At 37.5% G+C, this 228,394-nt stretch overlaps 2 protein-coding genes and 1 long non-coding RNA gene across 4 annotated transcripts; all 3 read left to right on the forward strand.

Annotated features, from left to right (window-relative positions):
- Window positions 1-17,869: 17,869 nt before the first annotated feature.
- LOC126382135 (peptidyl-prolyl cis-trans isomerase) lies at window positions 17,870-22,465 on the forward strand. The gene is made up of 6 exons (XM_050031901.1): window positions 17,870-17,915; window positions 18,331-18,613; window positions 18,865-19,053; window positions 19,740-19,943; window positions 20,789-20,961; window positions 22,308-22,465. Exons 2-6 carry the CDS (start codon window positions 18,404-18,406, stop codon window positions 22,450-22,452), a joined length of 921 nt encoding a protein of 306 aa, XP_049887858.1. The 5' UTR covers window positions 17,870-17,915; window positions 18,331-18,403; the 3' UTR covers window positions 22,453-22,465.
- A 13,505-nt stretch (window positions 22,466-35,970) lies between these two features.
- On the forward strand, window positions 35,971-207,517 carry LOC126382085 (D(3) dopamine receptor). Of its 2 annotated transcripts, none has more exons than XM_050031809.1 (10): window positions 35,971-36,242; window positions 104,081-104,837; window positions 110,272-110,374; window positions 132,994-133,115; window positions 141,698-141,896; window positions 162,813-162,938; window positions 165,988-166,194; window positions 198,717-198,886; window positions 199,860-199,986; window positions 206,255-207,517. In XM_050031809.1, the coding sequence occupies exons 2-10, from the start codon at window positions 104,162-104,164 to the stop codon at window positions 206,445-206,447; spliced, it is 1,923 nt and encodes a 640-aa protein (XP_049887766.1). In that variant the 5' UTR covers window positions 35,971-36,242; window positions 104,081-104,161; the 3' UTR covers window positions 206,448-207,517. The 2 variants fall into 2 exon arrangements, with proteins under 2 accessions (XP_049887766.1, XP_049887767.1); XM_050031810.1 differs by having other exon boundaries at window positions 206,279-207,517.
- On the forward strand, window positions 170,179-179,520 carry LOC126382183 (uncharacterized). The gene is made up of 5 exons (XR_007569026.1): window positions 170,179-172,429; window positions 172,777-172,842; window positions 173,256-178,553; window positions 178,652-178,749; window positions 178,839-179,520. It is a non-coding gene; the product is annotated as an uncharacterized LOC126382183 (long non-coding RNA).
- Window positions 207,518-228,394: the final 20,877 nt, after the last annotated feature.

The following is a 228,394-nucleotide window of genomic DNA, read 5'->3' on the forward strand; positions in this document are numbered from 1 at the left end:
AGGTTGTGAGCAGTGATGTACCGTTCCCGGAAATATTTCCACTTTGGGAACGTTCCCGGCAGTAAAAAGGCACAAAACTAATATAGAAAGAACTTTTTTAACTAGCTTTTAGGCAGATAAGACCAGAGTACAAGAAGGAATAATTTAAAAAAGCAGGCAGTGTCATTAAATTTAAAGAGTTTTTACAACGGGGACATTGCCAAACATTCACAAACACCACAAACGGCATATCATTAGTTGTGAGACCAACTTCATGAACACTGGTGTCAGGGTTACTATTGAGCCGTCAAAAGCCCCTGACATGAGTCACGCAATGACTACATACTTAGGCACTAAAGTAATTAATGGCCGTGGCCTACTGCTAAACTTGCCCTCCGAAGCATGGATTATCTTGCTTTCAGATAATCGTGTCATCAGCCTACGATATCCTAACCAGGTATAAAAGTCTCCACCGGAATTCGAACTCCGGATCGTGAGCCCAACGCTCAATACAACTGTCAAACATGTACGTTATGTAGCAGAGACAAAACTCATGTCTTCAAAAAGATCCTTACGGGAAACAAAATAAAGTAACTATACCAAGAACTTGCTTCATCGATATTTTAATAATAATAATAAAAAAGTTTATTTAAGTAAGTAGGTAAAATGTACGACACACATATACATTTACAACATTATAATATATATATATATATATATATATATATATATATATATATATATATATATATATATGTCGTAACAGAGTGGGTCTCGGTCGTAACATCATCATCAGAATGGAGGGTGGGCGTTAGAAGACAATAATGGCCGTCAATAGTATCACAATCATTTTATTTACTTCCACATAGTTCTTGTATCACGATTAGATAAAGTCACAGCATAAGGTACACACTCACGGCAACGTCACGGTATTCGTAACGGTTACACAGTCTCTCGTTATCTAGCGCGCATAAGGACGTTAGCGCGAAGGGGCCCTCCACCACCCATGGTTCCAACATTCGGACCGAATCATCGGGACATGTGAACGTACTTGCTAGGTGCTCTTTTCCGATCACACTTTCTTGACGTCCCTACAAGTTATAGGTGAGCGACTATAGCACTCCACGTTCCGATCGTAATTATTCGACACGTCCGCTCAAGACGATGGTTCGCGGTAGACTGCCAGACTAGAACGGCAGTGCACGTCCGCTCGACACGACGGCTCCGTAGTGACTCCCTCGACTTCACGCAGCTCTGGCCGTACGCCACCTTTCGTCGGAGCGTTGCAACTTCATAACGGAAGTGATGTAACTTCATTTTATTTTCCGATTTGATCAATTTCTCTTCTTAATTCATAACTAACGCCGACATATATATATTAAAAAATATATATACATTAAATTAATATTTAGTTGGAAAACATAAAGGTATATATGGGTGCCGCAGTTCACCAAAAAAGGCCAGGGTTTAGGGTTCGGGGGTTTTTACTAAAACTTGTCGCACGTTCTGTTAGCCAAACCCTTAAGCTGTGTGTAGATCACTTTTCTTCAACTATCCAGCCACACCTGAGCCTCTTCATCCCGCGTCAACTTAACAAAACCTAAAAAACGCCAATAAGCTCAGGTATCTTACTAAACTGGTTATTATTTCATACTTCTTATACGGGCTGCCGTAATTTCAACCTCATGTCCAGTAATGTGCCGTTCCCTGGAATTTTCCCAAAGTGGGAATGTTCTTGATGTAAAAAAGTCTTTAATAGTACACTCACTGGCTGTTTTTTTTCAAACTATTCTTTTTTACTCTGATATCATCGGCCGGTAAAGCTAGATAAAGCTCCTTTCGCATAACGTTTGCGATAGTTGAAGTGATGGAGAGTGACGTAGGCTATTTTTGTCTCTATCTAACCCCCCATCTCCTTAAAATGGGTGGTGAAAGTTTGCATGGAGCATTCCGCAATTTTCATGGTAGATAGCCGGATTCCGGTTCGAATCCCGGTGGGGACATATCACAAAAATCACTTTGTGATCCCTAGTTTGATTAGGACATTACAGACTGATCATCTAGTTATCCAAAAAGTAAGATGATCCGTGCTTCGGAAGGCACGTTAAGCCGTTGGTCCCGGTTACTACTTACTGATGTAAGTAAGTAGTCGTTACATGAGCCATGTCAGGGGCCTTTGGCGGCTCAATAGTAACCCTAATACCAGGGTTAATGAGGTTGGCACTCCACCTCACAACCCATACGATAGAAGACGAAGACTGCAGGAATATTCCCACTTTGGGAAAATTCCCGGGGCCAGCACATCACTGGCCACTGCTCATGTCGGAAATAAGACGCTGATGATAAGTTATTACAATATATCGCAACAGTAAGGCATTTCGGATTGGTAGAGATGAACGCACTTTAATTATGATGGTGTACAACATTGTCTTTGCTTGAAGGGCAACGTTGCTACATACATACAGTCATGAGCAATATCATGTACCCACTTAAGAACCCTGTCGCACTATCATATCTAACATTTAATGAGACTCACGGTTTAATTTGTCAAAAAAGTTAATGTGACATGGTTTCAAAGTGTATATTAGTACTCGTGACCGTACATACACATTATGCATTCATACTATTAAACAGAACGACCAGTTCAGTGCAATTACTGATTATATTTCAATAAAGATAACATTTTACAAGGAGGAGCTCGGTGGCGCAGCGGTAAACGCGCTCGCTCTGCGATTGTTGAAGTTAAGCAACTTTCGCAAAGGCCGGTCATAGGATGGGTGACCACAAAAAAAAAGTTTTCATCTCGAGCTCCTCCGTGCTTCAGAAGGCACGTTAAGCCGTTGGTCCCGGCTGCATTAGCAGTCGTTAATAACCACCAATCCGCACTGGGCCCGCGTGGTGGTTTAAGGCTCGATCTCCCTATCCATCCATAGGGAAGGCCCGTGCCCCAGCAGTGGGGACGTTAATGGGCTGGTGATGATGAACATTTTACAATAGCCTCAATGCGCTGTAAGGATTAGATCCGTCAAAGTTCAAGCTAGTGTTGTGATGTCCATTAGCATAGATGTATCAGTATGATATTAGGTCGATCGATTCTTTTCTATCTAACTATAAATCAATTTATTTATACGTTTATACGTTCTATTAGACATACCGACTAGTTCAGAACAAAGGCGATAAAAATAAGAAGCTCAAATGTAGGCGGCAGCACTGTTGAGTGTTTCCAAAGTTTGACAGTTATCCATACTATCCAGTTAAAATTCGTGATAAATTGCATTAAAAATGTGGCGTTTACATAGAATTTATCCCGCTTGAAGGATGAGTTACGAAAAAGAAAAGCCATCAAAATAAGTTTTCTAAGTTTTCTTCTTGCCGATAATACGATAGGGAATAAATATAGTAACACTTAAACGCCGTATGAATGGTATTAGTGTAAATATATAACCAAAACAATTTGTTTGTTTATTCTAATAGTATGGGGACCTGTCAAAATTTAAGCACACTCAACCTTCGTAGAAACAGCCGCGTGTGTCTAGGAACCCGTCTTAATTACTTAATATGGTAATTAAAACATAAAAATAAAACTTTACGGTTATGTTAATAATCGTAATTTCTATTAAAACAGTTTACATTTACTGCTCACTTCTATTCAATTGGTACCTATAAAAGGCTAAGTAATCTTAGTATAATGCCGCTCTAGATAAATTAACTATAATAAAATAGTATTAAAAACATCTCCCTAGCGCTATCCCGTTCTCACAGGATCCGCTTACCTAACCTGAAAATTTGACAGATGCGGTATTTTACAGAAGCGAATGCCTGTCTGACCTAACCCGCGAAGGGAAAACCAGCCCAATACAGGTTAGGTCACATACCTCCGAAACGCATTTCTCGTGAATGTGGGTTTTGTGAGTACAAAACATACATAACATAAACAGCCTATATACGGGACTTATACTAGCAGTACTAGCTCAAACACCTCCACTAACCCTGCAGTGGAACTGCGTGGTGGAGTGTGCTCCGTATCCCCTCCGGTTGATTGAGGGGATATCTGTGCCCAGCAGTGGGACGTATATGCTAAAATATAAATAGAAGTAGCCCATTAATGGCAGTAGACTCGCCCCCTACTACGTGGGACTTAAACATAGCTGGCGAGCATAAAGGCGTGATGCTATATTATGTTAAGTAGACCATTGTTAAACAAAATAGTAAAGGAAATAAATACCCAATATTTCCTTGTTTTTCTGATACTTAAACACTCTTAAACTATTTCCTCTCGCCCATTAGTAGTTTGCTTAAACAAAAACTGTTAAACTGCAATGGCAAGAAAGGAAAATAGTCATGTGTCTTTGTCTGAAGATATATATGGGTTCAACCACGGATATACGGTGAAATAGATGACACAAATTCGTCAAATTGTTATAAAATATTATATAAATGCTGAATCATTTGAGTAAAGTCGGTAATATAAATGAAAAAATAAAAAAAACTAAGAATAAGAATAAAATAAATTTATTGTCAGTAAAAAAATACATTTGCTATACGAACTAGGTAATTATGAATATTACGAATACGGGCAAAAGAAAATGGCTCAGCTTGTGCTGTGATGGAGGCATGCTATTGCGCCATCCAGCGCTGATTTTCCGTAATTTCCTTTTCCTGGGATATTGTGCGGAAGTAATTGTCAACGAGGGCTAAAACTAAACTGAAGTACTTAAAGTAATTAAACTGTTTTGCTCATTTAATGGTAATATAATTTTTGCACCAACATTTTTTTAAACTACAGCTACTTACTGATCATTTTTGTTTAAGTGAACATTTCACATAAAGGTTGTTTGTAAGATATAATTGTTATCGATAAGCTATTTAAAATAGTTTTTGTTTTCTTTTTATTTATTATTTATTAAAAAATCTATAAAAAAAACACATAAACAAAAAAGTGTAACAATAATCAGAAAAGTTTGTACGTACACCTGTAAGTATCTATATTCTTTTGTTTGTACTCGTAATAAACTTTTTATCTATCTAACATCTAACTTTTGCGTTACGGACGGATACGCATGGTGTGTTGTTGCTGTCATTAATAAGTTAATTTGCATCATCTATTCTCTCTACATCCGTGGCTTCAAGTTGCAACCCAAAGCTAGTAAAAACCTTGAGAAATAGCGGAAGAGACTACCATTTAGTTAACAGATTGAATGTATAAAATTGCTCCATATATCTTCTCACTAGATGCTCAAGAGTAAAGAATGAACACATTTCGAGATTACAGAGATACTTATCTATTAAATGTGTTCCTCTAATTATTAAATAACTTGTAATATATACCTCATCATCATCAGCCGTACGACGCCCACTGCTGGGCATAGGCCTCCCCCAAGGATCTCCACGACGATCGGTCCTGCGGTGCCCACATCCAGCGGCTTCCCGCGACCTTCACCAGATCGTCGGTCCACCTTGTAGCGGGCCTACCCACTGAGCGTCGTCCGACACGTGTTCGCCATTCCAGAACCCCTTCCGCCCCAGCGGCCATCGGTTCTCCTCGCTCGAAATGTATACCTACATTGATTTAAAAGATGTGTTGCTGTCACAGTTTTTTGTCATTTCTTCTCCTCAGCCATAACACCTTGTGAAATTACGTATATTCAAAAATGTTACATTGATCTTCAACAAGGTTAACCATGATACTTAAGTTGAATAAATGACTGAATAAGTTAATGAATAACTACTGAATGACAACTGATAATTTAAAAATGAATGAGTAAATTAATGAATAATCTAGGCGAATAAAATAAGCATCTACCTTATAATATGCAACCCGTTTGATATGTGCTGTCAACTTAAGTCTATCAGGTTATTGGCCAATATAAAATGTTGGTAGGTTTAGGTTTTTTTTACATTTCTGCGTAAAATTTATTGTGTTTCATAAATTTTATATCTGCCGATTACCCGTCCCTTTCCTTTTCGGCGAATAAGAAAATTACAAGTATCTATAATTTAAAATAAAATTTGATGGTGTTTACTGGAATCATCACCAATGAGTGAAGGTGGAATATGTCACTTTCACTAAGTGTGACCGATGGATTATGGCCGGTCCTTACGGATTGGAACCAGACAGGTTTACTAGGGTATTGTCCTCGATAGCTGGTGTGGATAGACCAACGTGTGAAACGCGGCGGCGGAACGCGCTCCCCGCTAGTTTGGCAGAGTATTCCATTAGAGGAAAAACAATAGGTAACTCATGCCAAAAAAGCCGCAATTGATGGACATACCTTTTTATTTATTCTGTGGATTGTGAAGTTAATGACCGACTTTATCTACTCTAGTATCTGGGTTAGGTAGCTCGTGAGCTACCATATACACATTGGTCGGTGACAATGACTCACTTACTTAAATACTTATATACATAATAGCACGGATTCATCGCATTTTTCAGACAATCAAGTGACAATCAATCTCATAAAATAATTTTGCCAGTGCCCTACCGCGAATCGAATCCAGACCTTGTAAATCGGAACCCTAACCTCTAGATCAGGGAGCATTAGATTCATGCAAAAATAATATTTGAAAAACCGCCGCGTCCCAACCGTTCGACAGTTCACCCGTCTCCGTCTGAACTAAGTTATATACGTCTGTGTTTCGCATTAGCCTAATAAATCGTTTCAATTGTCAGAACTAAACACAATGATTTCGCGGATTCTCTTCTCTTTTTTATATGTTGTGGTCATACAAAAGCTGCTTCGAAGATAAAGACCGTCTTTAGTTGAGGTGCACGTAGTATCGCACGCTTTGAGAGCGAATGTACCTAGGGAAAGGCATATATAGGATACGGATAAGGCATATATTTATACGTGGAAATCCTGATGAAGCATTTCCATCTATCTATAATGCTTCGAGACACTCGAAGACCGAGCCAAAAGACGAAGCATGCCAAGCGAAGTATCGGAGAGCTGAAGTCAACCCTACGGCTAGAATACGGCTTCTAATCGTTATCAGATTCGTATATTCGTAGAAATTATCATCATCTCCCTAGCATTGCCCCGTTTTTCACAGGGTCCGCTTACCTAAACTGAAAATTTGACAGGTCCGGTTTTTCACAGAAGCGACTGAAGGGAAACCCAGCCCAATACAGGTATGACCTAACCGTATACCTCCGAAAATGCGTTTCTTGGGAATGTGGGTTTCCTCACGATGTTTTCCTTCACCTGAGCACGTGATAATAATTTATGATCCAAACATGAATTCGAAAACAAATTCGACAATGATTGGTTTTGGCCTGGGCTGGATTTGAACTTGCGATCTGGGCTACCACAGCTCTTATATTCGTAGAAATGCCTTCGAAAAATTGGTTTAATCCATGTTATGCGAACGCAATGTCCTAAGTAAGTAGGTACCTACGGCATCTCAACTCAGGAACGTTCTATTTTTATCCCAACATCCGTTACGTTAATTACCATTCGAGGATTGCCGGCTCTTCATAAGTCGCTTTAAGTACTTTAAGGCGCGAAAATTGAAGGTTTCCTTGATAACTCTATACTCAATAGTGTAATTAGGAAGAACTATAAACGCGATGCCTTTGATGACCGCCTTTAAAGGCTTGTTTATACTGGCGTCAGAAGTCTAAATACTTCATTTCTTCTTTGTATAATTGATAGCATATTATTATTATGTATAAGGGAATCTGATAATATATAATAATTACAATCTTTTTTGAACATGGATTTAATCGAAATACTTAATCGAATGGTTCTATGATGGATGTAGAATACTTATAATTTGAATAAGCAGTCGAGGCTTTCTTGATGTTAATATTCCTATAATAGACTAGTTCCTAACTAGTCAAATCAGTTACTTTTTACTAAACGTCAAAACACGAAATTACTATGAAATTTGTATGAAAAAGCACACTGTGTGATGTGATGTCATAGAAAAACGTGATTAAAATTTTGGACTTATATTACGTTTTTCTTTAACAAAATTCATAAATAAGTTAAATAGAAAAAAGAAAATGTTTTTCGTTAATTATAGAGAATCCCGTCAATCTCGAACGGGATCTCTCTCATCGGGATTGATGCCGAAAAATTAGACGAGATCTGAGGGTAGCTACACGCATAGTCGGGATATAGTCGGTTCGGCAATATTAGCCGAACAACAAAGCCGACCCGATGTAATTATTGCACTTGTTCGGCTTGTGCCGATTGGGCAGTTCAATCGGGTTGACAATCATACGATTCGGCAGTACTTGTGGAAAGACATAGCCGACCCGAAGCGACTACAAGCCCGCTTTGCCGGCCCGCCTAGTGAAAGCCGAACGGATTTTTCTCGAACATGCATCATATTCGATTTTACCGCCCGGCTGTGCCGATTCATGCCGGCCTGACTCAGTCCGCACTCTCTCCCCCTAACTCTTTCGCGGCTTACGGCCATTGAAGATTAAAGTGAGACCCAGAATGACAATAATAAGACTCAGGGGTCCCCCCCTCCGGATTCTGACCAGTTCAGACGTGTAAAAAGTTAGCATTTTTTATATTTTGTTATTTTTTCTTGACCATGACTTTTTGGGGGTGGAGGCCTGGAGTCCTAAAACTCAGGGTATCCTAGTTTAGGCTCCAGCCTCTACAAATATTGTATTTTTGTTTGTATTTATGTATCCATGTGTTTTATTATTTGTAGAGGAAATAAAGATTTTACTTACTTACTTACTTACTTAGGGGTGAGGTCGGCATCCGATACCAATGGGTGCGGAGCGGAGAGTGGCTGTTCTGTTCGTAGTACCCATTATTCTCTATCTCGGTATGCGCAGTGCCTTACACAGTTGCAAATTACTTGCATAGATAGGTGTAAGTTGTAGAACTGCAATCAAACGTAATTATTTTGTTAGAATACCGATCCTGGTTCGCAGGTAGATTTATTATCTGGATCTATTTATTACTGTTGCCAGAGTAACAGTAGCTTGGGTAAATGGATATTGAGAAATTGTTATACCTTTCTATGTTTTATCTGAAATGTATTCTGTGCAACTTTCTTGAGATGACTTTTTTGATGTTATTTATTGTAGATTTTTCGCAAATGGCATTAACTACTTAGTTAAAAAAAACAAAAAGTAAACAAAAGTAAGGAACGGAAAATAGTAAAAAAAAAACACTAAAATTTTAATGAATTTTCCGACAGGAAATTCCACTTGATATCTACTCAGAATCATGGTCTGAATCATCCCTCAGTATTCATTACGGTGTCACTAACACCTATACCTACTTGTATGGCTACCATATGTACTTGCACGGGGTGTAAGTGACATCGTAACGAATACTGAGGGGGATGATTCAGCTGATTAATTTCAAGTGGAATTTTCCATCGCCACAGTATACGTATATAGAATCAAAAAATATTTGAAAAATACTAAAAAAAAAGAACATTAATTTTGCGACGGCAAATTCCACTTGATATTAACTCAGAATCATGGTTTGAATCTTCCCCCTGAGAATTCGTTACGATGTCTCATCTACCTAAAATACTACGTTCTTTAAAAAAAAAACAGCTGAAATTATAGGAATACTCACATCAAGAAAGTCTTGAATGTCTATCAAATTATAGATATTCTACATTCAACTTAGGAGTGAACCAAGTACTTCGTGAGCTCATTTTATGTTAAGTGTGTTTTGTGTTAAGTATCAGTGTAGAGTTGCAATGAGAGAACCGCTACACAGAAGAGGGATGTAACAGATTGTAACAGTTGCAGTAACAAACTGTAGTAACAAACTGCAGTCTACGTTACACGCCATCACTATGCTAATCCTTGTATGAATTATGTATGAACCTTTATAATTATGTTACTGTAGCAACTGGATTCACAATAGGCTAGTTTCCAACTAGTCAAATCAGTTACTCTTTACTAAACATCAAAACAAAAAATTACTATGGAATTTGTAAGAAAAAGCAACCTGTGACGTCATAGAAAAACGTGACAAAATCATCATCCTCCTGCCCTTATCTCAATCTATGTAGGGTCGGCAGAACAAGTATTCGTTTCTCTTCATTATTTATTTTCGTTTTCATTCGTAAACGTGACAAAACGTCGCATTTATTGTTACATTATATTTCTTTATTCAAATTCATAGGCAAGTTAAACAGAAAAAAGAATACGTTTTTAGTCACCTTTAGATCTGTCGTTATTTAGTAATCATAATATATATTTATTTTTTTAATTACCCTGACACCAGGTTGATGAGGTTGGTAATTCACCTCACAACCCACACGATAGAAGAAGATAATTTATCTTTGACCTAGGACTACTACATAATTACCCAATTCATAGCGTAAGTAGACGGAGTAACTTATGTCTGCCGCCATCTCTGATGGTTGAGACAATTTGCTCTTCGGGTGAAACTTTTTTTAATATTAAGTATATACAATGAAAGACTTTCCAGGCTACGTTCCCCAAAAAGAATATACATGGGGCTGTCCAGATTTAACGTGATAATTATCTATTTTCTCATACTCGGGTACATAATATGATGCGCCTCACTTGTGGCGAATTACCTATTATACCGGTTCTTTCGTCCATGTATGCGTTTGGCGTTTGACATGTGTACTTTATTTGTTGAATAGTGTAATTAATTAGTAGTATAAGTACTTCTGAAATACAAACTGTAACAATAGCGGAATATTGCATTGAGACAAACCTGCAAGGTCAATTGTATCATTATGTAAAATGTTTAAATAAATAAATAAATAAAAAAAAATTGTTCAAAAATATAGTATCATGGGGCTCTTGATCCCCCAAACCTGGGCGATAAGTTGGGTCAGGGGGTGGCTTCTGCAATTGTTTCTATTTCTCTACGGAGTCAGGTTGTCAGGCGACCTGGTGATGACTCATCATCATCATCAATTTAAGAGCCACGCTCTTGTCGGTGTAGCATTTTCCATTCCAGTCTATCAAAGGCCAATTCCATGACTTCCCTATAAGACACGACGTTAACCTTTTCTTTAATCTGTTCCATGTAAGCTCTTCTTGGTCTTCCCCTTCCTCTCTTTCCTTCTAGCTTTCCTTCTATGATGTTTTTAATGAATTCGTCGTGTCTTATTAGGTGTCCAATCATCTTGCCTCTTCTGTCCTCAATAATTCTCAGTATTTGTCTCCCTTCCCTTACTCTTACTAGCACTTCCTCATTTGTAACCCTTTCTGTCCAACTTATTCTTTCCATCCTCCTCCAACACCACATTTCAAAGGCCTCGAGTCTCTCTCTGTCCTTCTGTGTCAGTGTCCAAGTTTCACATCCATAGAGGGCTATACTCCATACGAAGGTTTTGACACATCTTTTTCTGATAGATTTGGCAATCCTAGCCTTGAATATGCACCCTTTGTTATGGAAAGCTTGTTTTGCCATTGCTATTCTGGTTTTAACGTCTAAAGTACATCTTGAGTCATTCGTTATTATGCTGCCTAGGTACTTAAAGTTCTTTACATTTTCAATCGGGATATTATTTAACTTAATTATTTGGCTGTCTATTTTTGGAGTTTTGGAAATTGTTAGAATTTTGGTTTTACTTATATTAATTTTAAGGTCGTATTTTTCAAAAACTGTGTTCATTGTGTTAAGTAGGGTTTCTAGGTCTTCTTTATTACTGGCCAGTGCCGCAATATCGTCTGCAAATCTGATACTAATTATATTCTGTCCATTTATTGTTATTCCGTTACTGATTTTAGCTATTTCCTTCATGGCACCCTCTATGAAAATGTTAAATATTAGTGGAGATAAGGAACAGCCCTGTCTTACACCTTGCCGTACTCTAGCTTTTCTCTTCACTTCTCCTATTTCTACGACAGTTTCCTGGTGTTTATATAGTTCGTATATTATCCTTCGGTCTCTATAATCCATTCCTACTTCCTTCAACCCCCTCATCATTTTCCTCCAGTTTACCTTGTCAAAAGCCTTTTCAAGGTCTATAAAAGCCACGCTGGTATCCATGCTTAAATCCAATCTCCTGTCGATTATCAGTCTTAAAGCTAATATTGCTTCTCTTGTACCTTTCTTTTCCCTGAACCCATACTGGTCATCTCCCAGACATCCCTCAGCTTTAGGTCTCAGTCGGTTTTGAATGATTTTAAGTAAAATTTTTGAAGCCTGTGATATTATGCTCAGTGTCCGGTGATGACTCATTCCGGACATAAAAGCTGGATCCGCTCCTGCGGGAGACTTCCAGAGGGTGGGTTTTTATCATAATCCTGTCTAGGTACCTTGGACTTTAAAATGTTAATAGGTAGGTTCATAATAGTTCAGTATTTAAGATCATTATTCCTAACGGACTCTTAAACGTAACGGGCTTCCGGAGCTTATCAGCTGTATAAAAGGATATATTTTACGATTTAATCGAGTATAATATTTTATTGAAAGCTTTATAAAGGTACTGATTTTCTTTCATTAAGAGGTATTTGATAGATAAAGAAAGAAAAAGATAGAATAGGTTTAGTACGATCTACTCTGAACCGGCGTGCGTGTATGAAACGATTGATGAATGAGGAGGAAGCAAGATGAGTGTGTCAGGATCAAATGGAATTCCATATGTATGTAATGTAAGAAAGAATCCATCTCAGGATTTCCTATTTTGGCGGCGAGGGGGTGCTGCCGCCAAAGGACGTTTTCAGGGCACCGAACTGAGCATAGTACCCCGCAAGCCACGTGTTGGTAGTGTGACTAGGGATCGACGATCCAACGGTGTTATATTGGAAGTTGTATATGTGCGTCTTGCTGTGTAAACTTCGATATCGCGTTTCACGACTGCTTGCAGACTGTATTATTGAATGTGGCGCCATCTGTTGCATGTGGGCGGAACTAGCTGGCCAACTAGTTGGGTCCGCCACACTATCAAATGGCTAATAGGTGCCTTAGATACTACCCAGCAGGAATCGAACTAATAACCTTCACCTTAGCTACATATTCAGGTCTAGTATTTAAGAGCATGTCTAACGGGCTTTTAAGGCTTGACGCACACTGCCGAATGTCTATCGTGCACTTTTAAAACATGAAAGTTATAAATAATAAAAAAATATATACAGTAATCTAATCTAATAAAGTTGGATTATTCTGGGACTTTGAAGTGAGCAGATGGGAACCACCTACATAGGTACTCATGTAAGAAAATAAAATTGATAGGAAGCTTAAGAACCGGACACTAACTTTCCAAAATATTGTTTAAATAAATATCTCTCTCATTATTTAAGAAACAGCCTCCGTGGTCCAGTGGTTGAGCGTTGGGCTCACGATCCGGAGGTCCCGGGTTCGAATCCCGGTGGGGACATATCACAAAGATCACTTTGTGATCCCTAGTTTGGTTAGGACATTACAGGCTGGTCACCTGATTGTCCGAAAGTAAGACGATCCGTGCTTCGGAAGGCACGTTAAGCCGTTGGTCCCGGTTACTACTCATTGATGTAAGTACGTAGTCGTTACATGAGTCATGTTAGGGGCCTTTGGCGGCTCAATAGTAACACTGACACCAGGGTTGATGAGGTTGGTAATCCGCCTCATAACCCACATGATAGAAGAAGAAGATTGTTTTAAGTTTACGCGGTTATTATCATAATTAAAACACATAATAACGGGTTCTTACCGCGTTTAAATGGGGATATGAGACTCCCGATATTTCGACATTGTTGCAAGTGCCATGATCACGGGATGACTGACAGTCATCCCCATTTAAACGCGGTAAGAACCCGTTAGTATGTGTTTTAATTAGAAGAAGAAGATGTTAAGTCTGGACAACGCCGTATATTTTCTGGGGAACATAGCCAGGGAAGTCTCTCGTTGTCTTCGTCCGTATCTAGCTAAAAGCTTAACGGACGTCGTTGTCTGCATTTACCGTAGCAAGCAGCTCTATTACAAGATGATTTAACATTGCAAATTGAAGACGACGGCCGATGATGTCGGTTGTAAACGGATCGTGTCGAAGGTCAGTGGGTTATGGTGCTCACTTGCATGTAAGGGGTAATCGCCGTAAGGATGTTATAACTGTGAATCGATTTATGGCTTAGATGTAGTACTAACAACGTGGTGTTATTGACTCGGATAGACTTTGCCCTTTATACTAGTGCAAATGCAATGAGGAACTTTCCAGAATACGTTTTAACGTGATAATTACCCATTTTCTCACTTACTCACTCACTTTTTTCTCACTTTTTTTTTACTGTCGCTCTCGCATTGGACTTTACAGCCATTTTAAAAGCTCCCACAGAAACGCTGTTTGAATCATCTGATAAAGATGTAAAGGCCTGTGATGACCCATTTTCTCATTACTTGGGGTAGGTACCACATAATTATTCCAAAACACAATGTAATGGCATAAGCATGTATAAAAATAATTGTTGCTTGATATTTGAACCACATTATTTATATAGAATTATGTTGCTATCTACATTGCTTCTCTTTATTTTGATCAGAATAATAATGGGTGAAATTGTGCCTGGGTGTAACGAAAACGGTCATCATTTATACTCAAAAATAAAGATAAAAGATATTAGATAAAAGATGTATATATATATATATATATATATATATATATACATGTTTTTGAGTAACGTAGCCTGGAAAACTGAAAATTCTTTAGAAGATGAATATTGATTGAAAGTTTAGCCCGGTCATAAAACGTTGTCCGTTTTCCTAACATGAAGATTTGACAGGTCTGGTTTTTTAGTGTTTTATTTTTTGACAGGTTTTTAGCTTTTAGCTTTTAAGCACGGTCGTCGGTCATAAAACGTAAATATATTTTTACATTCAACGATTTCTCCCGTTTTTTTCCAGGTACCTACTAAATAAGTTATTAAGATTATAAGCAGCTACAGGTTTATTTATGTAGGTATGCAATGTGATGTTGAATTGGATGAATTGCTTCGATGCGGCGTTTTCAACCCCCCAGAATGTGATTTTTCAAGTCGCTCACGAGGTTTTCTTTATAAGGTGACGTTAAGTCAACTTCTATGATTCGTAAAATGTTAATCGAGTCTTTCATCCTGTCGCGCGCTACCAGGACTATTTTTTACAATATCGAGACAAGTTTTCCGCTTAAAGTAACCGTATCGAGTGATAATTGATTACCGCCGATAGCCAGTTGATGCATAATGTATTTGTTAACGGGGATAGATGCCTGAAGCCTGGTACAGTTGTTTTGAAAATTGTAACGGATCTCTGACAGAATGGCGTTCAAAGACATTTTCGCTCTTGTATGGATTTTTGTCACATTTTTAGATTTCGAATGGCAAATGCTCGAATATATTAGAATAGAATATAATAAAGGCCGCCTATAATATTGTACTCTTTCTATGTCTCTTTTGTTTTGTATTTTCCTGTTTGTACAATAAAGTATTTGTTATGTTATAATATATATTTTCCAGAGGTAGATACCACTGCCAATGAATTTCTAAAAGTTCCTTTATCATCATCATCATGCATCGCATTGTCCAAACCGTATAAATATCTAACACGGGTCGTTCTTGCGGTGGGCTTTTATACTAATAAGATTCGGACACACCATATCCTCTCCCACCATCAGCTCACCATCGCCGCTCGTAATCCAGATAATCATGCAGGAGTCATCTGCGTGTGAATGTAAGTGAACAAGCAGTTGCGCAGGCCCAACTCTACTATCTCCTCTTCAACTTCCCGATGCTGGCGGACCGAATGGCCGGTACGACTGGCAGAAGACAGAGGTCGCAGGGGATTGGCCGCACGCCGCTGATAGGATCCAGACGCATGCGCACTTTGAGGCACATCCCAGTTGCCTTGCGCTACCGCTGTAGAAGCTGGATGCACTTGCCTATCGACGTTGCTCGTCTTCTATCATCAGTAGAGACTTGCTTGGGTATATGGTGGATCGCTCATCGGCTGACTGCACCAGTGGTGGACGGCCTCCGTGGTCCACTGGTTGGCGTTGTGCTCACGATCCAGAGGTCCCGGGTTCGAAACCCGGTGGGGACATATCACAAAAATTACTTTGTAATCCCTAGTCTGGTTAGGACATTACAGGCTGATCACCTGATTGTCCGAAAGTAAGATGATCAGTGATTCAGAAGGCACGTTAAGCCGTTGGTACCGGTTACAACTTACTGATGTGAGTACGTAGTCGATACATGAGCCATGACAGGGGCATTTGGCGGCTCAGTAATAACCCTGACACTAGGGTTGATTAGGTTGGTATTCCGCCTCACAACCTACACGATAGAAGAAGAAGACCAGTGGTGTAAGCCTCCAGGGGGCGGTGGGGTCGTCAGCTAAAGTTCCTTTAGATATGGTAACAAAAGGTCGTCCATTTATGATAAAGTTAACAAACTCATTATATCATAATTATAATTATGTACCATCCTTAAGCCGTAGTGGTCCTTGATTTAAAATGACCAATAGAGATAATTACGGAGGTACTTCATAATAATTAGTTTAGAACTATTTCTTATAAATAAATACCAACCTGTACCAAACCTGTCACTAGTCTGTTGAAACTTGGTGAAAAAAGGAAAGGTTGATTTTATCAAACTGCAATGAAGCATAAAATTCCAGTGCCTAGTTTTACCTAGGTATAAGTATAAATATAATAGCCTGCTTGAAAAAAAATGTGTACGGTAAGACTAAACTCGCTAGTTTGCACAGTTTTTTTTTTTGGTAAGTCAACAAAACCTCGGTTTCTTTCAACTAATTTCAATCTGGATCAAAATTGAAACCACAAAGTTTTACTTGTATTGAAGCTTATCTTGTCTATTGCTAAGATTTGTTAAAAAAAAAACTAAAGTCACGTTCGATTGTAATTTTTCAAAAAGGCGCTTACATGGTTTTCACTATAAGTATGAATTAGACAAGAATTAGATGACATTGGATGAAGCGAAAGTGATGTGTCAGGATCATCGTTAGTGAAATTCCACCAAAATCAAACCGAATTCCAAGGATCGAACATTATTCCAATGACTCTATTGAATCTATACTAAGTATTAAGAAATACCTACCATTAAATGCAGCCGACTACACTGTCTCAAAAGCGGTTTGAAGCGGTTAATTAAAGTAAATTCTGCCGTCAACGGGAGTGGTCCGGACTTCGGACTCCGGACTCCAGGCGTAATCGAGCTTCCGTTATAAGTTTGCTATCGCGTTTATCAGCAGTCGATATCTCCGACCGACTGGCTAATAGTCCCCAGCACGACATGTCATTACAACTGCTAGTTTAATATTCAATGAAGTCTAACTAGGAATTCTGGTTCGTGTACCTAAGTGTTCAGCATTGCAATTTATCATCGCATCACCGTTAAACTGGATTATTTTACGTTATTTATTTTAACAAATTGAAGGACATAATTAAATCAGTAGCAAAGAATTGTATGATTACATACAACACAATAGATCTTTAAGGTCGCAATAGCTTGTTGGGTGTCATAGCACGACCCCTTCATATTAACGAAATAATCATACCTACCCATAATACAATGTGTTGTCGTGATGATGATGTGTTTGTCGTGTCTATAAAAATAAGTTTTTGATAGGCTCTGATAGGCTCTTCTTTTTTGAAGAGTTGACTCAAGGCGAGGACTAATGTAAGTAGGTAGTTGTTTTAAGATGTTTTTTGTTGAGTACTTTTTATCTATTATGAAAATTCTATGTTATGTATTTGTGTAGGTAGGTACATTGGTGTATCGAGGAGTGTCAATACTGCCATTTACATTTAGCTGAAACCAATTGAATTTTAGATTTGAATATAATTTCGATCTATAACCCGAGTCATTAATACTAACTGATTGCACGAAAAAAAAAAAACGCATCTCTAGTTAGACTTAGTTAGGTTTAACTTGTCTAAATGCTGACTCAAATGTCTCTGCAGCCAGGCCAAAAACCTACCAATTACTACAAAAAAAAATATTTGTCAAAGTGACAGTTGCTTCGGTTCCAGATTTAGTTGTTTAGGTTATAAAAGGCTTTTTGGCGGGAAACGGGAACGGGACAGTTGCTTTCTTCATTGAATGATCTAAATAATTAATACGAAGTGGTGTTTTGTGGTTAATGATCGCATTAAGTTAGTCGGAAGACATTCGCGAGTGTTATTATATTGGAGTATTCAATAAACAAAGTGTATCTGCCTATTTTCGCTTCGTGTCAGGAAGCCGCTTCATAACTCAAAAGTTTATGCGGACTTTTGAGTTAATTCGTTTGGGGTTCGGAGTAGGAGTCTACTCCGAGGGTGGGGGCTTAGGTTTCATCATCATCACCTTTCATCATTTCATTAATCATCAAGAAAAAAATACGTCAGACATGGCTGTATGGGCATAGTTCCCTTTGCCTTACCCTTCGGGGAAAACCAAAACAAAAAAAAAAAAATTAGGTTATAAAAACAAACAATTTTCTCCTTATTTTTTATTCTTAATACGCAATAAAAAGGTGTTTTGTAGTTAATAATGTCGAGCAAACCTAATTCAAAGCGGACAATATACGTTGGTGGTTTAGCGGAAGAAGTAGACGAAAAAGTGTTGAATGCCGCTTTTGTACCTTTTGGGGACTTAGTTGATGTTCAAATACCTTTAGATTATGAGACTGAAAAGCATAGGGGCTTTGCTTTCATCGAGTTTGAGAACGCAGAAGATGCTGCAGCCGCTATTGACAATATGGTATGTTAAAATTGGAGGTTATGTTTTGTATACAAAAATTGTTGGTGCCAAGTTTTTAAGGTAAACTGAATAGATTTGTAACAGTAAAGCATAGGATTTTTTTTAAAACTGCAAGTTGGCCAGAATAGTGTAAAATACAATAATAATAACGTTTTAAACATATTATATAACTTATTAAATACCATTTTACTTATTTCTTAACAGTCTTAATATACTGTTAAGTAACAGATTTCATCAATTTCTTATTCTAGAATGATTCAGAACTGTTTGGGCGCACAATAAGAGTGAACATAGCAGCACCACAGCGCATCAAGGAAGGCTCAACCAGACCAGTGTGGTCCGAAGACAGTTGGTTGCAGAAACACGCCGGGGAGACACTGAAGATCAATAAGGAAGCGGAAGATGGTAACAACAAGGAAAAAACTGATGCTGAGAAAACTGTGAGTTTATATGTAACCTTTTTAAACAATAAAAACACTATAAATGTAATTTGTAAAAAGAAATAATTATAATTAACAAACTTATTTGCTTGGTTTGTATGGAATCAGCTTATTTTCATTTATATGTGTCTCATGTACAAAAGCTATTAAATAAGCAAATGATGTAAAATAAATAAGGACATGTAATTTCAGCCATTAAAGGTGACATCAGGGTTGATGAGGTTGGTACTCCACCTCACAATCCACATGATAGAAGAGATTTAGTTAACATTTCTTATTAATCCATAGGGAAACTCCCTATCCATCCATAGGGAAGGCCCGTGCCCCAGCAGTGGGGACGTTAATGGGCTGATGATGATGATGATGAATCTTAAATATTAAACAATGTATAAACTATTGAACAGTGGTTCTTTTTATAGCTTATCCTTTAGGCATAAACTTTGTAAGTAACTATATTATGTATAGTTATTTAAGTAAACATATTTATGTGTACCTATATAGGAGGTCTATTTTCTAGGACATCCTCACATCCTTGTCAGGGTGTCCTAGAACATAGACCTCAATCAAACTGTGATTGTTTTAAATAATCCCTGAAATCAGTGTAAAGTCAGAGAATAAAGTCAATTTTTGTTATATTAATTTTATTATAATGCAAAACACTAAAACACACATAAACACTATTCCAGGTAGCACCATCAAAACCAATAGAGAAGCGTAACCCGCAGGTGTATTTCGATATCAGTGTTGGCAAGCAGGAGATCGGTAGACTGATCATGTTGCTCCGAGCAGACGTAGTGCCCAAGACAGCAGAGAACTTCAGAGCACTGTGCACACATGAAAAGGGCTTCGGATACCAGGGGTGCAGCTTTCACAGGATCATACCAGATTTTGTATCCTTTTTAATAAAGTAATATTAAAAAAATACATATTGAGTGATGAAAAGAAATTTCAGATATTTTTTAATCACATGTTTATCATGTAATCACGCATGTAATAATAAAATGATATACATTAATACAATGTAATTCGGCACTGACTGATCCATTCTCTGATGGTGTAATTTTTTTTTATAAAATCTACAGATGTGGTTTAGCACATAAATTAGAGTAAGATATTTTTGTGGAACAATGGAGCATTTTCATTTTTGATAAAGCTCCTTAAATAAAGAGAAAATAAAAGATATTGTTACGCCATGCCATCGCTAAGCCTACAGCGCCACCTGTGCCAGCCAATCAGAGCGCGTAAGCCAAAGCCTAGCCAAGCCCTGTCACTCCACCTCGCCGACGAAGAGGGGAAAAACCTATATAAGCTGATTTTAAAAGATTATTCTTACGGTAGATTTGATGAGGCGAACCTCTGCCCAAATTGCGACTTATGTACCTAATTATATAATTAAAAAAGTGAAATAAATAATCCGTGTGATTTTGACTAAGCTTTCATTTAGCCCATCTTCACAATATACATTAATGGATTTATGAACGCATAATGGGCCATCTTAGAGTCTAAATGCGGAAAACTGAGCCCACTAACATGGATTTATGAATTTATTTATTAATTTGAATTAACGAAATATATATATTTTTTGGTATAACTGATAAAAAAATAGGTATATAATTTTTGATTAATTTGAATCACAATTACATGTTTGTCTTGGCCAGATTTTTAATATATTACTTACAATTTTTGATGTCGCAAGGGGTTGTTAATAATTTAATTTCCTTAGCTAACTATTCAGATGTGTCAAGGCGGTGACTTCACCAACAACAATGGGACAGGTGGCAAGAGTATATACGGGCGAAAGTTCGAAGATGAGAACTTTACTTTGAAGCATACTGGCCCCGGGATACTTAGTATGGCTAACTCTGGACCCAATACCAATGGATCACAGTTCTTCTTATGTACAGCAAAGTAAGTTAGATTATAAAGGTTAGAGAATAAAGGTAATAATTCTCGGCCCCACGCACGCCTTCCAATAGTCCGGGACTCCATAGTCCCGACTCCCGAGATATGGAAACAACATACAATTCACAATTAAGAAGAAATATATTCGCAATAAAAATAATTGGTCAGCGTTTAACATTTGGCCTACATTTTTATTTATTTAAATTATAACATGCAAATAATGATAATTGTAAAATTAAATTAAAAATTTTAATATGACAATCATTTGTACTAATAAATAATGTAAAACTTTTACATTAGTGGCTAAAATTGACGTGTGTTCCGTAAATTTTATGCCTGTCGATTACCCAGGGAAATTACAGGTATAACTTAAAATTAGATGGTGTCTACAGGAATTAGCGCCAGTAAGTTAATTATTTGCGAAATTAATTAAGAAATAATATTTTTTGACAAATTATGACAAAACACTTTATTGCACATAAAATAAGAAACGTTAGATTAGTTAGCTAATATTTGAATTAGCTTCTCAAATTCAAAGTTCAAAAATATCTTTATTCAGTAGGTAACATAGTTACACTTTGAATCGTATTTTTTTACACAACGAACGTCTCATCCGCCTAAAATTACTGCTGCCTCTCGCAACCTGTATATCCGGGGAAAAGACGCTGCAAGAAAAACCTTGGCACAGGGCCTTAGACGTTCTTAAAAAAAAAAACAAAATATTGTTATTCTTTTCTCGTGTGAGTTGTGAGATTGACCGTCGTCTTTAATTCTGGTGCCAGGGTATCATTGAGCCGCCTTAAGCCCCTGGCTCGTGTAACGACTACATACTTAAATAATAGCCGACTGCTTAACGTGCCCTCCCAGGCACGGATCATCTTCGGATAAGCGGGTGATCAGTTTGCAAAGTCCTAACCAAACTAATGATCACAATTTTTGACGATTCAAAATGTAACTATGTTAGCTAGTGAATAAAGATATTTTTGAATTTTAAAAAGTGATATTGTTTCTATGCTGTTCTGGGAGCAAATAAAAAACATAGAAAACGTTCAGCTGCTTGTCTTCCCGGGCATGTCGTAAAATCCGACAGATGGATTGTGTCCTCTAACATGATGGACTAATGTTATCGGCGATAGGCTGATCCCTTATCACCATAAGGTTTATCATATCCAGCTAACGACATCGTATCAACAGTGGCTGCAAGTTATCTTTGATTACTTGTGGCTCTGTCCACCCCATTAGGGATTACGGGCGTGAGTTTATGTATGTATGTAAAAAGTGATTATAAGTAGTATACACCTCTGCCCACCACTTCGGGGAACAGGCGTGATGTTATGTTGTTTTTTTTTCAGAACGGACTGGCTAGATGGCAAGCACGTGGTGTTCGGGCACGTGATCTCTGGTCTCGACGTGTTGAAGAAGATGGAGAGGTACGGGAACAAAACTGGCACGGTCACTGCTAAGGTGACCATCAGCAATTGTGGAGAATTACAATGATTTGTATAGAATATTTCCTCGTTTTATTTATACAGGGTGTTAGAGACATAGTAACGAAAACTTTGAGGGATGATTCAAACCATGATTCTGAGTTGATATCAAGTGGAATTTTCCGTCGCAAAAGTATGGATAGGAAAATAATTCAAAAAAACACAAAAAAAATCATGAATTTTGACAGGAAATTCCACTTGATATCAACTCAGAATCATGGTCTGAATCATCCCCCTCAATATTCGTTACGGTGTCACTAACACCCATACCTACTTGTATGGCTACCGTATGTACGGGCCTATGTATGCCTATGTATGTCCGTATGTGGCTTGTACGGGGTGTAAGAGACATCGTAACGAATACTGAGAGGGATGATTCAGCTGATTATTCCGAGTTAATATCAAGTGGAATTTTCCATCGCAAATGTATAGAATTGAAAATAATTTAAAAAAACTGAAAAAAAATAAGTACCTGATTTTTGCGACGGAAAAATCCACTTGATATCGACTCAGAATCATGGTCTGACTCATCCCTCAAAGTTTTCGTTACGGTGTCACTAACACCCTTTATATAGTGTAAACACCGTAACGAAAACTTTGGGAATGATCCAGACTATGATTCCGAGTTGATGTCAATTGGAATTTTCCATCGCAAAAGTATGGAATTGAAAATAATTTAAAATAATTTTAAAAGCAAGTTTTAAAATACCTGCCTATTAAAAATTTTAAACTAAGAAAGTAAATACGAGTACTTAAATCTCGCGACAAGCTTTTAAAACATATAAATTGTGTCAAATATGTTGAATTTGAAATGTTATAAGTTGACAGTAAAGTTATAGTGTAAAAGTTTATTTTTTTCTTTTTAGCGCATTTAAATAAAAGCTTGTTTTTAAAGATTTTTTTACCTTAATTTATTTTATACTTTTTAGTTTTCACCTTGTAAGTTCCTAAGTCTGTTCATCTCATTCAACGCATCATTATTGCAAGGTCGTTTGCCAGTTAATTTTGAACAATCCAACTCTTCAAGAGGGTGGTACTTCCCCGGTCGAGCTAGCCCATTTGATAACACAGCACAACAAGATTTTTTCACAAGCAAGTGATATATGGTTTCCCGTAGATTTTTTAACGCTGAAATTCTGGCCGGATTCGGTTTCAGCGTTGAAAAATCTACGGGAAACCATGTACCACTTGCTAGTGAAAAAAAAAAAATCCATTTTTTGTTACACTGTGTAATAGCTCCACCACTCCAAAAGCCAGCAAGCAAAATTATCCGCCATTTTCGGTGTTCCGCCATATTGGATTAAGAGTGACGTCACATTATTTCTAGTTATTCTTGGCTAGTCTTTTTATTAGATATCCATATTGTAGGAGCGCATTAAAAATAATTGGTCCGCCATCTAGGGTACGTCGCCATGTTGGATTTAGAATGACATTATACAGTTAATCATGCATTGTCATCCAAACTAAACGTGTATACAAAATTTCAGCTCAATGAGTTGAGGGCAAATGCTCAAAATTGAGTTGTAAGATTTCACCCGAACATATAAACATATCTACATACAATGCAATTTAAATAAAAGCTTGTAAGTATCAAACGAGCCCATACTCGAAGGGGTTGTGTTGTTTAAATACTGAGTTCGTTTGGCTGTCTTCCGGCTCCATCATCAGACCCTGGTTACCATCTAGAACCAAAGTGCTCATCAAGTCGAATTAAACGAGCCCAAACTCGATGGGGTTGTGTCGTTTAAGTACTGAGTTCGTTTGGCTATCTTCCGGCTCCACCATCGAACCCTGGTTACCATCTAGCTCCAAAGTACTCATCTAGGCGAATCAAACGAGCCCAAACTCGATGGGGTTGTGTCGTTTAAGTACTGAGTTCCTTTGGCTGTCTTCCGGCTCCATCATCAGACCCTGGTTACCATCTAGCATCTAAGTACTCATCTAGGCGAATCAAACGAGCCCAAACTCGATGGGGTTGTGTCGTTTAAGTACTGAGTTCCTTTGGCTGTCTTCCGGCTCCATCATCAGACCCTGGTTACCATCTAGCATCTAAGTACTCATCTAGGCGAATCAAACGAGCCCAAACTCGATTTGGTTGTGTCGTTTAAGTACTGAGTTCCTTTGGCTGTCTTCCGGCTCCATCATCAGACCTTGGTTACTATCTAGCACCAAAGTACTCATCTAGTCGAATGAAATGAGCCCAAACTCGATGTGGTTATGTTATTTAATTACTGAGTTGCTATGGCTATCTTCCGACTTCATCATCAGATCAGCTCCATGTCATAATAATATTGCATTGTCATCGGATATACACGTGCATGCAAAATTTCAGCTCAATCGGTTGAGGGCAAGTGCCTTAAAATTGAGTTATAAAATTCCACCCGAACACACAAACATACATACATACATACATACATTGCAAGTTAAATAAAAGCTTGTAAAAATAACATTAAAACTTTGATGAAGACGGTTGGCACGGTACCACTAGCACATGGCTTGTGATGTTGGCTGAACGATACCACCAGCAGCCCTCTCAGCACGGCTCTGCGCCGCGCGCATTATATAGAGGGAGCTCGGTGGCGCAGCGGTAAACGCGCTTGGTCAGCGATTGTTGAAGTTAAGCAACTTTCACAAAGGCCGGTCATAGGATGGGTGACCATAAAAAAAAGTTCTCATCTCGAGCTCCTCCGTGCTTCGGAAGGCACTTTAAGCCGTTGGTCGCGGCTGCATTATCAGTCGTTAATAATCATCAATCCGCACTGGGCTCGCGTGATGGTTTAAGGCCCGATCTCCCTATCCATCCATAGGGAAGACCCGTGCCCCAGCAGTGGGGACGTTAATGGGCTGATGATGATGATGTATGTTATGGATTTACTCTTAGGTCCTTCCACGTATTTCTCTTTACACGTGTTTGCAGAAATAAAAGCCCACTACTTCAATGTCGAACATCGAGCGTAAGTAATACCATTATAAGTATGACCTAGCAACAAGATCCCATAAACTGAGCTCCATTGTTCAGTTGGACCACGGCCAAATAGAATTATTATGAGGGAGATTCAAATTATTGCCTATTTGCTAGTCGTCAAACCGAAATTACGATGGAAATGTGTACTTATAGTAATTACAAGTCACTATAGTAAAATATTATACATCAACGAATTAGAAGAAACATACATAGGTATCGACAGACGGCCAAACCCATTTCGTTTTGATTTTGGCCGGACGCATATGGGGTGCGAGCGTTAAGGAATCTCATCCAGGACAAAGTTTATGACATAGGCCTGAGGGTGTCAGGAGCTGTCAGTTGTCACCCGTAACCCGGACATTCCATACAAAAGTTTCGTTCTCACAAAAATAATAATATAAATAACTAGCTTTTACCCGCGACTTCGTCCGCGTGGCGTGGTATAAAAGAAAGATCTTTGTGTGTGTGGGAGTGCATATCAAATTTCAAGCATCTATCTTATGCAGTTTAGATTTTTTCATACAATTTTTTCTTCCCGCTAACTCCCATTTTTCAAAATACAGCCATAACTATACTTTTTATTTACTAAGGTATGCATGCATGCTAGATTGAAAACATTTATCTTACGCGGTTTCGATTTTTTCATACAAATGTTTTTTCCCGATAACTCTCATTTCCGTGGGAATTTTGCAATATCCTGTTGCAACTAAGTTTTAAGTTAACTAAGGTACCTGCATGCCAAATTTCAAGCGTATAATTTAAGCGGTTTAGATTTTTCATACAAAAGGATTTTCCCGCTAATTCCCGTTCCCGTGGGAATTTCGGGAATTCCTTTCTTAGTGCACCTCTACGGTACCTTAGCTACGTCCCTTCCAAATTTCAAGTGCCTACGTTTAGGCTGTGCGTTGATATGTCAGTCAGTCAGTTTCTCCTTTTATATTTTAGATGAGTATAAAAAGTGACTATTTCTCCCATCAGGTGTTGCTACTGTTGAGTCTTAAACATTTTCACAGTTCCAAATATTTGAGTAAACAAACATATTGTTTTGGTTATACTTTTACACCATAACCCTTTGCGCAGCGTTTATATATTTATTTTCTAAAGATCAGAAAGAAGAAAACTTAGAAAACCGAATTTTCAATCAAAATTGCCTTTTTCCAACTGATGGGTGCTTTTCTTTTTCGCAACTCATCCTTCAGACGGTATACACTCCACGTTGCTCCACATTTTATAGCAAGTTTAGCTGGATAGTATGGAGAACTGTAAAAATTTAGAAAAACTCATCGCTTTAAGTATATACCTACTTTTGTTACTTATAGAAGTATTTATTTTAATTACTGTTTTAATAGAGACTTTTGTATGGATTTTCCGGGCTGTGACAACGGGCGTAAGGTTTCCAAGTGGGCATACTACTTGGTACCTTAAGAAGTCTGAAGATGGATGTTCAAGTGATGGACCACGGAGTTGGTTACTGGCCCATATTGATACCTAAGTCTATATCAATTTTTTTGTGGTCAATTTATTTCGCATTTCATAATAAAATAAATAATTATATTTTTCTCTGATATGACCAGTCGTTATAACACTTTCTCAAGATTTTACTTCGCGGAGTCGCTATAAGCTGACAGTTGGACAAGCAAATCTTATCCGTGTTAATCGGTTCTCATCCGGGATAAACCTGTTTTTCCATCTTCTGACGGATTAGGGCGTGTTATCGCTCTACCAGGTTTTGGCATCCGAAGTAGGTACCTACCTAATTCCTTGAAGCGGCGTGTGGCGTTTAGTAAGTAGCGCTGTTGATGAAATCTGTGGCGTAGTTCGGACACTCCCAGAGCGGATCCAGCTTTTATGTCTGAGGGGGAGGGAAGGAGGGGGGGGGGGTTCACCAGGTCGAAGACAACCTGGTGGCCGCCCATGACCCAACCTGTCGCCCATGTCATGTCTGTTTTTTTGTGACATGACCGGGAAATGCTGGCAAGATAGTGAAAACCACGTAAGCGCCTTGAAAAATGAAACTATTCATTCCAGGTGAAAAAACTTTTTTTTTTAAATTTATCCAGAAATTTGTTAAAGAAAATCGCATCAGAATGTACTTTTTAAGCTTGTTTTGTCCGATAGTCGAGTTCTCCTCTTACGTATTTCACGATATCCCAAGGGGTAGTCAAAGGTACATCCATCGCAAGATGAACTAAGTAGATAGTATAGCTAATGCAGCAATTTCTTCCATGCAAACTTTGGGTACTTATAGGAAAATAAACCCACCCAAGTAAGTACCCACATCTCGCAGAGCTTTCAGTTATACGTGATACAACATTTCAATTTATGAAGAAACGGTGTTACCACAGATTACTATATCATACAAAACGTAACATAAACAGCGTATATATGTCCCACTGCTGGGCACAGGCCTGCCATAGCCAGCAGAATTAAAACTATGGTAATTCAATCGGCAACAGCAACAGTAATGTATGCAGACGCAACTTTTCAATTTGCTCAGCTTGCGAGTTGGGCGTAAACTTTCATTCCCTGGCGTAGAAAGTTAAAACAACATTGCACATGCGGTTTACTTAGCGAGGTTTTATGTATTAGCGGCCAAACTCCAGTTTGGAGCGAAGTGGTCGTGATAAAAAGTGAATAAGTACTGGGTAACCTAACTAACCCGTTGTCAGAGCAAGTAGAACTCGGGCTTGCCGCCGTAAGCGAACTCAGACTGTCATTATGACCACGACTGAATGAATATAATATCGTATTAATAATATCTATTCTTAATATATATCATATAAGTACTTATTGATAAAAACAATAAGTACTTATATTGACTGAAAACCAGCGCTGGATGGCGCCATAGCATGGCTCCATCGTAGCACCAGCTGAGCCATTTCCTTTTGCCCGTATTCGCAATATTCATTATTATCTAGTTCATATAGCAAATGTAAAAATTGTTACTGGCAATTTTATTTTATTCTTATATTTATTTTTATTTATTTATTGGCCCCGATATTTGCAGACGCATCCAAATTTGATTTTAACTTATACATATCTGACATTTTCTTATCCGCTGAAACGGAAATTAATTTTAAAATGAATGAATAAACCTGGTTAATAAAATTATAGGCATCTCGCTCATAATTATGCAACCCGTTTGACGTGTGCTGTCAACTTAATTCTGTCGACGTATTGGCCAATAAAAAATTTTGGAAGGGTTTTTTAAATTCCTGCCTAAAATTTACGTGTTTTCCGTAAATTGTATGCATGTCAATCACTCGTCCCTTTCCTTCTCAGCGAATAAGAAAATGACAGGTAATATGACAGAATAAAATTATATGGTGTGTACAGGAATCAGCACAATTATCTCAGAAAAATAAAAGGAATTTCCATGCTAATTGCGACGAAATGTTTGTAACTCAACAAATTATTAATTAATGAACAAACTGGTAGGTAGGTACTATACACTCTACTTAAAAAACTCCCGGTTTTTAATTAGATGGTATGTACTCGTTACCATTATTTCGACCTATTGAATTCAAACAGGTAAATATATAAAATAAACAAGTTGTCTACTTAAATAATTATTAGATGCAAGTACTGTAGCCACCTAAATGATTTTTTGTTTGTTGGTAAGAATTATTATTTAGGACAAGTATTTTCTTGTTTAATACTTTTTAGTGTGCGATTTTTTTGTAGCCAAGTTTTAGTTTATATATTTATTTCTTTAACTATAAAGTTTATAGTTCAGCATGCCTGACAGACAATAATTTCTTTGACCCTGGTGACTTTTGTACAGAACCCACTTTAGGAGTAGCTGCTCATCATAGTAAACGATATATGACTACGTAAACAGCCTATATACGAGTACGTCTCACGTTAATCACAAATATTAATTTGTGATTATACAAGGCAACTGCGTTATAATATATTTGCTCTGAGATTGTATGCATTAATTGAACTGTACCTACTTAAAGTTGAATCCGTTAATTGCATTCAATTTAATTGGTCGGGCGTCTCCGTTGATTACCAATTAACTTAGTATGCAATACACGTGTAAGATCGCTCACGTGATTACCAGTTACATACAGGTAAGTCCGACAAGAGCGTGGCTCTTAAATTGATGATGACAGGTAAGTAAATACTAAAAATCACGCCCGTAAGCTTTAAAGGGCTGGGTAGAGTAGATACACGCAGCTATTTTTGAAAATAGTTTTCGTGCTTAGATCTTTTCAAGATCATAGTAAATGGAATTATGTACTCTCTGCCTACCCATCTTCTTATCGTGTGGGTTGTGAGGTGGAATACCAACCTCAGGATTACTGTTGAGCTGCCAAAGGCCCCTGACGTGATTCATGTAACGACTACGTACTTAAATCAGTAAGTAGTAATCCGGACCAACAGCTTAACGTGCCTTTCGAAGCACGGATCATTTTACTTCTGGACAGTCAGGTGATCAGCCTGCAATGTCCTAACCTAACCAAACTAGGGATCACAAAGTGATTTTTGTGATTTGTCCCCACCGGGATTCGAACCCGGGGCCTCCGGATCGTGAGCACAACGCTCAACAACTGGACCACGGAGGCCGTCGTTGGGAATATTAGGTACCTTTATGTAGGTCACACAATCCTAAACACCTTAATAGACAAATAATTTTATGTACGAGATAGATTTTTATCTGAAATATACTCGCAAAATTCACAAAGGTACCTATTGCGTTATTTCATCAGTATTTATCGTTCAACTTCAATTAAATGTCAACTCGTATCAAATGTTCAGCCGTGTTCAGGATGCCTATTCTATTTTAGAAATAAATCCTCTTTTTAAATCCATTTCACAAGTTGCGTTGGCAACAATGGAATTTGTTAAACCAATTTTGAAATTTCGAATGACACTTCGCACGGATACCGCGGGATTTTTTTTTGCTAAAAATATTTTTTGACAAAAGTTGGTAGTTTGTATTATTACTGCTATTTTCGACTATTTTCAAACTATTTTCAAAGCAAAGGCAATATGCAATTTTACAATAAGTACTATGAATGCCATAACAACATAACATGATGTCAACGATATCTTACTTACGAACAGAAGCAATCATAAAGCCTCTATCGTAATACTCATCTCTGTGGTCACCCACACACACACACAGACACACACGCACACACACACACACACACACACACACACACACACACACACAAACGCGCACACACACACACACACACACACACACACACACACACACACACACACAAACATACACCTCCTCACACACCCACACTACACTGTTAAAGTCCCTAATTATACTTATTGTTATATTGTCTTTTGTAATTTTAATTTTTGTTTTTTATTTTGAATTTTATTTCTGATCTCTATAATTGTAAGATTCTAAAGATTCCTAGAGTTTAGATACTTACATGTTTCATTCCTGATCTCTTTTAAAATGTATCATTATCATTATGTTCCTATTATTTTTTAATTCAATGTATATATGTACCTGAGTCTCCACCGGACTTCGTATTTTAATCTTTACGCAAAAATTTTTATACCATAGAGCTACTGCGATACAAGGGAAACCCTAGTGCAGGGCCCGCTATTAACTTGTGTTAATTTTACTGTATTTGGTAAATAAATATTTTTTACTTTTTACTTGTTTACTTTTTTTAGTAGTACTTCAAAAAAACAATAATTCTTTATTGCATAAAAACATAAACTTAGGACGTACAGACGTCAACGATGTAATGTGATGAAGTAGTTAATGCCATTTGCGGCAAATCTACAATAAGTGACGTCAAGAAAAAAAAAACGATCTATCGAATGTGTCCTATTGAAAATATAATTTTCGTCCAACAGTAACCAATTATTACCGCCTTTTTACCGCTCTCTGGAACCTGAGGTTCAGTTACATGTTGAACTGGGGTCTAAAAAGGCTATATATCAAAGCAATTCATATTTTTTTTTATTTTATACGTAGTACGTAAGGGGACCCCCTCCGGTTGATTGAGGGGAGGCCTGTGCCCAGCAGTAGGACGTATATAGGCAGTTTATGTATGTAAGTTTATGTGACGTAAGGGGATATTAGGACATTCCCAGGGAGGTCTAAAAGGCCATATCGAAGCTAAAGACCATATTCATCTAATAATAATAATCTTTATTGAACATAGGCTTACAATTTTACATTAATAAAAATATAGACAACTATAATATGACCAATTACTCTAGATATGCGGCGGTCCCTGCACTAAGCTCAGCTTGTATCGCAGGGGCCAGAGTACGATTTCCTGTCAGGATTTACAAAATCAATATTGCATTTTGACATTTTTGCATATAAAAGTAAGTGCGCGAGTCAATAAAATATCAAACGGCAATATTGCTATTTTAGGTGAATTTATTCAATGTGGCCTTTTAACTCCTTGGGCATTGCGGTAGCTAAAACCGTGCATACTTCACAATTCATACATCCTGGCGTAGAGGAATCTCCATCCCATTCCTTTGTTTTGGGTATAGAATTTAATTAAATCGGAACAAAGCCATTGCAGGGAAGATGGCCCGCTTCAAGAGCCGTCCAGTCATTATTGCTAGCAGATAACACTGTCTTGCGATAAGATGTCGCACTTATTGAAGCTGGAAAGTGTCTAAAGATAAACGGTAAGTAGAAGAGAAAAAAAAATCATAATAATATCTTGTAACTAAAGTTTCAGACAGACCCTGTTTCTTTCCATAAACATTGTTGAGATATTGTGTAGTTTGTACCAAGCCAACAGGTTAGGCCACATACCTCCAAAAACACACGTCTGCGGATGTGTGTTTTCTCAAGATTGTTTCTTTGGGCGCTAATCACACGAGAAAACCATTTAAGTTTTAAACAGGAATTAGAAAACAAATTCGAAAATCATGAAGATAAGCCAGTGCTGAATTTGAACCTGCTACCTCACAATGAGAGGCGTCCAAGGCTTGTTTATCCGGTCGCATATTTTTTGTAACTTTTAAGACGTCCCATATCACTATAGTCACTTCGTGCAGATAATAATGCAACAAAGTTGAATAAGTACAATTTGTTTGTGTTGTGGTAAAGATAGCTTCGATAAGTGGTGGTGTACGTAAACATAGGTCGCGTTGGTTGTTTGAGCGAAAAAGGCGGTAATGCAAAAATATCCTACAGACAAGTACCTAACATATGGAAGGTGGGAAAAACTTACGGATGCGCTGCAAAACGGAGATTTATATCCCCGGGGACACCGTTGCTCGACGAGGGCCCTCGGAGATGATGATTCAGATGGCTGCGTGCACTTTTAAGATGATAATTGTATTTTGTTTGGTCGGCCGGCACTCTCACGCACGGTTGTTGAAGCAAGAAGGGAATGAATGATTCGGAAATTTGAGTGAGCGTGTTCGATGAATGAATGAGCGCCGCCCGGTGATAGGACAGGGTAGGAAGCGGGAATGACTGATACTTGAACACCATTTGCTTAAAAATTTGAATTAGTCATAAGATTTAAGTCATTTGCGTACTTACATCTGCTTTCTATGAAACTTTTTCTTTACGTAATTATTGTAATTACTTTTTTAATATTAAATACTTACAGATTTGTTTACCTCCTAAAAATTAGGTTATTGGACTAAGTGGTTCCTACTTCACGGGATTTATTAAAAGACACTAAACATGAAAGGCCCTTGCCAATCGGAAAATGCGAATTCATTATTATTTATTTGCCAGAGAAAAATCATTTCAAGGTCTTGTTAATACAGATTTGTTTGCTTTAAGAGCTCTCGGGCGTAATACTCGTCTGAAAACAGACGTTTCTTGACAATTAGTTATGATGAATGGGAATAGCTTGTTTTTTTCTTTGCTTTATTTGTATTATTAATACAGTAACAAGTCGTCGACGATTTCCCTCATTCAGCGTTTAATACTATCGGCCCACTAGAGTCGATTATATCTTTCAAATATCTCTAGCCACTGTATGGTCCTGCGGTATAATGGCTTGCTTCTCAAACGTCGGTTCGAACCCCGGTACCAAGATTGCACCAATAAGTTATTAATTTATTTTAAGTGCAGTTTTCACTGACACAGTTGGCTCGACCATTATACGGCTCATCACGCTGGTCTAACAGAAAGCTTGACGATGTGAGGGTAATTAGTTCATCTTGCGATGGATGTATCTGTATTGGGTTATAGTCGTGAGCTTATGTTGTCGTGAACGACGCCGGCGCATGAACAACTAAGTACGATCGCGTTATCTATTGTACCCACTTCTTTCCTGTTATTGCGTTCTCGTACAAAGATCGCACACTTTCAACATAAGTTTTAAGCAACTTAAGTCTTGACTACAAAAAAAACCTATGCTGTGATGAGTATAATTTTTGATCATGTAAACTTTGAGAGGCGAGCTACTTTAGCCTAATAAGTGTATAAATAACACAGTGATTAAGTGTGTAATATTAATACCACAGTATGTAATATTACTTAATTTGAATAAAGAATTTCCAAAAACAAAAAACAATGTTGTAACTTGTTGTATAATCTTCTCAAACGACATCCTGAGCCGAGGTTCAACAACAGGGCACCGAGATCCCTCAGCGTTGTCCATTTGCCCGGCCAAGTAGTTAATGCAATTTGAGAAACCTACAAAAAGTCACATAACAAAAAGTAGCAGTCATCACGTTATGGCCAACGTGATCTAATGGACATGTTATACCTACGCCCTGGGCCAGTAATCCGTCAACTTCCATTTTTGTGATTTATGGTGTTACATTGTCCCATAGGGAGATTGCTTGTTTGTTTTTTAAATCAGATTTCTCGTTATCGTCTCCATATTAGGACTTCATAGCAAGTTGCCTTTTATAGCTCCATCAAACCCTTTAGGGGAAACGGGCGTAACATAGCCTATTTAGGTCTTCATTTCGCTAGTGTACAGGCCCGAACTTTTTACAGAAGCGACTGCCTGTGAACTTCCAACCTTCTAAAGGAAAATCAGCCCAATACAGGTAAGCGCACATATTTCCAAAATGCATTTCTCGGGCATGATTCCTCATGCCTATTTAGGTATGTAATTTACCTATGTAAATTCTCGATCTCAGTTATGATCAAAGGAAACTTAAGTTTATTTAGAGTTTGACAAAGCAACCGCGAGAAACTAATTAAACTGGGTAGTTCCTAGGTCAAAGATAAATTATGAAATTCTGTTGACTTACTAAAGAAAGACAGATCTAAAACTGACAAAAAACGTTTTCTTTAATATATTTAACTTATTTATGAATTTCAATAAAGAAAAATGCAATAATAAGTGCAATGTTTTGACGTTTTTCTATAATGTCGTGGGTTGCTTTTTCATACAGGGTGTTAGTGACATCGTAACGAAAACTTTGAGGGATAATTCAGGCCATGATTCTAAGTTGATATCAAGTGGAATTTTCCGTCGCAAAAGTATGGAACGGAAAATAATTTAAATAAGCTCTAAAATTTTCATGACTTCTCCGACAGGAAATTCCACTTGATATCGACTCAGAATCATGGTCTGAATCATCCCCTTCAGTATTCGTTACAGTGTCACTAACACCCATACCTACTTGTATGGCTACTGTATGTACTTGTATGGGGTGTAAGTGACATCGTAACGAATACTGAGAGGCATGATTCGGCTGATTATTCTGAGTTAATATCAAGTGGAATTTTCCAACGCAAAAGTATAGAATTGAAAATAATTTAAAAAAACTAAAAAAATAACATGAATTTTGCGACGGAAAATTCCACTTGATATTAACTCAGAATCATGGTCTGAATCATCCCTCTGAGTATTCGTTACGATGTCACTAACACCCTGTATAAAATCCATAGTAATTTCGTGTTTTGACGTTGAGTAAAAGTAACTGAATTGACTAGTTGGAAACTATCCTATTGTAGATAACGTGAAATAGCTTCATTTCTGCGAGCGTAAGTACCTATTTACCTATAAGTATGCTTACCGGATTTATACAGTGGCTCAACACCACTTCACACACACACAGCCACAGCTTATCGTGTTATTTTTTATTCTATATCGTATATATATACCCCAGGGTATTTTTTTGCAACCCAACATTCGTTTATCCGGCAAATTTCACCCTCCGTTATTACTGTAATTATATAAATTGAACACATTAATTCGTGGCGCGTAATCATCCCATTTTTAAAAGTACCTTTACGAAAATCATGAATTAATCCTGCTTAATTTGTTTACTGGCTGTGTGTGCTTAGGTGATTCGCATGTACAGATAGTTAATAAAAGTAGGAAGAATAGCTCAACAAAGTTGTAAATGGAAAAGAGGAAAGGCTTAGATGTCTGATGAGATGAAAATGGAGTTTCAGGAGTATCGCAATTGTTATTCCATAGTCGCTGCCTACCCCAAAGGGAAATAGGTGTGACTCTTAATGTATGTATACTATGTAGATTGTAAAAGTAGGGTATACGTCTTTACATTGTGTCGAAAAAGAGTATATCTGTACTTAACTAAGAATTCCGTTCGGATACCAGCATCCAGTTGCAATTTTCGCGCGATTATCCGAGATTTCCCGCCAGTTTCCCGTGAGATGTCGAATGCTCCGCACGCAGCGCGCGAGAACGCTGACGCTCTCGCGAATTTGCGAAACAGTTTTCGAACGTGACTATTTTATTTAAAAAGCTGTCTTTTGAAAATCGAACCGTTTTCTTCCCATTGGATTTAACATTTGTGAACGAATAGTGGCCAGTTTCAAGTAAAAGTTTTTAAAATAAAAGTTGGAAAAGTATATACTAAGGTTCTTGTACCTACTTAATTATTACTTTGAATCTGGAATATGAAGTGACTTTTTGGATGGAATAAAGAAAAAGGTAAGTTTTTATTAGCAAATACTTACTGTGAGATTTTAAGTACCGCCATCAAATAAATCCGTGTTAATGTAAATTTTAAGCGGCAGAATGGTATCAAGAGCACAATAAATTAAAAGTTCTACTACTTAAAAAAAAAAAAAAAACAACGGAAAGGGAAACATTATAAAAAGCCTACGTTAAGTTTATAAAAACAAGTTTAAAAATCGCTGATTCCTAACTTCTTTGAACTTATTTAGTAACTTAACATTATATTCGTTTTGTTAAATAAAAATAGGTTTAATTTACAACTAAACTAAAAAAGGCTGTAAACATTAAAACCGTTGCCGCGAATCTTTTAAAACGCCTTACAAAGGAGACAAAAATGCGCGGTAAACGAACATTCAGGGCTTTCGACAAAAAAGGAATGTTACGGAAGGTCCAAAGACCCAGATTGAGATGGATGACGTTTCCCATTTAGCTGAACTTCATACAATGCCGATGTAACGTGCAACTATAGAAGATTGATGACACCATATAACATGGAAAGCCTTTTGCAATGTACATAGATTTTTTTACAACACCTAAAAAGTTCTCCTTCAGGTCTTTTAGGGACAACTTATTTAAATGGTTACTTTATAAAGACTCTTTTATATCTCCAGGATAAAATATCTCGTTAGAGATAAGTTTTACTGCATTACTCTGTCTATGTCTATTCTTTACGATAAATAACATAAACAGATTTCTTATACGGTATGGAACATACTCCTCTATATTGCTCTACGATAAATAAGTACTTGCTTAATATTATTACTTACGTCAGTAAGTTTTAGCTTACCTATTTTTTTTTTTTGGTAAAGGCAAACTTTTATTTCTTTTATGAGAAGACAGAGAGAGAACAAGAAAGCGATTAAGTAATAAATAATTTGAACAATTATACAGGTTACTTAGGGAAAGGTAAGTAGGTATAAAATGTTCCTTTTAGTTGCGATAAAAGCTTGATCCACACAAAGGCGGGAAAGCGAGAACGGACGAGGTTCTATGTGCAGTAACAGCCTCCGTGGTCTAGTGGTAAGAGCGTTAGGTTCACGATCTGGAGGTCCGGGTTCGATTCCCGATGGGGACATTGTCGAAATCACTTTGTGAGACTGTCCTTTGTTTGGTAAGGACTTTTCAGGTTTGAATCACCTGATTGTCCGAAAAAGTAAGTTGATTCCGTGCTTCGGAGGGCACGTTAAGCCGTTGGTCCCGGCTATTAGCCGTAAAAATACCTCCACCAACCCGCAGTGGAGCAGCGTGGTGGAGTATGTTCCATACCCTCTCCGGTTGATTGAGAGGAGGTCTGTGCCCAGCAGTGGGACGTATATAGGCTATTTATGTTATATTATAGTCGCACCCTATTTGCATGGAAATTGGATGTATTTTTTTAGATAATGGCCCGGATTCCTGCAGACCCCTCCAAATTTTATTTTAAGTTATACCCGTCATTTTCTTGTCCGCCGAAAAGGAAAAGGACGGATGATTGACAACTGTTAATTTTAAAATGAATGAATAACTTGGGCGAATAAAATAGGCATCTCGCTGATTTGCGACATATTTGATCTGTGCTGTCAACTTAATTCTGTCAGGTGATTCAACAATATTAGGAGGGTTTTTTTTTCTGCCTAAAATTGACGTGTTCCATAAAATGTATGCCTGTCGATTACCCGTCCCTTTCCTTTGGAGGATAAGAAAAGGACAGGTAAGTATAATTTAAAATAAAATTAGATATCAGAACCAATTACTACTACAATATGGACTGGGGTGAATTTTTATGGGAGCAAAAAACGAGTAGGTATGTAGAAAACGCTTGTTAAAGTCTGAAAAATATATACACACACATAGTAAACAAACATATAAAACAATACTTAAAATATAAGTGCAATAATATTGTTAAAATATAGTACTATGATAAATATAATTTGTATCTCTAACTAATAATAAAGTATGTTGTCTCTACCAGTTGCAGTGCCCTTACCGGGTCCATGTTGATATTATTAATACTTACTTCTGTATTTTTACAACACCACAATTTGTACGAACACATGGTCGCAATAAAACATTTCTATTTCTATTTCACATTATTATCATCGTCTAATAATTAAAAGCACTCACATATATAAAACCAATATTGATAATACTGAAATTAATGTGATCAACCTTTTATAACCCACTTTGCAATAAATCATCATCTGCCTAGCGTTATTCACTTTTCACGTTATTCTGAAGATTTGATAGGTCCAGTTTTTTAAAAAAGCAACTGCCTGTCTGATATTCAAGCAGCGAAGGGAAAACCAGCCCAATACAGGTTAGATCACATACCTGCGAAACGCATTTCCCGGGAATGCTTTAATACAGTATAGCATCATTCATGGCAGGTAGGAGTATTAGTGGTATTAATTCAAATTCAATTCAAATTCAAAAATATCTTTATTCAATAGGTAACATAGTTACACTTTGAATCGTCAATTTTTCCATAACGAACGTCTCATCCGCCTAAAGCTACTGCAGCTTCTCACAACTTGTACAGCCGGGGAAAAGAAGCTGCAAGAAAAATCTCGGCACAGGGCCCTAGACATTCTTTTTATAAAAATAAACATAAAATATTGTTATACAATTGAGTAATTTAGCTGTCTAATATCAGTTCTCAGACAGTTAAACCCATGCATTCATATCTTCTAAATAATCACTAACCTTATAATAATAACCTTTTTTGCAAAGTTTCTGTTTAACTACTGTCTTAAAACAGTTGAAAGACAAATTCTGAATGTCAATGGGAATCTTATTGTAAAAACGTATACATTGCTCCTTAAAAAATTTAGTGATCTTATGTAATCGACTGACTTGTAAAGCAAGTTTATTTTTATTCCGGGTATAAACAATGTGCCGCTCGCTATTTTTTACAAACAATCCTATATGTTTTTTTACATATATTAAGTTTTCAAAGATATATTGTGGTGCCAAAGTTAAAATACTAATTTCTTTAAATTTATTTCTAAGTGACATCTTGGGTCCCAATTTGTAAATCGCCCGAATGGCTCGCTTTTGCAGAACAAAAATGCTGTTGACATCTGCAGCATGACCCCACAGCAAGATGCCGCACGACATTAGGCTGTGGAAGTAGGCAAAATAAACTAATCGCGCGGTTTCTACATCGGTTATTAAATGATTTTTTTTGACCGCGATTGCTGCTGACCTGAGCTGAGCCCAATATTGTGTTATTAACTCAGTAACGTAACAGAGCTCAATATGTCGATATATTGTTATTTGTGAGTGAGCATTGTATCAACTCATAATACCTGGGGCGTGATGCGTCGTCATATATTGTCTTCAACTCCCTAGCGATTTCCACACTCACACACTCACTTCAGTTCATATTTTCACCTTGTATACCTGATATTTTTATTTTAGATGTTTTCGATATTTTTATTTATAGGAAACATACATACACATACATAAACTCACGCCTATTTCCCACCGGGGTAGACAGAGACTATAGAATTCCATTTGCATGCTTCCTCATGCTTCCTCCACATTCATCAATCGCTTCATACACGCACGCCGGTTCAGAGTAGATCGTATTAAACCTTTTCTAAGGACATCTCCAATGTGCTGCTTGTCTTCCCGGGCATGTCGTAAAAACCGACAGAGGGATTGTGTCCTCTAACATGATGGACTAATGTTATGGGCGATAGGCTGATCCCTTATCACCATAAGGTTCATCATATCCAGCTTACGACATCGTATCAACAGTGGCTGCAAGTTGTCTTTGATTACTTGTGGCTCTGCCCACCCCATTAGGGATTACGGGCGTGAGTTTATGTATGTATGTATCTCCAATGTGGTCATCGTAAGTCCTTCTCGGATTTATAGGAAAGTATTCAATAATTTCACGTTTTGTTGTGAGTGAATTATTCCAGACTACATTCTTCAAAAACAATATAGATGGCGCTATAAAGATTTTCCTTCTAATTTCATGAATAACAGACATATACCTATGCATCTTTTATCTTTGTTTTTGGGTATAAATGATGACCCTTTTTATTACACCCAGCCACAATTACATCTTCCCACTTCCCACAGAATAATAATTATTCTGATCAAAATACAGAGAAGCAATATAGCTAGCAACATAATGTGATCCAAATATCAAGCAACAATTATTTTTATCTAAGCTACTGCCATTACATTGTATTTTTGATTAACTATGTACCCGAGAAATGAGAAAATATGTAATTATCACGTTAAATCTCGACATCTACATCTGTATTATTTTTGGGGAACGTAGCCAGGAAAATGTCTCATTACAACCCACACTACAAGTCAGGGTATCTAGAACACCAAGTTACCAGAACACAATTAGAAGCCACGACGGCATTATAATCGGATGTTTTTAGTTTTCTTACATAAATGACTTTTGGATTGGACCTTTGATAAGTAGGTGTTCAGTGCAAACAAGGGAAGTATTGAAATTCTTGATTTAGAAATGGGGTTTAATTCGCAATTGTTAGAATTTTTAACAATATTAGATGTGTTTTGTGTATTAGATGTGATCGCGTGAAGTCGAGAGGAGTGGAAAAATCAAGGCGAGGCCTTTGCCCAGCAGTGGGATCGAATAGGCTAAATAAGATAAGATTAGATGTGTGTCGGTTGAGTGCGGTGAGTTGAAAATGTGGAGAGTGTATCATGATTGTGTTATGTGGCCAATGATGATGATGATGTATCGTGTGTGACGTGGTATGTCACGTGTATGACGCAAGTGAACGACTCGATCGCAAGCAGATCTATTGCCTACTAAATAGGGTCGCTGTTGCGTCGACAGTAGGTCTAATAGGAAGTTTGTCTGGCCAAATAATGAATGCTATTTCTTTCTTTCTAGAATTTTGTAAAAGACTCCAACAGACGTGTCCATAGCGACCGGTAGGAGTCCTATGGAGTATTTATTTACACACGCGGCAGTGTGTCAAGTCAAGTTCAAGTAACAGAATTAGCGAGCAGCACCTTGTGTAATATAACACGAACCATTTGGACCCACTTTTGACCCCCACATAATTCAAAAACTATTTCACATAAACGTGTCAAATTTGGCTCATATATTGCGACTTGCGAGATACCTAAAAACTAGACAAGTCGGACCTTAGACTACATTATATTATTATTATCTTTAGTTATAAGATAAAATTATATTTTATGTTGTTATAAATAAATTTCAGGACTGACCATTGAACTTGACACCCATTTAGATCTCACTTCTTTTGTCGTTGAAGTCAACAACCAAAGCATAGGTATATCAAAATATTGAACTTGGCTCTCATTTCACATTTATGTTTTTGATGGGTATTTATAACATTTACGTAAGATCACGCCTATTTCCCGTTGGGGTAAGCAGAGACCACAGAATTCCACTACGATACTGACGTACCACTATTTCGCTTCTTCCATTCTCATCTTCTTGATGCATGTTCGCTAGTTTAAAAATATGTATTTATTTATTATTTACAACAAAACAGTTGCCCATGGCATTGTGAATATACAATTAATCTTATATTTAAATATACACAATTTATTTTTTTACATAAATATCTACTATCTACCCTTTCTCGTTCGTGTAAAGAGTAAGTTGGAAAAACAAAAGGTATGCCGTTAATAACCAGATCCAGTGTGGCGTGTGGGTCATTTCAATGATTTGTGTTCCTAACCCGGACCTATGCCCAGAGATTTATACCCGGCCTGTAATACAGATTTATAGGGAGGAATACCTTTTTTTTGGGAAAACAGCCATAATGATAGTGTCGGGAATATTCGTGATTGATCGCATGGTTTTACAGGTGAAATCAAGCTTTGTTATCGTGTGGGTTGTGAGGTCAATATGTCAGGGTTATTATTGAGCCGTCATGGGCTCCCGACGTGGGTTATGTGACGACTACTATCAGTAAGTTGTATTAGGACTAGCAGCTTAAAGGCTAGCCATTGTTATATCTTCTTCTATCGTGTGGGTTGTGAGGTGGAGTACCAACCTCATCAACCTTGGTGTCAGGGTTACCATTGAGCCGCCATCGGCCCCTGACATGGGCTTTTAATTATTGTCATATGGTAATCTTTCATAAGAGTATAGAATATGGAACAATACTAAGAATCCACTTTCTACTGATGTAGATGTAAAATTAAATGACAGTAAGGCTAATGTAATGGGTACAAATAAAGTATCAGTCAGGCTTAGCCACTGATCCGCATTGATGAATGGCCGACGATATTATGCTGGTGTTACCTGTGTAAGCTTCAATGCATTAGCTTTGTACATAGGATTTATACATAGATGACGAGTGGCGGATTAATTTATCAAATGGCGGACATTGCTGACGAATTTCAATTCAGCTCGATGGTTTTATACTTTTTTTTTAATAAAAAACAATACACATACACATACAAGGGTGTTAGTGACATTGCAATGAAAACTTTGAGGGATGATTCATACGATGATTCTGGTGGTTTTCGTTGCAAAATGGGACTGAAAATAATAAAGAAAAAACAGTTATATTTTCATGAATTTTTCAACCGGAAGTTCCACTTGATATCTACTCAGAATCATGGTCTGAATCATTTCCCTCGGTATTTGTTACGATGTCACTAACAGCCTGTATATACATTTTTTTTCCTTTATTTTGGCACAAACAGTCATTTATACAAATAAGTAAAGAAAAACAATATATAACATAAGGACAACGAGTGCCCAAAAAGTGCTTACAGATAAAATGCAATTAGGAGCTTATTGAGACAGACACAGTTATGCTAAGAGGTAGAACATACATGAAACAAATTATTAGTAGGTACCTACTAATAAGATGGTCACTTAATCTATAAAAATAGAAAGTGGATTATTCTTAAGAGGAGGCCTGTGCCCAGCAGTGGGACGTATATAGGCTATTTGTCATAATTAAAACACATAATAACGGGTTCTTACCGCGTTTAAATGGGGGGAGTCTCATATCCCCATAACCGCGTAAACTTAAAACAATGTATAGGCTATTTATGTTGTTATGTATTGGATTATTCTTATTACATACATAAACTCACGTATACTTCCCACCGGGGTAAGCAGAGTCTTTGGAATTTTATATACATCCTGACACATCTTGCTTTCTCCACATTTATCAATCATTTCATACAGGCACGCCGGTTCAGAGTAGATCGTACATCTAATTTGGTCAATGTACGTCTTTCTAGGCCTTCCTCTGCCAGCAACCCCGGCTAAAAAGTATGAATATAACATAGCACATAAACAGCCTATACATGTCCCACTGCTGGGCACAGACCCCTCTATCAACCGCAGGGGTTGTGGAGTATAATCCACCACGCTGCTCCACAAAAACCAACAAAAAAATTGAAAAAAAAAAGCACAAAACATGAAATAAGAAATTATTTCTCCATTTTTTTTTCCGAATGGTGCTGTTTAGGAGATTACTGTGGAGGCGAAGTACTAGTACATTATTATCGTAAATTAATTAGGTACGTCTATCGAAAAAAAATCAAGACGTAACACGAAGCAGTCTATTTTATGGCTCATGCTGTCTACTAAAAGGTCGCCAACTGACGTTCCGTCGTTCCTAATACGCTTCAGAGTGCTTTTGAGTTAGTAAGTTAATTAAAATTTTAGTCCTGGTGGTATAATTTAAGAGCTTTCCTCTATGTAGCTCACCAGTTCACTTTTATTTCATTACAGTATCACCTTGGGGGTTAAGCAGGCCACATTGAAGAAAATTACCTAATAAAACAATATTGCTATTTATCATTTTGTCCGAAGCACAGAATCATCTTACTTTTAAGGCTGCAAAGTTCTTACTAAACTAAGGACAGTCTCACAGTGATTTCGACAATGTCACCATCGGGAATCGAACCCGGACGTCCAAATCAAATGCTCTAATTACTAGACCACTAGGCTTGGTCCCGGCCGTATAAACTCCTCCACTAACCAGCAATGGAGCAGCGTGGTGGAGTATGCTTCATACCCACCGGTTGATTAAGGGGAGATCTGTGCTCAGCAGTGGGAAGTATATAGGCTGTTTATGTTTATGTGTTATGTCATTTTGTCATCACACTTTGATATGTGCGAATGTCAAATTACAATATTGCTTTTATATGAATTGCTTTGATGTGGCCTCAGTTCTGTGTTAACTATTACAGTATCTATCACCTTGTCTACTTTACACGACATGACAGGCCATTTGACTTTCTTCATTACTTGGTACAATAAATACTATACAGGATGTTAGTGACATCGTAACGTAAAATTTGAGGGATGATTCAGAACTTTATTCTGAGTATTATTATCAAGTATTCAATACAAGTAACAAAAAAGACACTAAAATTTTCATGAATTTTCCGACAGGGAATTGCACTTGATATCAACTCAGAATCATGTTCTGAATCATCGCCCTCAGTATTTGTTACGATGTCACTAACACCCATACGCACTTGTATGGCTACCACATACTTGGTGGAAGTGACATCGTACCCAATACTGACGGAGGATGATTCAGCTCATTATTTTAAGTAATTGAAGTGGAATTTTCCATCGCCAAAGTATAGATTTGAAAATAATTTAAAAAAATACAAAAAGGTCATGAACGGAAAATTCCTTTTGATATCAACTCGGAATCATGGTCTGAATCATCACCCTCAGTATTCGTTACGTTGTCACTAACACCCTGTACGTACATTACACGTAGTTATAAAAATCCACGCGGATAATGTTGCGCGCGAAAAACTAGCAATAAATTAAAACGAGTGTGTAGTTTATTTCGCTCTCTTGTCTAAGCGAGCCAGGCTCGATTCAAAAACGGTTTTATGTAGAGTAAAAGCAGTAAAAGCTATTTTTACTTGTGAATGAAACGAGCCCATTCACGCGGTATGGCTCACTCACCTACACAAGTCACCTATCTCGCTGGGCGCCATTTCTATGGGGCTCACAGCGTGAAGAGGTTGCATTTGATATTGAGTTTTAATATGAAAGTCGGTAGTAGACAACCACAAAAACATACATACATAGACTAGTTTTAATAGGCTAGTTTCCAACTAGTCAAATCAGTTACTTTTTACTAAACGTCACGAAATTACTATGGAATATGTGACGTCATAGAAAAACGTGACAATATGTCGCACTTTTTACATTTTTCTTTATTAAAATTCATAATTAAGTTAAATAGGAAAAAGAAAACGTATTTTGTCACCTTTAGATTTAGTAATCAGAATATCATAATGCGTGTGCTACTGCGATATATAAAAATTCCCGAGAAATACGTTACTTGACCTAACTTTTTGGCTGGTTTTCCTTTCGCGGGTTGGATGGTCCGACAGTTGACTTAACCATTATACTATCTACGTATTGTATACTCAGCTCTCAGACCCATTTGTCCGGACCTGTAGTTACTTTATAAAAAGGCGATATGACTCACCACCTTTGGTCTAACAAAAAGCTCGGTGAGATGTAGGTACTTAGTTCAACTTGCGATGGATGCACCTTTGACTACCTATCCCAATTGGGATGTAGTCGTGAGCTTGTGTTGACTGAAAAATTGCGTTTTCAGAGGATGACCTAACTTGTATTGGGCTGGGTTTCCCTTCGCGGGTTGGATGGTCCGACAGGCAGTCGCTTCTGTAATAAACTGGACCTATCAAAACTTCAGGTTAGGTAAGCGTACCTTGTGGAAACGGGATGTGATAACTTAGATTGAAAATTCTAATATTCCTAAACGCAGTTATGTTTTAAACATGCTCTACATCACTTTGAATAATATTGCGAAAGTTTAAAGTGACTGAGACAAAATTTGAAGAGTTCGTTAGTTGATATATTCTTGCTGAAAACTTTGTTTGTTCTTTGGTAATGGTTGACACAGATTAGCAGCTTATGGAACGAGTACTCTACAACTATGTAATAGAAATAGTTTGTCCTTGTTTCAGAGGAAATGTTTTATAAGAGTATGAACATGAGTTATGTTGATAACTTAAACTCGAACTCAAAAATGTGTTTAATCAGTGGTTAACATAGTCCGATCACTATTTTTTTTAAACAATCCTATACCTTTGTCTTTTTTGTGTGATATAATTCTCTTCTGGTGGGTTAAGGGTCTTATCCTAAACCATCTAAAAAGCAATATTGCTATTTGATATTTCTTGACATTGCGCACTTACTTTTATGTTATGGGTACTTACCTACGATATTTTTCATCATTAAGTATTGATATAGGTAACATAACATAAGAGGACCGGCCTCCGTGGTCCAGTGGTGGAGCATTGGGCTCACGTTCCGGAGCCCTAGAAGTCCTGGGTTGGAATCCTGGTGGGGACATATCACAAAAATCACTTTGGTTAGGACATTACACGCTGATCACCTTATTGTCCGAAAGTAAGACAATTCGTGCTTCGGAAGGCACGTTCAGCCGTTGGTCCCGGTTACTACTTACTGATGTATGAACGTAGTCGTTACATGAGTCATGTCAAGGGCTTTTGGCGGCTCAATAGTAACCCTGACACCAGGGTTGATGGGGTTGGTAATCCACCTCACAATCCACACGATAGAAGAAGAAGCATAAGCTCACGACTATATCCCAATTGGGGTAGTCAGATCCATCACAAAACGAACTCGAGCTTTGTGTTAGATTAACGTGGGTATAAATAGGTGAACGTGGTATAGAGGTATACATGTAAATAGTTATTATGGGCATAGTTCCGTAAGTTCCATTATCGAGCATTCGCTCATCAAGAGGAGTGGGCAAACTTAATGAGAGCAATTTTTCCAACAATACAAACCCAAGGGTATTATTCGTTAAAAGAAAAGCACTTTGTCATTCCCATGCATGCATGTTTACGGAAACCATCGGGAAAACGCCGCCATTTTGATTTGCGGGAAAAAATAATACGTATGCAAATTCTAGCATTTGAGCATCGAAGGAATTTGTATGGGAAAGTAAATTGAATTGCCAATTCCTAAATTGATTTTTTAAACACACCTGCTTCGCGAGATAAAGCTGATACGATTTTGTGCCAAGTCGGCTAAGAAAAGATTTATCGTTTCGTTTCAAACTCAAATTCAAAAATATCTTTACTCAGTGCGTAACATTATTAGTTATTATTTGCCTAAAACTACTGCAGCTTCTTGCAATTTGTAATAGCCGAGGAAATGTAGCTGCAAGGAACGCTTCGGCACAGGGCTCTAGATGATCTTTTTCGCAAGAAAAAATATATATCTTTTCTTAATATCTATAAAAAAAAACATTATAAAGAATAAAAAAATAAATAAAAAAGTAAAAAAAACATATATAAAAAAATAATCAGTCATTTGTCTGCCTAATACTGAGAGAGTAGACTCAACAAGCGATCATACAAACATAAATTCACGCCTATTTACTCTTAGGGTAGACAGAAACCACGGAGCTCCTACTAGCTAGATATATATCTATCAAATAATTGTGTTCTTATTGCGGTAAACTGGTACAAGCGGATTTAACGATTTGCGCTAAAATAAAATAAAAATAAGTACTTAAAAAGCATTTATTGTATAAACACATCACCATTTAAAGCAACATCGAGTACCTTTTTATTTGTTACTCCCTGAACGCCGCGCGGTGTACAATCGGAACGTAATTAAAGTATTTTAAAAATACATCCTTGGTCCTGAATACATTCGCGTAAAAAAGGAATTTCAAACCTCTAAAGGGAAAAGAAAACAGGTCAAGAGAATGTTCAGTGTACCTTTGATACAAAGTACGGTCGCGGTTAGAAATGTTAATCAGCTTAGAAATTTATTCCACATTCAATGTGAAAATAATCTAGGGTGTAATGTTTTATATCAGCGCAATAAGATTTGCAATAAGATATTTTATTTACTTTTGTGTAGTTATGTGTTTTTAAGATTTTATAAAAATATAGAATTTAATGTTAATGTTTCGTCAGAAGAAAGTTGATGAACGAGGAGGATTTGTTTTGTCGTGGCTTATTGTAGATTTGCCGCATTTGGCATTAACTACTTGGCCGGACAAATGGGGAGCGCTGAAGGCTCTCACCCGATACACCGTTTAAGACAACAGGCCTGAGGGTGCCCAGTTGGGCGCGAACCTTGGCTCAGGGCGTCGTCTGAGAGGAAAAATATTTGAAAGAATTAATAAACCCTAGTGGGTCGATAGCGATAAGCGCTGAATGAGGGAAATCGTCGACCACGCCGGCGGGGTCGGTATCGGGGTCCTGAAGTGTTTGGTGTCGTGAGCTGATTGGCTGCCTCTATGGCTAGAGTAATAGGGTCGTCGAAATCGTATATTACGTCTTTCGGACGCCGATACTTTTCAGTACCGTCCCTAAGCGGAATGTATTCGGAAGCCGCAACTACCAAGAGATTTGGGTGGTGCGGAGCAGAATCGAAGAACGAGGAAGATAATGGAATTCCTTAGTATCTGCTTACTCCGGTGGGAAATAGACTTTTTTTACGTGACTTACTGTAGATTTGCCTATTTCGATCAGTACCTTTGACTGATGTCGCGTGCGCTTCAAAGCAGTGAAATTCCACTTATTATCTTACTTACTTACATAATCATAATTATTATATTATAATGACATGTTACACGATATAACTTAGCTCGTAAGAAGTGAGTGCATATTATATATCTCTGCCTACCCCTTCGGGGATACAGGCGTGAAGCTATATTTCACTCCATGGGTTGCAAACTTGCAACGATATCGTGGCATTCAATTTTCACAGTGCGTTGCGAGTAACTGAGTGGAAATTCCCAAAATGTGGCTTCCCTCTATCTCGGTACGTCGCAAGTAGCTTGCAGTGGAAAATACCTTTAGTTTTAAGTGTTATAAAAGAACAATAGCTAGCGTCTCATATTGTGTAGAGTATTTAGAAGGAGCTGAAAATTGGAAAACGTGGCCAAGTGTTTGCTCTTAAATTTTCTTTTGTGATATTTTGAAAAGGCTGCCAAAAAGTGCTCACAATGTAAATTTAGATGTTTTAAAAAGTTTATGAAGAGGTTATACCCACTTATATGTTTATCTTATGAGATGAGCTCGGTGGCGCAGCTATAAACGCGCTCGGTCTGCGATTGTTGGAGTTAAGCAACTTTCGCAAAGGCCGGTCTTAGGATGGGTGACCACAAAAAAAAGTTTTCATCTCGAGCTCCTCCGTGCTTCGGAAGGCACGTTAAGCCGTCGGTCCCGGCTGCATTAGCAGTCGTTAATAACCACTAATCCGCACTGGGCCCGCGTGGTGGTTTAAGGCCCGATCTCCCTATCCATCCATAGGGAAGGCCCGTGTCCCAGCAGTGGGGACGTTAATGGGCTGATGATGATGATGATGATGTTTATCTCTATCGGGATACATAGTGCCTTTTGTAACGATTTTCTTTTATGTTGGTGCAATAAAGTATAAAGTGCAATAATAAGTCGTCATTCGTGTTAGACTTGCCCTCCCCCATTCCGTCGACGATGTCCGTCATTTAGCGCTTTTCGTTGTGACCACATAGGTCAAGAGCCACGCTCTTGTCGGTGTAGCTTTCTCCATTCTTGTCTATCAAGGGCCGATTCTTTGACTTCCTTACAAGACACGACGTTCGCTTTCTCTTTGATATGTTCCATGTAAGCTCGTTTTTTGGTCTTTCCCATAGGGTAATTGTTCCAAATACGAACTCCCTCAGGCGCCCTGAGCTTAGTTTCGTGGCCAACTGGGCACCCTCACGCCTTTTACCTTAAGTTTTTGTACAGGGTGAGAGCCCTATAATGTCCTTTGAGTCATGTCAAAAAAGTCCCATTCGAATACAAACTCTATTCAGCACAAAAGACGCATATAACATAATAATGGGACAACAGATAGACATACAGCTCAATTTATTCAATAGACACGAAATAGAAAGGCTTGCCACTATCTAAAATGTAATTTGCCTGGTTTATTTTGTAAAAAAACGTATTATATCTATAGGGACATCTCTCTAGGGATATGCAAATGGGAAAAATACGAAATTGTAGTAAGTATATAAATAATAGTAAGTAAGTGTGTAAGATTTTTTATACTGGAACTCGCTTACCTGGAGTATGCCTCATCATCATCATCAGCCCATTAACGTCCCTACTGCTGGGGCACGGGCCTTCCCTATAGATGGATAGGGAGATCGGGCCTTAAATCATCACGCGTTATTAACGACTGCTAATGCAGCCGGGCCCAACGGCTTAACGAGCCTTCCGAAGCACGGAGGGGCTCGTGATGGAATCTTTTTTTTTGTGGTCACCCATCGTGTGACCGGCCTTTGCGAAAGTTGCTTAACTTCAACAATCGCAGACCGAGCGCATTAACCGCTGCGCCACCGAGTTCCTCTATATGCCTATTGAACTTTATTTCTATAAAATATAGAAATAATAGTATATACATAAACTCACACTCCTTTTCCCTAATGAGGTGTGCATAGCCATACTGTTGATATGAAGTCCTAAGATGGATATGATGAACGTTATGGTGACACAGGATCAGCCTATCACCCTTAAGAATAGTCCATCAATTGTCAATTTTCATCATTTCCATAAGAATATATCTAAAATCTGTGTCTATATGTGCAGACATGAGAAATATAATGTACCCACTTTAGGACTCTGTCGCACTAACATATATACACTTCTCATCAAAAAAATCGAAACACTTCCGTTTTCATTGTTTCTGTCCGAATTTAACACAAAAAAGAATTCATACGATGAAAAAAAATACATAAATGTATAGCTGGCAGTTTGGCCATTACAGTAATAAGCGAAAATTCTAAATTCAAAATTAGAATTTCATTTGTTTATCTTATAAACGAAATGAATCACTGTTTTGAGACAAACGTGTGTTTAGGGTTGGAGTACATTTAGCGTTTAAAAACTAAAAATTGGCGCCTATCCTTAAACTTTTTGTTTTTTATTTCAATACTGTGACTTTGGGACGTCTGAAAAAAGGTTTTTTTTCTAAAACGTATGGATACTTCGCCCACAGAAGCCGCCCAAGTTGTGGCATTGCTGGATTCTGGCGTGTTGTGGCTGCAAGACTGCATCTAAGCCTGTCATCTGTTCATAGAGTCTATAAACGTTATCGGGAGACTGGTTTGTTCACGCGCCGTTCAGGATCTGGCAGGAATCGGGTCACTTCTGAGCGAGATGATCGATTTATTGTAACAACTTCTTTTAGAAATCGACGCCTTAACGCTTTTCAACTGCAGCAGCGGCTTCGTGTTGTACGAAGGGTGGCTGTGACTCTACAATTAGAAGAAGGTTGAAGGATCGTGGACTGGTACCGCATAAGCCAGCAAATGGGCCGAAATTAACTGCAGACCATCGAAGAGCGCGCTTTAACTTTGCACGTGAGCACCTAAATTGGTCATACCTACAGTGGAGCAAAGTTCTCTTTTCTGATGAGTGTAAAATTATGCTGTATGGTAACGACGGAAGGAACAAGGTCTACAGAAGAGACGGAGAACGCTATGCACAATGCTGCATTGAAGAAAAGGTCAGCTATGGTGGCGGTTCGTGGACGGTTTGGGGAGGAATCAGCGCCGACGGTAAGACAGAGCTTGCTTTCGTGTCTGGGCCACGTCTGCCTGCACTAAACTGTCATCGGTACGTCGAAGAGTGTCTCGAGCCTCATGTGATGCCCAATGCACATTTTATTGGCAACGGCTTCATATTCATGCACGACAATGCCCGGACATGAATCCCATTGAACATCTGTGGGATGAATTAAAGAGACGAATTCGAGCAAGAGATCCTGCCTCAGAAACACTTAGCCAGCTGCAAGATGCAATCCAAGAGGAATGGGACAATATACCACAGCGTGTGATCGTGACTCTCATCCGATCGATGAAGAACCGTATGGAAGCAGTAATTAGAGCTCGGGGAGGGAATACAAGTTATTAAATAAACGTTTTTTAGCTTTTTTTTTCATTTACGTGTGTTGTTTTATCCATTTCCTTTATACTCCATACGGAATAAAAATGACTCATTTAACAAAATACGAAACCTATGAAAAATTCATTTAAATTTAGAACATTAACATTAAGATTTGATAAGCTCATATTACTCACTATTAAACGACATTTAACATTTATTCCTAAATGTACACATTTTTCTGATAATCCTGACAAAACGTAAACTTGCAAGGTGTTTCGATTTTTTTGATGAGAAGTGTATTATTTGTTAGTGAGACTTACAGTTCAATTTGTCAAAAAAGTTAATTTGACTTGGTACCAATGTTTATACACATTAATGCTCGTGACCGTACGAGTATAGTATCATTTTGTATTAATTTTCTCACATTTAAAGGGTTAATGTACTAATAATTCTACATTGCTCACCAAAAAATGACTTTTTTTCTTTAATTTTTTTGCTGATTGTGTTAAAAGGCTTATAAAAAATAAATTGCACTTGGGGAATTTTCTTTCGAATAGGTACAAAATAATCTTTAAACATAAGAGAGAATAAAAAAATACCCTGTATACTACAATTTTACCTTTTTTCCCGGCAATCTTACCGAGTTTATTCAGCGAATAATCTAAATTATAACGTTGAAGTGCAAATAAACACAAAATGCAGAGGTATGCAATTAAAACTTTTAATTAATAACGACATTGAATAAATTCACACTGCGAGAATCCTTAAAAAATTATGCTTTCGTATTTAATAGGGTAAATTACTGAATCATAGATAAATTATAAAATGCTAATATAGAAATAGATGCCAGTCTATGATGATTAAGAATATATCTCATTTTTCCCTTAGATTGATTTACCTACATAATATTGACAGAACGACTAGTTAGTTATAATTAGTGATGTCAGGGGCCTTTTGCGGCTCAATAGTAACCCTGACACCAGGGTTGATGAGGTTGGTAATCCACCTCTCAACCCACACGAGGGAAGAAGTGATTATATTCCAATAAAGATAACATTTTACACTTAATAGTCCGGTTAGTAAAGGGGTTGTAATGTTGTACAGTGCGTGAGAAAGATTTTTCCTCAGGAATATGTTCAGGGTGATTCGGGAGTTAAAATACTAAAAGTCTATAACATAAACACATCCATCACAAGATGGCCTAAGTACCCACATCTCACCGAGCTTTCTGTTAGGTGTTTGAGTTGTGTTGTGGTGTGTGTGGTGTTTCTGGTGTGTGTGTGAGTGTGTGTGTGTTGTTTTTGTGTTTCTGTTGACTGTGTGTGTGTGTGTGTGTGTGTTTCTGCTTTGTGTTAGTAAATAACGTTTAAAGAAAAATATCGCGAGAACAAAGTTTACCTTATCTATCTAAATTATAATTAAATCTTAATGAAATTTTCATCGGAAATTAATTCACTTTGAATCATTTAATTATTTTTCAGAGCCGAATTATTATGCGATTGAATTGTGATTGAATTATAAAATACCGAGTAATTTTAGGCAATCATTTTAATATTAATTGTGACGAACTGCCATTTCAATATTTAATTGGGCAATTACAATATAAAATTTAAAATAGCATGTGTAATAATGGTCTACCAGCAGACGTCCAGTTCTCACCAGATAGTAATTAGTATGCGTAAACGTTACATGAGCCATGACTCTATATATGGTGTTAGCGACATCGTACCGTATATTGAGGGGGATTTATTTATTTATTTTTATAAATCACTGCCACATGGTATACATTGGTGCTAATTCCTGTAAACACATCATCATCATCATCATCAGCCGTATGACGCCCACTGCTGGGCATAGGCCTCCCCCAAGGATCTCCACGACGATCGGTCCTGCGCTGCCCGCATCCAGCGGCTTCCCGCGACCTTCACCAGATCGTCGGTCCACCTTGTAGCGGGCCTACCCACTGAGCGTCGTCCGACACGTGGTCGCCACTCCAGAACCTTTCCGCCCCATCGGCCATCGGTTCTCCTCGCTATGTGTCCTGCCCACTGCCACTTCAGCTTTGCAATTCTCCGAGCTATGTCGGTGACTTTAGTTCTCCTGCGGATCTCCTCATTTCTGATTCGATCCAGCAGGGAAATACCGAGCATAGCTCTCTCCATTGCCCGCTGAGCGACACCGAGCCTCCTCACGAGACCCATAGTAAGCGGCCACGTCTCACTGCCGTAGGTCATCACTGGCAACACGCACTGGTCAAAGACTTTCGTCTTGAGACACTGAGGTATTCTGGACGAGAAGATATTCCGCAGCTTCCCGAACGCTGCCCATCCGAGTTGGATCCGACGAGAGATCTCTTTCTCGAAGTTGGACTTACCTAACTGGATTATTTGTCCTAGGTAAATGTACTGGTCTACAACTTCGAGTGTAACGTTCCCAACCTGAACTGGAGTGGGTGCGACATGGTCGTTGGACATAATTTTTGTCTTTGCCATGTTCATGCTAAGACCCACTCGTTGGGATGCGTTACTGAGATGCTCGAGCATGGTGTTCAGGTCTTCCAGGGTCTCAGCCATTAGGACTATATCATCGGCAAATCGAAGGTGCGTCAGGTACTCGCCGTTGATGTTGATGCCAAATCCTTTCCAGTCCAGAAGCTTAAAAATATCCTCCAATGCAGCAGTGAACAGTTTCGGAGAGATGACATCTCCCTGTCTCACTCCTCGCTGCAGTTGGATCGGATTAGAGCTCTGGTTCTGTACTCGAACTGACATAGTGGCATTTTGGTAGAGGTCCCTTAGCACTTCGATGTACCTATGGTCCACTTGGCACCTCTGAAGAGACTGCAACACAGCCCAGGTCTCGATCGAATCAAAGGCTTTCTCATAGTCCACAAACGCCAAGCAAAGTGGCAAATTATACTCTTCGGTCTTCTGTATAACCTGCCGCAGCGTATGGATGTGGTCTATGGTGCTAAAGCCTTTTCGGAAACCGGCTTGTTCGGGAGGCTGGAAGTCGTCAAACCTGCAAGCGAGACGATTCGTAATGACCCTCGAAAACAACTTGTAGACATGGCTCAGAAGCGAGATAGGTCTGTAGTTCTTCAGTAGGGCTTTATCCCCTTTCTTGAAGAACAAGATCACCTCGCTTCCGCTCCATGCCCTCGGCGTTTTGCCCTGAAATATGACGGAATTGAAGAGCCTCTGGAGGACTTTAAGTATTGGCGTTCCGCCCGCTCTCAGAAGTTCTGCTGTGATTCCGTCATCTCCTGCCGCTTTGTTGTTTTTGAGTTGTTTGAGGGCCATCCTAATCTCGTACAGGCTGACGTCCGGGATATCTTCAGTGTAGTGTCGGGTAAGCTTGGCTCGAGGGTCTCGTGGTGTTTTCGTGGAATATAGCTGTCTATAGAAACTCTCAATCTCTCTCAGGATTTCGGGAGTCGACGAAATGATTCTGCCGTCCTCAGTTTTCAGTCTCGCTAGTTGACTTTGCCCAATAGACAGATCTTTTGCGAACACCTTGGAGCCCTTGTTCCGCTCTATAGCCTCTTTAATACGTTTAGTATTAAATTGGCGAAGGTCGCTCGTCAAAGACTTCGAGATCTGTCTATTAAGTTGTCTATAACGTACGACATCCGCTGAGTCCTGCAGCCTCATTTCGTGTCTCTTATCCATGAGTTCGAGTGTGTGTGCGGAGAGTTTCTGCGTTTTGGTACGGCGGGTTCTAAAGTGTTTAGAACCTACCGTACGGACAGCATCCACCATCAGGTCGTTTATATCGTCCACGTCTGCGCAGTTCTCAAGGTACTCGAAGCGGTTTTGAAGCTCGAGCTGAAAGCGCTCGGGGTATTGGATCTGGGCTGGCGCCGGTCGGAGCGTGGATTTTATCAGTCGCGATCTTTCTAGCTTGATATTGATATTCAATGTGCCTCTTACCATGCGGTGATCGCTTCCCGTCTTAACGGCATTGATCACAGAGACATCATTGAATATGTGCTTTTTCGTCGACATGATAAAATCGATCTCATTTTTATACCTGCCATTGGGACTTATCCAGGTCCATTTGCGGGTCGCGGGCTTCCTGAAGAAGGAGTTCATCATATAGAGGTTCTCCTTCTCCATAAAGTCCGCAAGCATCCCGCCTCTGGTGTTCCGGACCCCAAATCCAAATTGCCCCACTCTCAGCTCGTTACCGCAACGTTTCCCCAACTGTGCATTAAAGTCCCCCATCACAATCGTGTAGTGGCCTGTAAACACCATCTAATTTTATTTTAAGTTGTATCTGTCATTTTCTTATCCGCCGAAAAGGAAGGGACGGGTAATCAACAAACATAAAATTTATGGAACAAACGTCAATTTTTAGCACATATCTAAAACAACCGTCTAAAAATTTTACACTGGCCAATAACCCGACAGAATTATGTTGACAGCACACGTCAAACAGTTTGAATACCAGCGAGATACCTTTTTGATTCGCCCGGGTTATCCATTCATTTACTCATTCTTTCTAAAATTAAAAGCTGTCAATCATCCGTCTCTTTCCTTTTCGGTGGATAAGAAAATGACAGGTATAACTTAAAATAAAATTAGATGGCGTCTGCAGGAATTAGCACCATTAAGCATTTACTTATCTCTAATCTTAAAATTATAAAAGGGTCTGATGTAGACCACAGTAACGGCGTACATAGCTCTATCTATAAGATTAAGTGTTAAATATTAATAACAAAAGGCCTCCGTGGTCCAGTGGTTGAGCATTGGGCTCACGATCCGGAGGTCTCGGGTTCGATGTTCGTGGAGACATATCACAAAAAAAAACTGTGGTCCTTAGTTTGGTTAGGACATTACTGGCTGATCACCAGATTGTCCGAAAGTAAGATGATCCGTGCTTCGGAAGGCACGTTAAGCCGTTGGCATCGGTTACTTCTTACTGATGTGAGTAAGTAGTCGTTACATGAGCCTTGTCAGGGGCCTTTGGCGGCTCATTAGTAACCCTGACACCAGGGTTGATGAGGTTGGTACTCCCCCTCACAGCCCACACGATAGAAGAAGAAGAATCAAGATCATGAAAAGTATATATTTATATATCTAAAATAAATGCTCTAAAAGCTTTTTCTTAAAATTAACATAATTATCGTGAAATATATCAGGGATGATCCAGACCATGATTCTGAGTTAATATCAAGTGCCCAGATGGGCGGCGAACCTCAGGGCGTCATCTGAGAGGATAATATTTGAAAGATAGTCGACCTTAGTGGGTCGTAAGCGCTGAGCGCTGAATGAGGGAAATCGTCGACCACGCCGGAGGGGTCGGTATCGGGGTTCTGAAATGTTTGTTGTCGCGAGCTGATTGGCCGCCTCTATGGCTGGAGTAATCGGTTCGTCGGAATCGTATAATGATTCTTTCAGGCGCGGAATTTTACTTTATAGGTAACTTTTATACAAAAAATTGGCTTCCGCCCTAGATAGATAAATTACTAATAAATTATCGTTTCCGATCAGGAATCCTAACGGAACTCAATCCATTCAAAAGTAAACATGGGTCTGTAAACAAATGTTTGCCATTCCAAAATAGAAGCGAACCAAATCAGAAATGTGCGCATTGATGTATTGAAAGTCCTAACTTGATTAGGTCTGATGGTAAAGGCTCGGTATTATTTTGAGTGGGTGTAACGGCTATTTCTAACTAGTGTTGCTGAAGTATGTTTAGTTTTATAATCGATAGTTTTGGTCTAGAAAACACTATCTTAAATTATTTTACTATTTTTATATATGTATATTTAGAGATATTCTATTTTCCTTTTTTTTGTGTCTTGAATGTACTCCAAGGTACTTACTCTTTTCTTTTTTTTTCTTTCTTTTCCTGTTGTAGTGCTATTCATATTCTGAAGCTCTTGAGTTGCTTATTATTAGGTATTTTGTGTGTACTATTTACTATTTATATAAGTAGGTATATATGTTAGGTTATGTATATAGGTTAGGTAAATATATTTGTATGTTATATATTTATTTGCATGTATTTATTGGTAAGTTGTACTTATAGTTTGTACCCGCAATCATTCAATTTTTTCAAATTTTTCCTCACCTTATGGTTGTCTGGAAGAAATCGCTTTAAGCGATAAGGCCGCTATTTGCCATTTACTAAGTTAAAAGTCTTTTTGTAATTTTTTTTTCATTTTGGTGCAATAAAGTGTATTTGTATTGTATTGTATCTTATCGATAGGCCGAAACCTACCAATAGTAAAGACGGAGTGCAACTCTATGCTTGTTGACAGAGATAGAGCTATCAATTGTATCGATACTATAATCTCAAATTATCGATAGTCCAAACCAATAAGGAGCTTTCCAGGTTACGTTCACCAAAAATAATATAGATGGCGTACAAGCTTTAACGTGATAATTATTATTAACTATTTTCTTATTACTCCGGTACATAAAGTTTCATCATCATCATCATCAGCCGTACGACGCCCACTGTTGGGCATAGGCCTCCCCCAAGGATAAAAAAAGAGCAGAAGCAGAAGTCTATATAACAATAATTGTTGCTTGATATTTGGATCACATTATATATAGAATTATGTTGCTACCTATATTGCTTCACTTTATTTTGATCAGAATAATAATGCGTAGAAGATGTGTTGTTGTGTCTGGCTGTAATAACAAGGGTCATCATTTATACCCAAAAACAATGATAAAAGATATGTCTGTTATCCATAAAAATAGAAGGTTAAATGAAGGAAAAACTGTACAGCGCCATCTGTATTTTTTAGGGGGACTGTCGCATGGATAGTCCCTCATGGATATTACAATACTACATACATACATAAACTCACGCCCGTAATCCCTAATGGGGTGGGCAGAGCCCCAAGTAATCAAAGACAACTTGCAGCCACTGTTGATACGATGTCGTAAGCTGGATATGATGAACCTTATGGTGATAAGGGATCAGCCTATCGCCCATAACATTAGTCCATCATGTTAGAGGACACAATCCCTCTGTCGGTTTTTACGACATGCCCGGGAAGACAAGCAGCTGAACGTTTTCCATGTTTTTTATTTGCTCCCAGAACAGCATAGAAGCAAACAATCATTACAATACTATCGATAATTTTATCTCTGTGAGCTTCTATCGGTCAAATATCGATAGAATATTCATTATCGATAATCGACTATTGATCGGCAACACTATTTCTGACGTCATTGTAATGGTTAGTAGAGTTAAGGAGATGAAACCAAATATTTGAGTACTACGTTGGGGTTAGTCACTTTTAGTCTGTTAGCATTATAAGGTATAATATATTGATAAAGATTTTGTTTGTTTGTGATGATTATGATATTATTATCAGGCCTCATCATCATTATAGGCCTCTGTGGTCCAGTGGTCGAGCGTTGGGCTCACGATCCGGAGGTCCCGGGTTCAAATCCCGATGAGTACATATCACAAAAGTCACTTTGTGATCCCTAGTTTGGTTAGGGCATTAGAGGCTGATCACCTGATTGTCCGAAAGTATTTCCTGATTGTTCGGAAGGCACGTTAAGCCGTTGGTCCCGGTTACTACTTACTGATGTGAGTATCGTTACATGAGCCATGCTTGGGGCCTTTGGCGGGTCCATAATAACCTTGACACCAGGGTTGCTGAGGTTACCAACCTCACAATCCACACACTAAAAGATAATTATTGATATTAAGGGGTTTGTTTCGCCGAACTGTCCGTAGATAATTTTAAGTTTACATTCAATACTCATATAAGCCGGTCATAGGATGGGTGACAACAAAAAAAAAGTTTTCATCTCGAGCTCCTCCGTGCTTCAGAAGGCACGTTAAGCCGTTGGTCCCGGCTGCATAATCAGTATCAGTCGTTAATAACCATCAATCCGCACTGGGCCCGCGTGATGGTTTAACGCCCGATCTTCCTATCCATCCATAGGGAAGGCTCGTGCCCCAGCAGTGGGGACGTTAATGGGCTGATGATGATGACTCATATAAGCAAAACTGTTAGAAATAGTATCTGTTTTTAATATTAAAACACATAATAACGGGTTATTACCGCCTTTAAAATAGGGATATGAGACTCCCGATATTTCGACACTGTTGCAAGTGCCATGATCACGGGATGACTGATGAGATAGATCCATAATTTTCTACGGGCAGACATGTCTGTCTACCCTCTTTCTTTGCCGCTTGTTTATGTATTTGATATCGGAATGTTCGGAACCATCTCAACTCGCACCAAACTCACTACGACAAACCGCACTCACTGTGTCCTCACGTTTTGTCATCACATTACGCCGTTTTAAGCTTTTTACAACACCTATTACTGGATTGAACATACTCGATAAGAACACGCGCGCGGTAAGAACCCGTTATTATGTGTTTTAATTATGATAATAACCGCGTAAACATAAAACAAAGTATCTGTTTTTATCGCAGCGTTAGTGTCCAAACAAACACTGAATCTGCCAGACAAGTAGAAAAGGGTGTGCTATCCAAGGACAACCTGCAACAAAATAAATCTGACGTGGCATTCCACTTTACTACGACCCTGACTTACCACTTTTGCTTCTTACAGTCTCATTTTTTAAAAGTAATACTCTCATACATACAAAAGTTCACGTCTATTTCCTGTTGGGGTAGGCAGAGGTGGCCTGACAGATTACTTTCTCTTCTTCCACTCTGATCAAAGTCTTCAGTGTTCATGCTGGTTTAAAGTACTCTTGGCCTGGCCTTTTTTACAACTACATGATCATCATCTCAGGCCTTTACATCTTTATCAGATGATTCAAACAGCGTTTCTGTGGCAGCTTTTAAAATGGCTGTGAAGTCCGATGCGAGAGCGACAGTAGCGGCCGCACGACTGGCATACAACTACATAGTAAATAGATATTAATGGATACATAAGTATGTAAAACCCTTGCCCGGGGATACGGGTGAAGACCTCAACGGTTGCGGACGCGGTGATGGGAGTTATAGGTACGGCAATGTAGAACGGAAGGGGCGCATTACAGGGACTGTAACCTGGAACCTGACAGAGGGCAGTAGTAACTGTCAGTACTATTCAGAGGCGGAGGACAGGTCCTAGTACGGCTTTGAAATAGACTACTCTGGGCGCCATCCCACTCGCGTCAGACAGGGTACTGCGGGGCGCAAGGCAAGAGGGAAACCACTGCCCTATCTTTCCTTAAAAAGTAGCATGAAGAATGAGACGACAAAAGCGTGGCTCTTAAATTAGTGATGATGAAGTACATTACAAAGGCTAGTAGTATTGGAAACCGGCGAGCATGCATGAAGACTTTGATGAGAATGGAAGAAGAGAAGGTGGTCTGTCAGGATCGTAATAAGTGGAATTCCGTGGTCTTTGAAGAGGCGTGACCTTATTATACAGGATGTTAGTGACATCGTAACGAAAATTTTGAGGGATGATTCAGACCATGATTCTGAGTTGATATCAAGTGGAATTTTACGTCACAAAATACACGATGATTTTTTTATATTATATTTAATTATATATTTTTGCAATCGAAAAATCCTCTTGATATTAACTCAGAATAATCAGTTGATTCACCCTTCTCATTATTTGTTACGTCATAAAAATTTTAGTACCTTTTTAAATTATTTTCAGTTCTATACTTTTGCGACGGAAAATTCCACTTCATATTAACTCAGAATTAGGGCCTGAATCATCCGTCGAAGTTTTCGTTACGATGTCACTAACAAACTGTATAATATACATATAAGAGTATTACTTTAGCAGAGAGAAGAACATTCCATTTATATAATATGTAGGTTATAAAGGACAGAGAGTTGGGGTTCTCTTGATAAACTTGTCAAGCAGAACTTTGATCGAAAATTTTCATTCCTATATCATTTCCAATCGATGAATAAGTAAGTCCTTTCAAATAGTATCCTAGCCCAAATTACATCATAGTCTGTTAGGTTTGGGACGTACCCAACCCTTTTAAGGGTACTAAAAGCAAGTAATTGAACTAGCAATGGGATCACGTTCGATTTCTAGCAAGTAATCAAAAATGTAGTACATAAATATGGGTTAAGTACTTTTTACTATCTCCCCGTATTTTTATTGCTTGAAGAAGATTTTTGCCGTGACGTAAGTACGTATTGTACGTTTGCTTATGATGGCATTAACTACTTGGCCGAAGAATGGGCAGCGCTGAGGGGTCTCACCCGGTACAAAATTTTAGTCGACATGTCTGAGGTTGCATAGGTTTGCCCTGAGCCCAGATTAGCATCTGGGCTCAGGGCGTCTCGGCTCAGAGAAAACCACCTAATTACTGTCACACACCTTGGATATTACTACTTTTCTCAGGCGTACGGGTTTCCTCAGGATGTTTTTCGCGCCCCACTAGGCACTCTCAGACGACAGGCTGTCTTAAATTTTTGTACCGGGTGAAAAACTTCAGCGCTCTCCGTTTGTCCGGCTTAGTAGTTAGTACTTAAGAAGCAAACCTACAATAAGTTACGTCAAAAAAGCTTCACCTTTAAGCACGTAATATCAGTTTGAAACTTTGGCATAATGTAAATGTATACTGCTTATATTTAATTAAGTATGTAGACTTAATTACTTATTCATAATTAGAAAATAGGGCAATGGGAGTATAAAATAATTATAAGTAAATGGGGAGTGTTTTCACGTAAGTAGTAGTCACGTGTAAGAACCATTATTTCATAATTATATACCGTTTCCTAGTGAAAATCTTTTTTGAAAACTCATAACTTCGCCTTTTTTTGAAGCCGTGGTAGGCCAGTTGGAAGAACGTTTGAGTCTCATTGTATGGTCGCAGATTTGAATCCAGCGCGGGCCTACGATTTTCGAATTCGTTTTTCGAATTCATGTTTGGTCGCCTATTGTACTTTTTTGTTTCTCTTTTGTTTTGTTTTTTTTTTTTTTTTTAATTTCCTGTGTGTGCAATAAAGCATTTGTCATGTTATTATTAATATGGTAGTGAATAAATATTTTTGTATTTGTATTTGAAACAGATAAGAGAGAGTTTTGGTGTTAAAGACGATGTAGTGACTAAGATAAAGAAGGGAATATTAAGTTGGTTTGGACACGTAGAGCGGATAAAGGATAATAGGATTACGAAAGCGATATACCTTATAAAGCAAAGGTTGGTGGTAGGCTGGCAGAGTAAGACCTAGAAGGACGTACATTGCCCAAGATGGAGGCATCCTTGAAAAAGATTAAGTAAAATCTACTTTGAACCGGCGTGCGTGTATGAAACGATTGATGAATGTACAGGAAGCAAGAGAACGTGGCAGGATGGAAGGAAATGGAATGCCATAGTCTCTGCTTAACCTTGTTCGTGGAAAATAGGCGTCAGTTTATGTATGTATGTAAGTATGAAGAACATACGAGTTTATAGCGTAATGTTCAAATCAAATCCCAAGATTGTTAAATTACACTTGAATTCTCCCGATTCTTCTATCGTGTGGGCTGTGAGGTGAATTACCAACCTCATCAACCCTGGTGTCAGGGTTATTATTGAGCCCCCAAAGGCCCCTGATGGTTCATGTAACGATTACTTACTTACGTAAGTAGTAACCGGGACCAACGGCTTAACGTGCCTTCCGAAGCACGGATCATCTTACTTTTTGGACAATCAGGTGATCGGCCTTTAATGTCCTAACCAATCTAAGGATCACAATGGGATTCGAACCCGGGGCCTCCGGATCGTGAGTCCAACGCTCAACCACTGGATGACGGAGGCCATTATTCTCATGATGAGGAACCGCCTTTATTGTTCAGTACTACAGTAGGTAATATCGAATAGAGGTAATCTTAATATTGCTAGTGAAAAGGAGGATTTGTGAATAATACCATATTACCATGACGGCTCATCGGAAGAAGGGATCCACTCTTTTGACGTATAAGGTTTCGTATGATTAGTAAGACCTGGACCGGTCTCTTTGCAAATAAAATATCGGATAATCGGACCTTATAATAATTTTATACTTAATAACATAAACAGCTCGTCCCTCCACCGTCGTCGTGGTCTACCTCGACGTCGACGACCCTGTGGGGCCCAATCAGTTGTAATTTTGGCCCAGTTTTCCGGATGCATACGGCAGACATGTCCCGCCCATTCCCACTTCAGTTTAGCGGATTTTTCTCCGACATCTGCCACTTGAGTTTTGGAGCGCAGTGTCGTGTTGCGTGCAGGGAGGGTTGGAAAGAGAAGGGGGAGGCCTTTGCCCAGCAGTGGGACATTGAATAGGCTACAGAAAAAAAAACATAAACAGCCTATAATAACCCATCCATAAAAGGGAGATGCTTTTGGTCGTATCTTCTTATCATCGTGTTATGTTATAAATTGTATCATTACTGGTTGCGCACTGTTCGGCTCGGTTATTTTTCACTGATGTAATGTTACAAAGGATCACGAGGAGAAATCTGTTATTCGAACCCTACAGCCCAACAGGATTAGAAGAAGAGAAGAATGTTACAAATTGTTATATTACTGCTTGCTGCAACCAAAGTGTATTATGCTTCATCATCACCAGCCCATTAACGTCCCTACTGCTGGGGCACGGGCCTTCCCTATGGATGGATAGGGAGATCGGGCCTTAAACCACCACGCGGACCCAGTGCGGATTGGTGGTTATTAACGACTGCTAATGCAGCCGGGACCGACGGCTTAACGTGCCTTCCGAAGCACGGAGGAGCTCGAGATGAAAACTTTTTTTGTGGTCACTCATCCTATGACTGGCCTTTGCGAAAGTTGCTTAACTTCAACAATCGCAGACCGAGCGCGTTTACCGTTGCGCCACTGAGCTCCATAGTATTTATTATGCTTCCTGTATACGTATTTGCGATCGGTCCTCTCCACTCTCTGATGTAATGCTCGATTCTGAATTGTTACATAACATTTCATTACATTACATTGCTCCCGGTGTGAGCCCAGCTTAATAGGCAATCATAATGATGAAATGAGACTCTTTGTTCAGTTATTTAGGATTAATTAGCTATTGAAAGCTTTTCAATATTATTACCTTGGATTATTATTTATGTTTGCAATTGCAGTTTGAGTCACGCATTGAATTTTTTTCTTTTCAAACCCGCAGTGGAGCAGCGTGGTATGCAGCATTCATATCCCTCCGTTAGATAGAGGGGAAGCCTGTGCCCAGCAGTGGGCCGTATATAGGCTGTTAAAGTTACGTTATATTAGGGTTAGGCAGCCAATCAAACGTATTTTTACTGTTTTACATAGCCTCAGAACTGTGACTGAACTGAGGAGATTGACTGAATATAAAACTGTGGAGGCTGATATCCGCACACGAAAATAGCGGTGGATTGGTCATGTCTTTAGAAGACCTGTGGAACACGGTGTGGGCGGCTCAAAGAGACCTGGTGACGCTCGTTTCACCGGAAATATAAAACTTTCGACATGTCATGGGAGCAAGCTTCCGCGAAGAGTGGAAACCTGTTATGCGAGCCCTACATCCCAACAGGCGATAAAAGGATTGAAAGAAGAAGAAGGCATAGCTTCTTTTTGGTTGTGATGTCTTGTGTATACTGGCTTCGGATGGCATTATCTATTGGGCCAATGGAGAGCGCTGAGGACTCATAGCCATAGATCATAGTTCATATCTGCAGATATTGATTGAATAAATTCAAGGCACATAACAAAACATAAACAATCAACCGGAAGGGTATGGAGCATACTCCACCACGCTGCCCCAATGCGGGTTGGTGGAGGTGTTTTTACGGCTAATAGCCGGGACCAACGGCTTAACGTGCCCTCCGAAGCACGGAATCATCTTACTTTTTCGGACAATCAGGTGATTCAAGCCTGAAAAGTCCTTACCAAACAAAGTGCAGTTTCATACCACGGAGGCTGTTAATTCAAGGCAAACAAAATAAAAATATACATCGGTGAATGAATCGATAAAACAATTTTACGATCATTTTGCTTTTAAGATAAATGATGTCGTAAATTAAAATGAAACAATGTTGAAGTGCTACTTTATAGATTGGCTTAATGATCCTTTTACAAGAATTCATGGTATTTGGGCGTGTCGTTACATGAGTCATATCAGGGGCCTTTGGCGGCTCAATAGTAACCTTGACACCAGGGTGAAAGTGAGATCCAACAGAGGAAGTGAGGTAAATACTGGGTATTTGTGACATCGTAACGAATACTGAGAAGGATGTTTCAGACCATGATTCTGAGTTAAAATCATGTGGAATTTTCCGTCGCAAAATTCATGATTTTAATTATTTTCAATTATCTATATTTTTGCGATCGAAAATTCCACCTGATATTATCAGAATAATGAGCTAAATCAGCCCCCTCAGAATTCGTTACGATGTCACTTACACCCCGTGCCAGTACATGTAGGTCGCCATTACAAGTAGGTATGGGTCTTAGTAACACTGTAACGAATACTGAGGGGGATGATTCAGACCATGATTCTGAGTTGATATTGAGTGGAATTTCCTGTCGGAAAATTCATGATTTTTTTTGTGCTTTTTCATTTTTTTCCATTCCATACATTTGCAATGGAAAATTCCACTTGACATCAACTCAGAATCATGGCCTAAATTATCCGTCAAAGTTTTCGTTACGATGTCATAACACCCTGTATAGCTCGGCACCGATACGAATTGCGAAAAGAAAACCAGCCCAATACAAAGTTGGTTACATACCTCTGAAACGCATTTCTCGAGAATGTAGGTTTCTTCATCTTGTTTTTCTTTACCGCTGAGATCGTCATAATCATTTTATGATCCAAATATGGATTCGAAAATAATTTCAGAAGTCATTTTTTTGGGTTTGTAGCCCGCGCTGGATTCGAATTTGCGACCTCATATTGAGAGTCAAGCGTTCTTCCAACCGGCTGCTTTACCGGGAAGCTTTTTCCAAGAATGTTTTTATTAGGTAAGTAATACTGTTCGTTATACAATTCCCAGTATGCATTTTGTTACAGTTGGTTGAAACTGCATTACGTACCTAACGAAGTTGTATTAATTGAATTATTTGGTTTTCCTGTTACGCTGAAACTGTAAAAGAAATTGAAACAGACAGGCGAGATGTTATAATGTGAATTGTGTTTGTACCTATCATGTTGGTTTAACTGAAAGCTCGGCTCCGTTAGTTTATCTTGCGATGAATGTAACTCTGACTACCCTATTAGGATATAGTCGTGGGGTTATGTGTGTATGGTTTAGGTACCTATTCTGGATTGGCAGATAATAAAAACATAATATAACACGTTTAGCTGCTTGTGCGAATCCATCTTAGAACTTCCTAACTATAGTGGCTGCAAGTTGTCTTTGACTATTTGTGGCTCTGCCCACCTCATAAGTAATTACGGGTGTGAGTTTATGTATCTTATAAGTACTTAAAGTGTGGTTGTAAAGTTTTGTTAGTTACAAACAATTATTAATTAAAGTTGTTATGATATGACGAGTTATAACAGTCATGTCAAATTATAACTGGATTTGGTCTCGTTAAAGTTTTATGTTTTTTTAGTTTTGCATATATCTGTACTGTTGGGCCTAAAAAACAGTTTTTCAAAATTATTTTCGAATTCATTCAAGATCGAAAATTGAAGCGGTGAAGGAAAATATTGTGAGGCAACCCACATCCCTGAGAAATGCCTTCCGGAGGTATATGACCTAACCTGGGGGGTTAAAAAGACCGCATCGACGTAATTCATTTAGAAAGCAATATTGCTATATTAATATTGCAATATTGTTTTTTTCGCGGTTTGGACGGTCAGACACGCAGTCGCTACTGTAAAAAACCGGACCTGTCAAAACTTCAGGTTACGTAAGCGGACCTGGTGACAACCGCATATAGCTAGGGAGATCATGACCGGAGTAGTCATTGCTTAATTCCCAGCAGCATAGATGATGATGATGAATTTTGTAATTACTCAATAAACTAAGATTAACCGGATGATTAAGGACGTAAGTGGGACTTCCGTCCAAACTATTCAATTCTCTCTAAATCCATCAGAAGATTAATTGATTTTGACACGCACTATCCTAATAATGAGTAATTGCAATTAATAGGAGCCATACTTCAAATGTAAACAAAGCTGTTAACTATTTACCTTTAATGAGAAAAAAACGGGTACTAAAATGTATACATAACATAAACAGCCTATATACGTCCCACTGCTGGGCACAGGCCTCCCCTTAATCAACCGGAGGCGGTATGGAGCATACTCCATCACGCTGCTACAATGCGGGTTGTTGGAGGTGTTTTTACGGCTAATAGCCGGGACCAACGGCTTAACGTGCCCTCCGAAGCACGGAATCATCTTACTTTATCGGACAATCAGGTGATTCAAGCCTGGAAAGTCCTTACCAAACAAAGGACAGTCTCACAAAGAGATTTCGACAATGTCCCCGTTAGTTAATCGAACCCGGACCTCCAGATGGTGGCCTAACGCTCTAACCACTAGACCACGGAGGCTGGTACTAAAATGTAGTTCACAATAAACCAGTGAGCATGCATGAAGACTGAAGACATTGATTTTTATTTAATCGTATGGCGCGGAATAGGTTGCTCACGTCCGCAGGAACCGCCGCCAGCACCCCACACTTGTTCCCTGGGTGGCGCTGAACGACAACCTTTTGACAGCCGTACTTATTGATAGCCGTACTTATTTTCACTGAAACCTGGCCTTTTTTGGTGAGCTGCGGCACCCGTTTACCTGTATGTTTTCCAACTAAATATTAATCTTGTAAATGTATATGTGTGTCGTTGGTTTTACTTAAATAAACTTTTTTATTTTATTTTTTTATACCAACCTCACGGCACTGCCCAGTCGTATTTTTAAAGACTTTGATGAGAATGGAAGAAGCGAAAGTTGTGTATCAGGATCCTAGTAAGTGGAATTCCATGGTTTCCGCCTACCTTATGTACACATGTTATGCACTATATTAAAAAATATATGTTTAAAAAAATCCAGTCAAGTGTGAGTCTGATTCGTACATTACCAGACAAATATAAAAGGAGGCTTTGACTTTGCCATTGAAAAACTATTGTCTCCATACGTCGACGTAGGTCGCGATTACTTTACCAACTACAAATAACATACCTATATTATATTATATTTGAGTTTAACTTAAGTTAAAACAGTAACTAAACTAACTTTACCTTAAGTTAAGTATAAACAGTTTCTTAACTAATTAGGTATTTTACACAGACACGGATCATTTTCGACTGTGATATTTTCCATTTATTTGGTAAGTACAAAAAGAATAAGTATTAAAGTTGTCAACTGCATGTCGTGAACGATGCTATGCAAATCCAAGGAAGAATATTTGAATATTTTGTATAAAAAAATATAAGTAATCCATTCCTCGAACTTGAAAACGAAAAAGTTTTACATCAAAAATAATACTCACCTGAAACATTCCAAGGATGAAGAAGAAATTACTTACCACCTCATTTTATTTTACTAACGGTAATTAAGAATTCGTCTTAGTAACAATATTTTCATTTTTTTCATATTTTCCTAAAAGAGTATTATTTCATTTGATGCAACATTCTTTTTATTGTAACCCCGAAGGCATCACTTCGCTATCATAAAAGTCAGTCATTTGAAAAAAGAATAAACTTTTACGACGACACAATTTTGCTATTCTTTTGTTTGCTATGAACCTTGACATACCGTGGATTGATTAGTATTTTATTGGAATTCATCTTTGTTATGAAGTGAGCTTCGGAAGCATGAGAGAAAAGATAACAATGGAAGTTACCTGAAGTTCACAAAGTATTAAGTATATTTTCGGAGATATCTCGGGTCTTAGCCAAGTTGCAAACGATTACGAAAAACGACAGTGACAGTGATAAAACTAAATGAGATTGTTGACGACATGGTATAAGTAAACCATGTATGCTTAATTCTATGACAAGCCGCCATTGCTAACCCTTTCAAGACATAAATGTTTCCACTGTGTTACCATTAAATTGGTATCTCCAACATTCCAAGGACGTTAATTTTAATAATTAAGTGAATTACTGACTAATGTATTTAATTACTATTCCTTGTCACATGTAAAAAATCATTAAAACTGCAAGTAACTCTTTTACTAAAAGTTCACTATTTCCTTGCAAATTAAATATAAAAGCATTGGTCGTGGGTAATTTATTTTTTATAAAATGGCAACGCATGGTGGGATGACCTTGAAATGTTAGCTGTCAGTTTTGAGCATGAAAGTGTGGATGCATTGTGTAAAGAAGGATATGTGTGTGAAAGGTGTGAGTACTGAAATGAAGTCTGACAGAAATGAATGAAAGAGGAATACATGTTGTGCCGACCCCACCTAGTGTGGGATAAGGGCAGGGGATGATGATGAGAATATAATAATTATAAGAAAAATAAACTTAGATTGTGAAACTAAACTAAAATTATTTCCATAATAACTAACTGAAATTCTGTCATTGCCAAATAGCTAATAAATTGTATAGTGAAATTAATTTGGTAGACGTTCGTGTTCGGCGTAGTTAGTTTGTTTGTGATGAACTGGATCTGATTTGAATTTGAAGATAATTAGACAATTTGATTATAACCCTACACTAGGGAATAATAATTCCAATATTTGTCTGATAAATGTGAATTCAAAAACTTGGAAAGAGGAATCTGTATTTAGTGCGGGCGGGAAAGTGTAGTGTTTTCATTGTCCTAAGAAATGTGTGGAAATAGGCTAAAAATGGGCGTATCTTTGGATTGCATTGGTTTAGAAGCTTAATTTTGTAACAGCTTTAAGGAACCACGGACATAAGTATTAGACATTAATTTCAACTTGATATCGCCACGCGTTCCTGAGAAAAAGACTCTTGCCAGATAGACTGACTGACGGACAGATAACAAAGTGATACTATAAGGGTTCCGTTTTTCCTTTTGAAGTTCGGAACCCTAAAAATTATGCGTATTTCTGGCATTGGACCACGGAGGCCAATCACTATATTAATACCTTAAAGTAGGTACTTCGTAAAAATATTATGAGGCGATGTATTTGCATTAGTATTCGAGTTTCATATTAATTCGTTGCAAGAATGCGCATATTAGCGTCATACATATCACATATTAATACGCAATATATATATTTGCTATATTAATAATGGGAAAGAGCAATATCCGTGAAGAATGGGAATACAGCCCTGAGTGACGTACGAGTGACTAAATATATGATGTCCTTTACGTCATTTGCGTGTTACGTCTGACCAGATAGAAGTCTATATAGTAAACATTTTTTTTTATTTACTATATTATAAAGTGCCAGCCTCCGTGGTCTAGTGGTTAGAGCGTTAGGTCCGAGTTTGATTCCCGATGGGGACGTTGTCGAAATCACTTTGTGAAACTGGCCAATGTTTGGTAATGATATTGCAAGCTTGAATCCCCTGAAGTCAGATTATTCCGAGCTTCGGAGAGCACGTAAAGCCGTTAGTCACGGCTATTAGCCACCTCCACCTTAAAACACCTCCACCAACCCGCAGTGGGACAGTGTGCTATGCTCCGTACCCCCTCCGGTTGACTAAGGGGACGCCTTTGCCCAGCATTCACGCATTTTTCTTGTATATAAAAAGTGCGTGAATCATTTAAAGTGATTACTACAGATAGAAGTCTAGGTAACTGCACACTGGTAGAGTTGGTTGGTACCTAAGTCGTTTTTGAGACCTCAGAAGAAGTAGCGTGACAACTTGGACGCTTGCCGGAGGGACTGGCCGGAATACGTACAGGAACGCAAAAAAATAAAAGGGGAAGGGGAGGCTTTTGTCCAGCAGTGGGACTTTGTCGGCTTAATTAGATTATTGTAGGTTTGCCTCAGATGGCATAAATAACTGGGCCGGATATATGGCGGCGCTTAGGGCTCTTACCTAGTGATGATGATGATCTCCGGACGATTTCGGCCGTAGGAACCACTTCGACTCCTAGACGGCACGACGCTGATGTGCCCCAAGATGGCTTCTCCAGTAAGGACACGTTTCGGTAATGATTCGGGCTTTCAACTTGTCACGTCTAGCGTCGACGTCTGCTGTACGCTGTTGCTCGATCTCGTGGACTCCCCTCATCACAAGCCTGCGCCATTCAGGGCGCTGTGCTGCTAAATCCTCCCATTGAGAAGGCTCAATGTTGCATCTCACCTAATACAAAATTTAAGACGACGGCCCAGGGCAATTGAAAGAAAAAGAGCAGCGGCATAATGTCGCACTGTAATACTGCGCCGCTGCGGTGGCTCCGCCGTCAAGTGCGCGCAATACAATTTAAAACTGTTTGGTATAGTATTACAGTGCGACATTATGCCGCTGGTTGTTTCTGCCGCGCGGCGAAAAACTCGTAGTGCGCGCCTAGCCTAAGTATAATTATTAACGTATAAACTGCGTTTGTCACATTCGTAAAATACTTAGTAACGTATTCACCAGTCACGTGCCGTTCTTGAGAATATTTCCACTTTGGCAACGTGTAAGCAGTAAATATGCATTTCTTTAATTATTATTATTATTAATAGCCCTCAATGTCCCACTGCAGGGCAAAGGCCTTCCCTTCTTCCACTCCTCTCTGTCCCCAGCTTGCTCGCGCCACCGTTTCGAGAAGCGGTCTAACTCGTCGCGCCATCTTTTTTCTTTTTTTTCTTCTTTTTTCTTTTCTATTTCTTTAATATATCTATCTAATATTAAAAAAAGTAATCCCTCCAATGTAAACTCATCAGACTTCAATCTAACAAACTTGCAACGGCAACTAAACTGACATACTTCAAGAACTAAATTCGGTTCATTTTCTCAAATGAAATATTTCAGAATTGCAATATTTTCTCTGGTATTATTAATTTCAAGTTTCTGTAGTCGGAGACGTCGCATTGCAAACTTGGCTTGAACCAATTTAGATTGTCTCTAATAAAACTTGTATGATTGTAAAAACTTCATCTAGTTCAGTTATCGATTGATCGTCTAGTCTGTCAGGGATGATTGAACGCTTTGAGTTTATCATTTCTCTTATATCAATATAGATAATGTTTTACAGAGAGCCTCCATAACCTAGTGTTTAGAGCATTAGACTCACGATCTGGAGGTCCGGGTTCGATTCCCGACATAGTCGAAATCAATTTGTGAGACTGACCTGTGTTTGGTAGACATTGTGGGCTGAATCACCTGATTGTACGAAAAAGTAAAAATATTTTCGGACTCAGGTGATTCAAACTTTCTAAACAAAAGACAGTCTCACAAAGTGATCGAATCCAGACCTCCAGAACCAACGCTTTAACTACTAGATTGGGATGTTAATTATAATTATGTTAGTATTAAAAATTGGAATTAGACTTAGAAACAGAAATTGCTTTATTGTCAGTAGATATCTGATCTATAACTTGGGACTTTATAAGTCTGTCGTGTTACTTACTAGCCCTAATTGTAATTTCATTACATTGTGTAAATTTAAATCAATAACTCAATTTGAAATTGAATTTATACTGTGTGAAATTATGGTAAGTACTTAGTCATTTATTTTTTTCATAACTTTAAGCAGACTTCAAATAATACTTCTAAATTTTAACACGTTCACTGTATAACTCAAAATTAGATATCGACCTCTCACGTGGCATGTTATTTTTCAATATTAAACACATTTGAATTTATGTAAATACACACACTAAAAAAAAATATATGAAAGGCATTCCGTTGGTTTTTCCCATTTCCCTAGTGTCCCACATATGGGACAAGCATGTATGAGATTCAAATTTATTGCCTGATATGTGGTTCATACACAGTGATTTTTTATATCCTTTCATTTACTTGGAATAAAAAAAAAGAAAATTTCGTAGATTTTTCATGTTCTGTCACTCGTGTACGTTTACAAACGTGTACAATAATGATTTCAATTATGTTTGCTTACGTACTTCTCAACCACCCGGTGGATTTACATAATTGCTATTCTTAAAATAGATTTAAAAATTTGTTACGTACGTAACGTACAGTTTTTAACTAAATTGTTTGAGACTTTTAAATCTTGGCGTCAACTAAATTAACATTTATAAAACGTGATAAAAAGAGACTTTACAAGTGTCGCTTTGGGCTGAAAATAGCTTTTTCAAACCTGTTTCGTTGCCGAATCTTATTTTTATTTAGGACTTGTAAATATCTTCCTAAGGCATGTTTATATTAAGGTACAATTGTGATTGAATTAAGCATAAAACTTCGCTTAAACGGCATTTTATGATGGCCGTTTTGACGTTTGAACCGCTCATAAAGTTTAATATTAATTAATAAATACATAAAAGGACTGAATGTATAATATAATATACTTTATTGCACTTAACAACTAGTTACATCACAAACAAATAAATGTCCGTTCTTTATCGTGTTCATCAAGTTTCATATTAATTTCTAACTATTTTGACGGAACTAATTGCTGTACTTTATTATGTCAAAACGGTTATTGTAGCATGCCACCATTTTTTTTATTTTGGTTTTCCCCGAAAGGCAAGGCAGAGGGAACTATGCCCATACAGTCATGTCTTATGTATTTTTTTAGATTATTCATTGAGGAAAGCATCTGTCCCGTTCCCGTTCCCGCCAAAAAGTCAAGCATGCCACCAGTTTGGCATAGTTCGTGCGTATTTTCACTTGTTTTTCAATTTAAAAATAAAAAGTGTGTTAGTATAACTTTCATTGGAAAATATAAAATCTCTTTGATGTATTATTGTCTTCTTAACGACCTGGCGAGTTGTCTTCTACTATTTTGCGATTCTTTTAAATAATTGCCGGGCTATCTGTTTCTGTCATGAGACGACAAACCTTTAGTTTTATTTATAGCACGTATGTCCTTGAAATTAGTAAAATGTTGAAACCCATTCGAGGTTATAGGGGTACAGGGTGTTAGCGACTTTGTAACTAAAAAAAATAGTAAGTCTACTTGATTGTGCTAAAATCGATGGTTGGTGTTTTTCTTGTCGGAAATGTTTTAATAAGACATTGAATTTATTCTGCCCCGCCAGGTAAACGAATATACTCTACCTATATGCAATGTTCTTGTTTAATGGTGATTTTTAATATGGGACTGGAAAGCATTTAACAATGCTTTTATTTTTCAACTTTTTATTTTGCACTGTCTATCCCGTTACGTTTTTTATTAAATTAATTTCCTATACTTAAAAGTTGCCTGGGAGAGACCTTAGCAATAAAGCCGCCTATTGTACTAGTTATCTAATTATAATAATGTATTTTTAATATGTTTCAAGTGCAACAAAGAGTTTTTGTATTGTATTGTAAGACACTAAAATGTTCGTGAATTTTCGATAGGAAATTTCACTTGATATCAACTCAGAATAATCAATCAATCATTCCCCAAAGTTTTCGTTACGATGTCACTAACAACCTGCATATGTAATGTTGTTGTACATTGATGTTTTGTAATAATTCGTATTTGGGTTCTATGCAGCTTAAATTACAATATGGGACTAAAAATCATTGAAAAAAGGCAAAAAAAATCGTAAAGTTCCGATAGGAAATTCCACCTGATATCATCTCAGAAAATTGGTCTAAATCATCCCCCAAAATTTTAGTTACGGTGTCAAATTCAAATTCTAAAATATCTTTAACATAGTTATACTTTGAATCGTCAATTTTTACATAATGAACGTCTCATACGCCTAAAACGACTACAGCTTCTCACAACCTGTATAGCCGTCACTAACATCCAATGAGGTTGCTGTTAGACGTCTAACCGTTTATGAAGCAATAACCGTGAAGCTTTTTGAACTTTGATTGATTATTTTCAATCAAGACTTTTAGTCACCGGATACCCTTTTAGTCCGGATCTTTGAGTCATTTCCAAATTGTAAACGCTTCCCTAAATTCTTGGGAAACAGGCAGCGACCGCGTGATAAGAAATTGGATTTTAGATAGCCGTCCAAATGCGATTGACGTTTCAATTTAAGCAGTAACTTCCAAAAACGCCCGTCTAATGGGCGCTATAAAAACCTAATTGATCGACGGAGAAGTCACATCAAAGTTATTACATCTTAGCGATAAAAAAGTTCGAATTTTAATGTTGGCTTGATAAGAAAAGTTTGGAAGGACACTTGATAGAAGTGACTGTTTCCCAATCGTTAGAATCTTGGTATCTTTGAAGATTATATGAAATGATGAAGGCTAGAGGGAATATGCACGTATCAGATTATCTTAAGTGACGTATCTCATTGGTCTAATTGAAAGCTCAGTGAAGCGTGAGTACTTATTTCATCTTGTTAGGTAGTTTAATACTATCGGTGATTTTGTTTAGTGATACGAGTATCTGTTACACAGATACGTCTATTTGCTGTTACTTTTGTATCTGTCGATGTCATAAGGTAATCGGTTATTTTAAGGTAATTTTCTACAATTACATTGGCAACATTGACATTGACAGATCGGACAGTTTACTGACATCATATAGTACGATCGATTGAAGAATAAATCCGAGTTAATCGACAAATCCCTTGTTTCATTTCTGAGTTGAGGACTACATCTTTCAATCTTGTGATGGAATCACAACTGACTACCCTGATTGGGACTATAGTCATCACTAATTTAAGAGCGACGCTCTTATCGGTGTAGCATTCTCCATGCTACAAATATAGGGCAGTACTGTCTGGCGCGAGTAAGATAGTAACTTATAACTAACTACGTTACGTTAAGTAACTTATATTACGTTATGTGTTTGATAAGTGTTTTATATTATAGTTTACATTTTATTTTAACATCAGTCGTGCAATTCTGTAAATTCTGAGCTCAGACGCGCAACACACGATCCGGAGTTCCTAGGCACGATTCCCGGTTGAGACACGTCTAAAAAAAAGGTTTGGCCAGGATATTGCAGGCTTTATAAACCTGATTGTTTGAAAAACAAGATGATTCTGCGTGTAAGAAGACATTTTAAGCCGTTAGTCCCGGTACTGAATAATAACTCTGACCTTTTTTATTCTTTATAGACGTGACTTATTGTAGATTTGCCGCAGATGGCATTAACTACTTCGCCGGAATTATATCCCAATAACCCTGACCACACCCCGGACACTTCATACAAACAACCTCGTTATACACAGACACTATACATTGACGTTATCGTAAACGCGCATCTTTGTGTGTGACGTCTGACGCCATACGATTAAAGTCTAAACTATGTTTGAGAGGTAAACCTAGCTCAGACGCTGTTGGGGAGCGGAGAGTTGCCGTTCTTTACGTAGTATTATTCCTTATTCTATGCCCTGACACTAGGGTTGCTGAGGTTGGTTAGAAGAACTACCAAATGTTATCGCGTTATATTAAAAACATACAAAAAAAAATACATACAAAATAATAACCGACGGCAATTTAAGAATTAAAAACAAATAGATGTGGGCGACAAGCCAACTTTAGCGTCACTTCGAAAGTTAATGAAAGGTCAGCGAAGAGCATTCTGTTTTGTTTGTTTCTGCAAATAGAATTATCTCAAACCAGTCGCAGCTGGTCTTGACATTTCTGCTAATAATATAACGAGGTAATTGGGTCGTTTAAATGGTTCAAGACAAATTATGATATTCTGATTTTTACTAAATAAAGACAATATGAATAATGTTAGTTATGGTTGATGGTAGAGCTGGCAGAGGAAGACCTAGAAGGGCGTATATTGACCAAATTGGAGATGTCCTTAAAAAAGGTTTAGTGCGATCTACTCTGAACCGGCATGCGTGTATGAAACGATTGGTGAATGTGGAGGAAGCAAGAGAAGTATGCCAGGATCGAAGCAAATAGAATTCCATAGTTTCTGAAGGAATAGGGAAATAGGCATGAGTTTATGTATGTATGTATGTATGTAAATAAAGACAGTTCTAAACCTTTTTCTATTTTCTATTTAACTTATTCAAGAAAACGTAATGATAAGTCCGATATTTTATCATGTTTTTCTATGACGTCACAGTGTGCTTTTGCATACAAATTCCATAGTAATTCATCAAAATTCTTTCTGTAAGTAAGGAATATTGTGTTTTGCAATATCAATAGTTCCTTTGTAAATTAAATTGCTTACGCCCCTGAGTTTCCCTAATACCTAAATGCACTCAACAATGGGTGTCCACCATTTACCTAAAACCTTACGTCACAAAGACGACGGGGACCTCATAAATTTCACGATGACAATAGGCGAGAAAATGACGAAAAATAACATAGGTTTCACGCTAAAAATAATACTCGCAAAATGTTGGCTCGCCTCTAAATTGTTCGGTTTGAAAAAGCAAACAAAAAGGTAAATGAAAATGTTTGAGTTTCAGTTGAAAGTAATATTCATATATATACGTACATAACATGAATAGCCTATATACGTGCCTCTGCTGGGCACTGGCCTCCTCTTAATCAACAAATAATTTTGTACAATCAGGTAAATCAAGCCTGCAACGTCTTTAACAAACGACACTCTCACAAAGTGATTTCGACAATGTCCCTATCAGGAATCGAACCCGGACCGTTCGCGATCCCGACGCTCTAATTACTAGACCACCGAGGCTGTTAAAGTAGTATTTTTCTTCTTCTATCGTGTGGGTTATGAGGTGGATTACCAACCCCATAAACCCTGGTGTCAGGGTTACTATTCAGCCGCCAAAGACCCCTGAAATGGCTCATGTAACGACTACTAACTTACACCAGTAAGTAGTAACCGGGACCAACGGCGTAACGTGCCTTCCCAAGCACGGATCATCTTTCTTTCGATCAATCAGGTGATCAGCCTGTAATGTCCTATAATCAAACTAGCGATCACAAAGTGATTTTCAAAGTGTCTCCCCGCCGGGATTTGAACCCGGGACCTCCGGCTCGTAGTAGTAGGTATTCATACCGACGGAAATAGAAGCTAACGGGAGATCTTGCAGCGCTCCCCATTTGTCGGGTCAGCTAGAAAGTACCTACGTCTATATGGTCTACCCAACTGATACAATGAGTATAAAAAGAAGAAGCTTAAATGTAGGTGGCAGCACTGTGGAGTGTTCCTAAATTTTGACAGTTCTCTATACTGTCCAGCTAAAATTAGTTATAAATTGCTATAAAATGTGGAGCAACATGGAGTGTATCTCGTCTGAAGGAAGGATAAGTTACGAAATAGAAAAGCAGCCAGTTGGAACGCAGTTATGGTAGAAAATAAGTTTTTCTAACTTTTCTTCTTAGCGATCTTTAGGGAATAAATATGATTGATGTTGCTTAAACGCTGCGCATAAAACAAAATATGTTAGTAGTACGGGGAACTGTCAAAAAAGAAAACTCAACAGTAGCGACACCTGACGGGAGAAATAGGCAGTTTCTATCCTCATTACATAACATAACATAAACAGCCTATATACGTCCCACTGTTGGGCATTGGCCTCCCCTCAATCAACCGGAGGAGGTATGGAGCATACTCCACCACGCTGCTCCAATGCGAGTTGGCGGAGGTATTTTACGGCTAATAGCCGGGACCAACGGCTGAACGTGCCCTCCGAAGCACGAAATCATCTTACTTTTCGGACAATCAGGTGATTCAAGCCTGAAAATCCTTACCAAACAAAGGATAGTCTCACAAAGTGATTTCGACAATGTCCCCATTGGGAATCGAACCCGGACCTCCAGATCGTGAGCCTAACGCTCTAACCACTAGAGGCTGTCCCCTCATTACTACAATTTATTTCCTTACAAACCGATTATATCTGGGAAGTGGGGGTTATTATGTTTATGTATACGTATGTGGCTATACCAAAGTGTGTACAAAGGGCGCTACACACACAGCCTCGTGCCGGCACGTTCGTCGGACGTATTTGCGGAACGGACAGTATGAGCAGTGCCGGTTTTAACTCTACCAGCGCCCTTGGCGAGATTTCTACGGCGCCCTCCAACTGCAATTCAAACCCATACAAAAAAAGAGAAAGCATTTATGAAAAAAAATATATAATTATTTATTATAAAAAATAACCACTTATTAGAAAAAAAAAATACTTTTCTGGCCTTTCTATCAGCTTTTTTTTTCTTCTTCTTTAGCTGTCTTTTGCAGGCTGCGGCGCCCCTTTTATCCGGCGCCCTGGTCGATCGCCCCACCGCGCCCTACCCTAACACCGCTACTGAGCAGTGTTAGGGTAGGGAGTAGCCTCATGGCTACTGTTAATTAACAATGTAGGTAGAAAAACATCACGTGGTATCCCGGATGGCTCGTTTCCCGGATTTAAATTGCTTTAGAGTAATGAACAGTCTGTACTTCATTTATATTTTAGGATTTATGGCTTACGTTCTGGAGGTCTGGGTTCGATTCTCGATGGGAACATTGTCGAAATCACTTTGTGATACTGTCCTTTATTTGGTGAGGACTTTACAGGCTTGAATCATCTGATTGTCTGAAAAAATAAGATGATTCCTTGCTTCGGAAGTCGGGTTAAGCCCGGCTATTAGCCGTTAAAACACCTCCACCAACCCGCAGCGGAGCAGCGTGGTGGAGTATGCTCCATACTCCCTCCGATTGATTGAGGGGAGGCCTGTGCCCAGCAGTGGGACGAATACAAGCTGAAAAAATATTTATGTATTTGAAACGTATTAATCAATTTATCATATTAGAAAAGACTCTGACTACTAAGAACTTTTTGTCGGGTTTCACGACTTGCCCTGGAAGATAAGTATTTCTACACTTTCTCTGTCATTTATGCGCTTCTAATCTTACATTAACTGTGGTTTTGTGAGCCACCGACTTGCTTCTCAAAAGAGAGCGCTGTTACTGGATTAGCACCAATTAGTTATTAGTTTTATTATTATTATTTGAAAGTTGCGAGGGCCGGACTGAATGCAGCCCGCGAGATCACTGCGACCTTGACAGATCTATTGTGACCAAAAATCCCTACATTTACATATCCTCCTCTAGACCGATCCGTTCGAAGATATCCAACGTCTTTTTGGGAGAAAGCTCCATGACTTCCTGGGGGTCCATTATGTGGCCCCCAAGTGTACGGCTTCTACTATGTATGAGAGCCTCACAGCTTCATAGCAGATGTAGTGGCGTCTTATCTTCCCCTAAGCAGAATCTGCATAAAGGAGACTCGGTCAGCTCCATTTTGTGTAGGTGCTTATTGAGTCTACAATGCCCCGTGAGGGCCCGTATCAAAATCCTAACCTGCCTCCTAGTGAGAGTAAGGATTTCTGATGATAATTTCTTAGAAAAAGGTCTAATCAGCTGCTTTGAATGTTTCAGGCCAACTGAGTTGGAGTTATTAGTTTGTCTTATGTGCAGTTTTCACTAACACAGTTGGCTCGACTGATAGCGATACCTCTCACTACCAATCACGAGGGTCTAACAGAAAGCTCAGGTGAAGCCTGGGTACTCAGTTCATATTGATATTGTTGCGAGTACCTCTGACTAGCCCGATAGTCATGAGCTTATTACGTATGTACAAAATCGAAAGTTCATAAATTGAAGTGACAAAAATGCGAATAAGGTTAACAAACGAAGATCATAACCTAAAATGTAACACGCAAATATAGAATTCACAGAACTACGATTGAAGTTCGGAATCAATCAATGTGTAAAATAAACACAGTACTCATCCAAGCACCTTATTGATTCATTGCGACTATTTCAAACACTCCATACTATAGATTCTTTGTATTTTAATATAGCGATGTAGGTGTTATTGATTTATATATTATCCGCATACAATCACGCCTGTTATGAAAACTAAGTAAGCGTCTAAAAGGCGCTTTTGTAGTTTGCTTTAAGGCGATGGTATATAAGTAGCAAACGCATGTACACTCTTGGATCCATAAAACATTATGCGTACATTCACATACATAAACTCACGCCTATTTCTCACCGGGGGAAGCAGAGACTATGGAATTCAATTTGCTTTGATCGTGACTTCTTTTACTTCCTACACATTTATTAATCGTTTCATACACGCACGCCACTTCAGAGTAGATCGTACTCAAGCTTTTATAAGGGCATCTCTAATTTTGGTCAATGCACGTCCTTTTAGGTCTTCCTCTGCCACCAACCTTCATTTTCTATATTACTTTCGTATATATAAACAGCCTATATACGTCCCACTGGTGGGCACAGGTCTCCCCTCAATCAACCGGACGGGGTATGGAGCATACTTCACCACGCTGCTCCAATGCGGGTTGGTGGAGGTGTTTTTACCGATAATAAATAGCCGGGACCAATGACTTAACGTGCCCTCCGAAGCACGGAATCATCTTACTTTTTCGGACAATCAGGTGATTCAAGCCTGAAAAGTCCTTACCAAACAAAGGACAGTCTCACAAAGTGATTTCGACAATGTCCCCATCGGGAATCGAACCCGGACCTCCAGATCGTGAGCCTACGCTCTAACCACTAGACCACGGATTGCTTTCGTAATGCTATTACAATCATCAACATTATCATCATCATATTCAGTCAATACCACTCAGACGTACTTCAGACATACACTAGTTTTGTTTTATCATGCCTACCTTTATAACAGCAAATATTTTTAATAAGTAATCCCTTATCGACTCGGTATTCAAGAGCTCTCGATTTTTTCGTCTGCTCGTACACATTCCTAACTCTATATTGATATTCATTTCAACGATCTGATTATTTATACAACGCAAACTGACATAATATTATTTTCTAGTTCGATAAACTTCGATTGTATATTATTGAACGAAACGTCAAAAAAATATATAAAATATCTCAAATATGTATTTATTTATTTACTTAATGGATATCTTAGAGCTAAGGAATGCCATCCCAACTCGAGATCTAAAATTTTTGGGATCTCGCCTAATTCATAAAAAATATAAGGTTGCGATGGCTGAAAACGACGAAAACTGCTTTTTTTTGATAATTAAACATAATATTTTTAGAAAGGAAACAAAAACCTTTATTCTTCAATATTACAAACTAAATAATTCAGTTTTCTTTGGAAATAGCATAATCAAAACAAAAAGTATATTTCAAGGAGATTCGCCAAATCCCGTCAATCTCGAATCTCGTCATATTATGCTTCGAGATTGATCCCGAAAAATTTGACGAGATCTCACCAGATCGGGAATGCAATACCGATCTCGCGCGATTGCACTCCCTGCTTACAGCTAAGCACATTACAACATTTAGTTACTCGTAGGACCATGCTACACTATCCCGCTGTATTACATAATATTCAATATCTCAATAGAAGAGATTGCTACTTAGCAATAAGGCCGCCTATTGTACTAATTCTATTTCTCTTTTGTTTTGTATTTTGTTTTTCCCTGTTTGTGCAATAGAGTATTTGTTATGTTATGTTAGTTAAACAAAGTAAAACAGTACTAATGTGTAAGCAAATCACAAGTGAACACAACATTCAATATTTTTTCAAAATAACATAACATAGCTTCACGCCTGTATCCTTAAAAGGGTAGGTAGAGGTGTACAGTAAAAGTATACACCCACTCGTCGCTACATAAAATATGCTTAAGTCCTGTTTTATTGGGGGCGAGGCTATTGCCATAACTCGGGTTCAGATACTGGAAACCACGTGATGTCAATGATCCAAAGAGGAATTCAAACTCATAAAGTCGAATTTAGGTTTAGAGCCCGGACCTGGATTCGAAATCATGACACTAATCGGACTGTCATGACATATATACATCGGTATAATGTCATGCTTGCTTCGATAGGGCATTATGGTTTCTCACATGTTCATGGTATTAACCACCCCCCCCCCCTCCGCCCCCCCTTACATAGGACTTAAATATAGCTGACGAGGAGTAGACTAGGTAGGTAGACCAGCCCGCGCCTAAACGCAGGCGGCTCACTGGGCCTCCCCCAACGGGGTCTCACCCGGTGGGCTAGACCGCGAAGGCGGGGCCAATAGGTTTCCCAACACTAATGTGTGTGAGCTGACAGCAATGGTAGACTAGGTATACCTGCGGCACTATGGGTGGTGAGGATGGTATCCCAACGTGTCGGCAGAGTAGAGGTGATAAACGATGACAAAATAACTTATAAACTTCAGCAGGAACATATATAGTTTATTAATAACACTTCACAAACAAATCCAGAATTTGGGGGCACGGCGACGGCGATCTGCTTACCCCTCAAATATGACAGTGAATATTTGACAGGTCCGGTTTTTTACCAAAGCGACTGCCTGTCTGACCTTCCAACCCGCAAAGGAAAACCCAGCCCAATTCAGGTTAGGTCACATACCTTCGAAAATGCATTTCTCGGGAATGGGGGTTTCCTCACGGTGTTTTCTTTCACTGCTGAGCACGTGATAATCATTTATGATCCAAACATGAATCCGAAAACAAATTCGACAATCATTGGCCTGTGCTGGATTCGAACCTGCGACCTCAAAGTGAGACGCAAGCTTTAAACCACCTGAGCTACCACGACTCAGGCGTAACATTGTGTTATGTTATTATTGTTAACAACTGATCTAATAACGCTTCTATCCCTAACAAGCCAATGTTCACTAACAATTCCTAGGAGCCTATTGAGGTATTTACCTTACTGTCTGCCTGTGGGCTTGATAAACAGGCTTGAATGCTCGTTGTATGCACAAGCACTTGCACATTTGCCCTCGGGCGCATTGGAGCGTGTGCGTCTGCGCACTGCCAACCGGTTGGTTTGTAGGACGTCTAAATAGAGCATGACAAGGTATTGGGTTACATAACACGCTTGTACGAGGTGGCTGGGTAGGTTGGGGAAATATTTGGTTCGGTAATTTCTGCTGGTGGTTCAGAGCTACTGGCCAAAATTTGGAGGTATTTTTGGCACCCCGCAGTGAAGCAGCGTTGTGGAGTAAGTTCTATATCCCCTCCGATTGATCGAGGGGATACCTGTACCCAGTGGTAGGATTTAGACAGGGTGTTAGTGACATCGTAACGAATACTGAAAGAGATGATTTAGACCATGATTCAGAGTTAATATCAAGTGGAATTTTCCGTCGCAAAAGTATGGAACTGAAAATAATTTAAAAATAAAACACAAAAATATTCATGAAATTTGCGACAGGAATTCCACTTGATATCAACTCAGAAGTCCCTTTCCTTTTCGGCGGATAAGAAAATGACATGTGTTACTTAAAATAAAATTTGATGGTGTCTACAGGAATCAGCACCATTATACACGCTCACGTAGTCACAGCAGTAAGTGCTCATCATCATCAATTTAAGAGCCACGCTTTTGTCGGCACAGCATTTTCCATGCTACTTTTTTAGGGAAAAATTGGGCTGTGGTTTCCCTCTTGCCTTCCGCCCCGCAGTACTCTGTCTGACGCAAGTGGGATGGCGCCCAGAGTAGTCTATTACAAAGCCATACTAGGACTCCTGTCCTCCGCAGTAAGTGCTACCAAACAGTAATTTGGGAATTTAGTTCTGATACTTGAAGTTAAATTAATGGTACATTTTGATACCAGAATCAATCTGGAATCGTCATTGGAAACTCAGACAAGTCCCTGAGGGCAACTTTACATTAGAAGATGATTATCTTACTTGGACGACGCGATAACGATACCTATTCAATATTATGCGCCCTCCGTGCTTCAAAAGGCATGGTAAACAGTCGGTCCAGGTTAGTTGTTTTTATTATGGTGGTTTGATAATTATGTGTTATTCCGTGTTTTGTTTTACTTATATTTGTTACTGCGCTGTCCCTATACATGGTGTTAGTGAAATTGTAACGAATACTGACGAGAATGATTCAGACCACGATTCTGAGTTGATATTAAGTGGAGTTTCCTCTCGGAAAATTCACGTAAATGTTTGTGTGTTTTTAAATCATTTCCAGTTCCATACTTTTGCGACGTAAAATTCTACTTGATATCAACTCAGAATCATGGGTTCTATCATCCCTCAAAGTTTTTGTTACGATGACACTAACACTGTATATAAACGTGTATTTATTTCTCTCTTAAGTGTAAACAAGTTGTCTTCTGATTACTCGTGTCTGTGCTCACCCCATTAGGGATAAGGATGTAAGTTTATGTACGCGTTTGTATGAGTAGGCAAGAAAGGCCAAGAGGTTTTCCGACGTCCAAATACGTTACGTCGAGTCGGCGTCGGTTAATATAAAATCAGGTTAACAAGTCACGTTACGGCGCCCTGAGTGAATGCGGCTCGTCAAGAGACGTGACGGCGGGTTGTGCTGAAGGATAGGATTAGCCAACTGAAACTTTACTAAGTAACTATTGATTTACGGGCCAAATTCCGTGGAAGTGAATCTCCCTTTTCTTTGGCACGAGTTATCGTAGATTTTCCTCTTTCTACCTAATATTGTTTTTACCGTGTTTGCATTCAAATAAGGACATTTCAACTTGGCCGGTTTAATTACTTGGCCGGAAAGTGAAACTTCCATTTAGAGAAGGACAAATTCTGCATGTAACCGTAGATCTGTAGAATCTGTAGCAGTTATTTTTTAAGTTGACTTTTTGTAAATTTTCAATTTGTATCACAAAGTGATTATTGTGATTCAAATCCATGACATCCAGATCGCGGGATCAACGCTCAATCGCTGGACCACAGACCGTGAGTAATGTATACATATAAACGAATTCAAAATTCAAATTCAAAATTCAAAAATATCTTTATTCAGTAGGTAACATAGTTACACTTTGAATCGTCAATTTTACATAACGAACGTCTCATCCACCTAAAACTACTGCAGCTTCTCACAACCTGTATAGCCGGGGAAAAGAAGCTGCAAGAAAAACCTCGGCACAGGGCCCTAGACGTTCTTTAAAAAAAAAATAATAATAAAGAATGAAGTCTAGAGTGTGGTTGACACTACTAATGAGTAAGTACATTATTATGAAATGATTATTTGATTATTATGAATATTATGAAATGTGCAAATTAAGCCCTTTCATTTGATACCCAATACACTACCATTCGAAAAAAAAAAACATTTTTACGTCCTCAGTATATATCCTATAGAGGGCGCCATATTGAATTTAGCATCATGGCACATAGGCAATAACCACCGCACAATCAAGACGCTTCTAGTGACACCTCATTTGTTAAATTCTGACAGTTGATTTAGAAGTAAGGTTAAAACAGACGTGCATACGTCTAAGTCGGGTGAAAATAAGTGAAGTAGCTTACAGTTAATAAAATCCGTTCATAAAATGTATGAAAACATGGATGAATGGTAGCTGTTAGATTTATGACGTCAGGGTCCGGTGCGATGTGGATTTATAGTCGATACACGTTGCGTGTGATGTTGGAACAGGAATGAATTTAGTGTTCGATTAGTTTATTTTATAACGAAAATGTTTCGCTTTAAAACACAAACTCACCTGTGCCCTGAGGGGTTAAAAATGCCACATCGAAACAATTCATCTAAAAAGCAATATTGCTTTTTGATATTTGCATACTTCTATATGCGTAAATGTCATATTGCAATATTGCTTTTTTAGATGAATTGCTTCCATATGGCCTTTTTATCCCCCCTGTTTATCAAAACTTGACCGTATTACATGAAATTTTCTTGTATTTTTTTTATTATTACAAGAATGTGTTTATCAAAATTATTACACATGTAAATTACATGTTACAAGTGTCAAGATTTGGCGAGGATGTTTGTAAAATTACATCTTGAGTATTTTTTTTCTCATGAAAATAAAAAATATTCTGGCCCTGATACGCTCCATCAGAATTTTCAGTTGTGTATGGAATTATAATCACTATCACATAACAGATAAGGTAAGATAGATCTTATTCTTCTATCGTGTGGATTGTGAGGTGGATAATCAACCTCATCAACCCTGGTGTCTGGGTTATTATTGAGCCGATAGAAGCCCCTGACATGACTAATGTAACGACTATGTACTTTCATCAATAAGAACTAACCGGGACCAACGGTTTATCGGAAGATCAGCCTGCAATGTCCTAACCAAACCAGTGCTGATTTTTGTGATATGTTCCCACCGGGAGTCGAACCCGGGATCTCAGGATCGTCAGAATACGCTCAAGATGCAAGAATGTTACATTGACCTTCAACACGTTTATCTATGATAATTACGTTGAATAAATGATTCTGATTCTGAACTACTGAACATCTGATATGATGATGATTTTTTATTTTGAAAATTCTGGGTTCATCCTCAATCTGTATCTGTATACCTACGCAAAGTTTATTTACATGTAACGGGATTCAGGCGTTCAGATTTCAAAGTATTTTTACTGTACAATTTCTCAATGATCGATCTGTTATGTAGATATTTCTATTTAAATTTACGTGTTTTTAAATTTAAACCATATTTATATATACATATTGATAATTTACCTGAGTTTTCCGTTCATCTAAGATAAAATTAGATTACAATTTCACTCTTAAAAAATTGAGTAGTAAGAGGCAGGGAGACAGAAATTTGCGAGAAGTTTTACATAAAGTTTAGTATATTTCTTCTTTCAGCGTAATAATTATAACATAAATTCACGACTATTTTTTTTTTCAATGGAAATGTTCTTTTAGCCTCATAGCCGGGACCAACGGGTTAACGTGTCATGTAGTGGCTGACTTTGCAAACTGACGTACGGTCACGAGCATTAATATGTATACAATTTGGTACCATGTCACATTAACTTTTTTGACAAATTGAACTGTAAGTCTCACTAAATGTCAAATATGTTAGTGCGACAGAGAGTACATTACTTACCTATATTGCTCATGACTGTACTTACCTACCTGTAATTTTTTGCTAAAATGATTTGTGTGTTATTAACAATAACAAGGAGCAACAAGGAACAAAGAGCTCGGTGCCGCAGCGGTAAACGCGCTCGGTCTTCGATTGTTGAAATTAAACTTTCGCAAAGGCCGGTCATAGGATGGGTGACCACAAAAAAAAGTTTTCATCTCGAGCTCCTCCGTGCTTCGAAAGGCACGTTAAGCCGTTGGTCGCGGCTGTATTAGCAGTCGTTAATAACCATCAATTCGCACTGGGCCCGCGTGGTGGTTTAAAGCCCGATCTCCCAATCCATCCATAGGGAAGGCCCGTGCCCCAGCAGTGGGGACGTTAATGGGCTGATGATGATGAACAATAACAAAAGGTGCGAATCAGATACGCCAGTTAGCGAAGTCAGCGACGACGCGAAGCGCGGAACAATGATATTAACGTGGAAATTATTCCATACAGCACTGGGTATGCTAACTTGGCCTATTACATTATATTGTGATATTGCCTAGGGTCTAAACAACCCCTTTGGTTACGGGCACCGCAGTTAATGGCTCAGTGTTGGCCAAGATTTATAGCTTCCACACAAATTTTGGGGGTTCCAACTTCCACTGCAGGTGCGCTGGGATATTTACAGGTATAGGTGTAGGCCTATTATGAATTTAGTGTTGAGGCGCACATCGGACACTTCATAAAAAACAGTTTGTTTTACACAGACTTTACACATTGTCGTTATCGAAGACTATTGGGAATAGGGGGGAATGACGATGGTTTTAGTGACGAGTGATTTTAGTTCGATGACTTCAAAGGTCACCAACCGACATTGGAGCAGCGTGGTGGAGTATGCTCCATACCCTCTCCGTTTGAGTGAGGGGAGGTCTGTGCCCAGCAGTGGGACGTTTATAGGCTGTTTATGTAATGTATGACTTCAAAGGTATACAAATACAAATATATGTAGGTACTTTAACAATCAATCAATCAATAATACTTTATTGCACAACGACATAGGTATAAACAGGACATAAACATACGAATAAAAATAAGCACAATAGGCGGCCTTTTTGCACCAAAATAAAAGGAATTATTTACAAAATACTCTTAGTAACTAGGTACATGGTAAATGGCGGCCTTATCGCTTAAAATGATTTCTTCCAGACAAAAAGATTGCGAGTACAAATTATAAGTACAAGTTGTACTAATACCAATAAATACATGCACAATAATAAATAAATATATTACATAACATAAGGTATATAGAGATGAGTGAACCATTCTGTTGTTACTCTCAATCAATCAATCAATAGCTCTTTAATACTTCTTTTTCTGTAAGTACTTCTCATAAGAATGAGTTGTAGTTATTAATTTAATTAGTTATGGGTGAATCGCAAAATTTCAAGTTTGGTGGCGAAATTTCATATCGTTTTTTCATGAAAAATTGGGTTCCGACATGAAAAAGATCCAAAAGGATCCTCGGTTCCGACATAAAAAAGGAATTTTTCAATTCCCAATTTTCCCAATTTCCCCAATTTTTCACGAAAAAATTGTATGACAGTTCGCCACCAAACTTGACACATTTTGATATTCACCCTTATTTGCCCGACGAAAATATTGATTTGGAAAGACGTTACATATTATTCATCTGTCTGAGAACTTCCAGCAGATTAGATTAGATGACCTCCGTGGTCCAGTGGTTGAGCGTTGGGCTCACAATTAGGAGGTCCAGGGTTCGATTCCTGGTGGGAACATATCACAAAAATTACTTTGTGGTCCCTAGTTTGGTTAGGATATTACAAGCTGATGATCCGTACTTCGGAAGGCAGTTAAGCCGTTGGTCCCGATTACTACTTACTGATGTAAGTAAGTAGTTGTTACATGAGCCATGTCAAGGGCCTTTGGCGGCTCAATAGTGACCCTGACACCAGGGTCGTTGAGGTTGGTACTCTAACTCACAATCCACACGATAGAAGAAGAAGGCAGATTAAATGAGATGTGTTCTTATGAGCTAGTTTATTGGAAAATACTTAATGAAACAACTCCAAACAAAAAAATGTGTTCTACTTCTTTTAAGCCTATAAAAAACTTTGAAATTCACTGGGTCAAAGCTAAAAATAGGCAAGGAAAAAAAATGTGCATGAAAAAATACACCGCGAATGTCTCTAGAGGGTCTTAAAACATTTGTTAGTTTGATTTATGACGTCGTTTGTCTTACAGATCATATCTTTTGAGGTCACTTTTAGGGGTATTTACAACACTATCGCAGATCCTCTTTAAGTTCATTCACGTTCAGGCTATGAGGAAGACTTTTTTAGGGTTTTAAATTGCGAATCCCCCCAGCATACCCCCACCCCTGATACAGGCGCGATACTCTAGAAAGCTTCCGATGCACTTTTCAGTGAATTTTTAACGAAGCGAATAGTTTTAACCGAGTTTTAAGCATTTTTAAACTTCTTACATTGTTACGAGTTCGATAACGGTGTATCGACTGTTTTTTATGTTTTTTCAGGGCTAACGTAGACAGAGTTTTTTTAGGCAGGAACCAAATAATTACATTTTGTCGAGGAAATGAGGAAAGGAGATATTGACCAAAGATGTAGGGAACTATGTCCAAATATCTATTTGCGGGAATAGGTCACTAAATACTGAGTATTAAATACCAATTTGTAGTCAAAAATATGCTGCCAGTAAAGTAAATATTTCCCCCTATGGAGCATAATGAACATGATTCTTCATATAAGTATCTATAACTTTTATAGACAGCACATTTTTGACTGCGGTTTGGTATTTATTACTCAGTATTTAGTAACCTATTTTAGTAAATAGGTGTCGTTAGTGGTGGACATTTGAACTGTTTTAAGTCAATCTCCTTTGGTTTTCTTTCAAAGAAATTCTAACCTTGAACCTACAGTGTTGAAGTTTCTTTCTGAATACTAGACCAACACATTTTCAGCGCAAAGACAAAATTTGCGCGATTTATATTAAATTCCAGAAACAATAACATGAAAATCCGGTTAAGGCCAAGGTTTGCCAAGACAGACCAACATCATAATACACATATACTGTTTCGTCAAAGTTATATGATAGACACAATAACGCAATCCGAAACAAAGTTTTGCCTGTACTCTCAAAGGAATCGGTCAGACTGAGTCGTAATTCTGGACAACGAAACTGGTAAAGGTATAGCCATATGACGCGTTGTGGATACGTTACGTTACGACATCTGTGGTGTGATTCCTTAAGACTCTACAGACCACGTTCAGATCAAATCCGGCCAAATAGTTAATGCCATCTGCGGCAAATCTACAATAAGTCACATAAAAAACATTGATGAACATCAGTAAAGTTCACTTCTCTTACATAGACAAGATTTTGTCAAAGAGGTCAAGTCAATGCGCATTTCTGTCTTCTATTTTTCTATTCTTCTATCGTGTGGGTGGTGAGGTGCATTACCAACCTCATTAACCCTGATTTCAGTTGAGCCAAAGGCCCCGACATGACTCACGCTTACGGCTTAACGTGCCTTCCGAAGCACGGAGGAGCTCGAGATGAAAACTTTTTTTTGTGGTCACCCATCCTGTGACCGGCCTTTGCGAAAGTTGCTTCACTTCAACAATCGCAGACCGAGCTCGGTTACCGCTGCGCCACCGAGCTCCTCTATTATTATTATAATAGACGCGTATTCTGTTTTGGGAGACTGGGCTTTTAAACCTTGGATTTTATCACAAGTGTATTAACAGTAATGTGCCATTCTCCGGTATAAAGGCGCAACAGTTATGTAAAAGAGAATATTATGTAAAATAGCTTTATTACCTAGCCTTTAGGAGGATAGGATCAGACTACAAGAGAGAACAACTTGAAAATAAAGCAGCCTTGTCCGTGTTACTTAGTTTTTACATAACATACATAAACAGCCTATATACGTCCCACTGCTGAACACAGGCCTCCCCTCAATCAACCGGAGGGGGTATGGAGCATACTCCACCACGCTGCTCCAATGCGGGTTGGTGGAGGTGTTTTTACGGCTAATAGCCGAGACCAACGGCTTAACGTGCCCTCCGAAGCACGGAATCATCTTACTTTTTCGGACAATTAGGTGATTAAAGCCTGAAAAGTCCTTACCAAACAAAGGACAGTCTCACAAAGTGATTTCGACAATGTCCCTATCAGGAATCAAACCCGGACCTCCAGATCGTGAGCCTAACGCTCTAACCACTAGACCACGGAGGCTGTTTTTACAACAGGAATATTCCTACTTAGGGCACATTCCTGGGACGGTACATCGCTGTTTATACTAGACTCCGGCCCTCACTCAATGTCCGTTAGAATATATAATAAATTACCTAAATTCATAACTGAAATAGACAAAATACATCTCTTTAAAATGTCGTTAAAAATGAAAAAGCATTCTATACGCTCCATGAGTTTTTTAACGAATCTTTGAAATACTGAATATTGTAAATGTACCTATCTTTTATTTTTATTTTATTTTTTAACATAATCTTTACTATTTTTTCTTTAAATTTTAAGTTGTTGTATTACCCTTACAGGGTTCCTGTTTGTACTTTCTTTTATTTTTAAGACCTCTGTAATGCAATAAATATCTTATCTTATATGACCCACTTGTGGGGTGCACGTCATGCGTTGTATAGGTATGGACACATCAAATCAACTGCATCCCACTTGAGACCGTCGATGGTGTTGTCGAGTGTTAGTGATGTACTGTAAACTATATCGATAAAGATTTAATCGAATTAAGTTTGATGTTAATCTTTTATTTTATTTTTTGCGTCAGAAATAAGACGAGGCTTCCAGTATCACTTTTTAAATTTCAAATAATTTTGAAAATTAATTTATTTAGTAGTTAATTTTATACATTAAAGTACTACACCTATTTTATATAATTAAAGTATTGCAACTTGATACCTTCACGCGGTCTTGACAAACAGACGGAAAGGCAAAAAACTGATCCTATAAGGTTTCCGTTTTGCTTTTTGAGATTTGGAACCCTAAAAACAGTACCCTTTTATAGTACAGTGTACAAGGGTACTGTTTTACGTGCAACTCATCATAAGTATAGAGGCATACTGTACTCACCCGGGGAAATGCTTTTTTGGGCAATTCACAAGTATACAGGCATACTGTACTCATCCGGGGGTACTGTGTTTTCGTTCAACTCATAAGTATACAGGCATACTGTACTCACCCGTGCAAAATGTTAAATCGATATTGTAGTTGGGTCGAGATTTAAAGGCTACATCACTATAAGACTAGGCTTACAGTGGAATCAATTAGCGAGGACAGATAGCCCAGTGGACCATTAAACATGAAGTGGCGACGATATGGGAGGCACGTGAGTCATAGTTGACGTTAGCTGTACGTAAGCCTCGGCACAACCTGTGTGGTCTAACACTTGGATGGACAAGTTATTATGGATCAAAGCACAGTCATAGAATAAGGATGGAAATATGTATAGAACGGCAACTCTCCGCTCCCAACCAGCGGCTGAGCTAAGTTTACCACACCGCTCGCTCCTCGGTCTTACTTTAGTCTTCAATCGTATGGGCGACAGATGTCACACACACAGATGCCGTGTATGGTAACGTCAATGTAAACCATATCAACAACTTGCGGGGTACGATGCTCTATTTCGCATTCCGAAAACATCCTTTAGTGACAGCATACCCTCGCCGCCAAACAGGTGATAAAAATGCTCAGTAAAAATATAAATATTATGACATAAGATTACATATTAAGGTGACGTGTTAATCCAATGTTTATCATAATCATTTACAACTTGGCTATGACTAAGGCCCCCAGGACTCTATCTAAGCAACAATATTAAGGCATTACCCACAAAATACTATATTATTCACTAGTTTACAGTTACGTTTATCATTATCATACAGCCCGCGGTCACCAGGACTTTATGGCGAGAGATTGAAGTAGTAACTAAGTTGGCGCTTAAGTGGAATACTTGTAACTTGCTCAAAGGTTAGCCTTACTGCAGACTTGTGTAATGAATTCTTGTCTGGCTTACGAAGGACATAAGATGCAAACTTTACATGGAGGTTTTCCTTATTATAGTTGACAACTTAAGTTAACCGTAAAAACCTTACGCCTTATTACAAAGTTAAATGAAAAATAGTTTTATTCAGTGAATAAGGTAGTTACACTGTCATTCATCATCATCAGCCCATAAACGTCCCCACTGCTGGGGCACGGGCCTTCCCTATGGATGGATAGGGAGATCGGGCCTTAAACCATCACGCGGGTCCAGTGCGGATTGATGGTTATTAACGACTGCTAATGCAGCCGGGACCAAAGGCTTAACGTGCCTTCCGAAGCACGGAGGAGCTCGAGATGAAAACTTTTTTTGTGGTCACCCAAGTACACTGTCATTAGTTACGTTAATATATTTTTGTTTAGAGAATGAATGAAAGTGGATTTACGATAAAAGTTTTGTGACGGATGAAAGTGGTAGAGTTGGAACAGGGAGTCCTAGGCGTAGATAAATACCGAGATCCAGGATGTTTTAATAATTAGATTTTAAATTAACAACACAAATATGTATAATCTATAGACTGTTATACATATTTGTGTTGGTCTGAAATAAACGTTATATTATTATTATTATTATTTTTAAAGAAAGGCCAGGTCAAAAGTACTCTAAAGCGGCGAGCATGCATGAAGTATTTGATGAGAATGGAGGAAGCGAAGATCGTGTGTCATCTTAGTAGGTGAAGTTCCGTGGTCTTTGCCTACCTCAACGGGAAATAGGCGTGATCTTATGTAAGTGTGTGTGTGCATACTTTTTCCAGACGTTCGCCAAAAATATACACACGGTTTTGTCGGTGTAGCATTTTCCATACTACTTTTTTAGGGAAATGCTTGCCCTCTTGCATTCCGCCTCACCTCTTGAAAATGAAAATGTACCTATAAAAAACGTGGACTTATTTCCAATAGAGATCTCTTCCAACCAACCTTGCATGGTGGGAGATATTTGAGACTTACACAATGGTAAAATATATTTCTCTATGGAAGGTACACATCTTAAAAATAGAGCTGCAGACGCTGTTATTGCAGACAACACGTTCAAAAGTTTGGTAAAATGAGTTATCTCGAGTTGTTTGCCATGTTTTATTACCGGTAAACTTGCAGTCGAGCGATAAGAATATGAAACGAGTTCTTTTAGAAACACAATGCTTTGAGAAAAATAGTGTGGACCAAAATGGCGGGTGTACTGTTGCGTTTGACGACGTCGACGGTCCAGCTTGGTCTTAACTAGCGATGAACTCTGGTGGAGCATGCAAACTCAAATAGTGTCTATTCATTTTTGCCTTGAAAATCCCCAAATTATATGTATCGGGGAATAATGACGCAGGAAGAGAATTTTCAGCAATTCGCATAATGAAGGAAAAAGCGAATCTAGCGGTTCGAAAAGAAGGAATGTCGACCAAATACGTATGGAATCGCTCCCCGCGCTTTATCATTTGATGGTGGAAAGGTGCAGGTGGAAACAGTTCGAGCAATTCTCCTTGAGCACACTCACTGAAATGCAATCTGTTAAAATATAAAGACACGCAACCCTTCGGCGATGTTCGAGGCTTGAAGCTTCCCAGATATAAGTTGCTCAATGCCATGAGTTTTCAGACATGAGAATAGTATCAGTAGTACGTTACAAACAGGAGCGTACTTGCGCTGTGTAGAGATTTAGCAGCTGCTCCGGCGTGAAATAACCTCAGACCGTAGAAAGGATACCCAATTTCAAGCAGTCAAGGATATAAGCAGTCTTAGCCCTAGTATCTTCCAAAGTTCAGGTTAGACGATAAATCCATGCTAAAAAGCCGAAGGTTCCGCGTAATTGGTACAGACACATTCCGAAAAGTGGGGATACATAAGGAATGTACCTGCAATATAACTGAATGTACCGTAAGTGAAATTCAATGTACCTCCGTGAAACGAGAGAAATTATAATAATAAATTGAGTAACGGTCTTTTCCCACTTCGTGGGTACCATGTGGCCCGTCAAGTAGTTAATACCATCTGACATCATCATTTCATCATCATCATTGTAATTTTCATCATTTTTTTATCATTTGTCATTTTCGGAGGTATGTGACCTAACCTGTATTGGGCTGGTTTTCCCTTCGCGGGTAGGAAGGTCAGACAGGCAGTCGCTTCTGTAAAAAAACGGACCTGTCAAATCTTCAGGTTAGGTAAGCGGACCCTGTGAAAAACGGGATAATGCTAGGGAGACGATGAAAAGAAAAGGTACGGCGTTTGTCTACCGACCATCTACCTAGCAATAATTCATTTCAATTAAATTATACATCTATTGTTCTAATGTAAATATGCAATTGTTTTTTTTGTTTTAGTGCAATAAATACTTTTGTATCGTATCAGTCCAGTATAATAACGCTTTCAGGATATTGTTGAGGTTGCCGCGATATTGCAGCGCCTCTGGTATATTCGCTGAGGCACACACAGATGGTTTTGCAGCAATCATGCGGAAACGTTGTGCGTCGCTTGCCAGTCCCAACAGTATCCTGAAGATGTTATGTGATAGTTGGGACTCCCCCCTTCTAAAAAGGTGGATGGAGCTTCACATCCTATAATTTGAACTTATGATCGCCCGAATAAATGTCTTACTAACACTAGTTTATAAGTCGTTTGTATACTAACATTCTATGGACTTTGTCCGAAATAAACGATTTTTTTTATTTATTTATTTATTATTATTAAGCCCCAATCTGGAATTTGCAACTCCTAATCTGGGTCTCAATTCCCGATATCCATCGTTTCATTAGACCTGTAAATATAGCGTATGCGTACGATTAACTAGGTGAAGGTTATCGAAAGTTAGTTTAAGCGAACATAACGAAGTTTGATGAGGTTGAAAACATAACGATTATTGAATGCCACTTCATATCAGAAATTGTTCTCTATTTTCCCATATAGAAAATAAAATTTACAAAATTTTGAGGTCAAATTACCCCTTGATTCGTTGTACCGAATAAACTCACTCAGTCTCGTAAAAATATTCAGGCGAGTTGACTACAAAAAAGTATAAAAAGTGTAAAGTCGCCTACAGGCTAGATTTTAAGCGAAATGCCACCTAACTCAAAAAAAAAAATCCCAAGCAAACCGATCCAGTAGTTAGTCTTATAATATACCTACCTATTAATAATTATTATGGCTGTAATTATCATCTATTCTTCGTACGATAAAATTCAAATATTCTTTCAGAGGCCGATGATAAATTTTTGCTACGACGATCCGGATATAATTAATTTTATGGACCAGGTTATAATTTTGTGTTTACTTAAATTAAAATCAAATGATTTTATCCTAATTAATTCAAATCTTAGTTCTACAAACTGATACCTACCTTTCACGTCTACGAAAAGTATGATGGGTTCTTCTTATCGTGTGGGTTGTGAGGTGGATAACCAACCTCATCAACCTTGGTGTCCGGATTATTATTGTACCGCCAAAGGCCTCTGACGTCAAGTAACGACTACGTACTTACATCAGTAAGTAGAAACCGGGGTCAACGGCTTAACGTGCCTTCCGGAGCACCGATCATCTTACTTCTGGACAATCAGGTGATCAGCCTGCAATGTCCTAACCAAACTAGGGATCGCAAAGAGATTTTTGTGAAGGGCTTCAATATATTTTTGCGAGCTTCCTTGTGCCGTAAGGTTTGCGATCGAATTGAGGGCAAACTTCAAGTAGGTATGAACTATTTGCTCATACTTGTATGGCGCGCGTTTCGCGCTCTAAATGCATTTGATTTGACTAGATTTGTGATAGACAATTCAGTAGCAAAAAAGCTCACTATTCAATTCAAGGATTTGATAATTGCAAATAATTGTTGGAAGGTCCAAGCGTAATAATAGTCTCACTACTCTGCGCTTAAAGCGGTTTGCTAATAAGCAAAACAGTCATAAATGTCTCTGTTACGTTTTCACTCTGAATTGAGTCAACGTGCTCACAGAGCCGAGGCATAAAGTGCTATGCTGTATTATCTCAAGCACGACTGGCTCCAGACATTAGCATAACAATATAATCTCCATGTATCGTCGAGATGTTCATCTGTACGTATTTTCTTTACGCGTTTATATCTATTACAATGAATTAAAATGTTGTGGTGTTATATAAAATCATCAAATATATTAAAATTCAAATGTTCTTTATTACCCCAAAAAAAAGTCTCCAAAAGAGATATCTTCAACAGATATAATCTAGAAAATAAAAAAATAATAATAACGGTCTCTGTGGTCCAGTGGTTGAGCGTTGGACTCACGATCCGGAGGCCCCGGGTTCGAATCCCGGTGGGGACATATCACAAAAATCATTTTGTGATCCCTAGTTTGGTTAGGACATTACAGGCTGATCACCTGATTGTCCGAAAGTAAGATTATCCGTGGTTCGGAAGGCACGTTAAGTCGTTGGTCCCGGTTACTATTTACTGATGTAAGTGAGTAATCATTACATGAGCCTTGTCAGGGGCCTTTGGCGGCTCAAACATAATCCTGACACCAGGGTTGATGAGGCTGGTATTCTACCTCACAACCCACACGATAAGAAGATCTAAAAAATTACAATAATAAGATGAAGTATGGAAAAAAGTTGCTGTATTCCTTTGTGTCTGGCGGAGAATCCTATCCCTTCTATACGTAGTAACATAACATTATGTAGCATCATACCGGTATCCCCGACGGGATGGGCAGAGGTCTATATATGTTACGGTAAATGTGATTAATTGAAAATTATTAATATTTTTACAAAATTATTAATAATAACCACATGTTTCGGTAAATTTGAATAAACGATCGAAATTTATTCCTTTTAGTAGTAATTATTAATAATTCACGACACATATTGGTATAAGTTATAAAATAAATGAAATCCCAATGTTTTTTGATCAGCAGGTATTTATTTACAACGCCCCGCCTAGGGTTAAATTTTTAATAAAAACCGACAAATGTGATTAATTTATCACTTTAACCTCAACTTTCGGTAATTATTAATAGATAATTATTAATAATCTTCAATTATTCACTCTTACCGTGACATATACACCCATTCCTCAAATATCTATGCTTTGTATTTTATATTAGAGCTGTTAAACAATAGAGGTAGGTATCCCTGGAAACTGCAATGGCAATATTGATTTATTTAAACAGTATAATATGGCTGCTGGACAGACTAATGTGTACATTTACACAGGTAATTGTAGGCAAAGTGCGTTTGCGCACACATTAGGATGTGAAGTAATGTTATTATACTTGATCACTTTTATTGCTTGTAAAACTACTGTGTAAATAATTTATACTATATTGGCTGTTATAATCCCTATTGTGAGAAAAAATACAATACGGTCTGAAGGCCTATCTTCATCGTCGTGCCTCCTTGGTCCAATAGTTAAGCGTTGGGAGGTCCCGGGTTCGAATCCCTGGTGGCAAAATATCATCACAGGCACCTGATTGTCCGGAAGTAAGTTGATTTGTGCTTCGGAAATCAAGTTAAGCCGTTGCTTCCGGTTACTATTTACTGTTGTAACTACGTAGTCGTTACATGAGTCATGTCAAGGGCCTTTGGCAGTTCAATAATAACCCTGACACCAGGGTTGATGAAGTTGGTAATCCACCTCACAACCCATAAGATAGAAGGTCATCGTCGACCTCCAAGAGTTATTTTCAAGAGCTGCTTGGCACAGGGTCCGAATTAACCTGATTATTTGACAGGTCCGGTTATTTACAAAAGCAACTACATGTTTGACCTTTTGACTTGAAGGAAAAACCAGTTTAATACAATCTTAAAGCCCACAAAGACCTGTTAAAATATAAACCTCATTGTTTAACTATTGTGTCTGGAAAGGGCCGCGGGAGGATATTGCTTCGTTTAGTTGCTTCGTTCAAAACGTTCAGGTGCTCGACGGCGGCAAATTAAGCGATTAGTTCGATTTATTGTAGATTTGCTTCAGATGGCATTAATGGCATTGATGGCATTGATGGCATTAATAGCATTGATGGCATTAATGGCATCGATGGTATTGATGACATTAATAGCATTGATGGCATTAATGGCATTGATAGCATTGATGGCATTAATAGCATGGATGGCATTAATGGCATGTAAATTGTTACTGGCACTAAATTTATTTTACTTATTTTTATTCTTCTTATTCGTCTATGTTTGCGCGGTGGATGCGGTTGCACACAGGTGGCGGTAGCAGCTCAATTTTTAATTGTATTTTATAATGTTGTATGTTTACTAACAATAGAATAAGATTGTAATTACTAACACGATTCGAAAGGTTATTCAACACCTCCATCAACATGCAATGAATCAGCGTGGTGAAGTATGCTCCATAACCCCTCCGGTTGATGAGGGGAGGCCGTGCCCAGCAATGGGACGTACGAGTATAAGCATAGGCTATTTATGTTATCTCATTATATACCTATGTGAAATGAATATGAATATACGACTTTAGAAAATTCCCGACTAATTATTAAAATAATCGTAAATAAATAAATAAATGCAACATAAAAAATAAACCATCAATCAAAACGATTTAATAAAGACATCAAATCAAATATTATTTATTGTACACAAACAATATATCTTACGTATATCTTTCTTTCTTTCTTTAATATCAAAGAACAACTTGCTTGGCAAGAGCTGCGGGTTCAAGTTCCGTCCGAGTCAGACATTTTTCGATTAATTTTTCGGTAAGTGGTATAAAAACAAAAATCAATAGCAAAGAAGTCAATGTTAACCTCCTTCTTCTGTCGTGTGGATTGTGAGGTGGAATACCAACCTCATCAACCCTGGTGTCAAGGTTATTATTGAGCCGCTAAAGGCATGACATGAGTTCTTCCAACCTCCTAAGGCTGAGGTATCCAGACACAATAGTTAAAATCAAATCAAATCAATGGCCTTTGGATTTTTACCCTTTCACGGGCAGAGACCATGGGTCATTGGTGGTTCATAATAGACAGTATGACACCTTGGCATCGGAACGTCATTAGACGTTCTGTCCTTGAAAGTGTTAAAAGAACATTCGGTCTAACGATTTAAGTCCGGGAAAATTGAAAACTCCCAAGTATTTGTAATCCTCGTGAAATGTTTTCAGGAAACGCTGAGAATTGTTTAACAGACCGTTGTATATAATTTTCGAGTTCACCGTGAAGTTTGAGCGGTTAAATGTTTCTGCTAGTTTTACATCTTTGGTGGTTGAGTTTTACGAGTCTCTTGTCGTCTCCTGTCCTTCATATCGTGGTTACAAAGGGGAGTGCACATTAATATGCCTAGGGCACTTATAGTGAGCACTCGCGTTTGAAGTCAAACGGGTAGATGCGGAGTTGAGCACTTTACGGCAACTTTGCAGTAATATATATCTAAACGAACCCCAAGGTTTTGCGACACCTCCAAGGCGAGACTTTTTTTAAACAATATAAGCTCGCCTTTGACCATAGTCTCACGTGATGGTAAGTGTAAATGTGGTCTAGGGTGAATCACGCTTACCTATCTAATGCCTTTTCACTCTAGACTTGAAGACTCAGGTTATAACGTGTTGGAAAAACAGACGACGACAGACAGTTCCAGTCCTTTGCCAATTTGCAGTACTTACTTAGTGTACAACCCGAAAGTTTATGCGGACTTTTGAGTAAATTCGTTTGGGGTTCGGAGTAGGAGTATGCTCGGAGGGTGGGGGCTTAGGTATCATCATTCATCGTCATCACCTTTCATTAATCATCATCAAGAAAAAAAATACATACGACATCGCTGTATGAGCATAGTTCCCTTTACCTTGCCTTTCGGGGAAAAGCAAAACAAAAAAAATATCTGTGAATCAAATATGAAAACAATCTCATAAAGTCGAATTCAGTGGTTTAGAGCCGGGTTCCAAACCCGTAATATTACGACGTAATTAAATTTACTACTTACCTAGGGTAATTTATGTGTTAACTAAATCACTTACATCGAAGTGTAACCTTGAGTTGGCGACCTTTTATAGAAGCAGTAAGCTTAATCTTTTATAGATCACTGTATACTTTATACCTGCACTTCCATTTTAGTCCATATTAATAATAGGTACGTGAGGTATAAATAAATATCAAGGCCTGGAAAATATGGTTTGAAATTGACACGTGCAAACCATATTTTGCACGTAATCACATTACTTGTTACGTTTGAGCGGCCGCAATATACATCTAACGTGATATTCTTTAAAGTTCAATTAAAATGTTGTATCTCATCATCACCAGCCTATTAACGTCCCCACTGCTGGGGCACGGGCCTTTCCTATGGATGGATAGGGAGATCGGGCCTTAAACCATCACGCGGGCCCAGTGCGGATTGATGGTTATTAACGACTGCTAATTCAGCCGGGACCAACGGCTTAACGTGCCTTCCGAAGCACGGAGGAGCTCGAGATGAAAACTTTTTTTTTATGGTCACCCATCCTATGAACGGCCTTTGCGAAAGTTGTTTAACTTCAACAATCGCAGACCGAGCGCGTTTACCGCTGCGCCACCGAGCTCCTCGTGAACATAAGTAGATACTTACTGTGTATTTTTCTACGGAGATAAAGTACTTACACGGGTATTTGCTTCTGCAAAAAATATACATGCTTACAGCCTAATATAAATCTAATTTCGTCGTTGGTCTATAAGCGCTGTTATGTCGTTGAAACCGAAAACTCATGATAGTAAACATTTTTATTAAAAAGCGATTTTAAGTCAATCAGACCAGTGCGTCACTGAAATACTGTGTCATACTGAAATAATATCATAATGCAAAGTCTCGATATATATAAATAGAAAAATAATTACATCCATACGGTTTAATAAAATACATCATTAAATCCACCACAGGCTTCGTCAAAAAGGAACTAAAAACAAGAATAAACCATAAATCCACAAATGTTTCGTCAAAATAGAAAATAAAATAGAAAATGTTATGAAAACGCACTACCCGCCGCCGTCATATTGGGTAGAAGAAAGACCGGCGGTGTTGCTACATTATAAAAAATATAATTTTACTGTATGTTTAACTTAAAATAATCTAACCGTTTTGATTGATAGGTATGTTTAAAAAATCCAATTATCACTTAATTTGTAAACTAATCTAATACTCTAATATACTCGTATTGAGGAAACGAGAAGTATGTTAGAATCGAAGCAAATGATATTCCATAGTCTCTGTTTACCCCGGTGGGAAATAGGCATGTGTTTATGTATATATGTGTTAATTACTCAACCTTCAACTAACATTAGTTTCTTTGTTACAGATGCTAACATAGCAACACTGCGGTACTTACTGATGAACACCAAAAATGCTTCAAGAGGTGACCTGACGCCGCCCAAATGGAATGAACCTGCTGGCTATGACGAATTACACCTTATTGGAGACAACTCTTCAGGATTTCGCCTGCCGCCTCATACCAGGGTTCGGGTGTTCCAACACCACCGTACGAACTGGTCTCGATTGCGACAACTATGGCAACACTGTCGATTACAACTGCGAACTGAACATTGACATCCAAAATGAAACGTCGTATACTTGCCGTGCGTGTTCTAACCAAACACTGGACAGTTTTAGCAACAATACAATATGCAATCCTCACTTCAAGCTGAATCTGGTGACAATCATCTTTGAGAGTGCGCTTAAAAGCCTCTGGCTCAGGCTACCTTACAATGATCTCTGTGATTTCGACTCTCTATTCTGTGCCAATGACGGAATCAACCGGACGTTGTACATAGATCTGTCTAATAGTGTTAATACTGAGTATGAAAATTTTCAGTGTAGTTGGTTTAGGAACGGTTCGGATGATTTCGTGAGTGATAAAGCTAGGTATGATTGGAGTTTCCTCTTTGTGATATTGTTTATAGTAGCTGGGGGTGTGGGGAATATACTGGTGTGTCTTGCTGTGTGTTTGGACAAGAGGTTGCAAAATGTGACCAATTATTTTTTACTTTCGCTGGCGATTGCTGACCTGCTAGTCAGTTTGTTCGTCATGCCCATGGGAGCGATACCCGGATTTTTAGGTAAGGATTTGATGTTTCATTTATTTATTTAAACATAAGGAAACTACCTTTAAAATGTATTTTTTTTTATTATAAAATAGACGAAAAAAAGATTTTTTATGAACTGATTCTGGATTTGAAATGATGGAAAAGTCAAAACTTTTACGAAAATCAATTTACGTATTGTATTGACCACCTGATTGTCCGAAAGTAAGATAGATGATTCGTGATTCGGAAGGCACGTTAAGCCGTTGGTTCCGGTTACTGATTCAAGTTAGTAGTCGTTACATGAGCCATGTATTTTTTATGTCAGGGGCTTTTGGCGGTAACCCTGACATCGGGGTTGATGGGGTTGGTAATCCACCTCACAACCCACACGATAGAAGAAAGTTAAAACTTTAAACAATTTGATATTTAATCAACTTGAACGGTACTTGTCTACTACGTAATTAGAAATTAGCATTCATAACTTGTGGCTACTAAAAATACAGAATAATGCAAATCAAACATTTTCTAAAAAAAATAAAGAGATATTTTGCTTTATAAAAATCTTAAATAAAATTATACATTTAATATTCCCTTGCCTTTGTGTTTGAAGCAAACCTAATCAACTGGGAAAATGCAGTGAACTTTGATCTTTATGTAGCTGCATGATTAGGTATCTATTGTAGGTATAGTTACCTCCCTCTGCGAATTATCTTCGACATTTGACATTTACTTCGTATCATGAACTGTTTTACAACCCATGCATAAGATAGGATCAAAATGTCAAAAAAAAAAATAGTTCATCAAAAATGAACTTGAATCGATTAATTGAATCATCGCTAATTTAAGAGCCAAGCTCTTGTCGGTTTAGCATTCTCCGTGCTACTATTTTAGTGAAAAATAGGGCAGTGGTTTCCCTCATGCCTCTACCCCGTAATACTCTGACGCAAGTGGGATGGCGCCTAGAGTAGTCTATTTCAAAGACGTACTACGACTACTATCCTCCGCCTTTGAATAGTACTGACAGTTACTAATTGAATCATCATCATCATCATCAGCCCATTAACGTCCCCACTGCTGGGGCACGGGCCTTCCCTATGGATGGATAGGGAGATCGGGCCTTAAACCACCACGCGGGCCCAGTGCGGATTGGTGGTTATTAACGACTGCTAATGCAGCCGGGACCAACGCTTAACGTGCCTTCCGAAGCACGGAGGAGCTCGAGATGAAAACTTTTTTTTTTTTTGTGTGTGAATAAACTTACTAAATTAGTTTCCTCATTAAGTTATTATGTCAACTCTGACCGATCTACTCTACCGATCTGATCTGCTCTACTCTGCGATCTACTCTGAACCGGCGTGCGTGTATGAAGCGATTGATGAATGTGGAGGAAGCAAGAGAAGTGTGTCAGGTTCGAAGCAAATGGAATTCTATAGTCGTTGCTTACCCCAGTGGGAAATATGCGTGAGTTTATGTATTTATGTTATTATGTCAAAAATGGCAAAAATAATACTCCACATTTGTCCAGCTAGTATTGAGTGCCATCGAGGGAAGTCTATAATAAGTTACGCTTCGCGAAAAAAATCAAGTCTATGAAGTCTCGTCAGATAAACGATTACGTGATCAACTATAGGTTGAAAATAAAACAGAAATTAATAGTTAATCATATTTATTTTGTTTAAAAAATAATAGAAATCAAAAGTCTAGTCCATATATAAAGAGAATCTGACTAAGGAATGACATTTAATTAAAAAAAAAACAACTCAGACAATTACTAAAACTAATGAAATGACTGGATTTGACTCTCTTCTCTTTTTCTTGTTTTGCTCTTCTTCTTTTTCTTTTTTGTTTATTTTTGCTTTTAAAGCTTTTAAAAATATTTTTGTTACCAAATTTGAATAATGGTAATGCCTCTCCCCAGAAGACGTTACTTCGCATTTTATTTATATTACTGCGTCATTCATTAATTCATTCAGCAGATGTTCGCTCGTCCGTCATGTTCAATATTGAATTAATGCACACATTAGCACTTAACATACGGTTGTTTGAGACGCGATTTCCTTATAAATGTTTTCTTTTTTGTACTTAGCTGCTTACTAGGATACCGTGACAACGTAAATATAATATCGTCAAATAAAAGTCTGTCACAAAGAGAAATGTCGTATTAGAGAATGAATCGTATTAAGTTTTATCAAATTTGCACCGTCTAGCCTACATACAATATACAATATTCTTTATTTGCATACTATGATGTACTATGTATGTTATATATTTATTTGCAAGTATTTATTGGTAAGTTGTACTTATAGTTTGTACCCGCAATCTTTAAATTATTATTTTTGACATTTTTCCTCACCTTATGGTTGTGTGGAAGAAATCGCTTTAAGCGATAAGACCGCCATTTGCCATGTACTTAGTTAAGAGACTATTTTTAATTAAAAACTACTATTACGACTATTTTTTTTAAAGCTGCCACAGAAACGCTGTTTGAATCATCTGATAAAGATGTAAAGGCCTGAGATGATGATGATGATTTTTAATTATTTCTTTTTATTTTGGTGCAATAAAGTGTATTTGTATTGTATTGTATTGTATGATGGTGTAACAAGTTTGTTAGTTACATATAAGTTTTACATCATACACATAACATACATACACATATACGTATTATATAGGTCTAGTTCAATACCGTATTTTAGAAAATAAAAAGAAATATTATGTATTTTTCAACACACTTGAACGTAAAGTAGCTCTTATTGCACCGATTTTTGATACATAAAGCACCTTAATAAAACACTTGTGCTGTAATGTGACATTACCGCACTGGCATTAATAGTTTTTATTACAGTGGAATTGAAATTACGTATCGAAAATAGTTTTTACGTTAATAAATAATAATTATGTAACTATTTAAATATAATAAATTAACATTTTATTTCTTTAAAATATTTATTTTTGTTAAAAAATTAACATTAATTTACTCTATAATATTATCATTATATTCAGTGTTGTATATTTTTATTATTTGTCTGCTTGCTCATTGACGCCATTGCTTCTCATTTTGTCTGCGCGCGCACTGCTAATTTAACCCGAGATAATAGAAATAGTTTTTTTTTATAAATGTCAAATTTTTACATATTTATATTCATATTCATTTATTTATTGTAATTTCACAAGTAGTTAAGGCGTTACATTGTAGTGGGTACATGTGACGCCCTACAAGGGCAAAGTTGTGTTTTAGAAATATGCGGTAAATGATGGTTGGCATTAACATTGGAGACAGTGCCCATTGTTTAGCCCATTGTTTAGATTTTTCTTTTTTTTTTACGTGACTTATTGTAGATTTGCTGCAAATGGCATTAAATACTTGGCCGGAACCATTGTTCAGGGAGTATTATTTAAAATAATGATATTCAGAGAAGTTACCCAGTTAGAAGAAGAAAGTTCGAATCCCAACACGGACCTAAATCAATGAATATCGAATTCATGTTGGGATCTTAAATGTTTATCACATGCTCAGCTGTGAAGGAAAACATTTCGAGGAAACCTACATTCCCGAAAAATGCATTTCAGAGGTATGTGACCTTACCTGTTTTGGGCTGATTTTCCCTTCGCGGGTTGGAAGGTCGGGCACTTCTGTAATATAACTGGTTCTGTCAAAGTTCAGGTTAGGCAAGCTTACCCTGATAAATAAGATAACGCTAGGGAGATAGTTAGATAAAGAGTTGTATAAAAGCCAATTGAAAACCCACTCCAAAATCAGAACAAAAGCCTCCAACATCTGAATTAGCATTATCATCTCTAGTGACACTCATTCCTTTCTGTCTCCAATCTCGTCCCGGAATTGTATTTCAAAAGTGTCACAGTCAACATATATGTAAATTCAAGCGAGGATATTACCCCAACCCTGCGCCTAGCGCCTGTTGCTTTGAAAACGGGATGTTTGCCGGGAAGCAATTTTCCGTAGCCCTTGCTCCAAACAAAACCTTTGAAGTTCATTCTTTCAGCTTCTCGTTTCAAAATGACATTCTGTTGGACATAACTGCCGCGCTGTAGGTTTATACAGATTTTCAAGAGTAGTCTTAATGGTCTCAATGTCTGTTCAAATGATGTGAATATGACTACTGCTAACTTTGCTTGTTTTTCTATCTTAACATGACATAGCATCAAGCTTGTATGTGAAAAGGTACTGTTAAGGACAGCACGTCTTTGTTAAAAATCAGTCTTTTTTAAAAAACACACGTTTTAAATTTCCTACAGAAAGTTTATTACTGATAAAACAAAGAATTATAGGAAGCAATTCTCTGATTTTTGACGACTCTATTCGCGCGCGATTAAAGGCTGACTACTTGATAATATTAAATTGAATTATGTTTACGTTGTACTTCATTAGTGTTCAAGTAGGATATAACAGTACGCAGATGTGTATCGTAGGTATTACCCACTCCTCGCTAGCTATATCCTTTTTTACTCTGATTTGTTCTTAATTCATTTGTAAGTGCCTTCAGTGTTTTTTTTTTAAATTTTACTGTATATTGTGTTTATATATGGAGTGAGTATTATTTTATTTTATAAAATATATGTTAGTCAGTTATGACCTCAATAAAACCATTGGTTTTAAGAGTCCACTAAATGTACTATTGCATTTTTGTTTTATTTTTACTAAAATAGACCACTTTGAATTTCCAACCAATTTGACGTCACAGCCTATAACCGCCAGATAATCAAGCCGCTTCTTGTCACACGTCATTTGTTAAATTCTGACAGTTGGTTTAGAAGTTAAGTTAGAATAGATGTGCATACACTCATATATACGTACAGAGCGGTCAAACACATAACCCTTCTTTTTGTTTCGCCGCAGTCGGGTAGAAAGAACCATAACAGAGACTTTAGAGAACCGGAGAGGTTATATGATTGGCCACCTGATACGACTGCGGCTCTTAAATAATCAGAGAGATCTTGGACGAAGACTGAAAGAAGGAGACGAATTGAGAAGATCGCGAAATTGATAACCTCCTTCTTTTTCAAGCCGGTTAAAAATGCAGAGGACGTGGCGTAATCCTATATTATGTGTATGTTATGTTGTAAGAAACGCGTGCGCGTTGCGGTAGCGTCGGTTAGGACGCGACGCGATTGGAGGGTGCGACATCAGGGGGTGAAGTGTGGGGCGGAGGGGAATTTAAAGATCGGCGCTTACAGTATCTAATAAGTGTACACCGCCACATCGCCATCTATCAATTGTATAAAAATACTTTATGTATATTTAAAAAAAAAAGAACGTCTAGGACCCTGTGCCGAGGTTTTTCTTACAGCTTCTTATCCCCGGCTATACAGGTTGTGAGTAGCTGCAGTAGTTTTAGGCGGATGAGACGTTCGTTATGTAAAAATTGACGATTCAAAGTGTAACTATGTTACCTACTGAATAAAGATATTTTTGAATTTGAATCCTCACCTATCCAACTGTTTGCAGGGTACTGGCCGCTGGGCGTGGTGTGGTGCAACGTGTACGTCACGTGTGACGTGCTCGCGTGCTCCGCCAGCATCATGCACATGTGCTTCATCAGCATTGGCAGGTAATTCTTCTTTCGTTTATCTGCCCATCATTATCTTCTTTGTGCTGATGACAAAATAAGAAATTTCGATTTGTCGCATGGTTGCAAAAGGCTCTATGCCACTTTTTGTTGACGTTACTTTATTTATTTATATCTTGCCTATCTAAATACAGTACAATATAAATGAGACATATCCTTTTATCTATGATGTAATTTTATCAATACTATTTTCCGTTCTTTCCGTATGTTTTCCCACGTTGGAATTCCCATTACTCCTAAGAACACACGGCCTCTGCATACTATGACTAGCTATTTACGTAACATACGACTGATATGATCATTATTACATTTATGTGTGTGTTGCTATTGGGGTCTAAGGCCATAACGATTTGTATGATTATGTTAATGTGAGCAAACATCTATGAATGTCTGTAAGTATTGTTTTTGTGAAGATTTGCATACTTCTACATATTACAATGTCGTGGTGTAAGTATGTGATATAGAGCTCAAAGCAAAAAAAGAGCATAAAATTATATTTTTTTGCATATACCTATAAAGGTTTATGAAAGATCACAATACATTGGACGAATTAGTAATGATTCATTACTTACAGTATTCATGTACATTCAACCATCCATTTAGACATCCATCATGGGGGATAAGAAATGTCTATACTACCAATATATATCATATTTTCTAGAAATACTGGAGTTTGTAATATGTTTGTTACTCTTTTACACAAAAACTACTGAACATATTTTAATGAAACTTGACAGCAATATACTTATACATTTGATTAATACTTAAACTATTTTTTTCAGGTTTAAAGTTATTTATTTTATTATACCTATATTATTTATTTAAAAAACAAAATAATATACAATATGTCAAATGACGATAATAAAATGAAACAAAACAGAAAATACTTAATTTAACATTGTAGAAGGGACTTAGCCAAGACTATAATTTAAAAAGATATAAGTGTAAACGGACAACAGTAGGAGGTGGGTAATTATACTAAATAATAATATCTATCAAATGTTTGGGTCATAAATGATTATCACGTGCTCAACGGTGAAGGAAAACATTCCCGAGAAATGCATTTTCGGAGGTGTGTGACCTATCCTGTATTGGGCTGGTTTTACGTTCGCGGGTTGGAAGGTCAGACACGCAGTCGCTTGTGTAAAAAACCGGACCTGTCAAATCTTCAGGTTAGGTAAGTGGACCCTGTCATGGGATAATCCTAGGGAGATTATATTCTGTGACAGTTTCACCGATTTCCTGCGCATGATAAGGAGTTTTCATAAATTCACATATTCAATATTCATCCTTCTTCTATCGCGTGAGTTGTGAGGTGGGTTACCAACCTCATCAACCCTGGTGTCAGGGTTATTATTGAGCCGCCAAAGGCCCCTGACGTGGCTCAAGTGACGACTACGTACTTACATCAGTAAGTAATAACCAGGACCAACGGCTTAACGTGCCTTTTGAAGCACGGATCATCTGACTTTGGACAATCAGGTGATCAGCCTGTAATGTCCTAACCAAACTAGAGATCACAAAGTGTGATGATGATGATCTAACAAATCAAATCTGAACAAGTATAACATAATATTTTCATCGCAACCGCCTCTCTAATAGAAACCCCTGTGTGTATCCCTATTAGGGTGGCCATAATTGTCGGTATTTTTTAAATATTCTTCACTAAATACTTTTTGTTAGTTTGTTATTGTGACAAGGTACACATTGCGAAGAACTTGTAAAAGAAAAAAAATAATAAAAACCGGAATGAAAAAAAAAATTTTTGACCATTATACTGCACAATAAAGTACGTACTTTCTTAAATATACGTATTTAAATGCTTTATGGATTTATTCCCGCATGTTTTTCAATAAAAAAATATTGTTATGTACTTACTTACTGGTTTAATTTAAAATAATGCTACGGTAATCAATCTTTCTATCATATAATATTAAAAGAAAAAACTCGATTTAATTGAATTTTCATCACAACAACAATATACTAAGTTATTTATGCATACAAAAGAGCTTTAAGCTCTTTATATACCGCACGTGTTTTAAAAATAAATACCATTTCTAAGAAGATCAATATCCGAGAATGTCACAGACAATGAGTCTGTAAATCAGATGATTTCCAGGGATTTCACATGCAAATGAATTGCATAAAATACACTTTGTATGCACGAGGTACGTTTCTATGCAAGATTACCAGTAAAACAGAACTGATGTATTTGTCATAATATATTTTTATTCCTACGATCGCATATCTTAGCCTATGAACTTTTTTATTGCCAAATCAAAAAGAATGAGTGGCCTTTGACGGTTGAATAATAGTCAGTCGTCGACCAGACAGTGGAAGTAAAAGGCCACATTGAAGTAATTCATCTAAAAAAGCAATATTGCTATTTGACATTTGTTAACATTGCGCACTTACGTTTATAAGCGCATGTTTTTTAGATAAAATTGCTTTGATGCGGCCTTTTTAGTCCCCCAGTTCATGATGTTTTTGAACTCAACAATAAGTGGCGTAAAGTTACCTTATGATCCGTCATACCCCGGACAATCCATACATACATATAATTCTTACCGTTGCTACTACGGCAAATCATAATTACCAAAAAAAAAGAAAAAAAAAAAATTCTGAGTCGAACGGGACTTGAACCTTGTAGCTCTTGTTAAACCGGGACGAGGGTGTTAACCATTACACCACCCGGTCCTCTTCCTGTCCACGCAAAAGTAGAGTTCTAACTAATACGAAAAAGGAAAAAAATCAGTCATTATTCAAAGAAGATGCACCATTGGCGTGATGAAGAAAACAATGCAAAATCACTTATATCATGGTCACCCTACGAATAAAGCCTATCTTTACGACTGTATCCGGGCCCCTCGTTACAAGCGGGTGATTTTGTTATCAGATGAAACATACTGATAAACATTATAGTTTCTTTTATAAGCAGTAAAGCGAATCATAATAAGGATGTGCTCGAAGTTATGAAGGGCGAGTGAATATTTCTTGTATGATAAGAAATAAGGAATAAAGTTGTGCCTGGCTTTTGTTCTTTGTTTTTTAGACGTGAATCAAAAAAGTCACTGTAGTGTGACCAGGGCGGTTAAAATGGCTACATCGAAGCAATTCATCTAAGAAAGCAATATTGCAATTTGACATTTGCGTAAATAAAAGTAAGTGCGCAATGCAAACAAATGTCATATAGCAATATTGCTTTCTTAGATGAATTGCTTCGATGTGGCCATTTTGACCCCACTGAGCGGAGTCGCTCTTTATCTCGCTCTAACAAATGAGGGTTTCCGTGTAACAGAAAAGCATAGAAGCATAGGGAAGTGCGATGTCTAAAGCTTTAGATGCTCTGGACAAACTAGGACAGACTCACAAAGTATAGTATTTTTATTAGACGTGTCCCGACCGGGAATCGAACACGAGACCTCCGGATCGTATGTCCAACGCTCAGTTGCTGGACTACGAATCTTGTTTCAGAGTTTGGAGGTTTAAAAAGGCCACACAATTTGAAGTAATTCACCTAAAGTAGCAATATTGCATATAAATGACGAATTCCAATGGTATTATTAATATTCTGATACGCAGTTCAATAATTTCACATAAAAAAAAAAACTTTTCAGCTGGTGAACGCACCGAAATAATTAATAACATATATCCTCGTGAATATTAAAACCGGCAATATACAAACTTTTTCTTTACAGCCTCAAGCTTTTAATATTTAAACGTACCTATTTGTATATGTATGAAACACGATACCTTCTATGTTTGAATTTTTAACACACCAACCTAACTTTAAAATATTCTCAAGAGCACAGAACAAAATGCCAGTTCGTGACAAAGAGAAATATTTATGTGGTAGCAATTTGAAAAAAGATATATTGGAAAATGTCAAGTCCCGAGAGAAGAAAAAATCAGATTGCGTATATCTCTTTTTATGTGATATAATAATGTATTTTTTGTTCGACGCGTCGAGGGGCTAACGATGTTTGAATTTGAAAACGATGGTTTTGTCGATATTCTACCTCTAAAGCCGGGTACAAACATTGCGAGGCATGTCCCCCTCACGCCTCGCAATGTGGGTGGGGTTCTTTCGTATTCGTGGCGAGGTATGTGCTACAGTAACGCACATGTTAACACGTAGCAAACCGTGCGGTATAAGGCGTGCGGGGCAAATGTTATTTGTATACGCCATGTAAGTAAGTGATAAAGCGAGTCCATTAGATGATCCCTAGTTTGGTGAACATTGCAGGCTGCTTGCCCGATTGTCCGAAAGAAAGATGAGGAGCTTCGGAGGGCAGGTTAAGCGGTCCTGGGTACTAATTACTTAAGTAGGTAAGTGTGAAGTCGTTACATGGGTCATGTAACCTTACCTTGACACCAGAACTTGATAACACTCCGGCATGTTCATGCAAAAATTTCATTCTTACCGTGCGCCGCGCCGCCTTACCGCGTAACCGCGAGGGATACGAAAAGTTCGCGCGCGTTCCCCCTTACTCTTTAAGGGCTTCTGGCTATTTAAACCTAGAGGGGGTGAGGTCAATCTAGCGATACGAATTGGTGCGGGGAGGAGTGTTTATTCTTTATTCTATGCCCACTGTCTAGGTTTACATTTAAGGTAAGCAGCGGAACGCATTATTTTTTATTATTCGTCCTCAATAGGTTAGGTTAGGTTAGTTTCCAATTATTCAAATCAGTTACTTTTTACTAAACGTCAAAACACAAAATTACTATGGAATTTACATGAAAAGGCACACTGTGACGATGACGTCGTCAATGAAGAAGAACGTGATAAAATGTCGGACTTATTATTACGTTTTCTTAATTAAAATTCATAAATAAGTCAAATAGAAAAAATTAAATGTTTTTCGTTAGTTTCAGATCTGTCTTTAGTTAGTACACGACCCAATTCAACGTTCTGCGGGCTTAGCACCGTAAGCACGCGACTCTTTCTCGCCGCGACAGAGATCATCTGTCTCTTTCTGTAAAGTACTGTGAGAGAGTGACGGGTGACGTATGTCGAGGCGAGAAAGAGTTGCACGCTTACGGTGCTAAGCCCGCTGGTATCACTACTTTTAAAATATCCGAAACATCCTGTCAACGTTACCCCACATTTTTGCCTGAAAACATTTTCGTTTAGAAAAACTTGTGTCATTTGTAATGCAACCGAATTTCGTGGGGTGCGGTGCAAAATTCTCTCAGTTTTACATGTGGAAATAAAAATAATACATCGCCCGCCATTTCTCACCCTGCCATGTTGGTACTTCCGGTTGCAAATATAAAGCGTTTTGGAGAACTTACACCATTTGACACGTTAAGTGAAAATTCTGTATCGTACTGGGGTTTTAGGACTTACTCGGTATGGTTGTAGTATTACATAATTTTACCATAGACAGATGGGTTCCCTATTTACTTAAGTATCTATGTAGTCGTTATAATGAGCCATACCAGGGTTGATGAGGTTGGTCATTGATCTCACAACGCACACGAGAGAAGAACCGTAGACAGTGTTTAATTAGTGTATTTAATTTACTACTTATGTGTAGATATGTGCATATCGACGATATCAGTAGAATCAAGATAAATCATTAAAAGCCTCATTACACTTCCCAATCCAAGCCCTGATGCTTCGGAATCGGTATAAAAGATATTGTTAAGTAATCAGACTAGGTATAAACTGAATCAAGCTCTTGCGGGGAAAACGCGCCGCGCATGGCGCGAATTATATCGAAAGGTTCGACCAATAGACGCAGCGAATGCTATCTACGTAGATAGACGTCATACGGCTATTGTTTGCAGCCCTCGATATAATTCGTACCGTGCGCGGCGCGGTTGTCGTGCCGCGAGTGTATAACGATACATGAATAGTGACGATAACGATAACGATTAGTGAATGACAAATTTATGGATGAATTTTATGTGTAAGTACGTGTGTGTGCGTGTGCGTGTGTGCGCGAGTGGTATAATATAAAGCGAAGGCTGGTGGTAGGGCTGGCAGCGGAAGACTTAAAAGGTCGTACATTGCCCAAATCGGAGATGTCCTTAGAAAAGGTTCAGTAAGATTTATTCTGAACTGGCGTGCGTGTATAAAACTATTGATGAATGTGGAGGAAACAAGAGAAGTGTGTCAGGACCGCAGCGAATGGAATTCCATAGTCTGCTCACCCCGGTGGGAATTAGGCGTGTGCTATATATGTATGTCTTTTGTGATGTACTCGTATATAGAATTATTTTGTTATTAAGACAATTCTGTTACTATCTTGTAGATATAAAAGATGTACAGTCGTAAATGTTGAGGAGGATGTAGTTAACTTTCACAGCATAACGTTACATTATAATAAATTCATATACTTAAACATAAACGTAATATTTGGAGCAGAGCTAAAATTGTTGTAATCCGACCCGTAACGACTTTCAGTTTTTATGTCTTAAGATAAAATATGATGCCCTGTATAACAAGTGAACTAGTGATAATTATGCTCTAATTAATTCTGATTCTGAATTAATTTTAATTCTGAGTGTGGAGTCTGGTAGTATAGTAGTACTAAAATAGTACCAAACCATCCTTAAGAACGTCTAGGACCTAGTGCCGAGGTTTTCCTTGCAGCTTATTTTCCCCGGCTATACAGGTTGTGCCAAGCTGTAGTAGTTTTAGGTAGATGAGACGTTCGTTACGTACAAATTGGCCCCGATTCTTGCAGATACATCCTAATTTTATTTTAAGGTATACCTACCTGTCATTTTCTTATCCCTGGAAAAGGAAAGTGACGGATGCTTGACATCTTTATTCTTTTTGTCTTTTAATTTTAAAATTATTCAATCATCACAGCGGTGAAGGAAAACATCGTTAAGAAACCCTCGTTCCCGAGAAATACATTTTTCGGAGGTATGTGACCTAACCAGTATTGGGCTGGTTTTCCCTTCGCGGGATGGAAGGTCAGACAGGCAGTCGCTTCTGTACAAGTAAAAAACTGAACCTTTCAAATCTTCAGGTTGGGTAAGTGGACCCTGTCATGGGATAATCCTAGGGAGATCATATTCTGTGACAGTTTCACCGATTTCCTGCGCATGATAAGGAGTTTTCAGAAATCCACATATTCAATATTCATCCTTCTTCTATCGCGTGAGTTGTGAGGTGGGGTTACCAACCTCATTATACCCTGGTGTTAGGGTTATTATTGAGCCGCCAAAGGTCCCTGACGTGGCTCAAGTAACGACCTTTAATACTTAACCTTTAGGAAAATAAGATCAGAGTAAAAGAAAGAATAATTTGAAAAAACAAATGCAACCAGTTTCCTTACTATTTAAGAGTTTTTACAACGGGAACATTCCCACTTTGGGATTATGCCTGAGGACAGCAGTCTTCTCCAAAAAGGTCGAATGATAAAGTTGTTTTTTGTAAATAAATCGAGTTTCCTTCTATCATGTGGGTTGTGAGATAGTTAGCCTCAGGAACCAGTATCAGGGTTATAATTGAGCTCCCAAATGCCCCTGACATGGCTTATCTACCGTCTACATACTTCTTTTTCTATAAATATTTTTTTTTAAATAAAAGTAAAGTTTATATCTCTCACTAGCTTAGAACTTGAATACAATATCCAAAGAATACGGGTACAGATTAATAAAGCAGGCGAGAGACTGGTGTCTGTGATAGGCGTAGGCCTGTGTTACAGATCACCAGGCCCCAACCTTCGGACATTACGGAATAAATAATATGCTTATACAGCTTATACTTTAAACGAGAAAGAACATTTTATACAAGAAAAATAGAAAAGTAGAAAAAATAAAATATAAGCTAATTATGTGGTGAATGTGTATGAGGTTTTATGTGAGCGTGTGAACATGTGAGTATGTGCGTGAGTGTGTCTATCGTGTAGGTAATGAGGTGGATTGCCGTTGGTCCCAGTTACAACTTACTGTGATGTAAGTATGTAATAGTTACATGAGCCATGTTAGGGGCTTATAGCGGCTAACATCAAGTTATATGAGGAAAACATCGCGAGGTTAGATGAGATTCATCTAACTGAGGGTTGGGAGTATCTAAGAAGATGAAAATGAGTATATCTTTCAAATTAATAATTTACCTATTAGAGCTTTCAAAGTTCCAACTATATTAGATACAACGCAATGAATGAAAATTGGCAATTAATTATTTATTTTATTTATTAAAAATAAGTACAGTACTTAATACATTTTTTTTACAATTGACGGTGCAACAAAAACCAACTTTGGTTTGTCCGTACACCGACATTCACCATCGTCGCTTCCAATTTGCAATATAATATCATGCTCGAACATGACGTTACTATTTATCATGTAAATACAGTAGGTAATGTTTTCATCTTTCTATGCTTAGTTTAACTGAATAAACATGACTATATTCAGAATTATGAATTAATATTATACGGCTTCTGTGGTCCAATGGTTGAGCGTTGGGATCACGATCCGGAGGTCCCGTATTCGAATCTCGGTGGGGACATATCTCAAAAATCACTTTGTGATCCCTATTTTGTTTAGGACATTACAGGCTGATCACCTGATTGTCCGGAAAAGTAAGACGATTCCGTGCTTCGGAGGGCACGTTAAGCCGTCGGTCCCGGCTATTAGCCGTAAAAACACTTCCACCAACATACAGTGGAGCAGTAGGATGGAATATGCTCCATAACACCTCTGGTTGATTGAGGGAAAGTCTGTGCCCAGCAGTGGGACATATATAGGCTGTTAATGATTTATTATGATTATGTAGTGAAGTATCATGAATTCGCAGTTCGGAGCATAACGAACTTAAAAAAAATGAACTTAGAGGTACTACGTAATTAAAATTTCATACGAAGCTGTGTAGTACGACTTTCCTCATCGAGGAACGACCTCATCTAGTTATTACAGTTCACATCACACGGAGTCTTGAGTAACTAGGTCTGAGCCTGCAGCATATGTTACCCTATCTACGTAGACAACTTATATATAGTCATTTTATTTCATTTATGTAATGTTTTTATCTATTTTCTTCTTCTCAGCAATCATCGCATTTCCGAATACACATGAATGACAGTTTCCATGTTCAACAATTATTGGATTTATCTTGTATCTGAATTTGAATACGTAAAAATATATCTGTCCTTCCGAGAAACTGTAAAAGGCATGCTTAAAATACAAGGATCAAAAATAAAAATGCTATTAACATTTTTTTTTTTGGGGTTATGTATACCTTTTTACAATAAAATACCAGATAATATTTTAAATTTGTCAGAAAATAAATTTAAAGCTCATGTGAAGCTCACTTTATGTAAAAAAGCTTATTATAAGATTAATGATTACCTAGTTGATCAAAATGCCTGGTATTAATTGTGTTTCTCTAGTTATTAAATAACTTGTAATGTATACTACATCGATTTGAAAGATGTGTTGCTGTTGCTGTTTCTTGTCATTTCTTCTTTTTTTTTTATTGTTAAATTGGTAAGTACAGTTTTATTTCTTACAATATTAACCCGCCAAACTGTTACGTTTGATGGCGAGCTGCGCTTATCTAATAAACATAAATTTCTACTCACCTAGATAAATAATAAAATAGAAAAACCATAACAATCAAGGTAACTTACAATATATAAGGTCCAAGAAACCCATCGCTCAGCTTAGATGCCATTCTACATAGTTCAAACATAACCCAACAAGAACGTCCTCCTCGGCCATGACACTTTGCAAAATGACGTAGATTTAAAAACGAGTTTATCCATGATAATTACGTTGAATAAATGATTCTGATTCAAGGAAACTAGCTATCGTATTGCCGAAATGCGAAGATGCCGATATATATTTTAATTAATTAATTATGTAATACATGATATAAATAAATTTAAAAAAAAAAAATTCCTAATGTCCTTACATTAGGAAAATAAAAGCACTGTACATACATACATAAAACCAACCCTGTGTTGCCTAATAGCGATATCATCATCATCCCCCTAGCGTTATCACGTTTTTCACTGGGTCCGCTTACCTAATCTGAAGATTTGGCAGGTCCGGTTTTTGACAGAAGCGACTGTCTGTCTGACCTTCCAATCCGCGACGGGAACACCAGCTCAATACAGGTTATGTCACATAACCCTGAAACGGCGTTTTCTCGGGTATGTGGGCTTCCTCACTATCACCTTCACCGAGCACATGATAACTTTATGATCCAAACGTCATGAATTCGAAAAACGATTTCCTAATCATAGGTTCGAATCCAACACGGGGCTGGATTTAAACCTGCGACCTTACAGTGAGAGTCAAGCGCTCTACCAAGTGGGCTGCCACGGCTTCCTAATAGCACACCCCGGACACTTCATACAAACCACCTCGTTTTACACAGACACTACACATTAACGTTATCGTACACGCGCATCTGTGTGTGTGATGTCTGACGCCATACGATTCAAGTGTAAACTATGTTCGAGGGGGGGTGAGGTAAACCTAGCTTGGACGCTGGTGGGGAGCGGAGAGTTGTCGTTCTATACGTAGTATTATTCCTTATTTTATACTAATAGCGTGGATAGAAACAAATAATCAGAAGACAACTTGGAGTACACTGATACGAATGCTTAAGACTGACTATGTTGATACGTTTGATGATATTATAATCGTTCACGCGTGATAAGAAAAAAATGCATAATTCCCTAAAAATGCAAAAAAAGAATGCATAAATGGATTTCACGATACCCGTGCAGATAAGTACTTAGGTTATTTTTAACCGACTTCAAAAAAGGAATTGATCTTGAGTAGTCTTAATGTATACTTATTTGCGGCAAATTGCATTCACTGTGGCCGGCGAGTGAGTCCTCCAGCACGTAACTACATGTGTATAAAAAGAGTATGTACAGTCATGAGCTACATAGTGTACCCACTTTAGGACTCTGTCGCACTAACATTTTGACATTTAGTGAGACTTACAGTTCAATTTGTCAAAAAAGTTAATAGTGATATGGTACCAAAGTGTATACATATTAATGCTCGTGACCGTACTGCTAATGTATATTGTACAGTCATGAGCAATATAATGTACCCACTTTAGGACTCTGTCGCACTAACATATTTGACATTTAGTGAGACTTACAGTTCAATTTGTCAAAAAAGTTAATGTGACATGGTACCAAAGTGTATACATAATTAATGCTTGTGACCGTACGTATACATTAGCTTAGGCAGTATATTCACAGTCACGCGTCAAAATTTCCCTATTTCCGCGCCATTCTCTAGTTTATCTCCGAAAAGGGTATTTGCCCGCATTTCGGCAACGTTCACCCACACGCCTTGCATCGTAATGGGTCTTGTGTCGTGTGACGTCACTTGACGTACAACTCCACGGTTCAGGATTATACGACATCAAAATTAAGCCGGTTAATGATACGGCTACTGTTATAGGGAACAATGTGGAACGTTTGTGGTAGAGGTGGGCTGCTAAAGTGAGTTGAGTCATGAAGATGAATGGCCGAATGAATTTGGTCCGCAAGTGAGTGAGTCAGTATCTAAACCTAGCAAGCATCTGAACTTAGCCGAGTATTGATAAATAATTTGATAGATTTAAACGCAAGGCAGGGTTGATGAGATAGACCTCCATCATTCCGCAGTGGAGCAGCGTGATGGAGTATGCTCCATACACTCTCCACAGGATTGAGGGGAGACCTGTGCCCAACAGTGGGACGTATATAGGCTGTTTATGTTATGTTATGTAAACGAAAGACATTATATTATAATTATCACCCATTTTGTGCAGTGTGCACCATGTTATACGCAGGTTACAGTAGTAGCAGTAACAGTTTTTTTACTACCGTCATCATCACTCATTTTAGAGCCACGCTCTTGTAGGTGTAGTATTCTCCATGCTACTTTTTTAGGAAACATAGGGCAGTGGTTTCCCTCTTGTTTTCCGCCACGCAGTACTCTGTCTGACGTAAGTGGGATGGCGCCCAGAGTAGTCTATTTCAAAGCCGTACTAGGACTCCTGTCCTCCGCATATGAATAGTACCGTAAAAGGTTTGTTTTTAATAATCATTATCGTTAATTTATTATTTATTCAAGATCATTTATTTTTATATTTTTATCATCATTCTGCGATGGACGTACCTCTGACTACCCCAATTGGGATATAGTCGTCTGCTTATATTAAGTATGTGTTATTTTTATAATGATCAACATTTAGTTTGCCTGAAAACATTCTCTAAGGGCGCTTATAGATAGACCAACGACATTTCGAACGAAGACAACTTCGTCGCATGGCAGCGCGGAAAGCGCAAGTTCAAGTCATTCATATCTCAAAACGTAACGAATGATATTATAAGCCTTTCATTACAACGGCCTGTGTGTTCCAGAGGTTGAGCATTGGGCTCACGATCCGGAGGTCCTGGGTTCGAATCTCGGTGGGGACATATCACAAAAATCACTTCGTGATCCCCTAGTTTGGTTAGAACATTACAGGCTGATCACCTATTGTCCAAAAGTAACACGATCCGTGCTTCAGAAGGCACGTTAAGCCGTTGGTCTCGGTTACTACTTACTGATGTAAGTACGTAGTCGTTACATGAGTCATGTCAGGGGCCATTAGCGGCTCAATAGTAACCCTAACACCAGGGTTGATGAGTTTGGTAATCCACCTCACAACCCACAATATAGAAGAAGAAGATAGCCTTTCATTTGCCTCATTCATTCCCTCACTAGTTAATGGAGCATCAAGTTTATCCTACCGTTGTAGGCACACGTAACAATGACGTCATAGATATCATTACGTTTTATTGTTCATAAAGCTGCGGCAAAATGTGGGTGTTTCTCAAAAATTATCGACAAACGGAGCTTTTGCTACGAAAAAGTTCTTCTTGATTAAGAACGTAGTACGCAATTAGAACTTATTCCCATCTCGGATAAATTCTACAGAGTTCTTGAGTTTTTAGACTTCTTGAGGTACCAGGAGTGCATAAAAATATAGAACGCGATCAGCTACTTATCTTTCGATCATGAGTTCATGACTATGTATGTTATTAATTCTCATAAAATAGTGGAACCATTTCCGATTATAATAATATATATTGAACAAAAGACGAGCCTAATTTTAAATTTGAATTTGGAACACTTTAAGAAATAAAAACCTTATGTACTTAAATAACATTTATTTTTTAATTCTTGATTCTCGTAAGTACCTATTTAATATTTTTTTGATAGTCCTTACGAAACATAAACTTTTGTGTTTGATTTTTTTGTGGGATGTGTATGTACTAACTAGGTATTTTATAATCAGAAATATGTAAGTACTTAAGTAGTTTGTCATCCAACGTTTAGTCGATGCACTCTATTTTATAATTTACATAAGCGAACATTTGGCATAAAAGCTTTTCATCTTGGAAATTTGAGTCCGTTGGAATGTTAGCCTGATTGTTAGGTAACAATCGAAATCCATTATACACTATTTGCTAGTACTTTATCTTCGTCCTAATGTGGGTTTAAAAGCTGGTATTACGTAGTTATGTATGTTTTGGTATTTGTAGAAAAAATAGGGTAGACAAGGTTTAAGTAAGTTTATGATCATTATCATTAATTTAAGATCTACGCTATTGTCGGTGTAGCATTCTCCATGTTACTTTTGTTGCGAAAAATAGGGCAGTGGTTTCCCTCTTGCCATCCGGCCCTAAGTAATCTGATGCGAGTGGGATGGCGCCCAGAGTAATCTATTTCAAAGCCGTACTAGGACTCCTGGCCTCCGCCTCTGAATAGCACAGACAGTGACTTCTGTCAGGTTCCAGTTTACAGTCCCTGTGACTTGCCCCTTCTATCCTGTATTGCCGTACCAATGGCTTCCTTTTCTGCCTCTGCAACCGTTGACGTCTTCAACCGTATCTCTGGGCAAGGGTTCTACGTTATACACCGTAGGTCTTGGTCTCTATCCGAACTGAGCCACCATCTTATTTCGGCCTACTAAAGTAAGACGCGCTCACCCACGCGGCAGGGACGTGCTGAACAGAAATTTGCCTCAGTGGAGGGCAGAGAAGATGACTCTGCCCCCTGGGGCCGGGTTAATTGTCTTGTAAACGAAAACCAAAGGCTCATTAAAGTTTTTGACACTAACTTAAATGATGAATGACCACGATGCGTACCTATTACCACAGATTACTTAATCATCATCATTATCAGCCCATTGACGTCCCCACTGCTGGGGCACGGGCCTTCCCTATGGATGGATAGGGAGATCGGGCCTTAAACCATCACACGGGCCCAGTGCGGATTGATGGTTATTAACGACTGTTAATGCAGCCGGGACCAACGGCTTAACGTGCCTTCTGAAGCACAGAGAAGCTCGAGATGAAAACTTTTTTTTTGTGGTTACCCATCCTATGACTGGCCTTTGCGAAAGTTGCTTAACTTCAGCAATCGCAGACCGAGCGCGTTTACCGCTGCGGCACCGAGCTTCTACTTACTACTAGATTACTTAATACACGTAGTCAGTTCACCGAGACCCAGAAGGGGTGAGGTTGGCGCCTGACCAAATCGGCGCGGGGCGAAGAGTTACCGTCCTATACGTGGTATTATTCTTTATTCTATGACTTATCTACTTACTAATCCATTATCAACTGACCTCAAAGAATGTAGATCATATTTCACTAAACTACAGCACAGCAATATAGAACATGTTTAGATAGCACCGATACAATACATATTTGCAAGCTTATTTTTTTGCAGAGTTAGCTTCTAGTGTTAGTTCCGAGCACGAACTGGCGATATAGCCACGAAGCCAATCTTTGGAATTGGCTCTTAGGAAATAATAAACTAGTCAGGCTAACTACTATAGTAAAGAAACATAATGTAGAGTGCGTTTAGCCGTTAGAACCCTATCTCACTAGGACTAGACGCCGGCACGATCTTCGGCTCTGGACTTGCATCAATGAGTATTTTATCTAAAGTGCAGTTTTCACTCAAACAAAGCTGGCTCGATCATTGTAGAGCTCGGCAATACGGCGCACCACCTATCATATTTTAGATAGTTCGGTGTGGCGAGGGTACTGAGTTTACCTTGCGATGAATGTACCTCTGACTACCCCAATTGCGATATACTCGTAAGCATATGGTATGTATGTTGACTATGGTGGCGTAAAATGCACAACACAAAAATGTACACAGGTGTATGAACTCTAGGGCCTTTAAAAGATTTTTTTTATTTACGCTTATTTTTGTTTTTATTTATTTTAATTTTAGATTTTATGACAATCTACAGTGACAATGACAGAAACATACTGACATGTCATCTTATCCCATCAGGGGGGTTAAAAAGGCCACATCGAATTCATCTAAAAAGCAACTTTGCTATTTGACATTTGTTTGCATTGCACACTTACTTTTATATGCGCAAATGTCAAATTGCAATATCTTGATACACAGCAGCACCGTGTGTAAGAACTAGCCAAGTCAGACCTTATGCTACAATATACAGGGTGTTAGTGACATCGTAACGAATACTCAGGGGAATGATTCAGACCATGATTCTGAATTAATATCAGGTGGAATTTTTGTCGCAAAATTCATGTTTTTTTTTAGTTTTTTTAAATTATTTTCAATTCTATACTTTTGCGATGGAAAATTTCACTTGATATTAACTCAAAATAATCAGCTGAATCATTCCCCTCAGTATTCGTTACGATGTCACTTACACCCCGCACAAGTACATACGGTAGCCATACAAGTATGTATGGGTGTTAGTGACACCGTAACGAATACTGAGGGGGATGGTTCAGACCATGATTCTGAGTTAATATCAAGTGGAATTTTCAGTCTGAATATTCATGAAAATTTTTGTGTTTTTTTTAATTATTTTCAGTTCCATACTTTAGCGACGGAAAATTCCACTTGATATCATCTCAGAATCATGGCCTCAATCACCCCTCAAAGTTTTCGTTACGATGTTACTAACACCCTGTATTATCTTAAGTTATAAGAAGAAATTATATTTTATGTTAGTATAAATAAATTTCAGATCTGACCATTGAACTTTTCGTTGAAGTCAACAACCAAGGCATAGGTATATCAAAATATTGAACTTAGCTCTCATTTCACATTTATGTTTATGTTTATTTTATATACATGGATTGCTTTTTAGATGAATTGCTTCGTTGTGGCCTTTGTAACCTCAGGTATATCCCATCGAAGTTCGTCTTCCGGTGGGAATATGATGATGATGATGATGATGCTTCACAGTCGATTTCGACTACAGCGACAGCAGCTGGTGGATTCATTGACGGTTGTCATTCAAGAGCTTGGAAAGTGTGCTGCTTGTGTGTGTGTGTTGCTGTTGGTCGGTGGGAATATATTACCAAAATCACCTTACGGTCCCTAATTTAGTGAGAACATTACAGGCTGATCACCCGATTATCCGAAAGTAAGATGATCCGTGCTTCGGAAGTTACGTAAACCCGTTGATCCCGGTTGCTACATACTGATTAAGTACGTAGTCGATACATGAGTCATGTCAGGGGCATTTGAGGCTCAATAGTAACCCTGACACCAGGGTTGAAGAAGTCGGTAATCCACCTCATTACTCACACGATAGAAGAAGTATGTAGGCGATACATAAGCCATATCAGGGGCATTTGGGGCTCAATAATAACCCTGACACTAGCTGCTGAGGCCAACTATCTCACAACCCACACGATAGAAGAAAACTGGATTTATTTACAAAAACAACTTTATTATTCGACCTTTCCAGAGAAGAGTGCTCTTCCCGGGAATGTTACTATTGTAAAACCGTTCTAATAGTAAGAAAACTGTTTGCATTTGATTTTTGAAAAGTGACCTTTCTTTTTTATTCTGGTCTTATTTGCGTAAAGGGTCTTTTTACATAGGTTTTGCGCCTTTTTTGCCGGGGACTTTCCCGCGAACGGCACATTACTGATCTTAACCCTGCAACGACTGGGTGATAATGATAGAAGAGTACCTACTAGTTATTTGTTGTATTCATGTGACATCGCAAGTCATGGCCGCGGCCGCGGTCACGAACGCAATTATCTCCAATGTGTTTTACTTACGTATTCCGTACACCTTTTTATTTAGCGATCGATTTCTCTATCCTTCAACAGCTTATCTTGTTGGAGAGTACAGCGACAGAATGAAGAGAATGGAAAACTTAATGTACATAGGTAGGTACTTAAGACCAAAAAACAGGCATCTTCTGGGCGAAGACGCTCCATTGTTGCCCTTGCTCTTGCTTTGGGGCCAGTCTGTGATCAAGAGTGAGCCCTTTTTATTCTGTGTATTTAAAAATACATACATAAACTCACGCCTATTTACCACCAGGGTAAGCAGAGACTATGGAATTCCAGTGCTTCAATCCTAACAAACTTCTCTTGCTTCCTCCACATTCATTAATCGTTTCATACACGCACGCTGATTCAGAGTAGATCGTACTGAACCTTTTCTAAGGACATCTCCAATTAGATCAATGTACGTGTGTTTTTAAAAATAGCTGCATGTTTTCCATTCTTACGTATTGTATTGTAAGATTGTTTAAAATAGATGATATTTACTTCCAAAAGAATACACTGCTGCCTTCACCACGGATAACAGTCCTTAAACACTTTATTTTGCAAGGTTGCTTAACTTAGGGCAAGCCCTAACAGCGCCTTAAAAAGCAAGTGTGCATTGGAACACCGTCTACTTGCCAAGTTTAAAAAAAAACGACTGTATATATTGTATAAAATATTACGGCGCTTTTTTATATTTAGACTTATAAACATAGCTAAGTAAATTATCTATCATACCCGATAATATTACTTGGTCTACAAATAATATTTTCTTCAATAAACCCAGTCAAACTCAAATTTTAGAACAGTATGCCGGTCTTCTCCACATTGACCTTACCTACTTATTTTAGTGTAAACAGAATAAAAACTCATTTTTATATCAAGTAGATCCCGGAGAAAAGTTCAATAATAAAAGCAGCGCGAATTATTTTCATGGCACCAACACAACATGTGACGACATCGCGGCGCGCGGTCACGGTCGCAATTATCTGCGATGTGTTTTAGTTCCGTATTCCAAGCACAGCACTGCTATCATTGCATGATGTATGGTCAGACGCTGAGAGGTCTAACGACATAATTTTCTTCAAGAGTTTAAAATAATTCCAGAACTAACTTAGGCCTACGGTCACGAGCATTAATATGTATACACTTTGGCACCATGTCACATTAACTTTTTTGACAAATTGAACTGTAAGTCTCACTAAATTACAAATTTGTTAGTGCGACAGAGTCCTAAAGTGGGTACATTATATTGCTCATGACTGTACATAATCCTGTATCCATGATGTTGTCGAAATTCAACGAATTGAATAATAATGATGTAGACATGTACCACGATACATTTAATGAGTTTAAAGGTACAATGCTGACACTCATTCCACGTCACAATTAATTGTATCTACCTAACAACCTATTTCTAAGTTAATTTTTCTTCTAGTTTCATACCTTTTAAATTTTATTTCAAGTAAGTTATCGCTATTTTTTTATTTTTAATTTTAATTTTAATTATTCTTATAAAGTAGAGTTAAATTGTGAACTTTAGCTCCTGTTATTATTATTATAGTCAGCTCTGTGTGCCTCCATAATTGCCAGAAAGACTTGAATTTTTTATGTGTATTTTATATTCTGTGTACAGCTGTTGATGCACTATAATAAATATAATAAAAATGTTTCTATAGCGGTCGCCCACGCTTAAGAAAACTTACGAAGAAAAAATTAAATCGAAAAAGTCTGACTCGAACGGGTCGGGCTTCGATTTAATTTTCTCTTTGTTTACAAAATTGTTGATTTATCAATTAAATAGGACCGTTCAAATGGGTTCAGATGTAGAAACTTTCGCCCAATATAAATAATAGCGATAATTCGATGGCAATTTGGATAATTCTCTGCCACGTTTTTAGCAGTTTTACATGCATGTAGTAACAATTGCACATTTATCTATTTGCAGGTTTCGATCTGTGTCAATTTTAGGTACGGTGAAATGTGTGAAAAGGACAACAAATTGTGCAAAAAAGACATACACATAACGTAAAATTGTGTTCAGTTTATACACTACACAGCCCGTTTATTTCAAACAGTAGGTCCAGTGGTAGAGCGTTGGACTCACGATCCCAGGCTGGGTTCGAATCCCGATGGGGACATATCACAAAAATCACTTTGTGATCCCTAGTTTGGTTAGGACATTACAGGCTGATCACCTGATTGTCCGAAAGTAAGATAATCCATGCTTCGGAAGGCATGTTAACCGTTGGTCCCGGACTACTAGCCCAAATACCTTTTTTTTTTTACGTTGGAAAATGCGTTACGCATACCACGCCGCCCGGGGGGACGACGTGGTTATGTGGGAGTCCCCGGGTGTCGCCACCCGGTATACCCACTAAAAACCAACGGTGTTCCTCCTTGCCGCCATGTGGCGAGGACACGGGAACGCAGTTGCACACAACCGCGTCCAGCCCAAATACCTCCACCAACCCACAGTGGAGCACCGTGTTGGATTATGCTCCGTACCCCCTCTGGTCTGGAATCATCTTACTTTTTCACACAATCAGGTGATTCAAGCCTGCAATGTCCTTACCAAACAAAGGACTGTCTCACAAAGTGATGTCGACAATGTCCCCATCGGGAATCGAACCCGGACCTCCAGATCGTGAGCCCAACGCTCTAACCACTAGACCACGGAGGCTGCTAAGAAATTATAACAAACATTTTACTACTACTTCTTTGCCTGTCGGTACTTCAGTCTCGCAGTTATCAACATGTATCGGTCTGGGTACAGAATGGGTTTCAGTACGTTTCAGTACGAGCTAGATAACGACGGGAACTAACAAATGATCCTTGGAACGTTCTAGAAGTTACTAGAATATTCTAGAACGTTGTAGTTCATGTTTAAGGATATGATATATGAACATAATATATTACATACATTCCTTAAGCAGAATAACATTAGATCTTACTTCAGTGATATACCTATACTTCTTCTATCGTGTGGGTTGTGAGGTGGAGTACCAACCTCATCAACCCTGGTGTCAGTGTTACTGTTGAGCCGCCAAAGGCCCTTGTCATGGCTCATGTAACTACCATATACTTACATCAGTAAGTAATAACCGGGACCAACGGCTTAACATGCCTTCCGAAGCACGGTTTATGTTACTTTCGGACAATCTGGTGATCAGCCAGTAATGTTCTAACCAAATTAGGGACTACAAAGCAATTTTTGTGATATGTCCCCACCGGGAATCGAACCCGGGACTTCCGGTTTGTGAGCCCAACCTACCTAACCTAACTACCTATCATACTTATACTGGTAGATGCATAGTTGCATACAAAATTAAACAAAATATCGGGTCCGCGTCAGTTCTGTTGTATATTACCACAAAGCCCTAAAGTGTCGTACGGTTTAATCTAATATAATCCTTAAGCAAGCCCCGGGCAGTTCATACAAAAACCCTCGTTTTACACAGACACTACACATTGACGTTATCGTACACGCGCATCTGTGTGTGTGACGTCTGACGCCCATTGGAGACTAAAGCATAGAATAAGGAATAATACTACGTATAGAACGGCAACTCTCCGCTCTTTTACTTCACCCCCCCTCGAACATAGTTTAGACTTAAATCGTATGGTGGCAGCAGTGTAATCTTTTGGAAGTAAATATCATCTATTTTAAACAATCTTATAATACAATACGAAAGAATGGAAAACATGCAGCTATTTTTAAAAACACTCGTACATTGACCTAATTGGATATGTCCTTTGAAAAGGTTCAGTAACACGCATCTGCGTGTGGATGATAACGTCAATGTGTCTTGTCTGTGTAAAACGAGGTTGTTTATATGAAGTGTCCGGGGTGTGACTAAAGTAAGACCTAGGGGGGGAGAGGTAAGCCTAGCTCAGCGGCTGGTGGGGAGCAGAGTTTTTGTTCGATACGTAGCTATTATTCTTTATTATATGCCTTAATTAACGGAGACAATGGAAACGCGGCGCGCGAATAAGAACGAAGCGAGGTGGATCGCTATTATAACGCTTATAATTGACGGTCAATTTTGAAGCGCCACAGTTCATCTACAAATACACCTATCAATATATGATCGAAGATATAAATCATAAAACTTATGTCTTAGACAAGTCTGTGGATTACGATATCCATAGAAAGTAGTCAGACATTCAGAAAATGAATTACCAAGTTGGACTACAATTTATCATGAAGTAATTAAAGAACATCAAAAGTTTCACAAAGACGATTGTACAGATGACTCGTCTAATTGTTTATTGTTCGTTCTTTATTTTTCTTGTTTTATCAATTAGAAGCTTTTTGTTCGAGCGTTGCTAAGATTACTTTGTTAGTATTACCATAGGGTAACTAATGGTACGACTTCATATTGTATTGTTTTTTTTTTGAATTCTATGCAGGTAAATCAATCACTAAAACTTTCATGAATTTTCCGACACGAAATTTTACTTGCAATTAGAAATCAGAATCATTTATTTATTCAACGTAATTATTATGAATAAACTTGTTAAAGGTCAATTTAACATTTTTGAATCTACGTCATTTCGCAACGTGTTATGGGTGAGGCGAAGAAATGACAAAAAAATGCAACAGCAACACATCTTTTAATTGAATGTAGGTATACTTTCACTTAAAAGATTGTAATCTCATTTAATACCAGGCATTTTCGTCATTTAGGTAACCATTAATCTTATAATAAGCTTCTTTTAAGTTTCACGTGAGCTTTAAATTTATTTTCTGACAAATTCAAAATATTATCTGGCATTTTATTGTAAAAAAGTACACATAACCCCAAAAAGGATGATTCTAATTTACTTAATCTAGAATTTAGAAAAGTAATTTTATTTTTATTCCTTGTATTGTAATAATATCAATTCTGAATTACAATAATGGTCTAAATTGTCCCCCAAAGATTTCCTTACGGTGTCACCAAGACGCTTCGTAGAACCGTTCGGTAAATTCGCACCAGATTTTCCCTTGCTGGCCTGACGATGTTACGCTTCGGAGCGGATGGAAAGTCAAAATAAAGAAACAAAACGAAAAATTCGATTAACTAAGTTTCTCTCAAGTCTACTTTCATTAATTTCCTCTACATTGAAATTAGTCGTCAGATTTAGTTATATATGTGTGCTCTACCTCTGACCACACAGCAATAAACTAAACTACGTCTATAATAATATGATCTAGACACGCGGCAGCGTATCAAACCAAGTTCAAGTAACAGAACTGGCAAGTGCGAGCAGCACCGTGTGTAATTTTACACGAACCGTTTGGAGCCACTTTTGACCCCATCATAATTCAAAAAATTTATACACGTGTCAAATTTGGCTCATATATTGATTATTATATTCCATACGATCATGAACGACCGACTACGTAATTTTATCATAGAAAAAGAATACCTATGTAAATTGGTACCATGTCACAGTATTATTTTTTGACAATTGAACTGTAAGTCTCACTTAATGTCAAATATGTTAGTGCGACAGAGTCCTAAAGTGGGTACATTATATTGCTCATGACTGTATTGTACTTTTAATGTTGAAAATGTATGTGTTCAGGTACCTGGGCATCCGCAATCCGTTGAAGAGTCGTCATCATTCCACCAAGCGCGTCGTGGCCATCAAGATCGCACTCGTTTGGCTTCTCAGCATGTTCGTGTCCAGCTCCATAACTGTTTTAGGTGAGTAAATTGTTTCTAACGTATATTTTAAACCAAAAAGCCGTGGTAGTCCAGCTGGTAGAATGGTTGCCTCTCACTTTGAGGTCGCAAGTTCGAATCTAGCACAGGCCTAAACCTAAAGAATTCATGTTTGGATCATAAATGCTCGAAAACATCGTGAGGAAACCCACATTCTCGAGAAATGCATTTTCGGATGTATGTGAGCTAATCTGTATTGGGCTGGTTTTTCCTTCGCGGGTTGGAAGGTCAGGCAGGCAGTCGCTTCTGTAAAAAACCGGATCTAACATCTTTAGGTTAGGTAAGCGGCCTCTGTGAAAAACAGGATAATGCTAGGAAGATGTGTATTTTTAAATAAATAAATAAAATAAACAGAAGTTTATTCAACCACAAATACTTTTTTTTTCTACGAGGGACTTTTCAGGCTACGTTCCTCAAAAACAATATAGATGGCGCTGTACACATTTTTCTTTCGCTTAACCTTCTTCGCTTAATTTCATGGATAACAGATATCAAAAAAAAACAAAGAAATCAATACAATCCTCGTGTTTGGGACAACTTTTAAGCAAATATTTACTTGTGTTAGTAGCCCCGCTCTTCTATGTGATACATTGGTATTGGTAATGAAGTAAACATAAAGAAGTACAAAATAAATGAACAATAAAGAAAAATAAGAAAATAATAATAATAAAAATAAAAACAATAATAAAAAAGAGGAACATTAAAAACAAGTGGGTATGTGTGTAAACTTATAAGATCTATATTAGTGGTGTTAGTGTGTGTATGTGTGTGTGTGTGTGTGTGTGACATGCATCTTTTATTCTTGTTTTTGGGTATAAATGATGATCCTTTTTTATTACACCCAGGCACAATTACATCTTCCACCCATTATTATTCTGATCAAAATAAAGAGAAGCAATATAAGGTAGAAAACGTAATTCTATACTTACATAATTTGATCTTAATATCGAGCAACAATTATTTGTATATAAATGCTTCTGCCATTACATTGTATTTCAGAATAATTATGTACCCGAGTAATGAGAAACTAGGCAATTGTCACGTTCGTAATTATCGGCTCTAGTTAAAAGTTTTTAAGTATATTTTTTTCATGGCAATTAAGAGAATTACGTAGAAAATTAAATAGGTAAGTGGTAGTAGGATCTTTTATTTGTGGAGCCGCCGAAAGCAGTCGCTCGGAATATTTTTGATTCAGCTCATTATTCTGAGTTAATATCAAGTGGAATTTTCCATAACAAAAGTATAGAATGGAAAATAATTTAAAAAAAATATATAAAAAATCGTGAATTTTGCGACGGAAAATTTCGCATGGTATTAACTTAGAATCATAGTCTGAATCATCTCCCTTGGTATTCGTTACGATGCCACTAACACCCTATATATGTCCCACTGCTGGGCACATGTGGAGGGTGTATGGAGTATATACCCTATGCTCCTCCACAAAAGGCATATACCGGTCTTTTACGTAAAATTAGTCTAATATGTCACTCTTATCACACGGAAGCATTCTTCACTGTCCAGAATTTAAAAAAATATTTTTTTTGCGTCTTATTATCATTATTCATTAGTCACGACTGTCTCTTTTTTTGCTGTTATTGTGTGAAGGAGGAAGAATGGAATGTACCTTTTGTATTTTTTATAATAAACTTATTGTTATTTTTAATAAGATACACTGTCTGATGTAATAAGACACGATAGGTAGATACAAGTTGTCAAAGGTTCGTTCACCGTATTAAATTACATCATCTTGTTCATTAGTGATTAAACTACAAAAAATCCTAACAGCTTCGATCATTATCGACGGCGAGAAAGCTTCGTGAAGCGTGGGTACTTAGTTCGTCTTGAGATGGCGCTGTACTTACCTTGAAATAGTCCAATTAGGAATATTAATAGTCGTAAGCCTATATGTATTTTTTCCCTGGATCCGTTCACGTGATGTGCACTTTACCGCGTTGTTATTAAAGCAATATTAGCATTTTCCCCAAATTCTCAGCCGCTTCTAATGCCTACTTACTTCCTCGTCTAGACTCATTATTCTCTCCCCTTTTGAATAAGGGGATTTTATGTCTTTATATGCAATCTTGTTACTTCGAAGTAGTAGTTCAAATTCTTGATACCTATTTTTAATACTCTAGTCACTAATAGTGTAGATAAGATTACCTGTACTATCTATTTTCTTTGTAAGTTCCTTGTCTCTGTTTTATTGTGTATAAATAACTTATTGTAAAAAAAGACGTTTACACGACACATCTACATCATCGAGTTCCGTCTATAAAGAACGTATACAACCGTTCACAATAATATCATTACAAATATTACCCTTTATTGTAATATTCTGTATTTTTAGTCATTTGTGTACCTGTCTCGTCAATACACCACCCACACGTCCGTCCTCTACGACAGTCGAGCATAGACTGCTTCAGTAACGTATGTCCTCGAGACAAGTGTCAATCTACCCTCGCAATAAATCCAAGCCCAATTCACTACAATTACGAATAAAAGTTGACGTAATATAATTTATATTTCCAAGAAAGTTGTCGGTATTCGAAAATTAATTTAAGTACCCAACTCACTTGGGTCTTCAAATAAAATTAATGTAAGTACAACTAGATATAAGTTCTTACTTCAGAAACAATATGTGAACTCTAATTCCATTTGTGCAAGAACCAAACTCAGTTTGAACAAGTTTAAAAACCCTCCGACCGCTGTAATCTAATTCCTAACGTACCCAATATCTATGATAGAGCCTATGAAAACAAAGGAGGTGATATATTACATCGAACAAAAAAAAAACTGTACCCCAAATGACCCCCAAAAATGTATAATGATGATGTAAAAGTATAATGTATGTGTTTAATGTGTGTATATTTTAATGTTATAAATGTATATTTGTGTCGTAAGTTTTATCTGAATTAACTTTTTATTATTTATTTTTCTTATTAACAAAAGTTCGAAGAAATATCATCTCCTTTTTTTGTAGTATTGTGTAATTACAATACAACTTTGCAGTCACTCTTGATACGAAACTCTAAGAAGGATCCAGTTAGAGTGGAGACCATTACTTTTTTTTTAATATATCCGAATTTTTCAGATTCATTCAGCAACAGTTAAAACTTTTTTTAATGAGTTAGTCCATTTTGTTCTCGGTAATTGTTTGTCACTTTTTTTTCGAAGTGTCCGTTTAACTATATACTGTACCAAACAGTTTTAAATTGTATTGCGCGCACTTGACGGCAAAGACACCGCAGCGGCGCAGTATTACAGTGCGACATTACACCGCTGCTCTTTTCTGGCGCGCGGCGAAAAACTCGTAGTGCGCGCCTGGCCTTAAAGTAAAGAATTTTGCCAGTGAGTGATTAAGATAAAGCGCGTCGTCATTTAATTAACAGGACACGCGAGTCCTCTGTATAGATTTTGTCAAGTCTATCATTAATCAGTCACGGGGAATTGAGGGACGTGTATTGGAACTTGTAACCGACAATTTGTGAGTTGGGGAACAATTTCACGCCGTCCCGTCCAGGATTCATTGAATCGATTCAATATCACGATCTAAACGACTCGAAACGATCCAATCTCGATTGGATTTCAATTAGGGAGTTTCCAGACTACGTTTCCTAAAAAAATACAGATGGCGCTGTTGAGATTTACAAAGACGCAAAACTTATGTAAAAAGAAAAGATAAAACCAGACTACAAGAAAGAACAATTTGAAAAAGAAAAGAGTCCTTACTATTACAGAGTTCTTTTTTTTACAACGAGAACTTTTTTACACACAACATTCCCACTTTGAGAATATTCCCGGTAACGATGCATCACTGTGCTCATTTTGATAGTGAAGAGAATAATAAAAAACACTACGTACAGTGCTGGTCTGATTCCGGAAATGTGTCAAGAAGTACATAAGTTACGACTTTGCTATAATTTACTTAAGTAAAAGTAATCCACTACAGTCGTAGTGAAGAAACGTTTCGCCCTTTTGTCATTCCCGACTGAGGCCTGGCTTTGAGAGTTGCAATCCAATTTCCTATAAAAGGTACACCTGACCAACATATTCATTTACGTGCTTCAAATATCCTTCTTCCAATGAATTCTTGATAAACTGACTAACGTCAAGACCATCTTTTGTGCGGTTTACCCTACTGTAACTTGTTTTTCTTTTTTTTTCAAATAGAAATCTTAAATGGAGTGTTCATTTGCAACAAAAGTTACAATTTTTTTTTTGTATAATATATTATGTTAGCACGACTATATTGGGTTGATGGGGTTGGTTTTCCTCTTCACAACCCACACGACAAGAAGAAGATATTGGATTTTATAACGTAGATACTCAGTTCATCTTGCGTTCCACACAACAAAGGTAAAAAAAGTTATGTTTTATTTACTTATTATATACGATTACTCAAAATATCTAACTCGTACCAGCGCATTTGATCATAAAATCCCCTTATAGTGTAAAATCCTACTTTAAACCATGCTTAATGATTATTTTTTTATTACTGAAAAAAGTGAAGTAATGCTATCAAATTAAAACGATATTTTCGTTCGTTTCAGGCAGCATACCATAGCATATAACTTAACCTCTTAAATCTTGTGAAGAAGCGTGCAACGGAATGTTAATAGGCTATTCATTTATTTTATTTACTTATAAAAGAAAAGAAGCTAAAGAAAAGGAGTTATTTTTTGTAGTTTAATCACTAATGAACAAGATGATGTAATTTAATACGGTGAACGAACCTTTGACAACTTGTATCTACCTATCGTGTCTTATTACATCAGACAGTGTATCTTATTAAAAATAACAATATGTTTATTATAAAAAATACAAAAGGTACATTCCATTCTTCCTCCTTCACACAATAACAGCAAAAAAAGAGACAGTCGTGACTAATGAATAATGATAATAAGACGCAAAAAAAATATTTTTTTAAATTCTGGACAGCGAAGAATGCTTCCGTGTGATAAGAGTGACATATTAGACTAATTTTACGTAAAAGACCGGTATATGCCTTTTGTGGAGGAGCATAGGGTATATACTCCATACACCCTCCACATGTGCCCAGCAGTGGGACATATATAGGGTGTTAGTGACATCGTGACGAATACCAAGAAAGATGATTCAGACTATGATTCTAAGTTAATACCATGCGAAATTTTCCGTCGCAAAATTCACGATTTTTTATATATCTTTTTTAAAATATTTTCCATCCTATACTTTTGTGATGGAAAACTCCACTTGATATTAACTCAGAATAATGAGCTGAATCAAAAATATTCCGAGCGACTGCTTTCGGCGTTTTCACAAATAAAAGATCCTACTACCACTTACAAAATACAAATACAAATACAAATTGATTTATTTGTGAAACACAGGTAGAGTAGGTTACCTATTTAATTTTCTACGTAATTCTCTTAGTTGCCATAAAAAAAATATATTTAAAAACTTTTAACTAGAGCCGATAATTACGAACGTGACAATTGCCTATTTTCTCATTACTAGGGTAAAAAAAAATTCTCATTACACGTCAAGCCGGGACGACTGTGTTACCCATTACATCACCCCAATCCCTTTGAAAACAGACTTTTTCGATTAATTTTCCCTTTGTAAGTTTCCTTCAGCACGGGTTAATGCTACAAAAACGAAATTCTTTACTTCTAAACTGTTCCATAAAATTTATTCCTCAAGTTGCTAGAACTATTAGGTTTGAAGGGAACAAAGAAATAACGATACACGTGTAAGAAAAAAGGTAGAGACCATTGATGTACTTACCATTCCCGGTAATATTCCCGCTGTAAAAGTCTTTAATACTAAGGACACTGGCTGCTTTTCTTTTTAATTTTTTTCTTGCTTTTACTCTGGTTTTATCTGCCTAAGGTTAGATAATAAAGCTTCAACAGATCCAATCAATACATCAGGTAAGTGCTTAGAATCGACTCATGAAATGTTACATTGCAGGCGAGTGCTCCTAGTGAGGTGACACCTTTACATCAGTTTTGCGCTTTTACTGCCGTGGACTTTCCCAAAGTGAGACCAGACTGTCTACGGCCTTAGATGAGTTGCAAACGATTTTGAAAAGCGACTATATTAGTGATAAGAATATATGGAATTGACATAAATGTGACATGTCAAACTCATTATTATATTTTTATCGTTGTCACTGTCGGTCTTCGAAATCGTTTGAAACTTAGCTAACCCCTCAGTATGTGCGTGCACCTTTCTTCAATCTGCAACTTTGTTGGATGCTTCACGACATTTTTTTGACAGTTTTTTTTAATACATATATTATTTCAACCACAACTCAACTACAGACAAGTTGGGAAATTCTTAGACAGTTTTCTGTCTATAACGTGGATCTGGAAAGTTAAAAAGGCTACATCGAAGCGATTCTTCTAAAAAAAGCAATATTGCAATTTCACATTTGCGCATATAAAAGTAATTGCGCAATGCAAACAAATGTCAAATTGCAATATTGCTTTTTTAGACGAATTGCTTCGATGTGGCCTTTTTAACCCCGTTGCTCCATTTCTTCTATTTTTTTCTTAAAACTTATAGCGTGTAGCGTTTAAAGGACGTACATTTATTTATTATTGATTATTCCAACTAAAAAGAGACATCCAATCAGCTCGCGACAAACACTACTTAACTAACACATTCAAAATACGTTATATGTACCTATATCTAAGTAGTACCAAATAATCTGTGTCATTACTTTATATATTTTACTAAACCTTCGCCGAAAAGGATCAATTGTAACTTAATTTCAAAAAGAGAATTCTATTTCAATTAAAATAAATCTTCTAACCTTTTTAACTTGTCTAAACCAGAATTTATGCGGGTATTAGAAGTGGTTTGTCCCGGGATTTGAATTCGCGACCCTCGGATTAAAATGTGAGCCCCTTACTCATTGAACTAACACGGCTCAATGAGGCACTTTCCAGGCTACGTTCCTTTAAAAAATGTAGATGGCGCTGTACAGTTTTAAAGATAATTACCTATTGTCCAACTGCTCGGGTACATAATTTAATCAAAAATATAATGTAATGGCAGAAGCATAAATATAATATTTGGTACAGATTCTGTATAGAATTTTGTTGTTGTTGTTGTTATGAATTTCCGCTTAGGGACGGTACTGAAAAGTATCGGCGTCCGAAGGACGTAATATACGATCCCGACGACCCGATTACTCTAGCCATAGAGGCAGCCAATCAGCTCGCGACACCAAACACTTCAGGTCCCCGATACCGACCCCGCCGGCGTGGTCGACGATTTCCCTCATTCAGCGCTTATCGCTATCGACCCACTAGGGTCGATTAATTCTTTCAAATATTTTTCCTCTCAGACGACACGAACCCACGTCGTGAGTGTTGTGGACTGCGTACCATTTGTTTTGGCGATCGAGAATGGTTAGGAGCTTGTCCATACAATCACTCCCGGTCCACTCAAAACGTGGTACGCACATCCCCGCTTTCACCCTGCGAGGTATCTCGCTCTGCCGCACAACGACAAGACGAGATCCCTCGCGGGGCGACGGTATTTTGCTGATGTTCAGCTTAAGCCATTGGACGGCGAGGTCGTCTTCGCACCACATCTTCAGCGCCCCTTCACTGCAGAAGGCTTTCCCCCTAAAAGCCACTACATTGGCTAAGTATCGTGATTAATAGAAGAAAGGGCAACGTGCTATCAACGCCAACAAGGGTGCCTTTCCACCAGATATGTGCTATGCTACGATGCTAGGGATGCTTTTGACATCCACCAATCATATTCATTGGTGCACATAGCATAGCACCGGTGGAAACGGATTCAACTAAGATATGTTTTTTTATATGGAGGGATGCGTGCTATAGATGTGTGCTATGGATGCGTGCTATGGATGCGTAGCAATGCTCGTAGCACAGCTACTTTGCGGAGGCGCATCTTCGCAGCCCATCTTCCTCGCACAGCTACATAGCTTATTATTGGTGGAAAGAGTCACATAGTTTCGTAGCGCAGCTTATACATCTTCGCAGCATAGCTGCATAGCACATCTCTGGTGGAAAGGCACCCTAATAGGGATATTTTACAGATGCCCAAACCAACTATTAATGGTCCTTATCACACTTTACCAAGTTGGCGCAGATTTTTCACGTCTGAGTTTTCAAGCTAACCAAATTTTCTGGGTTTAGAACTTGAAAAGATATATCGCTGCGAATTTAGAATTATGTAGAAGCTCCGAACGAACGGTGGGCATCTGTCTTCAGTCGCAGTACTTAATTTACTGAATAAATTCATCGGTGAAGAAGACGATATTTTCTGTCTTAACGTCTTCGTGTTATTCTCAAATGACTGCTCCGAATCATGCTGAAAGCAGATCAAAATGATTTAGTTTTATATGAAATTATATTCATTATCACAAACTAGATTTTTGTTTTGTTAATTGGCTTCTTGACAGTAGTAACAATAAAAGAACAGTAAAAGTGTGATAAGCACCTCTTTACAGATTAATCGTTCCGTAGAAAGAACTGGGACGCATATACACGTATGTAGTAGGTATGTAGTATAACTTAACATAATAATGTATTTATCCCCAGGTCTAATCAACAAGACGAACATAATGCCGACTCCAGATCTGTGCGTGATCAACAACCGCTTTTTTTGGATCTTCGGGTCGCTGGTGGCGTTCTACATTCCAATGCTGATGATGGTGGTGTCTTTCGCGCTGACAGTCCAGCTACTTAAGAGGCAGGCCAGGTTGGCTGCCACTCCTGTGCCGGGGGGGACTCAGAGGAGGTAGGTGGATTATATTCTAATCTTTTTCGCTCTCAATGGATGATATATTTGTATAACTATATGTGTAGGAATGTTTATACGTTTATTTAATCTGTAAACTTTGTGCCTTCCCACTTTTATTGTTATTTTACACCATGCGGGGTCGGCTGGAAGAGACCATTTTTAGAGATTAGCCCAAAATCTCTTTGACAGATAAGTCCAACTTTTGTACCTTTTTTTTGCTTTTATTAATCTTACTCATGCATGTGTGTACAATAAAGAGTTATGGTCATCATCAATTAAATAAAAAAAAATCTTTCTGAGAATACAGAAACATTATCACCATGGCATTATTACGCTTACCTAACCTGAAGATTTGACAGGTCCGGTTTTTTACAAAAGCGACTTCTGGTCTCTGACCTTCCTAATACATAATCAGATCCAGAATCTGAGATTTTATTATTGTTTAATTTATTTTATATTTGATTACTCTATTTATTTACTGTAAGTAACTGTTTTGTTTATGGTTTACGAACTAATAGGTTAAAAGTTTATCCATGATAATTACGATGAATAAATGATTCTGATTGCTGATTTCTGAATAAAACGGATACATCAGAACCCACTTTCTAAACAGTTTATCTGTCGGGAGTCAAGACTTTCGCTAGCTGTATTTTTTTATAATGAGATCTTTAGGTGAAATGACTCTTTTGTTGTTTTCCTTAAAGCAAGATTGAGGTCAAGATTCAACCCATCAATATAAAACGAAGCACTGATTAGTCTTCTCTGCCGTCGTGCTAGAAGTTCGTTGACCTGTAATTGAACACTTAGTAGATTTCTACTGTGGAGTAAAAACTTGAATTCGTATGGATTCATATAATAAGATCGGATGGTGCAGTACTTGGGTCTCAGTCTTTTTATTTTGATTCAAGATGTAATGGTCCCTGGGTGTAATTATAAAGGTCGTCATTTATACCCAAAAACAAAGATAAAGGATGCATAAAATACGTCTGTTATCCATGAAATTAGAATGTTAAACGAAGAAAATTCTGTACAGCGCCATCTACATTGTTTTTGACGAACTTAGCCTGGAAAATCCCTCATTGCTGTTGTTGTTTTTGATTACTTGTGGCTCTGCCCACTCCACCAGAGATAACAATGCGTATGTGATATTGCATGGATTTTACGTAACCAAAAAGCTTTGACTTGGATATTGACGCAAAACCAACTAGTTACCCAATACTTTCAAAAGCCAGGAAAGTGATTCCGTACCGGCAACCTCATAAGTTCAGTTTTGGTTTTAATTTTTCACCAAACGCGAACCGTAAATATTCAATTTCATCGCTTTCGAATTGTCCAAATGGAGGTAGAAGCTCGTTGTAGAGGCAATCCACAATAATTTATCGTTCAATGTTAGTTTAAATTAATTTTCTGGGTTTATGGGTCGGTCCATTTCCATTAATTGTATCCAGTGATGTGTCATCCTCGGGAAAGTTACCATTTTGGGAATGTTCTTAGCTGTAAAATGGCACAAAAGTTATATAAAAAGAGCTTTATTACCTAACCTTTAAGCTAATAAGACCAGAAAACATTGCATTGAATGCATATAAAAACATTGCACTGGCTGCTTTCTGTTAAATTTTATCTATTTTTTATTTTTTAATATAAGACATAAATTTATTTTTTTAAATTCCCACTTTGGGAATATTCCCGGGAACGGTGTATCACTGATTGTGTCCATGATAGTCGGTTAACAGGATAGTTTGTACAGATCATGCGAAAATTTTAATTGCTTCCTGATATCTAATTGTTAATTACTATCTGAACGGTTTGCGATAGACAGATCAAAGTTCATAGATTAAATAAAAATACTCCGGTACGGTAATGCTCCTCCCTGCACTATTTTTTGTAAGACTTTCAGTGAGGGACATTTCAGGTTTCGTTCACCAAAAATACTATAGATGGCGTTGTTCAGCTTTAACGTGATAATAACCTACAGGGTGTTAGTAACATCGTAACGAAAACTTTGAGGGGTGATGGAGGCCATGAGTCAGAGTTGATATCAAGTGGAATTTTCCGTCGCAAACATATGGAACGAAAATAATTTAAAAAAAATCATGAATATTCAGACTGAACATTCCACTTGATATCAATTCAGAATCATGGTCTGAACCATCCCCCTCAGTATTCGTTACGGTGTCACTAACACCCACTTGTATGGCTACCGTATGTACTTGTGCGGGGTGTAAGTGACATCGTAATGAATACTGAGGGGATGATTCAGCTCATTATTCTGAGTCAAGTGGAATTTTTTCATCGCAAAAGTATAGAATTGAAAATAATTTAAAAAAACTAAAAAAAAATTCATGATATTTGCGACGAAAAATTACACATGGTATTAACTCAGAATCATGGTCTGAATCATCCCCCTGAGTATTCGTCACTAACATCCTGTATATTCTCATTACTCGGGTACATAATACATCATCATCAGCCCATTAACGTCCCCACTGCTGGGGCACAGGCCTTCCCTATGGATGGATAGGGAGATCGGGCCTTAAACCATCACGCGGGCCCAGTGCGGATTGATGGTTATTAACGACTGCTAATGCAGCCGGGACCAACGGCTTAACGTGCCTTCCGAAGCACGGAGGAGCTCGAGATGAAAACTTTTTTTTTGTGGTCACCCATCCTATGACCGGCCTTTGCGAAAGTTGCTTAACTTCAACACCGAGCTCCTCAGGTACATAATACAAATAATATGGTACATAATACAATACATAGGTAATGGCAGAAGCATATACAGGGTGTGTTAGTGACATCGTGATAGGTGGTCTAACTTCTTCTTCTTATCATGTAGGTTGTGAGGTAGAATACCAACCTCATCAACCCTGGTGTCAGGGTTATAATTGAGCCGCCAAAGGCCCCTGACATGGCTCACGTAACCATTACTCACTTACATCAGTAAATAGTAACCGCGACCAACGGCTTAACGTGTCTTTCGAAGCACGGATCATCTTACTTTCGGACAATCAGGTGATCAGTCTGTAATGTCCTAACCCAACTAGGGATCACAAAGTGATTTTTGTGATATGCCCCCACCGGGATTCGAACCTCGGCCCCCGGATCGTGAGTCCAACGCTCAACCACTGGACCACAGAGGCCACAGAGGCGGTCTAACAGAAAGCTCAAACTAAAACTAAAATTGGTTGTTATAAAATGAGGGACAGACTAAATTCATCGTACATCTTTAACGTGATAATTACGTATTTTTTCATTACTCGGGTACATACTTATTCCAAAATACTATGTAATGTTACTACTATGTACATTAGCAACCCATGTGGTCTAGTGGTTAGAGCGTTAGGCTCACGATCTGGAGGTCTGGGTTCGATTCCCGATGGGGACATTGTCGAAATCACTTTGTGAGACTGTCCTTAGTTTGGTAAGGACTTTTCAGGCTTGAATCACCTGATTGTCCGAAAAAGTAAGATGATTCCGTGCTTCGGAGGGCACGTTAAGCCGTTGGTTCCGGCTATTAGCCGTAAAACACCTCCACCAACCCGCAGTGGAGCAGCGTGGTGGAGTATGCTCCATGCCCCCTCCGGTTGATTGAGGGGAGGCCCGTGCCCAGCAGTGGGACGTATATAAGCTGTTTATGTACTATGTAATGACAGAAGCATATATAAAAATAATTGTTGCTTGATATTTGGATCACATTATGTATAAAATTATGTTGCTACCTATATTGCTTCTCTTTTTGAACAGAATAATAATGGGTGGAAGATGTAATTGTACCTGGGTAATAAAAAGGGCAATCTCTTATACCTCAAAACAAAAATAAAATATGCATATATTATATCTGTTATTCATGAAATTAGAAGGTTAAACGAAGACATATACAGCGCCATCTATATTGTTCTTGAAGAACGTAGCCTGAAAAGTCCCTCGTAGAAAAAGTATTTGTGGTTGAATAAACTTCTTTTTACTTTATTACATAACATACATACATAAACAGCCTATATACGTCCCACTGCTGGGGACAGGCCTCCCCTCAATCAACCGGAGGGGGTATAGAGCTTACTCCACCACGCTGCTCCACTGCGGGTTGGTGGAGGTGTTTTACGGCTAATAGCCGGGACCAACGGCTTAACGTGCCCTCCGAAGCACGGAATCATCTTACTTTTTCGGACAATCAGGTGATTCAAGCCTGAAAAGTCCTTACCAGACAAAGGACAGTCTCACAAAGTGATTTCGACAATGTCCCCATCGGGAATCGAACCCGGACCTCCAGATCGTGAGCCTAACGCTCTAACCACTAGACCACAGAGGCTGTTAAAAATACGCACCTTCCTAGCATTATCCCCTTTTTGACAGAGGCCGCTTACCTAACCTGAAGATTTGACAGGTCCGGTTTTTTATGTATATTGTTTTTTTAGGAACGTAGCCTGGAAAGTCTTTCATTCAATGAAGTGTCTCTCAATTTTTTTTTTTATTGTTTTTTTGTTCTTTATGTATACCATACACCTCTGCCTACCCCTTCAATGATGCTACGTTATGTTCTATCGTTGTTTATTCCAATATATTCCAATCCTATTTTCTTGTAAACAAATTAAATGTAAATTTACCGAAAGTACACAATAGCAGATTATAAAGCAGTATATTCACTGAAAAGCAATTATTTGTATTCGCTTTATTAGATACAAAATCTACGTATTTTGTGGCACTCATGCCTTGAAACGGTTTTGATAGCCTTACGGCATTCTATTTACGAGTATTGTTTCTATGCGGGGTTTGCGCGGCGCAACATCGAGGGTTTCCACCAATGTATAAGTTTACACCTACGGTTTACACACATACCCACTTGTTTTTAATATTCCTCTTTTTTATTTATTATTGTTTTTATTTTTATTATTATTATTTTCTTATTTTTCTTTATTATAATTTTTTTTGTACTTCTTTATGTTTACTTTATTACCAAAACCAATATATCACATAGAAGAGCGGGGCAACTAACACAAGTAAATATTTGCTTAAAAGTTGTCCCAAACACGAGCATTGTATTGATTTTTGGTAAATAAATAATTTTTGAATTTGAATTTGAATTTTGAATATTGGTGGCTCATTCGTGCCACACTCGTGTCACCTGGCCCTTTTCTCTGCCAACAGATCAAACCAGTCATTGTCGTGGATCTTTCGTCCATCTTGAACTCTCCTGCGCCAACTGCTTCGGTTCTTGGCTAGCTCCTCACATCCTTTATAGTCAATACCAAATGTACCCATATCAAATCATATCAAATATACTTTATTACACAGAACTAACACACAGACATAACACATGAGTACAGTAAAATTTGGGCGGCCTTATTGCTCTCGAGCAATATCCCTTTTAACGTTGTCCGCCATCAAACCGACAATAATCCACCAGTTGGAGACTTCTCCTGCAGAGTGTGTGGTAGAGTTTGCCGCTCTAAGATTGGCTTGCACAGCCATGAAAGAAATTTCTTCGAGGCAATGACGTCATAAAACATAATAGATATGCATCTATATATTAAACATTGTTTCAGAAACTCTGTATTCAAATTAATCCGATGTGTTGTCTCTAAGTGAATGCATGGCTTGACATAAACACATTTACGGACTTGATCGAATTTCAGCCAAATGTCTGATCTATTTTCGTGGCTTAAGATTATACGCCATTGTGTATTATGTCATGTAAGACACATAGATACATTTTATTGTGGCAATATTGCTTCCTTCCTGGAGTGTCTCTGAGATATTTTATTGGCAAAAATAATAAAACTTTTCTCTTTTACCAGAGAAATAGGTTTAGCTTCCAATCTAAACGTGTTAGAAGATTAGACGTTGTCGGTCTGAGGGATATTTTCGTTGCAGATTTGATTTTCAAAAAAGGAATTGAACCTCACCGTGAAGACACGCCTTTATATTTTATTTTTAAAAGAAGAGATTATATTGTTATTGGACGTAATCCTGTTAGACAGCGCCCTGTACGCCTGTTGACTTTAATTTTGAACGGGGTAAAACCCTCAGGGCTTTCTGATTATCCGGCCATATAGTGAATGCCATCCAGGGAAAATATACATTATTGTAGATTCCATGAGGCCACGTCAAGAAATCTTACTAGGTACTGTTACATACAATCGATTTTTCTCTCATTCAGCGCTTATCGCTATCGACTCACTAGGGTCGATTAATTTTTTCAAATATTCTTCCTCTCAGACGAAGCCCTGAGACGAGGTTTGCGCCCAACTGGGTACCCTCAGGCCTGTTGTCTTAAATTTTGTACCGTGTGAGAGCCCTCAGCGCTCTCCATTTGTTCCGCCAAGTAGTTAATGTCATCCGTGGCAAATCTCACGACAAAAAATGCCTAGAGTGTAACTCTAAGTCGTTACTTGTTTTTTCTAAGACTTGGGGATCAAACCCAATACGAATAAAACAAATTTTCTACCACTACGTATACTTACTGGCAGCTTAAAAACACAAGTTCATCGCCCCTTTAATTTGAAACTACATAGAAATATGTGAAGTGTGATTGTTAACTGTTTATGATAGCTGAAGAATATAAAAAGTAACGATTCAAAGTGTAACTATGTTACCTAATGAACAGAGATATTTTTGAATTTGAATTGAATTGTTTTACATGCTAGTCCATGTGAAGCAATTCGTATCGACTTTTTACTCCTAACTCTATTTTTAAAAGCTCAAAGTTGTTTTATTACTCGGAACTATCCTACTGAATTTCTATTTGGTTTGTGCGATAGTCTGCAACGGCGCATGCGAATCTAATTGTCTGCTGCAAAACTTTCCGTCATCTGTCACACGCAGAGGGGCATAAGCTAAAATGCATTTACAGCCCTCGATATAGGTATCTTATGTATGGTGAAAACACACTTAGATTCTAAAAAATAGCACGCGCTGTTTGAACATGGAATTATTATGCACTTGTTATCATAAAACAGAGAAAATCCATTTTTGTTTCGTCAATTTCAAAAATGTTGATGACGTCATCATAAGAATTTGGCGCGTAATGTTGCTGGTATTTTCAAATTAAGAACCTAAACTTTGACCTTTTAACTGATTAGCGGCTTAATCAGACCCTTGAGCACACCCCGGTCTTCTTCTTCTATCGTATGGGTTGTGAGGTGGAGTACCAACCTCATCAACCCTGGTGTGAGGGTTACTATTGAGCCGCCAAAGGACTACTTACTTACATCAGTAAGTAACTGGGACCAAAGGTTTAACATGCCTTCCGAAGCACCGATCATCTTACTTTTGGACAATCAGGTGATCAGCCTGTAATCTACTAACCAAACTAGGGATCTCAAAGTAATTTTTGGGATATGTCCCTTCCGGTAATCGAACACAGGACCTCCGGATCGTGAGCCCAACGCTCAACCACTGGACCACGGAGGTCGTGGACATCCCGGTACTACAATCTCATTATTACTGTACGAGTGAGACAGACGTTCCGCGCGCTACCTTTTACTCCTTAACGGTTCACCAAAGATCATTTAATACTAAAGCACACCCCGGATGCTTAATAAAAAACACCTCGTTTTACACAGATACTAAACGTTGACGTTATCATACACGCGCATCTGTGTGAGTGACGTCTGACGCCATACGATTAAAGACTAAAGTAAGGACGAGGGGTGAGGTAAACCTAGCTCAGCCGCTGGTGGGGTGCGGTGAGTCGCTATTCTATACGTATTATTCCATATTCAAGAGTAAGACTAGACTAAAGTAAGACGAGGGGGTGAGGTAAATGTAGCTTGGTGCCCGATCGAATTGGTGCGGGGCAGAGAGTTGCCGAGTTAGTATAAAATATTTTCATGTAAAAATAAATGTTGCCAACACGAGATCATATGATTGCAATGTCAAAAGCAGATCTCGTGTAGCTTCTAACTCTATACGCCCTAACTATACAAACACTAACTTCACAAACTCTACACGTTAGGCAAAATATGGGGCTTGCCTGTTTACATTTAGCGACGTTTGCTATTCAGCCCTTCAGTTGCAGAGATTCGCCTAATGGAGATGAGGCCTTAATACTGCCAACTAAGTGTAGATATACACTTTATTGACGTGACTTGTGGTAGATGTTATCTATTTCATTGTCATCATTGTTTCAGTGACATCAGCATTGTCATCAGTACTGTAATAATATGTTTGTAATCCCGATGTGTAAATCATAAAGAGATCGCTCACAAGATAGATGCCTAACAAATGAAGAAACCAGTATACTTTTCATTGCGATAACAGCGTACACCTAACATATTATAGCGCTGAAACTATCTCGGAATGCTTGAAGGAACTCGAAAGAAGAAATAATACAATTATGTTACAATCTTAGTAAGTATTCCAAATTCAAATTAAGCGCGACATTTATAATTTATTAAAAAAAAGAATCTAGAAGAAAAAGAATTAAAATACAGATTCAAATAATACAGCCATAAATCATCCAATGGCCAGCAACACACCGAACAGTATACAACAAAGGCAGTTCTTACCTACCTACCTACATACAATACGCTCACGCCGCTCAACATAATGGCTGTCATTTTTTCACTAAGCCAGTTATTTGAAACATTTCTTTTTGGAAGTGAATCGAAGCCTACTTTGCAGTCAGTCCAGTCACTCGAGTGATCGATGTTATGGACACCAGATAACTCAGCTGGAGCCCAGCCAAAATCTATTTACATTTTAGTGTTAACAGAACCCAAGCGCTTGAAGAGATAAATTCATCGTTCCGTGGCTTGTGTGTAACAACAAAAAAACAATTATTACTTAATGGAAAAATGTTCCTGGATTTAAATAAAAAAAATTAAAGAAAAAATGAACGAAACTGGAAAATTGTTAACTAAAAGGCTCTTTAGTCAGCTCGGCCCCATCTTACTCGGTTGTGATGATAGAGGGATTGTGTCCTTTCTAACATTATGGACAGCTGTTATGGGCGGCAGGCTGATCATCATAAGGTTCATTATATCTTGTGGTTGCACGTTGTCTTTGATTTCTGCCTACCCTAATAGCGACTACGGGATTGAGTTTATGTATGTACTTATGTAAAAAAAAAACTTACAAAAAACGTTTAATGACAAAATACGATTAACTTCTTACATAATGGTACTGATTCCTGTAGAAAGGAAAGGGAGGGATAATCGGCAGGTATAAAATGTATGGAACACACGTCAATTTTAGACAGAAATATTAAAAGCCCTCCCAAATTTATTATATTGGCCAATAACCCTACAGAATTACATAGACAATGTCCCCATCGGGAATCGAACCCGGACCTCCAGATCGTGAGCCGCTAGACCACGGAGGCTGTTAAAAATACACACCTTCCTAGCATTATCCCGTTTTTCACAGAGGCCGCTTATCTAACCTGAAGATTTGACAGGTCCGGTTTTTTATCTATATTGTTTTTAGAAACGTAGCCTGGAAAGTCTCTCATTCAATGAAGTGTCTCTCACTTTTTTTTATTGTTTTCTTTTTTTCTTTATTTATACCATACACCTCTACCTATCCCTTCAACGATGCTACGTTATGTTCTATCGTTGTTTATTCCAATATATTCCAATCCTATTTTCTTGTAAACAAATTAAATGTAAATTTACCGAAAGTAAACAATAGCAGATTATAAAGCAGTATATTCACTGAAAAGCAATTATTTGTATTCGCTTTATTAGATACAAAATCTACGTATTTTGTGGCACTCATGCCTTGAAACGGTTTTGATAGCCTTACGGCATTCTATTTACGAGTATTGTTTCTATGCGGGGTTTGCGCGGCGCAACATCGAGGGTTTCCACCAATGTATAAGTTTACACCTACGGTTTACACACATACCCACTTGTTTTTAATATTCCTCTTTTTTATTTATTATTGTTTTTATTTTTATTATTATTATTTTCTTATTTTTCTTTATTATTAATTTTTTTGTACTTCTTTATGTTTACTTTATTACCAAAACCAATATATCACATAGAAGAGCGGGGCAACTAACACAAGTAAATATTTGCTTAAAAGTTGTTCCAAACATGAGCATTGTATTGATTTTTGGTAAATAAATAATTTTTGAATTTGAATTTGAATTTTGAATATTGGTGGCTCATTCGTGCCACACTCGTGTCACCTGGCCCTTTTCTCTGCCAACAGATCAAACCAGTCATTGTCGTGGATCTTTCGTCCATCTTGAACTCTCCTGCGCCAACTGCTTCGGTTCTTGGCTAGCTCCTCACATCCTTTATAGTCAATACCAAATGTACCCATATCAAATCATATCAAATATACTTTATTACACAGAACTAACACACAGACATAACACATGAGTACAGTAAAATTTGGGCGGCCTTATTGCTCTCGAGCAATATCCCTTTTAACGTTGTCCGCCATCAAACCGACAATAATCCACCAGTTGGAGACTTCTCCTGCAGAGTGTGTGGTAGAGTTTGCCGCTCTAAGATTGGCTTGCACAGCCATGAAAGAAATTTCTTCGAGGCAATGACGTCATAAAACATAATAGATATGCATCTATATATTAAACATTGTTTCAGAAACTCTGTATTCAAATTAATCCGATGTGTTGTCTCTAAGTGAATGCATGGCTTGACATAAACACATTTACGGACTTGATCGAATTTCAGCCAAATGTCTGATCTATTTTCGTGGCTTAAGATTATACGCCATTGTGTATTATGTCATGTAAGACACATAGATACATTTTATTGTGGCAATATTGCTTCCTTCCTGGAGTGTCTCTGAGATATTTTATTGGCAAAAATAATAAAACTTTTCTCTTTTACCAGAGAAATAGGTTTAGCTTCCAATCTAAACGTGTTAGAAGATTAGACGTTGTCGGTCTGAGGGATATTTTCGTTGCAGATTTGATTTTCAAAAAAGGAATTGAACCTCACCGTGAAGACACGCCTTTATATTTTATTTTTAAAAGAAGAGATTATATTGTTATTGGACGTAATCCTGTTAGACAGCGCCCTGTACGCCTGTTGACTTTAATTTTGAACGGGGTAAAACCCTCAGGGCTTTCTGATTATCCGGCCATATAGTGAATGCCATCCAGGGAAAATATACATTATTGTAGATTCCATGAGGCCACGTCAAGAAATCTTACTAGGTACTGTTACATACAATCGATTTTTCTCTCATTCAGCGCTTATCGCTATCGACTCACTAGGGTCGATTAATTTTTTCAAATATTCTTCCTCTCAGACGAAGCCCTGAGACGAGGTTTGCGCCCAACTGGGTACCCTCAGGCCTGTTGTCTTAAATTTTGTACCGTGTGAGAGCCCTCAGCGCTCTCCATTTGTTCCGCCAAGTAGTTAATGTCATCCGTGGCAAATCTCACGACAAAAAATGCCTAGAGTGTAACTCTAAGTCGTTACTTGTTTTTTCTAAGACTTGGGGATCAAACCCAATACGAATAAAACAAATTTTCTACCACTACGTATACTTACTGGCAGCTTAAAAACACAAGTTCATCGCCCCTTTAATTTGAAACTACATAGAAATATGTGAAGTGTGATTGTTAACTGTTTATGATAGCTGAAGAATATAAAAAGTAACGATTCAAAGTGTAACTATGTTACCTAATGAACAGAGATATTTTTGAATTTGAATTGAATTGTTTTACATGCTAGTCCATGTGAAGCAATTCGTATCGACTTTTTACTCCTAACTCTATTTTTAAAAGCTCAAAGTTGTTTTATTACTCGGAACTATCCTACTGAATTTCTATTTGGTTTGTGCGATAGTCTGCAACGGCGCATGCGAATCTAATTGTCTGCTGCAAAACTTTCCGTCATCTGTCACACGCAGAGGGGCATAAGCTAAAATGCATTTACAGCCCTCGATATAGGTATCTTATGTATGGTGAAAACACACTTAGATTCTAAAAAATAGCACGCGCTGTTTGAACATGGAATTATTATGCACTTGTTATCATAAAACAGAGAAAATCCATTTTTGTTTCGTCAATTTCAAAAATGTTGATGACGTCATCATAAGAATTTGGCGCGTAATGTTGCTGGTATTTTCAAATTAAGAACCTAAACTTTGACCTTTTAACTGATTAGCGGCTTAATCAGACCCTTGAGCACACCCCGGTCTTCTTCTTCTATCGTATGGGTTGTGAGGTGGAGTACCAACCTCATCAACCCTGGTGTGAGGGTTACTATTGAGCCGCCAAAGGACTACTTACTTACATCAGTAAGTAACTGGGACCAAAGGTTTAACATGCCTTCCGAAGCACCGATCATCTTACTTTTGGACAATCAGGTGATCAGCCTGTAATCTACTAACCAAACTAGGGATCTCAAAGTAATTTTTGGGATATGTCCCTTCCGGTAATCGAACACAGGACCTCCGGATCGTGAGCCCAACGCTCAACCACTGGACCACGGAGGTCGTGGACATCCCGGTACTACAATCTCATTATTACTGTACGAGTGAGACAGACGTTCCGCGCGCTACCTTTTACTCCTTAACGGTTCACCAAAGATCATTTAATACTAAAGCACACCCCGGATGCTTAATAAAAAACACCTCGTTTTACACAGATACTAAACGTTGACGTTATCATACACGCGCATCTGTGTGAGTGACGTCTGACGCCATACGATTAAAGACTAAAGTAAGGACGAGGGGTGAGGTAAACCTAGCTCAGCCGCTGGTGGGGAGCGGTGAGTCGCTATTCTATACGTATTATTCCATATTCAAGAGTAAGACTAGACTAAAGTAAGACGAGGGGGTGAGGTAAATGTAGCTTGGTGCCCGATCGAATTGGTGCGGGGCAGAGAGTTGCCGAGTTAGTATAAAATATTTTCATGTAAAAATAAATGTTGCCAACACGAGATCATATGATTGCAATGTCAAAAGCAGATCTCGTGTAGCTTCTAACTCTATACGCCCTAACTATACAAACACTAACTTCACAAACTCTACACGTTAGGCAAAATATGGGGCTTGCCTGTTTACATTTAGCGACGTTTGCTATTCAGCCCTTCAGTTGCAGAGATTCGCCTAATGGAGATGAGGCCTTAATACTGCCAACTAAGTGTAGATATACACTTTATTGACGTGACTTGTGGTAGATTTTATCTATTTCATTGTCATCATTGTTTCAGTGACATCAGCATTGTCATCAGTACTGTAATAATATGTTTGTAATCCCGATGTGTAAATCATAAAGAGATCGCTCACAAGATAGATGCCTAACAAATGAAGAAACCAGTATACTTTTCATTGCGATAACAGCGAGAGAATCTAACATATTATAGCGCTGAAACTATCTCGGAATGCTTGAAAAATACAATTACAATGTTACAATCATAGTATTCCAAATTCAAATTAAGCGCGACATTTATAATGAATTTAAAAAAAGAAGCTAGAAGAAAATGAATTAAAATACAGATTCAAATAATACAACCATAAATCATCCAATGGCCAGTAACACACCGAACAGTATACAACAAAGGCAGTTCTTACCTACCTACATACAATATGCTCACGCCGCTCAACATAATGGCTGTCATTTTTTCACTAAGCCAGTTATTTGAAACATTTATTTTTGGAAGTGAATCGAAGCCTACTTTGCAGTCAGTCCAGTCACTCGAGTGATCGATGTTATGGACAACAGATAACTCAGCTGGAGCCCAGCCAAAATCTATTTACATTTTAGTGTTAACAGAACCCAAGCGCTTGAAGAGATAAATTCATCGTTCCGTGGCTTGTGTGTAACAACAAAAAAACAATTATTACTTAATGGAAAAATGTTCCTGGATTTAAATAAAAAAAATTAAAGAAAAAATTAACGAAACTGAAAAATTGTTAACTAAAAGGCTCTTTAGTCAGCTCGGCCCCATCTCACTCGGTTGTGATGATAGAGGGATTGTGTCCTTTCTAACATTATGGACAGCTGTTATGGGCGGCAGGCTGATCATCATAAGGTTCATTATATCTTGTGGTTGCACGTTGTCTTTGATTTCTGCCCACCCTAATAGCGGTTACGGGATTGAGTTTATGTATGTACTTATGTAAAAAAAAACTTACAAAAAACGTTTAATGACAAAATACGATTAACTTCTTACATAATGGTACTGATTCCTGTAGAAAGGAAAGGGAGGGATAATCGGCAGGTATAAAATGTATGGAACACACGTCAATTTTAGACAGAAATATTAAAAGCCCTCCCAAATTTATTATATTGGCCAATAACCCTACAGAATTAAGTTTAAGTCGCGTAATAGCGAGTGTATTTTATTCGCACGGGTTATTCATTCATTTTAAAACAAACAGTTGTCAACCGTCCGTCCCTTTCCTTTTCGGCGGATAAGAAAGTGACGGGTATAACTTAAAATAAAATTAGGAAGTGTCTGCAGGAATCGGGGACAATGTAGAGGTAATAATAAAATAGAGGTCGAAGCCGTACGCTCATTGGTGCCTTCCATGGTTAGTGCCTACTCCTTGGTCAGACAAAATATTCTTGAAATGGTGATATTGATAATATATGACAACAGATTTCTAGTACTGAAAGCATTATCCTTACCCGTTTATAGGAAATACAAATTAAGCGTGGCGGAAATTTCACTTCATTGTTAAGTAATTAATAAAATCGGTCTGTGGGTAATAATTTAAAATGTCATAAATTATAACATTTCGGAATCTAAAATTAATATTACTTGAACGAAATTTTATTGGATTTTACATTTCACTTCGTATTCATAATAATGCCCGGATTATAAGCAAAGGCCTTCGTATCTAAAGTTGTTTTCTGAATACTTGTTACTACACCTATCCCATTAGGGACATAAAAACGTAAATTTATCTACTTATTGCAAACAAAACGTAAGAGATGCTTCTTCTATTTGTTACTGTGATGTTCCTATATCCTCCTAAGACCGAATGTTCTTTATAAATCCAAACCCCATTGTTTAACTATTGTGTCTGGAAATCTCGGTCTTAAGAGGATATAATATAATTACTATTGCGTATGGCAGACAAAAATTAAATATCCAGCTTTAAGCTCCCCTAACCAAGTCTCTGCCGCATCCGTCACACAATGCAGCCCGGCTATGCCACCTGGGAAGCGGTGCAGAGGGCACTCGTTCACTATGTGAGATATGGTAAAAGTATATTCAATTCAATTCAATTCAAAACAATTTATTTCGGATAATACGTATACATCCATAATTTGTTAGTAACAATGCACTTACTTACTAGGTTAGTTATATATAAACGTTGTTTTTTAACGCCAGTGAAAGCTGCGTTTACATCAACGCTAACATCAAGTTTAGGTAATTATGCCACCTTCTTGACCTATGTTCTTCGTTCTTGTATTATTCAGCTTCGCACCCAACTGGAGACCCTCAAGCCTGTTGCCTTAAATTATGTAACGGGTTGGAACTCTCAGTTCCTATTTGTCCGACCAAGTAGTTACTGCCATCTGCGGCAAATATACCATAGGTAAGTCACGTCAAAGAAAAAACCTACTAAGTACACCTTGTTTGAAGACGTTGTAATCTTGTAACACTTAAACATTATAGATTTCCTTCGGATGGTATCCACACTACCTGACCGGACAAAGGAAAATACTCAAGTCTTCTAGATGCTTTTTATCTCATCAATATTTATTACAAACATAACATAACATCAACTGCATCATCGTCTTGCAACTAATATTTTATTTTATTTTTTCTTATATGTATATATTTGTAGTATGTGTATATTATATATATTTGTATATAAAATGTGTCTATTATCTTAGGTATAATTAATTTTATTTTACTTTTTTGCGCGCTACACTGCAGCTGTACAAGTGTACTATATCCTCTGTCGATGGTTGTCTGGAAAAGGTCGCTCTTAGCGATAAGGCCGCCTTTGCCCACCTTCATCATCATCATCATCATCAGCCGTACGACGCCCACTGCTGGGCATGGGCCTCCCCCAAGGATCTCAACGACGATCGGTCCTGCGCTGCCCGCATCCAGCGGCTTCCCGCGACCTTCACCAGATCGTCGGTCCACCTTGTAGCGGGCCTACCCACTGAGCGTCGTCCGACACGTGGTCGCCATTCTAGAACCTTTCCGCCCCAGCGGCCATCGATTCTCCTCGCTATGTGTCCTGCCCACTGCCACTTCAGCTTTGCAATTCTCCGAGCTATGTCGGTGACTTTAGTTCTCCTGCGGATCTCCTCATTTCTGATTCGATCCAGCAGGGAAATACCGAGCATAGCTCTCTCCATTGCCCGCTGAGCGACACCGAGCCTCCTCACGAGACCCATAGTAAGCGGAACGTCTCACTGCCCACCTTAGAATAAGTTTATCCTGTAAATGCCTTATTCTATTATATCTTCGCCTTATAGTATCAGAGTAGTAGTATCAGAATGTGATTTTTGTTAAGAAAACCAGGTAAAACTTAAGAATATTTTTGCAGGAAACGTACGTTATCATTTATTCCACTTGATATTAACTCAGAATAATGAACTCAATCCCCTTCAATGTTCGACACGGTATCACTAACACCCTGTATGTGTGTTAACACTGACCTACTGAAATACTATCAGTGTTGATTGATGAGACTAAGTCAAGGATATTACATTAATACTGATTTACAATCCCAGTAATTGTCCAGTATTGAATCTTGTACGGTATAATTATATTACGGTTAATTGTACATGCGCTGTGTATCAGCATTCAGTTTTCAATAACCATAGATTGTCTAGAACTGAATAGATGTCTACATAAAATTGTTGTTTGGGGGAAAATATCGGCCTCCGTGGCCCAGTGGTTGAGCGTTGGACTCACCATCCGGAGGCCCCGAGTTCGAATCCCGGTAGGGACATATCACAAAAATCACTTTGTGATCCCTAGTTTGGTTAGGACATTACGTCGTAGTGAAGGCACGTTAATGTTGGTCCCGGTTACTCCTTACTGATATAGTCGTTACATGAATCATGTTCACCTTTGGCGGTTCATTAATAACCCTGACACCAGGGTTGATGGGGTTGGTAATCCACCTATCAACCCACACTTTGTGTTGTCTACTTATCTTTGCTTTCTTTTCCGATCAAGTTTACTTATTTTACCGTAACATTTTTTATTTACATATGAATGAGAGCAGCTCAGAGATATTGTACATCACTTAGACCGAAAAAGAACACATATCTCTTTCGCACTAACGGTGATCACATTAGTACGAAGGAGACGAGAGATATTGTGTAATTTTAATTATGCTTCGCTGAAACATTGAAGGAGGTGTAGTCAACACGTTCGCTGTGTAACTGAAAATATATATGAAAACATTATGTATGTACGTAAAAACTTATCTTTCCTTCCGAGAAACTGTGAAAGGCATACTTACAATACAAGAAATAAACATAAAATTGCTATTCAAAATTCTAGATTAAGTAAATTAAATTCATCTTTTTTGGGGTTATGTATACGTTTTTACAATAAAATACCAGATAATATTTTAAATTTGTCAGAAAATAAATTTAAAGCTCACGTGAAGCTTACTTTATGTAAAAAAGCTTATTATAAGATTAATGACTACCTAAATGATAAAAATGTCTGGTATTGAATGTGTTCCTCTAGTTATTAAATAACTTGTAATGTATATCCTCATTGGTTTTTAAAAGATGTGTTGCTGTTGCAGTTTCTTGTCTCTTCTTCTCCTCAGCCATAACACCTTGCGAAATGACGTAAATTCAAAAATGTTACATTGACCTTCAACAAGTTTATCCATGATAATTACGTTGAATAAATGATTCTGATTTCTGATTCTGATTTCTGATTTCTGAAATTACTCATCAAGCTCTCACGTGCAATGTTATTTTTCGATAGACACATCGGAATTTCTGTACATAGACACACTATGGCAGGAAAAATGTGGCCCACATATGGGACATGCACGTATGAGTTTCAAAATTATTGCCTCATATGTGGTTCATAGACAGTGAACGTGTTAAAGCCATGCGACGCAACCCTCAAGCAAGTCACGTGAAAATGAAACTGTAAGGGCCTCTCTAGGATACGATGGTTGCGCCGGCAGCGGGAAATCATTCGCAATTCGGTTCATCATCATCATCAGCCGTACGACGCCCACTGCTGGGCATAGGCCTCCCCCAAGGATCTCCACGACGATCGGTCCTGCGCTGCCCGCATCCAGCGGCGTCCCGCGACCTTCACCAGATCGTCGGTCCACCTTGTAGCGGGCCTACCCACTGAGCGTTGTCCGACAAATAAGCAATTGCAATTCGGTTACTGAGAACAAATTGGTTGCGCAACCAGATGACGTAGTCTTATACAACTGATACATATTGTTGGTTGCGTAAACGTGGTGTCACTATAATGCACAAGTGAGAGAGACCTTACACATAAAGGATCAGATCTCTTTCCCGCATATAACTTGTGGCTCTGCCCACCCTATGAGGATCATAGGCTTGAATTTGTGTACGCATAGCACCATACACGATTTTGCCCAGCTGCAGAGCAATTCATTTACCGACAGACGCAGATGACAGTTTATTGATTTCGAGTTGGGCCAAATCTGACGTAGCCAATTAGTGTGGATACGGTCCGTTTTGCTGTAGCTATTTGGTGCAAATCTGATTATGCACTTCGGAAGTGTTTTACACAAATATTTTTAATAAAAAAATACGTATAACCATATCGACCAACCCATTCTTTCCTGCTTTTACTAGGGGTTACTGTTTACTTAAAAACACACAATAAATTCAACCTATTCTGTTTCGATACATATTATAAGTTTAAATTTATATTTGTCTCACTTACCGCGTTGGGCATGTGCGTGTATGGTAACTTTTAGTTGTAATTATTCATCATCATTAATTTAAGAGCCACGCTCTTTTCTATTTGTGGGAGATACGATTTCCGTGCCTCACAAGGGTCCACAGAATACCAGCGTCGTAGCTCGCGCCGCGGCTTATGATGAGTGAGGCCCTTATATAAAGGACACCACCACCATTGTTGGCCAGTCCATTCACTCACTTCAAATTTGCCTTAATGTTTAGTGTCTATTTATTTATTTGTAGTGTTGTGTAAGTAGTTTTTATTGCGTGTTTTAATTGTAAGCTGTGTGTTATTCCTTGTTTTGTTTTATATTTGTTACTGTGGTGTCCATATATAATAAACGTTTCTTTAGCATTCTCCACTCTTGTCTATCAAAGGCCAGACACGACGTTCGCCTTCTCTTTAATTTATGTAAAAAAGCTTATTATAAGATTAATGATTACCTAAATGATAAAAATGCCTGGTATTGAATGTGTTCCTCTAGTTATTAAATAACTTGTAATGTACCTTCATTGATTTAAAAGATGTGTTGCTGTTGCAGTTTCTTGTCATTTCTTCTCCTCAGCCATAACACCTTGCGAAATAACGTAAATTCAAAAATGTTACATTGACCTTCAACAAGTTTATCCATGATAATTACGTTGAATAAATGATTCTGGTTCTGATTTGTTCCATGTCTCTTCTTGGTCTTCCCCTTCCTCTCTTTCCTTGTAGCTTCCCTTTTAAATAGTAATAGTGGTAGTAGTTTTAATTGTAATTATTAGATAAATAAATTTAGAAAGTTACAAACATTGCAAGAAGACGAGCCGATAAAGACAGAAATAACCTAATCCAATTTAGTTTCATCTTTATTTATGGGCTGCTGGTATTACGAGGAATCTGCACTTTCGATGCAGCTTTTCTTCTATATATTGAGATAGCGCGCTTGGTGCAAGCTAAACGTACGACCTTAGAATATTGCTTCTGAGCTCGGTGGGCTAAAATGCCACATTGAAGCAATTCGTTAAAAAAGTATATGTTTAAAAACTACTTTCGGATAGTCGGGTGATCAACCTGTAATGTTGTAACCAATTCAGGGCAATTTTAGATTTGCCGCAAATGGCATTAATTACTTGGCCGGAAAAATGGGGAGCGCTGAGGGATCTCACCCGGTACAACGTTTAAAACAGGCCTGAGGGTGCCCAGTTGGGTGCGAACCTCGGCTCAGAGCGTCGTCTGAGAGGAAAAATATTTGAAAGAATTAATCGACCCTAGTGGATCGATAGCGTTATCGCTATCGTATAGTAGCGTATTGAGGAAAGTAGTGAGTGAGTGTATAATTTTTACCCAACTATAGCGAATCGGCGGAAGCGGTTATGCGTGGACGCTATGTATGTATGTGTGTATGCACGTCTATTCCAACCTAACGTATAAACCACCTGTCAGAATTTAAGAAATGAGGTGTGTAATAACTGTGTACGTGTGCCAATTTGTCCTTAAAGTTTGCTTATCACGGTATACGAACAACTTCAATATTGGGCTTTATGTTGCTATTTTATACAAATGCCATAGTAATTTCGTGTTTTGACGTTTAGTAAAAAGTAACTGATTTGACTAGTTGGAAACTACCCTATTATGTTTAAAAAAAGGCTTTTCAAAAGTGACGTTACGATTGCTGTGTTATAGTGTAATTTGTATAGTAAATGTATACATAAGGGTGCCCCATTTATCTTACACTTTCCAAAAGTAGCTTTTTTGGGTCTTTTAGCATATCAGGGCAGAATTTGTTATGACGTCATCAAAAATGAAGTAGACAGAAAGGAAGAAAGAAAAAAATATTTATTCGACATATTTGTTGTTTTCACATATTAAAACAAAAAAATACAATTATGAATGTATGCCGAAACGGTTCCACCTCAACATAATGCCATAGCCTAGACTATGGCGCTGATTTCCTAGGCAGTCGCTCCTGTAAAAACCGGACCTGTCAAGTCTTTAGGTGAGGTAAGCGCACTATGTGAAAAACGGGATAATGCTGAGATGATGATGGCATCGAAAATGAAGCTGATTCCAAGCTCATTATGACTAATCACGATATTTTCTTCGCCAGGCAATGCGGTGGGTTCGACAATGGACCCTTGCAAGTCCGGAGAACTGGAGCCAAGAGTTCGCCAGACCTCTCTCCCGGCACCTCTGTAGCCAGACAGCTAACCTGGAGGGTTACTAGTACTACCAGGTAATTCCTGTTGTCAAACTTCATCATCATCATCATCATCAGCCCATTAATGTCCCCACTGCTGGGGCACGGGCCTTCCCTATGGATGGATAGGGAGATCGGGCCTTAAGGCTACCTGTCCATGTAAGCGGAGCGAGGTTGCGGAGCGGTGAAAGGGATAAATATTAACCAATAGGATTAACCAATCTCTGTACACTGCAGCTGAGCGGAGTTTTTATGCAATCCTATTGGTTAATATTTATCCGTTTCACCGCTCCGCAAGCTCGCTCCGCTTCAATGGACAGGCAGCCTAAACCATCACGTGGGTCCAGTGCGGATTGATGGTTATTGACGACTGCAAATGCAGCCGGGACCAACGGTTTAACGTGCCTTCCGAAGCACGAAGGAGCTCGAGATGAAAACTTTTTTTTTGTGGTCACCCATCCTATGACCGGCCTTTGCGAAAGTTGCTTAACTTCAACAATCGCAGCCCGAGCGCGTTTACCGCTGCGCCACCGAGTTCCTCAAACTTATCCGACATAAAAAGGAGTGTATTAATTTGACCTGTGTGTATGTTTATTATTATTACACAGGCTGTTAGTGACATCGTAACGAAAACTTTGAGGGATGTTTCAGGCCATGATTCTGAGTTGATATCAAGTAGAATTTTCCGTCGCAAAAGTATGGAAAGGAAAATAATAAAAAAAAAACACTTTTAATGAATAAAAATCCACTTGATATCAACTCAGAATCATGGTCTGAATCATCCCCCTCAGTATTTGTTACGATGTCACTAACACCCTGTATATTAAGACATAAAGACGAGTCGGAGGCTTTCAGATGGCTTGAAACTAGGTTGTCTATTAGCCCAAACACTTCCAGAAATCTACTATGAAGCTATGCTATAAATTCCAAATTAAATTTTCAATTTCTTTTGTATGTTCATTACGCAAGCGAATATGAATAAATAAATATTCCATTTTAGTGTCGCATATAAGTACAGTAGGTCTTTTAGAAGGACTTTTTCTCTTTGACATCAAACGAGTTATTTTGAGTTACTTCTTGACAATTATCCTTTGTCGGGTCTCGTAGAAATATGAGCTTTGACATTGCTAAGTATATATTCTAGTTATTTTACATACATTATATACATTGATATATACAAGGTCATGCCTTCTTTCCGTTGAGTTAAGCAGAGACCACGAAATTCGACTACTATCCTGACACACTACTTTCGCTAAATCCACTCTCATCATAGTATTCATGCGTATTGCTTCTAGATATATTATTTTCATCACGATTTCCTATTCCGTATCTCAAAAGAAAAATCAGTATTAGACGTTAATTTCAACTTAATACCTCACGTTAAACAGCGTCTTGAAAGACAAACGGGCAACAAATTGATTCTATTAAAGTTCCGTTTATCCTCTTAGGATACACAACCCTAAAAAGAACACAAATAAATGAAATAGACGATGATAAGTACATGTGCTTAAAGGATAGTAAAAGTTGAAAAAGTTAGAACACATTTTCAACAGCTGCAGGAAAGCACAGCATATAAATCTGGAGCAAGGACTAGAAATAAGAAAACATTTTATTGTGAACGCTACAGTAACAGATAGCACTGCATAAACTTGCACTAATTTTAGCGATAAAAAAATCAAATCCTTTTTCCTGCTGGGGTAGGCTGAGAACACAGACTCCCACTTACTACGATCCTAACACTCTTTAAAATCTTCATGCATGCTCGATGGTTCAACCTCTAGAACTAATAAACCGCTTTTGAGAATTCTTTCACCAGTAGAAAACCAGGAATAATATAATTCCTGAGTAACTATAGGCTATATAATTAAAACATATAACAACGGGTTCTCACCGCATTTAAAGCAGGGATATGAGACTCCCGATATTTCGACACTGTTGCAAGTGCCATTATCACGGGATGACTGATGAGATTGGAGTGGAGTAGGTAGATTCATAATTTTCTACGGGCAGACATATCTGTCTACCCTCTTTCTTTGCCGCTTGTTTATGTATTTGATTATAAAATTATGTATCTACCTACTCCACTCCAATCTCATCAGGCATCTCGTGATCATGGCACTTGCAACAGTGTCGAAATATCGGGAGTCTTATATCCCTGCTTTATATGCGGTAAGAACCCGTTGTTATGTGTTTTAATTATGATAATAACCGCGTAAACTTAATACAATGTATATAGCCTATATTTTATTTTATAGCCGTATTTCAGGAAAATCTCGCGGGCGGAAAGCTATTGTTAAGTAAAGCAAGTCTTGGGTCAAGGCAACTCTTTTTTTTGACGTGGCTTATTGTAATTTTGCCTCAAACGGCATTAACTGCCTAGCCGGAAGGAAACTTGTGGTTATGACTATCCAGAATACTACACATACAACATTCTCGTGTTTTGTCATTTTCAGAGCGCATTTTTTCATGGACGGGTTTTACAACATTACATAACATGGCATCAGTCCTGTTTTCCCCAAGGGAGCAGGAGTGTATCATACACCCACTCGTTGCCAGCTATGTTTACGTCACACGTGTGAACCAGCCTATTTATTATTATTAACGTGGCACAATTCCTGGTATCAATTATATATGATCCATAACATAATATAATCAACCTATATACGCCCAACCCCTGGGCATGGGACTCCCCACGATCAACCGGAGGGGTTATGAAGCATATTCCACTACGCTGCTCCACTACGGGTTGGTGGAGCTGTTTAAAGCTGCGTTTCCATTGACGCGGAGCTGAGCGGAGATGTGCGGATTTGACCAATCACAGCGTTCGAGAGAGCGAAAAATGAACACGCTCTGTTACTCTCTCCCTCACGCTGATTGGTCGATTCCTGCACATCTCCGCTCATCTCTGCACAGCTCTGCGTCAAATATAAATATACATGTTACATTTTAAAATAAATGAACTCTAGAGTTTATATTTTGACTGTACCTACTATGTACATGATTTCAATTATTTATTATCCAAACATGAATTCAACCTAATTAAGGGTTCTCGATTTTTAGTTTCTAAACTTTTCTCTTTTGACAGGCCTCAACGAAACAAGATCGGTATGAGCGGCTCCCATCCTCAGCTCAGCTACATGAACGGCTGCGGGACTGGTGGAGGCTCTGGGGGGTCCAAGAGGGGCAGGGATGTGGCCACGCAGACCCCTCCGAGTATAGCGGCCGAGACCAGAAGGGCTAGGCTGAGGCCTCTGAAACTGACACTGGCAGCGCCGAACGCTTTGACCTTGAGGTGAGAAGAAATGCTTTGTCTGATCTGATCACATAGAAATACGAGTATTTTTTTCGTATTTAATATGTACCTATGCGCTCACACAGTTTCTGATTCTTAATACTCCTGCTGAGAATGCTTTTCCTGAATTCTTTTCAGAGGTTCTTACTTGGACTTCTTGTCAAGTCAATCTAGCTTTCTTGTGTTTTGGGATGTGTCTTGCTTCTAGATGGTTCTTCACCAGCCGTTCATTATCTTTATCAGTTACTTAATAATGATTGTAATAAATATTAAAATCAATGTAATTGTTAAATTAACACAAATATACTGCTGAAAAGTCCATAAGTGATTGGTACAAATATTTGCGATTCCCGTGATTATTGAAGGCTAATATACAAGTTTGGATTGGTCTCTATTTATATATGTACATACAAATTTGTTTAGGCTGCGTTGAAAATTAGAGCGGTTAATTTAAAAAAAAAAAACAAAAAACACCCGAGATTTTTGCTTATTTTGTCGTGTCGGTTATGAGATCTCATCAGCCTTGGTATTAGGGTTACTATTGAACCGCCAAAGGCCCCTGACATGGCAGATTTAACAACTACAGACTTGCTTAAGTAAATAGTAGCCGGGATTGACTGTGATCACAGTATCATCATTATTTTTCAGAAAATCAAGTAATCACCATGATTTCAGTCTGCAATACTAAAGCAGGCACAGTGTTTTTTTCGATGCTATCTCGTTTTTTTGCTAAAAATGTTTTTAACCACAGGTATTCAGTTCTGCTACGCGATTCTTCAAAAGCAACGAATCGGCGACCTTGTACTTAAAAATTGCACTGGCAGCCTGGAGTGTCCCAAAAATTTATCAGCAAACAATGATCACCTTACGAACATGCAAATTCATTAAAATAGTAATCTAAAGAAATGAAAAAGTCTATTATAGATTTTCCCTTGGCTATAATTTTCGTTCGTGCCAGCAAAATGTAATGAATGGTTCATTTGCAAACTCCGCAGAGGAGTATCAATTTGGAGATAAGGAATTGAAGTAACTGCTAGATATGCAAAGGTATTCCAGCTTCGAGTCAACTGGCAGAACTCCAAGTGTGGAATGAAATCATGTCGGTTCAAAGGCCAATTTCTAGTAGCAAAATCCAATTTCTGTCAGTCTCAGGCAAACTAGAAGAAATATGGTTTTAACAGTAATTTCAACAGCCGGCAAGAAGTAAGAAATTGGCAGTAGTGTAAGTACATCCATCGTAAGATGAACTAAGTACCTACACCTCACCGAGCTTTCTGTTACACCAACGTAATAGGTAGTAAAAAATTAAAAACTTATTGGTGCAAGTATCAGGGTTCAAACCAGCGCTCTCCGTTTAAGAAACAATCCGATGAACCACAATCTAGCAACATTTTAAGTAAACAATTGAAAATTCAAAATTCTGCTTTCAAACTGAATAATTACTAAATTCAAATTTAAAATCAAAATTCAAAAATATCTTTATTCCATAGGTAACATAGTTATACTTTGAATCGTCAATTTTTAAATAACGAACGTCTCATCCGCCTAAAACTACTGCAATATTACTAGTGCTACTACTATGTTCTTCTACGTGATCATTACGTAATTATTGAATGCTGTTCAAAAGTATTTTTACAATTGAAGAGGTTTACCTTGTCCTTAGCATTCCCCTTTTCTTCGGTCAACTAGTGAATGCCGTCAGAGGTAAAATAATTTAAACCTAACCTAATATAAACTGCCTCTCCTGTGCTGGGCACAAGCCTCACCTCAATTAATCAATTCTGCATGGGTAAGGGAAGCCATGACTTGCGAGGTAGAGATGTTTGGACTAGTTTCGAACATAATGAACCCAAGGATAATGATAGATAGTATATTATGCAGGGTGTTAGTGACATCGTAACCAAAACTTTGAGGGCTCATTCGTTGAAATTTTCCGTCGCAAAAGTATGGAACTGAAAATAATTTAAAAATGTCACTTAAGTATTCATGAATTTTTCGCCAGGAAATTCCACTTGATATCAACTCGGAATCGTGGTCTGAATCGTCCCTCTTAGTAACAAGTATTCAAGTATAAAGTAGTAGGAATTATTCGTTACGGTGTCACTAACACCAATATCCACCTGTACGTACTTGGACGGGTTGTAAGTAACCTCGTAACGAATACTGAGAGGGATAATTCAGCTTATTATTCTGAGATAATATCAACTCTTTGAGTTTTGCGACGGAAAATTCCACTTGATATTAACGCATAATCGTAGTCTGAATCATCCCCCTTAGTATTCGTTAGGATGTCACTAACACCCTGTATGTTATGCTAACATTCCCGAGAAATGCATTTTCGGAGGTATGTGACCTAACCTGTATTGGGCTGGTTTTCCCTTTGCGGGATGAAAGGTCAGACAGGCAGTCGCTTCTGTAAAAACCGGACCTGTCAAATCTTTAGGTTAGGTTTGCGGACCCTGTGAGAAACAGGATTATATTAGGAAGATGAATATATTTTATGGTGGACTAGGAACGGATTTGACAAAACGACGTGACTTCACATATTAGCACAAATCGACAAAACGACATAATTACGTATATCGTCAGAATCGATAAAATGACCGTGACAAAATTTTATCACGTCGCGAATGTTAGGTAGCCCTACAGCCTTCAGGAAATAAATATTAACAAATTTTGATTTGGAGTTTATGTGTGGTTTTGATATATTATTGTTGTTACCTAAATAAGCTGTATACTTATTACTAATCTTTTAGTGCACATTTGATTCTGCTCTCTCTTTCTCTCGCGTGGGTTGTGAGATCAATGACCGATCTCATCTGCCCTGGTGTCAAGGTTACTATTGACCCCATAGGTCCTTGTCAGGGCTTGTGTATCCATCTATTGTACAGTAATGGACTGCAACCAACACCGGCTGTCGACACATGCAATTAATGCCAGTTGATTTACAAAGGAACTTTATTGACACAACATTGCGGATATATTGCTACCAATATGCCCGCGGCACGAGCTAAATTTAATGGTGATTGAGCACAATTTGTACACTACGAGACGATATAAAGAAGAAATGATATATTAAACAAATGTAGGTGCGATATTACACGTAATGAACATAGGAATAGGTTGTAACAATGTGTAACGATTAATAAATTAAAGTTTCACACACACACATAGCCATATAGCTGGTACCGGAAGCATTTCTGAAACGAGTTAGTAGTATGTTATTGGGCATTCTAGACCATCGAAGTGAAGGGATTCGCGAAAATGTTCTTGGGCATTCTAGACCATCTTCGTTCAGTCGGATCGCTCGAGCGCCAACGCGCTATCGCGCGCGCTCTCGCGGATCCCTTCACTTCGATGGTCTAGAATGCCCAAGAACATTTTCGCGAATCCCTTCACTTCGATGGTCTAGAAATACCCAATAACATCGATGGTTCTTAATATTACGATCAATCGGTTAGCAACTACAACACTCACCAGTATAGCTCGAGTCATCATGGGATTTCATATCACTGTATTTAATATCACAAGTATAATATCACTTAGAAAATTATTTTGGTCTGTCCGTGTTCGAATCAAGTTTTTTCCTGTAAGTCAAATTCATTAGCAGATTGCTTCATGTCTCTATACAATTTGCTGTCCTGTCATCCAATACCAGATTGGCTCAACGATCTCCAGAATTATGACATAAAGTGATAATATAATTTGAGACTCACAAAGTACCATACGAAAATATCAGAAATTCTATCCAGATTGGCGCGAGTCGTCATTGAATTCAAGAACAGCTTCGGTCCTGTCATTTAATACCAGATTGGCTCAACGATCTCTAGAATTATGACATAAAGTGATAATATAATTGAGACTCACAAAGTGCCATACGAAAATATCAGAAATTCTATCCAGATTGGCGCGAGTCGTCATTGAATTCAAGAACAGCTTCGGTCCTGTCATTTAATACCAGATTGGCTCAACGAACTCTAGAATTATGACATAAAGTGATAATATAATTGAGACTCACAAAGTGCCATACGAAAATATCAGAAATTCTATCCAGATTGGCGCGAGTCGTCATTGAATTCAGGAACAGCTTCGGTCCTGTCATTCAATACCAGATTGGCTCAACGATCTCTAGAATTATGATATACTTAAAGTGATAATATAATTTGAGACCCACAAAGTACCATACGAAAATATCAGAAATTCTATCCAGATTGGCGCGAGTCGTCATTGAATTCAAGAACAGCTTCGGTCCTGTCATTCAATACCAGATTGGCTCAACGATCTCTAGAATTATGATATAAAGTGACGATACAATGTGTGACCCAAAAATTACCACAAGGATGTCAGAAATTCTATCCAGATTGGCGCGAGTCGTCATTGAATTCAAGATCAGCTTCGAACCTGTCATTCAATACCAGATTGGCTCAACGATCTCTAGAATTAGACATAAAAGTGACGATACAATGTGTGACCCAAAAATTACCACATGGGTGTTAGAAATTCTATCCAGATTGGCGCGAGTCGTCATTAAATTCAAGAACCGCTTCGGTCCTGTCATTCAATGCCATATTGGCTCAACGATCTCTAGAATTAGACATAAAAATGACGATACAATGTGTGACCCAAAAATTACCACATGGGTGTTAGAAATTCTATCCAGATTGGCGCGAGTCGTCATTAAATTCAAGAACAGCTTCGATTCTGTCATTCAATGCCAGATTGGCTCAACGATCTCTAGAATTAGACATAAAAGTGACGATACAATGTGTGACCCAAAAATTACCACATGGGTGTCAGAAATTCTGTCCAAATTGGCGTGAGTCGTAATTAGATTCAAGGACAGCAAATTGTAATAACATAATGAATTTGACTTACATGATATAATTCCCATAGCGGAAGCTTTTTCCTAATAGTGTGATCAATTAATTTAACTATTTATAAAAGAATCAAAATCACTCTCTAGCTCACTTGTCATGCCCGGTCAAGGCAAAAATCTATACTGAATTACATTACACATTACACAGATTGTGCCTCGTATGCATTGAGGAATGTGGGCTATACTATACCATATATTATATCAATCAGGTATCCTCTGACTCGTGGGAAACTTTTTAATAAACAACTAGTTTCAGTTACTGACTTCGCTTGATAAATTATTTTTATTGCAGGGTACAGGTTTACCTACAATACATTATGAAGAAGGTGAACAAGTTTTCACTTTTGATTCATCATGCAGAATCAATGCTTTGCGTTTACTCAAATATTGTTATGTTTTTGTTCAACTGTAATGATGATGGTGATTATAACGTTCGACTTATTGTTCGATTCAAAGCAGGTTGAAATAAGGTTAATATTATTTAAAATATCAGTATTGAAACGTTGCACTCCTTGTTCATTACAACTTAGGTACCTACCTAATGTACAACTAGATCGTGATTATATAATCATCACAACCAGTATGCAGGTATATTCATGATATTCCTCTTCGTAAGATTATCGTTTATATTCAATGTACATAATTTAGTCAGAAAAAAAATGTATGTAGAGAATCGAACTTGTAACATATACCTACATTGAACATCAAACTCTTAACCACTGAGCCATCGTCGTACTGCGTCATCGGAAATAGGTGTAAGTTTACGTCTGTGTAATAAATACCTAATTAATATGAATATGCGGTGTATCATTTTACAAAGTGTTGCGACTAACTCGTTTGTTCGTGAGAATAGCAACTAAGCATTTTAGCGATGACTACGCGTCCAAAATGCAAAAATTTGAAATATGCAATGCATAATCCGTTATTGTCTTGCATTTAAGGTTTTATTTTGCATAATTCAGTTTTGCACGGATTTGTATTGTTTTTCTATAAAATAGGAAAAATCATTAAACTTTACTCATTCCTTTGATCGATTCCCAATTGTCCACAATTGTGGTATCCTCATCCGTGTTATTTTCATCTTCAGTGCTTTTCTTCAAGAAAGTTTGTTAAAATGTTAGTAAGTATTTACATTTACTTTTAGTTTATGTATTATGTTGGAGTTTTTTACATAATAAATTTACATAACATTTTAAATACCATGTACCTAACCGATTTCTTAATTTTCAGGTCTAACTACGAATATTCATCCGGTTCGGACTCCCAACTGCCGCTGGCGCCTACGTCTGCGCTAAAAGTGTTGAAAAAGAAGCCTGCGAGCAAGAGGAAGCCGGCGGAGTCGACCCCAACGCCTACTAGGTAAGATTAATAATATGATTATCTTTAATCTTGTGTGCTTTTGAGAGAAGTTAATAGTGAGACAGTCGTGCCCATCAGTGGAACATTAAATAGGTACTTTAATATCTATCACTTTACTTTTATTTTATTCGAGATAATTTTACGCTATTTGCAAATACAACTTACATATCCCCTATCTCTACCCTTTTGACATACATGCATAATTATATGTTATGTTATGTATCTTGATTAATAGTAACAAAAGTAATATAAAAATAATGTAATGGGTATAATGAGCGTTCTAATTGGAAATCGTAGCGCACGGCGGTAACACTTGCATCGTTTCAATATAAACATTATTGTTACAGTTCTAAAAAGAAGTCGCGTTCGAGCGCCAACGACGAGGCAGGCGCGACCGCAACGTATTCATCGAGGTATGTAACAAAACCTAATTTTCTACATATTTTGTCTACATTATTAATTTTATAAATAGGAAAGATTTGATTGTCAAATTGTATATTTGGATGGAATGGACTCCGAAACTTACTGGATCGATTTGAAAAATTCTTTCACCATTAGAATCTTACATTATTTCTGATGAACATAGGCTACTCGTATACCTATGTATTTTGTTCACCCGAGCACCCGTGCGACGCCGGGGCGGACAGCTGGTTCAATAATTGTGTAGATATCTTTATTACACTCCATAATTCATTATACACATTACGAACAATATCATTATGATGAACATAGTTCAAAATAAGGTGACGGAGACGTTTGTGCAGCTATTCCTTTGTTCCTTTAAACCTATATAAATTATTACTTATTCGTATTTTTCGGTTTCCAGTACTGGCCCTGGAGGACTCTTCGGGTTTGAGACGGGAGCAACTTCGGGGACGTCGAAGTCTGCAGTGCTGCAGACTTATTTGACCAGCCGCGTCCCCAACGGTCGAGTGCGCCGGGAGCTCGTCAACCAGTCTGGCGAGTACTATATAGAGTTCCGGGTGTATAACACCGAGAAAGCTGTTGCCTCTAAACCAGATCAGCGGTGGAAAGAGGCTGAAGTTACTCTTAAAGTAAAGTTAGATCGGGGGACTCCGCAGTGGGAGAAAATGCAATCGTTTATGCAGCGGATTCATAATTTATTTGAAGATTGTGAGCCCGTCTTCATAAGCGAATAGTAATAAGTACAGCTACTACTCAGGTACTTATTACAACCTTTTCTCTCACTGCTGCTGTTCATTGATATAACTTCACTTTAAGATACTTAGTAGTTTTTTTCCACTGAATTTTCAACCAAATACCTATGAAATTATAATTGTAAATCATACATTCATTGTGTATATTGCAATTTTATGTCGTTAGCGTATGAAAGGCGAGGCATTTTCTTTGTATATTTAAAGTATACTTATCAAAAATGGTGTTTTGTACAGTTTGTAAAGTCTCTGTAGATCGTGTTCATTGGATGGGGCATTTACGAAGCACTAACCATAAAAATAAAAATATTTCTCCTTTTAGCGACGGGATTGAATTAATTGAGTCCGCATTTCGCAACCGAATAGCTTCATACAGAATATTATCACCAGATTTGGATGGTCATAATTCTTTAGATCGGTTTCTTGATGATATAAAAAATAAAATCAAAACATTAATTGATTTGTCTCTCAAGGAAAATGACTGTATAAAACTCAATTTTGAACATTTTGCTGTTTTTCTTTTAGTAAAAAATGATTCTCAGGAAATAAAGTCTTTTGGAACTAAAAATTATACTCTCTATAAAAATTATGACTTTGATAGTTTAATGAACAAAGTGAAAATTAGTTTGATGAGAAAAAAATGTGAATTTCAAGAACGTGATAGTGGTTGGACCTTCTTACATAATTCCCATTTAGAATTGAATATTAATAAATATCAACCATTAAGAGGGTCAGGTCACATTGATTTGCCTGCACCAATCAAAGCCAGAAAAGCGTGTGTAAACATAAAAAACGAAGACAGTTTTTGCTTTTTGTGGTCAGTTACAGCTGCTTTATACCCAGTTAAATCTCATCCTGATAGAGTATCGTCATATCCTAATTTCAAAGACGTTTTAAATGTAGAGGATATATCGTTTCCAGTTACTTTTTCAGACATAGCTAAATTTGAAATTAACAACCCTCAAATATGTATTTTTGTTTACGGTTTAAAAGATAATAATACAGTTATCGGCCCTCTTTACAAATCTGAACCATTAAATAAAAAAGTAATTCATCTACTGTACCTACAGGAAGGTAATATGTCACATTACTGTTTAATCAAGGATTTACCGCGACTAGTTAGAAGTCAAATTTCTAAACATCATGGTAAGTTGTATTTTTGCGAACATTGTTTGTTATTTTTCAACTCGACCGATCAGTTAAGTTCTCATAGTTGTGGAGGTGTAGCTACTAAATTACCCCCAAAAGGGTCATTTATAGAGTTCAAAAATTATAACAGAAAACAAAATGTTCCTTTTGTTGTTTATGCAGATTTTGAGTCAATGCTCGTACCCTACGAGACTTGTGAAAATGATCCTATCAAGTCAAGCACAGTGACTCATCAGCAGCACGTGCCCGTAGCTTTTGCTTATCACCTTGTTTGTACTGTAGATGAACGATATAATCACATTACATCGTACCGAGGACAAGATTGTGTTGACAAATTTGTTGATTCAATTTGCAACGATGCAAAAAGGATAAGCGCAGTATTAAGTAATAGTGTACCTATGGTTTTTACAGAAAGTGATGCGTTAAACTTTGAAAATGACGAAACTTGTCACATATGCGAGCGTTTATTGGTTATGGATAAAGTTAGAGACCATTGTCACATAACTGGTAAATACCGCGGTGCGGCTCACAGTCAATGTAATTTGAACTTTCAAGTGCCCAAATTCTTACCTGTTTTCTTTCATAATCTTTCAGGTTATGACTGTCATCTTTTTATTAAGGAGCTTGCTAAAGTTCCTGGACCCATCAAGGTCATACCTAAAACCAAAGAAAATTATATTTCTTTCACGAAATTTGTGTCTATATCCGATACCGATAGCTTTCAGATACGATTTGTAGATTCCTTTAAGTTTTTGGGAACTAGCTTAGAAAAACTAACCCCGACTTTAAAAAACGATGAATTTAGATACTTAAAATCTTACTATCCCGATGAAAAACACTTTAATTTGCTTACTCGAAAGGGCGTATACCCTTACGATTATATGTGTAACTGGGAACGATATAAAGAAAAGTGTTTGCCTCCCAAAGACTGTTTTTACAATTCTCTTACCAATGAACCGATCTCAGATGAGGATTATGAGCACGCTCAATCAGTGTGGTTAAAATTTTCATTAACCAATATGGGTGAATATACTGATTTGTACTTGATAACAGATGTACTTTTGTTGACAGATATCTATGAAAATTTCCGACTTACATGTAAACAATATTACCAACTCGATCCTGCATTCTATCTTACGGCTCCGAGTCTATCATTTGATGCAATGCTCCTTAAAACAGGCGTTCGTTTAGAACTTGTAACTGATTTAGAAATTTACCGTATGATACAGCAAGGTATACGCGGTGGCGTTTGCATGTGTTCTAAACGACATGTTAAAGCAAATCATAAATATCTGGAAACATTTGATCCATCTCACCCAAGTTCATATATTGTTTACTTTGACTGTAACAATTTATATGGATACAGTATGTGCCAAACATTACCACATTCAAACTTCAGATTTGTGAACGATTCTGAATTAAAAACTTTAGAGTCGAATATTTTAAATATTATGGATGACTCTGAAAATGGTTTTATTCTTGAGGTGGACTTATCGTACCCTTCACATTTACATGATGAACATAATGATTTTCCATTTTGTCCTGAAAAAATTATTTCACCCAGAGGAAAATCGAAAAAATTAATACCTAATTTGTATGATAAATACAATTATGTTATTCATTACGTACATCTAAAAAAATGCTTAGAACATGGCTTGGTGTTGAAAAAGATTCATAGAGCTATAACATTTAATCAAAGTAACTTTTTAAAAAAATACATAGATCTCAACACCCAACTTCGCCAGAAAGCACAGTCTACTTTTGAACAAGATTTTTTTAAATTATTAAACAACAGCATATTTGGAAAAACTTTGGAGAACACAGAACAACGAGTAGATGTACGATTGGTTAATAAGTGGTCAGACAAAAATAATCTAACTAAAAAATGTACTGGCGCAGAGACCTTAATAGCAAGTCCCAATTTCCATAGTGCTTCAATATTCTCTGAGAATTTGGTAGCTATACAGATGAAACATTCACAGATTGTGCTTGACAAACCAATTTATATTGGTTTTGCTGTACTTGAACTCTCAAAAAGTCATATGTACGATTTCCATTACTCAAAAATAAAACCATTTTATGGAAACCGCATTAAGTTGTGCTATACCGATACTGATAGCTTCGTATATAATGTGCATACAGATGACATTTACCAAGATTTGAAGACTAACTTCTTAAAATATTTTGACACAAGCAATTACAACCCAAAAAATGAATTTGGTTTACCTATTGTTAATAAAAAGATTCCTGGTTTATTCAAGGACGAAATGGGTGGACAAATAATTAGAGAGTTTGTAGGATTAAGGTCAAAGCTTTACTGTATTAAAACCTTAAACAAAACAATAAAAAAGGCGAAGGGTACCAAAAAAAATGTAATTAATGGTTTGAGCGTATCAGACTATAAACATGTGTTATACAATGGTGATGTTGTTTACAAAAAAAATGTTCTATTTAAATCAATTAAACATGAAATTTTCACTCAAAAAGTAAATAAAATAGCTCTTTCTAGCAACGATGATAAGCGATTGTTAGAATCTGATAAAGTGACTACCCTTGCTTGGGGTCATAAATCAATTTTTGGCTGTACTGCTTAAGGTGATTCTTTCAAGGTCAATTGTTCTTCGCAGTGGGAGGAATTGTAGTCGTTTATGTAGCAGATTCATAATCTATTCGAAGATTGCAAGCTCGTTTTTAAGAGAGAAAAGTAAAAATACCTATGTAACAATTACCCCTGAAAGAATCATCCTTAGAACTCTTTGTTTGTAAATACTTAGGTTAGTATACTTTATGTTGTAAGTAGGTACCTATAAACATAAAAATATAATATAAGATGATGACGATTGTTATATAAAAAGTTAGCAGCAGTGGAGAAAATAAATAAGAATATGATATACATAATAGTTTCATTTATTCATACCTACCAAATCACCAGACAGGTAACTTAGACCTTCGTCACACTTGATGGAAATTAAGTCGTGGATCTTCCGCAACGGAACGCCGATACAAATATTTGTATAAAAATTACAAATAGCAGGCACACACAGGCAGGTTATTTACCGCAACGGAAGTTCGGCGTCGGAATTTCCGCCAAGTGTGGCGAAGGTCTTACTGTTTCAACGAGTACCGACATGTTGGATACCTAAGTATACTATATTGTCTTGCACAATCATTGAAATTAATCACCGTAGATTCAAAATTTATAGGATAAAAAGTAGCCTTTGCGTTAATGCGGTAGCTATGTGATATATCTAGCTACCAAATTTCATCCGTTCAGCTCTTTAGGGGTTTCGCATTTATAACATTAGTGTGATGAAATAAGTACTTAGATAAATACTTCCTTTAATTATAATCGCTAGTCTCCATTTTTCATGTTTAAACTTGTTAACGTGAAATACAACGCGACAATGAAAACCTAAGCGATTTTGAGTGTGCACGTGCGGTAACATGAGAAGGCGCATATGTGCGGGGCAACGCGGCGACCGCGACGTTGCATCATAATTTATTTCATTTCTATTTCGCTTCTCGTTAGTGCAACACCTTCGAAAATGTCCGCGTCCATGCCGAAAATGAGTTTTCTCGCTATAGTGGGGGATGAAGTCCCAAAATTTACAGTATCAATACAAATTCATCGTCTTCGCCGAGATGGAGATAAGATCAAAGAAAAAACTCTTGTGAGAAGTATATACGGCGCGCATGATAAAGAAGATCGAGTGCTGGCATCCGCGCTGTACTCATGTTACCTGATGTCAAAGGAGCTGGGTGAACAAGTTGAAACTTGTAGCTTAAATAAGTATGAACAGGTAATATTCGTTTATTGTGTTATTGTGTGCATAAACTACCTATTACTTTATTTTATATGTGTTGAGGGGTATAGTCTAATCTGTCATTGTATTTTCAGTTACTCGTGGAGAAAGACGTAGACACCGTTGACGGTTAAAAATCATCATCATAATTTCGAAGGTGTAGCACTAAAAGCGGTGCCTGCTAAGTACTTTGGTAAGTACTGTGGTTTATTTTATAAATAAAATCAAATGTTTGTATTTTATTTTATACATAAATTAATGTGATACGTTTTATTGTTTCAGAACATGTCGAATAATTTAACAAACGTTAACGAAGATGATTTATTCTACCCTTACGCGCAAGATCCGCTTGCTGACTTCGATGAAAGGTATCCTGTTCAAGCGACTACCACAAAATCGACGGCGCCTCATGATAACAAGAGTCAAAAGCTGAAAAGTGATAAGAAGAAGAAGAGGAAGATAATTAAATCTAAAGTTAAATGCGGAAAATGGAAGCAGTCATCTTCATTTGTGCAAAATCGGAACGCGGAGAAAGCCACCAAGTTAATTAAAATCAGCATAGTGGATTTAGGTGCTTCAAATACAAGTGAAAATCAAGAAAAAAGTGATGTTTTAGTGAAAGCCCAATATATGGTAAAAGATAGTTATGATGATATATTGGGACAGACTGAAAAATTAATTAACAATATTTCAAAGACATTGTGTAATTACAGTACTTGTATTTATATGTAACATGCGATTATTTCATAAATATGTTGGAATCGCATTTTCGTGTATTCACAACACAGTAAATTCCATCGCAAATAAAGTCTCTGACTAATGTCAGAGTACTACAAGCTATGGAAACATTTAATGTATATAGTAGAAATAGTTAATATGGTAACTGTTATTTCAAAATATATTTTTTTATCTATTGTACTTTAAACAGTTTTATGAACTTAATAAATAAAATGTGTTTTTCAAATTTCGTTGTTTTACTAGAAAACCGTTAAATGAAACAAAATCATAAATCAATATTTTACTTTTTATTTAAATAAATCAAATAAGTACATATTATTTTCGAAATACCATTTTTTTACACATACCACACTTTTTATAGCACACTTTTTTGAATGATTTACACATGTCATAGAATTATTTTTATCATAGATATCACACAGTTTCATAAAATTAGGACATCCTTTAGAACCAATATCTATTACCGTGCACGTAGGACACAATTCATTAATCCATTTCACTTTTTCTAAGCCCTTAGTAATTATTTTTCTGTTATTCAAATATGGTACAATTATACGTTTAAATTCACGGTAGTCAATGAAACCTTCACTCCAGTAAATCCCATGATTTGCCTCTAGCCATCGTACTTGTTTTTTTTCTTGTTTTGTTAAATAATTAAAAGGATTAGGGGGTTTAACTAAAAACATTACTGTATATTCAGCATATGCTATAGCCAATTCCTTCACAATAAAATCGTTCTTAACTTTAAACCCCAAAAGATCGACGATCACAATGTCGTTCATGATAGTTTTTTTACTATATTACTCAAAGGCTTGTATTCAATGATACTATCGTTTAATATGAGGCAATAAGCAGATGTTCCGTCAGGTATAATTTCGTCACTTTCTATCTCAACCCGAACGTCCACGGATCCTGTTTTTAGATTGTCGACTTGGCGTGAGCAGTCAATGACGAAGAGAGGAGCTATCTCTTTAAACTCTTTAGCACTTAGCAAAGGATCTGCTCGCCGTCCGTAATAAGACTGTTGGAATCTCACATATTGTTCATATAATAAAGCAATTTTATAACCGGCAAAATCAACATTTATATTTTCGTACGGAAAGTAAGTAGAATTGAGGTAGACTTTAGCGTCACGCAAGTAACAGTGGTCAAATCTAGACATATCTGCATTTGCATTATTTTTTCTTTTCGTTTGCAATCCTATAATTACATATCTTGGTTTTTCAATTTGAGAAGACGTTTTTATAGACCAGGTATGCTTTGTAGTCTGTGGAAGTAAAGGATATTCGTACAAATCCCAATTCCTAAATACTAATTGAATTCCACGATCTTTTTCCAAGAGTTTCAATAAATTAATCCTTTCTATATCAGAAACTTTTACATGAGGGACACGCCATACTATTTTATCAATGTGAACATTTTCAACATATTCACCCGTATTAAGTTTCACTGCGTTGAGATTCGTATTACTTCGCAACAGAATTAGTTCATGTTTACAGTTAATAATTACTTTTTTATAATCTTCCGCGAAGCCAAGAATATGAGTAAGAGGAATGGAAACTGAAAAACGTCCATTGTTTACATTTTTAGTACCATTAATATCCCAGCCCCATACTTTAGACACACGTGAATCGCTTTGATTCATAGATAGTAAAGCTTTAATTGTAGTTGTAATTCCCGCGTTTTTAACTCTATCGATCTCTACTCCATTGAGTTCATACCTAATATCTTGGAATAAGTACAGTAAAGCATTGTTTGTAAATTCAATACTTGATGCCGATATCGGTTCTGGTGTGCCAGGCTTCAGGACGTTTACAACCCCTTCCAAATACAAAGTGCTTGCTGATGGTAAAATACATAAATCTTGCTGGTTTATAGGTATTCGAATTTCATCATTCCTGTTGAAACTTGTTATATATGGTTTGTAGGAATGGTATTCGACACCATCTATTGTGTTGTCGTAAGCAGGCTTTGAAGAAATGTCTAAAATATTCATTTTAACAACCCAATTGCTTTTAAAAAGTCCTTGTTTTCTTTAGTTAACTTTGCCTTCTTCTTGGCTGTATCTTTGCAGATAGTTCGGCGATGACTGATGTTTTTAGTTTGTTGTGTAGTGTATTTATTATAGTCGATCATTTTTTCTTGAGATGTAAATACAGCTGTACTTCTTCACCACGTAAGTTGATAGGATTGTTGGAAGTATCTAATAATTTTATATGTATGCAGCTGATACTTTTTTGGTTGACGGGGAAATAAATAATGTTTTTAGGAACTTCTACTATTCTGTATCCAGGAGGCACATTAAGAGCAAATTCATGTATAATGTGACTAGGTTCTCCATTAATATATGATCCGCTTACTAAATCACATTCAACTCTTACCACCGTTGTTGACAGAATGTCGACTGGGTGTTTAGAGGTGTGCATTATATTTGCTTTTAGAACGTGTGCTCCAAATCCTAGCAACTTACCAATCGAATTTTCTTTATCAAAATGTATATCTTTTGTACAAAAAATTGAGGTTTGTAGAGTATTATTATTACACTGCAGATTAAAGGCAGATGCTTTTATTTTCTCCTTCAAGTAATCATTTATGTCTTGTAGCTCGTATGCTCCTTCAGGTATTTCAATTAATTCATTATCACCGTATATAAATCGGTTGTTTCTTTTATCGATATTAGGAATCGAATTAAATGTAGATAAATACAACAAAGCGCACTCATATTCACCGTCTAGCTGTATTGCAGGTGAATAATAAGTCGATAAAGCTGATGAGTTACCAGTAATTGACAGTGTGAAGGACATTTTACTATTAACATAAAATAAAACAATGTTCCATGTTATATATATTTATTCCAAAAGTCAACTAAATATGCCAAACACAAATGACCACAATTTACACTATTGAAATTCTGATATCTATTGTAATTATAATATATGTTACATTTCTTTAAATACTTTATTAGTTCTAGTGGAGGCTTAAGATCCCCATAGCTATTGAAATATTCACAATATTTATTTATTTTTACATAAGCAACCCAGTGAGTTCCTTCATTTTCTGAATTGTCTAAATTAATAATTCCACATTCAATTTTTTTTGGCATTTTAGGCAACCTATCTTTCATATAAACAGCACGAAAATAAGGAATATTTTTGGCATACTTCATAATATCAATATTTGTTAATGCTCGATTAGGTAGCTCTTTCATCAAGATTTGGTACATTTTATGAATAATCCGTTTCCTTTCTTGTAAGGTTTCATGTATAAACCTTTACCGATTGCAACCGATTCCATCACCTTATTATGACGTTCTGTTTCACGCAAGTTCTGTTGAGCGGTTTTATAGTCATTTACAGTTTTAGCAACACCAGCTGCACCGCCTGCTAAAGCGCCTAAGGCTGATAAGCCAGCAAATATTGGAATTAATGGTAAAATTCCTCCTGTTTTCGGTATAGGTATAACACGTGGTAAACGAATTTTATGTTTATGATTTTTAAAGATTTTTTTTGCAGCTAAATATGCATATTTTACCACTGACTTATTATCTTTAGGTTTCAGTTTCTTGATGTGTGACTTTATTCGAGAAACTAAACCTTTAAAACTTGTGATACCAGATCCCGTTTTTAATTTTGTTTTCATAACTTTACTGACCAGCCATGATGCGAGTTTTTCACCCTTCCCAGCGTTTTTTGCTTTGAGTCGTGCTTTAGCCATATTTAAAAGTTGTAAATCTGCTTGATGACGATTATGTAAATCACTATAATTCGAGTATGCTATGTCGTGGCGTTTGCAGGCTTCGTCAAGTTCATTAACACCTATATCACCTCGCAATAATCGTTCTTTTAACCTAGTCCCGGGTCCGCAATAGTTGTAACCTGGTAGGTGTAACTCAAACGGTAAATTATTTATTAAACTATTTATTAGTCCTCCTCCTTGCATGGGTACAAACATAATGAAAATAGATAGAGATAACTGTTCTATTTATTGAACAATCTCTTTTTTGTTAACCCAACTATTCTCTTCCTGTGATAAACCTAACCATTTCACATATAGTTGATTTCCTCTTTTCTTAATAACTTTTTCAATCAAATATACATCAGGATAAGCAGTTTTTTGTAATTCGTGTTCATAAAAGCCTCCCAATATTTCGTTACTTTTTTGATCTTCAATTTGATAAGTGACTGGCTTCGTATTTACACATTTTTTAATACGAAATATCTCTGTAGACCAGTTAGGTGTATATCCTTTGCTAAAACTACTTTTATATTTGCTTATACGAACGTAGTCACCAACTTTAAATTTATGACCATTTTTTTCTAATTTATTTTTTCCGATTTTCATTATATTATTTTTTATGATTGGTTCATTTTCATAATTGATGTCGATTGGTTTGAACTGTGTAGTACGGTGTTTAGTATTGTTGTAGGTACACACGATTTTATTTAACGGTATTCCTACCCACTTGTAATTGCCATTAAGACTGAAAAGTTTGTATAGTTTGGTTTTCAATGTCCTTATAACTCTTTCCACAATAGAAGCTTTTTTAGTAGAGTATGTTGAATAATGGTTAACAGATAAAGATTTCATTAAATTTTGAAAAATGGTGTTATAAAATTCTGTTCCTTGGTCAGTTTGCAAGTTGATAGGCTTTCGATAAGAATGCTTGACTATTGTCTCAAAAGCACGAGTCACCTCTTCCTTATTCTTCGTTTTAAGCGGTATTACCCACGTGTACTTTGAAAAACAGTCTATAACAACTAATATGTAATTATGACCCCTATTATAATTCTTTAAATGTTTTAAATCAATTAAATCAGCTTGCCATAGATCATCAATTCCTTTTAATATTACAGAACGGCGAATAAAATTTCTTCGTGCCGGTCTGTGAATTTCATTTACAACTTGTTCTTTAATCATTTTGTTGTTTCACCTTTTCGCTATATTTTTTCCTCAAATACTGATCAAAAACGTCTGGTAACTCTGCTTTTAAAGTTTTTAACTTTGAATCAACGTCTTTTAGAATGCTGCTTCTACAAGCACTTATCAGTAAGTCTACATCTGTCTTTGTGTAAGATTTAGTTGTAATTTTATCAACATATTCTTTATTCACTACATCATCGGATTCTGTTGGAGTCTTCACACCTCTCATTCTATTCAAATGTAAATTGATTTCTCCGTGTTCTACTTTAAGTACTGATTCTTCGCTAAAATTTAATACGTCGGATAAACGCATCCTTTTATGTACGTGGTGGCCGAATTTATCAATATTCATTTTAATAGTCTGAATTAACGAAAGGTTGGTTTATAATTAAAACAATAATCATGTGTTTCTCTATTTATTTATTCTTGCTAAAATGGTATATTTTGTCACTTAATATTTTATTTTGGGTGATAATTCCCCGTTCTGTCAATTCTTCTATTATGGAAATCATTTCATTATCCAATCCTGTGTTGCCAGCTTCTCGCGAAGCTACTAATAATTTTAATCGCTCAACTAATTCGTTAGGATCATCCCAATAAATGTAATCAACATTTTTATTTATTTTTTTTAATACTGGTAAGCCTTCTCCTTTAGCAACACTCTCATCTGTACTGTTTGCTGATATAGAACGAGCTAATTTGAACATTGGTTTTATGATTTGTAAATATTTCCTTCCTTTATTGCTTTTTATAGGTTTTCTTGGATCATAATCTCGTCGATGAGCGTTTGTGTCTATTAACATTTGTTTATAATATGATTTATCGTTTTCAGATATTAGGCTTAAATCAGGAACTTTTTTGAATAGTAACTCTTTTAGACCTGGTGTAATTTGATATATACATCCATTTATTGACATTTGCTTATCATCAATAACCAACCGGGCTGAGCCAAGCATAAGTTTCCCACGTTCATATCTTGCACCAAATGGAACGTCTTCAAACACTTCCGGAGAAAGAGACCATGACGATATATTTTTATGAGGACTTCCATGAGATTCAATAGATTTGAAAGATTCATCTATATTATTATCAGTTGTAATACTTTCATCCCCTGAATCTTCTTCGGTGGTGTTATCAGATTGTTCCTCTACATTTGAAGAAGCATTTTTGTGCATTAATGTTTTATCCAACTGTACATTAGCAAAAGAGTCATCTCCACTAGATTTTATGTTATTCATGGAATTATTTAAAATTTGATTAAGTGGATTAACTATAGGCTTAAAAACGGTTTCCAGTGCTTTTTCATTATCCGACTGGATATCTCTCATCTTACGAACCTTCTTTTTCACTGCCTCTGCAGCATTAACTATCTGTCTTTTTAACGATTGTTCCATTATAGAGATAGCTTAATACGTGTTTTGCTTTGTACAGCGTAGAGACGAATAGGTAAATGAGGTTAAAGTGATACTATTTATAAATATATATGGTTGACGATGACAAAGTTGAGAACGCTATCATACTTGAGATAGACAACAGAATTTTCAGTTTAGTCAAAAACTATAAATGTATCAAACATCTTCCTGTACCCCCCTTCATTTTTTCCACAATCTTTATTTATAACTACATAATTATAGTTGTTACTCCATACCTTTGAACACATTTCTCTAAATTGTGCCCACGACATGTCTGTGCCTACATGTTCATCGTATACATGTTTTAGATTGATATCGTCCTGTTTAAATAATACTATCAAATTTGAATTATCTCTAACAAGTTGTTTAGGAATCTTAGTATAGGTCTGATTTAAATAAAAGCTATCTATATTTCTATGTCTCCCCATAGCAAAATAATCCCGCATGTTGTTTTGATTTTCACAGGCGACGTCGTCGAATATAATTATAGAATTCGAACGAGCCTCCTGCGGGCTTAGAACTTCATCTTTTTCATGAAATTTATAAAATGATACACCCGGTACCATTTTTAACACATTTTCTAAATATTCATACTTTGGTTGACAAAGAGACTTGGAATATACATATAAATTTCTATAACGAAGACCATTTTTATGCAATAAAAGTCCAATCATTAAATTAGTTTTGCCGCAATTAGATGGCCCACAAATAATGCACCTTATTGTATTCGGCAATAGTTTTCCATGACGTCGAGTGTCAGAGCTCGATATAGGACAGATTTCAGGTAGTTTCAAAGCATGTTTCTGTTTCACAAATTTCATTATAAGTATAAAGCGATGACAATTTGTCTATTGCGTGTTATAGCTTTTACAGCAATGAAATGTATTTCTTGACGCAATGTTATTTAAACTTAAATATTGATGTGATATGCTGTCCCGTAGGTTATGAGCATTCTAATTCGAAATTGTGACAACCACAAACGGTGGTAATACTGTTTTACGTTGTCGATTAGATAATTATTTTAAAACAGTTTATTGTTGTGTGAATATACCTACTTTCAATTTGTGAATTGAACATTCTAGACGAGTTTATTGTTAAAACCCCACACGGAACGGAGTGTACGCAAGCGAACGAAGTGAAGTTTTGTGTTTTAACGATAAAGTGGTCTAGAAAGCCAGGACAAAAATCTAGACTCAAAAAAATGTGATATGAAATCGACTCGTGCTATACTGGTGAGTGTTGTAGTTGCTAACCGATTGATCGTAATATTAAGAACCATCGATGTTATTGGGTATTTCTAGACCATCGAAGTGAAGGGATTCGCGAAAATGTTCTTGGGCATTCTAGACCATCGAAGTGAAGGGATCCGCGAGAGCGCGCGCGATAGCGCGTTGGCGCTCGAGCGATCCGACTGAACGAAGATGGTCTAGAATGCCCAAGAACATTTTCGCGAATCCCTTCACTTCGATGGTCTAGAATGCCCAATAACATACTACTCGAGTTGTTTTTTGTATTAACCAAGTTGTAGTGAACATACTTTTATACATAAGTAAACGGGAAAAGGCCACGAAGTTCCACTTCCCACCAAAAAGTTTTAGTGTCATCATCATTAATTTAAGAGCAACGGTCTTGTAGCATATTCCATGCTACTTTTTTAGGGAAAAATATGGCAGTGGTTTCCCTTTTGCCTTCCGCCCTGCAGTACTCTGTCTGACGCCAGTGAAGTTTTAGTGTACTTGTGATTAATCCATCATCCAAGATGGCAACCAACCAATAACCAGTCCATAATTATGGGTAGAGCATTTGCGGCCTCTTTGGTTGAAGTCCTCAGAAGAATTGTCAAAATAATAATCGTGACCGTAATTCTCACTTCCGTTCCCGCCTTTTCTGTTTACTTACTTTTTAAATTAATTAATTAGTTGTATAAAATTTTCAAATATAAATATTTTTATTTATTCTATTTAATAATATTGAAACGAAATGAACGAAAGTGTGTGTGGTATGTTTTTTCTGTATGATTTGCCTGATTTAGTTGAATTTCTGCTGTTGTTTTAAATTGTTGTTGTTTGTTAAGTGTTTGTTGTTGTTAGCGTAGAATAAGGAATACTTAATACTACGTATTATAACGGCAACTCTCAGCTCCCCACCAGCTGAGCTGGGTTTACCTCACCCCTCCTCGGTCTTACTTTAGTCGTTAATTGTATAGGCGTCAGACATCACATACACAGATGGCGTGCACGATAAAGTGTCTGTGTAAAACAAGGTGTTTTAATGAAGTGTCCGGGGTGTGTCCTTAACGTTTTTGTGATCTACTTGTAGAGTTTCTATTATCTTCTCTCTTGCGCAGAGCGATTCAAATTTTGTATCCCATCTATTGAATAGACTTTCAACATTATTACCGCAAATTTAATACCAATTTAATTTATCGAATATACCTAAGAGAACAAAATAATTTTGATCGTGGTTTCTACCGCCTAACAACTAAATTATTTGCTCATTGTTCTGGGCTTTATGATAATGGAAACTTCCAATTTATATTTGCTGGGAACTAATCCAGTAGACTTTAGAATAGGCTAGATGATAATCAAGTCAAATGAGATACGTTTATCGAAACATCAAAAAGGCGTTTTTGTATGAGAAAGACAAAACGGGGATGGTTTTAATTGGTGCGTAACTAATTATTAAAACTGAATACGTTTACTCTTATCATCATCGTAGAATATCTTTTACCAATATTCTTTTCATTCACTCACTCATTATCTCACTCATCACGAAATTACAGAAACTACAAGTAGGTACTAGTAGTATTAAAATTTTGCATTGGGGTTCCTCTTAGATCGTAGAAGCTCAGTACGGAGGGATTTTGCGACGGCGAGTTTTATTTAATTTATAATCTTTTTCCTTCAGAATTTACAGTTGAGTCTTTTCTTGTTTCTTACGAAAATTAGAGAATACCAAAGAGGCAAATCTACAAGGAGATTATTATCATAAGCCTGCATCTCACTACAGAGCCATCTTTTTCTTTTCTGTAAGCTAGTCTTCAAAAGTCACATTATAAAACTCATCTTTACTCATTAAGAAACTGCAGAATTTCACTCTTTTCTGTTCAATATTCATAAATTCGCAGTGGGCAAGTCACTTCTTTATTCATATTGCGGGTAGTTAAAGTGAATTCATTATCAACCTCTCGGTCACTCGTTGGAAAAAGAATTAGTAAGGTCATAATTACGTCCCAGTTTAGTACTTTTGTTAAAAAAAAACACAAGTTTAATTACACTTTAAAATTAAATTTGGAACATAAAGATTAATAATTAAATGCCTTATAATTATAATACCCACTGTTCTGTAAGATGACATTTGTATTTAATATTTTTCAACCCGATTACTCAAGTCATCGGGGCAGTCAATCGGCTCGTGACAACTCTCATTCAGATTTTTTTGACGTGACTTATTGTAGATTTACCGCAGATGGTATTAACTACTTGGCCGGACAAATGGGGAGCGCTGAAGGCTCTCACCCGGTACAACGTTTAAGACAACAGGCCTGGGGTGCCCAGTTGGGCGCGAACCTAGGCTCAGGGCGTCTCGTCTGAGAGGAAAAATATTTGAAAGAATTGATCGTCCCTAGTGTGTCGATAGCGATAAGCGCTGATTGAGGGAAATCGTCGACCACGTCGGCGGGGTCGGTATCGGGGCCCTCATTCAGCGCTTATTGCTGTTGGCCCACTGGGGTCGATTAATTTATTCAACTGGGCACCCTCAGGCCTGTTGACTTAAATTTTGTGCCGGGTAAGAGCTTAGTGCTCCCCATTTGTCCGGCCAAGTAGTTAATGCCATATGCGGCAAATATACAATAAGTCACGTCAAAAAACAAGTGCCACAGCTACTCATACATAAGCATTTCTTTGTTATATTTTGTGACTACCAAAAACAACGTTGTAATAGCAGAATCATTTACATAGTTATTACCTTTATGATTAAAGCGGAACTGTCAGTATTCGTATAATGTATCCCACCAAAAACATTACCGTTAAAAAGGCGGCCCAGTTCTCGATGGCTTTATTGAGCTAAAAAAGAATCGAAATACCGAAAAATGCATTTTATGATACACCAAACTTAAAAAGGTACGGTTATGGTTGTGAATAAAACTTTGTTAAATGTACTTATCGAAAACTTTAATACTCAAGTAGCTAGAAACTTTTAGAGCTTGTCAAGTTTTCTTGATATAAACTTAACTTTTGTACTACAACTTGTTTTGTACAACAGCGATGAAGGAAACCAAACATAGCAATAGAAAACTCTTCTGGTTTGTTAAGTTTGACAAGTTTTATATGTACCTATCACACGAAAACCTGCCAAGATCAAATTTAGAAGTAGGTATGTATTAAAAGGTAAATGCAATAGATACCCAAAGCCGCCTGTTGTACTATCTAACTGATTACAATTGTTTATTTTAAATATTTATTTTAAGTGCAATAAAGAGTTTTTGTATTGTATTGTATTGTACCCAGCCACAGGGGGGTAAAAAGTGTCTCGAAACCGTAGTGCACGAGGTGCGAGCGGCCAGTAATTGTGAGAACTTGTCCTGTGCGCTGCCGTGCGCTTTAGAACAACATTCTGTCCAGATGTAATATTACGGAGTCAGGACAGGAAAATGTAGAATAAGCCGAGAGATTATTGTGACAACCACCTACAATGCCTTTGATGCTTTGACTTTCAGAGACATTAATTTAAATATTAGCATTTTGCTAGTATTCATTATTAAATTATGACATTGTTAATGTTACGTAATATTACTTAGAGGAATACCTACAGATCATAGTAATAAGGGATATGTTAACGCCTCGAATACTTTTCCAGCCTCTGTAGTTTGCTCCTATGACATGTCGACAGTTTCTAGTCTTTGGTCAACTGAGCGTTGCCAGGTCTTTTTAGGCTGCTCTATTTTGCGAAGAGTTTAACTAAGTATCTTAAAATAAAAACCTAAGTAAAAGAGGTAATTTATCCCTTCCGATAAACGTGTGTGGGCCTCTCAACTTTGGGAGTGATAAGGTACATAGAGGAGTACAGTGTAACCTAATGCGCTGTATGACGAGAAAACAATATAATTATATATAAAATGATATACAAAATACACAATTAATAAAAATAACGATATAAATAACATGAAAAACAAGAGAAATTACAGACATAAAATTAAAAGACAAAAGAATAATAAAAGGATAAAAGAAAAAAAAAAACAGTAAATAATCCAAGCACTCTCTCACATCACATTAAAAATTCTAATTGATATTAACTCAGAATTATGAGCTGAATCATCCCCCTCAGTATTCGGTACGGTATCACTAACATCCTGCATGTATAAATGTAGGAGCGATTTTACGAAATAACTTCTAAAGACCGACGGGCCTTAACCCGCAATAATCCGAAAGGAAAGTTTTTATTCAGTGTTTTGCAATACTGGGTTCCGTTTGATATTGGCAACTTTACAAACGAAAGGTTAATCTCGACACTGTCTGAAATTCGGGTCTCGTCCCAAATCAGTAGGCTTAAACCGCTGCGTGTTGGCAAAAGTTTAAAGAGTGCAGGGTTGGAATCAGGATGAGGTAGATGTTTAATATATTCAAATTCAAATTCAAAAATATCTTTATTCAGTAGGTAACATAGTTACACTTTGAATCGTCAATTTTTACATAACGAACGTCTCATCCGCCTAAAACTACTGCAGCTTCTCACAACCTGTATAGCCGGGGAAAAGAAGCTGCAAGAAAAACCTCGGCACAGGGCCCTAGACGTTATAAAATAATTTATTCACAAAACAATTTTGCAAAATTGGTACATTACGTGACTGAAAAATAAACCACCTCCTCCAATGCGTCACATCGAGGTACCCAACAAGCTGGCAGCATTGTCTCTCTGAATTGCCAAACTAACCCTTTGAAAAATAATACTACCAGTCCCTGCATCGCTCGAAGCCCCCATGATACAGATGTTTTATAATATCATAGAACCATTTGCATAGCTTACTATTTTTTTCAGACAGACTATTATAGTTCATAAAAATCAATATTTATTTTTATTTTAATGCACTCTTAATAGACATAAAAAAAACATTTAAAAAAGTATTAGTGACATCGTAACGAATAAAGAACGGGATGATTCCGATCATGATTCTGAATTTTAGTTTTTTTTTATAAATATTAAGTTTTTTTGTGTTTTTTTTAATTATTTTCAATTTCATACTTTTACGGTTGAAAATTCCACTTGATATTAACTCAGGATAATGAGCTGAATCACTCTCTTCGGTATTAGTTACGACTTCATGATGTTTCAATACTAAAACAAAACAATAACTATTCTAATAAATGATCAATTAAGGCAAACAAAAGTGGTACACTTATACATAAAGTTTCCCTGGCAGTATTCGGCCAAATCAAATTATGACAAATGATTTTAGACGTTCCAAATCACCTCAGATATTTCCGCATAAAAATAAAAATTAACGAATTAAATTTTTATTTAATTTATTTGTTATTAGGAGAGTTTACGGCCATATTATGTTATGTGTTATCAATAATCAATAATTCTTTAGAATTATACAAACAAAATACATCCACCAATCAATTTCCTGTTGTTGTTTGAATTGCTGTATTGTTTGTAATGTTCTTGTCTTTTTTAAATTCTTTATTAGTTAATTAAGCATTAGAACACAAAAATAAGAATACAAAATTGTGCCTATTTTGTAGTCCTCTATTCTCAGTAGTTCTACATAATCCCCTATTACTAAACACCAGCAGTTATATCATAATAAATTGAAGTTTTGATTACCAGTGTAATAACAAACCTAATAGTCCCTGCATAATCAATGTTGTTGTTGTTGAAAAGGTTATGAATATTTCAGGCTTTATGAAATAATGTAAATTAACGTAAAGTATTTAGCATGTGTCACATTTAAATTATTTAGTGCCATAAAATATTTTTAAATTCATCTTTTCATTCAATAAAACTTAGAATAAATAATATTATGTACTCTTTTCGCTAAGACATAGCTGAAAACACAAATACTACTTAAAATAAGTACTTTATTTTGCACAAAACGAACAAAAAAATTAAAATAAAACATATAAAAAAGAGGACAGAATTTATTGTATTTTTTCCCTTTTACTTAGTAAAGTACAGAGTAAATCTTGTATTTATTGATTTTTATGCGGATAATGTCATCTCCAATATGGTGGAGTACACCTACTCGGATGCTAGGATGAGTAACCAAAGCTGTTACGGTTTACCAAATAAATCTGAAGATGGCAAACACCCGTATTCTACGAGCTCGAACTGAGCGTTTTGGTTTTTGGCTGATATTTACGCCGTCGACTTGAGAACTTTACTCACTGGAGTCCAGTATATCATATACTGCAAAATGCATAAAAAGCCTGAGCTCACTACATCGTATCATATTAGATCGTCCCGGCACAGGCAAAAAGATATTCTTTGTATGAATTTGTATGGCGCAACTCCCACTAAACCGTTCCGTCGCCGACCAACACCATGCCATTGTCGTGTACCATGCACCGACCGGCCAGAATTCCCGGGAATTAGTGGGAACAGGCCTTTATACGAAAATAATGACGTCAAGCCTCCACTCCAGCTTACTGGAGCAAACCCGAGATAAGATTGAGGCGACGTCTAAGAATATTGCGAGCTGAGTTCAACTAAGGACGAATACGGGCGTAAATTTTTAAGCATTCTTGTTTTGTAGATGAAATTCAAGTGTGGCTGCAAGTTGTCTTCTGGTGCCACTTCCATACTAATCTAATATAGCCTACAAGATCCCACTGCTGGTCAAAGGCCTCCTCTTCCTCTTTCCATTTTTCGCGGTCCTGTGCGTATTCCGGCCAGTCCCTCCGGCGTCCAAGTCTACTTACATACTATTCCTGTGAAATAAACACTTCATTTCTTCTCAACAAACTTTAAGATAAATACGTTATCTTTACACACCCCTAATCTTTACTTCCAACGTCCAGGAACGTTTGAAAGCAACCCTGAGGAACGACAGTGTCCGAAGCTGTTCCTATTGTGGGCAAAAAGGGGTTTCACGAGCTAAATGGCTCTATTGAGATACACCAGGGCCTTTGTTTAGCAAAACTCTGACGAAAACAGTGAACTGAACAAAAGAGCTTTCACCAAACATGAAACGCGAGACGTGTCGGAGCATGTTTTGAGAAGAGCCAATTTATTGGGTTTATATACGCATTGTATACGCGCACGTTATGATGTAGGGAGATTAATACTTTCAAGGACAGACGATATTTTATCTACAGACGTCGTTCCGATCCCAAATGTCATACTATTATTAATGACCGGTAGTTTGTCCGTGAAAGTGTTAAAAAGATTCATACCGTTTTAGTATTGTTTTTAATATCTAAAAATATTGTTTTTGTTAAGCCATTCGACCCGGAGTTAGCCGAAAAGCCTGCAAACAACCTGCACTAGAGAGCGTAGTTAATTATGCTCTATACCCTTTTCTGTTGATTCAGTGGAGTCCTGTGCTCAGTAGCTGGACGTATAGGTGTAGGCTACTTACGAGGGGAGGTCAAAAAGTTCGCGGAATGAGGGGGAAGGGGGTCGAAATTAAACACGAAACTATTTTTCCTTTTCAATATATTCTCCCTTAACCTTAACACATTTTCCGGATCCATCAAATAATTTGTTTATTCCATCATAAAAAAAAGATTTCTCTTTGCTGTTAAAATAGGCCGAAATTGCAGACTTGACTTCTTCATCATCGCCAAATTTTCGTCCACGCAGTTCCTTTTTCATTTTTGGGAACAAATAATAATCGCTGGGGGCCAAGTCTGGACTGTAAGGCGGGTGGTTTAATTTTTCGAACCCGCATCGGTGAATGGCAGCCGTCGCAACATGGCACGTGTGGACGGGTGCGTTGTCGTGCAAAAGGAGCACACCTCTTGACAGCTTTCCTCTTCTTTTTTCCTTGATAGCCTCTTTCAATCTATCCAGTAAAGAAGCGTAGTAATGTCCCGTTATAGTCACACCACGATCTTTATAATCAATCAGCAAAATACCTTCTGTATCCCAAAAAATAGTGGCCATGATCTTTCCGGCCGATTGTGACACCTTAAACTTCTTTGGAGGAGGTGTGCCTTTTTTATGCCACTGCATCGACTCTTGCTTCGACTCAGGTTCATAGTGGTGAACCCAGGTTTCATCTCCAGTAACAATCCGGGCCATAACTTCTTCCTTATTCTCTCCACAGAGCTCTAAAAACTGGCGAGAACACTCGACACGCTCGCTTTTTTGAAGTGGCGTGAGCATTCTTGGAACCCATCTTGCGCTGACCTTAGTCATCCCAAGATGTTGATGTAGGATATTTAAAATACTTGTTTCGGATACACCGACCATTGCTGCAAGCTGCTTCTTCTTCAAGCGGGTATCTTCTAATACAAGTTTCTCTACTTTTTCGATGATTTCCGGTGTGGTGGCCTCAATGGGCCGTCCGGAGCGGGGGTCATCTTCAATCGACTCTCTTCCTTGCTTGAAAAGACTATGCCACTTGTAAACCATGGTTTTACCAGGGGCAGAGTCCGCGTAAATTGCTAACAGCTCTTGAAAAATCGTCTGAGCGGATTTTCCTTGCTTGGTGAGGAACTTAATGACGGCGCGGTGTTCAATTTTCTCCATATTCGCTGAGTTCTTCCCGATTCACTTGTTTGCTGGTCGATAGTTCAAACGTTAATGACCCGATTTGCTTCAAACTTGGTACATATACTGTTAATGAGGTGTGCAACTAGCGGCTACCTGTACGAGCAAACCAACCCCCTCCAACCCCTCCATGCCGCGAACTTTTTGACCTCCCCTCGTATATTTATAGTTATGTGATATTTTTGTTTCGATCTGTCAACGTCTCTTTTTGAGATTTTTTTTTACCTTTAGGCAATACATAAGCAGCAGTTTGCTGTCGAAATTAGTCCTTCATAATTTCATTCGAAAGTAGACAACTCTTTGTTTTGAAAAATGTATTTATAGATTCAATATAACTTATTACCTTTCACATATTCTTTTTAATCTTCAATAATAATAATAATAAAAAAGTTTATTTAGGTAAAATCTACGACACACATATACATTTAAAATAAATAAAATACATACAAAATAAGTATATTATAATTAAATTTTAAATTACTAGCCGTGAAATATTATATTACTAGGTATTCATGAAATTTTAAGGCTAGATCTTATTTTATAAGACGTAATAAGGAACCTTTTCAAACTGAATTTGTAATGGTAAACTGAGTAGCCTATTAGGAAGACATTGAGTCAGAATAAGGGTCCTATCTCACTAGGTAACGAAGGCGCAATCACGGTTCAGGCACTAACAAATGTATCATCATCCCCCTAGAATTTCCCGTTTTTCACAGGGTCCGTTTACCAAACCTAAAGATTTGACAGGTCCGGTTTTTTACAGAAGCGACTGCCTGTCTGACCTTGAAAACTAGCCCAATACAAGGTCACATACTTCCGAAAATGCATTTGTCGGGGATTTGTGGGTTTCCTCACGATATTTTCCTTCACCGCTGAGCACGTGATAATCATTTATAATCCAAACATAATTATGAAAACTTATTCGACAATCATTGGTTGAGGTCTATCATGGATGGGAACTTGCGACCTTAAAGTGAGAGGCAAGCGTTCTACCAACTGGGCTACCACGGCTTTAACCAACAAAATGTATGCAGTTGTATACATTTATACAACCTGCCTTACCTGGTTGGGCCACCAGTTCGTTTCCGGCAATCGAATCCCGAATTACTGTTGATGTCACTTAATTACTGGCTGGTGATGCCACTGTGGTGTCCCAGTGAGGTAGGGCCCTAAGCGTTTTAGAGACCATTCCATTATCCGAGTAGTTTCCTTGAGCTGCAAATCGTTAGCAACGTGGGAGCTTGTCTCAGAAACGAATTTATGTATAATATAATTCTGAAGTAAGGAGAACTCCCAAGTACTTTCAAGCGAAGGCTTCACTTTGAGCAGCTAATGAGGGACTTTCCAGACTACGATCCCTAAAAAAAACAAAAAAACAAATGGCGCTGTACAGATTGGCTTTCCTACTTTCTAATTTCATGGATTACAGACATAATAATATGCATCTTTTATCTTTGTTTTTGGGTATTAATAATGACCCTTGTTATTACACCCAGGCACAAGACATCTTTCATCAATTATTATTCATAAACTGCCTATATACGTCCCACTGCTGGGCACAGGCCTCCCCTCAATCAACCGGAGGGGGTATGGAGCATACTCCACCACGCTGCTCCACTGCGGGTTGGTGGAGGTATTTAAAATGCCAATTATTATTCAGATCATTTTTTTTTGACGTGACTTATTGTATATTTGCCGCAGATGGCATTAACTACTTGGCCAGACAAATGGGGAGCGCGGAAGGCTCTCACCGGGTACAACGTTTAATACAATAGGCCTGAGGGTGCCCAGTTGGGCGCGAACCTCGGCTCAGGGCGTCGTCTGAGAGGAAAAATATTTGAAGGGTCGGTATCGGAGTAGGCGGGCTCGGTATCGGGGTGTTTTGATCAAAATAAAGAGAAGTAATATAGGTAGAAACAGAATTCTATACGTGTCTGATCCAAATATTATGCAACTATAATAAAATAACCAAACCTAACCTGTAATAAAATGCCATGTCAAAAATTTTTAACTGTTTGTATGAATAAATTATTTATTATTATTATTAAAAAAAACCTATTATCATTATGATTTTTACATTTGCCTCTGCCGTTAGATTTTATATTTGAATAGTTATGTACGTACTCGAGCAATTAATAAATAGGTAGGTAATTATCACGTTTAATCTGAACATGAATTCAAAAACCAATTCGAAAATTATTGGTTTAGGCCTATGCTGAGATTCGAACTTGCGACCTCAAATTGAGAGTCAAGCGTTTTACCAACAGGGCTACCGAGGCTACTGCTAATAGTTCAATAATAACCAAAGTTTGTGTAGTCGGTCATCGACCTACAATCCACAAGACAGAACAAGAAATACGATTTAATGTTCAAGTTTCTGTATAATAAATTTTCATAAAAAACTTTCCTAACTCCTAAAGGGTGCTTTCCATCTTTCTCAGGCAACGTACTTTTATTTTTACGAACATTTCAAGTTCGTGAACATAAAAGGCGATTCCAAAACAAAGAAATCGATGTCAAACTTCCAGATTGATTTCGATCGTAAATATTTTATGAACAACTCAACAAGCTACGGTAATTTTGATTTATGGACCTTTACAAAATCAAAAAGTATGTTGGGGTGATTTTAAAAGATTTCGATCCTAGGGCTGATAATCCTTTACGACAGAAATAGTATTTCAGTCACAGTTGAAAAAAAAGTCAAAGAAAGTATTTTCTTTTGCGTCTTTTTACATTCTTTTTCTTTTACTTCTTTGTTGGAATGGAGAACATTCCAACAGCAGGGCTAACATGCGCAGTTTTCAAAATTCAAAATTTTGTAAAAAGCGATAAGTTTGTTTATTCCCTAACATGCATCAGATCGCTTTAAGTTGTATTCTAATTACTTGTGGCTCTGCCCATTCCATTAGGGTATAGCATAAGATAAGCCTACGACTGCATCCCAATCGGGGTAGACAGAGATACATCCATCACAAGATGAACTAAAAAAGAGGGTAAGAGTGTAGACAGATATGTTTGCCCTTAGAAGATTATGGGTCTACTATTCCACTCCAATTTCATTAGGTGTCCCGTGATCATGGCACTTGCAACAGTGTTGAAATATCAAGAGACTTATATCCCTGATAATAACGCGGTAAGAACCCGGTATTATGTGTTTTAATTAAGATGGACTAAGTACCCACGCCTCACCGAGCTTTCTGTTAGAACCAACGTGATAAGTGGTTTTGTAAGGTATGGCCGCCTACAATGGTCGAGCCAACTGTGTAGTGGAAAAATAGAGTATATTTTCAGAAGGCTCTTTTCGAATGAGATGATTCAACATTTTCGTTACATCTAGGATAATCTTCTTTACGACTGTTTCTTCTGTTGACAGGTTTTTAGCCAACCGCAAGAAGGGGCGGTCTTTGTCAGCCAATGCTGTGGCCAATGAACAGAAGGCTACCAAGGTCCTCGGCCTGGTCTTCTTCACCTTCGTGCTGTGCTGGGCACCATTCTTCTTGCTGAACATATTGTTCGCTTCGTGTCCCGCTTGTATAGTGCCAGGTGTGTGATATTACAATACAAATATACAGGGTGTTAGTGACATTGTAACGAATACCTTGAGGGATGATTCAGGCTATGACTCTGAGTTGATATCAATTTAAAAAACATCATGAATTTTGCAACGGAAAATTCCACTTGATATTAACTCAGACTCATGAGCTGAATCATCTTGGATATTCGTTACGGTAACCTATTATTGAGCAGAAAAGTCACACAATATAGAAATAAAGAAATGGCAAATTATTGTCCTTAAGACGCTCTTGCGTTATTTTTGTTTAGATTTAACAATTATTATACTCATATTGGCCCTGATTCCTGCAGAAACCTCTTAATTTTATCTTAGGTTATATCTGTCATTTTCTTATCCACCGAAAAGGAAAGGGAATGCTGACTGAAAACTGTTAATTTGTAAATGAATAATATGCAACCCGTTTGACGTATACTTAATTCTGTCGGGTTATTGACCAACGTACACTTTTTAAACAGTTTAGATTTCTGCCTAAAATTGACGTGTGTTCCATAAATTTTATGCCTGTAGATTACTCGTCCCGTTCCTTCACTCCTACCTCGGCGGATAGGAAAATGACAGGTCAAACGTGAAATAAAAATTAGATGGTGTCTGCGGGAATTAACACTATTGTTTGTGAGAAAATAAATAGATCTTCCTTTTTGATATATTTTTAATGGCGTTTGCTGTCTATGTAGACGTGAAAAATATCGCGGTCGGACACTGTATTGTATACATTTAGATATACATCGTTACATAAGTTTTCGCGCCTACGAAGATAGCGTGACCCATGCCGCGGGGTGGCCACACCACATAAGCACGTCGTCGTACTTCTGTGACCCTTCGTTTATCGCATTTTTATACTTACCTTAAATTGAGTCAGAATTATTTCGTCTGTGCAAGACCGAGATTATTGTATGGAGCGTCCGAAATGTGTCACAATATAACATGTTTACCCTATTTCAGAACATGTGGTGGACATCTGTCTCTGGCTGGGCTACGTGTCCTCCACCATCAACCCTATCATCTACACTGTCTTCAATAGAACCTTCAGAGCTGCCTTCCTCAGGCTACTACGATGCCACTGCTCCAGGTATGTACTGAGTAAAACACACACGCAAAATTCACATGAAAAACAGACTCTTCTCTCGTATGGGTTATGAGACCTATGACTTCAACAACCTTGTCAGTATGAGAAAGAATAGTGATCCATGCTTCGGAGAATATGTTAAGCAGTCGGTCCCGGTTACTATTTACTTAAGTAATTAGGTAGCCCTTAAAGTCTTTAGTGGCTCAATAGTGAGTAACGCTGACACCAGGGTTGATGAGGTCAGTTATTGGTCGCACAACCCACACGGGAGAAGAGGGAGTTCTAAGATGGATATAAGAAATTGTACGGTAATAAGTTAACAGCCATTTATGGATAATCCATCATGTTGGAAAAGACACAATACCTAAGTCAACTTTACAGAGTGGTTTGAGGTGAGGCTGGACTAAAGTCCAGCCAAGTAGTTAACGCCATTTGCGGTAAATCTACAATAAGTCACGTCAAAACAAGAAAAGGCGTCACCCTCCTCAAACATTATTTTTGTTTGAATAGAAAACAATAAGCGAATATACACTGGATCATGTCGCATTGAAATCACCTTAAACACACAAGAAATGTTAGTAACTACGATCTACTCTGAACCGGTGCGCGTGTATGAAACGATTGATGTATGTGAAGCGAGAGAATTATGTCAGGATTGAAACAAATGGAATTTCATATTTTTTGCTTATCCCGGTCGGAAAATGGCGAGGTTTTATATATTATGTATGTATTATTATTCGACAGAATGTCTAAAGATAATGGTGCTGATTCCTGCAGACGCCATCTTATTTTATTTTAAGTTCATTCTGTCATTTTCTCATCCGTTGAAAAAGAAAGGGACGGGTAATCGACAGGCATAAAATTTATGGAATACACGTCAATTTTAAGCAGAAATCTAAAACAACCGCCTAAAAATTTTACATCGGCCAATAACCCGACAGAATTAAGTTGACAGCATAGGTCAAACGGTTTGCATACCAGCGAGATACCTTTTTGATTCGGCCGGGTTATTCATTCATTTACTCATTCTTCCTAAAATTAAGAGCTGTCAATCATGCGTCCCTTTCCTTTTCGGTGGATAAAAAAATGACAGGCATAACTTAAAGTAAATTTAAGAGGTGTCTGCAGGAAGCAGGGCCAATATATAACAATAGTTTTAATGCGCGGTACGAGTTAGGTCTGTCAAAGTACAGAAGCTAGTGTTGTGAATCATTAGCATAGTGTTGTATCAGTCGAGATTAGCCGATCGATTATTTTCTATCTAACAGCATACATTTAGTAACTATCAAGATAGATATAACCATTGATAGTAACATTGGCATAAATCAGACTTTATGTACCTACCTACAGAGCAGAATTTCAAGTTATTTACAAGCTTTTATGCAAAAAAATCTCGGACCTCACTTTCCCATTCGTCACAGCCATACTTCATGCATAGTCAAGTGGAGTTATGTTTGACGTGACAGACGACAGCTTTAAAAAATGCAATCAGTTGTGATGTATAGACACATACCGAAAGCGGTTTCGTTTGGGTAATTCGAAATAGTGCACATTCCGCTTTGAAACTGAACTCACTGGATTTTCCGAGTCAAAGAACTCAAGAGTACGTTAGTGCATATTTCTTTTGAATTGGACACCTTTATTGGCATTACCTAGCATCGAGAAAAACCTGGTTTAACGATGCTATACTTACGTTAAAATCGTATTATTAATATTAATTCATCATTTCCCTACCATTATCCTGTTTTTTCACAGGGTCCGCGTACCTAACCTGAAGATTTGACAAGTCCGGTTTTTTACAGAAGCGACTGCCCTTGTCTGACCTTCCAACCCGGGAAGGGAAAACCAGTCCAATACATGTTACATGTGGGTTTCCTCACGATGTTTTCCTTGACCGCCGAGTATGTGATTATCATTTATGATACAAACATGAATTCGATAGCAAAATTAATACCACGCATCCAACCATCATTTGCGCAACCGCGCATTGAAACTTATATTAAGTAAAATAATAAAAAAAAAAAAAACATGTTTTTGTGGTAAGCGGTGAAAGAAAACATCGTGAGGAAACTTAGATTCCCGGGTTTTGCGAGAGAACAACAAAGTGTATGAGGTTGTATTCAAGGAAATAGGGCTTTTAGTTAAAATTTCTTATTTGTCTGAAATCAAGCATTGCAAAAAAAAAAATGAATGTATTAATATGATTTATAAAACATTTAATGATTTAACGTAATGTATTGCGTTTGGATTCATTACAAACTTTGAAACAGACCCAATACTTGATAAAATAGCTTCGCGATCCGCGAACATAGATTTTGAGATTTCCCTCCATACATTTTGAGCCATGATGAGTATAATTTCTTTGTAGGTCACGGAAACGTAATCGCGTAACAATAGATACGCTCCAAGTCACAGATACCATAAATATCGTTAATCAGACGACAACTAACAATATTTACTGGTATTCTGTTATAAACAGTATAATGGAGGCGGTATATTAGCCGAATAAAAGTGACACAGAAGGGAGGCATGGTATGTCTTCTTTGAAAGCGTATACCTATTTTGCGGACTGTACGTTATTATATAACGTAATAAAATTACAGTAGGTATCCTCTCTTACACGATATAATATATCTTGTGGTAACGTATGGCCATAAGTTTTCAATCAATCAATTCATATTATATTCGTATAATATTCATATTATACAGACTAAAATACAGACAGAATAAAATAAGCACAATAGGCGTCCCTAATGTTACCAGCAATAAGAACAATAGTAACAGTAATAAGTTTTATCAATCCCACCCTATTTACGTTGAGGTAATGATGTTGCATTAGAGCAGAGTGGTGGAGTATGCTCCATACCCTCTCCGGTTGATTGAGGGGAGGCCTGTGCCCAGCAGTGGGACGTATATAGGCTGTTTATGTATGTATATAATGATGTTGAATATATACTATAATACATATACATACGTCCGGTCATTCGGTCCGGCCCGTCAGTCCGGCTTTTTACAGAAGCGACTGCCTGTCTGACTTTCCAACCCGCGAAGAGAAAACCAGCCCAATACAGGTTAGATCACATACCCCCGAAACGCATTTCTCGGACATGTAGGTTACCTCACGACGTTTTCCTTCACCGCTGAGCACGTGTAACTTATAATCACGTAATAATATTTTTTATAAAGTGATAATAATTTATGTTGTGTTTGTTGTAATTTGTGTTTTTTGTTTTGTTGTGTGTGTAATACTCGTAAGACGGTTTTTATATACCAAGAAATGTCGCTTTCAGTAAACCACACCCAATTTTTGTCTACTCAGGAAACGTTAATAAATGTTGTCATTAATTTGGTCGTAGCATTTGCTTTTCTTTTGTGGCCCTGTCATAACGTTTAGGTATTGTGAGGTTAATTCCTTAGTTCATTTTATACGAACAACTTTTATGAAAAATTCACAGTTTTATATGCTCAGTTGCCTTTGTTTCTGTTTATTACTATTACGTTTCCGAGACGAATTAAAGCTAGATTTATTGTTTTCATTTGAACGACTTTGTTTCGATATTATTTAGTACCTACACTTAGTAATTGGCTTCATTAATGTGTAACTAAATTAGGTATTTAAAAGGTAACAATATTAAGGAAAAATATTGTTTTTCAATTTAAGAAAGTATCATTTACATAATTAATAAGTGTATCAAATAATATTTAATTATCAAGAGAAGTTGTTATTGATTTAAATACCTTCTAAATATAATACCCTCTAAAAGTATTGAATGTAAGGAAACTTTTCGCACGCGTAACAGCAGAAAAAAATGGTTTTCGCATCAACATGTTTTGAGAAACACGTTAAACATAACTCCTTTCTCTCCTTGGTCTAGACTAGATAAATGCACAAAAGACGTGGCCTAAACTCTACATTTATAACAAGAAATAGAGCCTGAAATGTCTTCTATTTCTTGCACTTGCATTGTTAATTTCAAAGCAAAATATTTCTAAGCAAAATAGCTTAACAAGTAAATGCGAACCGGAATATTTCGCACTAGAAAAGCAAGTTGGAACTTGGAATGAAAGCAGCAAAGTCTTAACTTCCCCAGGAAACAATTTCGTTTTGGAGGCAAAATGATATATCTCATCCATATTCTCATCAATACTATTACAGCGTGCTTACATCAGTAAGTAGTAACCGGGACCAACGGCTTAACGTGCCTACCGAAGCATGGAATACCTTACTTGTGAACAATCAGGTGATCAGACTGTAATGTCCTAACTAAATTAAGGATCACTAAGTAACTGCATACATTTTGTTGGTGGCGCAACTGAGGTGACGCCAATGATGGCGTGAGGACACCATGAGGTGTCCTAGTAAAATAGTGAGGGTGCTTAAATAATATTATTATGTACTATCAAAATTCTGAGATGACCCAAACAATTGTTAATGTTCATTAGTTAAGTAAATACATAGCATAATTTTAGTTTAAGTAAATTGTAGTAATTTTAAAGCGGAATGTTCATCAGGACAAACCCCTTTGGGGTTTATTGATGTGATTTATTGTTTTTAGTTTGTATAAGTTTAAAATAAATAAAATAATAATAAATAAATAAGAATTTACATTACTAATTAAATTTCTGAACATTTTAATACAACTTTTGCTTTTAAAATAAGTGGGGAAAATAAAATTTAATTAAACAGACATTTTTCCAGCGGACGGGAAGGAACAAAAAGTAGTTAACAATGCAAAAGTTCTGCTAAATTTTAAGCAATTTTAGTGTAATTTCCCTTTTTACGGACAATTTCACATTACAATTGTAATATTTTTCCGAAAGACTTCTTATTTAATTTATTTTTCCAGGCTGCCAGTAAAATAAAGAATTAGCTACGTGGTTCTTTATTGTGCTGGTCTTTATTCGGAGCGCGTAAAATAGCCCGGAAAAATAAATTAAGTGCTTACAACTGTTTTGCTTTTGACTAACCTTACAGTTTTGGAGAGTGGCCAACGAAAACAAAATCTCAAAATCGATACTAAGTCACTTTGATGTGAAAAGGTTCACCTTGAATCCCAAGATGTTGCAGACGTGCACTTTTGGGATTTAGGGTGTAACTTTACATTCGAAATTTGACTTTTATTTCAAACGCCGATATTCAAGTCCGAATAAAGTTTATTATTCAAAGTTTCGATTTATTTTGTGATCTCTGAGGAACGTCTAGTGATCCGAACCTTTTTGCGCATTAATAACGATCAGCTGGAAGAAATCTCTTTGTTAAAGATAAGCTTACCTGTGCTGTCTGTTTTCTTTGTATGTTCCTTTTGTTTATCCTTTTGTATACAAATAAATAACTTTTCACGTTAAAACAACGTATAACTTTAATGTCGGCTAAGGCCACACCTTGGACACTTCAAAGAAAAATCTCATTATTAGCGTGTGCCGTTAAATGCATATTCCTAAGCGATTTACAACCATATAAGACTAAAGCACATCTCGGACACTTCATACAAAACACCTCGTTTTATACAGACACTACACAATTACGTTATCGTACACGCGCGCGCATCTATGTGTGTGACATCTGACGCCATTTTGAAGACAAAAGTAAGACCGAGGGGAAGAGGTAAAATTAGCTCAGCCACTGGTGGGGAGCGGAGAGTTGCGGTTGTTCTATGACTAAAGTTAGACACAGAGGGGGTGAGGTTGTCGCTCGACATGCACGCGCTTCGGCACTTGATACCGATGACCAAATTAACTATTAGTAAGTAACTAGTTATAGATAAAAAGTTTTCTGCTGCAAGATAATAAGTTCTAGCTTCTCATTACTAAGGGTTCTTGCACTGTAATATCTGTCTGATGCATAGGAAACAAGGACTTATATGAGTGCTGATTGGATATCGATTTTCATTCTCCGTGCTTGAATTTTTGAGATCCAACATCAAGGGGGTTTATCTTAGAATAGAGGTTGGTATTGCGTTGTGGATTATAGTTTTAAATTTCGAATAGAGTGGTTTATTGTAAAATAGTTGGAAATGTAAATTGAAATGACTTACTTTGTGTGCATTGTACATAAAAACAAATACTACTTACGCTATTTTTTTTACCAGTGAGCATGAAGATTTTGATACGAGTGAAAGAAGCGAAAGTGGCGTGTCAGGATGATGTGTCAAAGGCCAGCTTAAAAACATCTCGAATTTGTTTGTTTTTTTTGGATTTTGAACTACATCATCAATTATTTTTTCATGTTTGCCGATTTGAATGTTCATTTTGCATATCCCTTTCTCAACAGACGCGGGCGCTGCACTCGTTACAGATCGGTTGGGTCGACTCGCGGAGCTTCGCAACTGTGCGCCAGATCAGCGCTACCTCTAGCCATCTCGCTCAGACCTTCGGCGATGCCTACTACTTCGCCTGCAGCAGCTGACACGACAGAGACAGTGCTAATGGAGACTCCAATGGGAGACTATAATGTGAGGTACTGAGTTTGATAAGGTTTGATGTGTGTTACAGTATCATAAAGTGACGTGACTGTTTCACTATTATAAAGTATTCTGTGTGTGAGTGTGAAGTGAGGATCGTCGATTGATATTAAATATTAATTTTTCTTCCTTGGACTTGTCCACGGTTTACAACAAATAGAATCGTGCGTTACATCTGTGTTGACCATCTTGCTTTAACTCTTGCAGTCGTTAGGGTAAGAACACACTAAAGATGAGTAAATATGAAAATCAGCGTTCATAATATTATGATATCAAACTATACGTAAGTATATCAAACAGTAGCTGATCGTGCTGGTGTATTCTTGTACTAACACCCGTATTTTATGATGTTAACACGAAACTTCCTCCATTCGGCCTCAGTCTGAGTTGAGAATGGTATTTTAAGTTGACACTTACATCCTCGACTTGAGGACTTTACTCACTGGAGTTGAGCATATCATATTGCCAACAGAATAATACGAAAATAATGACGTCATGCCTCAAGTCAATCTCACTGAAGTAAACTCGAGATAAGGTTGAGGCGACGTCTGAGAATACCGATCTTGGGCTGAGTTTGAGGTCTTCCTTAAGGTCGCTTCAACTGAGTACGGGATCGAGGAAGGTTCGCCTTCACATCTTAGAATATGAGCATAACAAAGAGAGTTTTATTAAAATATCTCATGCAAGAGTTCAACGTGTTCAATATCTCATGAAAGAGTTCAAACAGTTTATTGTCTGAGTGACGTAATTAGGCACATAATGAGGATATAAATAGAAGCTCAAATGTAGGAGATAGCACTGTTGAGTGTTCCTAAATTTTAAAGGTGGATCAAAATAAAGTGTATCCCGTCTAAAAGATGACTTACGAAAAAGAAAAGCCATCAGTTGGAAAAAGGCAGTTTTGATTGAAAATAAGTTTTTCTAAATTTTCTTTTTTCCGATAATTAGGAAATAAATATAACACTATAATTTTGTAGTTAAACGCTGCGAAAATGGTTAAAGTGTAAAAATATATCCAAAATAATAAGTTTGTTTACTCAAATAGTATCTACATTGTTTTTAGTTTATACATTATTTTATACATTGTTTTAGTTTTGTTTCAAATAGTATCTGTCAAAATTTAAGAACACTTAACAGTAGCGACACCTGATGGAGGAAATAGGTAATTTTTTACCCTCATTGTGATTTTGTGCCAAAATTTGAACTGAGTTTTGTACAGATTTATCAATTATATTATTATCTAGCGTTGTATAACTGTTTTATTTAGTTTACATTTTGCTATTCCTGTATTGTAAATAAGAATGTTAATATGCTAGTATTTTTACTTTTTCATTCCAAATAAAATAAAATATGATTTTGCATTGGCTTGCCTGTCGAGAAGTGTTTTAAAACTATCATTAAGTGTTATAGAAAATCAAATCAGGAATGTTTGTTAGATTCGTAAATGTTCCTAAACAAAAGCTATGTTTCAAATAGGCACCTGCGCGTTTAAAATCATATTTAATACTGATTCATACTTTAATAATAAATTAGAAATAGTCTGTATTTGCAATATTTTTCTGTGAGGCATTTCCAAATTTGTGCGAATTTTTAAATTATATTAAGTATTTTTCATTTTATTAACGATGGTAATTAGAATCCATTGTAAACAAACCCGGCTTATTAATAATGGTAATCTTATTCCTTTGTTTTTCCTGTTATTGTCTGTTTTAATATTTTTATCCTCCTTTTCAATTGGTACTTACACAACATTTCAATCGTGTCATTCTGTAAAATCCTGTTCTTTGATACTCAACATCACTTCAGTCCTATCAAAAGCGAAGTGTAGATACTGTGAGCGGAAGATTTTGTGACAAAAAATAATAATCAATTAATCAACCTACATACAAACTTAGAAACGATATGGCTTTTCATTGAGTACTGAATACTCAAATTTTCCTGATAGTTCAGTTTTAATTTTACTGTAAATCACATTATTTCGGGTTCCGTCTCTTTCGATAGATAAGAAAATGAGAGGGACAGGTATAACTTAAAATAAAATTAGGAGGTGCATGTATCAAAACCATAGACTGAATTATTTGAAAATTGGAAAACCCCTTTTGAACTGTATTACTTAATTATGATGATTATAAGACATCTATACATTGAAGATTTAAGTAGGCACCTACCTACTATGACGTAATTCCCAACAAAATACCTATGAGAAATATTGTACAACAATGTATTGGGCAGTAGAATAACGTGCCAAATTCCTGTGCCAAGTATTCTAGAAGTCGTGTGGTTTGCTCAAGGCTATGTTAGTTTATACATAATAAGCAGTGATCGTATACTCAGGCGCTTGTTGACCGTTGTTTGACTAGTAGAAATAGTACTTGGGCCATGGTTGGTCCTATAAAGAAAGTCAAACCATCACCTACATAAATGGGGCTTAAAGGAATCGCCATACTATAAATGTGGTCACCCGGATCAAACCAAATCTCACATAGTGAACGAGTGCCCTCTGCACCGGTTCCCAGGTGGCATAGCCGAGCTGCATTGTGTGACGGATGCGGCAGAGACTTGGTTAAGGGAGCTTAAGCTGGATGTCTGCCATACGCAATAATAATAAGTACTTGGGCCCACCTCATGCCCCACACTATCAACAAATAATAATTTGACTACCATTTTTGAATACTTTCTAACGTTTTAACCGATATCAAGATTTTTATTATCAAAATAATTTTGTTTTGAGAAGCCGCTTCCATACGTTCATAGAATTTCCTGGAATTTTGTGAAGTTTAGGTAAATGAGCGCACGAATATCCGATCATTGATTATAACTTATAATAAGGTTGAACCTGATTTTTGTAACTTTGAATGGATGCATTGCTGTGGTTTAGGGCTGATTAATTATGTCTCTGACAACCTCTTTACGTGATAAAAGAAAGTATTTCGTTTTTCTACAATGAAGTAGAAAGTCTATTTAAATTGTCATACCTATCTTATAAGGCCGTGTCCCCATTAAGCTCACAGTTAGCGGCTGACTGACTGCTCCTTGTTCCCCTCCCTATATAATTTAAATCAAGAGTTCATACAGCGCGTACTGTACGCAGTTTGCGGCGGCGGTGTTTCACTTGGCGACTCAATCAGAGAACGGCTGAGTCGCAGCGAACGATGCTCGCGTTCGCCGCTCATTTAATTGAGACGCCGCTCTGAGTCAGTCAGCGGACTGTCAGTTGCCAACTGTGAGCATAAAACAGAATGGGTACACGAACCAGACGTGAATATATTTTTTTATTATATAATATAAAGAAAAATGGTTTGTATATTGTCACCTTATAATGAAAACTACATAAACATCTTTGTAACTATGTAAGGTTTTGTTAACAAAAAGCACATCCTAATATTTTTCACAAGATGCTTACGAGGTTTTCACTATAAAGCTGCCTGTCCAACGGAGCGGAGTGAGGCAGCTGATCGGAGAAACGGAACAATATCAACCAATACAAGGAGTTCGAGTTTACATCTTAGTATACGAGCGTAAGACCATGGAGACAGTTTTATTAAAATGTTTTATGAAAAAGTTCAAAGTGCGTACGTAGATTTTGAATAACAGTTCATTGTCTGAGGGTCATTAGGCACATCTATCTATCTACTCAGCTTCTATCCACCTACTGCTGGGTATAGGCCTCCTCTCTTTCGTGCCATCCTTTCCGGTCCTGTGCAAGTCTCATCCATTGCTTTCCGGCATATCTCACAATGTCATCCGACCACCGGGCGGTCTGCCTCGATATCGCATACAATCCCTTGGCCACCATTCAGTAACAGCCTTAGTCCATCTGTTGTCTTCCGGTCTTGCTAAGTGTCCTGCCCATAAGCCTAGCGATTCGCATACCTACATCTTCGACTTTAGTGCGTTGGCGAATTTCGACGTTTGGTATACGATCTACCAGGATGCCTAACATAGCGCGTTCCATAGCCCGTTATGCCACTCTAATTTTATAAATGTGCTCTTTCGTGAGCGGCCAAGTTTCGGCGCCATAAGTGAGTATGGGCAGCACACATTGGTTAAATACCTTGGTTTTCAGGCATTGCGGAATTTTCGAAGCACATAATGAGGATAAAAAGTAGAAGCTCAATGTATTGTATTGGTTAATTTTGTTCCGTTTCTCCGCTCCGCTGCCTTGCTTCGGTAGACAGGCGGCCTAAGACGGCCTACTATATAGAATACTATTTTTAATAGAGTATCCTGAACAGAAAAGAGTCAAATGTTTCATTCTGGCTAGAAAGGTCATTCGTATAGTGGAAATACAATAGTTATCTACCTACACTAGAGGCGCCCTATGATGGCCGTTTTGACATTTGTTCCGCTCATCAAGTTTCATATTAATCTTTATAAAATAAAGTGCCGTTAGTTTAATTAATGTATATTGTTATATTAGCCACATTATTTATGTCTTGTCCACATAATTATTCAGTAATCAGAATTTTATAGCACAATGTTATGTCATCAGTTGAGTTGTAAACGTATGCAGTATTGTTGAGGTATAGGTGGTGATTTATGTGTAAAGTGCAACTGTAATATAGGTGTATAGTCAGAGGAAAACAGATCTTGGTTAGCCACTGGTCGTATATAGGTAGTTGTAGGTCAAAAGCATAATGGGTCTCTGAAATATTGGGACTAAACAAATGTCATTATTAAGTCTACTGCAAATAATAAAAAAGCAAAATTATTTTACCTTCACTCTAAAGGTACGAGTTTGCAGCGGACGACATGAGGCAGCAGCGGACGACGTGTCGCAACGACACAACTTTTTCTTTTTTTTTTTTGACGTGACTTATTGTAGATTTGCTGCAGATAGCATTAACTACTTGGCCGGAAGCGACACAACTGGTTTCTATGTATTTTTATGAAATATCTTTCATTGCCAACGACATATCGCCGCTATAGAAATACATAGAAATCAGTTGTGTCGCTGCGACCCGTCGTCCGTTGCTGCCTCATGTCGTCCGCTACCAACTCGTACCTTAAAGGTAAACGACGGAAAATTCCAGTTGATATTAACTCAGAATCATGGTCTGAATCATTCCCCTCAATATTCGTTACGATGTCACTGACATGCTGTATAAGGAGAATAAGAAAATAATTAAAAAGTTATGCCTGGAGGAAAAGCGTCTTCACTCTTGCTCTGAAAGAGTCTAGAAAAGCAGCCCCCCTGACAGTCTCATGCAGCGAGTTCCATAAACGGACAGCCTGCAACGTGAAAGAACAAGAATAAAAGACAGTGGAATAGACAAGTTCATACATTGTTTTGATGGTGTCCTTGTTAGATAGGGTTCTTAAGCTTGTTATCAAAACACTATAGCCCAGAAAGCGGGACATGCTCAGTTTGCAACAATGGAAAGCCGGGATTTGTTTTCCTTACCCACGTCCTTTTTTTCAAAATCGATGTATAAAATCAAAAGCAATCATACTGTAAATAATATCAAAGAATATTTAGAATAAGATAAAAATACGTACTTAAATGAAGTAGATGTTTAAGCGTGTATTAGAACTTGAAAAGATATTTCTTAAAGATGTTCAATTACATATTTTATGTATGTGAATGCAAAGTAGAGAATAAACTATTTTCAAATATGAGTTTTTTGTTTTATTGGCTGATTTCGTTGCCTTGGTTCTTTAATACACAAATACACAGAAACATAAACACAAAGATATTAAAACATATCAACATAACATAATATTTTATAAGCTATCGACTATATCATAAGGCTGGTCAGAGGTACGTCCATCGCAAGATGAACTAAGCACCCACGCCTCACTGAGGTTTTTGTTAGGTACCAACTTTATAGGTGGTGGTAGTGATAATAGAAATGCAACAAAAATTTTAATACTTACTGACTAAAGCTTACCGCACCTTCAAGATTTAGGGCTTGCTATAATTATCTTTAAGTACAACAAGCGATAGCGGTCAAAACATCCTTCTTATGTCTGATTTTGTAGATACTTATTACGTAACAAATAACATAGAATAGAACATTAATTGGGTGGTGATATTAACATTATAGACCAGTAGGCTCTTCACGGTAACCGCGCCGCGCGCGGCGCGAATTATATCGAGGCCTTCGACCAATAGCCGTTTGACGTCCATCAAGGTAGATATCATTCGTATCGTTTATTGGTCGAAGCGCTCAATATAAATCGCGCGGTTATCATGCAGACCCGACAGGTACGTAACCTGGTGTATAGAGATACAACACAAATATACTTAAGTGATAAAGAGAATTTAAGCGCACAATAGGTTTTTAGGCAGACAACTTTTCGTTCCTACGTCAATTCGCAGGACATACATATCCAATATCTAATTCACGTTTTATCGATCGATCTGCCTAACACTATCATCTGTCTTACGATTTCACCGAACATTTATAAAGAAATAAAATATGACAAAGGAGACAAACGACACAACGTGGATAAAACAATAATTCTGAATTCGAAGACCCCATCGCGAGAGAAAAAGAAAAAAAACTGGAACAAAATAATTTATACAAGGAATCCAGTGCAACTGTGCAGTTCGAGTAAAAGAAAGTTGCTCGCTCAAGTGTATGGGAGTGCATACGGAATGAATGAAGTTTCCACAATTCCTTCTTTGTTCGAAGTTGAGGGATTTCAAGATGTTTCCACTTCAGTGGTCTGGAGTGAAACGTGTTATTGTTTAGGTATGTTGCGGACAGGAATGTATTTCGTAGTGGGGACAGATCATATCAAATCAAATATACTTTATTGTACAGTCATGAGCAATATCATGTACCCACTTTAGAACCCTGTCGCACTATCATATTTGACATTTAATGAGACTTACGGTTTAATTTGTTAAAAAAGTTAATGTGACATGGTACTAAAGTGTATACATATTAATGATCTTGACCGTACACAAACAAAACATACAAACATTTATAAGACATTTAGCAACGGTACAAATGCGCAGATCTAACTATCGAACCAGAAAGTTTGAAGGTAAATATGTGAAAATTGTTATATCTAGCACATAAATATTTAAGTCAAAGCGGTCCTGTGTGTTACCGGCTTGCTTCTCAAACAGGAAGCGCCGGTTCGATACCCAGTACTGGATTTGCAACAATGAGTTATTCATTTATCATAAGTGCAACTTTCACTAACCATTGCAGAGGGCGATACGGATCGCCACATAGCACGTTGATGTAACAGAAATATCAGGTGTTGGTGCTCAGTTCATATTGCGATAAAAAATGTACTCAGTCGTAAGCTGAAAGATATGAGACGAATAAACCGATAGATATTAGAATATATCTACATCTAGTCAAAGTTACTTGAAGTTTACGCTTTTTATAGATGACTTGTGCTTGTGAAATTATAGGTGTGAGTTTATGTCTTGGGGACTGTGAATGAGTTTCGAAGTTGTTTTCAAATTCATGTTTGGATCATAAATGATTATCACGTGCTAAGTTTTCATGGGTGTAGGAAAACATCGTGAGGACACCCACATACACGAGAATATATTGGAGTTATGTGGCCTAACCTCTATTGGGCCGGTTTTCTGTTCAGGTTGGAAAGTCAGGCAGGCGCCGCAGGCGGTTGCTTCTCCTGTCAAACCTTCAGGTTAGGTAAGCAGACCCCATGAAAAAAGGCGATAATGACGGTGGACTCTCGGAATTAAACTTTTGTCGAATCACAGTTTATGGTTAGACGCAATTATAATTTTATTTTGCTATTATAATTTATCGTAAGCTTAAATATTTCTATAGATTGAGTTACATTGTCGGGATTGTGTTGTAGATGGGTGAGAAGGCCGAGGATGGCATAGGATGGCATAGGATGGCGACGGTCGAGAAGCTATTCTGTATGGCCAGGGACTACTCATGAGCTACTCGCCAACCTCCAGTGATGAAGAGGCGTGACAAGAAAAAAGAAGTAAGCAATTCGGATCAGATGGGCTATCAAACGTGGCAAATGTGGGTTACTTCCCAAAATATATTATGTTTACTAGATTCCTATCTGTGAATTCGCTGCAAACTTTGAACTTGGGTCGTTCTCTCTCTGTTCTCACCGTGTTTACAACTCAATGTCGGTAATACTGTAACAAATTCTCCTCGCTGACATACATTGCCTAAAGTTTTACACCAAGATTGCTTTCCTTATACTTTAATATTTAAATTTTGAACTGTTGATATTGAGATTTGTGTACGTAATTTGTAAAACTTTATCCTACGCTGTAACTTTTTGTGGAGTGGAGAATGCATTCAGCTCAGCTCCTCCAAACCTGGTCCGCAAGCTAGTAGGCCAGTATTCATTTATAAAACACATAATATAATGATGGTAGTAAGTAGTCGTTACATGAGCCATGTCAGGGACCTTTGGCGGCTCAATAGTAACCCTGACACCAGGGTTGATGAGGTTAGTACTCCACCTCACAACCCACACGATAGAAGAAGATGATGGTAAACTTAACAGAGTATTAGTGACATCGTAACGTATACTGAGAGGGATAATTCAGACCATGATTCGGAGTTAATATCAAGTGGAATTTTCCGACGAAATACTTTTAATAACTAAAACACATAATAACGGGTTCATATCCCTACTAACACGTTAATAAACGCGTTAATAACCCGTTATTGGCCCCGATTCCTGCAGACACCGCCTAATTTTATTTTAAGTTATATCCGTCATTTTCATATCTGTCGAAAAGGAAAGGGACGGATGATTCACAGCTCTTAATTTTAGGAAGAATGAGTAAATGAATGAATAACCCGGGCGAATCAAAAAGGTACGTGGTATGCAATCCGTTTGACGTGCTGTCTACTTAACTGTGTCGGGTTATTGACTGATGTAAAATTTTTAGACGGTTGGTTTAAATACGTGCTTAAAATTGACGTGAGTTCCATAAATTTTATGCTTGTCGATTACCCATCCCTTTCTTTTTCGGCGGATAAAAGAACGACAGATATAACTTAAAATAAAATTAGATGGTATTTACAGGAATTAGCACCATTATGTGTTTTAATTATGATAATAACCGCGTAAACTTAAAAAAATGTTTACTTTTGATAGATATTTTCTTTTTGGAACAATTCCCGAGCAGAGAGACACTGACCTATACTATACTGTGCTGTTATTGATTAAGCTTGGAGTCTAAAAAGGCTATATTGAAGCGTTTCCTTTAAAAAGTATATGCACCAGTTTGACATTTAAAATAATTAATTAGCGACTGTGTTGGAGTTCATAAAGGAAAACTCAAAATTTAAAACAAAAGTATATTCGTTAGCACATAGTTTTTTAGCATCATTCGTTAGTAGTTAGCTGCGTTACCCAACTACCATAGACACATTATGATAAGTATATAAGACAAGGTGTACAACATTATAACAGTCTGTTAGAATCAGCACCTATATATAAACGGCCTCCGTGGTCCAGTGGTTGAGCGTTGGGCTCACGATCCGGAGGTCCCTGGTTCGAATCCCGGTGGGGACATATCACAAAAAACACTGTGTGATCCCTAGTTTGGTTAGGACATTACAGGTTGATCACCTGATTGTCCGAAAGTAAGACGATCCGTGCTTCGGAAGGGATGTTAAGCCGTTGGTCCCGGTTACTTTTTACTGATGTAAGTTACGTATTCGGTACAGGAGTCATGTCAGGGGCCTATGGCGGCTCAATAGTAACCCTGACACCACTGTTGAGGAGGTTTGTAATCCACCTCACAACCCACACGATAGTAGTAGTAGCACCTATATAGGTTGATTCATTAACAGGAGGTGTTAGTCAATGCTGAGCGTTCGATGCAATCAGAGGGCATCCTATTCTATTTACAGAGTTTCTATTTCCCCATTGCATGTATTCTGTGGTAATGACTGCACGTTTATGAATTTTCTACGTAGAATTTTAAAACAAGCTCGTAATTATTTACCTGTTGTTAGGAGATATTGTTGATATTTTATTCATGTTACTTTTCGAATCGATTTAAAGTACCAAAATAAACACTTATTCAAGTTGATAAAGTCACAATTTTATATCGTATGATAGAGCCTAGAGTAGCTCCATACAGGACAATACAACGTATACAACGGTAACTAACTAACGACTGCCGTGGTCCAGTGGTTGACCGTTGGACTCACGATCCGGAGGTCCTAGGTTCGATTCCCGGTGGGGATTTATCACAAAAATACTTTGCGGTCCCTAATTGGTTAGGACATTACAGGCTAATCATCTAATTGCTCGAAAGTAAGATGATCCGTGCTTCGGAAGGCACGTTAAGCCGTTGGTCCCGGTTACTACTTACTGATGTAAGTAAGTAGTCGTTAATATGAGTAATGTCAGGGGTCTTTGGCGGCAACTGGGACCAACAGCTTAACGTGCCTTCCGAAGCACGGATCATCTTACTTGCGGACAATCAGGTGATCAGCCTGTATTGTCCTAACCAAACTAGGGATCACAAAGTGATTTTTGTGTCCCCACCGGGATTCGAAGCCGGTGCCTCCGGATCGTGAGTCCAACGCTCAACCACTGGACCATAGAGGCCGAACCATCCATGAAACAGCGTGATATGAGATGACTATCAAGTAACACACTCGCCTCCGTAACAACCTTCACATTTTCTACATCAATGTATTACGTATCGTAACTTATACTTCGACCGAACAAACTTTCAAGAAGTTGTACTAACAGGTTTATTCTGCAACTTCTCCCCTAATTCACTGTTGAGGAAGAGAGATAAACAACATTAGGCGCCGTCAGAATACTGATTACAGGATAATGATCCAAGGGAAGTCAGTCGTTGCTACGTACATACTGGTACAGACGACGGAGGAAAACTGGTGCGTTTGTTCATGTAATCCACACTTCTGTTAGTATTATAAATACGAAAGTATTTCGTCTGTCTATTACCTTTTCACTGTTCAGGCTAGGGTTTCCTAAACTATGGCTCTTAGCGCACCAAGTTTCATACAATATTTGCCACCCCTTTTTACTCTTTTAGGTATTGCGTTTCGCAAAATTCCATCTTAGTGAGCATCTACGTCCTAAAAGGTCCCCCCATGGAAAATTTGAGCCTCCTAGCGCTTATATTTTATAAGATATCGTGACGAGTGAGTCAATCAGTCAGTGACCTTAGCTTTTATGTATCGTGGCTGACTTTGCTAACTGAGGTATCTGTAATTTTTGCTAAAGTGATTTGTGTCTTTTTAAGAATTGTTAAAAATGCAAATCAGTTTCGGCAAAATTTGCAGATAGGTACGTCAGTTCACGACATCAGCGACGATAAATAGATATTATTATGCTGGATCCAGACACATTTCGATTTAAATTAAGTATTTAAATTGAGAAAGACCAACTTGATCGTTTATTGTTATTCTTCTTCTGTCGTTTGGGTTGTGAGATGATTTACCAACCTCATCAACCTTGGTGTCAGGGTTATTATTTAGCCACCAAAGGCCCTTTTACTTACATCGAGAAGTAAGTGACCAACGGCTTAAAGTACCTTCCGAAGCACGGATCGTCTTACTTTTTTTCAGGTGATCAGCCTGTAATGTCCTAACCAAATATGTCCCCACCGGGATTCGAACTTGGGATTTATTGTTATTTAAAGTGACATTTGTCAGGAATCGACAAACGGATTTTCACCTCAATTTACATACCCTAGTGCATGAAAACGACATTATGGTCCTTCGATTGTCGGACGCCGAATTTAACTTTGTGATGGTCGGGAGGGACCTTTGGGCAAACTAGATTTGTCAAAGAGGAAGAAAGTTTTCCGAGTTTATCATTGAATTTGGCTGAGTTGTGGTTTTTACGTTGCTCTGATACATCACTTTATTAAGCACTAGCGACCCGCCCCGGCTTCGCTCGGGTGCAATGCTGAGGAAAAAATGAAATTATTTATGACATCACATTAAAAACCTCAAAAATAACAGTATTTCTCCACTATTTAATGGATGTTATTATACATATAAACCTTCCTCTTGAATCACTCTATCTATTAAAAAAAAACCGCATCAAAATCCGTTGCGTAGATTTAAAGATTTAAGCGTACATAGCGATATAGAGACAGAAAAAGCGACTTTGTTTTATACTATGTAGTGATACAGGATCGTTGCTTAGTACTTGTTGATTTTAGATTTACGAAATTACGAATATTTTATAATGCTCTTACAAACAACACGCTGATTTTCAGCTACAACACGGCTGGAGAAAACAGTGGATACGGCAACCTAGCAAGACGTTTCGCATGTACGTTACACGTATACCCTTTAGTACTATGTCATATTAAACTAATTTGACATAATGTAAACCAATATCTCACTAAATGTCTAGCATGTTAATGCGACAGGGTTCAAGAGTGTGCAGATCATAATGGTCATGACGTCATGACTGTACACATCGGACGGGTTACACATGGTTACTTCTAAAACTTGGCTAAGATCCAGCAAAGGAACTATATCCCAATTGGGGTGGTCAGAGGTACATCCATCGCAAGATGAACTAAGTACTCACACCTTACCGAGGTTTCTGTTGACCAATGTGTTAGGTGGTAAGCCGTATCGCCGCCTATAATGTTCGAGTCAACTGTGTTAGGGAAAACTGCACTTGAGATAAATTAATAACTGCTCCAATGGGTGCACGTTTGAACTGGTGGATCTCCATTGAGAAGCAAGCCGGTAAATCACAGGACCACAATAGCATCAGAAGGTAAGATCGCTACTTTAGTAAAGGTACCCATAACATAGCAATGTCTACAACTACAGCTTGGCTAAGTTATGATCCAGCAAAAAGAGAGTGTAATTAAAGCCAATTCTTTCAAAATTAACACTAATTTGTAATAGTCCAGGCTGCTGCAACAAAATTACGTTAACAGCACTTTGAACGAATGGCGAACATTAGCGAGGCTCGCGACACTAATGCAATCCAGCACAGCGCTGCTGTAATAGCTTATTAAGAGCTGGATAGTGGATACGTCTTATACAGCTAGTAATAAGATCTTTTAAGATTTATTGAATCTTTATAAAAATATCTTGTTGAAATATGTTTTCGGAGGTATATGACTTGACCTGTATTTGGGCTGGGTTTTCCTTTAAGGTTCTTGTTTTTATCGTGTGGGTTGTGAGGTGGAATACCAACCTCATAAACCCTGGTGTCAGGGTTATTATTTGGCTCATATAACGATTACTCACGTAAATGGTTACCGGGACCAACGGCTTAACGTGCCTTCCGAAGCACGGATCGTCTTAATTTCAGACAATCAGGTGACCAGTCTGTAATGTCCTAACCAAACTAGGGATCACAAAGTGATTTGTGTGTCCCCACCGGGATTCAAATCCGAAGCCTCCGGATCGTGAGTCCAACGCTCAACCACTGGACCACAGAGGCCGAACCATCCATGAAACAGCGTGATATGATATGACTATCAAGTAACACACTCGCCTCCGTAACAACCTTCACATTTTCCACATCAATGTACCGGGACCAACGGCTTAACATGCCTTCCGAAGCACGGATCGTCTTAATTTCAGTTAATCGGGTGATCAGTCTGTAATGTCCTAACCAAACTAGTGATCACAAAGTGATTTTTGTGATATGTCCCCACCGGGATTCAAACTCGGGGCCTCCGGATCGTGAGTCCAACGCCCAGCCACTGGACTACGGAGGCCGTCATTCCTTTAGGGCTGGAAAAAATCTGGACCTGACAAATCTTCAGCTCAGCTAAACGCATCACGTGAAAACGGGATGATAATAAGGAGATGACGATGATGATAAAACAAAGTTTTTGAGCCCTTACGGCGAAAGAGAAACACTCAAAACACACCCCGGATACTAAGAAAAATAACTATGTATAGAACGATAACTTTCCGCCCCGCTCCAATTTCGGGCGCCTACCTCTCCCCCTATGGGTCTTACTTTAGTCTTTAATGGCCGTAATATCCTAAGGAGTAAGGAGTAAGGGTGAGCGCGCGGCCTCTCTGTCTCGGTCGCGCGGATTGTTTTTCTCGTTCGCACTTACGCGATAGGCGGTATAAGGAAAGAATTACATGTTTGTGTGGACTAACCGGGGTATGCCTAAGTCACAAATATAGCGCTAAAGTCTTGGTTTAACCACCTTGGAGTATCGAAGGCAACGTGGAGATCTCATTGAAACGTTTAAAATTCTTACTGAATACTATAATGTTATGAGGAGGATAATGAGGAGCTCGGTGGCGCAGCGGTTAACGCGCTCGGTCTGCGATTGTTGAAGTTAAGCAACTTTCGCAAAGGCCGGTCATAGGATGGGTGACCACAAAAAAAAAGTTTTCATCTCGAGCTCCTCCGTGCTTCGGAAGGCACTTTAAGCCGTTGGTCCCGGCTGCATTAGCAGTCGTTAATAAATCCGCACTGGGCCCGCGTGGTGGTTTAAGGCCCGATCTCCCTATGGATATAGGGAAGGCCCGTGCCCCAGCAGTGGGGACGTTAATGGGCTGATGATGATGACTATAATGTTAATGCCTTGAAAGACATCTATGTACTGAACCAAAGCAGCAATTTGAGAGGACACTCACTAAAACTCCAAAGGTACTAGCAACCCTCGACATCACACCGTGTAGTGGATGCGTCGAATGAACTGCCAGAATCTGTGATCAGTGCTCCCTCAGTGAACTCTTTCAAAAATAGACTTGACAAATATATGAACAATCATGAACACAAGTGAAGTGATAAGCACGCATCAGCACAAAGTGCTGCCTGTGCTTCCATAATAATAATAATAAAGTTGTTTTCCCAAAAAGAATAAGTATAAATCTCCAAAACTTAGGATTATAACGAAAATTGTAGGTTTTAATAAAAAACAACTGGTGACAACTTTGTTTACGGCAGCGGTGGCTTATGTCTAAGTTTAGCGCTCAAACTTTACTCGTTAAAGGAATTTATGTCTATTTAAAATTAAAATGCAATGCTAAGCTCGCTTTCGCTTCTCCTGGACATGAGATAACACCCCAGAAATTGTTTAAGGAAATTAGTTTTGTTTGTTTTTATATTTTTGGAGATGATATTGAATATTGGATTTAAAGAGTCTGTGTCTTTTGAGCAACACGGGCTTGGAGGAAGGAAGCCGGAAAGGGGAGTAAGTATAACGTCTTGATACTTGATCTGTGACATTGTCACTTTATGGTTGTACCAATTATTGTCATAGGCTCGCCCTTTCCATGGGACTTAAACATAGCTTGCGAGGATGAACAATAATCATGGGTTATCTATTTGGGCGATGGGGACAACTTGTCACATAATATATGGGGCTATAAATCTTGGGGCAAATCCCGTGGGCTTAAAAAGGCCATATCAAAGCAATTCATCTAAAAATCAAATATTGATATTTGACATTTGTGCATGTAAAAGTAAGTGCGCAAAGTCAACAAATGTTAAATAGCATTATTGTTATTTTTAGGTTGAATGAGGCTAAGAACTAGAAGCTCAAATGTCAGTTCGGGAAATTTTGACACTTCTCCAAATTGCTATAAAATGTGGACCAACGTGGAGTGTAGGTATTCCGTCTGAAGGATGAGTTACGAAAAAGAAAAGCAGCCAATTGGAAAACAGTTTTGATTGAAAATACGATTTTCTAAGTTTTTTCTTTCCGATCTATAGAGAATAATATAAAAAATACTATGATTTTACAGTTAAACGCTGCGCAAAGGGTTATAGTGTAAAATATAACCAAAACAATATGTTTGTTTACTCAAATACGAGTAGTATGGGGAACTGGAGGTATTTAAGAACACTCAACAGAAGCGATACCTGTGCCCTGTTTAATCAAAATTACACATGAAAATTACATGTTACAAGTGTCAATTTTTATTTCACAAGTATGGTTTTCAATCCCTCTACTTTTTTTTGATAAACGTAATTTATATATACTTGTGAGTAACTTCTGGCTTGTAAGTTTTGATAAACACGGTTCTGATGGAAGAAATAGGCAGTTTCTATCCTCTTTAAATCCTCAGAAGTCGCTATAAACGAGTCATGGACGCGAGTTTGTGGGTTCGTGTTCGTGTGTTTCAGTAAAAGGAAATATACTGCGTTAACCAGTTTACGTGATAGGTTGGAATTAAAATGTATTTGTTTTGAATTTATGATACACTTTGTAGTTATTTTTGGTATTGAATAAACCATTATTTTTATATCTACCTCATCATCTATTCCTCGTAAATTATTCAAATTACATAATAAATGACAAGTTCTAATGATACTGTTAGCATTCTGACCGTTTATTGGACAGCTGCAATTATTTTTGTAGAAAAAATAAAGTGTACACATTAAATAGGTATCAGTTTTGTCGCAACTCTGATCGTAAACAGACACTTTTCGAAACAGGTACGTCATAACCACAGTAGTAATTATTTATAGAGAGACGCCGCAGGAGCATAGCCGGTGAGACCGTAACATGCTCAAAACGAAACGTTTTACTTACACAACAATCGTATTAATAAAACTTTCCACGTCGTTCATTGCTTCTTTGGTATCGTACAACCACAACTAGCGCCTATATTTCTACGCAATGAACGTAAACACCACGCCCACGTGAGTTTGTGCGATTTAGTGCCGAGGTTATTTCTCCCTTGTTTCTATGACATAATAAAAATATTCTTTCTCAATCGAGAGAAATAAGAAGTTATTACGGTGATATAAGGATACAACCTTTGAATGACAGGTAACAAATTATAACTTTGTATTAGCTTCCTTAAATTTCTAGGCCCGCGGTCAGATGATTTTATAAGCCAATGTAGAAAAACGAAGCACCTAATTATTCTGTAAGTATTAAGTGGGAACTTTTTTGCCGTCTGTCTGTCTGCATAGCCATAAAACACGTAATATTGTTACGTAGTGACAGACGTTGAATGAACGAGTCATTTTGCTTTCAACCGTTCCAACGTGACTTACTGTAGATTTTTCCTCGGACGGCAGTCACTAATTGGCCGGACGAATGAGGAACGCTGAGTGCTCTCACCCGTCATCAACATGTCACCTAAAGTAACGACGGCTGTTATGCAAAACCTCAGAATGTCTGATGCGATTTATGTATAATAAGAATTAAACGAACTTATGGGAATAAAAATAACTCTACAATAAAAACTCTATGGCATAATTGCATCGAATCTTTTCGAAACTTGAATTTTATCAGAAACGCATCACAACCGCATTCTATAGTTTAGTGTAATAGTTCTAAATAATAGATTGCAAGTACAAAAATGAATGCTTTAAAAATATGCTTTCAGTAGCTTAAAAAGAAAAAAAAAAATAACTAAAAATATACTATAAAAAAGACGAAATAATGGTCGTGTCTTGCATGACGGATTACCCATCGTATCTGCGAATAAAAAGGATACTCTGATAGATATATACACAAAATCTCACCTATTTAGGGTAGGCAGAGTTCCACTTACTATGATCCTGACACACCACTTTCGTTTCCTTCACTCTCATGAAAATCTTCAATTCTTCATGTATCTTAGCCGGTTTCGCCTCTTAACCTGGCTTTTCTGTAAAAAGAAAAACAATATTTGTCATGTGATAACTAGTGGATATCCCATTAATAAATATGGATTGTATCTGTCATGGCTGTTTGTTTGTAAGAGTATACTTAAACCGTTTACATTATTATTAGCAGCCATGTGTTCTACTGCAGGAAAACCTTTTTTCCTTTTATTTCACTCCTTCCTTTTCCCAGCATGTTCGCGCTAGTGTTCTAGAAAACGATCCAGGTCGTCGCGCCATCTTTTTTGTGGTCTTTCCCGACGTCTGACAGCATTTGGCAGAATCCACGTCATGGCTTTTCTAGCCCAAAGATCGTCGAACAATCGAGCAAGAAGTCCAGCTCCAACCGTTTATTAAGTACCAAAAATATATTCTAAAACAACCAAATTATTAATAAACATAACGATAGAATCGTTAACACGTAAAACGTAAATAGACAAGTCTTGATTGTTGCATTGAATAGAAAATAATTGAATTCACGAGTGATATTTGTTTCAACGACTCGATATCTGTGGTCGGTATTTGTATTGTGGGTTTATGTTAGATAAATGCGGGGTTGTACGATCAAATCGCGTGATATGGCGCTATAACACGTTACTGTGTACAGTGCCGGAATTAGAGCCAATAAATCTACTATTACGTACAGATATATACAGGTATACGTGTAGCTTATTATGTATTGGATTATTTTCTTTTAAAATTGTCATGTGGCTTTCTCACTATGATACCAACGCTGCCCTGATGTCGTTTGTTGTCGCCATCCACAGATCTATAATTTTCTACGTTAGACATATCTGTCTACCCTCTTTCTTTGCCGCTTGTTTTATATATTTGATATCGGAATGTTCGAAACCATATGAACTCGCACCAAACTCACTACGACAAACCGCACTCACTGTGTCCTCACGTTTTGTCATCACATTAGGCCGCTTTTTACAACACCTACCACTGGATTCCACATGCTCGATAATTTGAACCCGTCTTCCCTATTAAAATTTTTGTTTTCTGATTTCAATAGTCTCTTTTCGACGTTCTGTCGATAATATTTGTGGATTATTAAACTCGATCCAGTGGTTAGGGCCCGGTAAGAACCCGTTATTATGTGTTTTAATTATATATCCTAGGTTATAGGTGTCCAAATGAGATAGGACGCAAAGAAACAGTTTGTTTAGGAGTTTATTTTCGCCGCTTCTTCTCACCCGTGTCATGATCCGAAGCGGTAACAAATGATAGTGTAGTTGATTAAAACTGAAATGGAATATTGTCTGCCTATCATATTTTAATAAATATACGACAATTTCAATACAGTATCAGTAGACAAAATGAAAAGAAAGAAGAATGTAGAAAGTGATAGGTAGATTTGTATAATAAGCAGTTAGAAATATAAAAGATTTTGGTTTCTAAAAATATTTCTAGCTGCTGCAATGCATTTCGTAAACGTCGACCTTCGTTGTTGTCATTTCATATTCATATCTACTCGTAGGTAAGTATATCTAAACATTTCATGGCTCGTGTGCCATATATTTTACGAGGTTGAGTTTCTTGCATTCAAAACATTTGTACCACTCTAGTCTTGCGATTTTCTCGAATTTTTTTATCATCCCGCTTTCACAGGGGTCGCTTTTTTAGCCTGGAGATTCGATAGGCTTGCCTTTGTACAGGAAACGAATTCCTGTCTAACCTTCCAACTCGAAAGGAAAACCAGTCCATAGTAACATACCTACAAAAGCCATTCTCAAATTTTTCATGTCAAATTCAAATTCAAAAATATCTTTATTCAGTAGGTAACATAGTTACACTTTGAATCGTCAATTTTTACATAACGAACGTCTCATCCGCCTAAAACTACTGCAGCTTCTCACAACCTGTATAGCCGGGGAAAAGAAACTGCAAGAAAAACCTCGGCACAGGGCCCTAGACGTTCTTGTTAAAAAAAATAAAAATAAACATAAAATATTGATATACAATTGAGTAATTTAGCTGCCTAATAACAGTTCTCAGACAGTTAATCCCATGCATTCATATCTTCTAAATAATCACTAACTTTATAATAACCTTTTTTGTAAAGTTTTTGTTTAACTACTTTCTTAAAGCAGTTGAAAGGCAAATTCTGAATGTCAATGGGAATCTTATTGTAAAAACGTATACATTGCCCCTTAAAAGATTTAGTAATCTTATGTAATCGACTGACTTGTAAAGCAAGTTTATTTTTATTCCGGGTATTAACAATGTGCCGATCGCTATTTTTTGCAAATAATCCTATATGTTTTTTTACATATATTAAGTTTTCAAAGATATATTGTGATGCCATAGTTAAAATATTAATTTTTTTAAATTTATTTCTAAGTGACATCTTGGGTCCCAATTTGTAAATCGCCCGAATGGCCCGCTTTTGCAGAACAAAAATGCTGTTCACATCTGCAGCATGACCCCACAGCAAGATGCCGTACGACATTAGACTGTGGAAGTAGGCAAAATAAACTAATCGCGCGGTTTCTACATCGGTTATTAAACGAATTTTTTTGACCGCGAATGCTGCTGAGCTGAGCCTTTTGGACAACTTATCAATATGAGGACTCCATTGCAACTTAGCGTCCAAAGTAATTCCTAAAAATACAGCAGTATCCGTGAGGTCCAATTCCTTATTTTTTACAATAATAGAATCGAGCGGCCTACTAACATTCGATAACGTAAAATAAACATATTTTGTTTTATTTTCATTAAGTAGCAGGTTGTTTACAGTAAACCAATCCACTACCTCTGAAATGGCGTTGTTTACATCGTCAAAGGAATCTTGTCGTCTCTTTACTTTAAAAAGTAAGGAGGTATCATCTGCAAACAGCACCACTTCATGTTTTACAAGACTAAAGAGTGGTAGTTACTTACAATTTAATCGTTATTCTTTAATAAGTATTTAGAATGCACTATAGATTCCGAAAAGATTACGCACTTTTGAGTTTGTAACGGTTTAACTGACACAAAGACACTTATCACAATTTAAACGCCTTATAGCACTTATAACCACACAAATTTATACAATATTGTTAAAATAATGATAAGAATATTATGACGAAATTGGTTTTTTATGAATTTATATACGATAAATTAATTTAAATAATTAAAAACTACGAGAGCTAATCTGTTTACAACTTAACCGTAGGGTTGCCAGAGCAAAAAAAAAAAAATGTAAAAACTTATCATTTTATTTTTATTTTCGATTCTTATATGTTTAGCATCGATAGATTTTATTGAGCGCGGAAGATGCAAAGTTTATGCTATCAAAGGCAAACCTACAATACAATAAGGAGGTGAGAATTGTACGTCGGGTTCTAGTAAGAAGAATTTGAGAAGGTCTCTACCTACCCCAAAGGGAAATTAATATGATCTTACATATAGGTAGTTTGATTGATTTTTATTATGGTACTTATTCCACCCCTGTTGTCGGTATTTTTTAATACGAGCCATTGTCAACTTCCTAGGATAGGTATATTAATCACTTCCTAACAACTATTAACTAATTGAGTGTAGTATCCATCTTGTTTTTCCTGATATTCATTGCCTTCACTGCTCACTATAATAGTGTTTTGAAAAACCTTTTTTGTAAAAGATTAGCGTCTCATTTCATTTGAATTTTCTAATGGAAAAATGTTATTGGAAAACTGAATTGGTTTTCTACTTTAATTGGCTCTTTTAATACACTTAGGTAACAATTGAACCTTCGAGTGTTTGTTATTCTTTGTTTGCTAGCATTAATTTAGCGGCACGCTATGATAGCCTATTCGTTTGTCCTGCTCATCAAGTTTCGTATTAATTAATAACTACGCTGAAGGAGCAAATAGCTGTACTTTATTGTCACTAGCTCACTATCTAGTAGCAACACACTATGATGGCCGTTTTAACGTATTACACTAGTGACGTAAAAAAAAAGAAAGATGTATCAGTCGAAGCAATCTGTAAGTTTTTGAATTTAAAAACTAGTGTTGCAAATCATCGAGTTATTGTGAAAAGCACATGAGCGCCTCTTTGAAAAGTCGCTTTCGAATGTGATTTTTGTTAATAACACCTGGCAGTAGATAAACTTATAAATCAGGTATAATTTTGTGTATAAATCGAGGTTTTGTGACTTTTTAAAAAAAGCTCACATGGTTTTCACTATAAGGAGCCGAAATAGTACTGATTAAAAAGTTTCGCTTTTAATATCTGACTCTGACAGCACCTCAGTGCAATCACAAAGCTTCGATTTCTTGCAATTGTCTGGTCACAAAATTATACCTGATTTGAAACAAGTTCTAAATTCAAAACTTACAGATTGTTTCGACTGATATATTTTTCATCTTTTTTACGTCACTAATGTTAAACGTCAAAACGGCCATCATAGTGTGTTGCTACTAGAATTTCAAATATCCTTCTATATTTAAAATAATTGTGTATTGTCACAA

Source organism: Pectinophora gossypiella, chromosome 3 (genome assembly GCF_024362695.1).
Source record: "Pectinophora gossypiella chromosome 3, ilPecGoss1.1, whole genome shotgun sequence".
Lineage (NCBI taxonomy): Eukaryota > Metazoa > Arthropoda > Insecta > Lepidoptera > Gelechiidae > Pectinophora > Pectinophora gossypiella.

Excerpts from the sequence above, each read along its gene's own strand:
- LOC126382135 (XM_050031901.1), top strand. The coding sequence starts at position 18,404 with ATGTCGAGCAAACCTAATTCAAAGCGGACAATATACGTTGGTGGTTTA. Across the intron at positions 19,944-20,788 it reads ACAGGATCATACCAGATTTT|ATGTGTCAAGGCGGTGACTT; the intron begins GTATCCTTTTTA and ends CTAACTATTCAG. Across the intron at positions 20,962-22,307 it reads TTCTTCTTATGTACAGCAAA|AACGGACTGGCTAGATGGCA; the intron begins GTAAGTTAGATT and ends TTTTTTTTTCAG.
- LOC126382085 (XM_050031809.1), top strand. The coding sequence starts at position 104,162 with ATGAACCTGCTGGCTATGACGAATTACACCTTATTGGAGACAACTCTT. Across the intron at positions 166,195-198,716 it reads CCGAACGCTTTGACCTTGAG|GTTTTTAGCCAACCGCAAGA; the intron begins GTGAGAAGAAAT and ends TTCTGTTGACAG. Across the intron at positions 199,987-206,254 it reads CTACGATGCCACTGCTCCAG|ACGCGGGCGCTGCACTCGTT; the intron begins GTATGTACTGAG and ends CTTTCTCAACAG.